Genomic DNA, 288,358 nt, shown 5'->3' on the forward strand with positions numbered 1-288,358 from the left:
TCTTTGTTTGGCTCATTAACACCACGTCATCCGCATATGAAAGATGCGAAAGCCTCAATTCACCAAGCTTTGGTGGGTGGGAGTTAATATTGTCCAGCCTTTGAGAGAGGTCTGATAGAAACAAATTAAAAAGGTGTGGGGCCAGGACACACCCTTGTTTTAAGCCTCTGGTAGTCGGCAGCTTCCTCGATAGCCTGGACCCATCACCTATCGTGATCCTTAACCAGGTGTTTGAATAAAATAGCAATATGCCTTTTAATACCCTTTCAGGGATGTCCCAAGCTCGCAGCTTTTTCCACAGGAGGTGACGTCGACACTATCAAAGGCTGCTTTTAGGTCTATGAAGCAGAGGTAAAGATGTAGTTTCCTCTGCTTGCACTTGTTCGCAATTGGTGATAGACCTAAGATGTTCGTCGTCGTCCCTAAGCCTTGCCTGAAACCCGTCTGGTTAGCCGGGATGTGGTTAAGATTGTCAGACCATGTCTTAAGATCTTCTAGCACCCGGGTGGCATAGTATTTGGCCTCTACATCCAGCAGGGCTATCAACCTGTAGTGAGCTGGATTTGCTCTATCCCCTCCTTTAAATATAGGAGTCAGAATCGAACCTTGCCAATTTACTGGTATTGTATTTAGATTCTCTATTTCTTGGTATAGGTTAGAAAGGTAATTACCCCAAAACGAGATGTCATGTTTAAAAATTGCTTGGGGGATGCCGTTGGGGCCTGGCGCACCATCGTTTCTGCCTTTCTTAATTATGCGTCTGACTCCTTCACTTGAGGGGGACATGTAGCTTGTTACATGTATCGGAGAGACGTTTCCCTCCGTTGGGTTTATATCGACATCTAACTGGTCTTTTTTTTGTGGAGTTAGGGCGTCTGGGCTAGTAGTTTCTATGGCCCCTTTGGGTTTGCCATTTCCCACAACTGGATCGTAGGTGTTTCCTTGGGTTGTTTCTTGATAAAAAGTTTCCGAAAACCTCATGGTTAAAAATTCCGCCCACTCAGATTCTTGTATATTTGAAGATAAGACTTTTACTGGTCGATTCAAGTTGTTTATAATTATCCAAAACTGTTTTGAGTTGGATTTCTTTGAGCTACAGAGGAGTTCTGCCCAGAATTTGTCATTGCTCTTTCTTTTCTCATCCCAGAGGTCTTTTTTTTAGCTTTTCCTGAGCTGCCTTGCCCTGTCCCATGCAGCTATATCAGGAGCTGTTCTTTTTAGCATCCTAATCGATTTTTTAAAGTTACGTTTCAAGGTTCGCAGCCGTGCCATTGATGTTTTTCCCCGGTCATTTGTTTGGCTGGGATTGTTTGTCTTTTTTTGTCCAGACGACAATAATGCTGTTAGGTCCGCTGTGAAGTTTTCCCACGCTTGTATTTTATTCTGGGCCCCAGCTTTGCTTGTGATTAACTTTTCTTTTATTTTTAACTGTGGGGTTTCAATTGAATCATGTGACCATTTTAGGCGTTTTAAGTCAACCGTGTGTATGTTGCCACCGTGTGTATGTTGCCTTCTACTGTTACATTTACCTGATGTTTGCTAATTTTTAGCCTAAAATGGATCAGCTGGTATGAGTGGTCGCTCCTGGTTGTGAATTCTATCGAAAAGTGGGAGAGGCATGGTACCAGTGATACTGAGATTGCTGTATAGTCCAATCTTGATCTTGTCTTTCCCCCATGAAATGTAAACTTAGGGGGGGAAATCGTCAGGAGACAGACCATTCATCACTCTTAGCCCGAGAAACTCTAGGGCATTTACGAACCCTTGGCCTGCGTGGTCAACATTTGGTCTCGTTGGCTGATATTGGTGTGGAACGGACCAAAATACATTGTCAGATGCTAGAAATTCGTCCTCATCGGGGTGTGAACTAAATTTGAGTTAAAATCCCCAGTGAGTATCAAGTCCCACAAGGGGAAGGTACTCCGGATGTTTGTGATGGTAGCGATTAGTTCTTTGTTGTGGGCCAGTTTTTTCCTGGCCGTAGGGTGTGCGTATGTGTTCATCAAGAGGACGGTGTCACGGTTAGCGGCGGACAAGAAACCCAAGTAAAGAATCCACAAGCCACTAACCTGAGGTATTCAGCCAGCGGGGACCACAGCTTGACGATAGTCCTCCCAATGCCCAAGAACACTGACCCTCCCTGTGCGAACGTACACACCAGGGACTGTAAGTCTTCCGGGAAGGGGAAGGATAGTTGATCTGGGAAATAGTGGAGATGACACCCCTCAAGGTCTGGTCTAAGAATTCGGATGTCTTCAAAGGCACAACTGTTTTAGAAACACAAGGACACTCGATTAGAATACATATATATATAGGTCGCCCCTGATGTCTAGTATGTACTGATATAGTGTACACTTACTGAAAACCCACGCTCTGGTATCCGGTTATCTATGGAAGTTTCTTTCGAGGGTTTCAGCGGGTCTGGGGCTGTTACGTCACAGCACAATCCAACCGGCTGCCAGTCGCGCTCCCCAAGTAGTTTGAGTCACTACCGGTGGAATAAGTCAAAGTGTTTCTCAGGCAACAGGTTCTCAATCGTTATTAAGTTTCTCCAGGGTCAAAGAATATAAAGAAGTGGGAATACCAAACACTAAGTAAGCACGGCCGTGCAAATAGACAGAGGTTCTACCTCTACTCACAAGAAAAGAATGAAGGGTCCGAGACGTCCTCCAGCGGGAAGGAAAGCGTCCGCTCTCACCCACACACGGCGTCCGTCCAGCGGGAAGGAAAGCGTCCGCTCTGCAGCTGCAAAGTACACCAGGATAGCTTTACACCAACTCGATTACTCTACCGGAAGGATTGACAAGCACCCGGCTGCAGCAGGGGAGTGTTCTAATCGGCACCCGGGAGGCGTGTTCCGGTTCGCCAGGACCCAGGGCGTTCTGGGAGTTGTAGTGCTGCCGCGCTGTTGCTCTATTCTCCCTCTGTAACTGCATCTCCGAGTAATCGCTACAGAACCCCCTCTCAAAGACCGCCGACCCGGCGGTCGTCCAGGCTTCCCCGGATGCATATGATGGAATTGCGCTAACAAGTCAGGGCAATGGAGATTTTGCTCCGGTTCCCAAGTTCTCTCCTCAACCCCAAACCCTTTCCAACTCACCAGGTACTGGACTCTACCCCGGTAGATTCTGGAATCCAACAATTCCTCAACCTCATATTCTTCAAACCCCTCCACCATCACCGGGGGAGGATGAACGGGCAATCTAGTGTCCACGGGACAGGGCAGGAGTAGGGAGACATGAAAAACAGGGTGGATATGCCAGTTACGGGGGATAGCCAATTTCAGTGCCACAGGGTTGATGACCTCCTCTACACTGTAGGGACCAATGTATTTTGGCTTCAATTTGTTAACACCCCGAAGATGTATGTTTTTGGTGGAGAGCCATACCTTGTCCCCCACCCGGTAGACCGGTGCAGGACTGCGTTTCGTGTCGGCGTAGCGTTTTTGCGAGGCTTGAGCATCCGTGAGATGACGCATCGCATCGATCCGAACAGCCTGAAGATGCGCATGATGTTCTTGAATGCTGGGCAGATTGGAAGATACCGGCCAGTCGAAGGGGAGGATATTCGGGTGATACCCTAGAAGGCAGAAGAAAGGGGAGCAACCCAAGGTGGAATGGTCGGAGTTGTTATACGTGAATTCTGCTAACCACAGGAGGGTGACCCAGTCTGTCGAGTTTTGTAAAGTAAAACAACGTAGATATTGTTCTATGGTCTGGTTGAGCCTCTACGTTTTGCCATCTGTCTGCGGATGGTAGCTAGTTGAGAGCCTGGCATCAATAGCTAAGGATTCACAAAGAGCTTTCCAAAAACGGGACGTGAATTGAGCTCCTCTGTCCGTGATGAAGACCCTCGGAATGCCATGTGCTCTGATGAGATGCTGAAGTATAACCATGGCTAGTTCAGCGGACGTTGGTAGTCTTTCCAATGGCACGAAATGGCCCATTTTGGTCAAGTGATCGATAAGCACCAAGATAGTTGTTTTTCCTTGGCATTTCCACTATGAAATCCATAGAGACCGTGTGCCATGGTGTAGGAGGGACAGGTATAGGATGGAGGAGACCTGTAGGTCTGGTATGTTTGGCTTTACTCTGGGTGCACACCGAACAGTTCCTGACGTATTTCTTGACGTCGTCTCGTAAGGTAGACCACCAGAACGATCGCTCAATGGTGGCTATTGTTTTATACACACCCCAATGTCCACCTAACACAGAATCATGTGCCCAGGTGAGTACCTGCATTTGTAAACCAGGGTCAGGTACATACAAAGCATGGCGATAGTACAAGAGTTCGTCGGTTTGTGACCGCCATTGGGGCTCTTCCTGGAGCCAGGTCTGGGCATCAACCTCCGTTAATGCCACTCTGATGTCCTCGATGAAATCCGTGGATGTTAGCAATGCTATGGTGCTTTCGGGAAAGGACCCTTCAGGCAGAATAGATGGCGGTTCCTCGGGGATGACTGAGGTGTCTTGGGTGTCTTGATTCCGTGAGAGGGCATCGGCCTTTCCGTTTTGGGGGCCGGGACGGTATTTAATAACAAAATCATAATCTGAGAAGAAAAGAGTCCATCTAAGTTGTCGGGGAGTGAGGGCCTTTGCTGTTTTCAGGAACAACAAGTTCCTGTGATCCGTGAATATTTCAATGGTATGCCGAGCTCCTAACAGGTAGTGTCGCCATTCCTCACAACCCCTTTTTATGGCAAGCAGCTCTTTGTCGGTGATGGAATAATTGACCTCACTCGGATTGAGTTTCTTGGAGTAGAAGGCAACCGGGTGGATCTGCCCCGTTGTAGGGTGGCGTTGCGATAGCACCCCTCCCATTGCAAATTGGGATGCATCGGTTTCCAAAATGAACGGAAGCTGGGAGTCCGGGTGGCGCAAGATGGGGGCTTGAGTGAACCGTTCCTTGAGTATCCGAAAAGACTGGTCAGCTTCCTCACTCCACACAAAAGGAACGTTTTTCCGTAATAGAGTGGATATGGGATGGATAATCTTGGAGAAGTCTTTAATGAAGCGCCTATAATAGTTCGCGAAGCCCAGAAAACTTTGCACCGACTTCACGTTTTGCGGGGTTTTCCAATTCGTGATGGCCTCTACTTTTCCGTTCTCCATTTGAAAGCCGTTGGCGTTTATCACGTACCCCAGGAAGGACACTTCAGTTGCATGAAAAAGGCACTTTTCCAGTTTGGCGTACAGATCGTGTTGTTGTAACCTTTGTAATACTTCAGTGACATGTAGCTCGTGTTCTTGGAGCGTATGCGAGTAGACGAGGATATCGTCAATGTACACCATGCATATGGTTTCCAGTAGACCCCTGAGCACTTCGTCCATAAAGTATTGGAATGCAGCAGGAGCGTTGCAGAGTCCAAAGGGCATGACGTTATACTCGAATAAGCCGAACTTAGTTCGGAACGCAGTCTTCCACTCATCGCCCTTCTTGACCCGGACTAAATGATAGGCCCCTCGAAGATCCAACTTAGTGAAGTAACGAGCTCCTTTTATCTGGTCCATTAATACAGAGATTAATGGAACGGGATATCGATTCTTGACCTTGATGTTATTCAAGGCCCTGTAATCGATACACGGTCTTAGCTCGGCGCAGTCTTTCTTCGGTATGAAGAACAGGGGCGAAGAGGCAGGAGAAGTGGAATGGCTTATGAACCCTGAAGCCAAATTCTCCTCGATGTAATTCTTTAGATACAGGTTTTCATGTTCGGTGAGGGCATAAACACGACTACATGGAATAGCCGCCCCAGGGAGTAGGTCAATGCAGCAATCGTATACCCTATGCGGGGGTAACTTGGTAGCCTTATGCTTGTCAAAAAGGGAGCGAAACCCCTCATAGGCCTCGGGTAGACTGGTAGCGATGCAGATGTGTTTCTCTGTACACGCCACAGCCAGGTGGCGAGCACCAGGACAATCCTCCCCTTCAATAGCAAAAGAGGAATGGCTGCGACAATGTTCCTTACAATAGGAGGAGTTCAATGACACTGTGCGTGCCGACCAGCTAACAACAGGGTCATGTAGCGTTAGCCATGGCATGCCAAGGATAAGGCGAAACTGAGGCGCTGCAATCAGATCGAATTGAATATACTCCGAGTGTTCTTCATGCTGCATGCGCAGAGGGAGCGTGTGTTTAATGACGGGGCCAGAAGACAAGGAGGAACCATCCACGGCCTTCACATGTTCAGGTTCGGCCTTCTTCTCCCATTCTATTCCTAGGGAGGTAGCATAGTCTATGTCCATATAATTGCCCGTTGCTCCAGAATCCAGTAGAGCATCCGTCTGAGTGACCTTGTCCTCTGTTGTCCACAAGGACACCGGCATGTTGATGTGAGCCACTGCGGGCATCATAGTGTTTGCAAGAAGCGAGGAGATCGTAGTCTGTCGTTCGTCCACCCCAGTGATCTCCACCTGGTTTGGACGTTCTAGTTTTCCGACGGCTCTCTAGTTCCCATGACGGCAGCCTTTCGAGGCGCTGGACTTCTTTCTGATTGTTGGGCCCGAGCCTTACAGTCTCTGATGAAGTGCCCTCCTTTGCCACAGTACATACACCGTTTCAGTTTACGACGTCGCTCTCGTTCCTCCGAGGACAGAGGACCTCGGATACCCCCTATCTGCATGGGTTCGCTCCCGTCTGTGCTTTTGGCACTGTCTTCCTGCGGGGGTTTTGGTTTGGGATACCATCCTCTTCCGTCACTCCTGTTCCGATCTCCTCTTCTCTCCAACAGGCGATGGTCTAATTGCACCGTTAGGTCGATGAGTTCCTCACAAGTCGCCGGCAGTTGGACTACCTGCGATAAGACATCCTTCAACTCACTTTTAGGCCTTGGTAGAATAGGGAGGTCCGTTTCTCTTGTGGCCAATCGGTTTCGGCTATAAGACGGTTAAAGGACGTGATATAAGACAACAGGTCTTGTGACCCCTGGCGCAGCGTAAGGAGTTCTTTGTCCAAGGACAACATATGTGTCTTTCTGTCAAACAGTTTTCTTAAGGCAGAACAGAAATCAGGGAATTGATGCAGAACCGGATCGTTCTTTTCCATTAAGGGAATCGTCCAGCTTGCGGCGTTTCCGCCCATATAAGACATCATGAAGGCTGTCTTAGCCGCGTCATCTTGGAACACCATCGGTTTGCACAAAAAGTGGAGACGGCACTGGTTCAGGAAAGTCTCAAATTTCTTGGGCTCCCCATAAAACCGTTCAGGGGGAGCTAGAGGTATTCCGGTATTCTGAATAACGTGCACCGTTGGAGAGTGGTCAGTGGAGGACGAAGGTATGGCGGTAGGGGAAAAGAACCCACCCCGGCTGCCAGCGGAGATGTAGGATGTGATGCAGTATGTCCGGGAGGGGGGAGCGTGGCTTCTCTAATGTAAAACCCTGTTCCTGGATTTCTTCGCGACATACCAGCGACTTCTCTGCGCATGGTATTCATGTCCTTTCTGAGTTCTTGATTCTCCACTCGGGACGCATGCACTTCCTGCTGAAGTGCACTAAAGCTCTCGAGTAACGAGGCCAAAGCCGCACTCGTGTCCATGGTCCAGGCTAGGCGTCTTTCCTTGGGCTTGTCAATCTGTCACGGTTAGCGGCGGACAAGAAACCCAAGTAAAGAATCCACAAGCCACTAACCTGAGGTATTCAGCCAGCGGGGACCACAGCTTGACGATAGTCCTCCCAATGCCCAAGAACACTGACCCTCCCTGTGCGAACGTACACACCAGGGACTGTAAGTCTTCCGGGAAGGGGAAGGATAGTTGATCTGGGAAATAGTGGAGATGACACCCCTCAAGGTCTGGTCTAAGAATTCGGATGTCTTCAAAGGCACAACTGTTTTAGAAACACAAGGACACTCGATTAGAATACAAATATATATAGGTCGCCCCTGATGTCTAGTATGTACTGATATAGTGTACACTTACTGAAAACCCACGCTCTGGTATCCGGTTATCTATGGAAGTTTCTTTCGAGGGTTTCAGCGGGTCTGGGGCTGTTACGTCACAGCACAATCCAACCGGCTGCCAGTCGCGCTCCCCAAGTAGTTTGAGTCACTACCGGTGGAATAAGTCAAAGTGTTTCTCAGGCAACAGGTTCTCAATCGTTATTAAGTTTCTCCAGGGTCAAAGAATATAAAGAAGTGGGAATACCAAACACTAAGTAAGCACGGCCGTGCAAATAGACAGAGGTTCTACCTCTACTCACAAGAAAAGAATGAAGGGTCCGAGACGTCCTCCAGCGGGAAGGAAAGCGTCCGCTCTCACCCACACACGGCGTCCGTCCAGCGGGAAGGAAAGCGTCCGCTCTCACCCACACACGACATCCGTCCAGCGGGAAGGAAAGCGTCCGCTCTGCAGCTGCAAAGTACACCAGGATAGCTTTACACCAACTCGATTACTCTACCGGAAGGATTGACAAGCACCCGGCTGCAGCAGGGGAGTGTTCTTATCGGCACCCGGGAGGCGTGTTCCGGTTCGCCAGGACCCAGGGCGTTCTGGGAGTTGTAGTGCTGCCGCGCTGTTGCTCTATTCTCCCTCTGTAACTGCATCTCCGAGTAATCGCTACAGACGGTTTTTGTTCTGCTAGCAGGCCCCTATGTCAATTTGATCAGTTGAATGTTTGGTCCTACTGTGGCCATTTGTTCGCTTTCAATTTTTAACTCTGCAGAAATGTAGATTTTAGTTTTGATGGCTGGAACTGTATAGTGTATGTAGTTTGCCAAAGGGAGAGCTTCTAGTGCCCAAGTTTCTTGCAGAGCTATTATGTCGTAGTTTTCCCATTTTTTTGGGTGAGCTCCATTCTCCAACCATTTTTTTGCCCCAGCGATGTTCCACGAGAGCATCTGTATGCTTGAAAGTTGAAAACTGAAGATGCTGATGAGTTGATGTCGAACACCAACTGAAAATCATCAGCATAGTTGTACGTTCCAATCTTTCTTTCTCTCAACAAGCGTATTAGGGGACAGAGGTACAAATTGAAAAGGCGGGGAGACCGAGAAGAGCCCTGGGGAACCCCACAAGTCAATTCCCTTTTTCTATAGGAGACGTTGTTGAGCCGCACCGCTTGAAACCGGTTGCTAAGAAAAGAAGAGAGCCACTTCAACGCCAGACCCTGGATCCCAGCATTTCTGACACGGTTGATCAGAATATTGTGATCAGCCGTGTCGAATGCAGCTGACCGGTCCAGAAGGATCAGGGCCTGGGGGGCACCCTTGTTGGCTCCTTTCCTAAGTTCATCCAGGACTGTCAAAATGACGGATTCCATAGAGTGGGCAGGTCTAAAACCTGCCTGATGGGAATCTAAAACTTGGCAGTGTTCAACAAGTGAGCTAAGGCAGTTTGCCACATGATCCTCAAGGACTTTGTCCAGGTAAGGGAGCAGGGAAATAGGGCGGTAATTACTAAGAACTGACGGATCCGTGCCCGGTTTCTTCAAGATGGGAAGAATTTCTGCACTCTTGAATATATCGGGTACAATGCCAAGGTTGAATGATTTGTTAAGAAATGAGAGAGGGGGATCAGGGCAGATGGTAAAAGCTTCCTGAAGTACATGAGGGGGACAACAGTCAGTGGGAGAACCGGAGCCACCCTTTTTGAGTAAATCGAGGAAGGTCTTGGACAGAGTGTATTCAGACTCCCAACTAGATACCCCATTTCTAACAGTGCTCAATATAGGATACCTTACTCCTTTGCGACTCACTGGTATCTCCTAAGAACCTTCCGACTGCTGCTGGAGTAGATATAGACATTCTGCTTGAGGTTTTGTGGTCTTTCTTTTCCATCAAAGAGTTTGAAATTGCATTAGCACACTTATCATCGGGTCCATGAAGTCTCTCATTGGGGAAATTAAAGTTCAAAATGCTACCCACTGAGGTCCTCTAGAGGTAAAGCGATTATTCACATCTTTACTGCAGCCAGACTGGTCACTGCAGGCCTTTAAAAGATAGGGACAATCCCTTCCAATGAGAAAGGAACCTGTGCACACATTTATACTAATTGATACAATGATCACAATTCTCCTAGGGCACATATAATACAGTCCAGGCGGTGAAGAAGTAATGCTTGATCTTGTCTGTTTATTAGTCAGGCAGATGGTATACTTTGTACAGACAGCCAGCCGACACGTGTTTCGTTGTAAAAAACAATGTTCCACAACTCTTCAGGGCTAGGAAATACAAAAGGTAAACTCAAGAAGGGCAAATAACACAATGTCCACAAATTTCTAAAGGTAAGCAATATTAAAACCACCCAGAAATCTGGAGTAGCCACAAAATATCTCATGTCACCAATGGCTACCCATTGGGAAACTAAAGACACACAACACCCAGTATATGTGGAGACCAACAAATCTAAAATGTCACTGACGAAAAAAACCCAAGCGAAAACCCATAACTAGTGACTTTAAAGTAATACACATTCATTAGGTGATATTCTCAACTTTAGTGCATATAATGTTTCTGTTTAGTAATCATCCGAAAAGTAGAAGTGCACGGCACCTTTGAGCAGAATACACCCAGCCACCAAAAGAAAATTCATAATCAAATATTTATTTGAAACAATACCTCTATGGCTGGATTCTCAAAACTAGTATGGGCTAATAGAGAAAAGAGAGAAAACCAAGAAAAGCAGTGAAAAATAGAGAAGAGAAGAGGAGAAAAGAAAGACTTATTATAATTTCAACACTTTAGTAAGATAACCAGCAAAATCCTCCATCATGTGTCAAATTGTTTAGGGAACTACGCTTACCCTTCCTCCGGTGATAATTCCAACCCGGCGGGGTAACCAAATGGATTTCAAGCGTAGGAAATATAGTAGGTAAATAAACCAGCTATATCACGCAGTCAGCACCGTGAAAAAAAGGAGACACACCAACAAAAACTCAATATACTTGTCAATAACAGAACACCCTAAATACTTCTACTATCAAGTTCAATAACCCTTCATTATTGTGTAACATCTCTGAAATCTGATAAGGTACAAACGGATCAGATAGTGAATATTTTCATAAACATCTAAGTATCCGTATTGCCATTCATCAAGAGGTACAATAAAAAAGAGACTAAGGCACCCGAAGAGGTTTACTCCAAAAACTCAATATCGCATTGGTTCCTATAACGTTCCCTTAAAAAAGCAGGTAGTCCAACCTCTGAAGTCATTGAAGCTACCCCCATCCAAAGTGTCTAGGACTATTGGTAAAAAGTACAAGATTGTAAAAGCCGGAGCTTACCTATATGGTGGCAGTATAAAAATAGGGCGCCGAGTATTCCAAACACATAGGGTGGTGTGCAAGATAAGTTGCTCCGACCTAATTAATAATATAAAGAGAAGTGGTATTGCCAAAGGCCCCTACTATAAATAACCAAGATACAATTGTCAACAGCATCATTTCTGAGATAAAGATAAAATAAGGGACTTACGGGGAATCACGTAATTACTGCAGCAGTCAGACCCCGGTTGAATCCCGGTATAGCACGGGTACGTGCCTTCCTGAACGAACTGTCATGGGGGGGGTTAAAGGGAAAAATCTGTTTACACCCAAGTTTAACACACCCACAATCACCCACCTTGAAGTCCATCCCTTAAAAATTCCTATAGGGGGGGGGAGGAGCCAAGCTCGCGAGCGTAATGGTCGCCTTTTAGCTCGGCTCCGTCAGCCCTCCGGCCTGACTCGTATATCCTGCTTTATATCCTGTCCGGAGACGACACATTATCGAAGAACTGGGAACATAACGCTTTGCTCATACTCACCGTCTTTTCTGGAAGCTCCGACGTGCCGCGGTTCCGAAGTTGTGCCCCCCGAATGGACCGGGGCCTCCGTGGAGCATGGCCCCGGACCTCGCCTATGGGATCCGGCCTGGTGTTGCTGTGACTGTCGGCCCCGGCCGAGAGAGTGAGCCACTGGTGAGAGCCGTTGTGCGAACATCCCGGTGATCCTGAGCCGGGCCAGTCCTGGTGGCCTGAGGCTGATGCGGGGCGCGATGCTCCGGGGACTGATCATGTGAAGGGGTCCCCCCCGCCGCTGCTGCGTCCGGCGACCCTGGACCCTCGCGTCTGGACTCTGCTTGTGAGGAGCGCCGGCGTTAATATAGGCGGACCCCCACATTGGGCGAGCACCCTTTCTGCACCGAGGCCGCCATCGCTGGGACCCCCGGAGCTCTGTAAAGTCCTACATTTTTGAACCGTCTTGAGAGTAACGGAGGGTGGTGAAGGGGCTGACTTCAAAAATGGCCGCCGACTATCTGGAATATGGATCACCTCGTGGCGGCGGACTTGGGTTGCCGGACTGCACGGGGGCCTGGACATGTGTGCGTGAGCCTACAATTGGAGATGTTCTTGATGCCCTGAGATCCTTGCACGCGTCCCTGGCCCCCAATGCCCCTATACGCTCGTCGCGGTCCGCCGCCATCTTGGGTGGACGCTTCTTCATGCATCCCCCTTGTCCCAGTGCTTCCATTGCCTCGCCCCCCTCGGCTGTTGCGAGGGTTATTACCGCTGTTCATCGACCACTTAGTGGGCCAGTGGCTTTGGAACTCCTTGCTCTTCGAAGTATTGAGATCGGGGACTCGGATGTTGTGCCGGAGCCCGGTCCCACTTGGGTGCCTGGGAGGAATGGTGGACTGCTGCCTGTCTCTGCATCTACGAGTTCATATTTCTACATTGCGGGGAAACTCCCGCGTTTCCGAACTGCGAAACTGAACTCCTGTTTTTCACCGCCCGTGCTGCTGTGGCTGCTACATTTGAACTACCTATTTGAACTTTTGCTCACTTGCGGGTTGATTGACCCCCTTGTCTACGTCTTTATCGTACTTTCTTTCAATTGTGTGCTTGCCTCGCATCGAGTAGCTCACCTCACATTGTTATGTGGTGGGTGGGGTTTGTGGTTAAGAAAGGATTGGGGTGATGAGCACAACTTCCGGTGGATTTTTGGTGTACCAACTTGTGGTGCAGTTGCTTCTATTCATAGCGCGGTGGGAGGTCCCCCCCTGTAAGTATTATGGCGCTCGAGATCGTGTCGTTCTGGTTCATTCGTTAAACGAGTGTAAGGTTGGGCGGAGGGCTGTGGCCGACCGTATTTGTTTCCACCCTCTTGCTCCTCCCTCCCATTTTTTCCTTTGTGTTCATGTCTTCCTTTTGTCTCATTTATTCTTCCTTTCTTTTCTCTCTACTGCATTTCGGGTTCTGGTTTAGGGCGACAGGCACGCTGTCTTAAGGGTAGGCCATAGCCTTCTACAGGGGTGCAGGGTGGGATGGGTGGGTTGGGTCCTATTTGATGTTCATTTTCCTCAGTTCTACGGCCCTTTTGTATCTCTTTATAGGAGTGCCGCGTCTGTCCTTGCCTTCCGTGGTATGACTGGGGGTGGGTCTGTAGAGTCGTTGATCTTCTTCTTATAGTTCTGCTGTTTTCCATAGCGACTGCCATACCCTCCTCGTTGCTAATGCTCCTGCTCTCTCCTGTGTTCCCCGCCGCGGGACGCCTGTGTCGGCGTGGCGCTCTTCTCTTTCGTTTTTTGTTTCCAATTCCCTCTCTCCTTTTTCTCCCGTCTTGTCCTCTTCTCTCCCCCCCCCCTCTTTCCTCCCCTTCCTTTTCACCCAAGGTTAGTATGACGGGTTAGTCTTGGTAAGATATCCATCCGATCCCTTCGTTCTGGTTCCGATGTGCTATTGGGTGGTGGGCATGCAAAGTCGATAGTGATCGCATATTGATTGTGTTTAACGCAACTGTTTTTATACCTATGTATACGGTGTTGCCTCTCCTGTATTGCGGCCCCATACCCCCTTACTGTTGCTGAGGGTTTGTTTTGGGAATTCGGATTCTTCTACGTTGACACTGAACCTGTTGTACTCCTTCTCCCCATATTATAAAAATTAACCTTCTCTGCTCCTGTTCGCTGGCCGCCTAGATCTTCTGTGTTTCCCCTTTCTGGGATTGTATTGCTCATGCTCCTTAATGATTGGTACTGTAATGCTCGCTTTGGATCTTTTGACTGATTTCCGTATTGTGCCGGCCAATTTGGTTGTAGGCCCAGATTTGTATATCCTTTTGATACGAATAAAGGTTTTAAAAAAATAATCCTATAGAGCGTTCCAAGTGCAAGCCAAGTAACTCGTACCTTTTGCCAAAAAGCAGCTTTCCCCTCGGCGTCCCCCTCACAGAATCGTGTGCGCTCAAGAGTGAACCCAGAAGTGGTTAAATAGTCAGGTTGCGGAGCAACACTAGAGCGTAAGGGTCGGCAACGTAGAAAAATAGAAATGAAAGAAATCGGCCGCCTATTCTGTTGATGCTACAGTCTCACTCGTGTTAAATGGAAAGACCAAAAGTAGACGCTTAGTCTGGTTACCAGTAAACCGCTAGACCGAGTATAATAATATATGTGGATAGAAAGAAAAGGGAAAAAAGAATTCCCACTAAAGTAGATTAATATTAAATGCAAACTGTTGCCCAAAGGGCTGGAGTCATCTCTCGCCCCACAGTGCTGTAACATTAGTGATTGCAGGAATATATTAAAAATGTCATTAACCAGCATAGCAATATTAACAGGTTGTTTTAAACCGATTGCGAATAGAAACAGTCAAGCTGCAAAATCCGAAAGAGAGAAAAGACAGATAGATAGAAGGTACAGTTAGTAACTAGTATTTCTATGCGTACAGAGCAGTACCTTGTAGTCATATAAGTATATTAGGCGCTGTATAACTCAAATTTAGAATGTAAAAATTAATTATTACAGTAGAATACATGTACAGGGAGTTTACACCATATACTCCCATTGTCAAGTAAAATCAATAATAAGTGAAAAAAAAGTATCCCTATACTTTCAATATTCTTGTTCTTGTTCAGAACTACTGAGTTCATAATGACCGGAGTTTACAACAGTTACTTCGGTCAAAGATAAACATTATGTTCTGATGGTACTGAATCATGATCGTTAATATAATTGGATCAAGAGCAGAACAGAAAGGTTAAACTCCCAGAAAAAATTGCATCTCAGAATCACAATTTAACCCCCGTTCCACCGTATGTAACCTCATGATCCAACTAGCTTCCCTCCTCCTGAGGTGAAGTTCTCTATTTCCACCCAGGAGACTAAGGGGGATGTGTTCAATTCCAAAAAAGCAAAATTCTTTGCGTGGGCTTTGTGCTGAGCAGGATACGCATATATTGCCACTGGATATCTTGCATCCTGCTGTGCAAGTGCCCTAACGTGTTCCCCTATTCTCTCTTTCAGGGTCCTGATCGTACTTCCAACATATTGTTTGCCGCATTTACACTCAATTATATAGATTGCAAATCTGGTTAAACAATTGATGTTGGTTTTGATATCATATACTTTTCCATCACATCCTATAAACCTTTTGGTTCTGTGTTTAGCCCATCTACACATTCCACAGAAACCACATTTGTAAAAGCCATTATTGGGTGAAGTTAGCCAGTTGTCTGTCCTTATAACCCAAGGAACTGTAGGGCTAAGTCTATTACGGAGGGTACAACCCCTCCTGAAAGTGATTTGTGGCTGTTTTGTAATGTGGCTCACTGAAGTATTGTCCGCCAATAAGATGTTCCAATGTCTCTTAAGACTTCTGCGTAAAATGTGACTCAGTCCGTTAAAATCAGTAATCATACGTGTGGACTGATTCAAGGTTTCTGTTTTACTCTTTGGTCTAAGAGTGTCCACTCTTTTGACCTTTTTTATCCTCTTTTCAGCTTTATCCAGGTATGTGGCTGGATAACCCCTGCCTAGGAATCTGTATTTCATATTTTTAACACATTTTTCAAATTCCATATCCTCGCTGCAATTGCGTCGGGCCCTCATGTACTCGCCATAAGGTATGGAACTGATCTGATGTCTAGGATGTGATGATTCAGCATGCAAAATAGAATTACATGCAGTGTCTTTGCGAAACAAACGGCTTTTCAATTTGTCCCCTTCTATGTACATTTCGATGTCAAGGAAATTAATTTTTGTATGGCTGTATTCCATGGTGAACTTCATGCCAAAATTATTCTTACTGATATAGTTATAGAACAATTCCAATTCAGTCTGAGTTCCTGCCTATAACAGAAGGCAGTCATCTATATACCTGCCCCAAAAAATTATTTTATCAATCCATTCATTTTCACTGTTACCCCAGATCCAATCTTTTTCCAGGCCACCCATAAACAAACAGGCAAAAGAGGGGGAAAATCTCGACCCCATTGCGACCCCCTTAATTTGCTTGTACCATTTTTCATTAAAAAGAAAACAATTGTTGTGTAGAATAATATGCATCATCTTGATCAACATCTCATTGTGTAACCGTTCTGAAGCTGGCCTGGCACTAAGTATACGTGCCACTGTTTCCACTCCCAGATCTGGTTCAATGTTGGTGTAAAGAGAGACAACATCAAGCGTTACCAGTAACAAGCCTGGTTGCCACTCTAGATCCGCCAGGAGGCTAAGTATATGTTTGGAATCCTGTATATAACTGGGTAGGTTTCTCACCAAGGGACCCAAAAACAAATCCACATATTCTGACAGTCTTTCTGTGGGGCCCCCCATTCCTGAGATGATGGGCCTCCCAGGTGGAAACGCTCCATGTTTGTGCACTTTAGGAAGGGTATACAGGTAAGGGTAAGTGGGTCTAAAAACTTTAAGGTATGCCAGCTCATCATCATCCAAAAGACCATTAGAGTGCCATTCCACTAGATGTTTGTTGATTAATATCGTGAGGGGACCTGTCGGGTTAGATGGCATCAATTCATAGCAAGTAGGATCATGTAGTTGTGATAAAACTTCATTGATGTAATCCAACCTGTCCATCACCACCACATTTCCTCCTTTATCTGCTTCTCTTATTAGGATACTGTTGTCATTGCTCAGTTCATATAAAGCATGTCGTTCACCACTGTTAATATTATCTTTGTGGAATTTACATCTCCTCTTAGAGGATTGGTTAAAATCCCAATCATCGAGATCATGTAAGACCCTCTTGTAAAAGGTATCTATCGAATTCCCACCCAGGAGAGTGGGTGTCCATTTGGACTTGTTCTTGAGTCCACTTGAAATGGAAAAATCCATATCAATTTCAAGATCTTCCAAAAGCCGAGTCATAGTTTGCGGCGAGTCCTCTACTTCTGTGATTGATAATAATAAGTTAGTAGCCTGTATATCCTGAATACTAGGAACACCAGACACTTCACTCAAAATTGCATTAGGGACTTTTTTATTTTGTGCAGGGTTACAAATGAAGATTTTTTTCAATTTGAGGCCCCTTATAAATTTGAATAAGTCAACCTTTAATTTGCATAGATCACCCGGGTCTGTAGGATTAAAACTCAGTCCTTTGCCCAATAGAGAAATCATGTTAGTGTCAAGTACTTTAGAAGAGAGGTTAATGATTTGTAAGGAATCTTCTGCTCTACCTATTTGTTCCTGGCCTGTCCTGATCTGAGTTTGTTCTTGTACTCCTCTTTGCTCCCTTTGTCCACCCCTTTGGCCTCTACGGGTTTTGCCTCTGCCCCGGTTCGTGTACCTGGGTTCCTGTTCCCCTTTCGGACAGTGCGAACCTCCCGCAAAAAAGCTGATACTGTAGTATTATTGGTGCTATCATTTTCGCTATCACTTGATGTAGCCGCATTGGTGGAAATGGAACTAGAGGAAATAGAGATGGCATCTGTGCCGCTTATCAATCCACTAGTAGTGTTTTTAGGAATCAGAGAATCATATTTGCGGGCATAAGTAAAGATTCTCCCGGTTTTATAATCAATCTCGTCCCGTTTCAATTGCCTCGATTTTCTATCCTTGATATCTCTCTGATGTACAGTAAGGATATCCTTAAGGATGGCATAGTTCTTCTCTGTTGCCTCTTTAAGGTTCAGGTCACTGATCTCTTTTTCCAGAATATCGATCTCAGTTTGAAGTTTGCTCACTTTTCTCTCAGAGCTTTCAATAAGAATCATCATAAGAGTTTCAGAATTGACATTAAGTGATTCCTCCCACTTATTGAGAAGATCTGTGTCTAGTTCGTCATATGTCGGTAGGATTTGTGCGCGCAACCCTCTCGGTATTCTTTTTAATCTAAGATATTGTTTGAGGGTTGCCCCATCCCAGCATCTTGCGTTCTCTGTTTTTTTTAAACGTTCTAGTTTTAAAAATTTGTCTCGAAGACCTTCATTGCGTGTGATGTTAATGTTAGTGGATACATTTTTATTCATTGCTCCAGTTGCCAGATTTCCAAATAACTCCTCCGCCTCTTTATCCCTATCCATTTAATCAGGAATTCCAAAAACTCTTTATTAAACTCAGTGGTTACGTTGCGGCTGCCCTTCCTGATTCAAATAATAAGTAGCCAGGGACGGGTTTTAGTGTTCAGGAAAATGGCTCACAAGCAGTATTAACGTAATATCTAAGTGGTAAAGCTTAATCAGATGGTGCAACAGGAAGGGGACATCCTCACAAACCCCTTAATCTGTATAGCAACACTACACAATTCGTAATAAGAAAGGAACCTGTGCACACATTTATACTAATTGAGACAATGATCACAATTCTCCTAGGGCACATATAATACAGTCCAGGCGGTGAAGAAGTAATGCTTGATCTTGTCTGTTTATTAGTCAGGCAGATGGTATACTTTGTACAGACAGCCAGCCGACACGTGTTTCGTTGTAAAAAACAATGTTCCACAACTCCAAATAAATTGTAGGATAAGTGTGAGAAAGTGCCATCTTTCTTGCATGGTATGCCCCTACTTTTTGCTGAATTGCTGATGTACTTTGACTGAGTGGGCCCTGGGCTCCTGTCAATCAGGTGCCCAGGGCCTGTGTTCCTTCCCTAAAACTGTATTGAAACCTAAACCTAATTGGCATCTCTGGCCACATGTCAGCCCCTGGTAAATGGTACCGTAGGAACCCAGGGCACTGTGACCAGAGAAGGCCTCTAAGGGCTGCAGCACTTATTGTGCCACCCTTAGGGGTCCTGTACCCTGACGTACACACACACACACACACACACACACACACTGCCTTTGTGACTGCGTGTCTTAGTGCAGAACAAAACAAAGAGTCGACATGGCACACATCCCTGTGTGCCATGCCCACAACACACTGCCCTGGCATACCTCAGACAACCCTCTAGCTGGGTGACCTATGCCAGTGGGGTTGGTACAGGTGCATGAGCCCTGTACCCCTACAGTACCCAGGTCCATTCCTGGGCACAGTAAGTGCAGTGCTGCCATTAAGAGTATATGGTGCTGGGAGGTCGTCATCACGAACTCCACAGCACCATGATGGCTACACTGAAGACTAAGAATTTTGGTATCAAACTTCTCAGCACATTAAATCCACACTGATGCCAGTGTGGGATTTAATGTACAATGCACGACAGAGGGCAACTTAGAGTTGCCCCCTGAAATTAACCCACAACCCGTGTCCTGACTGAGAGGCTGCCTAGGCTGCCACCTAGCAGACATGTTGCTGGACCCCTGGGTAGAGAGCCATCCTCTCTCGTGGACCTGCAACAATGCACATCCTAGGGCGAGGCGCTAGGCCTCCGCCCCCAGGATGGGCAGGGGGAGCTTCAAAGGCCTTTGTGAGCTTCTCCAGGCCACTTGCTGTACTCAGCAACTGGCCCCCCACCGGTTCTGACCCTCACTCTGGCGGGAAGACCGGCGGGAAAACCTAAGTGAGGAAAGGGGTGTGCCAGCCTCTGCCAACCCCACCCCTCAGGTGGGGGAGGCGAGGTGAAGCACAACCCCGGGCTCTCGCCATCTTGAGGATGGGGAGCCCTAACCAATCAGAGCCAGGCTCCTGCACCTCTCCCACTGGAGAGTGGCAGGATAGGGGGTGTACTCAGCCCAGGGAAGGGACCAATTGGTCCCTGACCTTCCCTTACCTGAAACACCCCTAAATTTAGTATTTGGGGGCACCCTGAACCTTCCTTCCTCAGATCCCGATTCTGAAACTACAAGAAGAACAAGAAGAAAGAAGACCTGCCGTGCAGCTGCTAACAAGAGGACAACACCAACTTACTTGGCCCCAGCCCTAGAGGTCTGTCGACCCACGATCCTGCTCCTGCTAAATCCCGGTGTCTCCTGTGGTCAGCAACCTCGAAAACCCCAGAGGACCTGACTGCCTTGCTCATCAAAAGACTGGGACTCCCACGAGCAGTGGTTCTGCTCAAACAGCAACAACCCCTGGTGCCAGCCAGGAATTGCAAAACCAGCACACACTGCACCCGCCGAGCCCGGCCTGTGCCTGAGTGAATAAAGTCCACGAGGACGTCCCCCCGGTGATTGTGACCACGAATCCAGAACCCAAGGACCCTCCTCGACTCTCCTGACAAAGCCTGCAGCCTCACAACCAGGGACCCCTCCAACCGCGACCAGCTAAGGGTAAGATTTCCCGACATCTTAAGATACCCCTGCACCCAGTGCCCCACGGCCCCCTGTGCCCATCTCCTGGGTGGCTACCTAACCTACAGCTCCCCAACTTACCTATTGAAGTGGTGGACGTGAAAAACATTGAAACCTGAAACAGGAGTCCCACTGATACTTGGTCCTTTTAAACCAACAAAGAAGAAATTGGCACAGAAGCTGACATATAAAAGAGCATCTTTAAAAAACTAAAATGAGTGAGACTACCTCACACAGAAGCCTTAGCAACTGAATGAGGCAGTCTGAGGAGTACAGAAAACAGAGGCTTTATATATGTTTAGGGTTACATACTCAGCATAAGACCAAGGGGCAGTCCTGGCTCATGTAAGCATGCAAAATGACTAAGATGAGCATACAAGATCTGCTTGCTCAACAAAGTGGGAGGAGAGTTACTTCTACATACAGCAGCAAAAATAGCCCGACAGTTATACTAGAGAAGCAGGTGCATTCTACTAGTGAGGCCCTTCTGGGCATGTGCGAAGGTGGAAGATGCTAAACATAGTTTGTCTCTAGGCAGACTACAAAAGCAGTTAACAGAAAGGTAGGACAGAGCACATGGCAAACAAAATGGCTGCCAGAAATACAATATGACTTTCACAAAGCGGATAAGATAACTTCTAAATACAAGATGGCTTCAGCTAAATACTAACCCATTGCTGTCAATTTACGACAGACGACCGTTTTAGCATTAGCTGAAGACATTCCTATGATCCAGTAGGAACATAGAAAATATTTGCATATTAATTTTTCATAAATGTATCAATATCCTAATTCATTGCTAGGTGGGCATTTTCCATTCTAAACATTTCATTTAACTCCTTCCACGCTGATGACGGAACCGCTCCGTCATCAGCCGCGGTAGCGCTGTGCTGATGACGGAGCGGTTCAGTCATTGCCCGCTCGACGGGCCTGAGTGGCGCTGTTTTGGCGCCTGCGTGGCGCGTTCTATTGAGCGAGCGGGGCCATGACGGAACCGCTCCGTCATGAGCACAGCTCAACCGAGGCTGGTGATGGAGCGGTCCCGTCACCAGCATGTGCGCACCGCGGGGCCCCCCCGCCCCCTTAGCGCTGCGGCGGAATAGCCGCTGCAGCGAAGGTGTTAAGCAGGTATATGTAAGCTATAAGCATGAATACAAAGAGAATGGGCCATTGGGTCATAATTAACATTCAGATAGCAGGAGAAAGTAATGACCACTATCACAAACAGAATTATCATTTTTCTAGTCCTCAGCTAAAGCAAATCCTAAAATCATCTAGTAAACATTTTTAGCGCTCCTATGCATTTCAGTGACTATTCATTTTGAATTTCAGAATAGCTAACAGCACATATCTAATAAAAACATTTTCCAATTGACTGTTACATTTTCCTTTTATGAGGGCTAGAACATCAATCATATCTGGGACCAGGAGGACCACACAGGGCCATAGGAATTAGGACGAAGAGCTGCAAAGGGCTGCTCCTCCTTTAAAATGGGACAACTAAAGGGATACATTATTGACATAAAGAAGAAATCCTTGGGGAAATTGAAGCAGCTGTACAACCAATCAGAGGGGAGTCTTCTCCCTGTGTCCGTTTGAGCCTCACAAACAGGCTCTTGTTGTTTCCACGGTGGAGCTACACAACTCGCAACTCAAAAATCAAAGCCCAGTTTCAAGGAAAAAGTCTCTTCTTTCAGGATAGGGCAGTCACCCACCAGGCAAATGCTCTTAGCGATCCTGTCCAGTGTCTCAGGCAGTGCACCAGTTTTCTTCACTTCAATCTAACAGGCATCAGAGACACAGCCCTAATCTCAAGTCCTTCCCTACCTCCTATATTGCTCTGCTGGCACACTGCTCATTCGTTGGGGCCACACATTTGCATCCAGTATACCCAGGTATCTCTTGACCAACAAACAAAAGAGCAAACTTGTATTCACTTTGGGACCAGAATTCAAAGGCCTGATGCTAGGATCTCTGAAGCAACCCTTTTTTCAAAAGGGGTCACCTCAAGCAAAGCTTCCTCGCCATTCTGGTCGGTCTGTGACTCTCAGCTGGGCATCAACCACAATTTCTCCTTTCTGATTTGTGACACAGTCTTTCGCTCAAAACAGTGGCAGGGGTACATATTTGATCACAGGGCTTCCGCCTTCACTGAGATCCTAGTTGCCAGCAATGCCTGTGCTGGTTACCTTCACTTTGGATTCAAGCTGGACTGGTGCTGACGCTGACTTCCCAGGCTGAATCTGATGTCCGGGCCCCTCTGGTAGTGGTTTGTACAGCAGCAAATATCTATTGGTGGACAGAACAAAAGGTCTTTAGACAAGGCACAGAAACAGTCTATCAACAGAGAGGATAGTGTTAGAATACTTCCTGGTCTTGGGACGCCCCATATATTAGCAAGGCACCCAAAAACAACTTTCATCTTATCTATGAGAGAGTAAAAAAAAACAGCCTGGACCTATTGGCAAGTATAAAAGGTACTCTTTGATGAACTAAGAAGATTAATACATCACCCAGTCCTAAGCAGCCAAGGAAGTGTGTGTTACTTTACTAAACTCAGAGGAAAAGAGAAAAACAACACAGACCTACTCTAAATCCTCACATTGGTGTATTCCTGTGTACTAATATGAAAACCCTCAAAAAGGAAATGTTCTACACCTTTGCTCATAAACTTTACATTACTTGTACAGGACTGCAGACACTTCTACAATGATTCTTCTTATTTATTTATTTATTAATTTATTTTAGAGCGCAAAGTTGACCCATGAGGGGTTCAGAGTGCTTTACAGGGTATACAAGGTCTACAAACCAACATAAAATGCAGAGAAATACTAACACATCTTACCCTTACTCCTACATGTAAATGATTACAATCATAGTCAGCTTCAGTGTTCAGAACTGAGATAGGTGTGACAGATTTGTGGGCTATACCTACATTGTACGCTTAGGACCATGCTCTCATGTTATAGGAGCAACAGGAAAATCGAACTGCTAATTTTACAGGGGCTCTTATCTATAAAACAACTTTTTCTTCAAAACATTTTTGCTAAGGATCACATGGGCATCTTCCCTGCGTTGTACTTTTCATGATCCAAACTATGCACCATCAGTTCTAATAAGGACTGTCAGTTTATTTACACAGACTAGCTCATTAAAAAAACTAGCAATGCCCTTGCAAAACTACAATAATGGTGTTATCACCTAAGACTTGTAGAACACAACTACCCACATCTAATTCCCCTTAAAGATCAAAATAAGGAAACAACAATCTAGACTACTGATCCTGTCATAATTTCATCAAACAGGATGGGCAGTAATAAAACCTATATATTTATTCATTTTATTAATGCTAACAATGTTTAAAACAGTATTACTGAATAGCCAATTAAATGTCTCATTGCTATTTCACAGACAGTTTAGACAGGCTAAAAAGAAAATTGAGAAAAGGAGAGAGCAACATACATATTACCTAGCCTTAATTTTCAGAGAAGCTAGCCTCCTTCCCCCATTTTGACAGAATGAAACCTGAAACAGGTTTCACTTCTGTCAACACTATCAACCCCTATTTGTAGCAACTGGGCATAAACAAAGTTATAGGAGGTACATAGCACTTTTGAGGAGGTAAAAAATATGAATACCCAAACCAAAATGTCAAAGGAAACTTTGCTCTGGGAGCCATGCCGTGCTTCTAAATATAGAGCTGACATTTAACTCTTCCCAGCTATCCTATTTTGTATTTAAGGTCATCTATGCGGCTGTCCCAATTCGCCTAGAGACAGAAAGCTGGAAAGCACTTATCCCCCTGTTTGTAGTTAAAAGAATAACTTCTGCTGGTTTTATACATATTTTCAATTATAAGCAGGGTGCAGTATAGTTTTGCAGCAATATAAAGGTCAGCTATTTGTTTTATACCTAAATGTATGCATTTACTGAAGCCTAAGGCACTTTGAAACTGCACAATTTGTTTTTAAATCAGTGAATTTCACCCAATTTCGATTTTGATATTTGGGGCACCTAAAATTGAATATCCGATAATTTTTTTGCATAATATTCATTATCAGAATGTTCTTTAGATAACCCAGAATTGAAAAATTAGAAATATAGTATAATTACCCTTTAAAAAAATGAGTTTATTACGCCTTCGCAGAGTGATATTTCATATGCAAATGTCCTCATTATGCGGTACAACACAACTTAAATTTAATTTTAATGCTAAAAGGTCACAGTATGAGTATTAAGCTTTATAAATATTAAAAAACGAATTTAAAAGCACTTATTTTTTAAATAATTTTTCACAATTAATATATTATCTTTTTTTTAATAAAACCAATCATTTTGCTAATTCCACATAGGAAAAGCAAGCTGCATCCCTTGCCTATCATATTTAGACGCATTCATTCAGAAGCCTAAGCACAGAAGCCTATCTTGAAACTTGACAAATTTTTGCGCCACTTTTTAAAAGGACAATTATTTTTTAAGCATCAGAACCAAGAATATGCTTATAAAAAGCTTTAAGAGAAGGGAATCCTCAATTGAAAATGTTTTCCTGGTATCTAAAATAATGAACCTAATTTTTGTAACTTTTTTAAAACAGCAGTATGAAATGCAAAATTTTGCCTCGTGTTTAACTGAGAAAGTCCTGGCTGAGGCAACATTCCTGTCTCTCCGTAGCCTACAATCAAAACAACAGCTGCTTGCTTAGCGGCAGTAAAAACACAGCCGTCGTAAAGCTTTTCTTAGTGTTGAAATGTAAGCTTGGGGACAGTGTATTTAAAACTTAGACATTTCTAGTTCTAAAATGTGTGAGCAGTTCAACAACATCCAATGTTTTTAGATGATGTGTTTGCCGCAAGTTTATTTTTTGCCAAACACACAATTTCGTTTTTGAGGCCTTTTTTTATTCCTATTGAATGTGAATTCTAATGTTATCTTTTAAGCATTGGCAGTTTGTACATGTGCATAGTTGCTTACTCTATAATTTAAATAGTAACATATAATTTATTTAGCATATCATATGGTTCATTTCTGGATTTTCATTTAATTTTTATTCAATAATAATTAAATGACATTTTGCATAACAGACTGAAGACAACAAGAAAAACCACAAACACACGCATTGAGCTCATTTTAGACATATACAGAAGGGGTCAAACACTCAGGACACATAATACAGCACGCTTAATTGCCATTATTTCATAAATAGCGCAATCGCTATTTACTTACAGAAGTTGCAATTTAAATCCATGAACCACATAGACATTTAAACACACATTTAACCCACAGATCAACACTTAAGACAGAAACAAAGGACAGCCCACAGACTGTACTTAAACCAAACAATTTGTAAATACTAGTTGTAAGTCATATTTACAAGAAGTGCTTCTCAATAGAATTCCAAAAGACTGCAAAAAAAAAAAAAACAGCCCAACAGACTGTCGTTTTTCCAAGAAGCCAAAATACTCTCAATTCACTAGCTTTGGCTGGCAGAACACCAAAAAATCGCTCTGCAGATCTCCATTCATAAAATTGTGCAGAAAAAGGATCCATATTTTAATTCCCTGGGGATACAGAATCACCAAGGAAGAAATATGTTTTTATACCTAAACCTATCTAGCTATTCCCTCAAGGGAGCCGGCTAAATTAATTCACATCTCACTATGGTACCTCCAAAAAGCAACACATTCTTCGATGTGTACTTGAAACAGGCATGCCGAAAATATTGCAGAATATGCAAATATTATACCCAAAGTAGTGCTTAAAGTACTCTTCGTACCTTGCACCGTTCAAACAAAATCAGACAGAGAAAAATCTCCTCATTACCTGCCTACGCAAATTGCAATTCGCATATCTATCCCATACAAATCCAAAGTTGGCCAACACAAATTCCAAAGCCACAGTAAGCGTTACTAAACTACCTTACCAATCCAAGGCATCAAAACCAACAATAAGAGCCGCAGAACGACTCTTACCAAACAAATGGTTGTCCAAATTCTAACTGCCAAGTTCTGAATGATCCAACTGTCTTTTTTTTTTTTTAATACTCACGCCAAAAAGGTTCTCAGTCAGGGGTGACATCATGTGGAGGATCAAAATCAGGAAGACCAGAAATATACCAGGCTGCAGAGACAGAGAATCCCCAGAATCTCTGTGTACAGAGTACCTCCTTAGTAGAGTCCTGCCCTGTCCTCCTCAGTAGATTTCTGTCTCCTGACAAGATCACTCCCTCAGATAGCCACTTCTGATGAGGTCCAGGTTGGAGCGCCATCTGAAGAACATTGAAACCTGAAACAGGGGTCCCACTGATACTTGGTCCTTTTAAACCAACAAAGAAGAAATTGGCACAGAAGCTGAAATATAAAAGAGCATCTTTAATAAACTCAAATGAGTGAGACTATGTCACACAGATGCCTTAGCAACAGAATGAGGCTGTCTGAGGAGTACAGAAAACAGAGGCTTTATATATGCTTAGGGTTACATACTCAGCATAAGACCAAGGGGCAGTCCTGGCTCATGTAAGCATGCAAAATGACTAAGATGGGCATACAAGATCTGCTTGCTCAACAAAGCGGGAGGAGAGTTACTTCTCCATACAGCAGCAAAAATAGCCTGACAGTTATACTAGAAAAGCAGGTGCATTCTACTAGCTAGGCCCTTCTGGGCATGTGCGAAGGTGGAAGATGCTAAACATAGTTTGCCTCTAGGCAGACTACAAAAGCAGTTAACAGAAAGGTAGGACAGAGCACATGGCAAACAAAATGGCTGCCAGAAATACAAAATGGCTTTCATAAAGCAGATAAGATAACTTCTAAATACAAGATGGCTTCAGCTAAATGCTAACCCATTGCTGTCAATCTACGACAGTCACACTTGAAGAATCTATGTCCCCGAGCTTGCAGCCTTTGTTCGTATTTCAGCTTTCCGATTGAAATACGTTGGGCGCCCGCCGTCCCAAAAGCACCCTGCACCCAGCCGCCCGAGTGCCACTGGAAGTGCAGCATCTATCGTATTCTACTTCCTCACTTGCCCTGTGTAAGTGACCAAGAGCTCAGTTCCCACAGCCGCGTGGCCTGCCTGCTAGCAGCCACCAACCAAAGGCCCCCTGCCCACCATAGGCTAACATTGGGCCTACTCACTCTGCACCCGGCTGCCCCTGTGCCGCTGAGGGTGTAACAAATGTACCTACCTGACCCTGGGAGACCCCTGAGTCTTACCCCAGAACCTTAACTCTGCCAGTCGAGTACTTACCCAAAGACCGATAACTTGATTTTCTCCATAGGGTAACATTGGCTGGGTTTCACTTAGAAATTCTTCTAAGTGTCGAGTTTTGAAACTTTTACATTTTCCTTAAAAATCATCCGATCAACGAAAATGAAATTACTCACCTGTTACTAGGGGAGATCCCAGTGCTGGATCTTTGTGCCCTGCACTGACCCTAAAAAGTAATTACAACTGTGATTTTCCGATAACCTGATTTTCTCCCATAGGATAACATTGCCTGGTTTTTACCAGAAATTCTTCTAAGTGTTGATTATTGAAACATAAAAATATTCCTTAAAATTGCCTGTGTAACAAAAACGATTTCTTTCAACTGCTTACAGGAGATGCACCAGGGCTGAATCCAGGATCCAGCCCGGAGTAAGAAAAACCTATGCAAAGTAATTGACATAGTCTTTTACTTAAAACTTCAATTGAGCTCAATGTTATTATTGTGTTAAGTTTATGTTGCATATTGCAACAACTGTATCTATTGCATTTAAAAGTCTATTGCTCATTGAAAGTATTCAATTGCAACATCTCATTCTGAGAAAGTATTTTTATAACTACTTGTGGTTCTAAAATAATACAACAATATATTTTTATATACAAAACAATTGGCCTAGAGTTCAGTTCTTGAGTGTGCGAGACCATTTGCTTGACTGAGTGTGTACAACAAATGCTTTACACGGTCCTCTGATACTGCCTTACTGCTCGACCAAGCTACCACTTTAGAGAGTAAGGTTATATCTAACTTTAGCCTCTGCCAAACCTCTGGGGACTGTGGACTCTGTGCACACTGTACGTTACTTTGGAACAGTATATACGGCATATCATATATATATCAGAGCACAGTGTTAAGCATTTGACGTACCCCCTCAGTCAGCAAATGAATTGTTTTTGTATTAAAAAATATACTGTTACTAGAACCAAGCAAGCCTGGTACAGGTAAGCATATAAATACTTTTCAGCTTCAAGATGCTGTTGAATATTTTAAAATACAGTAGGACTTTGTACCAATTCGAGTTTACAGGGGTTGCAATGCAATGCACAAACTTAGTAGACTCAGTACATAGGAATCAATAGGCTTTTTCAGTAAAAGGCAATGAAATTACTTTTCGGATTACTTTTACTAACACAGTGCTGGATCCTAGATTCAGCACCCGGGCATTTTCTGAAAACAGTTGAGTAAATGCGTTTTAGTTAGTTGTACGATTTTTAAAGAACATTTGTGTATTTCAAAAGTTGACACTTGGAAACTTTTGCACTTAAAATCACCAATGTTATTATGGTAGCTAAGAAATATAGCACAGAAATGGGGTGGGGTGGAGGTGCCCTCTCCTGCAGCGTGGGGCAGGGACATGGATGAGGCCATGATAACCGAAAGGGCGGTGTTTAGTAGTAGAGGATGCTCCAAAAAATGGACTAAAATATGGGGGATATGGAATGAATACAGGGGGGGTATTTGTGATCCACCATCAGATAGAGAGGATGACGACTCGGAAACGGATGAAGGGTGAGATGTGGGTGGCGGGACAGGGCTTGATTTTAACTACTGACAGCTGGCAAAACTGTGTATACGTGAAATTTGTTGAACTATGTATTAATGAAGTGTGGAGCTATGATGCTTTATTATGTAAACGACTGACTCATTTTGTTGAAACACTGAAACTGAATAAAAAGTTTATATAAAAAAAATCACCAATGTTACCCTATGGAAGGAAATTCAATTTGGAGGTAAGTTACTTTTTTGTTACTTTTCTTACTCAGTGCTAGATACCTTGATTCAGCACTGGGACATTTCTTGAAAACAGTTGAGAAAATGCGTTTTGGTTAGTTGTGTGATTTTTAAGGAATATTCTTAGTTTTCAAAAGTCGACACAGAGTAACTTTTCGGTAGAAAAGGTGTCAATGTTATTCTATGAGGAAAAACAGGTTATCGGTTTCGAGGTAAGTAATCTGTCTTTTGAGTTAGGGTTCTGGGGTTAGACTCAGGGGTCTCCCAGGGTCAGTGATGCCCTGTTGTTGCACCCTCAGCGGCACTCGGCCGGCCGGTGCAGATTGTTGAGGCCCAGTGTTATCCTATGGAGGATAGGGGGACTCCGGTTGGTGGCTGCTGGCAAGCAGGCCACGGGTTTGTGAGAGCAAAGCTCCTAGGGTTAAGCTCGGGGCAAGTTGGGGACCAAGTTAGCACAAAAGGGGCACCCTCCGCGGCACTAGGGAGGACGGGTGCAGGGTACTGTTTTGAGGTCGGGTGCCCTGTTGATTTCAATGGAGATTCTTCGGGACAAAGAAACACTGGAGGCTCGGGGACGAGGATCTTCCAGGAGCTACCACCACTTTGAGGAGTAAGTAGGGATGTTGAGGGTTGGTTAGGCACCGCTGGGTTGGGCACACAAGACCGTGGGGCATCGGGTGCTAGGGTGCCTTGGGATATCAGATTTTCTTATCCGCTCTGGTCGCCGTAGGGAGGGGGGGTCCTCTGGTTTGAGGCTGCAGGCGTCGCCTGGAGGCTTGAGGCAGGTCGGGGTCGCTGGATCTCGGGTCAGGATCACCGGGGGAACCTCTTTTTGGTATTTTTCCACTCAAGCTCAGGCCGGGTTCGGCGGGTGCAGAGTGGGCTGGATTCGCAGTTCCTGGCTGGCACCAGAAGCTGCAGTTCAAACACGTCCGATGTTCACAGGAGAAACAGCTTGGAAAGTGAAGGCAGGCAGGTCCTCCGGGGTTTTTGAGGTTGCTGTCCGCTGGATACTCCGGGGTTTTCCAGGAGCAGGTTCGAGGGGAGACAGGCAGGTTCGAGGGGGACTAGCCTGTAGAGCTGGGGCTAAGTCAGTGGGCATCATCCTCTTGTTAGCTCTGCACCGCTTCTCATTCTCTTCTTTTTCTTGTGGTTGCTGAATCTGAGGAAGGAAGGTTCAGGGTGCCCCCCAAATACTACATTTAGGGGTGTTACAAGTAGGTAAAGGGCAGGGACCAATGGGTCCCTTCCTTGGGGTGGGTACGCCCCCTATTCTGCCACACTCCAGTGGGAGGGGGCAGAAACCTGTCCTTGATTGGCTGGGTCCCCCCATCCTCAAGATGGCCGGGGCTCGAGGTTGTGCTTCACTTCGCCTCCGGGTGGAGTTAGCAGAGATGGGCACACCTTTCATCCTCACTTTTTTTTCCCGCCAGTTCTCCCACCCAAACTGGGGGGTAGAACCAGTGAGGACCAGTTGCTGAGAGCAGCAAGTGGTCTGGAGAGGCTCACAAAGGCAGTATGCCTTTGAAGCTTCTCCTTCGTGAACCCTGCCTATCCTGGGGAAGGAGGGTAGGTACTTCGTCCCAGGATGTGCGGAGCGGCAAGCGCTCGACCCAGGGGTCCAGAAACCTGTCTGGTGGTGGCAGCCTAGGCAGCCGCTCAGTCAGGTAACTGGAGGTTGGTCGAGCTTCAGGGGGCATCTCTAAGATGCCCTCTGTGGTGCTTTTTACATTAAACCCCACACTGGCAACAGTGTGGGTTTAATGTGCTGAGAAGTTTGCTACCAAACTTCCCAGTCTTCTGTGTAGCCATTATGGTGCTGTGGAGTTTGTAATGACAAACTCCCAGCACCATATACTCTTAATGGCAGCAATGCACTTACAGTGCCCAGGAATGGACCTGGGTACTGTAGGGGTACAGCGCTCATGCTCCTGTACCCTCACCACTGGCATAAGGCACCCAGCTAGAGGGGTGACTGATGTATGCCAGGGCAGTGGTTTGTGGGCATGGCACACAGGGATGTGTGCCATGTCGACTCTTCACTTTGTTCTGCACGAAGACACGCAGCCTGCAAAGGCAGTGTGTGAGTGTCAGGGTACAGGGCCTGTAAGGGTGGCACAATAAATGCTGCGGCCCTTAGGGGCCTTCTCTGGTCACATTGCCCTGGGTACCTGTGGTACCATTGACCAGAGGCTGACAGGTGGCCAGAGATGCCAATTGGGTCTACACTTCAATGCAGTTTTTAGGGAGGGGACATAGTCACTGGGCACCTGATTAGCAGGAGCCCAGGGCACACTCAGTCAAAGAAAATCAGCAATTCAGCAAAAAGTGGGGCCATACCATGCAAGAAAGAGGGCACTTTCTCACACTAACATAGACCTTCCAATCTCTCCAGTACTCCATGCGAAGTTCCTCTTGAAATAGCGTGGACCTGTTGGAAAAGTGCTTCTCTTTTTAACATGTCTTATGGTGTCTGTATGGTCCTTCATCTGTGACTTTTGTGCCTTGATTTTTCTCTTTCTGATTGTAGCCACGTTTTATATACTTTGATTCGTTCACTGTTTTTTTTTTCTTGCAGGTTGTTTTTTAATAATGGCCTCATAATTTGTTAATCTTATTTTTCCACTTCATATTCTTTCAGATTTTCTCTATGGAACTTCTTATTTATCCGTTTCCTGCTCATCTTATATGGGTCCTCGCTGTTGTGCGTCCTCCCTTTAAGATGTGTTGTCTTCATGTGTGCGTCACCACTCCTTGTATTTTTTTCCTGTTCTACCCTGGAGGTACATATTACAGTCATCAATCCTCTTCTTTTTATTTACAGGCATATTCTTTGTCAGTTGTTGGCATGTACTGTCTTCTCTTAAGCTATCTATTACCCTTTCCTTTTTCCTATTCTTCTATATTTCCTTTCTTCTCACAACTCTCTCTCCCTTTTTCACTGTTTCACTTCTGTTTGTTTATTACTGTTGATCGTGTTGTTTCATATATTGCTCAGTTTATCTACATTCAGAATTATTTCTTGAAATGTTTAATTAACCCCATAAAAAGGCAGAGGATACTTTCTCATTTAACCTCCTATAATACAGATTTAGTTCTATTACAAGAAACTCATTTGACCGATTTGGTGGCTTTGAAGCTCAAACAGAGTTTGGTTGGCCTAGTCCTTGTTTCCTCTACTTCCAATAAGAACAAGCATTAGGAATGCATTAGGGCTCGGGTTTGTTTTAAGTTAGAGATAATGGCATTGTAAATGGCAATGTGTTTTAGGCACTCTGCACTACCACTATGCACTCTGCACTACCAATCTGCACTCTGCACTCTCAATCTGCACTCTCAATCTGCACTCTGCACTACCACTCTGCACTACCACTCTGCACTACCACTCTGCACTACCACTCTGCACTACCACTCTGCACTACCACTCTGCACTCTGCACTCTGAAACTGCACTCTGCACTACCACTCTGCACTACCACTCTGCACTACCACTCTGCACTCTGCAATACCACTCTGCACTACCAATCTGCACTCTGCACTACCACTCTGCACTACCACTCGCACTCTCACTCTGCACTACCACTCTGCACTACCACTCTGCACTACCACTCTGCACTACCACTCTGCACTACCACTCTGCACTACCACTCTGCACTACCACTCTGCACTACCACTCTGCACTACCACTCTGCACTACCACTCTGCACTCTGCACTACCACTCTGCACTCTGCACTACCAGTCTGCACTCTGCACTACCACTCTGCACTACCAATCTGCACTACCAATCTGCACTCTGCACTCTCAATCTGCACTACCACTACCACTCGCACTCTCAAACTGCACTCTCACTCTGCACTACCACTCTGCACTACCACTCTGCACTACCACTCTGCACTACCACTCTGCACTACCACTCTGCACTCTGCACTACCACTCTGCACTACCACTCTGCACTACCACTCTGCACTACCAATCTGCACTACCACTCTGCACTCTGCACTACCACTCTGCACTACCACTCTGCACTCTGCACTCTGCACTACCACTCTGCACTCTGCACTACCACTCTGCACTACCACTCTGCACTACCACTCTGCACTACCACTCTGCACTCTGCACTACCAATCTGCACTCGCCACCAGACACGGCGGACTCGTGGAAAATTAATGAAGTGACCTAGAGGGTGAGGATGGGATACTCCGCTACCATCGAGTTCGTAGAAGAACAAGATTACATACGAAAAACAAGCAGCACAGAAAGCATCACTTTCGCGATCGCAATTGTTTAAACAAGCAGCACAGAAAGCATCACTTTTGCTATCGCAATTGTTTAAACAAGCAGCACAGAAAGAGATCACTTTCGCGATCGCAATTGTTTAAAAAAAACCAGATCTGATGCATGTGATTCTCTACATTGCTGGCCGGCTGTTCATGCGCGCACACAGAGCTGAAGGGAAAAAAAACATAGCAGTGCACACGCTCCCAGCACCATCTGCCTTCAATTACCGGCACCTCGGACAGCTGGTAATTGAGGATTTATGTATTCTTCTGCGCGTGTCCGAACACTTTATGCAGGAAGTGGACATTGACAAATTCCTAAGTCCTATAGCGTGCTGCCTTACTTAAACACAGCCTTGCCTGGACCGTGGTGACGTAGGCCCGAGCCCTAAAAATGGTGTAATTATCCTTTATAACAAAAAGTTGAATTGTTCTGTTGTTTCTCTAGACATAGATTCGGACGGTACATGGTTATTAGTTAAATGATTTATTTATCAACAATATATCGGACTGTAATAATGTTTATGGTCCAACTCAACCCGACTACTCTTTTTGGCGCATTCAATATAAAGATGCATTTTTTTATTCTAGGAGGTGATTGCAACCAGATTATAGATCCATTTATAGACTGCCAGTCCCGGGTTAGTTTTATTCCCCATAAAGCTCAAACAATTTCATAACGCAATCTCCCAGACACATCTTGTTGATGCTTGGCGTTTATGTAACCCAGATGTAACAGAATTTTCTCCCCACTCACCCCCCCACCCCCTCATGGCTCTCACATGGTTAGATTACATTTCACTCTCAAAACCTTTATCCCAAAATCTCATTTTCTCTTCAATTGAACCTATAGTAAATTCTGATCATGCCCCAGTTCTTGCAGATTTTGATTTGCTCCAACCACAGCCCAGATCTTCTAGATGTAGGTTTAATAAATCTATGTCAGGACAGGAGGCTTCAGATTATGCTTATATCTTGGCGAGGGCAGCCTGTATGTTGCTTTTGTTGACCTGCGGGCTGCCTTCGACCTGGTCCCAAGGAGAAAGCTCTGGGCAGTTCTGACCGAAATAGGTCTTCCGGCTGAGCTACTTACCCTGATAATGAGGTTGCATGAGTGTAATTTCGCCAAAGTCCAATGGGGCATGAATGGCGAATCATCTGCTGACTTCCCGATTGAGCGTGGAGTGCGGCAGGGGTGCGCAATGGCTCCCCTGCTCTTTTCCCTATTTATTAATGGGATAGTGGCTCGGATGCTGGACGCCAGTGTAGACGCGCCTTCGTTGGCGGGCCTCAGGGTTCCGATCCTGATGTTCGCCGACGATACGCTAATTCTATCCAAAACCCCGGCTGGCCAGCAGCGAGCTTTGAATATTTTTGATCTCTTTTGTGGGGAGCATGGCCTAGAAGTCAACGTGGATAAGACCAAGCTGATGGCCTTTACATCAAAACGCAGACCCCGGCAGAAAATATTTCTGAATAACTGTCAGCTTGAGGTGGTCAGTGTATTTACCTATCTTGGGATACAGGTAGCAAACGACTCAAGATGGTCCCAACACATAGCTAAGGCGGTTCTGAGGCACCAACAGATCTCGGGGGCACTTCGGGCAGAACATAAAAAGTCTAAGACTAGGCCAATAAAACCCGTCTTGGCTGTATATGACGCCAAGGCTCTTGGGTCTGCCCTCTATGGGGCAGAGTTGTGGGATTTGGGAAGCTCCTCCCTTTGCAGTTATCCGAGAATAGGTTTCTTAGGGGAATCACAGGACTCCCGCAGAGTACACCACTAATCCCACTTGGTCTCGATTTAGGGAGAAGACCAGTTAGCGACCAAGCGAGGTTGCGCCCAATTCTCTATTGGAGACGCCTCTGGACTACCCCGGAGATCCGGCACTATGCTGATGGGTTCTCGGCCATAATTAAAGCTGATACTTTCCATAAGATAGTTTGGCTAAAAAATCTCAGGACTGCCTTAGGCGATCTTGGCCTCTCAAATCTATGGGACAATCCATCTGTGGAACCCTTCCCAAGTAAAAATACGATTAAAAGCCTATATTGGGACTGGGTAGCTGGAAGACTCTGGAACAAAACGAGATCTGACACCATGACGGGGCGCTTTCTCGAAGTTAAACAATATCCTGCATTGGAACCATATTGGGACAGTATTACCAGCCCAGGGGAGAGGAAGCTTTTCTTCCAGCTAAGATCAGGTGCCCTTCCTCTGAGATCTTTGACCGGAAGGTGGAGGAGCTCCACCACCTCCTGCTGCCCAGTTTGTGGTGCAGCAGACGAAAGCATAGGCCATTTTTTATTTATGTGCATAGCTTATACCACCCCGAGAAAAGTCTGGTTAGCCCCTGTCTGCAGAAATTTAGGGACACTTAGGGGTGTTGAGGCACTACGAATACTTTGTACCTCCACCGACATGCCTGTTGTCCTATCAACAGCAAAGTACTTGGAGTGGGCATGGTCCATTAGACGGAGGGCAATTCTTACTAATGCAAATTGATCGGGGTACTTTTTGTGGGTTCTGTGTAATTATACATCAAAGTTTCTTAATGATTATGTCTGCACAATTGTTTTAAAATTTTGTATAAATTCGAATTTAATCTTTTAAATGATGTATTTTAAATGTATGTTTGTGCTTTTATGAGTATAATCCTCGAATAAAGCCTTGATGATTTGATTTTCTTATATCTCTCTTTGCTTTATTACTACAAAAACTCATAGCAGCCAGAAAGATATTCAAAGAATGATTAAACATTAACAGAAAAAAACAACCAACTCCCTACATCCAGGGAGGAATCCAAGAATATAGTCTTTCAACTGTTTCCATTATCCTCAGCATATAGTCCCATGTCGGTCTCTCTCCTTTCTTCTTTCTTCGCTGCTTCGTAGCCAGTTAAGTCGATTTTTTCCTTCTCCCTTTATTTATATGGTAGTCGGTATTATGGGTTCTGTTTCTGGGCTGACGCTAAATTGCCATTGTGTATGCACGTTTACTTTTGTTGCAGGCATTCTCTGAATTTCGTTTCAGATTCCCAGCCGGCCGCAGGAATGTTTTCCGCTCTTTAAGCTGCCGCCCCCCCCTGCAGGTGTGGTGCTTTCTCAGCCCACCAGAGGGACTTGCTCGTCTTGTTGCTCTCGCGTCGCGGCTCCTCAGGTGAGGAGCCGCGCTGCAAGAGGAGAGTGTTACAAGCCTTGTCCCGGTCTGCCTCACCATGACGCCCGTGTTAACTGGTTGTATGTCCCGCATATTTTCATTTCTTTCACGCCCCAGCGGGGGTCCGTATAGCGGGTTCACCCGCTGTCAACGCACGAACTATTTGCACACGTTTTACAGTACATAGCGCGCTGGGAGGCAGTGCCTGGTCAGTTTTCCTGAGGGCAGTAGCGCGTTTGGGTTAGTGCAGACCTATTTGTGGCCCTTGGGGCTACCCTGCCAGGCCATGGAAGATATTGCATGGTGGTTGTCTCACATGGAGGCATGGAACGGTCGGGCGATTTTCGGATCGGTTCCAGACCTTGTCATAGAGTCCGACACCAGCAGGTCAGGCTCGGTGCTCGGTGCAGGGATTTTTCCACCCGGGGAGTTCTGTCCTTGGACAAACAGAACCTTCATATCAACTGTCTGGAGCTTCTAGCGGGCTCTTTTGTGGTTTGATGTTGGACCAAGGACAGGGTGCAGTCCTGCGTCCTTTTAAAAATGGACAACATCTCGGCAGTTCGATACGTCAACCCATTGGGGGGTCCCCGATCCCAAGCGTTGGCGAATCTGGCAAACGATTTTTAGGGTTTCTGTCTGGATCATCATATTTTGGTCACGGCAGAGTACCTTCCGGGCCAGAGCAATCAAATTGCAAACTGGCACTCGAGAAATCTTTGCGATTCCAGTCTTTGGAAGCTGGACCCTCAGGTCTTCCAGTGGGTGAACTCTCTAAGGGGGGCTTTTTCGGGTGACCTCTTTGCTTCTCGCCTGGACCATCAGGTTCCTCAGTTCTTCAGTTGGAGGCCGGACCCGATGGCTCTGGTCACGGACGCCTTCCTTCAGGATTGGAGCGTGGAGAAGAGCTATGCGTTTCCTCCCTTTTCAATGATAATGAGAGCGGCGGCCCAGATCCACCGGCGAGGCGGAGGTGACCTTGGTAACACCTTGTTGGAGGTCTCAAGTTTGGTTTCCAGTTCTTCTGGAACTTTATTGGGATTTTCTAATCTTACTCCCCTGTGGCCTCTCCTGCTTCTGAACCCAGACGGAATTCCACATCATCTAGTCACACAAGGGCTGCTCCATCTCATGGTTTTGCGGCTTTCAGGCAATGGTGGTCGCTTCCGGGCCTTTCGAGACTGGCTGAGGTCCTCTTGTCAAAGGCTTGGGCGGATAGTACCACAAAGCGTTACTGGTCCTCCTGGACGAGATGAGTTTGTTGGTGTCTTTGAGGGAATTTTGATGACTTGGTCGCAGGTGTCGTTCCCATCTTGAATTTTTTAGCAGACTTGGTGTCAGAAAGGCTGGTGTATCGTTCAATAAACGCGATCAGATCGGCAATTTCGGCTGGCCATGTTCCGCTAGCTGGAGCACCAGTAGGGGAGCATCCGTTAGTCTGAAAGCTTCTGCATGGTATCGGCTGTCCCTGCTTCTGGAGCCTCGCTATTCAGTCCTGTGGGAAGTCAATCTCGTGTTGAATCTTTTTTGTCTTGGCAACCGAATAGATATCTTTCCTTGAAGGAATTATCTTCCAAGCTGGCGATGCTTCTCTTTTTAATCTCCTGCAGGAAAGTTTCAGACGTCCGGGCATTGGACATCTTGGCAAGAACTTTTTCCCCCTGAAGGGGTAGTATTCACAGTAGGATGACGTACCGAGTCTCATTCCTGAAAGGTTTCATACCCAGCTTTTGGAGACACCCCAAAACTATGTGTGGTGGACTGCCTGAAGGAGTATGAAGACTTGACTCAAGAACTCCATCCTCTGGGCGAACAACAACTCTTGTTGGCTCTCAAGTAACCGCACAAAGCTGTCTCCTCCCCCACAATAGCTCGGTGGGTGCGTTGGATCATGCAGGAGGCGGGTATTGACACAAAACAATTTGGTGCCCATTCAGCCAGGGGCGCTATGGCCTCTAAGGCGTTTGCGCTGAGAGATCGTCTGGAGGATTTAATGCATGCAGCGGATTGGTCTTCTTACTCAAAATTCAAACGGTTTTATTTTAAACCAGTTCTGGATGTGGCTCGGTAAGTGGTAAGTAAGCTTTGATCTAGCATAATCTGAAGCGTCCGGTCCGGACATAGAATCGGAATTTGCCTAGCATTGTGACGTAAGTTCCAATTCTATTAAGGACATGGAGGCGAGGATTATCCATCCCAGAGCACAGTGGTGCGAACCCACCCGTATAGTAGTAAGTAATCAATCTATGTTTACATTGTGGTAAAGTGTTCAACATTATTCATGGTAGAGTTCTTGTAAGACGTTTTACTGCATTGTGAGTTACTTGTTGAGTTGGTTTTCCATGTTGTCTTTGTTTTTCCAGGAACCAATGGTTCAAAACAGGACCAGAGAAGATTTGGCGTGACTTGCGCCAAGAAAGAGGAAGGAGAGACAGACAGACATGATCATCTATATGCTGAGGATAATGGAAACAGTTGAAGGACTATATACTTATATTCCTCCATGGATGTAGGGAGTTGTATTTTTTTTTTGTTAATGTTTAATGATTCTTTGAATATCTTTCTGTCTGCTATGAGTTTTTGTAGTAATAAAGCGAAGAGAGATACAAGCATAATCCTCGCCTCCGTGTCCTTAATAGAATTGGAACTTACCGTCATGATGCTAAGCAAATTCAGATTCCCTCTTACAGGAACAAACTATTTCTTCTTCCTTCATCTCTTTTGCTGAAGAATTTTTCTTCTTAAATGAATATCCGAATTCTTCCCCTTCATTGATATGGGATACATTTAAAGCTGCTGCCAGTGGTTTTATTATACATTTTGTCTCCAGGAAAAAGAAATAAATCGCTTAACCAATATAATAGTTTTACTAGCCAATATTAAACGTTTTATTCTTTCTCCCCTGACTCTACCTTACTGGAACTTGTTCGTGCAAAGCTAGATTTCAATAAGTTAACTACAAATATTGCATAATCAATTCTCCTACATAGTAGTGCCAGTTATTATGGTGGATGAAATAAAGGAGGCAAACCTTTCGCTAGTTATCTCAAAGCTTGAAAAGAGCATGTGTTAATAGATTCAATTCTTACATTAGAAGGCAAACATCTTTTTAAAGAACAAGATATTTTGGAAGAGCTTGTGAAATTTTATAAAACATTATATATATACAAGAATCTACTGCATCCACTTCTCTAATTGATACCTATCTTGCTCAATCTACCCCTTCTTTTCGTGGTAATCTCAATTTCAATGCTCTTGAGTCGGATATATCAATTACAGACATATCTAAATGCCTGAATTTCCTTAAAAAAGAGAAAACTCCGGGCATAATGGGTTTACGGTAGAATTTTCTTTACACTTTTGAAACTTACTACTCCCGAATCTCTTGTACCTTTTCCAACACTTTTCAACTACTGGCAGAGCAGATGTTTTTTTTTTTTTAGAAGCCACAATATGCTTAATCCATAAATATGGTTTCGACCCTAAATTTTGTAAGAATTACCGCCCTATATCTCTTGTAAATGTGTATTATAAAATCTTTGCAAAGTTACTTGCTTTACATCTTGAACCTCTTTTGCCTACTTTGATTGGCCCAGAACAATACGGCTTCCTTAAAGGTAGACTGACTTCTGATAATTCCCGGCTGTTTTTTAATGTCCTTAATAAGGCTTCCTTTCTTTCTTATTCTCTAGCTGCAGTCTCTATCAATGTGGAGAAAGCATTTTGATAGAGTTGACTGGTCTTTTTTATTTTTTATTTAAAACCCTACATAGGCATGGACTTGGTGGCAAATTTATCTCTCATTTCATTGCTTTACACGTCCCCTACAGCTTCTGTCTTAATTAATGGTCTTATTTCTCAATTCTTTACACTACAGCGAGGTGTACACCAAGGATGTACCCTATCTCCTCCTATTTGTTTTAGGTATAGAACCCTTTCTCTCTCGTATTCGTCAAAACGCTTCTATCTCTGGATTTATTTAAGGAGATTCAGATTTGAAGTTGTCAGCTTATGTAGACGATATTTTACTTTTCATTTCTAATCCTATTCCCTATTTACTGCAGGAGTTCTGATTTTTCTCTGGTTTCTGGGAACAAAATCAATCCTGATAAGACAGAAATTCTGCCCATTACCAAATGTTGTCTTAAACTGCATTTTGATTTGACTGGCTTCCGATGGAATAAATCTAAAATTAAATACTTAGGAATCGGGTTCAATAATTCCATATTAGACTCGGTTAAAATTAATTTGAAGGAGTGTCTTGAACGTCTTTCTAAACTTCTCCTCCTGGAACCCTCTTTTTCTCTCATGGTGGGGTCATCTTGACTCTATTAAGATGATGATTACTCCAATTGTGTTATACATTCTTTCAATGATACCCATTCACATTGCTTCTTTGTATTTTAAAACATTTGACTCCCTTCTCTCAACATTTTTATGGCAAGATAAGAAGGCTAGAATCTCCTTTGAACATCTCAGAAAACCAAAATCTAGTTGAGGTGTAAAAGTTCCTGACTTTCGGCTTTACTATAAGGCTTTTTGCCTGAAGCAAGCATCTAAATAGCTTCTTACAGACATCTCCCCTTTTACAACTTTTTGGGTTAGAGTGGAACAATCTTTATTCACACCTTTTTGTAAAAGAAATTATTGCCTTTACTGCAAAGGCGAATATCATGTCTCTTCCATTATTTCGTCACACATGCTCCTTGTTAAGATATCATTGTCAACAGAACATCTCTACTAGAGATTATTTCCTAAAATCTGTTCTTTTGTATAACCATCTTATCACTGTTAATACTAGACCTTTGTATTGTCCAGGCTCTTTTTGGTAGAAATGTTCAACTCTTTTGGAGATAATTTTAGATGTTTGCTATTCCTTCCCTTCTGAAGCTTCTACATCCTCAGAAGATCCACTTTTAAAAACGTTGTTGTTGTTTCTAAAGGGTTCCTTAATTTATAACCTCCTTTTCATCCCAGACCCGGTCCATACTAAAACAAATTTGGAATTGGCCTGGTAAGTGGATTTGGGTTGTGTTTGGAACGTTGACTTCTGGAATAAGATATGGGCAAGATCGTTAAAAATTTCTAGATCTGCTTCTACAACTCAATCTATGTTTTTTCTATATCATACGTTGTATCTCACCCCTCTATCAATAGCTACATTTTCACATACTAGTAATGATTCCTGCTGGTCCTGCAAATCCCCTTTAGCTGATTTTTTTCATCTTTTATTTTCCCGTCCCAATGTAGTCTCCTTCTGGGTGGATATATGGTCACTTATATCCCCAACATGTAATTTATATACTTCTTTATCTACTCTTTTTGCAGGAAGTTTGATAGAGTCTCTGGGTTTATCTTTACATGAAAAAGGGTTATTTGATTTTAATTTGAGATAATCTGTATGGTTTACTCTTTGTCATTGATTTTGTTTCAAATAAAGCTTTTTAACCACTTCGATGCTGATGACGGAGCGGTTCCGTCATCAGCATTGGTTGGGCTGTGCTGATGACGGAACCGCTCCGTCATCGGCACAGCCCTGGGGCATCGATCGTCGTGCCTTTAGCAGGGGTGGCAGCAGAAGACTTTCCGCTGCCACCCCGGGCCCCCCCACGCTTCCTGGTGATGTCAGCACGCACAACGCGCGCCGACGTCATCAGGAAGCGCTGGACGCGCTGGAAGCCATTTCTTTCCAGCGCGTCCAGGCAGAGGAGGTGAGTTTGTGCCTCCGGTGGGGCGGGGGTGCCGTTTCTCGGTGCCTTGAGGCATTGGCGGGGAGGAAACACTGTTTCCTCTCCCCTGATGTCCCAATGCAGGGCATTCCTGGTGCAGGATCGCGCACAGCGTCGTGATCCTGTACCAGGAATGCCCCCACTCGACACCAGGGATGTCTTTTTTTTTATAAAATAGGAAGTGACCCCTTGGGCAAGGGTCGCTTCCTCGGGGGCATACATCAATTCAGACTTTTCTGCTCCCCCTGGAGGCAGATCGGGCGTTTTTTAGGCCGATTCTGGACCCAGGGGGGGGGGGGGGGGGGTAGAAAAGCCCACTAGACACCAGGGATTGTTTTTTTTTGTAAAGCAAGCGACCCCTTGGATAAGGGTCGCTTCCAGGGGGCATTGTAAATATTTTAGACTTTGCTGTTTTTATTCCGATTCTGGACCCGGCGGGGGGGGGGGGGGTAGAAAATCCCACTAGACAGCAGGGATTCTGTTGCTTTTCAAAATGGAAGTGACCCCTTGGCCAAGGGTCGCTTCCTTCGGCCCATAGTTTTTATTGAATATATTCTGTCCCAGATCAGTGTCTTAATTTGGCCTTTCTGCCCTCAGGAGGGAGCAAAAAACACCACTAGACACCAGGGAAACCTTTTTTTCAAATGGAAGCGACCCCTAGGGCAAGGGTTGCTTCTAGGGGGCCCAAATTTACAAAGATTTATATTCTGCCCCCCATGGGGACAACATCCCATTTGTGACATACCCTGTGACATAACCTGTTGTAATGTGTATTGTTTTTTTCTTGTAAAGTGTAATGTTTTATTTTTAGACTGTTGCAGTGTGCGGTTTCGTTACTGGTGGTTCTGCTGTTTGTGTAGTTGCATGTGTTTGGAATGAGACCTTTTTTGTACAATTTTAATGTAATTTTTTTTGCAAAGTGTGTAGTAATACGAGTATGTTTGGTTTCTGTTTTTTGTGATTGTGAAACATGTTTTGCATTTGTGCTTGATGTGTTTTTTGCTTTCTTTAGATTTAAGTTTTTTTTTCTTATTTCTAGTGGGATATTATTGACTATTTGCTGTGTCTTTGCAGAGTAGGTGCTGGTGAGTGTGGCTGTATTTTGTAAGTGAATTGTATAGTTTTTCAGTATATAGATCTTTGTGATAAAGGCTTACATGTTTTTACCTACTTTGCAGTGTTGGTTGTTGAGTTGTTTGTGCAGTCTGACCATGGTGCAGAGACTGACTCTGATTCTGAGGCAGAGGTGGGTGGTGAAGATTCTGGTAGTGAGTTTTCTCTCCACATGGCATCGTCAGACGATGAAGATACTCTGAGTGCTGATGAAGCTACTTTTGGTGTGGATGAAGTGCCTGTGTTAGAGGAGGACATTGCTGTGCCGATAGTGCAGCAAGAGGCATCTGGGGTGCAGCCTGTGGCTGCTAGACTTCACGTTGGTATAGTGAGACAAGAGGCAGCTGGGCGGCAGCCTGGGGCTGCAAGACTTCCTGTTGGTACAGTGAGGCAAGAGGCAGCTGGGCTGCAGCAGGGGGTTGCAAATCTTCCAGTTGAAAGTTCTGACCTCTGGGTTGCCCCAGGCATGGTGCAGCCGGCATTGCCAGACTTTACTGGTGTTCCAGGGTGTAGGGTGAACACTGAAAACTTTTTGCCGATTGATTTTTTTCAGTTGTTTATGGGTGATGTGTTTTTGGCAGAGATTGTTGAGCAGAATAATTTGTATGCAGAACAGTTTTTGAGGGAGAACAGTGCCAGCCTTAAGCCCCACGCTAGAGCTACCCGGTGGACTCCCACAAATTTGGAACAGATGAAAAAGTTTTTGGGTTTAACTGTTTTGATGGGCTTGCTTAGGAAACCATCAATGGCTTCATATTGGTCTACTAGTCCCTTGATGGCAAATGCTATATTTCCGGCAGTCTTGAGTCGTGATAGGTATTTGCTTCTGCTTCGGATGATGCATTTTGTTGATAATGGTTTAGCTTTGCCGTGAGATCCCCCTGATTGTGACCGTCTTTTCAAGATTCGGCCTGTCATTGATCACTTTGTTGTTCGATTTCCTGAGATCTTTGCTCCTGGGAAAGAAATTGCAGTGGATGAGTCTTTGGTGTTGTTCAAAGGCCGCTTGGTATTTAGGCAATACATTCCTAGTAAGTGGCACGCTATGGAATTAAGCTTTATATGCTGTGTGACAGTCGGACTGGATATGTCTCTAATTTCAGGGTGTACACTGGTAAGGAATCCAGCATTAACCCCCCTGGTTGTCCGTCCACTTTTGGAGTGACTGAGAAAATTGTGTGGGAACTTGGTAGAGGATTTTTTAACAAAGACCATCATTTATATGTAGATAACTTCTACAGTGGTGTGCGGTTGTTCAGGGAATTGGCCAAAGTGGAACACTGTTGCTTGTGGCACAATCCGCTCTAACCGTAAAGGTTTCCCAAAATAACTTGTTTGTCAAAAGCTTGCTTGGGGACAGTGCAGTGCATTGCGTTGTGAGGAGCTTCTAGCTGTGAAGTTTTCAGACAGGAGAGATGTCTACATGTTGACTTCCATACATGATGAAAGCACTGAACCGGTGACTGTTTGGGGTCAGGTTGCAGAAGCGCGCAAACCTGTGTGCATTTTAGACTATAATAGGCACATGGGTGGCGTTGACAGAGTAGATCAGAGGTTGGAACAGTATGCTGTTCTTCGTAAGGCTTACATTTGGTACAAGAAGTTGGCTATCCATCTTTTCCACTTGGCAACCTTTAATGCTTTTGATGTGTTCCAGCAATCTTGTCCTCAGTCAAAGATGACTTTTGTAAAGTTTCAGGAGTCTGTAATAGGCAGCCTTGTTTTAGTGGAACAGGCAAGTGATCCTAGAGTTGGAGTGGTGGAGGATGTTGCCAGATTGAAAGATCTCCACTTTCCTGATCAAATTCCTCCTACATCCTCAAAAGACTTTCCCAGTCGGAGATGTAGAGTCTGTTGGCAAAGAGGTTTGTGGAAGGAGGTTCGTATGTACTGCCCGACTGTCCTTCTAACCCTGGGCTGTGCATACCTGCTTGTTTTAGAATGTACCACACGCAAAATAATTTTTGGGAGCATCCATGAGTGGTAAAGTGAACTGCCTGGTCTCTATTCTTTAAAACTTATTGTTCAGTTTCAAAGTTGGCATTTGTGTAGTGTATTTAGTTTTAGTTGTTGTGTTAGTAGATTTGTATCAATTTGCAACATTTTTTTTAAAATAAATTTATATTGAAAAAAAACTAAAGTATGATGTTGGTTTGCGTGTAGTGTCGATTGTCTGACGGTGTGCATGGTCTGGCACTTGGCTGGCGGTGTCTGGACTGGTGCTTGGCTGGCAGTGTGTGTGGACTGGTGCTTGGCTGGCGGTGTGCGTGGTCTGGTGCTTGATTGGCGGTGTGCGTGGTCTTGCACTTGCCTGGTGGTGTGTTTAGATTGGTGCTTGGCTGGTGGTGTGCCTGGGCTGGTGCTTGGCTGGCGGTCTGTGTGGAGTGGCGCTTGCCTGGTGGTGTGTGTGGAGTGGTGCTTGGCTGGTGGTGTGCGTGGTCTGGTGCTTGGTTGGCAGTGTGCGTGGTCTTGCGCTTGCCTGGTGGTGTGTGTGGATTGGTGCTTGGCTGTTGGTGTGCCTGGACTGGTGCTTGGCTGGCGGTGTCTGTGGACTGGTGCTTGGCTGGCGGTGTGTGTGGTCTGGTGTTTGGTTGGCAGTGTGCGTGGTCTTGCGCTTGCCTGGTGGTGTGTTTGGATTGGTGCTTGGCTGGTGGTGTGCCTGGACTGGTGCTTGGCTGGTGGTGTGTGTGGAGTGGCGCTTGCCTGGCGGTGTGTGTGGACTGGTGCTTGGCTGGCGGTGTGCGTGGTCTGGTGCTTGACTGGCGGTGTGTGTGGTCTGGTGCTTGGCTGGTTGTGTGCGTGGATTGGTGCTCGGCTGGCGGTGTGTGGGAAGTGACTTAATGCTGGTTACTACACACAGTGCTAGCTGAGCGCCACTCCATGCAATCCATGAGTTTGTGTAGTTGCTGTGTCAGGAATGTTGACGTGTGAAAGTGATGGGCCCTTGAATGGCGTTGTCTGCTGGTGGAAGTGTAGTTATGTGATGGGTCTGCGGCTGGCGGTATGAATGTTTTGTATGTGTCACATGTATGAAAGGTGTATGAATGGTCTGTAAAGAGGTTGGTGCCTTGTCGTGGCTTTACAGCTCACGTAACGAGTCAATGGTTCAGTTTCTCGTCCGTTCCATTATTAACAGTGCGTTTCATTTTTTCTGAAATCACTTGCTAATACAATTGTATATACTGAACCATCACTCACCCTCGTGCCAAATCCAACCAGGATGTGTGTGTGTTTGAGGACTTGATGTCAGTGTAGTAATTGTTATTTTTTTTAAGCAGGGCGCACTTTGTCACTTTTTTGTAAATGTTGTGATGAGTTGCTTTTGTGCCTGGTGGTGTGAATGGTCTTCTGTGTGTCAGGTATGAAAGGTGTGTGAATGGCCTGTAAAGCAGTTGGTGCCTTGAAGTGGCTTTACAGCTCACGAGCTGCGAGTCATTGGTTCAGTTTTTTTTTCCATGTAATTGACAGTGCATTTCATTTTTGTCAAATCTCTTGTTAATAAAATTATATATACTGAACCATCACTCGCCCTCGTGCCAAATCCAACCAGTATGTGTATGTGTTTGAGGAATAGATGGCGGTGCAGGGATCTTGGTCTTTTTAGTCTCTCTGCCAAGGTGTACATTCCACCTACGAATAACCTACCAATTGTACATATTGTTGAAAACCCATGGGAGTACATGGTGATGTCTCTCTGGTGAAATCTAACAATTAATTTTATCCACAATATCCTGCAAAACTCACAATGTCAGTCATATTTTCCTTGCAATATTGCGCCCAAATTGTCACGCTGCACAAGTAAACAACTAATTTTGACAAAACTAATTGGTTTACCTAGGGGGGTCACATGGGTTTTTCACTCTTTCCTCGGTTGCCATCTAGGGAAACCTAGCAAACCCACACATTTCTTGAAAGTAGACACCCGGGGGCTTTCAAGGGGGTATGGCTTGCGTGGATCCTCCAACGTTCCTTTACCTAGAATCCCTAGCAAACCTTAAATGTAGCTGAAAAAATTCGTTTTCATACATTTTTGTGTGTAAAAGCGTGGCATCACTGGGCTCACACAAATTTCCACCCAACCTGCGTTCCCCCCAGGTCTCCCGATAAAAATCGTACCTCACTTGCGTGGGTGGCTCAAGGACCCGCAACAGGCAAGGGCCCAAAGCCTAATGAGGCGGCATCAAAATTACCTATCACAAACCAACCTGGTTTTGCAAGGGGGTTCCCATGAGTTTTTGGCCCGGGGCTCAGCGGCCATCTAGGAAAAGCTACCTAACCCACACATTTCTGGAAACTAGACACCCGGGGGAGTCCAGCGAGGTATGGCTTGCGTGGGTCCTTCATCATTCTCCTACCCAGAATCCACTGCAAAGTCCTTGAGCCACCCACGCAAGTGAGGTACCATTTTTCTCAGAAGACTTTGGGGAACGCGGGGTGGGAGGAAATTTGTTGATCCACACAGATTCCAGAACTTTCCACCACAGAAGTGTGAGGAAAATGCGTTTTTTTCTTCAATATTTTAGCTTTGCAAGGGATTCTGGGTAACAGAACGTGGTGGGAGGCAGCCGAGTCACCGCATCCTGAATTCCCCTGGGTGTCTAGTTTTCAAAAATGTATAGGTTTGCTAGGATTCCCTAGGTGCTGGCAGAGCTAGGGTTTAAAAACGACAGGTAGGCACTTTGCCAAAAAAGGCCCACTTTTCAATGCAAAATTGAGGAGCGACCACGTTGCGTTTTGCGCCCTTTCCTGACGTAGGCACTAGGCAGACCCACGCAAGTGAGGTACCATTTTTCTCAGAAGACTTTGGGGAATGCGGGGTGGGAGGAAATTTGTTGATCCACGCAGATTCCAGAACTTTCCACCACAGAAATGTGAGGAAAATGCGTTTTCTGGGTCAATTTTTTTTAGCTTTGTAAGGGATTCTGGGTAGCAGAACCGGTGGGAGGCAGCCAAGTCACCCCATCCTGAATTCCCCAGGGTGTCTAGTTTTCAAAAATGTATAGGTTTGCTAGGTTTCCCTAGGTGCCGGCAGAGCTAGGGTTCAAAAACGACAGGTAGGCACTTTGCCAAAAAAGGCCCATTTTTCACTGCGAAATTGAGGTGTGACCACGTTGCGTTTTGCGCCGTTTCCTGACGCAGGCACTAGGCAGACCCACGCAAGTGAGGTACCATTTTTCTCAGAAGACTTTGGGGAATGCGGGGTGGGAGGACATTTGTTGATCCACACAGATTCCAGAACTTTCCACCACAGAAATGTGAGGAAAATGCATTTGTTTGTAAATTTTTTAGCTTTGCAAGGGATTCTGGGTAACAGAACCTGGTGGGAGGCAGTCGAGTCACCCATCCTGAATTCCCCTGGGTGTCTAGTTTTAAAAAATGTAAAGGTTTGCTAGGTTTCCCTAGGTGCCGGCAGAGCTAGAGTTAAAAAACGACAGGTAGGCACTTTGCCAAAAAAGGCCCAATTTTCAATGCGAAATTGAGGAGCGACCATGTTGCGTTTTGCACCGTTTCCTGACGCAGGCACTAGGCAGACCCACGCAAGTGAGGTACCATTTTTCTCAGAAGACTTTGGGGAACGCGGGGTGGGTGGACATTTGTTGATCCACGCATATTCCAGAACTTTCCACCACAGAAATGTGAGGAAAATGCATTTGTTTGTCAATTGTTTAGCTTTGCAAGGGATTCTGGGTAACAGAACTTGGTGGGAGGCAGCCGAGTCACTCCATCCTGAATTCCCCTGGGTGTCTAGTTTTCAAAAATGTATAGGTTTGCTAGGTTTCCCTAGGTGCCAGCAGAGCTAGGGTTAAAAAACTACAGGTAGGCACTTTGCCAAAAAAGGCCCATTTTTCACTGGGAAATTGAGGTGCGACCACGTTGCGTTTTGCACCATTTACTGACACAGGCACTAGGCAGACCCACGCAAGTGAGGTACCATTTGTCTCAGAAGACTTTGGGGAATGTGGGGTGGGTGGAAATTTGTTGATCCACGCAGATTCCAGAACTTTCCACCACAGAAATGTGAGGAAAATGCGTTTTATTGTTAATTTTTTTTGGTTTACAAGGGATTCTGGGTAACAAAACCTGGTGGGAGGCATCCTGAATTCCCCTGTGTGTCTACTTTTCAAAAATGTATAGGTTTGCTAGATTTCCCTAGGGCCCGGCAGAGCTAGGGTTAAAAAACTACAGCTAGTCACTTTGCCAAAACATGGTCATTTTTACCTGCGAAATTGAGGTGTGACCAAGTTCGGTTTTGCGCCTTTTCCTGTCGCAGGCCCTAGGCCAACCCACACAAGTGGGGTATCATTTTTCTCTGAAGACTTTGGAGAACGCAGTATGGAAGGAAATTTGTGGATCCACGCAGATTCCAGAACTTTCCACCACAGAAATGTGGGGAAAATGTGTTTTTTTGTATACTTTTTTAGGTTTGCAAGGAATTCTGGGTAACAGAACCTGGTGGGAGGCAGTCAAGTCACCCCATCATGGATTTCCCAGGGTGTCTACTTTTAAAAAATGTATAGGTTTGCTAGGTTTCCCTAGGTGCCGGCAGAGCTAGGGTGCAAAAACTACAGCTAGGCACTTTGCAAAAAAAGGGTCAATTTTTAACTGCGAAATTGAGGTATGACCACGTTGCAATTTGCCCCGTTTCCTGTCGCAGGCACAAGGCCGACCCACACAAGTGAGGTACCGTTTTTATTGGGAGACTTTGGGGAACGCAGGATGGAATGAAATTTGTGGATCCACGCAGATTCCAGAACTTTCCACCACATAAATGTGGGGAAAATGTGTTTTTTTGTATACTTTTTTAGGTTTGCAAGGAATTCTGGGTAACAGAACCTGGTGGGAGGCAGTCAAGTCACCGCATCCTGAATTCCCCTGGGTGTCTAGTTTTCAAAAATGTATAGGTTTGCTAGGATTCCCTAGGTGCTGGCAGAGCTAGGGTTTAAAAACGACAGGTAGGCACTTTGCCAAAAAAGGCCCACTTTTCAATGCAAAATTGAGGAGCGACCACGTTGCGTTTTGCGCCCTTTCCTGACGTAGGCACTAGGCAGACCCACGCAAGTGAGGTACCATTTTTCTCAGAAGACTTTGGGGAATGCGGGGTGGGAGGAAATTTGTTGATCCACGCAGATTCCAGAACTTTCCACCACAGAAATGTGAGGAAAATGCGTTTTCTGGGTCAATTTTTTTAGCTTTGTAAGGGATTCTGGGTAGCAGAACCGGTGGGAGGCAGCCAAGTCACCCCATCCTGAATTCCCCAGGGTGTCTAGTTTTCAAAAATGTATAGGTTTGCTAGGTTTCCCTAGGTGCCGGCAGAGCTAGGGTTCAAAAACGACAGGTAGGCACTTTGCCAAAAAAGGCCCATTTTTCACTGCGAAATTGAGGTGTGACCACGTTGCGTTTTGCGCCGTTTCCTGACGCAGGCACTAGGCAGACCCACGCAAGTGAGGTACCATTTTTCTCAGAAGACTTTGGGGAATGCGGGGTGGGAGGACATTTGTTGATCCACACAGATTCCAGAACTTTCCACCACAGAAATGTGAGGAAAATGCATTTTTTTGTCAATTTTTTAGCTTTGCAAGGGATTCTGGGTAACAGAACCTGGTGGGAGGCAGTCGAGTCACCCATCCTGAATTCCCCTGGGTGTCTAGTTTTAAAAAATGTAAAGGTTTGCTAGGTTTCCCTAGGTGCCGGCAGAGCTAGAGTTAAAAAACGACAGGTAGGCACTTTGCCAAAAAAGGCCCATTTTTCAATGCGAAATTGAGGAGCGACCATGTTGCGTTTTGCACCGTTTCCTGACGCAGGCACTAGGCAGACCCACGCAAGTGAGGTACCATTTTTCTCAGAAGACTTTGGGGAACGCGGGGTGGGTGGACATTTGTTGATCCACGCATATTCCAGAACTTTCCACCACAGAAATGTGAGGAAAATGCATTTGTTTGTCAATTGTTTAGCTTTGCAAGGGATTCTGGGTAACAGAACTTGGTGGGAGGCAGCCGAGTCACTCCATCCTGAATTCCCCTGGGTGTCTAGTTTTCAAAAATGTATAGGTTTGCTAGGTTTCCCTAGGTGCCAGCAGAGCTAGGGTTAAAAAACTACAGGTAGGCACTTTGCCAAAAAAGGCCCATTTTTCACTGGGAAATTGAGGTGCGACCACGTTGCGTTTTGCACCATTTACTGACACAGGCACTAGGCAGACCCACGCAAGTGAGGTACCATTTGTCTCAGAAGACTTTGGGGAATGTGGGGTGGGTGGAAATTTGTTGATCCACGCAGATTCCAGAACTTTCCACCACAGAAATGTGAGGAAAATGCGTTTTATTGTTAATTTTTTTTGGTTTACAAGGGATTCTGGGTAACAAAACCTGGTGGGAGGCATCCTGAATTCCCCTGTGTGTCTACTTTTCAAAAATGTATAGGTTTGCTAGATTTCCCTAGGGCCCGGCAGAGCTAGGGTTAAAAAACTACAGCTAGTCACTTTGCCAAAACATGGTCATTTTTACCTGCGAAATTGAGGTGTGACCAAGTTCGGTTTTGCGCCTTTTCCTGTCGCAGGCCCTAGGCCAACCCACACAAGTGGGGTATCATTTTTCTCTGAAGACTTTGGAGAACGCAGTATGGAAGGAAATTTGTGGATCCACGCAGATTCCAGAACTTTCCACCACAGAAATGTGGGGAAAATGTGTTTTTTTGTATACTTTTTTAGGTTTGCAAGGAATTCTGGGTAACAGAACCTGGTGGGAGGCAGTCAAGTCACCCCATCATGGATTTCCCAGGGTGTCTACTTTTAAAAAATGTATAGGTTTGCTAGGTTTCCCTAGGTGCCGGCAGAGCTAGGGTGCAAAAACTACAGCTAGGCACTTTGCAAAAAAAGGGTCAATTTTTAACTGCGAAATTGAGGTATGACCACGTTGCAATTTGCCCCATTTCCTGTCGCAGGCACAAGGCCGACCCACACAAGTGAGGTACCGTTTTTATCGGGAGACTTAGGGAAATTCAGATTTGTAAATCAACTGTTATTACCTATTGAGTTTTCACGCATTTCTCCCTTCAAAATGAAAGACATTGTGTAAAAAAAAATCATTTTGAAAAATGACCAATAATTCTCATGCTAGTATGAGTATTCCCAATTTTGAAAATGTGGAAATATATACTGTTTCTAAACTCTATAATTTGTACCCAATCCAAAAATACATAGGTGTCTTTCATACCGATTTTTCCATGTATCCATTTTCCCAGAATAATTGCTCTATACCCGGTACATAATAAAATACCATTGCAAGTTGCTGCTCAGTTTTTGGCTCCGGGTTCGCCGGGTTCTTGGCGAAACTACAAGTCCTGTATATCCGGCACAACCAGAAAGGTCTAATGGATGGAACGGTATATTGCTTTCAAAGAGCTGCCAAAATTACAAGAAGTTACAGGTGAAAACGTTGAGACAAAAGGCTGGTTTTTTCAACTAATTTTCAATTTTTCCAATATTTAACTGAGAGTTTCTATAAAGAAACCTTCATGGATTTAGACAAATGACCCCTTTCTGAATTCAGAATTTTGTCTACTTTCTGAAAATGTATAGCTTTCCAGGATCCATTATTGCTTTCATACTCATTTCTACCATTAACTGGAAGGAGGTTGAAAACACTAAAAAAAGCAAAAATAGGCTGTCCCAGAAAAATGGCAGAAATGTGTGAAAAATGTTGGTTCTCTGACAAAAGACTGCCATTCCCTAAAAGCTGGGAAAATGCTGATTTCAGCCCCATAAACCCTTTTTTGATACCATTTGCAGGGAAAAACCCAGAGGCGTTCATTTGCAACCCGTTTTTCCATTTTTCTGAAAAAACTAAAATTTTACTGTATTTTGCCTAATTTCTGGGACCCCTCCAAGGGAATCCACAAACCCTGGGCACCTTTAGAATCCACATGATGTTGGAAGAAAAGGACGCAAATTTGGCGTGGATACCTTATGTGGTCAAAAGGTTACAGGGGCCTAAGCACGCACTACCCCAAATCGCCAAAAAAAGGCTTAGCACAGGAGGGGAAAAGGCCTAGCAGCAAAGGGTTTAAACACAAAAAAAGAAAATCAAAACATCATTGTTAAATGTAAACACTGCATTAAAATTGCAACTAGATCAATTCTACACCATTACACTACAATAATCAATTTACTTACACTAAAAGCTAGGTCCGACCATAAGAAATGCAACCACACCTGCTGCCTCACCAGCCTCATGTTTAGAGATGAGATAAGTAAATATAATGATTGTTTCTGCAAAAGTTTGATTTGTTGCAGGTCAACGCATGCCAAGTCTTGGTTAGCTAATTGGCTCACACGGCATGAGTTTACTCTAAGAAAGAGGACATAGGTAACAGAGCTGCTAACTGCAACTATGTAATGAACGACTGACCTTTGGTATGAAAATCTCAACCTGTGTCTACAAAATCTAGTATAATACTCAGGGAAAACGCAGATGTGTATATTTCATTCAGGTATTTTTATTACCGTTATTTTGAATTAATATTAACAAATCCTTTTATAAAGAAAACAAACATGAACGGCTGCCATGAGCATTGTAACATTTACATATAAATATTTTAGTGCAAAATAATTTAGGTTATTTTGTAATTGATTTCAGTTTTCTCACGTACATTTTGAATAGAATGCTAGCAGGCTGAACATTTAAGAGGAAAATATTTCACCATGCAGGTTTAGAAGATAATGAAAATACACAACGCCCTTCAGTAAAAAGCGTGCATGTGTCTTTCTCGAATTAGTTCTACATAGGGTATTTCTTCTGTTGATGCCACAGCATTGTTGGTAGGAAGGTCATTTTTACAAAGGATTAACATGAGTATTTTAGAGCAAATGTAATCTTATCTATCTCTTAAACTGCACCCACAGTAGTAATCAAATTATAAAAAGTGTATTGGTTAGGAAGAAGGAATGATGTATGTGAACAACAAGAAATATAGTATTGTCAAGATTACTACGATTTTTTTTTTTTTGGTTAGGCTAGAGTAACTTTGGTCAGACCAAACAAAAAAAGATGCTATTTTGCTGTAACAATTAGGACCACAGAAGTCCTTTCTAAGGATTTGCTCACAGACCTTAGTGAGGAAATCCATCTAAATGCATGTGGGATTACATTGTTAGATTATTATGCAAAGCAGTTGTGTTCTGCAGTTTAAAAGGATTATTTGTTAAAGGTTATAAAAAGAATATGGAAGAAGGCATGAGAGTAGCTTTTCTTTACTATTCTGTGCTCATGTTCTTGTCGCATCCTTTCTTTCCTAACTGTTTGGACTGAATATACGTAAAAGCAAACTGTTATGGTCCGCAATAAAGGAGAAAACATCTATAGAAGCGGGCATGTGAGATCATCAAAAAATATACAATAGTATTTCTATCTTTTTGTGTAAGAAGACAGAGTATCCCAGCATACAACACATGGCACACAATAACAGGCTTATTTTTATACCACTCCCAATTCACCAACATATTTCAATTACATTTAGAGCTTAGTGCGTGCCATCTGCCTCACCTAACACGAACCATTTACACATCAATGTTTTATGCCGGATTTTGTTCTTTGCTTCGCAATTTCTTTATTTGCCAGACTGTATCAGCATTTCAGCGATCTCCACAAATACATTACAAATATATATTTTTTAATCAAACCCACAATTTTCCAGAAAAACAGCTAATGGTCTTGGAGAAAACCAGCATCTATGACAACAAACATGTAATCCTTCCTGAAATTACCTCAATATGCCATTTTTTCACAAAAAACTTGACTTCACAGTATCAACCCTTTATAATGGGCATGAAACAAATAACACTTGTTTTTGTGCAGAAACAATGTTATTCCTGTTAACAAGTGTAAAAGCTGAGACATGGAACATTATATTTACAGTAGTTGATAAGTGAGTATAATAAATACTACCCCAGAGCCTAAAGCCAGAGACTCAATTTCCCCATATATAAATGCAATTCTATGTTAAGCATGTTGCATTGCATCATAGCTGCTTTTCAAACAATCAGATGATTTTGCGCAGAAGAAAAGACAAAGTCCTCTGTATTATCAGATATCAGGGAACTTCGGAGCCAAGCAAAAACAGCAGTTCATGGCAGAAGATGAAGGTGAAAAAGTAAACACAAAGATCTGTGAAAACGTCTCCCATTTTGCTGTAAGTGTCCATAGAGCGGTTGATCAATTCTGAAGGGATTCCAGATAATAGGAGAGCCGCAGTTAGCACGGTCGTTTTCATCTTCTTTTCCCCCTTAAAAACAGGTAGAAGTTAAATGTTTTATTTTGTTAAGTAACTTTCCTCTATCCACATATCAACAATGTCAGCAGGCCGTGTTTAATGCAAGGGCCACAATTTGAAGTAGCATTAGTTTTGAGAAATCGCACATGACAATCCACACAATGCTAATGTCGGTATTCTCTTCATCGTGCCGTGATATTTCTTGTGCAAGGATTAGGGTAGGCTCTTCGTCGAATATTCACAATATGTTCTGTCTGGAGTATTTGTTCCTCTGCACAATATCTTGCTCCTGCTGAATAGATTTGTCTGTGTGTGTGCAGTGTATGTGTGCACTGCACACCTTATACCTTTAGCTACACCTCACTGTTTGCCTGGTTCCCAGAGAGCTTGGACTGGTGGGCTCTTTGTACACTGATTGTGCCTGTATGCAATAACTTCATATTGCATTAACAAAACCATGGGATGCAATGTCACCCAGTGACTCAAGCTTAAGTTCAAAATTACACCATAATAACCTCCTGCCTAGGAGTTCATGACTTATACCCTGCTTAAACATTAAAACTATATAAAATACATTTATAAGCTTGGATGAATAAAGGACAGGTTTAAACAGGTCTTCTGAGGAAATGTGAGCTAATGAAACATGGGGAAAAACATGTACAAAAACGAACTGAAATAACCTGCTCTAAGCGCACATTTCTAGTAAGGAAAATACATACAATTCCTCATTTTCTGTCATTGCTGTGTGATCTATGGCCAGCATTTGCTGGAAAAGGAGAAAAACAGAGTAAAAATGCATTCCAAATAAAATCGGGCTGTGAGAACCTATATGGAGGAGCTAATGTCTGCCTTCTCATACCACTGGGCCCCAAAGGGTAATAGGCTAATTCAAGAAACTGTAACCAATCCGCTGGTAGGAACATTTAGTGTTAAAGTTGCAGGATGGGACACCACAAAAATCTATGTTTATTTTTGCCGCCTTGAAAAGACATATTGTAAAGAAACAAGGGAACCCAAGTAAGTTCTGCCAAGGACCTTGGGAATTAAGCTATTTGCCTGGCTTGAAGCTGGTTTTTACTGGCTGCAACCCAGGAACACAGACCTAGCACAACCCTATATCTGGAATTAAGAGAACGCTGCCGCGGCTCCCTCCCCATTGGGATACTCAAGCCATCGCGCCTTCCCGTTCCCATCACTGGATGGGTCTCACTAATACCGCGCCATTACCTTTGAAGCTGTAAGCGGTCCGGTTCCCCTACACCTCTGATTGTATTTTTCTTGATCTAGCTGTTCACCATTCGTGCCCTCAGTTCCATATTTGTTACTATCCATGCGGATAGTCCATTTATTGTATATATGGATCGAAACGCTGTCGACACCCAATACACCGCTCTAAATTGTCATTTAATGTGTAAAGTTGTTCTTTTGCAATTTGTTTGTTACATTGAAAATTGTGTGTTTAACAAACCTACAGCTTTGCCTGAACCTTTGTGTTCTTCATTGTTTGTCCCTCTTGGTTTAGTTGGATGCAGGCTTGTGTCCCACTTACAAATTGTTTTGTCTGTATTGTTCCTATTTGAATTTAAAATATTAAATATCTAACCTCTGTCCGGCTGGACAAGTTATACAAATATAGTACTGACTGGGTCTATATTCATTTCCCCCCTTTTTTACTGTTGTTTTCCTAGGGACCACTGTTCTTAAAAATACCTTGAAAAGACAACCATTTGCAATGCAATAGGTCTCACAAATGTATTTCTTTTTTAGTTAGAGCTATTAGCGCTGTAATGCAAATGTTTGTTAGTTATGAAGATTATGTTTAGCACCCTTTAAGTAATGTCTCACAGCTGCATTTATTTTGTAGGGTGTTTGCACCATTTGATATGCAGTAACCTAGCGATGAAAAAGCAACTAAGTAATTACGGTTTGACCCCCTCCCCTACCCCTCAGCAATCTGGATCAGTTCACACACTGCTTGTTATGCACCACGCACACTGGCTTCATTCACTCCATCTTTCAGAAAGCAAATTGTGCCAAATGTACTTTTCAGTGTCAGTCACTAGGTTCAATCACATTAACATATGCAACTAGTTTTAAATCGAAATATAGCAATAAGCAACAGAATTGTGGTACGTCAAGCTTTGCAAATGGCCTTCCAGTGCGCTGCAACACTTTTTTGTGTGTTTTTAGTAACTTTTGATCTAAGCTAGAAACAAACGTTTTTGCTGTAAAATCTACAGATTATGCAGTGGATGATGGATTATGTGGCAAATGCAGAAAATCTATAACTATGCAAAAATCATTGTGGCTGCACAATCACATAATTCCAGTGGACTTGATATAATCATGAGAAAAAACAACAAGGGTTTGGCTTAAGCGCAGCTGGGCCACGCCACAATCTGAATAAACAAAACAAGTTGCCAATACTGCACTGTTACTTAACCATCAGTTAAAGAGACAATGAATGAAACAATTGCCCTTGCAAAACCAATCTTTCAGTTGAATTTAATCAAAAAAAGTGTTATTTATAGCTGTCAAAAGTCTTTTTTCATTTTTTACAATTTTCTCCAAATTCTCAAACAATACACTCAATTTTTTCTTTTTCTTATTTTGGAGCCCCTTTTAGAATTGAAATTCACACTCATTCTCTAAAAACCAACATAATATACAACATATACACCGTGTCAGAATCATACACATATTGCACTATTTCACACATCCATTCATACATTCTGAGGTAGTTTATCCAGCTCGAGGCTAATATGGCGATTAATTGTCGATATTGAAGGATGCTGGGAAAGGTAGTTTGTATCTGCTGTTCTTTGACTATCGAAGGGGATGTATTCATACATAATGGAATATACTGGAAACACGAATAATTTCTGTACTTTCAGATTTTGACATGGAAATTTCTTTTCCAGAATAGAGAGGTAAGATGAGAATGCTGAGTGAGTGGACAGTAGGGGGTGTTGCTCTAGAGTATAGGGAGTAAGAAAGTTGAGTTGTTTTTGTCTTTCACAAAAAATCTTTGGTCCTGAGGAGAATCCCCGCAGTGAGGGTGATTCAAAACACGTAGACCATTTCATTTCTTAGGCCAATCTGTATTGTTTCATTTGTTTGTCAAAATCTGAACTTTGTCATATTGTTAGATGGCTTTCTTGTTTTTTCAAACATCTTAGTTTTGTATATAAAATATTACATTTGTAGTGCTGCACCATAAATAGGGTGTAGTGAAGCATTCCCAGGGCGGGCATTCTGTGCATGTATGATGTGAGAATGTATGAATGGATGTGTGAAATAGTGCAATAGGTGTATGATTCTGACACGGTGTATATGTTGTATATAACGTTGTTTTTTAGAGAAGGAGTGTGAATTTTAATTCTAAAAGGGGCTCCAAAATAAGAAAGAAAAAATGTAGTATATTGTTTGAAAATTTAGAGAAAATTGTAAAAAATGAAAAAATACTTTTGAAAGATATAAATAAAACTTTTTTGATTAAATTCAACTGAAAGATTGGTTTTGCAAGGGCAATTGTTTAATTCATTGTCTCTTTAACTGATAGTTAAGTAACAGTGCAGTATTGGCAACTTGTTTTGTTTATTCATTCTTGATATAATCATGCCACTGGAATCATGCAGAAGGGGAAAATCAAATGATATGACTGGTTTGACTAAATCTTGCAGCAAGAAAAGCCAAATTAAGCAGCACACTTAGTGTTATTATCTCACTATTTTGGCATTTTTACACATAATACTTTGTAAGCAAAGCTTTTGTCTCAATAGTACCAATTTGGCACCTATTTACAGAAATAAGCAACAGAAACTTGACCAGTCAACCTATGCAAAGGACCTTCCACTACCCTGCAACATGTATGTGTTGCAACGTTTTATTCGTAACTTTTGATTTACAAGCACATTTTTTATGAAATCTGCAGATTAGGTAGCAGCTGATCGCTTATGTGGTAAATACTGCAAATCCATAGTTATGTGGGAACCGCCACAGCCGTGAAATCGCCTAATTCCAGTGGTTTTGAGCATAGATGGGACATGGTGATGGTTTATGAATGCTTAGATGAGCTTTAAATACACAGGTTCATATAAAGTGAAAGCACCCCCGCTTTCCATCTGAACAATCCATCTGCATTCTCAGTGCAATTTGATGTTGTCCATTACAGGGAGTGAGGTTTATTCTCAGGGTGTACTCAGAACGTGTACTAAGCTCACGAACGTCTGTGCTGAAGACGGATGCTGCTGTGGACATGATAATGTTTTCAAGTATTTATTTGTCCCAAAAAGCACGCGCTGATGTATATTTATTTACCAGTCGTTTTAGTGTGTTTATGAACAAACTGCTGAAGCGATAACAGGCAAGTTCACATAGACATTGCAAAAAGTGATGGAAAAATCTAATGGATTTATTAAATAATGGGCAACAGCCTCTGGCAAAGGAATTACCGTAGAAAACGTGGTTTGCTCTGTAAATTGAAACTAGTTGGGTCCGGGATTCTCCGCCCTCTAAGCGATTATTTGGTTTGACCCGTCTGTAGGCTGTAAATGCTTGAGAGGGCAGAGCGGTTGGGGGAGAGGAGGGCTCAGGTTGCCACATATATGCAGGAACAGGGGAGGAATCTAGCATTCAATAATTATTAAACTTTGAGCTATTGGCATTGCTAATAATAATGCAACACCAATAGCTGAAACATTCAGTAATGCGAGACCTATTGCATTGCATGGTTGGAAGTAGTTATAAGGAGGGGAGCACAAAGAGAGGGAAGGAAATGGGAAAGCGAGAGTCGAAAATAGGCCTGAGTGCTCACTCAGGCCAAAAGGGGAGCCAAGCTGATGGTCAATAGGACTATGGTTTAGGTCTGTGTCAGGTCTAAAGGCCCTAGTTAGTGGGGCTGAGAGATATTAAAGGGCACCGACTACATTTTGTGTAAAAAAAAGAGTCCAAAGTCTCCCAAATGTGAGTAGAAGATAGGAGGGTCCCTCAAAAATGGAAATGGGCAATATCCGTGCCTCTAACGTACGTGATCCATGCCAACCAAGTGTGATATGAGACTTGCTTAAAGTATTCCCAATCTAGTAGCACGACTTTGATTGTAATGGTGGCGAGTAGGGGCCATGCAGAAATCGATATGTTTTATTTCAGCTTTAAAAAGCCATATAAAACGACATAAAATATATTAATTAGGTTTATAATTACAGGGTATTGCCATAAATGTATAACATCGAGGAGCGGTATATAAAGTGCAATTAGTGCCTGAACTCAGAGGTCAAAGCACCTCCAACAGAACAATGACAAGTCAGTGCCAGCGGAATTCTTATGCTACGCTCAAAGAAAACCCAACGGATATAACAAAACTCCGCTAAGCATTTAGAATTTTTAAACATAAAATATTTTAAATATTGTTTATAAAATATTTACTGCTATTTGAGGGAATCGAATCAAATGATTTGAGTGAGCATAAATAGTCCAAGGTCTACTGCCGTATGAACTACGTATGTTTCTACTGGGATGACTAGCAACATCACAAAATAAAATGATAAAATCCATTGTCATTTTGCTCGCCGCGCCACCCCAGTTTAGACCTAGCTATATGAATATCAGTCTTGGACCTTCTCCAAGCAAGGGACCCATGTCTCGGCACACCCTTATCTACTTAGAGCTCACATATTACAAAATGTGACCATGGGTGCGTGTTTGTAAAGTTTCAACCCTCCGCCCTTCATTATATTTTGTGATGTTTCTACTGGAATGGCTCCCACACTTTCAATTTTTGAGCTCTCTAAAATATCTAAGCAGTGCAGATGCTGGTAAAATTATATTTACATTTACTTTTAAATAAAGCAAATTCTAGATAATGATCCGGTCAGCTTTGATCAGCACACTTGTTTGCGAACCAACTTACGGAGAGATAGCCAGTTATGCGAATCAATCTAAGTGTGGATTGGATGGACAGTTATTTGAATCTACTTACGAATGGGATGGCCAGTTATGCGAATCTACATGCGGATAGGATGACCAGTTATGTTAATCCACATGCGGATGGGATGAGATGCCCACTGAGGGAGTGCAAGTGCGGTGCTGAATTATCACGAGGCCCTTCAATTAGTTCTATGCAAAGGTCACACACATTACCGTTTACTGTTATGTGATGTAGTTTTTCTGAACTGCCGCATTAAACAATGTCCTGGCCTATTGGTGCTTTATAAGAGAACCCCTTAGGTCTGAACTGAAGACAGTGGAACCGGATGTGGCGTTCTGTGAAGGGTCTGTCTTGTGACTCGCTAGCCAACCCCTGCGGACGCGGTGTGCGTGTGCACTGTGCCGCTCTTGTGAGCGTCAGTCTAGCGCCAGGTCACAGCTCTAGTAGCGGGCGTGCAGGTTAGAATGTGCACACGGCATCCCATTTTGCGTATGCCCAGAATATACTGTGAATTTGTGCAAAAGAACTTTGCACTTTTTTCCCGCCTTGCACTAAAGCGTGCAAATCATTCTCGAGTAGAAAACTCCGCTTTCCATATCCCTCGTGCTGCTACTTTAATACTGCAAGGAACCGAGCCGCTGCCACGCTGCTGGCCTTCACAGTAATCACCCATCTGTTCTCATTTTTCAGGTCTTAAGAGATTTGTTGGACGACGTAAATACACTTCACTCTACGTGACCCATCTGTTGTGTGCGACATGGCACAGGCAGAGCTACAGCAAGATGCCTTCGCTTGTGACGTAGCAAAAAAAATAACAAACAAGCACGGAATCGAATTCAGTGGTGCACGCACACCACAGAGGGCAGGGAATCATAATTAATGGTGCGCGCGCACCATAGAGGAGCGGGGGCGAGGGAGCCCGTCGCCTGTGCCGCGCTGATGCGCGTGCTAGACACTGGTGGGAAAGGCGGGACATGGCCTGCCTTTGCCCAATGGCGTGCTGCTTTTTTTTTTTAAAAGCACGCTAAAGCCAATGGCAGGCGGGGAAAGCAAAACCACACGCACGAGCGTGTGGTCAGCTTTCAGAACCCCATACAAGAGGTCTAGTGCTGCGCACTGCAACGCTAAGCGCGAGACCTAAAAATATAAGAGGCTTATTGTGGATTTTGTTTTTAAAACAATTTAGGGAACGCTTGTTCCAGAAAATGCACGTGTAATTTTCCCTATGCAGGGTCTTATGCTGGGATTATAAAAATGAAGTGGAAATTCGCACAGATGCATGCCAATAAATCCTGAGCACTGAAACGGGTCCGTCAATTGCACGTCTTCAAAGCCAAAACGAGGAAACCTAATCCGTGGGACCAGAGCACAATTACTGGGCCCTTTTCCAGAGCTCCAGGGGTATTGCATGCGAGTCGCAGCAACTTAAAACTGCTGTGGTCTGCCTCTTCCAGGCACTTACCGCAGCCAGACTCATGTACCAACCTTCCTTAGATCTGTCGGAAACGTCACTCAGAACGACAGCCCTCCCCCAGCACCATGAAACAAATGATGAGTATTGTACATAGCTGCCAACTGGCTCCGAATCATAAGTCTGACATTCAGCCATTGGCGGCTTTCACCAGTTAGCTCGGAGCACTCTAGGACTTGTAGTATTTTCACTTGCACCGTGTTATGTGTGGACCTACACATTTCATACCTCTTAGAGTTGCTGAGCGCGCCGCTGAAAGCAAATAATACAATGAAAAATAACCTGAAAAAACTGGATGACACCCCCAACATCCTTAGCGCTAGTGGCTGAAAAACAGGACTAGCTGACAGACTCCCTCATGTTTATTTAACCCAGGTTACAAACTAAAGAGTCGGAGGAGCTTGGATATTATGTTCTATTTATTTCAACAAAGTAAGAGTGTTCCAGGTCAGTCAAAACCAACAGAAGGAGCTACTGTATAAGGTAAATACACGACCCCACTCAGGTCAGTATAAAAAGCCCTCACTCACCTACCTGGTAGGTGACATGCTTCATCATTGGGCCCCACTGGAGAGGCCGAGTGCCTCCCCAGTGTGCTACAACGCCAGAACTACTGCGGAGCAGGTTTCTTGTGAATAGACGTGAAAGTGAGTGATTTTAGGGTGATAGTGATGTTAAAAATGTCTATGGTGTATCAAAAAAGAAGATTTAATGTTTGATCACTTAGACATATTAAAAGTTAAAGTGTGGAAAATGCGGCCAAATAAATGGATTGGTTATTTCCACTATAAATAGTCAGTCAACATGTTTCTGCCTTGAAACGGTGTCAATTTACCAGGCATTCATCAGGACAAGTGAACTAAACCCCAGCGGTGTGGACGCGCTACGGACCACCCTGACCTGGGGACGTGAAAGTAAACAAGTGTAAAAAAGTGCAAGTGGAAGGAGGGCCAGCCTCCTATGGTACTCCCCGTTTGGGAGACTCAAAAATAATGCACTTGTATGGTGAGGAGTAAGCACATCATGGATCACGGGAAGGGGGTGCTGCCGTAATTGGCACATCGCCCTCGAGGCCAAGCACCCTCTTGGTACCGGTCTCTACCCTCGTCAACCGGATCCCGTATTATGTTCTATTGCCATCAACTCAATGGCCTTCGTTTTATCGACATTGGAAAGATGAAAGAGTGGGTCAGCCCCATTCTGATGCAAAGCTGTAGCCCAGTGCAGCCGCTTAGCCCACTGAAGTGGGAATCAGGCACGAGTGCAGCAACTGTTAGAGAGATGGAAAGACAGCATGGTGAGCTTACTGCAACTGATATCGAGGTATGAGGGTACCAGCAAGCCGGAGCAATTCCCTAACACACCTTTCCTTATTCCATGTTCATCCTTCCAAGGTCAACAACATGAGCATCACTAAAATGAGTTAAAATGATGCGACTGCATTCCTAGGCGCGGTTTAAGCGATACAAATATCACACGCTATTATCTTTATGATATGAAAGGAAAATGAGGCAGCTCAAGTCAGTATTTTAGGAAACAGATGGAACTCAAAGGGGGCGAGGAGAGAGACGAGGGAAGTCAGCGGTGGCCCTGGGAAGGGAGGGAAAGGAGAACGAGAGAGGAGAGAGGCAATACACAGAGGAGGCAGAGCTGCGAGGGCTTTTGTTTTTTTCTAGAAGGCAGAGGGTTGCTCCGCCATCCGACAGATGGCCTCACTGCCTAGGATCAATGAGCATGAATTACCGACTTTTTAAATTGTCGTAGATTGATTTATCATTTTTAGTCCTAAAGTAATGGGAGACCTTCAGCTTTTCTTTGGCAGCCGTGGCACCAAGGTAAACAGCAAAGCTGTTGCTGATCTGAATTCGCAGACAGACCCGCACTGTCCTAGCTGCCGTGCGCTCTGTCGCCTGTTTTACAGAATTTAATCCAGAAAATGCTTTTGGGGTAACCTTATCCGACAGCCGGCCACATTAGCATTTCCAGGCCACCGTAATAGGAAGGAACTCACAAAGATCCGCATGTGTTACCTGACCCACAAGGAGAGGAATGCAGCTTCAGCCCGCCTGCCTCTGCTCGCTCCCGCAAGCAGAACGCTGAGGGAGTGAACATTTGACAAAAAGGTGGGACATGCGCCCGCCTTTAGCTATTTGCAGGCTACAATAAGAAAATGACAAAGGCAACAGCCAACCCAATGCGTGGGGGGAGTCAGACCCACACAAAGGAGTTTTGAGTGCTTACAAGAAGTCACACAGAGCAGGGTCGACCTAAACAATTAACTATCACAATACAGAGGCGAGTGAAAAAAAAAACTGTGGTGGAATGGTGGGCAAAAAACGACAGCCAGGGATGTGACCTCAAACAATTATCTGTGACTGAAATTTGTTCAAGCTTTCCACCACCAATTTTTTGTTTACTTCAGTGCGATGGGTATGCCCAGACGTGGACCCCGTTCTCACTGTGCCACTGAGACCAAGCTGCACTGACAAAAGAGTCCAAACTAGGGCGTAACCGGGCTTTGTTTGCTTGTGTTCCAGTTCAAACAGACCTGGCTTGGCAGTTCAGACTGGACTGTACTTAATGGAGCAGGATCAGGGCCAATTTGTATTTGTCCGAGCCTAATCTGAGGTGGCACTGTGGACAAAAATACAATGGACTGGCATGTGGCCCAAGTAATTACCAGTAGCTGAGATTAATTCAAACATCCTGCTTATCACTTTTCTTTAGTTCACTACAATGAAAAAACTATGCAAAGGTAATTTTGCGTCATGAACTGTGAGAAAGCGGAATTATGAAACTTTATTGTGGTGCTACTTTAGTGTTAAGTATCAACATAAATTTCACCTACTTTTTCAGGGTTGATCCCAACACAAATATTCGTCTTTTTCTTCTTGTCAGAGTGCAAGTGTTTCCTTTGCTACTCAGATTTCTCCATATGTGGAAGAAATTGCACTACGGAGGCACGCACACACTACGAGGGGCGGATCATAGCACTGAGATCGGATCGTCGAGGTCTACCGCGCTTTTCCAGCTTTCCGGACCCTAGCCGTCCTGCAAACAGCCCGCTAATTGACTCGCGACCCGAGATGCTAGTTGGCACTTGGCAGCGGGGGCGCGGGGTAGGGACGACCCAGCTGGGGGCAGTGGCGTAATGAAAGTTGAAGGGGCCCCCCTGCAAGGTACACAGAGGGGCCCGCTCCGGATTTAATCCGTAGCTCTCCAGCGTGAGTACAGTGCTGAAGGGGCCTCCTGCAGCTCCTGGCCCCCCGCACTGCGGGGGATGCGGGGGCCTGTGTTACGCCCCTGGCTGGGGGCCAGCAGTTTCTCCCGAAGAGAGCAACACACCGCCCAGAGGAGAGAGGGCGAAGGAAATATCCGCACTGGGGCAACACCCCCGTTAGTTTGCAGTGATTGTGAGAGAGTGAGCTCCCTGTTGCTAAACGAGAATTCACGAGACTCGAGCGAACATGCAACTATGCACTTTGTGGCAGTTGCAGCGGTTGTAGTTGTGGCGAGGAGGCAGGAAAACAACATTGCCACTAGTGAGTCCCGCACCAAGCATCCAACCCCCTCGGCACCCTTGAGGTTCTCTCAACAACAGCCCCCCGCCTGCTAGAAGTATTTTCAGCGCTGCGTTGATACCACCTTTAGCCTCACCTTCTCGGGCCGTCTCTGGCACGACCACCTCTTGCGAGGCAAGACAGAACTCTTGCTGAGAGCCGAGAGCCATCCCTAACCAGCCTCGAGACGCGGTGAGGGTGTTAGTGTGTGCAAGTATGAGCGCAGCCCTCCATTAGGGAGACTGCCAAGTGTGTGCTCTGCGAATTCGCAGAGGCGCCTAGGTCTAGGTGCGGCTTGCGGTTCGCCTGATTGCCCCGCTCATAGAGCCACCACCCGCTCGTCTCCTCGCAGCTCTTAATTTTTCACAGCCTGATTGTGCTCACTTGTATCAACCGGAAACTGCCAGTAACGGCCTTCTCAACACGGGCAGTTTCCGGTTTTCCTGAGCTTACGACTATGCTTAACGTTTGACTCCTTGCCCCTTTCACCACCTCGCACGATTATACTCTCATAGTTGGGACAAGAGTAAATCAAGCATGCATAGAAAGCAAGTCTACAGCTGGCATACTATTAAACCATATCTGAACATTTGCACAGCGACCTGCGATTAACCATGACCTGAGACGATACCAGGGAGCCAGCTAGACACCGACACATCAAGGGAAGTGCTCTTCTTCCGCTTTACTCACCAGAAACCTTCCAGTCGCACCAGCACAACCTGCCAAAAAATCAGCTGTGGAAGTGGCTCCAGCTGGCGGCCAAACAGCCAATTAGTTAACTATTCATCACGAGAAAACCAGTGTCATTAAGAAGGTGGGGAGTTTCTTCAAGTAGTCCCAAATAAAGGCAAAGGTAACACAGAGAATCCAGACAGCAGAGACGATAACAGGAAAGGCAATGAGGTCGGTCAGAGTCAGAAAACCCATGTAAGATCGAGGCCAAAACCCAAAACAATAAAAGGGAAAATTGAGAGCGAGGGAAGGGACAGTGGCCCCCTTGACCCTGTCCCGAATAGTCGCTTAACAAAACACGAAAACCTCGAAAAAGCATGCGTCATGGCGATGGACAACAAGATCCCATGTTCCCCCGTCAGAGCCCCCTTCAAAGGCATGAATTACAGCGAAACACAAAACCTGGAGGAAAAAAACATACTAACTGTAACAGCAACTGGAACTGCAGCTCCTCAGAAGCCGGGCTTGGAAAGCCAAGAACCAATAAGCACAGTGGAGTCACATCAAAAGAGAAACCCATGCACCAGGGGGCACCGAAATATATACAAAATGTTCCTTCTTGAAAGACCCTGGAACGGCAATATTTTCCAAAAGCGGAACCATAAAAGGGCTGCAAACCCCACTCCAACCAAAGGGATCTGATCTTACTTTGCAGCCCATAACAAAACTGTTTGAACCAGTAATCCATTCAAGGGAAGAGCCCTGCAGCAATACCAACGCAGACCTGGCCATTACTTAATAAAACTTCAAAACAATGCTAAATGGAGGAGATACGAACTGGTCAGGTAAAGACGTGGATCATGGCTGAGACAGATACGATGTTCACAAGTGGCACAGTTGCAATGAGCAAGCCCAGGACTCGCCAGATAGGCCTCTGGGCAGTTCTTTATTCTTCCAAAATTCTTTGAAGTCTCAGCAACTTGTCAAGGCGGAAACAGAGAATCACCTGGAGACAGACATTGCAAAACTGCTTCAACAAGGGGGACCAAACACTGAGCTTGACCTCAAGTGCCACCAAACCCTTTCTCCGGAAACAGCCCAGCGGGTGGATCAAAAAGCATGGGACGCAACATTACAATAAAAAAATAGCTCCCCCCTACAGCCGCCAACCACACTAGCTGAGGACTTAGCAGCCTCAACAGTCCTCAGCATACTTCCTGACAACTCATTACCTGCGCGTTTCCTGCCATTTCCATATGAAGATTCACACCCATCAAATGGCGACATGACATTTTTAGCCTCCCAACAATAGGAAGAACTTGTCTCCTCGTACAATCATAATCCCACTTCAACCCACTCTTCTAAAGTCCCCTCAAACACTGTGGGGACTGAAAGAAGCGATACAGACCAAACAAACAAAGATTCAATCTGGGCCACAATACTGAGTACAATGCAATACTCGGCAACGTCTCTTCAATATCAATCACACAAGCTGGACCTTAAGCTTAAAGTTCTTCAACCCCTGGCAGATTTCACTTCAGAGATTGAAAGGAAACTAGCCGATCTGAATGGTCGAATAAAGCGGGGTCAAGAAGCGGCCCATGAAGCCCAATAGTTGACAAACTACTCACGCTACCATCAATACTAGGCAACTTACTATCCGTCCCAAAACTAAATGTTAAATGTCAAACCTCAAACCTTCACGAGCAGTGAGTTACCCACAGAGGGAAAACAATATCAGAACCCAGACCCGTGGAGACGACACTATTAAGCTCTGATTACCTATCTTGGCAAAGACTAAAGAGCGAGCAACCGCAAATAACACCTTATCAATGAAAACCCGCCGCAAACAAAAAAGGAAGGTAAGAAATAGGAAGCTAGTCCCCTTGGACCAACATGCTGATAATCAGCTTCAGGCATCTTCAATCAAACTCAATTTTAATCTTGAGGATACAAAAAGTATCCGCCTTAGTAGGTAGAAGTGAGCACCCTACCACAAGATCCAATACCACACAGGACTCGGCCGGGGGTTACATCTCAACATCAACAAGAGACAATAACACTCAGGAATTAACTCAAGAACCGACCAGGGGGCTGCCTATTAGAGCCTTAACCCAAAGCTCTTCAAATCATGACATAGATTAGGAGGCCGCCCGAGCAAGATTAGATCTAGTCACACCATCGCAAGTTTCCAGCAATTCCACCAAAGGGGTCTGAAAATTAAGTCAGAACTTGGTAAAAGAACGGCAGTGCAGTCATAAAGAGCCATCGCAACCATGGACGTATAACAATGAGTCAAGAACCAATACGCAAGATAACATTTGTACACCAACCGATTCATCGTCAACTCCCCAACAGTGCTAACTGTGGAACAAGCAATATCAACAATGTTCAACCTAGGCCACATACCCATGCAGCAATTATTATTGAGGGAACCCCGACCCAGGGCCTGGAACCAGCAGAGGCAGAGGATACAGATACAAACATTCTTCCCAAAGTACAACTCCCGAGGCAGAGCGGACATATTAAACAGAGGAAACGTACTAAGGATCTTACACTCCATCCCGAGCATAGCTAACACTTGCTTCATCGGCTTGCTTTCCATAGAATTCCTACCAAATAACAACTCGTTATGCCCAGAAGCGACCAAAACAAGATGGAATTCTTCTGAGATAGCAAACAAAATCATGCAGGAAAAAACAGATTCCAAAATTGGAGGATAAAACTGAAGACAGAGCCAAAACCACTCTACCCAACACCTTTTTTAAGCACAGCTACCAACGGTCAAAACAAAACGACCACTTCAGTACTAAAAGGAGCAAGGAGCAAGTAGTACTCCAGGCACTCACATAATGGACAAAAAGACCATCACAACGAACACAGATCATGGATAACCCGATTAAACTCAAGTATTAATAACCAACAATTGGATGCACACACAGCGAACAATTACAACAGCGCGATCAAATTGACAAGGGAAGCTCAGCACCCCGACAGCCCCAGCAGAGCAAGATATAATTAATATATGCATTTGGAACATCAACGGCTTAACTACCAAAACCGTTGACCAAGAGGTTCTAAATTATTTAAAAACCTTTGACATGATCCTGCTCCAGGAGACCTGGAAGAAAAACCCTTCGAGCTCCAAAGTTATACCTCCCAATTTATTCCAGCTATAAAGGGATCTGACTACGGCCACCGCTTGGGGGACTAATGTTTCTAGCCTCAATAAATGTAATAGGAGACTTTTCTCCCGTAAAGATCTATATCGCCCCTCCAAGCGGCATACAGGCTACTATAGTATCGCTCAAGTTCAATCAGACTCACCAGAAAGTAATAATAATAAATGTCTATGTGCACCCCAAACAAAAATTGAAGGCAGCCAAGGAGCTGGCAGCAGAAGTAAAAAGAGTAAAAGAAGATGACACAGCACGTATCATCTTGGCATGCGATTTTAATTTGCACCTCTTGGGGAATGGTCAAGATGAGGGCTCAACGCAAGACTTAACTGTTGCCTGGTGAATTCCAACACAGGGTCCTTCAAAAATTAACAAAACTACAAGATGCTTAAAGTACCTGCTCCAGGAATCAGAACATCTAAATTTGAGAGAGCTAAATGGCCGCTTCGAGGGATACAATCCACCAGTCGCCACATACCATTCGTCCGAAGCCTCTTCTCATTTAGACTTCACCTTCACAACCCTAACCTTGTTTAATAAAATCGCCTCCTTCAGCATAGGCAACAACGAACACAGCGACCAATTTGCCCCAAGAAGTGAGTCTTAAAGCAACATCAACCTTCTCACTAGAGGAGTGTAAAACCATCCGCTCTGAAGAAGTTACAAACCTCAAACAAATAAGGTGCAACCCCAGTAATATAGAGGCAATATCAGCAACTGCCAAAGGTCTATATTACCAAGAGAAGGACATATTAGTCCAGTGATTAAATGCTTGGGTAAATTTCATCACGAGCCTCGGAGAAAAACTTGCAACCAAAGTCGAGAAAAAATGAGGTGAATAGCCCAGTTTAAAAAAAACGCAAGTACAACATAAACCAAAATTTAAGGCGACTCCACAAATCACCAGAAGAGCTGAACTTGCAATGCACCCTTCGATGATCAAAGACACTTATAAAGCGAAGGAAATGGGAAAAAAAAGAACTAAGGACAACGATCTTTGGGCGAAATTCCTTCATGATGCAAAACAAAATAAACACGTCCAAGTTTTGACATACAGGCAATAGACTACAGTGGCCCAGCCATTCCGATATAAACTACAACACAACCGAGACAGTCTGGGTTGATTTCCTTTTCAACCATTTCAACGATAAAGTGCAAAAAGTAGATGCCGCCTCTAAAGCTCCGGAGAACGCAAGTGCTGGTGGTCCCAACAGGGAAGTAACAACTCACAACCCCGTAACTATAGTACAAAGTGAGTACTCTAGGATAATACAACAACAGGGGACATACTGCTCCTTACTTACAACAGAGTTTGCCAGAGGCAGACCTACAGGAGATCCCGGCCCCAACGGCATACCCCCAATGTTTATATATACGACGCAGAATTTGTAGTAAGGCTCTAGTACCAGTTTTTAGTTATGTATCCAGCACATCCATAATCCTAGAGTCCTGGAAAGGATAAATTCTTAGCCCATTTTTTAAACAAGGCAAAAGGAATGCTCCGAACAATTACTGACTTATCGCCCTTATCAATATTGAGGCTAAATATGTTGCAGGGACAATCCTGGACGAAATAGCCTCCTGGGCATCAGAAAATCGTATAATTCTACCAAAGCAAACAGGGTTCTGCCAAGGGCTAGGCACCATAACCAATAATATGGCATTAACCTTGCTAATAGACGCAGCTAAACAGGGAAAGTATCCCCTATTTCTCTGCTTTATAGACTATACAGCAGCTTTCGACCTGTAGATCTCACCAAGCTCTGGCAAAAACTGGAAGGATGCTGGATACCCAAACCTCTCTTAGATCAACTAAGGCAGCTGCACACCAATACTTGGATAAGGATAAAACTTGGTGATAGGACACACCTATCAAAATGAATCCCCACCTCAAAGGGGTTAAAACAAGGGTGCGTCCCAGCCCGCTACTTTTTAACCTTTTCCTAGCGGACCTTCCAGGAGAACTCAACAGATGCGCATCCAATGCCCGAAGCTTGGAAAAATGATGTTGTCAAACCTGCTTTATGCGGACGACCTAGTGCTGATAAGCCGGATGCCCATTGGACTCCAACACCTCCTGGACACGGCACACAGCTTCTCGCAACGGAACGCCTTAAAAATAAATCTCAAAAAAACAAATGATGGCAGTAAATTAAAACAGGAAGAAAAACATCAACTGGTACCTTGACGGGCAGCGCTTAGACCAGACAATCAATTATAAATACCTTGGAATACTTTTAGATCATAAAAGCACTTTCAAACCGCAAGAAAGGGAGTCATGACATACTTAGCAATAAATCCTCTGAAGAAGAAGCTGCCAGACTTCACATTTAACCCGTTAAAGGTTCTGCGAGCCAAACTACAGCCAACAATAACCTACGGGAGTGAACCCTTAAAGGGAAAGATGCTGTAGTCCTGGGATGCCTATATAAAATGTTGGCATAAAATCCGAAGAGTCGAAGAAGGATCCCTAAACTTCCACCTCTGTATTGAGCTGTTTCGCCACAGAAAATCGCCAGCCAGAAAATATCTTTTAGACTCCATTAAACTCCTGGGACTGACCGATCTCTGGAGTACTTCAATGGAGCACCTTCCATTAATAAAAAAAAGTGATAAAGGCAACTCAATTGATATCTGCCCTAGAGGACAAAGAAAACAAAGAAACACTCGCTAATCGGGCACACGGCTGGGTAGTGCTCAACAACTATGAAGCCCTCAAACCCCCCTCTTACTTTAAAATGGGAATAAAAATGGTAACCAAGGAAATATTTCTAAAGCTCTGTCTAGGTGTCGTTCCGATTACCCTGCTTCTACCCCCATGGGAAAGAAGAGGAGGTGAGCAGCCCTGTCGTCTGTGCGGACATGTCACTGAGGACCTTATTCACATAATCTGTATTTGCCATAATCTATGGGATATAAGGTGTATTTTATTAAGACCAATATTTAAGCAGCATGGCATCAGGACTTGCAGGCAGTATAGCTGTGCTTCAATCCATCTGTAGTAGAACTAAACTGCTGGCTCACAAATATTTTTACACCATTGCAAAGGGACTCAAAAACTCTTCAGTCACAAGTCACGAGTCAACCTAACACAGTGGAACCGGGCATCGTCTGAGACTTGTCCCGCAAAATCTTTTAAGCGTACTCTATGGCTGCACAAGCACTTTAAAACCGGCAATCAATCATTGGAAGGTCGTCCCACTAAGCCTAAAGAGAGCACCCTATTGCTGTCCTGACACTTTAATCAATGCACTGAGTACAGTAACAAGCATAGCGGAGGGCTAAAGATAGGTCGGCAGCTCAATTTGACAACTTATTCCCACCCAAACTCTCTGACGCGCAAGCATTTTAGTGATTTTAAGACTGTAAAAATCATGGGTGCACTTTTTTTTATGAGGATTTTAATACTATTTTATTTACAGTACAAATGTGGATTTTTAACAGTTTTACTTATTGTATTACGAATAAGAAACTTCTATTTTTATCTGTATTTAATATATGCAAAGGTTTTAATTAATCGTGCATAATAAAATGTACTTGCTATGTAAGGGGTTGATCATACCCTCGGTGGCAGAGCTAGGGAACGCACAGAGCCGCTAACGGAGTACGCTTATGCTTTTTAATCTTTGTAGCTCATTGTTTTTTTAAAACAAATTTTACTCTGACTTTGCTTCTTAAAAAATTCACTCACCTTGCCTATTTGCACTATCTAAATTGCCGATTTGCACTTACCTCTCTCGCTGATGGTGGCATGTAGGAACCGACCCCGGTACGAGCTGTGTTCAATGGTTGGCGGGCAGGAAGGTCTCGTGCACCACTTCCGGCTAGCACTTCAGACGCTCGGGGCAGTGGTCTAGTTGCTGATCTCGGCGTCGGAGGAGGCGGATAAATTCAGTCCCTAACGCAACTGCCTGAGGCTGATCATACCCTCGGTGGCAGAGCTAGGGAATGCACAGAGCCGCTAACGGAGTACGCTTATGCTTTTTAATCTATGTAGCTCATTGTTTTTATTTAACACATTTTACTCTGACTTTGCTTCTTTAAAAAATCACTCATCTTCCCCATTTGAACTATCTAAATTGGCGATTTGCACTTACCTCTCTCGCTGGTGGTGGCACGTAGGAACCAACCCCCAGTATGAGCTGTGTTCAATGCTCGGCGGGCAGGAAGGTCTCGTGCACCACTTCCGGCTAGCGCTTCAGACGCTCGGGGCAGCTGTCTAGTTGCTTCACCCGGCGTCGGAGGAAGCGGAAAAAAACATGCACAGGACGCGACCGGGCAGCGGACGCGCAAGGTGGGTGCGCCGATGGCGCGCCAAAGGCAAGCCCGTCTGCGCCCGTCCGCGCCCGAACGGGGCCTGGGGCCAGACCCCCTACTCCTTCCCCGTCAGAGCTTCTTACATATTCCAGCGCATGGTTGAGGCAGCTCAATAAACTCCCCAAGGCTAGCTGCCTCCACTCTCTACCAATCGATAACACTAATCCAAATTGCCCTCATTGCCCCTTCACATTTCTTCCCCATTCACACCCCTCCCCAGGCCGATGTTTTCACATCTACTTGCTAAACTGTAGATCTCTCTTCAAGCATTCAACAGAAATCTTGCTCTTCCTAGAAGACTGCTCCCCGAGCTGCTTTTCTTAACGGAAACCTGGCTCAGTGACAGCTCTGATCCAGATATAGTACAAGCACTACCCCAGGGGTATGCGATCCAGAGAGTAGATAGATCTTCAGGTACAGGCGGAGGAATTGCGATTGTTTATAAGGATCATCTCACATGTCGCCTTCTCGGCAGCCCTCTCCCGAACTGCGAAAACGCCCACTTCTCTGTTCAATTCACCCCTGTCCTCTCACTTTCAGGAATTCTGATATACCGCCCCCGGAGACAGTTGGTGCCTTTTGTAACTCCCTGATAGAAAACGCTATCCACTTAGCCAGCACGTCCGCAAATTTTTTTTTGCTTCTTAGTGATCTCAACCTTCACTTTGATGACCCTAGGCCCACAGTTGCAGTTCAACTAGCAAATGACCTTGCTTCCATTCAACTTGTGCAAAAAATTCTTCCCACTCACTCTCAGGGACACTGCCTTGACCCAGTGTTCTCTAATATGGAAACCCTTCATGGGAAGGGCCCGATCCCCATCCCCTGGTCTGACCACCACTTGGTCCCCCTCACTTGGCACCCCCAATCCTTTGTTCCCCCGACCCCCCCCTCCTCGCACCTTCAGCCGCCCCTGGTCCAAGCTCCCCAAGAACAATGGATCCACTAAATGGGAAAGAATATACCCCAGCCTACCTCTTGCCCGGTGACAATGTACAACAACTTCTGCAGCTGGATAGGTGATTCTTTGAACACTATCCTCCCGAAAGTTCTAGTCACCAAAAAACACGGCCACACCAGGTTGCCTTGGTACTCAGCTGAGCTGCGCATCATGAAACAGAATTGTAAAACCCTAGAAAGAAGATGGAGGAAAGACTTTGCAGGCGATAGCAAGCGCACCTATCGGGATGCAATACGCAACTATAGAGAGGAAATGAGGAAAACTCAGGCAACCATGTACAAGGCAAAAATCAGGCTAGCTGCTAAATCCCCTAGGGAGACGTTTGCCATTATAAAAAGACTTCTTAAATGTCCTCCCCACCATCCCGACGGACCCCGATGGAACTCACTGCGAAACCAAGCCGAGTTCTTCGACAACAAAATCCAGAACATCTTGAAAACCCTTCCCCCACTCGACCCTTCAGTGGATAGGCCCACAACTGTCCTCCCCCCGCATCCCACCATCTGGACACTTCCCCCCTCTCTCCCTGGAGAACCTCCTGTCACTTCTGCCCACAGTGAAAAGTGGATCCCCTAGTGACCCGGCGCCTATGAACATCTTAGCCAAAATCGCCCTCACTATTGGTCCCACAATAACCCATATGATCAATGCTTCGCTTAGCTCAGGCATTGTCCCCCCCACTCTGGAAGGAAGCAATGGTCAAAACTCTCCTTAAGAAGCCGCACCTTGACCCGGCAGATTTTGGCAACTACCGCCCCATCTCCCTTTTACCAGGAATCTCTAAAATCACTTAGAAGTATGTAAACCTTACCCTCTCTGAGTTCCTAGAAACCTCCAACCTGCTCCATCCCTCACAAACCTGCTTCCGGCCTAGACAGAGCACAGAAACTGCCCTGTTGGCAGTCGTCGAGGAAAGCAGGAAACTGCTTGATGCCAGAGGAGCAGCTGCAATCATCCTATTAGACCTGAGCGCAGCCTTCAACACGGTGAATCACCAAGTCCTGATTCACCGCCTCGGCAATCTAGGAGTTTCTGGCACCGCCCTGAGCTGGTTGCGCTCCTTCATGGAAGGCCGCACGTTCCAGGTCTTTGAAGATGGCATGCGGTCCAAATCTCGGCTCCTACAGTGCGGCGTTCCCCAGGGTTTGTCGTTGAGCCCGACAACATGGTACATGGTCCCCCTGGCATCTATTGTAACCCCTTTTGGGATCCATATGGTTACCTACGCCGATGACACCCAACTGATCGTAGCTCTAAACCAATCCGCACCTCACTCCACGACCTTGAAAGCCTGTCTCACGGAGGTGGTAAATTGGATGGGGTCCTCCCACCTAAAACTTAACGGAGGTAACACCGAGATTATGACCTTGGGCAACTTTAATAATTCTGCCCTAAGAACGATCTGGCCAATATGCATGGGTCCAGTCCCATCCTCCAAGCCAGAGATAAAGAGCCTGGGCATCTGGTTGGATCATAAATTGACGTTCCAAGTGCAAGCCAACAAGACAGTGGCGACCTGCTTTGGCTTAATTAGAATGGCAAGGAAAGTGCTCCCCCTGCCCCCCCCCCCCCCCCCCCCAAGCCAAAAAAACCATGGTCCAGTCCATCCAGCTTACCAGACTGAACTATGGTAACGCGCTATACCTAGGATCCCCCGCCTCGGTAATCCACAAGCTGCAGGTCATCCAGAACTACGCAGCCAGACTGCTGACTGGAACGCCAAAACTGTCCTCTGCTAAACCCGCTCTCCGTCTCTTGCACTGGCTGCCAGTGAAAGAGCGAATCAGTTTTAAATCCCTGTATATTGTACATAAATCACTTCAGAGGTTAGGCCCGCCCCCGATCTCAGCTTTGGTTCAGCCGTACAAAGCTAGGAGACAACTGCGATGGGATGACCTCCATCTCATCGGAATCCCCAGAATAAAACGTGCCAGAAGCGGTGGCAGACTCTTCTCCCTGAACGCGGGCAAACTCTGGAACGCTCTGCCTCTCCACCTCCGGACCGATCGCAACCACCACTCCTTCAGGAAACAGCTAAAAACTTTCCTTTTTCCTTAATGCATTCCTTGCTATGTCCTCCGAACCAGTAGGTTAGCCTAGCGCTGGGAGGCCCCCGGGTAGCCATGCGCTCTACAAATGCCCTTTTCATTTCATTTCATTTCATCATGTCTATATGTGGGTGGGTAACCTTGTCATATAACGTATAGTTTCTTACCTGTTGGTGTAGTTTTGCAGCTTGAAGACTTTCTGGATTCACTATGCTGTGCATTATTCCGCCATCTTTTTTCTTGTCTTGTGTTTTTCTTGTTTTTTCTCTTATTTTTAAAGTCTTGTTCATCTTTAATCCCTTTCCTCCTGTCTCATCTTTCTGGCGGAGGAGGGTGGGTTCGCTAGTGAATCCAGAAAGTCTTCAAGCTGCAGAACTACACCAACAGGTAAGAAACTATACATTTTGCAGCGTGAATCTTTCTGGATTCACTATGCTGTGCATAGACTTTGTAGCGGTTTGTTCTCATTGTGGTGGCTGGGTGGAAGATGAGCACTGGTTACTGAATATGTGCTGTAAGACCTTCTGTACCACTTGTGCTTCTTTGTTCATTTGGATATCCATGCAGTAGTGCTTAATGAACGTGTGCACTGAAGACCATGTTGCAGCTTGGCAAATGTCTTGAATCGGTGTGTTGGCCAGAAACGCAATTGTTGCTCCCTTCTTCCTTGTCGAGTGAGCATGAGCTGCTCCTTGTAACAGTTGTCCAGATTGTTTGTGGCATAGTTGTATGGTTTGTGCAATCCATTGTGCAATGGTATTTTTGGTAACTGGTCGTCCCAAAAAACTGCTTGCAAAGGAAACAAAGAGTTTCTTTGTCTTTCTGCATTCCTTTGTCCTTTCTATATAGTGCTTCACCGCCCTCCTGGCGTCCACTGTGTGCAGCGCTCTTTCTGTACTTGTGGACCGTTTTTGGAAAAAACGAGGTATTTGGATTGTTTGGTTGATTTGGAACCGAGACACCACCTTTGGCATGAAATGTGGGTCGGTTCTCATTACAATCATATCACTGTGTTTTTTTCAGGTAGGGCTCTTGGAGTGTTAGCGCCTGCAATTCACTTAAACTTCGCAGTGATGTGATAGCCACTAAGAATGGCGTCTTTAGCGTGAGCATGTTCAGTGTCGCCTTATGCATCGGCTTCAATGGTGCCTTCATCAATTGGGTCGGCACTACATTGAGGTTCCATGCTGGTGCTGGCATTCTGTTTGGAGGTGCAATCCTCTCTGCTCCTTCTAGAAATCTTTTTACTACTTGGTAAGCCACAATGGCCTCTAAGTGTACCCTTAGGGATGTGTAGCGGAGTTTACTTTGCAGTAGATGTGTTGAGTATTTTAGTACTGTTGACTCCCTTGTGACCTTTCTTTGCAGATTCTCTCTAATGCACCATTCTAAGAATCTTTTCCACTTTGCTACATGTAGGCCTTCTTGCCTCCCTGAGCACTGCCATCATGTTCGCTGGTAGTTTGAGGTGTGCAAACTCTAGGTCTTCAGGAGCCATGTCGCCAGGCTGAGGCGCTCTGGCTCTGGGTGTAGCACCCTTCCGTTCTGCCTTGTTAACAGGTCCCTTCATTTTGGGAATCTGTGTGCTGGTGCCTGCGCCATCTCCACTATTTGCGAGAACCATGAGTGTCTGGCCCACTGAGGTGCTATTAGTATCAGTGACATGTTACTGATCCTACATTTGCGGAGTACCCTGTGTATCAGTGGTATCTGGGGAAAAGTGTACGCAAATGTCTTTGACCAACTTATCCATAGCGCATTCCCTTGTGACCGATGGTCTGGTTGTCTGGATGCAAAGCGTTGCCATTTTGGTGTGTTGCAAATAGGTCTATTGGCAGTGTACCCCACTTCCGGAATACTTTCTGTAATTCCTGTTGGTTGATCTCTCATTGGTGATATGCTGACGTCTGCTTGCAGAGTCTGTCTGCTTCCACGTTGTACTTCCCTGGGAGATATATTGCCAGTAGTTCTATCCTCAGTATAATAGCCCATGTCCATATCTCCTGCGCTAGCCTCGATAGCGCTACTTACTGTGTTCCTCCTTGCTTGTTGATGTAGAACATGGTCGTGGTGTTGTCTGTTTGGATAAACACCCTGTTTCCGTACAGCTCCTTCTGAAATGCTTTTAAGGCTAGGAACATTGTTTTTAGTTCCAGGTAACTGATGTGCTTGACCGCATCCTGTTGCGACCATAGCCCCCTCACCTTGAGCTTGTTCATATGCGCGCCCCACCCCAGCTGGAAGGCGTCCATCATGATGGTCACTGTTGGAGTTGGTTGTGTGAATGGTTTCCCCTGTGATATGTTTTCCTTGTTCCACCACGCTATTTCCTGATGCACTGCGTGTGTGACAATCACTAGATCTTCCCAACTCCCAGTTGCCTGTGACCACTGCTGCTGTATCAATTCCTTGAATGGCCTCATGTGTAGTCGAATATTTTGGACTAGGTGAATGCATGATGTCATCATTCTCATCAGCTTGCTCACCGTCCTCACTGTCAGAGCTTGCCTCTTGCCTCTTGCGGTAATTAGGAGTTTCCTTCAGTATCGCCAATGTTCTCTTCCTGCTGGGGAACACTTCGGCCTGTATGGTGTCGATCTCTGCCCCTAAGAATATCTTGATTTGTTCTGGTTCTGTTGACGATTTCTCCGAATGGATCGAGAATTTCAGTCTTGTCAGTGTTAGTATAACCTGCTGGATGTGTAGTTTGCATTGGCTGTACGAAATTGCCTTTATGAACCAGTCGTCGAGATGGGGGTATACGTGTATTCCTTGCCTTCGTAGGTGTGCTGCGACAGTTGCTAGCCATTTTGTAAACACCCTTGGTGCAAATTTTAGGCCGAATGCCAGTACTGTAAACTGGTAGTGGCTTTGATTGATCACAAACCTTAGCAGACGCTTGTGTTTGTGGTTGATGGGGATGTGTAAGTATGCGTCTTATAAATCTATAGTAGCCATGAAATCCCCTTGTTGTGTTTGTGGTATTACCTCTTGTACGCAAGTCATCTTGAATCTTTGAGTTCTTATGAATTGGTTCAGGAACCTTCGATCTAGGATAGGTCTTAGTGATTCGTACACCGTTGGCACCAGGAAGTAAGTTGAGTAAACCCCTTTGTTCCTTTGGTTTTGCGAAACCACCTCTACTGCCTCCTTGCTGAGCAGTTCTTGCACCTCTAGCTAAAAGAGCGAGGGATCCTTTGATGAGTGCGCCTTGCTTTTTGGTTTTATGTTCGGAGGTTGTTTTTCTAACTCTAAACGGAAACCATATTGTATGATGTTTAATATCAATTTGTCCGATGTGACCTTCCTCCATTCCTGGATGAAGTCTCTTATTCTTCCCCCTACCGGTGTTGAGTGTTTGAGGTACTGTTTGTCGTTGTACGTTCGGCTGCAGTTTTTCTTTATGTCTTTCCGCCCACCCCTAGGTGTTGCTAGGGTGGGGGCCTGTTCCATGGTGGAGTCACTTGGTTGAGGCCTGTTGGCCTCCTCTTCGTGTTTTTCCTCGTCCGTTTCCGCGCCCTCGAAAGGACGGTCCCCGGAGCTGGTACTGCCAGTTCTGCTGCTGCTGCTGCTGGCCTTGGTTGTTCCCTTGGTAGCCTTGCTGGAACGTTTGGTGCGATGCGGTAGGCAAGTTGCCTCCTCTACCCCCCGGCCTTCTCATGGGTGTGCCCCTTCTCATTCCCCTGAACTGCAACGCTCCCATGGATCTTGCTGTTTCATTGTCCTTCTTGGGCTGCATCAACTTGTCGTCAACTGGGGTGCAAAACAGTTGCTCTCCATTAAAAGGTGTATTTAGGATGTTGCTTTGCATCTCTGGCTTGAAGCCCAAAATTTGGAGTCATGCATGTCTTCTCTCAGTCACTCCTATCATCATTAGCCTGCTTGATGTTTCTGCAGCATCCAATGCCAATTTTAGGCAGGTGTTCGTCATGTTCTTTCCTTCTTCTACCAGATGAGCTGCTCTTTGTTGGTACTGGTCTGGTAGATGGTTTAGGAGCTGCTCCACTTCATCCCAGTGTTGGTATGCGTGCCTGTTGATCAGGCCATTGGAGTTTGCGATGCGCCAACGTATTGCCGCATTTCTCTCCACCTTTCTCCCTGTGAGATCCATCCTCCTACTCTCCGTGTCTGGAGGTGGTCCGGCATTAGTGGGTACATTGGACCTCTTCCTAGCCGTTGCTGCAATTATGGAGTTGGCTGGCACTGACCCTTGGATGTATTCAGGGTCCTTTGAAGAATGTTTGTACTTCTCAGTTCTAGGGGGTCACAGCTTTGAATATTGCTGGCTCCTTAAAGGCCTCTTTTCCTTGATCCAGCACACATGGGAGCATGGGCAGGAATTGGCTCCTAGTTTGTTGAGGCAGTAGGGTTTCCAGGAGGAAACATGCTTTGGGCTTCTCCTCCTCCATTTTCACTCCATAAGTCTGTGCAGCCTTTTGTACGACCATGCTGTAGATCCTTATGTCGTCTTGCGGCGAGAGCCTCAAAGGTTCTGGCGATTCGGCGCCGAGATCTTGCCACTCCATGTCTTGTGCCTCCGAGGACGTAGAGTCCTGGTGGGATTGGAGATCTTCGTCGTCTTCTCCCTCAAAATAGTAGTCTTTGTCTCAGAGTTCCTCGACTGGTTCGGGCGTTTCCGGTGGTTCCGCATCCTCGTCGTCCTTTTCGACTTCGACCGCGGGTTTCGGCGGGATGGTGTATTGGCTCATCTTCTCGTCGAAGTCCTTTTTCCGCTGTAGGATGCTTGCCATTTCGGCCTCGAGCCTCCTCTTCTTCCGCTCCATCTCGGTGGCATGTTCTTGGAGCGCTTCTCTTCGGGGCTGTTGACATCGACGACAACGACCTTCTTTTGCCAGCACTGAGGTGTCCCTTTCGAGTGCAACCTTCGACAAACTTTGTTTTTCGAGGGCTTTCGAAGGATCCGTAAAGTTGATTGTACCTGGGAGCTGTTGCTTTCTTCGAGTGTTTTGGCGGCAGAGCTTCCCTCGAGGACTTAGCTTCACTTCTACGAGTGTCGCTCGGGGCTTTAGCTTCACCCTTTTGAGTGTTGCTTGAGTGTTTAAGGGTCGATGGCTAATTTACCTCCTTCGACGTCTTCTTATGGACGTTGACGACCGCGCAGTCCTCAAGGTTCTTCGGCGATGTTGTCCTCCTCTCCACTGGAGAGACCCAAGTCTCGGAGCGATGGAGGTGGGCCCTGGCCCTGCATGTTGTGGTTCGCCCTTCTCTGCCTCTCCCTTACTCTGAGGGTCTTGGGTGTAAACGTTAAACAGGCGTTGCTGTCTTCGCTGCTGTGGTCAAGCAGAAGGCATAGGTTGCAGACTGGATGTTGATTCTTCTGGGCACCCAACCACTAGATGGCGGAATAATGCACAGCATAGTGAATCCAGAAAGATTCACGCTGCAAAACCTATTTCTTTCATCTGCCCTTACTTTCAAGAACAGGAAGTGCACGTATCTTATCTGAAGTTCTATAGCTCTACCTTTTATTTAACGCCTTAACCAAGGCGGCAATTCCGCCGCGGTGAGGGCATTCTAAAGGGTGGGCGGGCTGCGACGGCCAACGGTTGTTTGCAGTACCAGGGAGGGAGGGAGCACGGAAGGGGTTAATATCTATTTGGTCACTTCTTAAAAGTAATTCTAAACAAACATAACAAATGCTATTGAACATTATATTAATGACGCAACTCTGTGAAAGGCGGAAGTAGGCGCTGAAAAGAAACAGGCTATGGAGGGCTGATTCCATTAACTCCACACTGCTGATCCTCTCCTCGATGCTCCCTCAAAACTGGTCTGGCCCTGGAGGAACTGCATGAGGGGTGGGGCTCTGCACAAACTCATCTGCTCTCAATAAGTTAATGTGGAGGCCAACTGCACCATCCGGTGCTATCTGAACCAACGTTGTAGACCCCTTCATACCTGGAGATCACAGTGGCAGCACTCATCTGGCTTGGAGGAAGTGAAGTCAGGGGTGAGATTCTGGCAAGTGCTGGGACCATTTATGCGAGGAAGAGGTGCTCATAGGAAGAAAATACAGTGTCTTTAGTGAAGATGCCCTGTCCAAATTTAGGTTACTTCGCTGGCTGGTCACTGAGGAGGATAGCAATCTAAAGGAGCAAGTAGATGGCTTTTTATATGCAGAGATCGGCTATAGAGGTAAAAACAGATTTGTAAGGCTGAAAAACGTTTTTCAAATGCCAATGAGGAGAACAAACATGGAGAAGAAGACGAAGGCAGTGTACTAGCTGCACTGAAAGACTTCTCGCTTTGAGATGATTTTGAAACCTATCACACAAAAAGAAATTACTAACATGTTAGAAACAGAGAATGATAGTATTTCCGGATGTGTGACTGGTCAGGGCATATAGAAGAAAAAAGTTGCAGTCTAAGAAAATCACTGACCTGGGGTCAAAATTCTTACGAGTGCATCTAGACAAAAGAACAATTTTTGCAGTTGACGTTCCTGAGATTCAAGATAGGACGCAGGCCCTTGTCCTTCTTGGGCACCAGAAAGTAGTGGGAATAGCAACCACGACCTACTTCTGGCGCAGGAACGCGCTTGATGGCTCCCTTGGCCAAGAGAGGCAACACTTCCTGTTGGAGAAGAGTCAGGTGATCCTCTGGCATTTGATGGGCCTAAAATGACGGACTAGGAGGGTTTGGAGGCTGCTGCAGAGGCGGGTTTGGTGGACTGGCCCGCCCGCTGGCCCCCTAAACCACGGCGCTGGTTCCCACGTCCCCGGCCGCACAAAGGTTGGGGAACTTGCTGCGGCCTATGGCTTTGGGCGGGACGTAGCCATGAAAGGGGCAAAAAGCAGACTGCACTGGGCGGCTGGAGAGACCCAAGGACTTGGCCATAGCCCACGAGTCCTTGAAATGCTCTAGAGCGTTGTCTGTTTTGTCGTCAAAAAGGCGACGTCCATCAAAGGGCATGTCAATCAAGGTGTTCGGGACATTTCCCGAAAAGCCAGTCGATCTCATCCAGGCGTAGCGACGAAGGGCTACAGATGTGGAAATCGTCCTGCCTAGAGAGTCAGAGGTATCCAGCCCACAAAAGCTGGTAAACTTAGCCGCATCCCTCCCGGCGGCGACAGCCTGGAAGAGCACTGTCAGGGCCTCCTCCGGACACTCAGGCAGCACCTGCGCAACCATATCCCACACAGAGTGGAAATAACGGCCCAATAGATATGCAGTGTTTATCGATCGCAGTCCCAAGCTGGTGGAAGAGAAACTTTTCTTCCCAAGATGATCCACCTTCTTGGATTACCTGTCCGGTGGAACGGTAGGGAATGCGCTCTTGGAAGTGAAGGCTTGGACCACCAAGCTCTCTGGGGTGGCGTGTTGGGAGAGGAAAGTGGGGTCGCCCGGAGCCGGGCGGTGGCATTGGGCAATCCTCCTATCCACGGGTACCCCCGTGTTGGGCCTTGACCATGTGCCCAAAAACGTCGGTAAGGGCCTCATTAATCGGAGGCAGGGGCTCAGAAAAGCTCGCTGCCTGCTGAAGCACCTCTGTCAGGTTAATCCTGACCGCCACCATAGGAAGCTCGAGGTTGAAGGCCTCTGCCGCCCTACTCAACGCCACTGCGTATGACGCTCCCTCCTCTGTAGCCACGGTAGGAGGAGACAACATGCCACGATCAGGAGAGGTGTCAAGACCACTGGTATCTCTCGGTTCCTCTCTCCAGTCCTGCTCAGATTCCATCTAATCAGTTAAAGGGTCATCTGACACCTCCCAAGCTTCCTCCTCATCCTCAAGTTGCCAATCTGGCCGAAAAGGGACCCCAGGAATGAAAAGGGCCACAAAAACCCCTCTCTACGCCGGATCCACTTCCTTTGGCACCGCAGCAGACGCTAGTCGTGTCCCCGGCCGGCGTCGACCCCGGCATCCATTCTGAAGTGGACTCGGAGTCGACTGCCGGCGCTCAAGAAGCTTTCGAGACCGCTTCCGCAAAGCCTCCGGCGCCATTGACCGGCAGTCGGAGCACGACTTGGGGTCATTTTCACGGTTGCTCTCCAGGCAAAAGAGGCACACGTTGTGCGGATCCGTAACGGACATCATTCGGTTACAGGAACCACATACCTTGAAGCCGGGCATCCCCCGTGCACCAGGAGTCGATGGACTCAAGAAAAGAAGTTGACAGAAGATGAGAAAAAAAGTCAGTCAAAAAGTGACTGGCGGTACCGCTCTCTCTAGATCTGCACTGGCTGGAGCGGAAAAAGAAAGAACTGACGTCAGCACTCGAGGGCAGCATCTAAGTAGCTACTGCGACGTCATTTCGGCGACCACGACGCCAACGACTGACGCGCAGAGGTACTGCTGACGAAAAAACTTTCTGGATCCAGTCTGACGCCTGGGGGTAATTCTAAGGTAAGGAATCTATAACTAAAGTGTTTCTTTCAGCTATAATAATAATTAAAAAAGCACCAACACCGCGACGCTGATATTGAACTAACAATGGTTCTTGCAACTGCCCGAAAGCTTTCACTAAGAGAGAAATGGGGTGAAGGCATCTAGTTCATTGGCTATGACCTATCTGGCACTCCATTCACAATATGGAATCAAGTATGTTTCCTAATGTTTATTGTTCTGCAGTTTCGAACTCGGTCATAAGCAATTCATGATCTCATTCGTTTGCAGCAAGTATAGTTCTACAGCTCTGGTATATGTCATACATTGGTGAGCTTTTTTTAAATTTTGTTTTACAGTTCTATACTGTAAAATTATGAATCCAACGTCTCTCACGTAGGACACACTATACCAACATCCTTCCAAGCATGTAACCTGAAAAGGCTCACGGGAGATTGATACAGAGTGTAGTGCGTTGCAGGCTTATCGGGAGTATGAATTGGTATACAAATATTGCAATACAATAGTTGAACTAATTCTGACCTATGGTTATAGCTCATTCTCTCTTTAGACTCAACACCCCCCCTGACCTTCAGTGCATGGCTGCTTTAGTATCACAACCTCACATTTCTGATCAGACTGAGTTTATAAACTCTTTTTGGCATCAAGAGGTTGTAACATCCCATGTTAAACAATTTCAAGATAGACCTCCAACTACTTTGGTAGTGAATTTTGGCAGTCACCTAACCATTAGATCTTCTCTATGAACATGTAAAAAAGGCTCCTGGTAAAAGTATGTGATAGCTTGTTCACTTTCTTGTTGATGTAATTGATACTCCAGTGCTCAATTGGAAGCAGCCATTTCCACGGCTGCACATTTTATCAAGAAGTGCTCCAGAAAATATTTATTCTTGGCGAACAAATATGGATTAGCTCTTCTACTCACTCTCAATTTCGCTCTATTGCAAAGTACACTCATAATGATGTAAACGTTAGGCTAGATCTTATGCCTTACGAAACTTCCATGCAGTCTTTGGTTAGCCCCAAAAGCCAGACTACAGATTTTCAACATCAAGCCGCTAGGCTCTGGGATTATTGGGCAAAAATGAATCTCTCTCTTTCTGTCTTTAACTCCTTCACTCTCTTCTGTTCCCTCTTCCCTCTCTGGTAAACAATGTTTTAAACACTGCAGGAAAAGACCCAATACATCTGGTAAAGAAATCAGATTTGAAATCCAGCACTACACCACTCATCGTAGAACACTAACAATCATCTTGAAGTGTGTTGAATTTTCTTTTTTTTTAGCCCAGGTGGTGTGAAGCACAGGGGTGTTAAAGTGCAGAGAATTGTTCTATGCCAAAGTCTTGTAAGTGAATCCCCCCACTATGAGCAATTGGGTTACACAGATGAGAAGCTTGGCCATTAGGAGTTTTCTGGAGTTGCAAAGGGATCTATTTGAGGTTTACCCTAACTTGGAATGTGCCCTTTTGGCTTCCTTTCTTTACAGTTTGCAGCAATGCTTCTTGTTCCGGTCACGAATTCCTCATCATCACTTGTTATCCATCACCACTAATTACTCTGCTAAATGTATTATACTGATCATATTCTGAACTTTGTATAGTTTGTCTATTCATTCTTCTAAGTAATCAGCAGGAACACTCTACATAAAAAACAGGAGAACAATAGAATACTTGTAAAGTGACATTAAACCTTAAATAAAATGTGAGCTCATTCTTGTAAAAAACTAAATCACTAGAATCCTTAGTTTAACACAGAACGTTCTAAAGCCTCTTGATAAAAACTACTGGGCTCCTACTCTTTTCTAATAAGAATGCTAATTTCGTAAGTGATACTTTGGGTGGAGAACTGAATGTGAAAATGCGACAGCTCCTAGAAAATAATTTCAACTCAAATGTTGGGGGAGTTCTGCAATCTTCCCAAATTGCATCGACTGAAGTCTGCATATTCCATGCCATATTACAGTTCAAGATCTACAATATTCTGGCATTTGCAGGTTTTGATGCATCATTTTTTATTGGAGATCATAGATAGGCAATTTCATAGGTTACGAAGGATTTCGAAAAATCATGTATCTTAATTGTTGAAGCCTCCCCTGTAAAGCTACCGTGTTGCTTCTGCCTTCTTAGAGAGTCTTAAGACAATTTTTCATGATGGGAAATCACAATGCTCTTAATTGCTTTGGTTATATTTAACAATTGGTAGATTGATCTTACATGCATGATCCTACCTTTGGAAAATACTTTGACAATCCCATGAACGCCAGTTGTAGAGTTAAAAATGGAGCAAAAATAGACTGTGAAGAGAGGAAAAAGGCATATGAATAAAACAGAACTGCTAACTCAACATTTATAAACATAAAATAGCATTCAGTATTTCCACAGTAAAGGACCAATTTTAAGAGTATGCAACAGCGTAACCGTTTTGTCTCCATTTATTCAGAAAATGACACTCCAGAGACATTAGCAATTGCCCAGTATTTCTTAAAAAGGTAAATGCTGGCAAAAAGTCATAACATAATTATCTCATGCTATACACAGCCCTTTACTGAAAAAGAAATGCACAAATAGCACAAAATAATTTTTAATGAACTAACCCTCGTTCCAGACACCCACATAGTCTACAAGAAATTATGCTCAAAGTTGTAAATGACATGTGCTCTGCAGGAAAAAATAAAACACCAATCCCCAAAATAGCAAAAGGCCTTGCACATGAAAGCTAGTGGTCAAGAGGAAAGTGAGAGAAAAATGTAAAAAAAAAGAAATTACTTACTATTAAAGACAGGTTGGCCAGGAAACAATAAAAGGAAAACTAAAATAGATAAATCTATTGAGTTGCCTAAATGAGCCCCCAAACCTGTATTCAGAAAAATGATTACCTTATTGAAAAATAGGAAAAGAAATGTTGAGAAGATCAGCCCACTCCCAACTTACAAACCGATTATTTTCAACAGTGACACTGAAACGTGCAAAGGAAGGGTTTTGTTTTGAGCATGTCTCCAACAAAGAGACACACAAAAACCTATCACACAAGACCAACACACTACTAACTAAATACTATTCCTTCAAACACGGTTACATTTTTCTACAAACACCTTATCTACATCTCCCATCAAACACTCATATATTTCCTCAACCACATCTGAGAATGATACCAGCTTCTTGCACCAAGCAGCCCAGTGAAATATTGAGCAATTTAAATGTTAACAATACAATAAATACAATCTTGGATCCAGAATCTTAAACGTGACAGTCATCATCCACAATGTTAAGACAACAAAGAGTGAAAAATAAATGGCTATACACTGAATAATTTTAGAATCTTGCTAACCAATTCACCACCCTCAACCTAACGTACCAAACAGGTTGTGTGGTTTATAGTACAGCATAGAAACCATCATGAAGGGTTTAGATGAAGCTCTCTACTAGACAGGTGGATGTTGGTCTCCTTGTCTGTTATCTCTACTGTTTTTGACCCAACTGCACACTAAAATAGTGTTGCATATTGTAAACTTGCAAATGCTTTCATATGGAGCATCTGGGCCAGTTCTCCTCGTTCCTCAGCAACAGACATAATCAGCTGGTAAGGACCAAGGACACAGCCTTGTGTTATATGGTGCTCTTTAGGTTTCAATGCACGTGTTATGTGATGCTCTCCTTACTTTCCAATGCTTTCTCCGCTGCTGTTGAACTTGTACCATACAGAAGGAATCCAGTGGTTCCATGTATATGATTCTACTCACTGATAACCAGAGGACAGTTAAATATTTCCTAACAAAAACATTCATCACACAAAACAAGTTTAACAAAACAGAATCCAGTATGGCTAAATCTTCTAAGATTTCAACACGATAAGGCAGAATCCCTAAATTTTGATTACTGTAATCTTCAAAATTGGCAAACCTCCTATTCATGTGCATACCAAATTCTTTACAATCTTACATTCCAAAATATAGATACCCACTTAAAGTCTAAAGGTAAATTTTTAAGTCAAACAGTCAAATAATCCAGGTTTCAGAGTTATTCCCTAAAAAAAAAAATCAAAAGGCAGATTCACTGGAAAAAATTAAGGTTAAAGTGACGTAGTTAGATGAAAATGTCAGTTAAAACGTAATATTTTAAAATCTAAAAGGAACTGAAATGCACTACTTATAGTGAACAGAAGTAACTATAACTTGTGCACTTGCCATGCACAGTGATGTCACTAGAGAGGTTATTTCAGATGTCATGAGTGATGTTATCAATGATGTCATAGAACATGTCATGGGATATGGGATGTCTTAAGCAGTGCATGGTGAGGGCGCAGGGTATAGTTACTTACGTTTTTAGGGTTTAAAATGTTATCTTTTAACTGACACTTTCACCGGACCATAACATCACATTAAGCACCCCTTGAGTGCCCAGTTTAAAGGGTCTCCATAAAAATAACTTGCTTTTAATGGCAAACATGACGTTTGATGTAGCTGGCCAAAGAAAAAGTGCTATGGAATTCTACTACAACTACTCCCCTACCCCCATCGTTGGTTTAATTTATGCAGAGTTGCGGCTTTGCACAGTTTTTTGTTTCTTCACATGGAAAATAACTCTTAATGAAAGGGGACATTATTTCTGAACCAGCGGCAGCAATTAATCGTCAAGGCAGAGCACAGCGGAGTTTAGCTCACCTCACTTCCTGACCAGCGTTTTAAGCCCACTCTTCGCCGCACCCGCTTCGCGGGTGCCGCTTCACAGGCTGCGGACACCGGACCAGCTGAGCATCTTTGTGTGGCGGTAAGGCGGCTGTGGGCGCGAGGCGTCAGCGGGGCTGCGAGCGTGCAGGGACTTCATTTCCCAGAAGTCCCTGCTAGACCGACGGAGAGCTTCCGGTCCGCTCTCCCTGCTGGCCCACCCCCCGCCCCCCCCACGAGGTGCTTAAGAGGAGTTCTCAACCGCCAACACATGGGACATTATTTCTGAACCAGCGGCAGCAATTAATCGTCAAGGCAGAGCACAGCGGAGTTTAGCTCACCTCACTTCCTGACCAGCGTTTTAAGCCCACTCTTCGCCGCACCCGCTTCGCGGGTGCCGCTTCACAGGCTGCGGACACCGGACCAGCTGAGCATCTTTGTGTGGCGGTAAGGCGGCTGTGGGCGCGAGGCGTCAGCGGGGCTGCGAGCGTGCAGGGACTTCATTTCCCAGAAGTCCCTGCTAGACCGACGGAGAGCTTCCGGTCCGCTCTCCCTGCTGGCCCGCCCCCCGCCCCCCCCACGAGGTGCTTAAGAGGAGTTCTCAACCGCCAACACATGGGACATTATTTCTGAACCAGCGGCAGCAATTAATCGTCAAGGCAGAGCACAGCGGAGTTTAGCTCACCTCACTTCCTGACCAGCGTTTTAAGCCCACTCTTCGCCGCACCCGCTTCGCGGGTGCCGCTTCACAGGCTGCGGACACCGGACCAGCTGAGCATCTTTGTGTGGCGGTAAGGCGGCTGTGGGCGCGAGGCGTCAGCGGGGCTGCGAGCGTGCAGGGACTTCATTTCCCAGAAGTCCCTGCTAGACCGACGGAGAGCTTCCGGTCCGCTCTCCCTGCTGGCCCGCCCCCCGCCCCCCCCACGAGGTGCTTAAGAGGAGTTCTCAACCGCCAACACATTGGACATTATTTCTGAACCAGCGGCAGCAATTAATCGTCAAGGCAGAGCACAGCGGAGTTTAGCTCACCTCACTTCCTGACCAGCGTTTTAAGCCCACTCTTCGCCGCACCCGCTTCGCGGGTGCCGCTTCACAGGCTGCGGACACCGGACCAGCTGAGCATCTTTGTGTGGCGGTAAGGCGGCTGTGGGCGCGAGGCGTCAGCGGGGCTGCGAGCGTGCAGGGACTTCATTTCCCAGAAGTCCCTGCTAGACCGACGGAGAGCTTCCGGTCCGCTCTCCCTGCTGGCCCGCCCCCCACGCCCCCTATATTACATCTTCCGCCTCCCGCAGCGCGGGACGCAGCCCGGGCGAAGACAGGGCAAAGACTGGGCCGTTCGAGGACGGCCGAGGACTGGACTGGCCTACCCTTTTTCGCCCATCTGGAGAAACTGTTAAACTGTGGTTGGTGCTGTTAGGAACTTTTATGATCTTTAGAAGGTTTTATTTAGGTTTTTACTGTTTATAAACATGTCTGTTAGGATAACCCGTAGCAAGACTGGTAAGGGAAACACTTCAATCAGTGGCCCTATGGATGATTTTATTACTCGCACCAACCTGGCCATTGATGAGGAAATTTTTAAATTACAGACTCGTGTTTCTCTTGAGTTGGCAGCCGCTAGAAGATTATCAGAGGTAATTACTGCTTCGAAAAAATCTTCACTGGGGCATATTGCTACTGCTGTTACCCCGGAGCGACCTGCCACTCTTAAGTCACTAGTCCTGCAGGCAGAGGTTCACCAGGTTCCAACTCTACAGCTTGTTCCGCAGGTTGTAGAGTCAATTGATGATGCCGGTGATACGACTCCACCTGTATTGTCCCCTGTGAAGAATGTTTCTTTTAACTTTTCTATTCCAGCAACTGTAAAATCTTCTGCTGACACACAGGTCACTAGCTCTAATTTTCCTGACCCTGTTATTTTTAATTCATCTAGATCTAATCTAAAATCGGGTATCTTCCCAAAAAGGAAAAAGATCTCCCGGTATGCTTATTACGGGAAAAGGGCAAGAGTTGCACAAAAACCAAAACTGCCCCCTATACAAATTTCTAAAACAACTGACGGGATTATTCCTAAGGAACAGATACACTTAGAAGGTGCCAAGGGGGTGTCAGTACCTACCCAAAACTCTACTACCCCTCAAGAGGGGGGTCTAACTGTTGAGGGCCAGGTAGGGAAGGAAGGTAAGGACGGGGAATTTATAGGCATAGTTTGGGAAACACTTAAGAAATTACTCTCCCCTCTTGCTCTTAGACTCTCCTCCATCGAAAACAGTTTGCTGGAAATGGAGAAAAGCATTATAGCCTTGGCCACTCTTGGCTTGAGAAGTCTAGAAAATCAGGGCATTGGGGTAGAGGATCCGATTCCACAGGTATCTTATTCTCCTACATCTACACCACCACCGGAACGTCCAGTTCCGAAACCACGAACAGTGGGTGTGAATCAAACTGTTGCACCTCAACCTGTTGTCCCTTCCCGTCCTTTTACTATACTCACCACAAACCCTACTGTAGTTCCTCCTTCTAAACCACGGCCCACAGACTTTCGCCAACAGCACTCCCAGGGTACATTTGTAAAGAATAATTTTAGAGGGGGTTATATTGATCTCCCCCCAGAGGCAAATGACTACGTGGTTGTTTTGACGGGTGTTTCTGAGCTTGAAAATGGCCATCACGAGAACCATTGGTCCCTGAAGAACAAAACAATGCACTGGCTCAATGCGAACCGTGCAATTCCGAATGGTAGGAAGAGTAGAGTGCTGATGGTACGACGTGTTCCTTGGGTGGGCCCTACAAAGAAATCCGTGGTTGGTGATTGTGTAGTGGTGACCTTTGAGGACCCACATACAGCACGTTATATTTGCTCTTGTCCCAATGGGGAAGGTTCCTGTGTTATCCCTAGACTTCTGTCCTTTTTCTACCCTCCACCCCCCAAAAAACCTCGGTATGATGGTTGGTCACTGGTACAGCGCCATCCTCGGAGGACTTATCCCTCCAATTACCAAGATCCTTCTATGTGCTGGAATGGCCTACCCACCCAGAATAGGTTTGGCAGCCTTGAGGAGGTAGACTGACTTACAAGGCAAGCAACACCTGATGTAGAATTAATGGCCTCTGCAACTTCGATGGCAGGGCCTCTTTTAAGTCCCCTCGTAATGTCTGACTATAATCACGGACATATGGAAAGCTATCCAAATCCGACATTAGCACATATTGATAATGCTGAGGAACGCGCTGCTGCTAAGACTAGTTTCTTATCCAGGGTACCGATTATGGACGCTGAAACAAGGTTAGATGACCCACAGCAAGATAGTGTTGTCCCCCCCTTGGTACCATTGGTTCCTAACGTTGAACCTGACTCCCCTAGCACCGAGCCAACCCCACATCTGTTTTTCTTGTCATGGAACATCGCTGGAGTGGGCAAAAATCTGAAAGACCCAGAATGGGCAGATTATGTCGACACCAGCGATTTTTGCCTATTGCAAGAAACTTGGGCATTGGATATCCCGCACAGGATGGGTTACAAAACTTTTGGTATCAAGGCCACTCAGTCCGATAGGGGAAGGCCCTGTGGGGGATTGCTCATATGGCTTAAAATTACTTTAGCCATACGAGCTGATGTTATAGATACAGGAACCCCAGACATTCTGGCCTTAAAAATTGCACCAATTAATGGGGGTGAATACTACGTTATTAATGTCTATAATAGACCGATAGGGTATTCCAAAGTTTCGCCCACCCTGGAAATCCTGGATACCTTTCTGAAAAGGGTGGTGGGTGAAATCCCAGTAATATTAGGGGGCGATCTAAATTGCAATTTCGAACCGATCTATGGGATTTCCGATGTCTTTCATGAGGAAGATCAAGCATATAATATCCCCCAGCTTGACACCCTGAACTACGTCCCTTGTAGCACTCTGGCGGTTCAACTAATGAGGCTAACAGTTGATCATGGCCTCAGAGCGTGCAATGGTCGCCTTCCCTCAGATCTTATAAAACAACCTACCTTTGGGAAATCGAATAGTAGATTCGATTTTATTTTTGTTTCTTTAAGTATTTGGCATTTTATGGTTGATTTTAAAGTATCATTGAGGGCAGAGAGTGATCACTTTCCCTTGGAACTTTTTATTGACCCGCATATAATCAGAGACACCAATGGTCCGGCCCCATGTGAGGTGGGTGCTGATGTCCAATGTGAGCAGGCACATATAATTAATAATAACAGACGTGCTTTAAAATGGCCACATCTTTTAAGTGAGGGCAAGACCCTGGCTGCAGTTTATTCATTGTTTGATAAGACCTTTTCACCCTTAGTAGGACAACCCTTATCTACTGATAATTGTGATCACTTTGTCGAGCTACACAATGGTTTTTTTGATGAATTAAGAGTCCATATGTCCAAATTGCCGAGGAAGAATCACCAAAATGTACGCGTGGGATGCCATGGAAAACTTTGGTATGACCATGCTTGTAAAATGGCTAAGAGGAAGCTCTTATACGCGATTAGAAGTAAAACCCAGGATGATGTTAGACTCGCTAGGGAGGAGTACAAGCGAGTCCAAAGGGTATCACAGAAAACATGGGAAGAGTCAATTTGGGCTGATATGTTGTTTGCTGCAAAACACAATGATAATGTTGGCTTTTGGAGGTTGGTTGCAAATGGGGGACACGCCAGTAGACCTGTGAGGGACTCGTTCATTGATGAAATGACATGGGTAACGCACTTTTCCAATCTGTACAAACCATATGATAATGATAAGGAGGAGGAGCCCCCATGTCCACTTCCACTACCTGTGTGTCTCGACTTTACTCTGGAGGAAACATACAGGGCAATCAATGAACTAAAAAATAATAAAGCCCCCGGACCAGACAAAATATCGGGTGACCTCTATAAACATGTACCTGAAGTTTGGGCACCCTATATCAATCGTTTGTTTAATGCTTTGTCCATAAGTTGTAATTATCCTGATAGTTGGCGTGCAGCAGAAGTTGTCCCGATTTTTAAAAAGGGAAAAAGATCTATTCCCTCTAATTATAGACCTATTAGTTTAATGGACATTCTGCAAAAACTCTATGCCAAGCACCTACTATTTAGGATAAATGATTGGTTGGAGGAATCGGCCATACTTTCCAAATTTCAGGCAGGTTTTAGGTCCAAGACCAGTACGATAGACCAGGTCTTTAGATTTTGTTGCCTGTTTTGGAAGTATGTCCAGATTCGGAAAGGTCATCTGTATGTAGCCTTTATCGATTTGAGGGCGGCATTCGACCTTGTGCCTCGCAAACTGCTATGGAAATCGTTAAACACAGCCGGTCTGCCAGCAAGTCTATTGGTCCACATTATTGAACTGCACGCTAGAAATCACGCAAACATCAGATGGGGTCCGAAAGGTGAACTGACGCGTGACATCCCGATTAAGCGTGGTGTCCGACAGGGATGCGTCCTGGCCCCCACTTTGTTTTCTATTTTTGTTAATGATGTGCCTGATTATCTCAATGCTTGCAATAACGATTCGCCACAGCTGAATGGAGAGAGAGTGCCTGCGTTGCTCTTCGCGGATGATACCATCTTAATATCCCAAACCAAGAAGGGCCTCCAGGCACTCTTAAACTCCTTCAGCAGCTACTGTGTGACCAAAGGGCTAGAAATAAATGTTGATAAAACAAAATGTATGGCTTTAAACCCTATTAGACCGGATAGAGGGAACCTGACCCTGAATGGGGAAACTTTAGGTACTGTGGAGAATTTTACTTATTTGGGGGTAGTACTCGATTCTAAATTAACATGGAAGGCTCACATCGAAAAAAGTAAGGTGTCATATGCCCATAATGTAAAACCTATAATCTGTAGATTGAATGCTAGTACAAGTAAAAGTATAACTCCCGTACTTGAACTTTTTAAATTTAAAATTCAATCTGCAGCTTTATATGGGGCTGAGATATGGGGACCTTGGGCCAGGGAGAGTTTTCAAGGCCTCGATAACAAATTCATGAGATCAATTGTAAAGGTCCCAACCAGCACACCACTAATACCTCTCCATCTCGATTTGAACTTCAAACGAACCGACCACCTAACTATCTTAAGACCGCTAATGTTCTGGATAAGGATTTGGTCCACTCCGGAACTGGTAGATTACAGAAAGGGTCTTCAAGAAGTATCGAATTTAGATTCTTTTAATTCCCTTCGGTGGTTCGGGCATGTTAAAAAATGGTTCGACAATCTGGGGTTGAGTTCATTCTGGGAAAACCCAGAGAATTTACCAGCTCTTGCCAAAAATACGGTAAAAAGAGCATACTGGTGCTTCATGAATGATAGATATATTCATGATAGTAGAATTGGCACCCTAACCAAAAATTTTTTAACCTTCAAAAGCGAACCATGTTTTGAATCGTTCTTGGATGAAATAGAGCCGCCCCTTGCCAAGACTCTCTTCCTGAAGTTCAGGTATGGGAACCTCATGCTGAATTCCAACATTGAGCGTTGGACAAACAAAAAACTGGATTGTCCTAATAGTACAAGTGAGAGATGTCCTATGTGCTCAGATTTATGTAAGGAGAATGAGGTCCATATGTTGTTCATATGCAAAGCATATCTGAAAGCTCGGAAAAGATGGCTCAAACCTATGTGTGCTCTTTTAGGAACTAGATCCTGTTCTATAGCATACAGGATCCTAAAAACAAATACTGCACAGTTCATTGTATTTAGTATCAGTAGGTTTCTTTACTCAGTTTTTATTGTCCGAAAGAAAATGGGACAGGTGCTTTGAAGATGGATAAATTTTAAATAGTGAACCTTGCTGCTAAAAATTTGTATTTTCCCGCTGAATGAACTATGTCTTCGATTTATTTGGTGAGAATTAATTTTACACCATATTATTGTAATTATTGTCTTAATTGATTTCACGCATGTATTGTGTTCTAAATGTATGAGTTAATGAATGTATATATGTGTGTCTTTTATGGCCGTTGGCCGAAATAAAGATTACTGAAAGCCCTCCACCGCTACACCACCTTAAGTAAGGAGGTGTTACATTCCCTTTCCCACTGCAGAAAGGCATTTACTCCTGACTTTTACAGGAGAAATCTGAGTGTGTTTCCAGGGAGGGAAACCACATGCAAAAGGTCCACAGATTTAGTAAATGTCAAGCTTTCACCTACTTCACCAGTTTGGTCCACAAAGTTGACTTTTGGGCATCATTACTGGTCAATGTATTTATTAACATAGATACGACTGAACTCCCTACTTCTGGGTCTAGCTCCATCATTGTTCCTGTCTTTACAAAAGGGAGCCACACTGATCCCAGATGCTACAGACCCATTTCCCTAACTGATGCTACCAATAGATTATTGGGAGGGTAATTTTTAATAGAGTAAGGGAATCAGTACACAATAATAACATTATCTCTCCCCTTGTCAATATGGGTTTCGAGAGAGGCTAGGTACAATTGAACAGTCGCTAAATCTGCATTTGTTAATAGGTAAATATACCCTAGCTAGGCACTGTCCATTTTACCGGCCGTTCATGGATTTGTCTGCCTTTGACAAGGTTAATTGAGCCAAGTTTGGTAAATTTTACTAGGGACAAGGCTTGATTCAACTCTTGTCCATTGTCTATCTACTCTGCATCAGAATCTGTCAGCTAAGTTCAGATTTGGGCCCAATGGTGCACTTTCTGACCCAATCATTTTGAATCGTGGTGTTAGGCAGGATGTGTTCTAGCATCGCTTCCGTTTGTTTTAAACATTAACAAAATTAGAGATCATTTGAAAGCTGCTACCCAACATGTTCACCATTCCCTATACCTGTACTTTTATATGCAGGTGACAATGTACTCCATGATCAAACTCCAAATGCCTTGTGTTGTCTGCCAGAATTAGTGTCAGACCTAGATCTTTCAACAATTTATTTTCAAGTCCCATACTATGGCTTGCGGTCTCAAACATTATTTGCTACATCTGCTCTCCATGAATGAAAATTGTCTAGAGAGTGTGGCTAGTTTTCTTTATTTAGGGTTCAAATTTGAATGTAGTGGCTCCCTGGCTGATAATATTAAGGCCTGCAAAGCTAAATTATCTCAAACTCTGAGTTTGCTTTTTAATATCGGTCAGGCAGTAGGGGTTAAGCCATTTCCTTCTCTTTTAGAGATATAGAAGACAGAATGTGTTCAAGCTGCTAACTATGGGATTTGGGGCTTTGCAGAGTGTCATGCTCTGCAAATTGAGAATAGATTTTGCAGGTTCCTTCTCGCTCCTTCCCCATTCTAAATCTCATTATTTTTGTCATGAAGAAGATGCCTTGCGTACCTTGAGGACCATATTAAGTTGGGATCCCTTTTGTTTTGGCTTGCAGTGCGGAATAACCATAGCGCTACTTTGAATCAGTATATCATTGATAACTGTTTGCAATGTGAGCACATTTTGAATATTACATGGCTAAAATATGTTCAACAATGAATGAGGGGGTGTGCACTCCGTCATCTTACGTTATAATCCATCATTTTGCAGACTGTGTCAATTGCGTGCAAACTGGGTTACGCATTGCCCAAATGCACCATAATATAATATGAACATGTGGGGAGCGTGAAAGTCACGCTCCACACCCAGATGCACTGCAGTTCAAGGATGCTAGATCCAACTTGTTATAATCCATTTGTCCATTTATATCCAATTTTATCCAAAAGTTTATCCTCTTTTTCTCCTTCTCTTTAGCTGTGATCCACATATTCAACATATTGCGTTTTAAGAAACTTAGCGTATCCACTCGTGCCCATCCAGGCCTCTTCGTACATACGGACCCAACGCAAAAAGTAGTTCAAAGCAGTTTTTCTTTATTCATGACCCAATGCATTTGGGGCATATTCAATTGCCCTTCGTCAGGGGTAACTGCGAATCAATGGTTATAAACATTCCATTAGTAATCACTTTACACAAACTGTGCACATTGTACATTTTCTACGCACACACTACATGAATTAATTCCACAAATGCATTTACTTTTCTTTTACAGGTCGTTTTCAATTAATGAATACAAACCAACAGTACAAACTAAATTCTACTAAAACCTAACACCCGTGCATATTTCATCCCTAAATTATATAAATCTGCTTAAGAGAACACTAGTCCTTTGCTTGACTCGCTCGCGTTTACCGGCTACCCGCTTATGTTACCTCCCTCGTTCAGTCTAGTATCTCAACAATTACCGAAGATTTATTCTGAAGCAACATTATAATTTCGAATGGTCTTCACGTGCCGAGTTCTGTTAAATAAAAAACTTTGTTCAGTCATCACGCGTACCTGCTTAAAAAAGCTTTGTTCAGTCATCACGCGTACCTGCTTAAACGTTTCTTCTCTCCATAGCCCCGAGCCCGTCGGAGACTAATGATATATCAACTACGATGTTCCCGCGTTCTCCACCCAATTTTAAAACACATTGGACTCCACCCCCTCACACGTGTTCGCTAACAAAACTACCATTACCACATTGCAATCCCCAAAGACTGTTTTTCCCATAATGCAGTTCCAATAAAAATATATAAATATACAAGCGATACATAAATAAATCAGTTTGCTACAGCTTCTGATTTATACAACCATGATTCGAGTGTGTGTCTCATTTTCGCGTTGCCTCCTTAGTCACTTATTATTTTGAGCTCGCTGTAAAGTAATATGTAGATTCTTCCAGACGACGAAACATTATTTCAAAACTCATTTATCATCGGGTGCAACACCACAGGGGGCAGTAAATTTAAACAATGAATGAGGGGGTGTGCACTCCGTCATCTTACGTTATAATCCATCATTTTGCAGACTGTGTCAATTGCGTGCAAACTGGGTTACGCATTGCCCAAATGCACCATAATATATTATGAACATGTGGGGAGCGTGAAAGTCACGCTCCACACCCAGATGCACTGCAGTTCAAGGATGCTAGATCCAACTTGTTATAATCCATTTGTCCATTTATATCCAATTTTATCCAAAAGTTTATCCTCTTTTTCTCCTTCTCTTTAGCTGTGATCCACATATTCAACATATTGCGTTTTAAGAAACTTAGCGTATCCACTCGTGCCCATCCAGGCCTCTTCGTACATACGGACCCAACGCAAAAAGTAGTTCAAAGCAGTTTTTCTTGCATTGGGTCATGAATAAAGAAAAACTGCTTTGAACTACTTTTTGCGTTGGGTCCGTATGTACGAAGAGGCCTGGATGGGCACGAGTGGATACGCTAAGTTTCTTAAAACGCAATATGTTGAATATGTGGATCACAGCTAAAGAGAAGGAGAAAAAGAGGATAAACTTTTGGATAAAATTGGATATAAATGGACAAATGGATTATAACAAGTTGGATCTAGCATCCTTGAACTGCAGTGCATATGGGTGTGGAGCGTGACTTTCACGCTCCCCACATGTTCATAATATATTATGGTGCATTTGGGCAATGCGTAACCCAGTTTGCACGCAATTGACACAGTCTGCAAAATGATGGATTATAACGTAAGATGACGGAGTGCACACCCCCTCATTCATTGTTTAAATTTACTGCCCCCTGTGGTGTTGCACCCGATGATAAATGAGTTTTGAAATAATGTTTCGTCGTCTGGAAGAATCTACATATTACTTTACAGCGAGTTCAAAATAATAAGTGACTAAGGAGGCAACGCGAAAATGAGACACACACTTGAATCATGGTTGTATAAATCAGAAGCTGTAGCAAACTGATTTATTTATGTATCGCTTGTATATTTATATATTTTTATTGGAACTGCATTATGGGAAAAACAGTCTTTGGGGATTACAATGTGGTAATGGTAGTTTTGTTAGCAAACACGTGTGAGGGGGTGGAGTCCAATGTGTTTTAAAATTGGGTGGAGAACGCGGGAACATCGTAGTTGATATATCATTAGTCTCCGACGGGCTCGGGGCTATGGAGAGAAGAAACGTTTAAGCAGGTACGCGTGATGACTGAACAAAGCTTTTTTAAGCAGGTACGCGTGATGACTGAACAAAGTTTTTTATTTAACAGAACTCGGCACGTGAAGACCATTCGAAATTATAATGTTGCTTCAGAATAAATCTTCGGTAATTGTTGAGATACTAGACTGAACGAGGGAGGTAACATAAGCGGGTAGCCGGTAAACGCGAGCGAGTCAAGCAAAGGACTAGTGTTCTCTTAAGCAGATTTATATAATTTAGGGATGAAATATGCACGGGTGTTAGGTTTTAGTAGAATTTAGTTTGTACTGTTGGTTTGTATTCATTAATTGAAAACGACCTGTAAAAGAAAAGTAAATGCATTTGTGGAATTAATTCATGTAGTGTGTGCGTAGAAAATGTACAATGTGCACAGTTTGTGTAAAGTGATTACTAATGGAATGTTTATAACCATTGATTCGCAGTTACCCCTGACGAAGGGCAATTGAATATGCCCGAAATGCATTGGGTCATGAATAAAGAAAAACTGCTTTGAACTACTTTTTGCGTTGGGTCCGTATGTACGAAGAAGCCTGGATGGGCACGAGTGGATACGCTAAGTTTCTTAAAACGCAATATGTTGAATATGTGGATCACAGCTAAAGAGAAGGAGAAAAAGAGGATAAACTTTTGGATAAAATTGGATATAAATGGACAAATGGATTATAACAAGTTGGATCTAGCATCCTTGAACTGCAGTGCATCTGGGTGTGGAGCGTGACTTTCACGCTCCCCACATGTTCATAATAAAATATGTTCAACAGCATTTTGCCAATTTAGGCAGACCTTATTGGTTTTACAATACATCCACTTTATGTAAAGATGTCAAATTGTCTGTCAAACGATTATTTATGGAAAGGCGTTGCATTAAAAGAGAAAGCTAGGACCTAAGTAAGCCAGTTCCTTGACAATACACTGTTTTAAAATCTAATGTCGGATTGTAGCTTCATTTGATAGCTAGTATCTAATAGTTGTGTGAAGGCTCGGTTATTGAAATTTAGAGCCAACACTATATGCTACCAACTATGTTTTCCTTTTCGGTATTATGGCACTTTTTGATGGGATAACATTTATTTGTCATGGCACCTCTGTTCAATCCCTGCTACAGTTTATTTCATTATGTAATGTTATGGCATTTTTAAATCATGCTTTTTGTACTGCTCTTAAGGATACATGAATTAAAGCAATGTAGAGTTGCCCTCGTTATTTACAAATGTTGACACATGAAGATGAGTTCTTCAGAGTGGGGAGCTTACTCAGATCAGCTGTATTTTATTGTAAATGTGTGAATATACAAGCGGTATATATCTTTTTATTTATCTGTTCTTATATGTATACTTTTATGATTGTCTTTGACACTCTAATAAGGATTTTTGATTGACTGAACTCTTCAAATGTCCTATCATTTTACTTGCCACTAGACAAATACTTTCATGACAAGTTTAAAGGCATGCACTGAGCATTTGTTACCATCTTTACATACTGCATTTAACATTAGCTTCAGCATTTTCTTGGCTAAGTGCCACAAATGCAGTCTCTAACTGCAAAATAATACCCTAATCATTTACTGTCACAACCACTGCCTTGTGACATGTAGATTCGTTGAATCTCTTCTTTTTTGGTCTAGCGTAGAAAGCGCTTGCGCTGTCTCTCCGAGACATGCTGTATATACTTTGTGGGCTTATAGCCCGCACACTGCTTTTCATTTGTTTATGTCAGTGTCCTTTGCAAATCCTTGCTTCTGAGTGATTATCTTTCCTCTTTGTCACACCGTCTCATCAATTGATTATTTCCACAGAGCAGCGCCCTTGTACTCTTCCACTCGTCCCATTTTAGCAATTATATAAGGGACTACGTCTTCTGTGATTCAAGGGCACTGCACACACGCCTTTTTTAAGTGCTTTATTACTCCGGCACCTGCTTTCATGTGTCATTATCGTGGCCGAATCATTATATAGCGCAAGCTCGACCCGCAGGTTTTCAAGTGATTTACATGAGCGCACAAGGAGATTAAATGATTTGCCCAGAATGTTGAGCCGACGCCGATGCGGTGCATTTTCACATGAATTTGTGTTATTGACAACCGTTAAAAACTCTCAGGGTGTTAGGACTCCAAATATAAAACCAGGCATACTTCCTAGTGTGGCACAAAAACAATGGCAAAACTAGTTGGTCTGCATTGGCATCCATAAGGCAGGACCTATTGGGTATGCCAATGCTTGTACTTGAATGTTATTGGTCTCCTCTGCTGATATTATTTATACATTTCCAACCTTTTGAACTACAAACAGATTTGTAAATAAGTGTACTCGAGCTATAAGGCTGCTAGGATACGCACACTGAAATTTAGCGACAGGTCAATGAAGAAATTCTGAGGCACAGTCTTCCAACACTAAAATGTAAAAGTAGATTCATAGAACAATGAGGCAAAATTTAAAAAAAGCTATACTTTACCAAGTACTTGCATACAAAACCCCTGACTCCAATGGCAAGAAGAACACTTCCAATCAGTCTGAAAATTCTAAATGAATCAAACTCTTCCACTGCATTGCCATTCTCTGGATTTGGTTTTTCACTTATCAACTGGTTTCTCAACTTCATGGCCTCATCAAACCTAGATAAGTATTGGTTTAGGCCAGGCCGCGGTACTTGCTGCGCAGAATCCGTAGATGCCACATCACTGCGACTGCGAAGGCGAACAGCACTGTTGTTATCATTATTGAGTTCTGAGGTTTTTATAAAGTCCATTCTTTCTCCCAGGGGCCCTTTGAGATCTGTGAGGCCACCTCGATTGTCGTTTACTGCTGCCAGGGTGACGGCATCACCCCCACGCTTAGTAACAGATGAAATGAGCAGGGAATCTGGCTTGTCGTGCTCAAGCTTAAGCTTCGAAGATATATGTTCAGTCTCTAAGGATGAGAAATACAACAAACATCATTGCCATGTTTTATACTGTAGAGGACAAATGCACAGCAAGAGTAAGAAATAATGTTTTTATATATCCTAGGGGTAGCAAACAATATAACTCATTGTCAATGTAACATACTTTCTACACGAAGCACTAACTCCCTCATTTTTTTGTAACTGTAAAAAAGGTGGATACAATCACTTTGGAACGCTGGTCTTTGAACAAAGCACCAGGTTAATGAAAATGTTTTCACATATGCACATGTCCGGGTATGGTAGGTGTTGGACTTGGCCCTTTTTGGCAGGTTCAACCCTGAACTTTTTACCTTAAGCTCTGACATGGTGGCAGTGATTTTAGGCCTCTGCGCTCTTTAGCACTGTGGCCCAGTGTAAAGTGCGTGCACTCTCTGTGGTACATTTGGAAGGTTGGCCTGCCCTCCCTTAGGAATACATGGGGAATCCCTGATCAGTGTGTGTCACTGGTAATTTCTGTTATGAGAGGAGCTGTGTGGTCAACTCTGGTATGTCTGAAATCGAGTGAATAAATGCTGTGCAATAGGGTTGCCAGATTTATGGTGGTTATTTTAGAAAAGCCACTTTTAGAAGTTGACATTTCTGTGTCCTATATGTCTGTCTGTATGATGTGAACTGCATGTCTGGCTTGTGAGTGACAGGAGCTGAGAGGTGTGAGTGGCTGCAGGAGCCAGGGGGAGTCTGCCCAGTGGTGAATAGAGAGATCTGCATGCAGATGGGAGGGAGGAGTTGCACCTGGGACCTGAATAGGGCTGTGCCTTCCCTCCACAATGCTGGCTCCGCCCCCTGTGGTGCGTTGATCCCTGAGCCACCACCTGACAAAGGAGAGAGGGGCTGAGCAAAACAAAGTGCTCCAAAGCTCCCCTGAACCAGTTGCATCTGGTTCCCCCATGCCCTGCACCTTTACACAAAGTGAAATGTAGTTTAAATATCGGGGCTGTGACCCCATGAAATTGTTTAGAGCTTGGTGTGCTGTTCTTGCTGGGGCGTTCTGCTGCTGGGGCCCAGGGGGTGGGCTGCCATGAGGGCTTGCCTCCCTGGGCCCTGCCTTGCCCCTGTAAGACCATTTTGGGACCCTTCTGCTTGCTTATGGTTCCAGGACCCTACCAAGACTATGGCTGCACTTTTGCGCCCTGGGAGCGCTGTGCTTAGTTTCCTTGATTTTCCCCAGGAGAGGGAGAGCCTGGGGGCTGCGCAGTACTGAACTGCAGCCCCTTTGGGAGGGAACCCCCACCATGGGAATTCCACCGTGATACCTGCAGCGGCGGGTGCCCACCCCGAATTTATCGTTGTTTCGCGTGTGCCCACCCAGCTTTTGTGCCGCCGATGCTTTTACTTTGATGCAGGAGCCCAACCCGAATTTATTGTTGTTTTGTGGGTGCTCACCCAGCTTTTGTGCCACTGATGCTTTTACTTAGATGCTGGTGCCCACCCCACTTATTTTTATTTAAATCGTGGGTGCCCACCCCACATGGCCGCTGTATACTCATTTTTTAATGCGGGAGCCTACCCCAAGTATCACCTCTGCTGTCCCGATCAAAAACCGCATGTCAGGCAGCCCGATGCCTGGAGTGGGGCGGGAATTCCGCCCGAGTAAAGGAAGTCCCGCCCGCCAGAGAACGCGAGAAGGAGGGAGTGCTGCCCGGAGCCTCGGAGGCTACATGACAAAACCCCGGGTCCCAGGTGAAGTAGGAGAGGCGGCTGAGGCTGCAGACGGCAGCGCCGGGCTCCCAGTACTGAGAGAAGCCCCGTGCTGCGAGCGGAGTGCTGCTGGTCCGTCCTGGCCAAAGACGAGTCCTGCCGCAAGGAAGAGCCCGGTGAGTGAGGGCTGATCCCGGGCAGGCGGCCATCGTTCGTTTTCAAAGTCTCCGGGGGGAGAGGGGTGCTTGGGGGCATTCTCGGCACACAGCTGGTGCCGTACAGGGCATAGTGTACAGTGCCCCCTAACCTGAGCGGACCCGCCATCACGGGCCGCTCCAACGGGCCCCATTTGTTTTAGAGCCCCAGGTGGCTTCACCGAGAGGGGCATATTTTACAGAGCCTTGGTCGCTCCAACGTTTGGGGACAAGTTATCTTTAGGGCATACTTGTTTCAGAGGGGCCCGTGATCTCCCCGTGTTGGACATATTTGCTTCACAGCTGCCCCGCCTGATAGAGATGAAGAGGTAAAGGGTGCCTTCAAGGGAATTTGTTCTAAATATATATATATGAATTGGAGCTAATTTGTAGGACAAATTGATGGTCCCAAGATTTAAACAATCAAAAATTATTTTTAGGTCACAAAAATTTAAAAAAATGCAAATTAATAACAGTCAACAAACAAAAACACAGAAACAAAGCAGAACTAGACGGGTGTATATGAGAATATTGAGTTTATCATTAAGTAAAAAGGCTGAAAATCTTTAAATACAATTATGGGAAAACGAATAGTTTCTTACCTGTCGGTGTAGTTTTGCAGCTTGATGATCTTTCTGGATTCACTATGCTGTGCATTATTCCGCGGTCTTGTGGTTGGGTCCGGATTCGTAGTCTTTTCTTTCTTTTTTTTTTTCGTAGCCCAGGTGGGCGTCGACGTCCCACCTTTGGTGTATTTCCGGTGACGTCGGCACGCTCCCCGCGGAAGCTCCCACTCCTGGGCGCCATCTTCGGATTCTTTTTTCTTGTGTTCGTTTTGTTACCGAAGTTATGGCAATGTTCAACTAAAGTCTTTTCACCTCTTTAACCTTTTAGGCTTCTTTTTCAAGTATTGTCTTTGTTTCAACCACCTTTTTTCTCCAACCTCATCTTTCTGGCGGAGGTGGGTGGGTTCGCTAGTGAATCCAGAAAGATCATCAAGCTGCAAAACTACACCGACAGGTAAGAAACTATTCATTTTGCAGCGTGAATCTTTCTGGATTCCCTATGCTGTGCATAGACTTTGTAGCGGTTTCTCATGTTTGTGGCGGCTGGGTGGAAGATGAGCGTTGGTTATTGAATATGTGTTGAAGCACCCTTTGTCCGACTTGTGCTTCCTTGTTCATCTGTATACCCACACAGTAGTGCTTCGTGAACGTGTGCACTGAAGCCCATGTTGCCACCAGGCATATGTCCTGAATTGGTGTGTTAGCTAGGAAAGCTATTGTAGCTCCTTTTTTCCTGGTAGAGTGGGCACGTGTCCCCTCTGTTAGTTCCTGCCTTGCCCGCTTGTGGCAGAACTGCATTGTTTGGGCGATCCATCGCGCAATTGTTCCTTTAGTTACTGGTTTCCCCATGAAACTGTTAGCGAAGGACACAAAGAACTGCTTTGTTTTCCTGTGCTCTTTCGTTCTCTCAATGTAGTGCATGACTGCCCTTCTGGCGTCCAGAGTGTGCAGTGCCCTTTCAGCTCTTGTTGCCGGTTTTTGGAAGAAACTCGGTATCTGTATAGTCTGGTTCAAGTGGAACCTTGCCACCACCTTTGGCATGAAGTGTGGGTCTGTTCTCATCACCACCCTATCGCTGTGTATCTGTATGTAGGGTTCCTGTAGTGTTAGTGCCTGCAGCTCGTTCACTCTGCGCAGTGAAGTGATTGCTACCAGGAAAGCTGTTTTCATGGTCAGCATTTCTAGGGAGGCCTTGTGAATTGGTTCGAAAGGTTCCTTCATGAGTTCTGTTAGGACTAGGTTAAGGTTCCATGCAGGTGGTGGCACCCTCTTTGGTAGTGCGATCCTCTTCGCTCCCTCCAGGAATCTCTTAACGACCTGTGATGTGAAGAAACTCTTGCACATTTCTCCTCTTGTGTAAGCGACTATCGCTGCCAACTGAACCCTCAGTGAGGATGAGCTCAGATTTTTGTCGAGCAGGTGCGTGAGGTACTTTAGCACTGTCGAGTCCTTTTTCATCTTATTGTGTAGCCTTTCCCTCCTGCACCACAGTGTAAATCTCTTCCATTTCGCTACGTAGCACTTCCGTGTGCTGGGTCTTCGTGCCTCCCGAAGTACCCTTAGGGTGCTTTCTGGCAGTTTCAAATGCGCAAACTCTATGTCCTCAGGAGCCACGCTACGAGGCTCAGGCTCTCTGGCTCCGGGTGCAGCACTTCTCCGTTTTGCATGGAGAGTAGGTCTTTTCTTCTCCCGAATCTGTGGGGTGCACTCTGTGTCATCACCATGATCTGCGAGTACCATGTCTGCCTGGCCCACTGCGGTGCGACCAGTATCAGGGTCATGTTGCTCGCTCTGCACTTGCTGAGTACCTTGTGCATCAGCGGTATCGGGGGAAAAGCGTAAGCAAATGTCCTGGACCAGTCTATCCATAGGGCATTCCCCAGGGAGCCCTCCCCGGCCTGCCTGGATGCGAAGCTTTGGCATTTTGCATTGTGGCGTGTTGCAAATAGGTCTACCGACGGTGTCCCCCACCTGTCAAAGAGCCTTCTCGTCTCTTGTGCATTGAGTTCCCACTCATGGGATGCCGATGTCTGTCTGCTGAGCCAGTCTGCTTCTACATTGTGCTTTCCTGGTAGATGTATGGCTAGCAGGTCTATCTTGAGTGGGATGGCCCATCTCCATATCTCTTGCCCTAGTTTCGAAAGCGGGGCTGATTGTGTCCCCCCCTGCTTGTTGATGTAAAACATCGCTGTTGTGTTGTCTGTCTGGATCAACACTCTCTGGTTGTACAGTTTTGTTTGGAAGGCCTTTATGGCTAGGAAAACTGTCTTCAACTCCAGGTAATTGATGTGTCTGACCGCATCTGCTGGTGTCCACAGGCCTCTTACTTTGAGTTCCTCCATATGAGCGCCCAATCCCTTCTGGGACGCGTCTGTGGTAATTGTCACTGTTGGAGTTGGTGGCGTCAGAGGCTTCCCCCTTGTTATGTTCCGCATGTTCCACCTTACCATCTTTTTCTGCACTGCGTGCGTTACAACCACTAGATCCTCCCAACGACCTGTAGCTTGTGACCATTGCTCCTGAAGCCATTCCTGTAAAGGTCTCATGTGGAGCCGTACGTTTGGCATTAGGTGTATGCATGATGCCATCATGCCCATGATTTTGCTCGCTATCCTCACTGTCCGAGCTTGCCCCTTCTGGTAGAGCTGAGTCTCCCTCACGAGCGCTATCGCTCTCTTCTCGCTGGGGAACACCTTGCTCTGTAAGGTGTCGATCTGTGCTCCCAGGAAGATTTTTATTTGTTCTGGTTCCAAGGAGGATTTTCCCCAGTGGATGGAGAATCCTAGGTTCATCAGTGTGCTGGTCACTCTCTGTGCGTGCTGCTTGCACGTTTTGTATGAGCTTGCTTTGATCGGCCAGTCGTCCAGGTAAGGGTACACGTGTATCCCTTCCCTTCGTAGGTGTGCTGCGACTGTTGCGAGGCACTTTGTGAAAACCCTTGGTGCCGATTTGAGTCCGAACGCCAGGGTTGTGAACTGGTAGTGGTCTTCTCCGATGATGAATCTGAGGAGGTGCTTGTGGCCTCTGTTCATTGGGATGTGCAGGTAGGCATCTTTTAGGTCTATGGTGACCATGAAGTCCCCGCCTTGCAATTGGGGAAGTACCTCTTGTAGGGAGGTCATCTTGAACTTTTGCGTTCTTACGAACTTGTTTAAGAATCTTAGGTCCAGGATGGGTCTCATAGTTTCGTCCACCTTTGGTACCAGGAAGTATGTTGAATATACGCCCTTGTTCCTTTTCCTGTAAGGTACTGGTTCTATGGCTTGTTTTTGCAGGAGCTCCTTTGCTTCCTCCCGAAGGAGCTCTAGGTCTTTCCTTGCTAGTGGCCTTCTTTTTGGCTTTCTGTCCATTGGCTTTCCTTCCAACTCTATGCAGTACCCGTACTGTATGATGTTGATTACCCATTTGTCTGCTGTCATACTCTTCCACTCCCTGAAGAAGTGTTTCAGTCTTCCTCACACTGGTCTTACATGTACGGAGGCGTTTAATTCGCATAACTCCTGTCCGATGTGTTTGTGCTCCACCCTGGGAGTTTTTGCTCGGGTGGGCACATGGAGTTTTATTGAGTCACTTAGAGGCGGGTTGCTGTCCCCCTCTCTTATTCTGTCTACGTCCATTCCCTCTACCGCGAAAGGACTGGCCTCTTGGTTGGTACTGCCAGGACTGTTTTTGCTGCCCCTGCTGTGTCTGGGTGTCTGCTTGGTGGGCTTGTTGGAACGCCTGGAGTGATGTTCCTGGCTGGTTTCCTTCCCTCCCGTTAGGTCTTCGTGACGGGGTGCCCCTTTTAGTACCTCTGAACTGCAATGCCCCCTAGGGATCTTGCAGTCTCGTTATCCTTATTCAGTTGGCTGAGTTTCTCGTCAACTGGGGCCCCGAACAACGTTTCTCCGTTGAACGGTGTGTTGAGGATGCTGTGCTGTACTTCTGGCTTGAAGCCCGAAATTCTGAGCCAGGCTAGTCTTCTTTCCGTGATGCCCATCATCATGAGCCTGCTGGAGGTGTCTGCTCCGTCCAGGGCAGTCTTGAGGCAAGAATTGGCTACATTCTTCCCCTCTTCTACAAGGTTTTCAGCTCTTTGCTTGAATTCCTGTGGCATGTTCTTTATTAACTGGCCCAGCTCTTCCAGAATCTGGTATTGGTGCCTGTTGAGCAGTGTATTGGAATTCACCATGCGCCAGTGCATTGCGGCATTCCGTTCAATTCTTCTCCCCACCAGGTCCATCCTCTTGCTTTCTTTGTCTGAAGGTGGCCCAGAAGTAGTAGGCACATTGGCCCTCTTTCTTGCCGTGGCTGCGATGATGGAGTCTGCTGAGACCGATCCCTGAATGTAGGGTGGGTCCTTGGAGGAATGTTTATACTTTTATTCCGTCCTGGGAGTGACGGCTTTGCATGCAGCTGGTTCTTTGAAAGCCTCTTTTCCCTGTGCCATGACACTGTCGAGCATGGGCAGGAACTGGCTCCTTGTTTGTGTAGGGAGCAGTGTTTCGAGAAGGAAGTCTGCTTTCTGCTTCTCTTCGTCGAGTTTTACTTTGAAAACTGCAGCTGCATTCCTGATGACTGTGTTGTAGACTCCGATATCATCCGGAGGCGAGGGCCTCAAGGGATACGTGTCGACGGCTTCCTCTGGGCTCTCTGTGTCGACGTCCTGCCAATCTATTTCCTGAGTCTCCGAGGATGCAGACCCGAGGAGTGTCCTGCGGTCGTCGTCTCCTTCATCCTCGTAGTAGGAGGCCTCCTCCTCTTCTTGGTCGTCGAAGGTCTCGACGCCCACCGACTGTCCTTCGACGTCGTAGTCCTCCTCCTCCGTATCCTCGACCACCTGTAGCCTAGGTTTCGTCGGGATTGTGTATTCCTTCATCCTGGCGTCGAAATCTTTTTTCCGCTGCAGGATGTTTCCCATCTCGGCCTCGAGCCGTCTTTTCTTTTTCTCCATTTCGGCCGCGTGGTCTGCGTCGAATGGATCGGCCGCTCTTTTCGGCGCCGAGCCGACTTTCGTCGTCAAAGGTTTCGGTGCCGAGCTGGCTCTCGGGTCCTTCGTTGGTGCTGAAGCACCCTTCGGGTCCTTTTCCCTCGGCGTCGAACGCTCCTTTTCGGGGGCGATTTTCGACGTCTTTTGCTGTTCTCCAGCTCTCGGCGCCTGGGAGTCCTTCTCAGAGGATCCGCTGTGCCTTGGTGTAGTCGCGGACGCCGAAGTTTTCGGCGTCGGCGCTTTCGAGGTTTTGCCCTCAATTTTTCGAGACTCGGGGTCTCTCGGTGCCTTAGGGGCCGTAGAGTCTCCTACCTTCTTTGGATACTTTCTGGTTTCTACAACCATGTAGCCGTCGTGTTCGGCGGCGGCGTTGTCCTCCTCGTCTGATGATAGCCCCAGGTCTCGAAGGGACGGTGGCGGTCCCTTGCCCTGCATGGTGGCGTTGGCTATCCTCTGTCTCTCTCTCACTCGAAGAGTCTTAGGCGTGAAGGCGGAGCAGGCGTTGCAGTCCTCGCTCCCGTGGTCGACCGGTAGGCAAAGGTTGCAGACCGGGTGCTGGTCCTTCTGCGCGTACTTGTGGTGGCAGTTACGGCAGAATTTGAAAGGAGTGTTGTCCATCTCATGCGTTCAGGGGGCCCCCTGAGCTTGCATTGTCCGATGGACGTCGAAGTTCTTGAAGTTCTTCTTCTCCTTCGTCGTCCTCTTCGATGATGTAGTCTCCTGTAGTCTTCTCAATGTCTTTTCTTGCAAAAGGTGTGTGTTTTTCTTCTTCTTTCTCCAAAAATGTCTGGAGCTCTTTCGGGAACAATCCAGTCGCAGCCGCGGAAAAAAGAATCCGAAGATGGCGCCCAGGAGTGGGAGCTTCCGCGGGAAGCGTGCCGACGTCACCGGAAATACACCAAAGGTGGGACGTCGACGCCCACCTGGGCTACGAAAAAAAAAAAAGAAGAAAAGACTACGAATCCGGACCCAACCACAAAACCACAGAATAATGCACAGCATAGTGAATCCAGAAAGATTCCCGCTGCAAAACAGACCTACAGGAGTTTCAGTGATAAATCAATATATAACACTGTAGGTACTGAAAACACTCTTCCTATACATCAAATTTATAAATCAATTCACAGTAGGAGAAGGCGATGGTCGACGTTTCGGTCTGTTATGTGTTCATCTGTGAGACCATCTTCAGGACTGTGTGGTTTATATTTGTAATGCCCTATAATAACACGAAACAAAAATATTTACAGTTACCATCAATTTGTCCTACAAATTAGCTCCGATTCATATATATATTTAGAACAAATTCCCTTGAAGGTACCCTTTACCTCTTCATATACATTTACCCAAGCCCTCAAGGGTAGTTTGGGTTGCTCACTGCTGTTAACCCGCCTGATAGAGGGCAGCTGCAACGCTTTGCAGATTGATTCAGAGGGCACATTGAGTGCCCAGGCCTTTCCTTCATTCCCAGCTGCGCAGCAAGTAGTGCCAGCTGCAACGTTTAGGCCTTTCTTTTGTCAGGGGCCTGTGTGAGTTAGGCGTGAGAGGCACTCCTTTGCCCCATACTTTTACAGCTGCGCAGCACTTCGTGTCAGTTGCAACGTTTAGGTCTGCGCAATGGGGCAACTTGATTCTGCTGCATTGGCAGCACGCTCTGACTTTTGGACATAGGGCATTTGAGCCCCTTAGAGATGGGCAGTTGGCCAGGGGGACTATTAGGTTTGTAGGGCGCCAGGCCCTAATGTGATAATAGGGTGCTAGGAAATGTAATGTATGTAGTATGATTTACGCACCCTGTTTTTATGCCCCTAGATGTGATTTTATGATTATGAGGTATTGCATACTGTGTTATGTTTTAGTTTATTCTCTACTGTTTTTTAGGTGTGAGTTATTCCCTACTACGGTTTATGTTAGTAAGTTTATTTCCTAAATGTGAGTTATGCTTAGGAGATTATGGTCTACTATGTTTAGACTTATGAGGTTGGCGCAGAATATATTTCTCGCCTAATGTGATACTGTACATGATATGATTTATGTTACAGGGTGATGCTGAGTATAGTGTTTGCCAGTAATTACTGGTTGTGGTCTACGCTTATGATATGTTCTTACATTTACTATTTTTACCAAGTGATGATTCCGACAGTGGTCCATGTGGCCCTGTCAGGTGTATATAATCCCCTGTATATATTGCCCAGTGCTAGTTGGCACAGTGTATATTGTGTGATTACCATCTAATGTGTTTTATGATAATACAAAGGCTATTTTTGATATGACCTTGTGTGGAATTCCTTTTGTGGTGTGCCTAGTATGTTGTTGCTGTGTGTGTGTGTTGCGTAAATGCTTTACACATCCCCACTAGGATAAGCCTAACTGCTCGTGCCAAGCTACCAATCGGGTGAGCAGGGGTTATCTTTGGCGTGTAACTCCCCTGCCCTGACAAGAGTGGTGGTCTCTGTCTGGCTTTGGAGCAAGCCTTAGCCAACCAGAGATCACTTTTCTAACAGTAGGACACTGAAATAAAATATGGTTACCTGCTTTCACACATCTAACGAAAACTTAAAAGTTTAATAATTGTGTGTGTCAATGGCCACTCTAGTATCCTTTCTGCTGCATACTCTACCCTGTATTTTTCTGTTTCATGATACTAAAGATCTTTTCAGTTACATATTGTGCTCTAACTCGGTCTTTCAGCTAAACATGAAATTCAATCCAGCTCTCATACACCAACTGGAAAGTAAGCCCCACTCTTGCTATTAGAGACCAAAATCTGACTTTATATCTTTAACAGCAAGGGAGGGAAAGTGAGATTATTAACTCATTAGCGACAATACTGAAAAAGAGTGGAGCCTAAGAAAAATTGCATTTACTAGTTCACTACAACCATTTTTTTGGCATGCAATTTTAACCACAATAAAAGACATAATTGGATGGACATGCAATGTGAAGTGCTGCATCTTGTTACTTATATGGCTTTTAGCCTGGAACAGGGTTAGATTGACAAGTGTAATGTCTTACACGTTAAAAAAAAAAAGAGTATCCCAATTCATAGCCCGCAGTTACGAGGTTGAACACAGAGGTTGCGCTAGCTTGATAATAGCTTGGCAGAGTCAAGTACAGCCACGTCACTGAACTCACCTGGACAGACCATGCCATCATCCACTTCACCATCACAGCCCCCTCTTCTTACCACCCAGCACCTTCCAACAAAGCTGGAGCAAAGTATCAGAGAGGCCATGGACCGACATCGTCAACTCCTCCCACCCGGACACCTCAACCAACCTGGAACAGGCGGTCAAGATCTTCTCTGCCTGGATCACTGACTGAGCCAACAGTCGGCCCCATCAAGCCCGCTAAAGCCAAGAGATCTTCCAAACAAGCCAGCTGGTAGACCACGAAGCTAAGAGCCGCAAAATGCAACTTGAAAGATGGTGGCATACTGACAAGGAAACCACTGACCGAACCTCCTTCAAAACTTCACTCAACCAATACCATCAACTACTGAAAAGGACGAAAAGGAGTGTCCTTGCTAACCGCATCAAGGCCAGTTGTAACCGCAGTAAAGAACGATTCAACATCGCCAGAGTTCTCAAACTCCTCAGCATCCAAAAACATCACCACCCTCTCCCAGGAACTCTGCGACACCCTGGCAAACTTCTTTCTTGACAAGATCTCCTACATCTACTAAAACTTCAAGCCCAAACCCACCACCACTGACATTCTCTCACAGATGCAAACCCTGACCACCTGCTAACCACCTGGGACAAGCTCACAAATCAAAACACCACTGCCATTATGAACTCTATCCACTCAGAAGCACCTACGGACCCCTGTCCTCGCTACATTTTCAACCTGGGAAGCAAGTCGATCAGTAACATACTCACCAACATCTTCAACGCATCCATCACTGCGGCCAACTTCTCGGACGAATGTAAACATGCTGAAGTCAAACTGCTCCTCAAGAAATTATCCACCGACCCCAGCGAACCCAAGAATTTCCATCCCTGCTCCCCTTTCCTGCCAAGGTCCTCGAGAAAGCCAGCAACCACCAACTCACGGAGCACTTGGAGAACAGCAATCTTCTCGACATCTCCCAGTTGGGATTCTGCACCAACCACAGCAGGTTTCACAATCTAATATTTAAGCAGCACTGTAAGTGATATCAAAAAGCAGCAACAGTTTTTTCTTAATTTACACGCCATTCGGAAGGCCAGTATTGCGACAGTCATCTGGGAATGAATGTGCTAATGTTGTACTGGCCTTTGCACATGGTCCCAGTCAGTCCCGCACATGCAGAGCAAACCTCAGGTGCAACACGTATGTGCATCGTAGGTGTTGGTTTTCTTTACTTGCATTTAATTCTGTGTAACCATTCTGCATCAGGTTGTGTCACATAAATAAAACAAAACAAATTATCATTCGTTTAGCAAATGAGCTCTTCAGTGGTGTACGTGATGCAGCTCTGGTTCTATTATGTTTTGTCATAGCTAACTTCAAGTTCTACAAACTTTGGACTTTTCAGGTAAATGAGAAGAATGGAGATACAATTATTTACCCAATATTATATACATAAATTGTGCAGCCAAGCATAGAACCCAAGTCAGATCATAGCCAATCGACTATAAAAAATAAATAAAAGATTTTGCATCATGCACGTTTCTTTGAAAGCCTCATAGCGCTGGAGCAGTGTGCACAGTTCTATGAAGGGCCCAAACGAGAACCCTTCGCAGGGAGTGACTTTACAATAAAAAGAGCCAGACATATGTCATTGGGATATTTTTGTAACTGGACAGAGTATCGATTGAAATCCAGAGGCTCTTGTGGATGCCACAAGTCTTCCACATTTCTTTGCACCAGAAGACATCCAAAGAGGCAGACAAATGATGGAGGAACCCTCAGTTTGGTGGTAACAAGAGGTCCTCGCATTGTGGAGAGCAGGACAACAATGCAGTGCCCCCCCCCAAATGGTCAAAACCGAGTCAACCGGAAAAATATGGCTGCTCAGGGATCCCCGGCGATCTGGTGCTAGGATGAACTGCGTGCTGGGGCCCCCGAACTAAAAGTTTGAGGCCTCTTTAAATCACCCCCTAATGGTTACTTGTAACTGTCGAGACATGCCCTCTATTTTAGTTTTACATTAATGAGGTTGGCGGTCACATTTATTGCTGTTGCCCTACTTTAGGTGATTTTGGAAGTTATGAGGACTCACAGCATAGGCGGCTGGTGGGCCTACTTGTACAACAGGAGAGATCCATGCCTTACAAAGAATATCATGTCATGAATGGAGAAGGCTAGGCTTGGTGTACTTGGATGGACTACTTCATGCTTTGTGTGTGGGGTGGTCTTAACCTTCTGTACAAATTACATTGAATTGTAACTGGAGGTTTATACCAAGCTCTCCCCCTCAACCACTCTTAGTCCCTGCTTCACCCTTCAAATATCCAGAGATTTCTCCTCCCATGCTCTCGATTCTTTTCTCTGACCCATATACCCTCAACAAGACCAGGATTCCTGCTCACTAGGTCACCCCTCACACTTGTTGGACTTCCCCTCACCTTCCGTTTTTAGTTCACCCCTGCTTCATCCTTTCATTTGTCTGTTTTTTTAATGGTTTCACCCTCCCTTGTTGAAACCCGGGGAATTTCTGACACCCCAGCAGACATATTCTATGCTCTCCTTATTAAATGGGGGTAGACATAGTTCCTATACGTACCCAAATACCATCGGCCATTAGTGATTTGATCATATGCACTACTTCTTTTGACCTCCCACTTCCTTGTATTCCATCCCCTTTAAAAGGTATTAAGTTTAGAGTATCGTCTTATGATTTGAGAAAAAACTGCAAGCAAATGCACACGTATGTCTAATAATTTATGATGCTAAGCGTATCACATTAAAAAAATCAATTTATCAATAAGCATTTGGATGGGGCATGGCTTGCGGCTGAACAAGCATGGCATCAGTCTGATCGGGTCCTGGTTTGGGTCCCCATCCCAATCCCAGTAGCAGTGCCCACCGTGGGTAGTGGCTGAGGATGGCCATCGGAACCTTCTAGCAACTACTTGGGAGAGTCTGGGGCTAGAGGAGTGGGCTGCAGGCACTGTCCGCAAATGCCCATGGGTGGAGCTGTGGCCATCTTGCAATCTGCAAAGAAAGATATGGCATAAGAATGAGTCCGGACTCAATTTGAACTGGCTTCCCGGTAGAGAGGGCATTTGACAGAGCAACAGTAGCAAAACAAGTGGGAATGTGGAAAAGTGGTTTAAGACGCCAGCAAGAGACTTGTCAATTTTTTGCCACATATGTTTGAGTGATTTAAGACACAGTTGAAGGGAGAGCAGACTGGGAGGCACACTCCCACCCCTACCTGTGTAAACTTTGGAGACTTAACGCAATGGAAGGGGGTAATAGTTCAAATTTAGCCCATGGGCCCAGGATGATCTTTGTAGTAGCCTTCAAGTCTGCTCATCGTTGGGTGTTGTATTGCAGCACCTCCTGCATAAGGCTTTTATAGGCTCTAAGTGTAACAGTGAATGATGCTGGGCGCCCAAACCTCTAAGGAAGCCACCAGCTCCCACAGGGCAGCTATTAGGCCTACGTTGATATCAGATGCCAGTGAACAAGAAAGTAACCGCGCAAAAGAATACTGGAGACTTCTGGGGGCTCGACTGAATGGGCAGGAGGGACCACGGTGGAGCTCAACAAGGTGACAAAAATGGCAATGAAAAAAAAGCAAAGCAGACAGTACAATTGCAAAAGAGGATAGTCAGGCCAGTTTGATAAAATCTCCAACATGGCCATCACCCAAATGAAAGCTCTGAATGCATAGGTTGGAATGCTCCTGTCAAGCTTCACAAAATATGGTGTGAGGTGAAGGAAGTGCTTCCTGATGTGGTATATCTTAGGTATCTAACGAGAATCAGGAGTTGGGAGCTCGAGTGACAACTAAAGACTACATAATTGCTATGAGCCAGGAATTGAAGAAATCACAAGAGACCCATAGCAAATTGGCTGCAGAATGGAATTAAAGTGTTATGTGATAAATGCACTGATATGGAGGATAGATTAAGACTGTACAATATAACATTTCACAAGGTGCGAGAAAACGAAGAATGAACAGTTATTGTCCAATTCTGTAAGTCTGGAACCTGCACTCCCGCACTCTGGAACCTGCTCCCCCTTTCAATCAAATCCTCTACATCTCTCCTTAAATTCAGGAAATTGCTAAAAACTCATCTCTTCCCCTCTCCTAGTTAGGCTCTTAGTCATCCTGGTTTCCCTCCTCACTTATTCTATTCTGTCTCTAGCGCCAGGAAGCTTCGGCGACAGTGCGCTCTACAAATGGCACTTAAGATAAGATAAGATAAGGTAAGTCAATGTTCCATTTTGTGCTATAGGAGGATAAGGAGTTTGACACTGCTATCCTCCGGGCCCTAGAATAGGAGCCCCAAGTAATGCACCTGGAGCTTGACCACGAGACATAACTCAAGGTTAGAATCATGAGAGAAGCAGGAAGATAGACAGCCTCATCTTTCAGAAGCAATCCATTGATCTCTTTCGAAACATCTCACAGAATACTCTGTACAAGAGAAAAATGCTCATCCACAACAGCAGAAATGAAAATAGAACAGATTGGTTTAAGATGAACTTTCTTCTTTGGCTTGTGGTTTCAAATTGGGTCACAAACATGTGGTTCATACAGTGGAAGAGGTTGAGGAAATACTGGGTCCAGCGAATGACGACCCACAGCCATAGGTGTCGACTAGAGAAGAGGATTGGCCCAAAAAAACATGCTGTGTGACCCCGCATAGGCCTGTTGGCCCAATTATTTTAATGCAGCCCGGTCCCTATATCTATTCTTGGTCTCCCTTGGGTCACTTCTGCCAGTACCCCGAGCCACTAGCCACTCTTGTGATCCATTTATGAAGCACCCTGGATCTAACTTTCCTACGCAGCACAGATTATATAATTTTTTTGTAAGCCTCAGTTGATTTTCTTACAGAAATTTTAACCTTCTATCTGGTCCAAGCGGATACCTTGAAGGCCTTCTCCAGTTGCTCCGTATCCATCTTCTTATATTACCTTGGCGTTGCGTCACAGGATAGGATCTACTATGAGCACAAAGTAGACCTCACTTTACACATAGAAGGAGAGAGGGTCTAAAATAAACTCTACCACCCCGAACCCCCATAAAGTCTCAAGTAAACACACAACGGGGGGTGGAGAGCACGAGACTTAACATATAACAAACTAGACAAACTCATCTGTTTGAAAAAACTGCCCTCACTCACACACCGAAGTGTGTGACATGCTTCATCATAGGGCCTGCTTGCAATACGCCCTGGTGTAGCCACACTCAGGGCAGAGCATAAGGGAGGGGGAAAAAAATAATGAATTCCACACAAAACAAAGTACAACTACAGAACTCAACACATAATGCACGTAACATACAAAAAGTGATGAAGCAGTGCAAATCACCATGTGACTGAAATTAGTAGTGCGACAAAAAGTGCAGTTAATTAAAACTGGTTTAAGGATACTAATCCACAAATTTAATTCCAAGGTTCCTCCACCAGGGTTAAAAAAAAAAAGGATGGGTAATGTCTTGATAAGAAGATGAGGCTTCTCAAGACTTCCCGCCTGGTACTGCTATGGTCAACATGTTTCGACCGACTTACTGTGCCTCAAAAGGTCACCCCGGTCTTCTTCAGGACTGATGTCGCTTTCAGTACCACTTCTGGCCCCACCGTATTTCAGTTAGTGAGACCCGAAGTCAGAGCCGGTCTAATAAGATCCTAGCCCTTCTCGTCACGTGAAGTGAATGTTCCCAATAGTCAGAGAGAACATTAACTAGAAAGAAAAGGAGATAGTATAGACATGCTACACTCCCAGGTAATCTCTTTGCCTCCCTATACATTAAAAAATATCTCTGAGTTCACAGTCCCTCTCAACTCCCTACCCGGGTTTGCAAATGGTCCCTCGAGTATCCGAGTTTTAAACACGTTTTAAATGGTATTACTTCTGTTTATTTTAGAAAGACCACCATTGCTGCATATATACACACACACACTCCAGGTATCACCTCGTCTCTTCCCTTAATCACACACCTTCCTCTCTCATTATTAGAAATCGGGCGTAATCAACTATGCCCGCATTGGTACTCACCGAGTTTATATGGTATATAAACTCGAACTGGTGTCCGTCAGGAGGGTATCCCGGGAACACAATCTGCATACAACGTAGACCTGCCAGCGGTGAATGCGCTTGGTCTGAGGAGGATTGATCCGGGGTTGTGATATGCTCCTATATCTCCGGGGATGGCTTCCCCTAGTAATAGTATTTATACTTTCCACAGACCCCTGTTGAAGCGTCAGTTGTGGGGCCCTGTAGTTACCTGGTCCCCCGAGGATAGCCTTCCTCCTGGAATCCGACGTGTTCTTCTCCTATATTGGTATGATGTCCATCTAGGTTTTTAATACTTTTAGCTGGCCTTAATCCTATCGCATGTGGGACAGTATCTCACATAGTAACTTATGGCCCACTAATTTCCTGGTGTTGGGATATCTTTTTGTGTTTTCGTGCACTTATGGTTCCACTCGCCTTTTTCTATTTTGATCTTCACTCATTATTCTTCTATACGACACAGGTATTCCTGGTTTGCTCTCATCTTACCTTGCAACACTTTTGTTCTATTATGTAGTTGAGTCTACACCTGTGTTTCACATTGTGTATTATTTTGCAGTCTATTCCAGGCTTTTGTTATGAATTTTGATATCAGTTAACTTATTTTTCTCTTGCTCCCTGGGCAGCCATGTTTCTGATTTAATTGATAAGTTTACCAGTAGTGGATGTATTGTTGAACTATGTATATATTTTCGTTACAGATATTTTGTCCCACTGTGAATTGTACATCCCAGCCCTGATGAAGGAGTAGCCCCGGCTGGGGCCACACTCCGAAACGCGTGTCGGCGTTTTCTCATTTGGGGATATCTTGACTGATCTTTTTCTATCTCCCCAATGACCTGTTTTCATTTGTAACATCTAGATCAGCCTGTGGCGGTTATGTACCTTGGATATGTTGTTTGTATATGGAATGTATGTAATTCTGATATGTATGTATGTTGGCATGAAAGTTATGTATGAGATTGGCATGTGGGACTATTATGATGAACTTTGTTCTTAAAAAAAACACTATTTGGTTTGATATTTATGTACGTAAGAAAACTCATATCATGTAATAAAATCTTTATACATTTGTATTGAACTGTTTCATGTTTGTTCCATGGGGCTTTCTTGTATTTATCAAATGACCTCTTAGCTAGGCCTTGATTGAATGTGATTGGCAGGTATCTTTTTGACTCTGTATTTTGTATTTTTACCGCCTACCTGCCTATAACCAATTGGGGGTCCCCCTTCTATTTAGGAGTTGGGGTTGAATGGTTACCAAGGGTGGGCAGAGGTCCACAACGCAATTAATACTCGTGTCAGAGATATATCTGATCACCTTTCTTCTATAGGGTTGGATGGAGAGGCGAGGGAAGGTGAAGGGGGAGGAGAGGTAAGGTGAAGGGAGGGAGGGTTGTTAAGGCCTAAAGGTAATGAGGAGGGAATAGTTAGGGGGGATTTGTGTGGGAGGCTGGATGTTGTCAAGTTTTTCCCTTTATAGTCAGCACTGGGGAGCGGAGTGCACTACGTCAAACTGCATAAACAATGCTTTAACTCATTAACTTATGGTCAAGCTTATTTTGTGGAATGTTAGAGGTTTGATTTCCCCGGTCAAGCTTCACAAGATATGGTGTGAGGTGAAGGAAGTGCTTCCTGATTTCTTCAGGAGACACATTTGAGATCCTCTGATACCCACCTCATGAAAAATAAGCTTTATCCAACATAATATCTTGCAGCGACAAAAGCAAAAGAAAAGTGGAGCAATGATTGGCTTACATACAGATTTATTATTTTACGATATTAAAGCATGCCATTCAGTGGCAGGTCGCTATTAATACTTGGAGGGGCGACATCAGGGGTTAATTAAAAAAAACAACATATTTTATTTGTCAATTGGACATACGTCGCAGGGCTCTGCACTCCAGACATCTACAGAATCAACCATACATTACCACAGGAGCAACCAACTTTTGTGAGTGACAGCAAGATACATGATGAAAATAAACAATGTAATACAACCAAGCCCCCCCCAACTACCTCCCTCCCTCTCCCTTCCCCCTGAAACCGCACTGAGTCCGCATAGTCTTGCCACAGACTTTATACAGAACAACAGGGCTTTAACGCGATAGCACAAACCTCCCCGGATCCCCCCCCTGCCCTGCACCACCGCATCCCCGTGTACATCAGAGATTATCCCGATGGATGAGCCTCTACAACAGTTGGTGGCTCCAACAACAGACCCCGGTAATCCGCCCATCTTTTCCATATTTTGTAATGTTTACGTGGGCATCCCCTGGGTACAACAGGATGTTCTAGCCCCATGCAAAAGTCCAAGCCGTTCTTCCTTGCGGTTATCGATGGGGCCCGCGGCACCTTCCACGCCACCTTCCACGCCATGGCAATATCTTGCTTTGCCAATGTGAAGCCTAGTTGCATGAGATGTCGTTTGTAAATGTTACCCCCTATTCCTTCCATCACGTGGAGCAGAGCTAGTTGCGGCGTACTTGGGAATTCCCACCACAGGACCTCCGACAGGCAGGAGAACACCCCCTCCAGAAACGATCCAGAGAAAGGCACTGCCAGATAGTATGTATGAACTTGCCCTCTTACCGACCACATCTAAGACACTCCGGGGAGGCAATCAAACCCGCTCTGCACAGTCGAGCCCGGGTAAGGCAGACCCTGTGCAAATATTTAAGCTGGATGAGGCGAAGGCGCATTGCTATAGCCGCTCCCCGTGGGGCCGCCAGGGCCTCCCTCCAATCCTCCTCCTCCAGCGTGCCCACATCTGTCTCCCAGTCCCCCCGCAGCTTCTGAAGTGTGGTGGAGCAATGCGTAACTAGAGATTGATAGATCCGGGAGATCTTTTTGGTGTCTAGATCCCCCATAAAGACTCGCCTCCAGTGGGCTGAATTCAGGGAGAGATTCCAAACCTTCCAGACAAGGGGACAGAGCATGGCAAAACTGGAGATATCGGTAGAATTGTGACTGGGGCATAAGAAATTCCCTCTGTAGGTCCCGTAAAGACTTGAGTGTCGTGCCCCTCATAACATCCCCCAGAGTTGAAATACCAATATCATCCCATCCCCGGACCTATGAGTCGTCGTTCCAGCGCATATGCCGGGTCTCTCCTGTCGCCGTACCACCATTCATTGAGGACAAGTAGGTGTGAGGCCTGGTAATACGAGAGAATGTCCAAGGACGCGAGCCCTCCACAATAAGTGGATAGAAAGCATGTTCGTAGAGCCACCAGCACTCTGCCCCCTCCCACAGAAACTGCCCCAGCACAGAATTCACCAGCCGGAACCATCTGGGCGGGATCGGGTACGGGTGATTCTGTAGCTGGTAGAGCAGCCGAGGATGTACAACCATCTTGAAAATTGCTGATCTGCCATATAATGTCAAGGGCATACGCTCCCAGGACTTAAGATCTGCACGGACTCGCTCCCATACCAGGGCCAGATTCTGCTCCCAGGAGATGGCCGGCACGTCCCAGAGGCACACCCCTAAGTAGTTCAGACCCCCAACAGCCAACTGGATCGTGTTCGCCCAGTCGCCCACCCTCATTCGATCTCCCAGAACCCATAGCGTAGATTTGCGGGGGTTCATATATAATCCGACGCCTCTCCAAAGATCTGCATGACCCGCAGGAGTCGCGGCCCCATCTTGTCCAAAGCTGTGAGGAAAAACAGGACATGATCTGCATATAGTGCGATCCTGTCAGACAGACCCGGAGCACACTCAAAGCCCCGGACCTGCACATACATACGCACCCATGCCGCCAACGGTTCCATGGCTATGGCGAATAAATATGGAGACAGGGGGGCATCCCTGCCGCGTGCCCCTCTGAATAGAGAAGGTGGAAGAGACTGCACCTGCCACCCGCACTGTCGCCGTCAGATGTGTATATAGAAGCATTAGGTATGAAAGGAAACGTGGGCAAGGTTAAGTCTGCGCAGTAATGCAATAATATACCTAACTTAGGGAATCAATTGCCTTGTCCATGTCGGCTAAAAGGAGTGCCGCTGAATCCCCCGTCTGTCGAACAGCCGCCACCGCCACATGTGCCTGCCTTATATTATGCCTGGTCGCCCTCTGGGGCATGAACCCAGCCTGATAGGAGTGTATAAGTGTCAAGATGTGAGGCAGTAGGCGATTGGCCAACGCTTTGGCCAAGATTTTAGCTTTTAGGAGGGAGATGGGGCAATATGAGGCCTGTTGTTCTGGGGGCCGTCTGGGCTTAAGGAACACCACCACTTCCGTGTGCCTCCAATCCGGGGGGGAGCAGGCCCTTTTCCCGGGCCTCCTTTACCACCGCCCGATAATAGGGGGCCAGCTGCGTATTATAGCGCCTGAAGAATTCACTCGGGAGCCCGTTGGGTCCAGGCGCCTTCCCGGAATTGAGCTCCCCCAGGGCTGCGCCCAGCTCCTCGTCAGTCAGGGGTAGCTTCAATTGGTCACGCACCTCGTCCGACACCGCTTTAGGCGGTAGATCAGCTAAGAATTTATCAACAGTGGACGCTGGCAAATATTCTCAGGGGGCATATAGATCCGCATAGTACGTGGCGAAGCTCTCTGCTATAGCTGTAGGGTCAGTAATCGGTGTTCCCACCTCATCTACAATTCCCGGAAGGGCCTGGGAGTGGAAGGTGCCCTGACAAAGTTTTTTTTTATGTATCTTTTTATTTAAAGAGAAAACCAAGAGGAAATAGTACATATATCGGGTGTCATACAATACGATACATTGCAACGGTGCGCAGAAGAATAGACCAATGTTATGTTATGTTATGTTATAATTTGTTTATATAGCGCCTATCACCGTCGGTCTCTAAGCGCTTAACAGAAGAACATAACACACTGTTACCCCAAACCCTCAGCTATCCCCCCAATTAAACTGGAGTCATTGCCTTTCTGACTAGGTGGGTTTTCAGTTTTTTTCTGAAGGGTAGTAGCTGTGATTCTTCCTTCAGAGTGGCCGGGAGCTCATTCCACAGTTGCGGGAGAAGCACAGACAGGGCCCTGCCTCCTCTGGTTTTTAACTTAAACCTGGGTTGGATCAAATTGAAAGTTTTTCCTGAGTGCAGAGATCTACCAGGAACATATCTCTTCAGACGTTGCTTAATGTACTCTGGGGCTTTCCCAAAGAGTGCCTTATGGGCCACGCAGAGACACTTAAACTGAACTCTGAATTTCACCGGTAGCCAGTGCAGCTTCTGGAGCAGGGGGGTTGCGTGCGAATTTCTGGGCAGGGAGAAGATCAGCCTTGCTGCGTCGTTCTGTACTACCTGCAGCTTCCTCAACAGCTTCTGTGGCAAACCGAGATATAAGGCATAGTCAAGTCTTGAGATAACTGTGGCAGATACGATCGATTGCGGGGTGGAGGCTGATAAGATGGGGACTAACTTTCGTAATTGCCTCAACACACCTGTGCACGAGCCAACCACAGCTGAAACTTGAGAGCCCATCGAGAGGTCTGCATCGATCCTCAAACCCAGGCTTTTTACCATCATCCCAGGAGAGGGAGTAGTTCCTAACTCTGGGGGCCAATACGGGTCACCCCAGGGATTCCCTCGGTTGCTGATCACCAGCACCTCCGTTTTATCAGCATTCACTTTCAACAGATTGTTAGTCATCCAGTTGACCGTGAAACTGAGCAGGTTCCTCACTGATTCCTGGGCCTCTTTGGTGTCTTCCAGCTGGACCAATAGCTGGGTATCGTCTGCGTAATTGAATATTTCGCAATTCCTACGCATAAGCTCCTCCACCAGCGGTTGTAAATAAATATTAAAAAGCAGGGGGGATAGTGCCGACCCCTGGGGCACACCCCATGTCACATCACTAATCCCAGACAACTGGTCTTCCAGCTGCACTCTCTGAGTTCGTCCTGACAGGAAGGATTCCAGCCACTTAAGCACCTGGCCTGTGATCCCCGACTTCGCGATACGGTCCAGCAAGATGGTATGGCTGACCGTATCAAAAGCCGCCGACAAGTCTAGAAGAATCAGGGCGCATGGCTGTTTATTGTCTGCCCTGACTCTCAGCTCGTCGGCGACCGAGGCCATGACTAGTTCTGTGCTATGTTGGGGCCGAAACCCAGCCTGCCTGGCATGAAGGAGATGGTGTTCCTCCAGATGACCGGCTAATGTGCCCAGGACGTGTTTTTCAAGGATCTTACTCAGGAATGGTAGCTGCGAGATAGGCCTATAGTTTTTTAAAGCCTTCGTGTCCGTTCCTGCTTTCTTTAGAAGTGGGGAGACCCTAGCTTCCTTCATCTGAGTTGGGAGATAGCCTGCTTCCAGTGAGTTGTTCAGTAGACTCAGCACCTGGGGCTGGATGCCTGGCAAGGCCATTTTAAAGATTCTTGGGGGGCAAGGATCTGTGTTAGAGCCTGATTTAATTTGTCCAACAAGTTCCGCTAAGCGCTTGTCGTCGATGGGGGGAAAGCTGTTCATAGACCTAGACGGCACCTGAGCCACCAGACTGGGCAGCATTGTTGTAACTGGCCGTGCATTGATATCAATAATGATATCCTGTACTTTCTGAAGAAAGAAACTTTGGAAAGAGTCACAGTCTGGTTGATCACTCATAGAAATTTTCCCACCCCGCTGCGTGAGTTCCCTTAATATCACAAAGGTCTCTCGCTGTATGTTAATCGCCTCCCTAATTCTTCCCTCATAGAAAGCTGACTTTCTCTCCACGATGTCTGCCTTATATTTTGAGAGTAGAGTTTTAAAGGTTTCAGCCTCTACTTGACAGTAATTGAGTCTCCACCTTCTCTCTGCCTTGCGGAGGGATTGCTTCTTCTCTTTCAGTGAGGCATCAAACCATGGTGCTCCCTTCCCTTTAGATCTAGTCCTCTCCATCCGCTCAGGGGCTAGTTTATCTAGAGCGGTGAGCATCCAGGTCTTTAGTACCGTAGCATCCTGATCCAAATTAATACCACTCATTTTAGGGGTGGCGGAAGAGAGCAGGGCCGCAATTAGAGAGTCAGCCTCAATCTTATTCCAGGACCGAACTTTCCTCCGTAACTGATTTGGGACAGCCGGTACGGGGTCACCCGGAACCCAGCACTTTATCATAAAGTGGTCCGACCAAATGCAAGGACTGACCTCAATTATTTCTGTCTTAGGCAGAGAGGACCAGACAAGGTCCAATGTGTGGCCCTTCACATGAGTGGGGCCCGCCACTAGCTGTTGTAGGTTGAGCGCCGAGAGATTAGCTTCAAACTCTATCTCAGTAGGGTCTCTGGGTACCTTGTCCCAGTGGTAATTAAAATCACCTACCACCAAAAGCGACTTGTATCTGGAGGCCAAGTACGTCAGAAGCTCAAGAAAGATATCATTGAAATCCGGTGAGCTCTGCGGCGGGCGATATACTACCAGCAACGCAATGCATGAGGATTTAAGTGAGATTTTAATCCCTAGCAGCTCCGCGCAGGCAGTTTTCTGCTATAATCTGTTTTACTGCAAGACTTTTTTTAAACAAAAAGGGCACCCCCCCCCTACAGTCATTAGGGCGATTTTGCCACAGCGCGTCATACTCAGGAGGTAGGGCAGCCAGAATGTCTGGCGTTGATGCTGTGCCGAGCCATGTCTCTGAGAGGGCAAGAATGTCAATTTCACCATCAGCCAGTAGGGAAAAAACCTCTAAATGATGCTTTTGCAAAGAGCGCGTGTTGAGTGTCGCTATTTTTAGGCCATGTGACTGCCGGAAAATGATTGTAGGGTTAATCCGGGAGCATGCACCTATTGTCTGCACCAGGGCCTCAGCTTGTAATTTGGCCAGCGTTACCTCATCTAGCCCAGTGGAATCTGTCTTTAGGGCCCAGAGGGCGTCCGGCGAATAAGTGCGGGTTTGAACCGAGTTTTTGGCCCCTGGGCCCGACCTGGCCCGGACGGGCACAGATGGGCTTTCCTCTGGCGCTCCTCCGGCGCGCCGCTGCGCGCGATCGCTGCGCGCTTGCATACTAGTGGATTTAAATAGTATGTGGCTAAGGGCACTCGCAAAGACTAGACCGCTAACCCCCAAAACGTGGTGTCAGCGTCTCTAGCCCACACCCAAGATGGCGGACGGGCGTGAGGCGGCGAGGGAATCACCGAAATGGTGAGATGTGCTTAAATTCAATATTATGGTGCAAGCAATGCGAAAGATGGGGGAGCGTGGGGTCACTAGGTAATATTAGAACAGAAATTCAATTATTAGAACAGTCTTACGATTTTGACCAAAGTTGCAATAAACACAATTTAAAAAGGAGCAAGCCCCCAACAATGTAAAAGAACAGTAAGGAATTCCAAAGTAACAGCAGCAAGTCGTTCTGATTCTGATCGGCGCACTGGCCGGGTGGTCTCCTAAATAGTCTTTGCCAAAGGGCACTCGCAAAGACTAGACCGCTAACCCCCAAAACGTGGTGTCAGCGTCTCTAGCCCACACCCAAGATGGCGGACGGGCGTGAGGCGGCGAGGGAATCACCGAAATGGTGAGATGTGCTTAAATTCAATATTATGGTGCAAGCAATGCGAAAGATGGGGGAGCGTGGGGTCACTAGGTAATATTAGAACAGAAATTCGATTATTAGAACAGTCTTACGATTTTGATCAAAGTTGCAATAAACACAATTTAAAAAGGAGCTAGCCTCCAACAATGTAAAAGAACAGTAAGGAATTCCAAAGTAACAGCAGCAAGTCGTTCTGATTCTGATCGGCGCACTGGCCGGTGGTCTCCTAAATAGTCTTTGCCTAAGGGCACTCGCAAAGACTAGACCGCTAACCCCCAAAACGTGGTGTCAGCGACTCTAGCCCACACCCAAGATGGCGGACGGGCGTGAGGCGGCGAGGGAATCACCGAAATGGTGAGATGTGCTTAAATTCAATATTATGGTGCAAGCAATGCGAAAGATGGGAGAGCGTGGGGTGACTAGGTAATATTAGAACAGAAATTCGATTATTAGAACAGTCCTACGATTTTGACCAAAGTTGCAATAAACACAATTTAAAAAGGAGCTAGCCTCCAACAATGTAAAAGAACAGTAAGGAATTCCAAAGTAACAGCAGCAAGTCGTTCTGATTCTGATCGGCGCACTGGCCGGGTGGTCTCCTAAATAGTCTTTGCCTAAGGGCACTCGCAAAGACTAGACCGCTAACCCCCAAAACGTGGTGTCAGCGTCTCTAGCCCACACCCAAGATGGCGGACGGGCGTGAGGCGGCGAGGGAATCACCGAAATGGTGAGATGTGCTTAAATTCAATATTATGGTGCAAGCAATGCGAAAGATGGGGGAGCGTGGGGTCACTAGGTAATATTAGAACAGAAATTCGATTATTAGAACAGTCTTACGATTTTGACCAAAGTTGCAATAAACACAATTTAAAAAGGAGCAAGCCTCCAACAATGTAAAAGAACAGTAAGGAATTCCAAAGTAACAGCAGCAAGTCGTTCTGATTCTGATCGGCGCACTGGCCGGGTGGTCTCCTAAATAGTCTTTGCCTAAGGGCACTCGCAAAGACTAGACCGCTAACCCCCAAAACGTGGTGTCAGCGTCTCTAGCCCACACCCAAGATGGCGGACGGGCGTGAGGCGGCGAGGAAATCACCGAAATGGTGAGATGTGCTTAAATTCAATATTATGGTGCAAGCAATGCGAAAGATGGGGGAGCGTGGGGTCACTAGGTAATATTAGAACAGAAATTCGATTATTAGAACAGTCTTACGATTTTGACCAAAGTTGCAATAAACACAATTTAAAAAGGAGCAAGCCTCCAACAATGTAAAAGAACAGTAAGGAATTCCAAAGTAACAGCAGCAAGTCGTTCTGATTCTGATCGGCGCACTGGCCGGGTGGTCTCCTAAATAGTCTTTGCCTAAGGGCACTCGCAAAGACTAGACCGCTAACCCCCAAAACGTGGTGTCAGCGTCTCTAGCCCACACCCAAGATGGCGGACGGGCGTGAGGCGGCGAGGGAATCACCGAAATGGTGAGATGTGCTTAAATTCAATATTATGGTGCAAGCAATGCGAAAGATGGGGGAGCGTGGGGTCACTAGGTAATATTAGAACAGAAATTCAATTATTAGAACAGTCTTACGATTTTGACCAAAGTTGCAATAAACACAATTTAAAAAGGAGCAAGCCTCCAACAATGTAAAAGAACAGTAAGGAATTCCAAAGTAACAGCAGCAAGTCGTTCTGATTCTGATCGGCGCACTGGCCGGGTGGTCTCCTAAATAGTCTTTGCCAAAGGGCACTCGCAAAGACTAGACCGCTAACCCCCAAAACGTGGTGTCAGCGTCTCTAGCCCACACCCAAGATGGCGGACGGGCGTGAGGCGGCGAGGGAATCACCGAAATGGTGAGATGTGCTTAAATTCAATATTATGGTGCAAGAAATGCGAAAGATGGGAGAGCGTGGGGTCACTAGGTAATATTAGAACAGAAATTCGATTATTAGAACAGTCCTACGATTTTGACCAAAGTTGCAATAAACACAATTTAAAAAGGAGCTAGCCTCCAACAATGTAAAAGAACAGTAAGGAATTCCAAAGTAACAGCAGTAAGTCGTTCTGATTCTGATCGGCGCACTGGTCGGGTGGTCTCCTAAATAGTCTTTGCCTAAGGGCACTCGCAAAGACTAGACCGCTAACCCCCAAAACGTGGTGTCAGCGTCTCTAGCCCACACCCAAGATGGCGGACGGGCGTGAGGCGGCGAGGGAATCACCGAAATGGTGAGATGTGCTTAAATTCAATATTATGGTGCAAGCAATGCGAAAGATGGGGGAGCGTGGGGTCACTAGGTAATATTAGAACAGAAATTCGATTATTAGAACAGTCTTACGATTTTGACCAAAGTTGCAATAAACACAATTTAAAAAGGAGCTAGCCTCCAACAATGTAAAAGAACAGTAAGGAATTCCAAAGTAACAGCAGCAAGTCGTTCTGATTCTGACATAGAGAATACAAGGAGCGTGAGGCATCAACATGAATAGGTAGACTTAAAACAGAGATCAATATAATCAACAACCCCGTTGTAACTTGTACTAGCAAAGCTTGTCCACCCACGCATACAGGATAAATAGGACCGGAGTAGACACCCAGACATGTGAAAAATAGACTCAGAATGGACAAATCGCCTCTTGTAAAGGGGAGGGAAAGAAAAAAGGGCCATAGAACTAAATAAGGAAAAATAACCCCCCCCCCCATTCCCTGCACCCCTGCAATGGCTACGGCCTAACCCCACTAGCAGCGTGCCTGTCGCCCAACAACTAAAACCTAAAGGAAGGAAAAGAGTGGAGGAGGAGATGTCATACAGGCTCCCGGTCCCCTTTAATCCCCGCCAGAAGCAGACCCCCCCCCGAATATAAACAGACAATGTGAAGCCGCAATTAAAACCAAATGGGGGTGTTTAAAAGAACCGTCCGACTCCCGCATTATTTGGCTATAGGTCCCGTGTCAAATAAAGCCTTTGTTTCAAACCCAGACGATTTAACTCAACCTTCTCCACTACGATTTTTCGTGCGAGTTCTCACCGCTCGAGCCGCCATTTCAAAAGGAAAGTCAAAGCGGTCAAAGGAGTCATAGTCAGTACAGTAGGATCGAGTCCAAAGTAATAATTTTCGAAGACCATGAATCAAACGGAGAAGTCCGTCTACCAAGGATAAGTTACAAAAACTTATTCGAACCAACTGGGGAAAAAGGAACAAGAAATCACTCCGGAAATCGCTATGGAAATTATCCTGGAGTATGAGGTTAGCTGTGTCCATCTCGGGCGGCATCGGGGTGGAGTATAGTGAGTTTTCGGTAGTTCCGGGCTCGCTGTCTGTTGTTCGGGGGCCGACAAAACACACCAGGTCTGGTTTCCGCACGGGGCCCTTTGTATCAGGTATGTCCTGCTTTGCGGTTAAAACAACACTTTTCAAGGCCATCAAGGGAGCGGCGTCCGGTCTCAAACACATAGTGTCAACTGTTACGACCATTTTATGGATGGCGGCGGTGACTTGCGAGTGAAGCGCCCCAATGGCGGCCATTACGGTCTGCAGCGACGGCGTACCTTTCTCTCACTCCATCTCCTCTCACAGGGCGACAAAGCAGCTCTTTTCACCTCGGAGGTCGACTACTCCAGTGCAACAGGCACAAGCAGGGCCGACGTTAACAGTGGGCACTCGTCAATGTCGCGGTCTCAACACCATCACCTCCAGCGAGGATCCGAGCCCGCCAGCCCCGGGGGCCCCAACAGGGCCACCGGGCAAAGGACCCCCGCCCACAGCCACCGGTGCGTCCCGCCGCCGTGTACGTGCAGTCAACCCGGCCACCGCACGACCATCCAATCCAGTCAGGATATACTTCCACTCCGGGCGACCGGACGCCGTCCTGGTCTCGCAGCCGATGTTGTTCAACTCCAACCCGGATCCGGATGGGTTAGAAAGCGAGGCCCCGGCTTCCACAGTGGAGTAGGCCGAGAATAAAAACACAGCGATACAAAAGGGGATGATGGACGGAGCGCTTGAGCAATCAAACACTCACCCCCAGTCAACTGATCTGGGTTTAATCCATCACCATTCTTTAGCACACTCAGCCACCCCATTTCAGACATGGCTATATGCAAATCAGTCTAACCCTGTGCCTCATGGGAACAGTCCAGCCCGAACTGCCAAGCCATGTCTTCAATGGACCGGAAACAAGCATCCTGGGACCGGTTTCGGATTCATAATCCTCATCAGCCAGGCTATCTTGAATCCAGTGGCCAAGTGAGCAAGGGACTCACGTCTGAGCATACCCTGCCACACTTAGGGCGAACAAAGCGATACAAAAGGGGATGATGGACGGAACGCTTGAGCAAATCAAACACTCACCCCCAGTCAACTGATCTGGGTTTAATCCATCACCATTCTTTAGCCCACTCAGCCACCCCATTTCAGACATGGCTATATGCAAATCAGTCTGACCCTGTGCCTCATGGGAACAGTCCAGCCCGAACTGCCAAGCCATGTCTTCCATGGATCGGAAGCAAGCATCCTGGGACCGGTTTCGGATTCATAATCCTCATCAGCCAGACTATCTTGAATCCAGTGGCCAAGTGAGCAAGGGACTCACGTCTGAGCATACCCTACCACACTTAGGGCGAACAAAGCGATACAAAAGGGGATGATGGACGGAGCGCTTGAGCAAATCAAACACTCACCCCCAGTCAACTGATCTGGGTTTAATCCATCACCATTTTTTTTGCAGAGTTTTATATAGCGCGAACTAGAACCGAACCGAATCAGTTATCAGAGCGCTTTACATAGCACCAGTTACGTTACATGAGGACACACTTTCATTTTAGGCACGGGGAGATTAAGTGATTTGCCCAGAATCACAGGGGGTTTTTGGCGTCGTTACCGAGACTCGAACCGAGTTCCCCAGGTCCGAGGTCGAGCGCCTTAGCCGTTAGGCCAACCCCTCTCCTCACCATTCTTTAGCCCACTCAGCCACTCCATTTCAGACATGGCTATATGCAAATCAGTCTGACCCTGTGCCTCATGGGAACAGTCCAGCCCGAACTGCCAAGCAAAAACACGGCATAACTTCGTCAATCGAGATGATGGAAATCTCGGGATTGCATCTTTGATCTCAGCAACCCATCATTGGTTCGAATTCAGGATAGATATCAGGATTAATGAGCTTCTGGCGGAGGTCGGCAGAGCCGGGAGCTTACGTGGCCATCTTGGTTGCTAGCGTAGCTCCCCCTCCCTGCCCTGACAAAGTTGATGAGGCATCTTGCCGGACTTGTCCCCCCCATTGGTATATGCTGCTGCGCGTCGCTAGCCACACTTGGCGAGCCTCATCCATCAGGAGAGTGGCACAGGACTGTTGAGCCAGGAGCAGTTGTCTCACATTACGTCCTACCCCTTCCTCCAGAGTCCGGCACTCAAGTGCCTCTATGTCAGCCTCCACCCAAGTCAACTCTTCCTTACGCTTCCTGCGGGCCACTGCACACCAGGATATGTCTACACCTTATAAGGTTCAACGAAGGGTTAGGAGAATGTTCAGAAATATTTAGGCGCTCTACGGGTGGTGGTGAATGGGTCACTTGAGAGAGATTCTTTTGGGTGGTTGGTGCTGCATGCTCTGAGATAACCCTGGTCTCAGAAAAGGGAGAGTGGAGGGGACCTCTATCTCCTGTATATATGAACTCAATGTCAAGCGCACACAACCTGCATATATATTCAACAGTTAAGTTTGGTATTCATTTGATGGAAAGGATAGGATCAAACTCCAATGTCTTTGACTCGTAAGGTGTTTATTCAATCAATTTCAGTATTTGTTTCACAAGAAAAACCAGCCGACACGTGTTTCGTCAACACCGGGGTGGACCCGTGACTCTTCAGGGCTGGGGAGATAAAGTAGGACAGTTGAAACAATACCAATTGACGGGGGCGACAAGTGTGGACAAATATGAAGTGGGTAGTGTAATGGAAGCCAGTGGGGGAAGTGTGAGGGACGGTGCAGAAGGCGGTGACGCCAGTCATAGAAAAGTGGAAACCTAGAAGATGTGTGGGGAAAAAGGGGCAAGTGTCTGTTCAAAGATAAAAATAATAAACTATCACCTAAGTGAATTGACAGCAACAATACGTGGGTGTATATTTGTGGTGGTAAGCTGCTGTTAACCAACAGACTAAATGTGACAGTTGATGCAGCGACGCAAGGTGAAACCACATGGTGAGTGTCACCCCACATGACACTCACCATGTGGTTTCACCTTGCGTCGCTGCATCAACGGTCACATTTAGTCTGTTGGTTAACAGCAGCTTACCACTTACTATCCTTTCCATCAAATGAATACCAAACTTAACTGTTGAATATATATGCAGGTTGTGTGCGCTTGACATTGTGTTCATATATGTCTACACCTTGCAGAGTAGGCCTCAGAGCCTCCCATAAAATCTCGGTGCTGGACACCAACCCCTCATTTGAGGTTAGGTATTGAGCAATAGCCTCCCTCATATGCATCTCATACTCATCATTCTGTAGGGTGCCACACCGAGAGGCGCCACCTAAAGGGTTGTCGCCCCCTCCCCATATAGAGCTCAAGGGACACTGGGGAGTGGTCCAAGAGGCCGCGGGGTAGAATATCAGCCAACGCCACCCTACTAACCATCGCTCGGGGAATAAAGAGGTAGTCGAGCCTGGAGAAGGACTTATGAACCGCCGAGAGGTACGTGTACTACCACCTGTCACCGTGGACACGCCGCCACACACGAACCCAGCCCAGGCCTGTCACAAGCGAGTGTAATTTCGTGAGATGTCCACTCCCTGGGCCACCACCAGCCCCACTTCTGTCCCTGGCCAAGTCCATAACACCAATCCAGTCCCCATCCACCACGGAGAACACATCGGGTATATCAGCCTATATGGCAAGTAACCTCTCCACGAGAGTCCACTGTAGGGGAGGGGGCATATACACAGCCTAGAACCAGGTGGTCCTCCCCAATCTTGCCCTGGATAAACAGGTACCGTCCCTGTGTGTCAGTCCACTGTTGCGCATGTATGTATGGGACCCTACGGTGTACCAGAATTGCAACTCCCCTTGAGCCCCTCGTGAACCCTGCATTAAAGACTTGCTGAAACCCATAACGCTAAAAGCATAGTTCCTTCATTCCCATGAGGTACGTTTCCTGCAACATAAGGAAGTCGGCCCTAGCCCTCTTTGCCTGATGAAGTATAGCCCCACGTTTGATTTTGTCCAGAGCCCCTCGCACGTTCCAGCGTATAATGCGGAGAGTTCCCGGGGTTACCTGATCTCTATGAAGCGCGCTAGCCATAAGGGAGGGAATCGTCCTGCAGCACCGATAGAAGATCATGATGATGTGTGTGTGTAGAATAACGGACCCATAGTGGAAATGCGACTTGTACCCTCAAACAACTTCCCCCAAACAAACCCCCCTCCCGATACCTCAAAAACACTGAAGTATCTGTCACGGCAGCGATAGGTCCCGAACCCCAACAGGGAAACGAGTACCGCCCCAGCCAATGGATCCCCAACTTAAAGCCCATCGTCCTCGGGCATGACCCTGACCAGTACGAGACTGGCAGAGATCCAGCCCACATTAGGATTCCCCCAACAGTTATACATTTATATATAGGCTGAACCAAAGAGATCTCCACATCATTTTAGCAGCCCCGGATGTCAGGGTTCCAATGTCTGGCGCCAGGAGTAGGGCCCACCTAGATGAGGACCCGCAGGAAAAGGAGCGCCTCCGGGATCTTGACCGTCTATTGTCCCTCTGCTGCTGACCTGGGGACTCCTCCGGGCCACCTCACTTGAGGAGGAATCCGACTCCCTCCCTGGCGGCGTGTGCGCCCTCACGCATACTGTTTCATCCGTCCACTTGAAGACCTCCTCCGGGGTGTCAAAGAAGTGGGTGCGGGAACGATATACCACCCGCAGGCGAGCAGGAAACAAGAGGGCGTATGGGAGCTTAAGGTCCCTCAGGCAGGCCTTCGCGGCCATGAACAATTGGCGCTGTTGCTGCACTTGCCATGTGTAGTCGGGAAAAATTAACATGCGCACATTGTCATAGAGCAGAGGTTCCTTGGCCTGGGCCTGCTTCAGTATGGCATCGCGGTCTAAATAGTTCAGGAGCTTTGCTATCACTGGCCGTGGGCTAGCCCCTGGCGGAGGTTTCTGCATGAGTGCCCTTTGGGCCCGCTCCATGACAAAACACTGTGACATAGCTTCTGGGGGGAACCAACTTTCCAACCACTGGCTGAGGAAGCGTTCCATATTGCCCTGGGCACGCCCCTCTGCACCCTCGACGCGGAGCGCTAGACCCTTCTGAGCCGTCTCCATATTCGCTACTTTCTGCTTCAGTATCGTGACGTCGTCTTCCACTCCCGAGATGCGGGTCTCAGCTTCGGTGTAACGGGACACTGCATTACGCAAGTCCTGCCGCAGCAGCATAACATCCGATCCTACGCCCCGGATTTTGGCATCCAGCATGTCCCTGGATTGGGTGATAGCCGCCATGAGGGCTGCGTTGTCTGGAACAGCCTCCGGATGACCCCCGGTGGCACCAGCCGCCGCTCCTGGACCAGTGAATTTGTCAATGGGCCCATGCTTGGTCACGCCGCCTCCACCTTTGTCCCTTGTCATAGCTGCCCCTGGGTCCCCTCGCAGACTTGGGAAGAGCTGAGCCAGGCACAAACGCGGGGATCTTCTTTAGGGCAGGCCCACACAGTCCGATCTCAATCAATGACACTTATAGAGCGCGCTACATACCCGTAGGGTCTCAAGGCGCTTGGGGGAGGGGGGGTGCCGCTACTGCTCGAACAGCCAGGTCTTCAGCTTCTTCCTGAAGGAGAGGTGGTCTTGGGTCAGGCGCAGGTCGGTCGGGAGGGAGTTCCAGGTCTTGGCGGCCAGGTAGGAGAAGGACCTTCCTCCTGTAGTTGCTCTTCGGATGCGGGGGACGGCGGCGAGGGCGTGGTTGGCTGACCGGAGGTGGCGTTTGGGAGCGTAGAAGTTGATCCGGCTGTTGAGGTAGCTCGGGCCTTGGTCGTGTAGGGCTTTGTGTGCGTGGGTGAGGAGGCGGAAGGTGATTCTTTTGTTGACGGGGAGCCAGTGGAGGTCTCTCAGATGTCCGGAGATGTGGCTGTGTCGTGGGATGTCGAGGACGAGTCTGGCTGAGGCGTTCTGGATCCGCTGGAGTCTCTTCTGGAGCTTGGCGGTGGTACCGGCGTAGAGGGCGTTGCCGTAGTCCAGTCGGCTAGTGACGAGGGCCTGGGTGATGGTCTTCCTGGTCTCGGTGGGGATCCACCAGAAGATCTTCCGTAGCATGCGTAGGATGTTGAAGCAAGCCGAGGAGACGTTGTTGACTTGCCTGGTCATGGAGAGGGAGGAGTCCAGGATGAAGCCCAGGTTGCGTGCGTGGTCCGTTGGTTTGGGTGCGGTGCCCAGGGCGGGAGGCCACCAGGAGTCGTCCCAGGTGGAGGGTGAGGAGCCCAGGATGAGGACCTCCGTCTTGTCAGAGTTCAGTTTCAGGCGGCTGGTCGTCATCCACTCGGCTACCTCTCTCATCCCCTCGTGTAGGCTGGCTCTGGCGGTGGCGGGGTCGTTGGTCAGGAAGAGGATCAGCTGGGTGTCGTCGGCGTAGGAGATTATACTGAGGTTGTGTTGGCGTGCGATGGCCGCGAGGGGGCTCATGTAGACGTTGAAGAGGGTGGGGCTCAGAGAGGATCCTTGAGGGACTCCGCAGATGACTTTGGAGGCCTCTGACTTGTACGGTGGTAGGCGGACTCTCTGTGTTCTTCCGTCGAGGAAGGAGATGATCCATTCCAGCGCCTTGTCCCGGATTCCGACGTTGCTGAGGCGCTGTACTAGGGTGCGGTGGCAGACAGTGTCGAATGCCGCGGAGAGGTCTAGGAGGATGAGGGCCGCTGTTTCTCCGTTGTCCATCAGGGCTCGGATGTCATCGGTGGCGGCGATGAGGGCGGTCTCGGTGCTGTGATTGGCTCGGAAGCCGGACTGTGAGGGGTCGAGGGATCCATTAGTCTCGAGGAAGGCGGCCATCTGCTTGTTGACGGTCTTCTCAATGACTTTGGCTGGAAACGGGAGGAGCGAGATGGGGCGGTAGTTCTTGAGTTCGGTGGGGTCCGCTGTAGGTTTCTTGAGTAGAGCGCTGAGTTCGGTGTGCTTCCAGCTCTCAGGGAAGGTGGCGGTGTCGAAGGATGTGTTGATGATGTCTCGCAGGTGGGGTGCGATGACAGCGTCGGCCTTGTTGAAGACGTGGTGAGGGCAGGGGTCGGTCGGTGATCCGGAGTGGATGGAGTTATCGTGCGGATGGTGTCTTCGGTGCTGATCGGGGTCCAGGCGTGGAGGGTGGTGGTGGGGGGTGGTTGTTCGGTCCTGGTGTGCGTTGGTTGTTTGTTGAAGCTGTTGTGTATGTCCGCGATCTTGTTGTGGAAGTAGGAAGCGAGGGAGTCGCAGAGGTCTTGCGATGGGGTGATGTCGTTGTTTCCCGCGCTGGGGTTGGAAAGCTCTTTCACGATGTTGAAGAGTTCCTTGCTGTTGTGTGCGTTGTTGTCCAGCCGGTCCTTGAAAGCAGTTTTCTTGGCGGCGCGGATCAGCTGGTGGTGCTTCCGAGTGGCCAGTTTGAGGGTGGTCCTGTTGTCCGGTGTAGGTTCCCTTCTCCAGACTTTCTCGAGGGCTCGGCAGTTCTTCTTGGAGCTCTTGAGTTCGTCGGTGAACCATGGGGCTTTCTTGCTGCCGGGTCTGCTGGGCGGGGTCCTCAGCGGGGCGAGCTCGTCCGCGCAGATGCTGATCCACTTCGTGAGGTTCTCGGCGGCCTGGCTGGGGTTCGCTGAGCTGGCAGGAGGGTGTTGGCTCAGGGTGGTGTCGAGCTGGTCTGCTGTGATCTTGTTCCAGCTTCTGCGGGCGGCCTGTTGCTGGTGGTGGTGGGTCGTCGTTCTCTTGAAGGCGAAGTGGACGCAGCTGTGGTCCGTCCAGTGGAGTTCTGTGGCGTGGCTGAAGGCGACGTCTGTGCTGGAGGAGAAGACGGCGTCGAGTGTGTGTCCGGCGAGGTGGGTGGGGGTGGACACCAGCTGCTTGAGTCCAAGATTGGCGAGGTTGTCGAGCAGGGTGCTGGTGTTGCGGTCGTTGTTGTTCTCCAGATGGAAGTTGAGGTCCCCCAGGAGGATGTAGTCGGCGGAGGGGAGGGCATGCGGGCTGACGAAGTCGGCAATGTCCTCGCTGAATTGTGTGCGTGGTCCCGGAGGTCGGTAGATCAGGGTGCCTCTAAGGGTGGTGTTCGGGTTGGTGTGGATCTGGAAATGCAGGTGCTCGGCGCTGGTCAGGGTGTTGTCGGTGCTGGTCGTGAGACGGATGGTGTTCCTGTGGATGATGGCGATGCCTCCTCCCATCTGGTTGGCGTTGCGGTCCCTCCGGACGATCTTGTAGCCCTCTGCGATGGCGATGTCGGGGGCTGAAGAGGCGTTCATCCAGGTCTCCGTGAGGAAGGCAACGTCAGGGGCTGTGGCGTCTAGGAGGTTCCAGAGTTCGACGGCGTGTCTGTGGACGGAGCGGGTGTTGAGCAGGATGCACTTGAGGTGGGTGCTGCTGGTGTTCGACTTGGCGGGAGCTGGTGTGAGGCAGGTCCGGATGCAGGTGAACTTGCAGGCGTGGCAGCTGAAAGGTCCGTGGGTGCGTCGTGGGGTGGCCTGGTTGCAATCTGGTAGTCGGCCGGTGTTGAGTGCGATGAGGGTGGCGGCGGAGTACGTCAGGCGGGTCGGTCGGGGTCTTCGTGGGCCAGGGGTCCTGGCGCTGGGCGCGCTCCGGTCGCGGACGGGCGCAGACGGGCTTACCTTTGGCGCGCCTTCGGCGCACAATCGGCGCGCCCGCTGCGCGTCAACGCTGCGCGTTCGCACGGTCGCCATATAAGGCGAAGTGCGCGGGTGGGCGGGGCAGCTGGGAGGCGGGAGCGGGGAGGGAACAGAATGAAAAAGGGGCGTGGTCAGCGGTGGTGGCGGGAGCGGGGAGCGGGGAGGGAAGACGGAGGGCGGCGAGATGGGCGGGAAACCAGGAAGAAGAGCGCTGGCCCGGGCAGCAAGTATCTGGACAATCCAGGCACACGCTAACACGGGCACACAAGTAGGGAAACAAATACAGGCACAAATGAAGGTCCAAACAAAGAGAAGCAGACAGCAGTGGAGAAAAAAATAAATACAGGCACAAGTGTAGGTCAAAACGAAGGAAAAACAACAGCAGCGGAGGAAAAATAGATACAGGCACAAATGCAGGTCAAAACAGAGGAAAAACAACAGCAGCGGAGGACAAATAGATACAGGCACAAATGCAGGTCAAAAACGAAGAAAAAACAACAGCAGCGGAGTCAGCCGGCAGCCGGCAGCGAGGCAGCGAGGCAGAGGGCAAGGCAATGGGGCACACACTCAGCAGCTGGTGGCCGTGCGGCGCGGGGGTGTCCCACAAGATCTGAATCCCCGGTAGGCGCCTATGAGGGTCGCCGCAGAACCAGGGTCAGTGAGTCGCCTCCGGGGCCCGAGTCTGCTAGGGGCCCCCCGCAATGTGTGTGTAGTCCGACCAACTGCCAATGCTTGTATGTTTATGAGATGATGGAGGGGGCCCAAGCACGTCCCAGGCTTCGTGCCTCCACTGATCACAGCAATTACCAACGTTCAGGGCCCTGTGGTCTGAGGAGCCGCTGATGTAGGTGTCCCGGTGGGGGGGCCTTTGTGTTTTGCGGGCGTGATAGCGGAGCACTCAGTCCCACCCCACGCGGCCCGGCTGTGCCGCCGATCCCCCGCTGCCAGGCTGCGCTACCGATCCCCTGATACAGCCCTACGTATGGGGGGGACCGCTGCGACGAGCCGTTTCACCAGAAGACTCCACCACAGGCCACAGCGATTGCCTCTCCCCCGCTCTCCTCACCTGCGCGGCACGGCCTGACGGTCGTGCCTCTCCCTATGGTCCCGTTCAGTCCGCACCACAGAGCCGAGACGTGGCAATGAACCCCAGAGGCCGCACCGTTTCCAGGGCCTCCCGGGTGGTACGCCACACGCGCCGGGGCCAGGATCCTTCAGTCCACTGCCGTGGGCGCTCCCAGCTCGAGAAGAGGGAGGGGGGGGGCAAAAAAGCAGACCACGCAGCACACCCCCACGCGGCCCGGCCGTGCCAATCCCGCACTGCGGCCCCAGGCAGGGGAGGAAACACACCCCGCAGGCTGCCCCAGCACCCGCGTCGCCGGCTCCTTCTCCACCAAGGCGCCAACTGCTGAAAAGTGCTCTGATGATCAGGGGTCCAGGCCCCAGCCGCTGCTCTGGCCTCCCTACGGCTCCCCGCACCAGCGCGGCCCGATCCGACCGCCGTCCTTCTCCCTATAATCTCGCCGCCGGCCAGGATCACTTGGGGGTCAGAGGAACCAGGATAATTGCAGGATGAAAAGCGGGCTGGACAGTGCTCGCTCAGCACACGTCCGCCATGATGGCTAGCTAAGCCACCATCAGGGGTTAATTTGAATACTTAGGCTTCGATTTCAGGTCAAGAGCAATATGAAGGAGTCATATTGTCCAAGATTAAGGACTGAGCCCCTGACATTTTTATATGGGTGGGAGACTTCATTTTAGCCCCAGATGTATTACTAGTATATATATCTACATGATAGATACACTCAATCATTGATTTATCAAAGGACAAATATGATGATGTAACATAGTTCACTTTTTTTCACATATACATAGATTGTACTGAAGAACAGATCTGATAAGGGGAACTCAGGCAATAGAAGATACTACTCATACAATTGTAAATGGTATTATAGGACTCTCTGACCATTCAATGCAGGTGTGGGGAAGGGGGGGGGGGGCAGCAAAGCAATAAGCAAAGACATTGCACCTAGAAATTCAATAAATCTTTGCTTAAGAACGGGTTTACTACACAAGCACTGCCAAATACTCCAGACTGACCAATATTATCATTTCAGTGGCACAGTCTCTGTGTCATGGATAGGCAGAGTTGCTGCGACTAAGTGCTTCCCACACTACTATATATTTTTCATTCCTTACCAGAAACCTTTCTGGAAAAAGATCTGAAGGCACTGCAGGGAGCCACAGACTATTTAATTTGGGCGGATACAAGGGCAAGCATCTCTGGAAAGGTCCTGAAGGCAGATAGGGGTTTGGGAGGTATGAGATTACCAGATGTGAATCGATGTTAACAAGCATCCAAACTTAGGTGTTTCTTGAATGGTCTCTGTATGAGAGTGTGATACTGGATACATATGAATTCGGTGGTGGCAAGTCTGGCCTTGAGAACTATACCATAGCTGCACAGGGCTACTAGGCCTTTAGTGTGTTACTTCTCGGAGATATTACACCCTGTCCTGAAGATATGCGATTCAATTACAAGAAACCAGAAGCTGATTACTTTCCCATCTCTATATACTCCGCTTTAACATAACCTGCATTCTTCTCCAGGGAACATAGGGTGTGACTTTGCAGGATAGTTGGAAGGGTGTTGCGGAAGGCTTAGAGATTAATTCCAAGGGAAGGGTGCATGGTTGGGGGGGGGGGGCATCGGGGAGGAGTTTAAGACATTTGTCCCATGCAAACAAAAGTTAAAACTCAATGGAATTGCGTACAGTACTTTCAGTTGAGGTACTGAGCCTTACACCGAGGGGGGAAAGAAAGCAGCAACTAGGCTTTTTTACTGCTTGGGAGAAATTGCCTACCTCATGTGCTACACGGAAAGGTATCACAACCATTCAGTTTTCACAGGTTGTGGGCCAGACTATTTTTGCAGACATTGTAGCATATATAAACTCCAAAATTACCAAACACCAATAGCAGAAACTGTAGGAGGACATTCCTCATTTGTGTTACAGTGTACATAATAGAAATTGATCTATAGGCAGACGATATTGTGGTATGCCTCACCTGTGAAGCAAAAACAAATGTATTGGACCACTGGGGGTCCCCTTTAGTGGTGTGTCTATTGGGAAGGGATCTGATATTTGGTTGCACAAAGCTGCTGCGATATCTCAAATTCAAGGATTAATCTTTGGTAGAACTGTCCTTGATCATTGGCAAAATCATACAAAAGTTGATATGGTGCAAGTTAAAGTCTTAATGGTGAACTAATTGTGCAGCTGTTTGTATTCTGTACCCACTACTTGTATTCTGTACTCACCTACCCCCGCCGAGCATAACATTCGGGCTCTGACTAGTAAATGGAAGATTTTTCTATTCTTTAAAGAAACTGGCTTTCTTTTTTAGGATCTGTTCTCTGTAGTCAGCTTCCTTAAGAGGTAACATAACTGTGCGTGACCATACCTGTATGCCTCTGTGCTTTTTGGATGGAAATCGGATTACAGGTGTGTTAGACGGCGACCCGGAGGGTCGGCCGAATACTGGGGGAGAGGCCTCCGATGAGGGCCGTCTCCGGCGATCGTACAGACAAGTCACTTCCCTCCCCACAGATAGACACCACACAAGGATGAGATCAACACTCTTTATATAGGGTTCTTGCGGCAAGGTTATCAGCGGTACAGGAGATTCAGGACTCGAGGGTCCTCTCAATTCTAGTTTCTGTAGGGAAAAGGGGGTAGCGGGACAGTCTTGGTACCGGATCGGTACAGGGGGTGGCAGGAGGGAAGCTCACAATCCTCGAGCTTAGGAGTCTGCAAGGTCGGGCCGCGGCAGCGCCAGCCGGCTAGGAGGAAGGTCCACAACGAAGGGGCCGCGGCAGTGCCAGCAGGCCGAGGCGATGGTTCAAATGGCAGAGGGCCGCGGCAGCGCCAGCAGACCAAGATGATGGTTTCACGAGGCGGAGGGCCGCGGCAGCGCCAGCAGGCCAAGATGATGGTTTCACGAGGCAGAGGGCCGCGGCAGCGCCAGCAGGCCAAGATGATGGTTTCACGAGGCAGAGGGCCGCGGCAGCGCCAGCAGGCCAAGACGAAGGGTTCACAGGGCAGGGCTGCGGCAGCACCAGCAGTCCGTCAAGGATGAGTTCTTCTCGGTGTCTCTCGACTCCAGGATACCACTCCTTCCTGGTCTGGGGCTGCCCCAGTTATAGGTCTGGTCCCCTTTGATGTCCGGACCCTCGCGCCTGGGGGTCGGGAGGTCCGGAATGAGGGAGTCCCGACACCCAGCAGGGGGGTGGAGCCAGCCCCCAGGGAGGCCGGGGGTGATCGACACCTGGCGGAGGAGAGCCGTTGACGCCTCCTTCTTTCATTGACCTGCCAAGTGGTCTCTTTACCTCCTGTGTGGAGGTTGGTGCCTCGATGTCGGGGCCTGGCCAGGCCCAGGGTTGGGGTCGAGTCAAGGCCACGTGGCCTCGTGCTGTAGTGTCCAAAGATGGCTGCCGGGCCGGGGCCATGGTGCTGACGGGGACCAGGGCCAGCCGGTACGGGAGGGTTCAGGAGCTGGAGTCCCGTTGTGGACGGGTTGGGGGTTACCTCGGGGGGGTTGCCGGGGTGGCTCTTGCTGGGGTTCCAGGGAGAGCCGGGGTCCGGGCCCTGTTGTGCGGAGGGGGGACGGCCCGGCTACGAGGCCTGTCCAACATGCGGCCCCCCCAGCTGAAGGCAGGGAGAGTCAGCCATCCTCTTGGGGACTCTCCTCGTCGAGGCGGAAAAAGCGTGACAGGCCGTCTGCGTTGGCGTGGTCCTGGCCTGGACGATGCTCCACAGTGAAGTCCATCCCCTGGAGGGAGATGGACCAGCGCAACAGTTTCGGGTTTTCCCCCCGCATCTGCATCAGCCATTGCAGGGGTCGGTGGTCTGTCTGCACCCGAAAGGGGCTGCCGAAGAGGTAGGGCCGGAGCTTCTTGAGGGCCCATACTACGGCGAAGGCCTCCCTCTCGATGGTGCTCCAGCGCTGTTCCCGGGCCAGCAGGCGTCGGCTGATGAATGCCACTGGCTGATCGACTCCCTCGGGGTTGAGTTGGGAGAGGACGGCCCCCACGCCATGATCGGAGGCGTCCGTCTGTACGATGAATTCCCGGCCGTAGTCGGGAGCCTGGAGCACGGGGGCAGTGCACATGGCGGCCTTGAGCTTCTCGAAGGCCGATTGGCAGTCCGGAGTCCAGTTGACTGTTTTGGGGTTCTTCTTGGATGTGAGCTCCGTGAGGGGCCCCACGATGCTGCCATAGTCCTTCACAAACCGCCGGTAGTCCCCGGTGAGTCCCAGGAAGGCCCGGACCTCGGTTTGGGTCGTAGGGGGTTGCCAGGCCTGGATGGCCGCGATCTTGGGCTGGAGGGGGGCCACCAGACCGCTTCCCACTTGGTGTCCTAGGTAGGTCACGGACCCTTGGCCAACCTGACATTTGCTGGCCTTGATGGTGAGCCCGGCCTGCTGGAGGGCGTGTAGAACTTCCCGCAGGTGGCGGAGGTGGTCGGTCCAGTGGTGACTGTACACAGCGATGTCGTCCAGGTAGGCGGCGCTGAATTCTTCGAGGCCCGCCAGTACCTGGTTCACGAGTCGTTGAAATGTTGCCGGAGCGTTTTTCATGCCGAATGGCATCACCCTGAAGTGGTGGTGACCGTCCGGGGTAGAGAAGGCGGATCGTTCTTGGGCCCTGGGGGTGAGGCCGATTTGCCAGTAGCCCGCTGTTAAATCGAAGATGCTCAGGTAGCGGGCGGCCCCCATACGGTCAATTAGCTCATCTGCCCGGGGGATGGGGTGAGCGTCGGTCCTGGTAACGGCATTCAGTCCCCGGTAGTCCACACAGAACCGGAGCTCAGGGGCAACGCCCGGGGCGGCGGCCTTGGGGACCAGGACGACTGGGCTGGCCCAGGGGCTGTCAGAAGGTTCGATCACTCCCAGTGTCAGCATCTTGGACACCTCGGTCTGGATGCAGGCCCGCACCCGATCTGGTACGCGGTACGCCCTGTGGCGAATAGGGGGGCTGTCCCCGGTGTCCACATCGTGAAGGCACCAGGGGGTGACCCCAGGGGTGAGAGAGAACAAGGATGCGAATCGTGTCAGGAGAGCTTGACAGTCTTGGAGTTGTTCCGGGGACAAGACCTCGGAGAGTCTGACCCCTTCCACGGAGCCATCCTGCTCGAGGGTCCTCAGCAGGTCCGGAAGGGGCTCGGAGTCTTCTTCCGTCCCATTATCGGTAGCCATCAGGAGGCTGAGTTCTGAGCGTGCAAAATGGGGCTTGAGTCTGTTGGCGTGGAGGACCCGTAGGGGGTTCCGGGAAGTTTCCATGTCGATTAAGTAGGTGACGGGCCCCTTGCGTTCGATCACCTTGAAGGGTCCGGACCATTTGTCCTGTAGGGCACAGGGTTCAACCGGGGACATCACCCAGACCTGCTGTCCCGGCTCGAACTCGAGGGAGGAGGCGTGCTGATCATACCATTTCTTCATGTCTTCCTGACTGGCTTCAAGGTTGACTTTGGCGATCTCCCTGAATCGCCGGGTCTGGTTGCGAAGGGCCAAGAGATATTTGTATACATCCGGGGGAGTTTTCTGGGGGGGCCTCTCCCAACCTTCTTTGACTAGGCTGAGGGGACCCCGGACGGGGTGCCCGTACAGGAGTTCAAATGGGCTGAAGCCTAGGGATTTTTGAGGGACCTCTCGGTAGGCGAACAGGAGGCACGGGAGTAGCACGTCCCACTGGCGACGGAGGGGCTCTTCTAGGCCCATGATCATTCCTTTGAGAGTGCGGTTAAACCGCTCGACCAATCCATTTCCTTGCGGGTGATAGGGGGTCGTGAATTTGTAGGTGACCCCGCACTGTTGCCAGAGAGACTTCATGTATTTCGAGATGAAGTTCGTGCCCCTGTCGCTGACGACCTCCCGGGGAAAGCCCACCCGGGAGAAGATCCCCATCAGGGCTCGGCCTACCACAGGCGCCGTCACGGTTCGAAGAGGGATGGCCTCGGGATAGCGGGTGGCGTGGTCCACCAGGACCAGGATGAACCGGTGTCCTTGGGCTGTTCGGGGGTCCAGGGGCCCCACAATGTCTATTCCCACCCGTTCGAACGGGGTGGTGACGACGGGAAAAGGCTGCAAGGGTGCTTTGGTTTTTCAGCCACTCTTCCCGCTGGCCTGGCAGGTGGGGCAGGCCTTGCAGTGGTTGGTGACATCCTTTCGCATTCGGGGCCAGTAAAAGTGGGTCACCAGGCGGTCGTACGTTTTGTCCTGTCCCAGGTGTCCGGCAAGGGGTACATCGTGGGCTAAGTTCAAGAGGAAATCTCTGAAGCGGAGGGGCACCACCAGCACCCGACTGGCCCCCAGTTCTGCAATCCTTTGCTCACTGTAGAGCAGGTCATTGTCCCAGTAGATCCAGTGGGCCCCCGAGGTGTCCCCTGCGCTCTGGGCAAGGGCTTGCTGCCGGAGTCCCTCGAGGGAGGGACAGGTTCTTTGTTCTTGTCGGAATTGTTCCTGGGTGGGACCCCCCTCTTGACGCCACTGGGCCAGGTCGGGGAGGTCTTGGAGCCGACCGGGTCCTTCTTCGGTTTGGGCCGGGGAACTTGCTTCTGGGGTGGCCTCCTCTGGGACAATCGCGGGAGGAGGCTCCGGCCACTCGGGTTCCTCTGGACTGGGGACGGCACGGGCGGTCATGGACCGGGTCGTGGCACAGACCCATTCGGGGAGGCCCAGCATCCCAGGTGCTCTCTCCGTTCGACTGCTGCCCAGGGAGAACTTTCGAGATCGTTCCCCAGGAGGCAATCCACGGGGGCATCATCGCGGACAGTCACTTTCAGCATCCCTGATACTCCTCCCCATTCGAAGGGGACGTAGGCCATTTGACATAGACTTTCTGAGTTGTCGGCCGACCGGACAGGGCAAAGAATGTTCGGCAAGATCTGGTCCGGGGCCACCAGATGACAGCGGACCGCGGTCACACTGGCCCCGGTGTCGCGGAGGGCTTCAGCCCGGCGGCCATTAATGTTGACCCACTGGCTGTACTTCTGCGTGTTGGCGGGAAGGGGGGCCCGAGGGATCAGGTCCCGTTCCCCTAGGCAAACCAGGGACATGGCGGCCGGTTCCCACTCAGGTTGGTCGGTTTCGTACTCTTCTTGGTCTTCTGGGGTTTGCTCTTCCCCCAGGGCTGCAGCAGCGACCTGGCGGGGTATAGTGTTCGGGTTCTTTGGGCAGTTGGGATCATTGGCATAGTGGCCGGGTCGCTGGCATCGGTGGCAAGTAATGTTGGCTCGGAAGCCTGGTCGCATCGGGGGGTTTCCCCTGCCGGCCGGGGGCGGGGGGTTGCTTGCGGGAGTCACCGGGCCGGTGTCCCTACCCCGACCCCGGCCTCCTCCTCCACGGGGGCGATGGGGCCCTTGGGCAGTTCTGTTCGGTTCGCTGGGTCCGTTTCGGCCAACTCGGGTGCTTTCCCATCGGTCAGCTTCGGCGGCGAGTTGCCGAGGTTCCGTTAGTTTACTGTCCAGGAGGTGCTGCCTGAGTTCGATGAAGCAGTTGTTAGAAAGGTGCTCCCACACAATAAGGTCAAAGAGCTGCTCGTAGGTGGTCACGTTGCTGCCCTTGATCCACCCCTCGAAGGCCCGGCTAAAGAAGTTCACGTACTCCACCCAAGTTGTACCCGGGATCCGTTTGCAGTCGCGGAACCGCTGGCGGTACATCTCGGGTGTGAGTCTGTATCGAGTGAGGAGGGCGGCTTTCATGTGGTCGTAGGATGTCATCAGATGGTCCGGGAGTTGCAGCAGGGCGTCTCGCCCTTCGTTGACGAACCTCCCCCATAACCCGGCTCCCCAGTCGCTCCGGGGAATCCGGTGGGAGGTCATGGCTACCTCGTACGCTTTGAACCATTGCTGGATATCATCGTTCTTGTAGTACTCTCTGAGGACATCTTTGGGTATGTGGACCTTGGGGTCTGTAGGGGCAGGAGTGTTCGTGCGCTCGGGGACCCCGAGCTCCTTGTTCTGCTTCCGAATCTCTAGTTCTTTGAGGTTGCGCTCATGTTCGTAGGCTAGCTTCTTCTCTTCTAGCTCTCTCTGCCTTTGTTTCTCTTCTCGCTCCTCTCGGAGCCATAAGTGTTCCAACGTTATTTTTTGTTCCGCCAATTTGAGCTCTCCATCTAAGCGAAGTCGTGCCAGTTCTAATTCATGGAGCCTGCTTTTTTCCCGTTCCCGGACCTCTTCTGGGGAGAGACCCGATCTTCTTTCTTCCGTCGGCGTGGGGCTTGTTTCGGGTGTCTCGTGGCTTCGTGTTTGGGGTACGGTCGTACCCGTCTCCGCCCAAGATTCCAGGGCTCGTTTGAAGTCCTCTTTCGTGCTCAGTCCTGTGGTTGAAATACCTAATTCTATGCAAAATTGTTTCAGTTCTCTGTGGTTGTATTCTTTTAGCTTTTCCATCTGGAATTTTTCCGTTGTTCCGCTCTCTTTGGTTGTCATGGTGGTTGTGTGTCGTGGGGCGAGTGACTCTCTGTACGATTATGCGTAGGTTCGGATCGCGCCGCTGGCCACCAATGTTAGGTCGGCCGAATACTGGGGGAGAGGCCTCCGATGAGGGCCGTCTCTGGCGATCGTACAGACAAGTCACTTCCCTCCCCACAGATAGACACCACACAAGGATGAGATCAACACTCTTTATATAGGGTTCTTGCGGCAAGGTTATCAGCGGTACAGGAGATTCAGGACTCGAGGGTCCTCTCAATTCTAGTCTCTGTAGGGAAAAGGGGGTAGCGGGACAGTCTTGGTACCGGATCGGTACAGGGGGTGGCAGGAGGGAAGCTCACAATCCTCGAGCTTAGGAGTCTGCAAGGTCGGGCCGCGGCAGCGCCAGCCGGCTAGGAGGAAGGTCCACAACGAAGGGGCCGCGGCAGTGCCAGCAGGCCGAGGCGATGGTTCACGTTGCAGAGGGCCGCGGCAGTGCCAGCAGGCCAAGATGATGGTTCACGTTGCAGAGGGCCGCGGCAGCGCCAGCAGGCCAAGATGTTGGTTTCACGAGGCGGAGGGCCGCGGCAGCGCCAGCAGGCCAAGATGATGGTTTCACGAGGCAGAGGGCCGCGGCAGCGCCAGCAGGCCAAGATGATGGTTTCACGAGGCAAAGGGCCGCGGCAGCGCCAGCAGGCCAAGACGAAGGGTTCACAGGGCAGGGCTGCGGCAGCACCAGCAGTCCGTCAAGGATGAGTTCTTCTCGGTGTCTCTCGACTCCAGGATACCACTCCTTCCTGGTCTGGGGCTGCCCCAGTTATAGGTCTGGTCCCCTTTGATGTCCGGACCCTCGGGGGTCGGGAGGTCCGGAATGAGGGAGTCCCGACACCCAGCAGGGGGGTGGAGCCAGCCCCCAGGGAGGCCGGGGGTGATCGACACCTGGCGGAGGAGAGCCGTTGACGCCTCCTTCTTTCATTGACCTGCCAAGTGGTCTCTTTACCTCCTGTGTGGAGGTTGGTGCCTCGATGTCGGGGCCTGGCCAGGCCCAGGGTTGGGGTCGAGTCGAGGCCACGTGGCCTCGTGCTGTAGTGTCCAAAGATGGCTGCCGGTCCGGGGCCATGGTGCTGACGGGGACCAGGGCCAGCCGGTACGGGAGGGTTCAGGAGCTGGAGTCCCGTTGTGGACGGGTTGGGGGTTACCTCGGGGGGTTGCCGGGGTGGCTCTTGCTGGGGTTCCAGGGAGAGCCGGGGTCCGGGCCCTGTTGTGCGGAGGGGGGACGGCCCGGCTACGAGGCCTGTCCAACAAGGTGTACCTGTCGAAACTCTCAGTACTCACCAAATATCTCCGGTTATGTCCTTTGGCTTCCAGCTAGGTTAATGCATTTATTCTAGTCTTTCTAGATACATTCTCAAGCCTTTCCACATTTCCCCTGCAGCACAGTGCACTGCTGCAAATGTGTCTATTTCTTTTTACTTTCCTGTAAAGTGATATCTCTTCTCGAGTATTCCTGGGGCACTTCCAATCACTACATTTGATACATGCCCTCCAAATCCCTGCCCTGACCCTTTCTAAGTGGGTCTTACTCAGCTAATCTTTGGTTCATCCCTATGGAGTTCCTCAGGTAGAAGCATGCAGGCTCGCTCTCTGTTAGGGTGGTGAGAATCTCCAAATGTTATGTCATAGTCTAGATTTCTCAGACATAATTAATGTGTCCATTTTTCTACAGCAGGAGTACATTTTCTTCCCAGCTAGTAACCACATCTATGTGTAGTCATTCCTTTGGTTTTAAGTTTTCCAATCATACCAGGAATTCCAAGATATCCACAAATAAAACTTTAGGGTGATGTGTGTCTCCAATGGTCATTGAGCTACTCCTCATGCTCTAACCTCTGCGCGCACACACACACACCCACACCCCTCTTCCTCATTACACTTGCTTCTGGCCTACTGCACAGCACTAACATTTTTAGTTGTGGATCTCCTCCTTATGGAGACAATCTCAGTGTCTGAAAAAAGATGCAGTACTGACTGAACCAAATGGCATTCAGCAGCAACAAAACATTTCCTCAGGTGTTACGAATATAGGTAAAAACTTAAGACCCATCTTCTCGCATTACTTGATGATATGAGTTAATTAAGTCAACTTTGAAAAATACTGACGCCCAAAAATAAACCATTTTGTGTAGGTTTAGCAACGGATTACTGTCCCCCCCACATTAGGGCTGCGTACATCAATAGAAAGTTACAGGTCTGCTGAACCCTTAATCAACATAACAACAGGAGAGAACCAACGTGATATTTCGAGCCACGCAATTATGTTTTTCTCACATTACACTTTCAACATCTCCTTGAGTTTACCTCTATAAGAGCGGCACATTCCTAACAAAGTTTTGTATACGGCGCACTGAGATGACTGCAACTCAATCAGAGTGTAAACAAATAGTATACTCCTGTGCACTATTCATCCGGTACCTGCCGTTGTTCAGTACCACTGTCCAGAAGTTTACAGAGATGATAACTAATTCAGAGGTGCACAGTAAGAAAATGCGTAGTCTAAATAAGCATTCAGTGTATATAATAAAAACAATATGTTTACTCTTTCTCTTCTTAAATACGAATTATAACAACATCCAGCCATCGTGTTTCGTTCCAATTACATTTAAAACTTCATCAGGGCTTAATATTGTAGAGCACTAATATGTGTGTTTATGGACTTGACAAATGTATAAGGTTCCATCCAAGTCATACGATTCTATAATGAGCTGGTATGATTAAGATCATCATCTTACAGAATTTTAGGATCAGAATATGTGATATAGTTTTCCAGTGGGTACATTGATAAGGATCCGCACTGCCATGTAGTATCACACTTTTTTGAGAACTACCCACAAGTGGGCAAGTTTCCCATGCCCTGTGCAGAGAAGCTGTTACCTGTCCTAAGCAGATAAAAACACTGGGGCTAGCAGGCCCAGCTTGATTCACAACACCTGGTACCCTCACAAGGTCTTGTAACATTTGCTTAAGAAGGTCCCATGCCCTCACCCTAGCCACTGACTCTCACACAATGATGGCTACAAAAGTGTCCCTGTATTTAGGGCCTTGTTCACTTACTCACCCATGGCTGCCGTAGTCTTGTAGCCCATGATCCGATTCATGCGCTCCTCGGAGTTTAGCAGCAGCTTCCGTCGGCGTACCTCAGCTCTTTTCTGGGAGGCAGACATGGTGCTCGCAGGAACAGGAGAGCAGGAAGCCTCGCTGTTGGCAATGCTGGGCGTGCTGCTCGAGGCTGCTGATGCTGCCGCAGGAGCGCTGGCCTCTGAAACATCCGGACAGCCCTGGGAGTCCATGGTCACAGGGGAGATGACAGACACAGTGTGTTCGGCTTTGCGCCCCTCTCAGTCAGCACCTGCACTGTCTGCGCAGCGTGGGAGTGCACAATGCACAGCTGCAACTGGAGCAATAGAAAGGAGACACACCATCCGTGTGCTACTGGCCTTTACTGATGGGTAAGCCTTCTTGGAACGGAGATTTGAAGTTTTCTTTGGAAAATGTACTCCTCAAACTAGAAATACAGAAAACGTTCTGAAAACAAAAGAACCGGATTAAGTTCACATACTTAAATTACAAAGAGTAGTATTAACAAGTAAATACAGTATTTTAAAACCTGTTCAATAAAGGGTACTAAAACTGCACTAGAAATATAAATGTTGACTACATTAATATCAGCACAAACTGTTCTCCTACTTTTACGTTAAAGTCACAGTGCCATGAGAAAACGCAACATAATTCCATGAAGGCCATTATATTTCCTAGCTCTGAGGGCATGGTCCGGATGAACGCATCCACATGGTCCGTTTATACAATTCCCTTAAGGTAGTTGTCATATAGGACGTAGTCATTTTAAACACTAGACCTCACACTGTTGTATAGAGGGTTGTCATGTTGAAGGTTTAAGTATTACAACTACCCTCACATAAGTGTTGAAGTTAAGTGAGAAGTGTACATGGTAAACCTTACCTCCATTGGACAGGCTTATCTGAAGGCTGGTATAAGCACTGCATGGCCTGTTGTATATTATTCAAGACACAGGTAAGCATATAAAATGTAGTGGTCTTATTATAATGCCGATTTAAATGCAGCAAAATATGTGTTTCACCTAAAAGACCCATTGCCTGCTAGTGACTTGTGCAGACATTTCTTACAGATCATGTTTTTTATTTAGCAATTTCTGAGCACTGTGTTAAAAAGCAGGTTCTTTCTTGAGAATGATGACACAGGAAATGTATCTTCTTTAAGTAGGATTTATTCTTGAAGTCAAGTAGGTAAAACAGCTCATCCACCCAACTGACAGCAGGCTCGTCATACAATACAAAGGAATCTAATCCAGAGCCAGAGTCTAACCATTCTAATCTAGAACTACAACTATGTCACTAGAAGAACTTCTGTACATGAAATAAATAAATATGAAGGAGCATTACAACATATCTCCTTTCTTTATGCAAACAAAAAAAAACAAATGTAAGTAATATAATCATGTAAATAGGAAGGACTAAGAGTATTTCTACAAGATCTACGTACAGAAGGAATAGTCTTGTCAGTAACAACCCTTGAGTTGGTGTTTAACATTTTCTTTCACACAGAAACTCGATTCAAATTCCATATTCTGTGATCAGATGTTTTTACAGCGTTATCAAACACCTTAATAACTTCAATGGGTTTAGAACATTTAGAACCAGAGACACAGAAACCTGGTTTCTTTATCCTTACAAAGTCACCAACAACAACATTCGTCATTTTTACTGCATGTCTCAAATCATAATATTCTTTGCTCTTTAGACATTTTTGATCTTCCTTGTCTTGTCATGAAGAGGAGTCTAACACCTCACCTTTTAGAGAAAGAAATTTATTAACCTAAGGTGGTTCAAGAAAGGTGTCAGGTTGTCTTCCTCGAAATAACAGAAAAGGAGATTTACCAGTGACAGAATGAGGAGCGAAACGATATACACACACTCTTTTTGAAACTTCATCTCTCCAGTTGAGACCACTTTGTTTGGCTAACGATATTGTCTCTTTCAAAACCCTGTTAAATCTCTCCACAGTAACGTTTGATTCAGGGTGATATAACACACATTTTTTATGAGTAATACCACAATTACCAAGAAAACTCTCCATCTCACTAGAGACAAATTGAACACCATTGTCAGTGAGCAACATTTCAGGAATCCCTTCCCTTGGAATGAGTAATTTCGGAAATTCAATTACAGTACTAGTGTTTATGTTCTTAGTAAACCAGATTTCAGGCCACCTAGAATAGGGATCCATAGCTACAATGATAAAGGTATCAGAACCTTCACCATGTATGGTTCCCAGAATATCAAGTGCAATGTCTTTCCATGGACCACTAGGGCGAGATCTCTTTTTCATGGGCTGAGTTCTAATTTTTAAATTCTTCTCACTTAAAGAGCATTGAACACATTCTCTAACAAGACGTTCAATCTGTAAATCTAATCCTGGCCACCAATAACTTGAACGCACTCTTTCCTTTGTCTTCGAGATACCTTGATGTGCCTCATGGGCTAAGTTCAGTAACTCATTCCTCAAAGACAAAGGTGGAACCAATCAAAAGTAAACCATCACAACAAGAAAGTTGATCCCTGACACTCCAAAATTCATTTACAGCTGAATCACACTGATCTTTGTTGTTCCAACCATCATGAATAAGTTTGAAAATGTCTTGAATGACTTTATCCTCCTTGCATGCGTCTAACCATTTGTCATGTGAAATCACTTTATAATCAATTTCACAAACAAAATCCTGTGGATCAAGAAAGTTTGAGTCAGAACAATCCTCAGAATCAGCGACAGGGACTAACCTTGATAGAGTGTCTGCCACAAAATTATCAGAACCAGGAACATATTTTATCATAAAGTTGTAACTTGTAATCCAACAATCCATTTTGAGATTCTTGGAGAAATCGCATCCATACCTTTGTTATTTAGTACCTCACACAAAGGTTTGTGATCCGTCCTAACCACAAATGAGGTGCCCCATAGAAATGTCTTCCGTTTTTTTTATGGCCCAATAAACCGCAAGAGCTTCCCTTTCAATGACCGAGTATCTAGACTCAGCACCTTTTAGACTTCTTGAGATAAACATAATAGTGTTTTCTGGAGAAATCCCTCCTTGGTATAAAACAGCACCAAAACCCTTCAGGCTGGCATCAGTAGAAATAATAGATTTTTTTAGGGTCAAAATCTCTAAGATTAGGTGTACTTTTTAACTTACTTTTAATTTCAATAAATTCTTTCTCACACAAATCATTCCATAAAAATGTAGCCTTTCTTTAATAAGCCCCTCATATTAAAGGTTGCCTCTGCAAAATGTTTTATAAATTTATTATAATATTCGGCCATCCCTAAAAATCGCATGAGCTTTTCTCTAGAGATGGGTGTAGTCAAGTTAGCAATGGTGTTGACTAAATCAGCCTTTGGAACCACCCCTTCAGCAATAATGGTGTGCCCCAGGTAATCAATCTTGTTAAGACCAAATTTACACTTTTCTCGCTTGATGGTGAGATTGTGAGTGGCAAGTCTGTCCAGCACTTTACGAACCCTCTTCGTATGTTCTGATTCATCACACCGATACACTAAGATATCATCCTGGTAAACAGAGACTCCTGATATATTGACTAGTACCTTTTCCATAACCCGTTGAAACACGGACGCCGCAGAGATCAAACCAAACGGAAGCCTGACAAATCTAAAGGTACCAAATGGGGTTACGAAAGCAGTCAAATCTTTAGATAACTCATCAAGTAAAATCTGATGGTATGCGGACTTTAAATCAATAGTGGTAAAAAATCTCGCACCACGCACCATGCTTAGAATTTCTGAAATGTTAGGAACGGGATATTTGTCCACTAGTGCGCATTTATTTAGTTGTCTAAGGTCCACACACAATCTCAGGGAGCCATCAGTCTTCCTGGCAGCCACCACCGGAGCCAACCATGATGTTCCTTCAACCTCCTCGATGATTCCTTGAGAATTGAGCTTTTCTAGCTCCTTCAGCATTTCATCCCTGACAGTAAAGGGAACTTCACGTACTTTACTGGACACAGGCCCGGATCCTGGATGTAATTTTATCTTGTGAGAATAACCTTTAAGATATCCTAATCTTTCCTCAAAAACATTAGGATATTCTTCCATTAAATGAGTTTGTAAAGACGAATCATTCAGTGAAATAGTGGATTGTTTCACAGGTTTAAGAATTTCTTTTACAATAATAGGAGGATTGCTATTTGGATCAAGCATGACCCCAAGATCCTTTTGGTGCCACCAACTAATTATACTATCCCCTTTTTTGGAGACAAACTTTGCCAGATGTAAAACGATTTTCATATTCAAATAAACCTACAAAATATCCACTCAATTCTATGGGGTCTCCCCCATAAGCAGTAGGTCGAATATCTGGTTTCAATAAATTAACCTTGGATTTCAAATTTTCACAGAAAAACTTATTGGAAATAATGGTGTTCTTTGCACCAGAGTCAAAGAGAACTTTAGTTTTATGACTTTCCACCATTATGAAGTCTAAAGGTCCATCACCACCAACTTGAACAACAATTTGTCCACACTCAAAATCATGTTGTACATCGTCATCATCATGAGAGACCTCACTAACACTTTTTTTTAGCATTTTTGATTCTACAAGCACTCACCATATGCCCCTTTTTCTTACAGTATGTGCACGTGATATTTAAAGCTGGACAAGTTTTGTCATTAGCCCAATGCCCAGGACTGTTACACCTAAAGCATCTATTTTCTTTCTCAAACTCAGCATTTGTCTTATTAAACATTTTCTTTTTCTTTTTAGGTCTCGGACTAGAGACGCGCTGAAAGCGCGTTCTCGGCAGAGAACTATTGCAATCGTTTCAGTCTCCAAAGCCGACAAAAGGAGACAAGAGATGGGCACGCGCCCAGCATTCTCAATGGGAGAGGTGCGACAAGAGCTGGCCACGCGCGGATTCGGTCGCGCTCACGGCGCCAGCGTCCCCGCGCGTGCCGATCACTGCTCTCTCTTCCTGGCCGGCATCGAGAAGTTTCACGCAGTGAGGGCACTGAGAGGTAGGTGCTTTTTCAGAATGTTATGTCCTCTAATTGCATGGACTTGCGGGATTGTTTGCAGTGTAAAGTACCGGAATGGCGGGAGCAAAGAATGATGCCAGATGTGCTTTGAAGAATTCTGCGAATGTACACAGAATATTCAGTACAGTCTGCTCTCTGAGCGTGCACGTTACTGATCGCCTATTCTTTATTGGACACCAGGGTGCACCATGTGGTTTTTTAAATTCAACCCACCAAGATAAACGTGTCTATTCTCTTCTAGAAAAGAGTGTTAACCATGACCAGTGTAAAATTAGTCGGTAGCCTTGCCTGCTTTCAGAGTAGTGAGTAGTGAGTAGTGAGTGGTGAGTAGTGAATGGTGAGTGCAGAGTGGTGAGTGCAGAGTGGTGAGTGCAGAGTGGCGAGTGCAGAGTGGCGAGTGCAGAGTGGCGAGTGCAGAGTGGCGAGTGCAGAGTGGCGAGTGCAGAGTGGCGAGTGCAGAGTGGCGAGTGCAGAGTGGCGAGTGCAGAGTGGTGAGTGCAGAGTAGTGAGTGCAGAGTAGTGAGTGCAGAGTAGTGAGTGCAGAGTAGTGAGTGCAGAGTAGTGAGTGCAGAGTAGTGAGTAGTGAGTGCAGAGTAGTGAGTAGTGAGTGCAGAGTAGTGAGTGCAGAGTAGTGAGTAGTGAGTGCAGAGTAGTGAGTAGTGAGTGCAGAGTAGTGAGTGCAGAGTAGTGAGTAGTGAGTGCAGAGTAGTGAGTGCAGAGTAGTGAGTAGTGAGTGCAGAGTAGTGAGTGCAGAGTAGTGAGTGCAGAGTAGTGAGTAGTGAGTGCAGAGTAGTGAGTGCAGAGTAGTGAGTAGTGAGTGCAGAGTAGTGAGTGCAGAGTAGTGAGTAGTGAGTACAGAGTAGTGAGTAGTGAGTGCAGAGTAGTGAGTAGTGAGTGCAGAGTAGTGAGTGCAGAGTAGTGAGTGCAGAGTAGTGAGTGCAGAGTAGTGAGTAGTGAGTGGAGAGTAGTGAGTAGTGAGTGGAGAGTAGTGAGTAGTGAGTGGAGAGTAGTGAGTAGTGAGTGCAGAGTAGTGAGTAGTGAGTGCAGAGTAGTGAGTAGAGAGTGCAGAGTAGTGAGTAGAGAGTGCAGAGTAGTGAGTGCAGAGTAGTGAGTAGTGAGTGCAGAGTAGTCTGTAGTGAGTGCAGAGCAGTGAGTGCATAGTAGTGAGTAGTGAGTGCAGAGTAGTGAGTAGAGAGTGCAGAGTAGTGAGTGCAGAGTAGTGAGTGCAGAGTAGTGAGTAGTGAGTGCAGAGTAGTGAGTGCAGAGTTGTGAGTAGTGAGTGCAGAGTTGTGAGTAGTGAGTGCAGAGTAGTGAGTAGTGAGTGCAGAGTGGTGAGTGCAGAGTGGTGAGTGCAGAGTAGTGAGTGCAGAGTAGTGAGTGCAGAGTAGTGAGTGCAGAGTAGTGAGTGCAGAGTAGTGAGTGCAGAGTAGTGAGTGCAGAGTAGTGAGTGCAGAGTAGTGAGTGCAGAGTGAGTGCAGAGTAGTGAGTGCAGAGTGAGTGCAGAGTAGTGAGTGCAGAGTAGTGAGTGCAGAGTAGTGAGTGCAGAGTAGTGAGTGCAGAGTAGTGAGTGCAGAGTAGTGAGTGCAGAGTAGTAAGTGCAGAGTAGTGAGTGCAGAGTATTGAGTAGTGAGTGCAGAGTATTGAGTAGTGAGTGCAGAGTATTGAGTAGTGAGTGCAGAGTAGTGAGTGCAGAGTAGTGAGTAGTGAGTGCAGAGTAGTGAGTAGTGAGTGCAGAGTAGTGAGTAGTGAGTGCAGAGTAGTGAGTAGTGAGTGCAGAGTAGTGAGTGCAGAGTAGTGAGTGCAGAGTAGTGAGTAGTGAGTGCAGAGTAGTGAGTAGGGAGTGCAGAGTAGTGAGTAGTGAGTGCAGAGTAGTGAGTGCAGAGTAGTGAGTAGTGAGTGCAGAGTAGTGAGTGCAGAGTAGTGAGTGCAGAGTAGTGAGTGCAGATTAGTGAGTGCAGAGTAGTGAGTGCAGAGTATTGAGTAGTGAGTGCAGAGTAGTGAGTAGTGAGTGCAGAGTAGTGAGTGCAGAGTAGTGAGTGCAGAGTAGTGAGTGCAGAGTAGTGAGTGCAGAGTAGTGAGTAGTGAGTGCAGAGTAGTGAGTGCAGAGTAGTGAGTAGTGAGTGCAGAGTAGTGAGTGCAGAGTAGTGAGTGCAGAGTAGTGAGTGCAGAGTAGTGAGTGCAGAGTAGTGAGTGCAGAGTAGTGAGTGCAGAGTAGTGAGTAGTGAGTGCAGAGTAGTGAGTAGTGAGTGCAGAGTAGTGAGTGCAGAGTAGTGAGTAGTGAGTGCAGAGTAGTGAGTGCAGAGTAGTGAGTAGTGAGTGCAGAGTAGTGAGTAGTGAGTGCAGAGTAGTGAGTGCAGAGTAGTGAGTAGTGAGTGCAGAGTAGAGAGTGCAGAGTAGTGAGTAGTGAGTGCAGAGTAGTGAGTAGTGAGTGCAGAGTAGTGAGTAGTGAGTGCAGAGTAGTGAGTGCGTGCAGAGTAGTGAGTAGTGAGTGCGTGCAGAGTAGTGAGTAGTGAGTGCAGAGTAGTGAGTGCAGAGTAGTGAGTGCAGAGTAGTGAGTAGTGAGTGCAGAGTAGTGAGTGCAGAGTAGTGAGTAGTGAGTGCAGAGTAGTGAGTAGTGAGTGCAGAGTAGTGAGTGCAGAGTAGTGAGTAGTGAGTGCAGAGTAGTGAGTGCAGAGTAGTGAGTAGTGAGTGCAGAGTAGTGAGTGCAGAGTAGTGAGTGCAGAGTAGGGAGTAGTGAGTGCAGCGTAGTGAGTAGTGAGTGCAGAGTAGTGAGTAGTGAGTGCAGAGTAGTGAGTGCAGAGTAGTGAGTACAGAGTAGTGAGTAGTGAGTGCAGAGTAGTGAGTAGTGAGTGCAGAGTAGTGAGTGCAGAGTAGTGAGTAGTGAGTGCAGAGTAGTGAGTAGTGAGTGCAGAGTAGTGAGTGCAGAGTAGTGAGTAGTGAGTGCAGAGTAGTGAGTAGTGAGTACAGAGTAGTGAGTAGTGAGTGCAGAGTAGTGAGTAGTGAGTGCAGAGTAGTGAGTGCAGAGTAGTGAGTGCAGAGTAGTGAGTAGTGAGTGGAGAGTAGTGAGTAGTGAGTGCAGAGTAGTGAGTAGTGAGTGCAGAGTAGTGAGTAGTGAGTGCAGAGTAGTGAGTAGTGAGTGCAGAGTAGTGAGTGCAGAGTAGTGAGTAGAGAGTGCAGAGTAGTGAGTAGAGAGTGCAGAGTAGTCTGTAGTGAGTGCAGAGTAGTGAGTGCAGAGTAGTGAGTAGTGAGTGCAGAGTAGTGAGTAGAGAGTGCAGAGTAGTGAGTGCAGAGTAGTGAGTAGAGAGTGCAGAGTAGTGAGTGCAGAGTAGTGAGTAGAGAGTGCAGAGTAGTGAGTAGTGAGTGCGTGCAGAGTAGTGAGTAGTGAGTGCGTGCAGAGTAGTGAGTAGTGAGTGCAGAGTAGTGAGTAGTGAGTGCAGAGTAGTGAGTGCAGAGTGAGTGCAGAGTAGTGAGTGCAGAGTGAGTGCAGAGTAGTGAGTGCAGAGTGAGTGCAGAGTAGTGAGTGCAGAGTGAGTGCAGAGTAGTGAGTGCAGAGTAGTGAGTGCAGAGTAGTGAGTGCAGAGTAGTGAGTGCAGAGTAGTGAGTGCAGAGTAGTGAGTGCAGATTAGTGAGTGCAGAGTAGTGAGTGCAGAGTATTGAGTAGTGAGTGCAGAGTAGTGAGTGCAGAGTAGTGAGTAGTGAGTGCAGAGTAGTGAGTGCAGAGTAGTGAGTGCAGAGTAGTGAGTGCAGAGTAGTGAGTGCAGAGTAGTGAGTGCAGAGTAGTGAGTGCAGAGTGAGTGCAGAGTGAGTGCAGAGTGAGTGCAGAGTAGTGAGTGCAGAGTGAGTGCAGAGTAGTGAGTGCAGAGTAGTGAGTGCAGAGCAGTGAGTGCAGAGCAGTGAGTGCAGAGCAGTGAGTGCAGAGCAGTGAGTGCAGAGCAGTGAGTGCAGAGCAGTGAGTGCAGAGTAGTGGGTGCAGAGTAGTGAGTGCAGAGTATTGAGTAGTGAGTGCAGAGTAGTGAGTGCAGAGTAGTGAGTGCAGAGTAGTGAGTAGTGAGTGCAGAGTAGTGAGTAGTGAGTGCAGAGTAGTGAGTAGTGAGTGCAGAGTAGTGAGTGCAGAGTAGTGAGTGCAGAGTAGTGAGTGCAGAGTAGTGAGTAGTGAGTGCAGAGTAGTGAGCAGTGAGTGCAGAGTAGTGAGTAGTGAGTGCAGAGTAGTGAGTAGTGAGTGCAGAGTAGTGAGTGCAGAGTAGTGAGTGCAGAGTAGTGAGTAGTGAGTGCAGAGTAGTGAGTAGTGAGTGCAGAGTAGTGAGTAGTGAGTGCAGAGTAGTGAGTAGTGAGTGCAGAGTAGTGAGTGCGTGCAGAGTAGTGAGTAGTGAGTGCGTGCAGAGTAGTGAGTAGTGAGTGCGTGCAGAGTAGTGAGTAGTGAGTGCAGAGTAGTGAGTAGTGAGTGCAGAGTAGTGAGTGCAGAGTAGTGAGTGCAGAGTGAGTGCAGAGTAGTGAGTGCAGAGTGAGTGTAGAGTAGTGAGTGCAGAGTAGTGAGTGCAGAGTAGTGAGTGCAGAGTAGTGAGTGCAGAGTAGTGAGTGCAGATTAGTGAGTGCAGATTAGTGAGTGCAGAGTAGTGAGTAGTGAGTGCAGAGTAGTGAGTAGTGAGTGCAGAGTAGTGAGTAGTGAGTGCAGAGTAGTGAGTAGTGAGTGCAGAGTAGTGAGTGCGTGCAGAGTAGTGAGTAGTGAGTGCGTGCAGAGTAGTGAGTAGTGAGTGCAGAGTAGTGAGTGCAGAGTAGTGAGTAGTGAGTGCAGAGTAGTGAGTAGTGAGTGCAGAGTAGTGAGTAGTGAGTGCAGAGTAGTGAGTAGTGAGTGCAGAGTAGTGAGTAGTGAGTGCAGAGTAGTGAGTGCAGAGTAGTGAGTAGTGAGTGCAGAGTAGTGAGTGCAGAGTAGTGAGTAGTGAGTGCAGAGTAGTGAGTGCAGAGTAGTGAGTGCAGAGTAGTGAGTAGTGAGTGCAGAGTAGTGAGTAGTGAGTGCAGAGTAGTGAGTGCAGAGTAGTGAGTGCAGAGTAGTGAGTAGTGAGTACAGAGTAGTGAGTAGTGAGTGCAGAGTAGTGAGTGCAGAGTAGTGAGTGCAGAGTAGTGAGTGCAGAGTAGTGAGTAGTGAGTGGAGAGTAGTGAGTGGAGAGTAGTGAGTAGTGAGTAGTGAGTGCAGAGTAGTGAGTAGTGAGTGCAGAGTAGTGAGTGCAGAGTAGTGAGTAGAGAGTGCAGAGTAGTGAGTAGAGAGTGCAGAGTAGTGAGTGCAGAGTAGTGAGTAGTGAGTGCAGAGTAGTCTGTAGTGAGTGCAGAGTAGTGAGTGCAGAGTAGTGAGTAGTGAGTGCAGAGTAGTGAGTAGAGAGTGCAGAGTAGTGAGTGCAGAGTAGTGAGTAGTGAGTGCAGAGTAGTGAGTGCAGAGTAGTGAGTGCAGAGTTGTGAGTAGTGAGTGCAGAGTAGTGAGTAGTGAGTGCAGAGTGGTGAGTGCAGAGTAGTGAGTGCAGAGTAGTGAGTGCAGAGTAGTGAGTGCAGAGTAGTGAGTGCAGAGTAGTGAGTGCAGAGTAGTGAGTGCAGAGTAGTGAGTGCAGAGTGAGTGCAGAGTAGTGAGTGCAGAGTGAGTGCAGAGTAGTGAGTGCAGAGTAGTGAGTGCAGAGTAGTGAGTGCAGAGTAGTGAGTGCAGAGTAGTGAGTGCAGAGTAGTGAGTGCAGAGTAGTGAGTGCAGAGTAGTGAGTGCAGAGTAGTGAGTGCAGAGTAGTGAGTGCAGAGTATTGAGTAGTGAACGCAGAGTAGTGAGTGCAGAGTAGTGAGTGCAGAGTAGTGAGTAGTGAGTGCAGAGTAGTGAGTAGTGAGTGCAGAGTAGTGAGTAGTGAGTGCAGAGTAGTGAGTGCAGAGTAGTGAGTGCAGAGTAGTGAGTGCAGAGTAGTGAGTAGTGAGTGCAGAGTAGTGAGTAGTGAGTGCAGAGTAGTGAGTAGTGAGTGCAGAGTAGTGAGTAGTGAGTGCAGAGTAGTGAGTGCAGAGTAGTGAGTGCAGAGTAGTGAGTGCAGAGTAGTGAGTGCAGATTAGTGAGTGCAGAGTAGTGAGTGCAGAGTATTGAGTAGTGAGTGCAGAGTAGTGAGTGCAGAGTAGTGAGTAGTGAGTGCAGAGTAGTGAGTAGTGAGTGCAGAGTAGTGAGTAGTGAGTGCAGAGTAGTGAGTGCAGAGTAGTGAGTGCAGAGTAGTGAGTGCAGAGTAGTGAGTAGTGAGTGCAGAGTAGTGAGTAGTGAGTGCAGAGTAGTGAGTGCAGAGTAGTGAGTGCAGAGTAGTGAGTGCAGAGTAGTGAGTAGTGAGTGCAGAGTAGTGAGTAGTGAGTGCAGAGTAGTGAGTAGTGAGTGCAGAGTAGTGAGTAGTGAGTGCAGAGTAGTGAGTGCAGAGTAGTGAGTAGTGAGTGCAGAGTAGTGAGTGCAGAGTAGTGAGTAGTGAGTGCAGAGTAGTGAGTAGTGAGTGCAGAGTAGTGAGTGCAGAGTAGTGAGTGCAGATTAGTGAGTGCAGAGTAGTGAGTGCAGAGTATTGAGTAGTGAGTGCAGAGTAGTGAGTGCAGAGTAGTGAGTAGTGAGTGCAGAGTAGTGAGTAGTGAGTGCAGAGTAGTGAGTAGTGAGTGCAGAGTAGTGAGTAGTGAGTGCAGAGTAGTGAGTGCAGAGTAGTGAGTGCAGAGTAGTGAGTGCAGAGTAGTGAGTGCAGAGTAGTGAGTGCAGAGTAGTGAGTGCAGAGTAGTGAGTAGTGAGTGCAGAGTAGTGAGTAGTGAGTGCAGAGTAGTGAGTAGTGAGTGCAGAGTAGTGAGTAGTGAGTGCAGAGTAGTGAGTAGTGAGTGCAGAGTAGTGAGTGCAGAGTAGTGAGTGCAGAGTAGTGAGTGCAGAGTAGTGAGTAGTGAGTGCAGAGTAGTGAGTAGTGAGTGCAGAGTAGTGAGTAGTGAGTGCAGAGTAGTGAGTGCAGAGTAGTGAGTAGTGAGTGCAGAGTAGAGAGTGCAGAGTAGTGAGTAGTGAGTGCAGAGTAGTGAGTAGTGAGTGCAGAGTAGTGAGTAGTGAGTGCAGAGTAGTGAGTGCGTGCAGAGTAGTGAGTAGTGAGTGCGTGCAGAGTAGTGAGTAGTGAGTGCAGAGTAGTGAGTGCAGAGTAGTGAGTGCAGAGTAGTGAGTAGTGAGTGCAGAGTAGTGAGTGCAGAGTAGTGAGTAGTGAGTGCAGAGTAGTGAGTAGTGAGTGCAGAGTAGTGAGTGCAGAGTAGTGAGTGCAGAGTAGTGAGTGCAGAGTAGTGAGTGCAGAGTAGTGAGTAGTGAGTGCAGCGTAGTGAGTAGTGAGTGCAGAGTAGTGAGTAGTGAGTGCAGAGTAGTGAGTGCAGAGTAGTGAGTAGTGAGTACAGAGTAGTGAGTAGTGAGTGCAGAGTAGTGAGTGCGTGCAAAGCAGTGAGTAGTGAGTGTGTGCAGAGTAGTGAGTAGTGAGTGCGTGCAGAGTAGTGAGTAGTGAGTGCAGAGTAGTGAGTAGTGAGTGCAGAGTAGTGAGTAGTGAGTGCAGAGTAGTGAGTGCAGAGTAGTGAGTGCAGAGTAGTGAGTGCAGAGTAGTGAGTAGTGAGTGGAGAGTAGTGAGTAGTGAGTGCAGAGTAGTGAGTAGTGAGTGCAGAGTAGTGAGTAGTGAGTGCAGAGTAGTGAGTGCAGAGTAGTGAGTAGAGAGTGCAGAGTAGTGAGTAGAGAGTGCAGAGTAGTGAGTGCAGAGTAGTGAGTAGTGAGTGCAGAGTAGTCTGTAGTGAGTGCAGAGTAGTGAGTGCAGAGTAGTGAGTAGTGAGTGCAGAGTAGTGAGTAGAGAGTGCAGAGTATTGAGTGCAGAGTAGTGAGTAGAAAGTGCAGAGTAGTGAGTAGTGAGTGCAGAGTAGTGAGTGCAGAGTAGTGAGTGCAGAGTAGTGAGTGCAGAGTAGTGAGTGCAGAGTAGTGAGTAGTGAGTGGAGAGTAGTGAGTAGTGAGTGCAGAGTAGTGAGTAGTGAGTGCAGAGTAGTGAGTAGTGAGTGCAGAGTAGTGAGTGCAGAGTAGTGAGTAGAGAGTGCAGAGTAGTGAGTAGAGAGTGCAGAGTAGTGAGTGCAGAGTAGTGAGTAGTGAGTGCAGAGTAGTCTGTAGTGAGTGCAGAGTAGTGAGTGCAGAGTAGTGAGTAGTGAGTGCAGAGTAGTGAGTAGAGAGTGCAGAGTATTGAGTGCAGAGTAGTGAGTAGAAAGTGCAGAGTAGTGAGTAGTGAGTGCAGAGTAGTGAGTGCAGAGTAGTGAGCGCAGAGTAGTGAGTGCAGAGTAGTGAGTAGTGAGTGCAGAGTAGTGAGTAGTGAGTGCAGAGTAGTGAGTAGTGAGTGCAGAGTGGTGAGTGCAGAGTGGTGAGTGCAGAGTAGTGAGTGCAGAGTAGTGAGTGCAGAGTAGTGAGTGCAGAGTAGTGAGTGCAGAGTAGTGAGTGCAGAGTAGTGAGTGCAGAGTAGTGAGTGCAGAGTAGTGAGTGCAGAGTAGTGAGTGCAGAGTGAGTGCAGAGTAGTGAGTGCAGAGTGAGTGCAGAGTGAGTGCAGAGTGAGTGCAGAGTGAGTGCAGAGTAGTGAGTGCAGAGTGAGTGCAGAGTAGTGAGTGCAGAGTAGTGAGTGCAGAGCAGTGAGTGCAGAGCAGTGAGTGCAGAGCAGTGAGTGCAGAGCAGTGAGTGCAGAGCAGTGAGTGCAGAGCAGTGAGTGCAGAGTAGTGAGTGCAGAGTATTGAGTAGTGAGTGCAGAGTAGTGAGTGCAGAGTAGTGAGTAGTGAGTGCAGAGTAGTGAGTAGTGAGTGCAGAGTAGTGAGTAGTGAGTGCAGAGTAGTGAGTAGTGAGTGCAGAGTAGTGAGTAGTGAGTGCAGAGTAGTGAGTGCAGAGTAGTGAGTGCAGAGTAGTGAGTGCAGAGTAGTGAGTGCAGAGTAGTGAGTAGTGAGTGCAGAGTAGTGAGTAGTGAGTGCAGAGTAGTGAGTAGTGAGTGCAGAGTAGTGAGTGCAGAGTAGTGAGTGCAGAGTAGTGAGTAGTGAGTGCAGAGTAGTGAGTAGTGAGTGCAGAGTAGTGAGTAGTGAGTGCAGAGTAGTGAGTGCGTGCAAAGTAGTGAGTAGTGAGTGTGTGCAGAGTAGTGAGTAGTGAGTGCGTGCAGAGTAGTGAGTAGTGAGTGCAGAGTAGTGAGTAGTGAGTGCAGAGTAGTGAGTAGTGAGTGCAGAGTAGTGAGTGCAGAGTAGTGAGTAGTGAGTGCAGAGTAGTGAGTAGTGAGTGCAGAGTAGTGAGTGCAGAGTAGTGAGTAGTGAGTGCAGAGTAGTGAGTGCAGAGTAGTGAGTGCAGAGTAGTGAGTGCAGAGTAGTGAGTGCAGAGTAGTGAGTAGTGAGTGCAGAGTAGTGAGTGCAGAGTAGTGAGTAGTGAGTACAGAGTAGTGAGTAGTGAGTGCAGAGTAGTGAGTAGTGAGTGCAGAGTAGTGAGTGCAGAGTAGTGAGTAGTGAGTGCAGAGTAGTGAGTAGTGAGTGCAGAGTAGTGAGTGCAGAGTAGTGAGTAGTGAGTGCAGAGTAGTGAGTGCAGAGTAGTGAGTAGAGAGTGCAGAATAGTGAGTAGAGAGTGCAGAGTAGTGAGTGCAGAGTAGTGAGTAGTGAGTGCAGAGTAGTCTGTAGTGAGTGCAGAGTAGTGAGTGCAGAGTAGTGAGTAGTGAGTGCAGAGTAGTGAGTAGAGAGTGCAGAGTAGTGAGTGCAGAGTAGTGAGTAGTGAGTGCAGAGTAGTGAGTGCAGAGTAGTGAGTGCAGAGTAGTGAGTGCAGAGTAGTGAGTAGTGAGTGCAGAGTAGTGAGTAGAGACTGCAGAGTAGTGAGTGCAGAGTAGTGAGTAGTGAGTGCAGAGTAGTGAGTAGTGAGTGCAGAGTAGTGAGTAGTGAGTGCAGAGTAGTGAGTAGTGAGTGCAGAGTAGTGAGTAGTGAATGCAGAGTAGTGAGTAGTGAGTGCAGAGTAGTGAGTGCAGAGTAGTGAGTAGTGAGTGCAGAGTAGTGAGTAGTGAGTGCAGAGTAGTGAGTAGTGAGTGCAGAGTAGTGAGTGCAGAGTAGTGAGTGCAGAGTAGTGAGTGCAGAGTAGTGAGTGCAGAGTAGTGAGTGCAGAGTAGTGAGTGCAGAGTGGTGAGTGCAGAGTGGTGAGTGCAGAGTGGTGAGTGCAGAGTGGTGAGTGCAGAGTGGTGAGTGCAGAGTGGTGAGTGCAGAGTGGTGAGTGCAGAGTGGTGAGTGCAGAGTGGTGAGTGCAGAGTGGTGAGTGCAGAGTGGTGAGTGTGTGAGCGTGCAGGGTGAACAGTGTGTGAGCGTGCAGGGTGAACAGTGTGTGAGCGTGCAGGGTGAACAGTGTGTGAGTGTGCAGGGTTAACAGTGTGTGAGCGTGCAGGGTGAACAATTCCAATCCAAACCACATAATTCCATTACACACCACATGCATACACTCCATAACACATGGCTAAAAGACATTGCCATTTACAATGCCATTAGCTCTAACTCAAATAAATCCGAGACCTATTGCATTTCCAATGCTTGTTAACTTGAGGTTCTTTAGATTTACAGGAGGAATTCGCTTCAATTACAGACACATCTTTACCAAGATCTTTATTTCGATCTTTTTTTATTTCTTTTACACATTCTAAGGAGTGTTCTATTCTTTTAGCTATGACTAAAACTTCATGGGGGCGTGGCTTAGGAGCCGATGGGGCAGGCAGCGTGAGCTCGGAGCTCCGCGCCCAATCCCCCGTAGTTATCCTGTAGTAGACGCCTCCCGATCCCACGAAACTGACGTGCTGCAGCGGGAGGCGACCTGGAGCAGAAGGGGTGCCGTGGCCTGATTGCGGAGTAGCGGGAACAGGTCGGAATGACCGCGGAAAGGAGCGGAGGCGCTGATCGCCGGCGCCTCAAAATGGCGCCGACCCCGAGATTCATCATGGCCGGGCTTTGCTGATGGAGGCTGCGGTCGACGGCGGAGCGCTGGGCCCTCGGCGACCGAGTTGGTGACTGTAGCTGGGCTGTTGTGGAGCGCGGTGCCCTGGCCGGAAGAACGGGAGCGCCCTGACTCGAGGGATGCGGGCTGCCATTCAGCCTGAAATCGGAGGCGGGCCCTGAGGTGGGCCGTAGATCGGCGGCCGGGCCATCGGCTGCGCTGGAAGCGCCAGTAGAGCGCGATTTTGACGGGGAGAGCGCCGGGAGCGGACGGGAGCACTGTCCGAGGCCCTCCTGCTTTGGCCGCACTCGGAGCCCCGACACCTGGGAAGACGCCGCGGGGGCCTGCTGGAGCTGCGCTGGGGCCCGCGAACTGAAGGTGAGCCGGGGAGCAGTGGGCTTGTGGGACGCCCCATTGGTTGGAGCCCCCCCCTGTCGCGCCCTTCATACTCGGGGGTGTGCCCCGTGATTGCCCTGCTGAAACCTTAGTGGACCCGGTGAAGCGAGCCTGGGCGATCTGCCAGCGGCCCCTGCCCTGCCACACAAGAATTGAGCAGGGTAGCTGGGCTGGTTGGACTGTGGACCTTGCTGGGCGGGGCGAGCTGTGTACCGGGGGAGCACACTAGCGGAGAGCCCCCCAGGCCCCAACGGGCAGGGTGGCTAGTGGCGGGCATTGGAGGTGCTACTGTCCCGTTCCCACCCCATATGATATTGGCGCTGAGTGGCTACTCCGAAGGTGTGGTGAAGAGAGGGCTGGAAGCGCCCCTTGGCTGGCCTTTGACGCGGCGAGCGAGCTGAGCGGCTGATGCGTCGGGGCATAAGGACGGAAGAGGCCGTGATGACCCCAAGGAGAGGTGTGGGGCTCCCTCCAGGAAGCGGAGTACCCTGGTGGTAGCGGGCTGACATAATCCGCACTTTGGAGAGGCTGAGTGCACACCCGGACTGGCCACTGTGCACGAGGCCTGTGAAAGGGGAGCAGCGGAGTGGGCGCCACTGAAGTGGGCACGAGTGGATGGACCTTAGAGGAGAGGCCCTGTAGTCCTAGGGCCGGGTCACCTGAGTACGACGCACGAGGGCTGAATAGAGGGTGCGAGAGTGTGGTGGTGCCGGCCTGAAGTGCATCGTTGGCTGTGGCCATGGGCAAGCCTCGAGGTAGGCGGGAGGGAGATCCGGCTGCGTCGGATGCTGAGTCCCCGCCCCAGGAGAACAAGATGGAGCAGGAGCTACCACTGAATTTGGGACTTCAGTTATAGTTGGATAAAATACTGGCGGCCATCACGGACACTCGCGCTGCCCTTCAGCAGGACATTGCGCAGGTTACAATAGGGTTATTGCGAGCAGACCATTGGAAACTTGTGGACCGCATGAAGCAGACTGAAACCACGATTCAGGAGGTCGGTCCTGCACAGACTGCGCTGACCGCCTCCCTGGCGGGGGTCTTGGATCGTATCACGGTGCTGGAGCGGTGAGCGGAGGATGCAGAAGGCAGGAATAGACGCAATAACATCCGCGTGGTGGGGCTGCCGGAGAAAATTGAGGGATCGGACATGGTGGCGTATTTGGAGGATTGGCTCCGAACAGTCGTGGCCCCTGAGGGTCTTTCGAATTTCTACACCCTGGAGCGGGCACACCGGGTTCCGGCTAGGCCGCCGCCGCAGGGTCGCCCTCCACGTCCGGTGGTGGCACGGTTGCTACACTTTCGGGATTGAGACTTACTTTTACGAAAGGCCCGCAGCGATGGCCTCTTCCAGGTGGACAACTGCAATGTCACTTTGTTTCCGGACTACTCGTTTGATACACAGCGGCGCCGCATGTCCTTCCAGGCTATGAAGAGGGAACTGCGCGCGGAAGGGATCCAGTATTCCCTATTCTTCCCAGCTAAACTACGTATAGTACTGGATGGCAAGTCCCACTTTCATGATACGCCGGAGGAGGCCTGGGAATGGCTGGAGTCCTATAGAGCGGGGAAGGATGGACAGAAGGCGGAGGCGTGAGAACTGTCCGGGGACTCTCAACCTCGCAGATCGCAATGTCTGCGACGCCGCAAGCACAACTTGCGGAAACCATTGACATCGCAGACGGCCATGGAACGCAGGGGTGCCCTGGACGCAGTGGTGGCGATTTCTGGTGAACTACTGCAGGCCACGTCAGAAGCGTCTGAGCAGGGCAGTGGAAAGGGCCGATCGGAGGGGGAATCCTCGATATCAGACGATCAGAGACTGCCACCGGCCACCCCTGGGACAGCTGATGGACTGCTGGATGAGTAGCTGCGGGATTGCTTATGGGGATGGGATTTTGGCTCTGGATTGTGGTGTTAAGACTGTCTTGCTTGGTTGAGGGTTGTAGCGAGGATGCGTAATGGGGGTGTTGAGTGCCTGGTTTGTGAGTGCCTGGGGTTGCAGTGGAAACGGGATTTGCACGGGGATCCGGGGGGTCCTGGGAGGTGGGATGAATCGGGGGGCGGGCATGGATAGTGTATTTGGATTTGTTGCAGGTCGTGCCCTCGGCCCTATCCAACCCCCACCGGATGGTATTGTTTAGTTTGCCTTGACTTTGCATGGGGCGTGCAGTTGGGGTGGTTTGGATGGGTTTCACTATGTTAGTGCCTGTTCTTGGGGGGATGGGCAGCGCAGTGGGTGGAGGGGGACGGTTTGGGGTTGGGGGTTGTTTGCTTTGGGGAAGTTGTCTGCTGATGCGCCTAATTGTTATAATGGTACTACCAAATGTTGCTATTTTGAATGTGGCTGACCCTGCTTGGCGGCTGGGGGAGGTGGGCTGCTTTGAGCGGGATTTTGCAATGTTACTATGGGTCCGGCTCCTGACCTGAAATATATGACCTGGAATGTTCGGGGATTGCACTCTATGCAGCGTAGGTATAAGATCCACTCCTATTTGGTTCGTAGGGGAATACAGATCGCCTTCCTACAGGAGACGCACCTCACCAAATCCGCGGGGCAGGCGCTACAGCGTAGGTGGCGTGGGCAGCTTTATTATACCACTTACTCGGCCTTTGCGCGGGGGGGGCGTTGATTTGGGTTAGGTCCGGAGTTCCATTCCAAATGATAGACCTCTTGGTAGACCCTGGAGGCCGTTATGTTGCGGTACGTGGCCGTTTGTATGGCCGCGAGGTGACCCTCTACAGCATTTATGCTCCTAACATGGAGCAGGCGTCCTACTTGGAGACTTTGTCCTCCGCCCTCGCCGGTTATCTCACGGTGCTGGTCTTGATGGGGGGAGACTTTAACTCTGTTGCTGATGTGACCATTGATAGATCTCATCCTCCGCTGCCCTCGGCCCCGATTAATAAACTGTCCGAGGTTCGCGCCCATTAGCAAGACAATTGGGGACTTATCGACGTTTGGCAGGCGCAAAACCCGACAGATAGGGATTACTCCTATTATTCGTCCCTGCACGACCTCCATGTTCGGTTGGACGTTGTCTTTTGTAGTGCTGGCCTGGCTTCTCTAGCGCTTAGCAGTGAGTACTTGACACGCACCATATCGGACCATAATCCCCTTTTGGTGAATTTCTGCTGGATGGTGGAATGCCCCAGAATCCCTCACTGGAGGCTGCGCCCCGAGATGTTGGAGGACCCGGTATTCCGGGCGGAGCTTGGCGAAGGGGTAGAGCACTACTTTGACGAAAATGCGGGCACTGCCTCGACGGTGGCTCTAGAGTGGGATGCCTTTAAGGTGGTGGTCCGGGGGGTTTGTATCACCAAATGGGTGGGGGTTAGGAAGTTGCTCCTTCAGGAGATCGAGACGGCTGAGCTGGCCCTGCGCGAGGCTGAGAGGGCGCATTCCGATGGCTCTGGGACGCAGGATGACGTTCTGGCTCGAAAGGAGGTGGTGGCGGGGGGTGGAGTGGCTTCGATGCTTTGATTATAAGGCGTTCGTGGCCCGCGCACATGCAGAGCGGGACAGGGTGGGCACCTTGTTGGCTTGGCTTGCGGAGCCTGCCCCTAGGTGCGTGCCTATTCTGGCACTGGCCTCCCACGCTGGTCGGTTGGAGCATGATCAGCAGCGAATCAATGAGTTGTTCCGCTCCTTCTATGCGGACCTTTACACTAGCCGCTTACGGACTGATGAGCCAGAGTCCCAGGCATTCCTGGAGGGTTTGGAATTACCTACAATAGAGGAGGAAGAGGCAGAGGCTCTTGGGCAGGAAGTTACATTGGCCGAGATCCGCTGTGCCATTAAGCAATTGGCACGCAATAAAACCCCTGGGAGCGATGGCTTGCCTATCGAATTCTATTCGACGTACGTTGACCTACTGGCTCCGAGACTATTGATGATGTACCGGGAGGCTCGGAAGGCGGAGAGGTTACTGGGGTCGACTAGGGAGGCCATAATTGTACCGCTTCTCAAGCCTGGGAAGCCGCCAACCGACCCTGCTGCGTATAGGCCTCTCTCTATGCTCACTACGGACTACAAAATACTGAGCCGGGTGCTCGCCACTAGGCTCCTTCCATTAATGACGCGGCTGGTGCATGCAGACCAGGCGGGTTTTATCCCGACGCGCAATACTGCCGGTAGTGTCCGTAGGCTGATTGGGATCCTGGACGAGGGGTGCGAGGGGCGGGGCGAAGCACTGGTTCTCTCGGTCGACATCGCTAAGGCGTTTGATAGCCTGGAATGGCCCTATCTGTTCTCTGTGATGACGGCGTTCGGGCTTGGGGCCGGGTATATTGGTTGGACTAAAATACTGTATTCGTCGGCAACTGCTAGAGTTAGGGTGGGGAGAGGGGTTTCTTCCTCCTATCCTGTGGGGCGGGGCACTAGACCGGGCTGCCCGCTCTCCCCACTGTTGTTCGCTCTCGCGATAGAGCCGTTAGCTGCGCGCGCGAGGCTGGGAGATGCATACCGGTGTCTTCAGCTCAGAGGGCGTGAACACCATATTTCACTCTATGCAGATGACCTCCTTATGTTCTTGGAGGATGCCGGGGACGTCCTGAGCGGGGCACGGAGTCTTCTTGATCGCTTCGGGGACATCGCGGGCCTGCGGGTTAACTGGGCAAAGACCTGTGTTTTCCCACTATCTAGTACATGCGGCCCGCCGGCGTTACCACCCGGTCTAGCGTGGGAACCACGGTGCCTTCCTTATTTAGGAACACAGGTGTATCACACACAGGCGGATCTCTTCGAAGGTAATATTGAGAGGGCAATGAGGGGCTTGAGAGGTAGCATTGTAAAAAGTTCAATCGGGTCGGGGACAATCGATATTTGCCCGGCAGTATTGCCTCTGTGACCCTCTAGTTATTTAAATCAATGAAGAGGCAGGCGCTGGAGACTGGAAAGCAGGAAACAAGGTTTTTTTATTCTCTCCGGAGGAGAACACAACGAAACGGACAGAAGGTATCGTTCTGAGGTGCTCTAACTGTATTCCTGAGGCCTGGCCTCTTATACCCACATTTATGACTTTATTGTAGATTACACATACATGTTAAAGCTTTGATGTACGGAAAAGACATTCTCGGAACTCCCCTTTGGGCCCGTTCCCACACACATTTACAGTTGAAGTCCCCACCCTAGTCACAACAGGTGATGAGCATCGCGCAGCTGGATAATCCGCCGATTCACGGAATGTGGGGGGTTTGATCGGGTCTCATGGGGTGGGGGCTTTGATCAACCCGGGGATTCTTTGATGGGGGAAGCTTTCTATTGTACGGGGAGGGGCAAGGATGGTATCGGCAGAGCTGGGTGTCGGCCTGGGAACGGGGAAGACAAAACGGGTACACGGGGAAAAAGGGGGTTTGCATCTAAGGGCCGGAGATCATGAAAGGAGAGCAGGGAGGTGTCGCGCTGGGAACAGGATGAGGGCCTGGGGCAGAGCAGCGCCGAAGAGGGGTTTATGACTCAAGGCAGGTGCAAGCAGGGGGTGGTCAGCGTGCAGGCTTAGTGAAGGCGAAGGGCTATGTCAGGGGCCAGCGGCATGCAAAAGGGTCCGTTCTGATCGGGGCATCTAACAAAATGGCGGGCGCGCACGACAAAAGTGTGGCATCAGGGGAAGAGGCAAGATGGCGCAGATAATGTTCACCAAACGTACTAATTTTCCACAGTCCTCCCTTTAACATATTCAAGACATCTTGCTGGTTCATTTTCTATTCGGTTCTACTGTGGTGAGCATGAGAAAGAAAACGGTGGGAACCCTAGATGAAAAGAGTTGTAAATAATACATTTTAACATTTCTAGTTTTCAGGAGGCGGGCCTATTTGATAAACTTTGATAAACTTGTTCAGCAGGAAAGTCATAGGAATGCAAAAAAACGATTCTGTATAGGTCATTACATATATCAGATTGGAATTGGAGCATAATCAATACAATGGTGGCTGGGAGAGAAATGAGGCATAGCAAAACGGTGATTGAGGATGTCAAATGTTCGAAGTTTACGAGTTCTCATTGTTCTTTGTGGTCTTTCGTTGGCGCTGTTGAGCACCGGCGGTGGAGCTACAGGTCCAGCTCTGTTCTAAGTTCTGCGTTGCAGGGCACGACCCTCTCCTCGCGTTTCTGGTCGGAAAAGGTCCTTTTCGCCCTGTGTCCTTTGAGGTGATTGTCAGAAAGTTCAGATGGAAGAAGAGAGTACAAAACAGTCCATAGGGTAGGTCAGAGGAAAAGGGGGATGGAGCAAGGCCAAATTAGGAACAAACTAGGAGAACGAGAGACTTCAAATAGGCGAGCATGTGACCGAATTCAGAGAGCGGGGACTTGTCGACAAGTACTGGACGTCGAGCAGGGGCATCAGGTCGACCCTTTCTTTTCATGCTGTCGAAAACAGTGCCTCGTCCTGCAGCTCTTTTCTGTCGTGGTCTCGCCTTGGCTAATGTCGCAGGTGTTCCTTAGTCTGCAGTCAGGCCTCGTGCTCCCACATCCGGTCCTTCTCTCCTCCAACAGCAGTACCCTTAAACAAGTTTGAAAAGACAGTCTTTAGAAAATTTGCAGATGGAGACAATCAAAAAGTCTATTTCTCTCCCAGCTCCAGGCAAAGAATGAAAATGTCCGTTATATTTAATGTTCACAACTGGCATATGAATGACCGGTGACGGACCTGTTGGATTTACTATGACTTTCCTTCATAATTATTTATTACAGGCATGACAGTTCATCTGATGGTAACCCACCTTCGGGAGACAAATCTGGCAAAGATATGCCGTTCTCTAGAGTTTTACATTTACAAAAGGGTACAGTGAGTCGTCAACATGGTACTACACAGGTATTTTGCTGAGAGACGAACATGGCTAAACATTTCCTTTCTATCGGTGCATCCTGCTTTTCAACTACTGCGGGGTTCATTTTGATGATTTCTTTACCTTGGTCTAGTCTGTTAACCTTGTAAAACATCATTCTGGGTCCTACGTAACCTTTTACAGCCCGGTTACTTAACTAGGAAGGGCAGGGGTTTTATGGGAAACAACCAGGGACATAGACAGGGGAGGTAACGGGGGTGATCGTTTTTCTGGTTTGGGTATTGCGACAATTCGGGGAGGGGAGGGTCGCGTATTCTGAGGTCCTTGTTTTATACTATAGGAGCCGTTGACATGTAGTTCCCTTATTTCGGGTCAGATTAGGGAACCTCTGTCGTCTTACCTGTCCTTTCCCTTTCGGCCCAACCTTGGCTCATTGACTTCTAGCGGAAAAGGAGAGGTAATGACGCGGCCTCAGGGTGATTGTATTAAAGACAAGTTTTTGTGCAAATACTGACGGTATTTGAAGCCAATTAGGTGGTGTGCTAGGGGTGGCAATCTGCCAATTTCGGGGCTAACCACTCGGAAGAGTGGGAGTGCAGAAATAGAGAGAGGGAGAGAGAGAGAGAGAGAGAGAGAGAGAGAGAGAGAGAGAGAGAGAGAGAGAGAGAGAGAGAGAGAGAGAGAGAGAGAGAGAGAGAGAGAGAGTGCAACGGCAGGCTAAATAGTACACGTGCAACAGAGAGGGTGGCAGTGTATTCAAGAAAGGCTATTTAGTGCATTACACAGTAAAGGGCATTCACGGGTCTGCGTTAGGATCTTGTAATCATGCAGTTTGAGCATTAGACAGGGTAGAGGGGACATGCTTTGAGGAAAAAGGAAAGAAGAAAGGAGGTACCATTTTGTCGCACTTTCTCGCATTCTCGGTCCTTTGACCAGTTGGGTCAACGCCTCAGTCACACACACACACATTCCCTCACAGTTTCGCATCATACGTGACATGGGTTCATTCGTCCGGTCTGGTTTAAGGGTGATAACTTTTTATCAGGTTGTGCTAATTTTTCGGGTTTGTTCGATACGTGAGTAGTTTGCAGGCGTGCTTAGACACCACCCTGCGACGCTAGTCCGTTTCGTGTATTTAGACATGGCAAGGTCTCAGATCTTCGCCACACCTTGGCTGTAATCTCTGATGTAACCTGCAGAGGGAGGAAAAAAGGGGGGGTGGGGGAGACAGCATTCGCGCGCATTCAAATACATGGATTCATAAGTCCTTTACTTACCTCTTACTAGTCTTTCCTCCTTGGGGCAGGGTCCCCGGGGATATGGTTTCTGGAGTCGAGGGGGGGTAGTGTGTCCATATAGGTCGTGTGCGGGGAAACGTAAAAAGGAAACCAGAGGTGCCTAGTGCGAGGTATCTAGTCAAAAGGATGTATCTCACTATCGGGGTCCTTAAACCTCTTTCAACGCTGTGGCGTTCTAAGGTTCTTCGGTTCTTGGGCCCCTGATACTTTGGAACGTGGTACTTTATAATATTTACATTATTTTATTTCTCCCTCCTTTTACATTCCCTCATTTACACCGTTCGTTTTACCCATCCTTGGAAGTCAAGGTCTTCCTCTACGCGAGAGTTCATGGGTCAGTTGCGTACTTTGAAGGCGGAGTGTCGTGTTGTTGATCCGATCCGTCCTCCAGGGCTGGGTAACCATCTTCCTTTAACCTTAAAGAGAGAGCAGAGTAGGGTGCACAGAAAAAAAAACTTTCCCACCGATCCCACATTTTTTTTAAAAAATAAAGCATGCAATACCCGTCCATAGTTTCAAAGACTTTATTTTGCAAAATCATTTCAGCATATGGATTATGAGGGTGCGGTCGTATTTGGCCGGTCGTGGCAATGGCTAAAGTGCATACAGTGGGGGGTTTCGCTTGCAGCAATAAAAACATCGGAAAGTTTTACTCGTTCATTTGTAAGTAACTAAAACGTCTATTAATTGGCTGGGGGTTCGGGGGCATTTAATTTCATAATTCAGAAGCATAATCACAATAGTTGTAATCAGATTTCCTATATGCATACCGTACGTGTGCGTCGTAAATGAGGTTTACATCGGTTATAAAAATATAATACAGTGTACATTTGTAATCAACATTTGTAATGGGGATTCTTTCATACTGTTCGTCGAGTGAGCTCTCCTTGTCTTTTCTAGCCAAGTGTACAAAGGATCACAAAAATCTCAGAACATCAAGTTTATATTAGTGCGAAGGAACACCACGAGGTGTTCGTAAGTTCCGATTGATACCAGCGCCATTTTGGGCGGGGCCGGCACAGTCCGGAAGCAGCATCAGGGGGAAATGTTTCCATTACTGGCAGTTTGGACCAGAGTCCTTTTCGGCAGTTCTAGAATTCACGCTAACAGAAGGTGTGGCAATGTCATGTTTGTTTCGTTGGCGATCAAGGCAGCCGTCCCTTACCGGAAACCTGCAAAGGCCGAAGGTTCCGCCGGGGACCTTTGTATGATCTTCAAGGCTGCGGAGATGCTGTCGGAGATGGGGGCTCGTGCTCCATGGGACAAATGTTCGAGTTATATGGCTGGCCAAAGTTACTCTAGTGGCCGGGGCCCGCCTTCCAGCGGATCCAGACGCCATTTTGAGGCCCCACAGGGGCCACTCTCGTCGAGTCCGCAAGAATGGAAGAGATCCCTCGGAGCGGAAGGAAGAGGTCCCTGTTTTGTGTAAGCGGGACGTTCAGCTGGGGTGCAGCTGTGATGCCCCCACCTGGGGGGGGCGAGGGAGACTCGTTCACATCGTCTCCTTCTCCCGGTGCACTCCATGCCGCTGCTTTTCATCGCCCCGCATGAAGGTCTCTCCACATCCGGTGTTCCCCAAGTGCCACCATTGTACGTTCGGTGCTGCGCAAATACTGGGGTGCCACCATTGTACGTTCGGTGCTGCGCAAGTACTGGGGTGCCACCATGGTGTGTCCGGTGCTGTGGAAGTATGGGCACCATCGCCTGACTGGGGGTGTTCGGCGTCGGGCTGGGGGCTGGGAAACCTCCTACCGGTGGAGGTGGGAGAGGCTCGTCCGCGTCGCCTCTCCCTCCCAGCCCAACTTGGACAAATTGTTGTGGAGGTACGTGCAGGACATCCCGCCGTCCAGGACTGCTGCGGCTGTGACGGAAGAGAAAAGGAAGAGGTGCCTCGTTCTCCTCTTGACATGTGGCGGGACTACCTTAGTCTTTCCAGGCCCGTTGCGGCCGGCCAAGGAGACATGTGGCGGGACTACCTGCAAATGCCCAGGCTGCGGGCTCCTGCCTCTCCTCCGGCTCCCCCATACGTTAAGATTTCCTGACCAAGAGTTGGCGGCCGGGCTCGCCTTATATGGGTTGCCGTTGGTTGGGCGTAGCCGTAACCCTGCCCTACTTTGGAAGGTTCCAGAATGGGGGGGGGGGCGAATGTTCTGTTTGACTTTCATTTTCTACAGTTTATCGTTATTATTCCTTGTTTGTTGTGTTAAATTAAAAGTTCAAGTTCATTAATGGTCTACGGATTTTGTTTTACCATTTCTTTCTTTCCAGGTTGCTTTTATGCTAAGTTTCTGCTAACAGAGGTCGAGTAACACGGAAACACGTGTAGAGGGATGACGCAGATTTGTACATTACATACACACAAACTCAGACGGGGGACAGTACAAGTACGACATACAAAGACCCAAGACAAATATAAAAACAGTTATTGGTCATAATTATCTCTTTCCGTCTGTGAATTTTAAACGAGGCTGGGTTCCCGTCTTGACATTGCCCGACCTAGGAGAACTTGAGCATGCCGCTTAAATTGTCCTGGCGAAATCTGTGCCATCGGGCATAATCAAACGTGGTGGTCCTGTCTGGTCTGTCTATGTAAGTCGGGTTTTTCTTCGTCTCGCGCTTTTTCTCGTACTGCCGGTCAGTCGTTCCTGTCGGCCCTTTGCCTTTACTCACGCTCAGTAGAGTCGGGCATTGGGCTTTCCAGTGTCCGACATACCTACAAAAAGCGCATTGGTCTGACCCTAAGTCTGGTCGTCCTTTGCATAGTGTCGGGGGATAAGTTGTGGGTAGCGGTGTCCTGGGGTTGTCCTGTCGGTATATTTCTCTACTTGGTTTGTCCTCGTCTTTTCTCTGTCGTTTCGTAGCCTCTCTGCGCCACATACCGAGACTGTCGAGCATAATTGGCGTTGTCTTATTATTTCGAAGGGCTATTTCTAACGTTTCTATTTTATCAAGGTCAAAGGATCCTGCCAGTGGCCACTGTTTGTCTTGGCTATCTTCGGTATACCTGTGCCATAATTTATTATAAGCTATGGTGACTAACCCATAGTTTATGAACATGTCCTTATTAGGGGTGCCTTCTAGTGGAGCTATATGGTCCACCTCTAACACCCGGTCCGGGCTAAACAGGCTATTTATCAGTGGGGAGAAGACAGACATGACGGCTCGTAACGAGGGACTAAAAGTCAGCACTGCCTATCTTATCACTAGGTGCAAAGACTAGACAGAATATTTCTATTCTACGTTGTTTGCAGGTAGTGAATACCTCATGGATCAAAAAACCAAAAGACCAATAAAATAACAATGGGGAGAATGAGTAGGACCGCAAAGATCTGCGTTACCTACCCTTTTCACTATCTGCAAAAAGGGTGGTCACTTCCCTGTTTGCAGACAGGGAATCTCCAGGAAACAATATTTTTGCGAACAACAGTTCAGTTTCAAGCAATTATTAAGTGGGGGAGAAAGAAAACAAGCACGGCTGCTACCCTACCTATCCTCCACTGCTTGCAAAGAGAGAGAGCCTGTTGTTTCTCTGTTTGCAGACAGTGAATCTCCAAATAAAAAAAAAAAAAAAAAAAAACGAGCAATACTAGTATTTTTGAACAATCAAGCAATCAAACAAATTTTTTTTGCAACTTGTCGTGGCAACACGACCTTACCCGGACCATGTGGACAGTTTCCTGTCTTCCGAATCCAGCGCCCGATCGTCCTCTTTTTCTCGTATTTCTCACGGCACTCCTGATGGTTCCCAGTCAGGACCGTAGATCACTCGAGAGAGGTCTGTTCGGAACTAGTGAAGTTCGGATGATCGGCTGCCAGACGAGGGTCTATTGGGCAAGAGCTCTCCCGATCGTTGCAGTCGTTCACTCTGTCGTCGGGACCTCTCCCACTGGATCCACGAGTCGCTGATGGGCCCCACGCTTGGGACGCCAATTGTAAAAAGTTCAATCGGGTCGGGGACAATCGATATTTGCCCGGCAGTATTGCCTCTGTGACCCTCTAGTTATTTAAATCAATGAAGAGGCAGGCGCTGGAGACTGGAAAGCAGGAAACAAGGTTTTTTTATTCTCTCCGGAGGAGAACACAACGAAACGGACAGAAGGTATCGTTCTGAGGTGCTCTAACTGTATTCCTGAGGCCTGGCCTCTTATACCCACATTTATGACTTTATTGTAGATTACACATACATGTTAAAGCTTTGATGTACGGAAAAGACATTCTCGGAACTCCCCTTTGGGCCCGTTCCCACACACATTTACAGTTGAAGTCCCCACCCTAGTCACAACAGGTGATGAGCATCGCGCAGCTGGATAATCCGCCGATTCACGGAATGTGGGGGGTTTGATCGGGTCTCATGGGGTGGGGGCTTTGATCAACCCGGGGATTCTTTGATGGGGGAAGCTTTCTATTGTACGGGGAGGGGCAAGGATGGTATCGGCAGAGCTGGGTGTCGGCCTGGGAACGGGGAAGACAAAACGGGTACACGGGGAAAAAGGGGGTTTGCATCTAAGGGCCGGAGATCATGAAAGGAGAGCAGGGAGGTGTCGCGCTGGGAACAGGATGAGGGCCTGGGGCAGAGCAGCGCCAAAGAGGGGTTTATGACTCAAGGCAGGTGCAAGCAGGGGGTGGTCAGCGTGCAGGCTTAGTGAAGGCGAAGGGCTATGTCAGGGGCCAGCGGCATGCAAAAGGGTCCGTTCTGATCGGGGCATCTAACAAAATGGCGGGCGCGCACGACAAAAGTGTGGCATCAGGGGAAGAGGCAAGATGGCGCAGATAATGTTCACCAAACGTACTAATTTTCCACAGCATGCGGTTCTGGGGGTCTTTGCCTTTGTAAAGTCCACATTTGTAAAGCGCACAATCACCCGTAAGGGTCTCTAGGCGCTGGGGGCCGTCGGGAAGATTAAGCGAGCTATTGCCCAGAGTCACATGGTGCTGGGCTAACCTGCCGCCGGAGCCGGGGATCGAACCGTGATCCCCAGATTCCAGCGTCAGTCGCCCTGGCCGCGGCGCCACACCTCTCCCCTTTGTCGGTAATGGGTCGGGTCACGCTCCTGAAAATGGTGGCGCTTCCTCATCTTTTATACTTTTTCAGGACTTTACAGATACGGATACCGGCGGCATTTTTCCGACAACTCCGCTCGGCAGTGAGTAGTTTTATTTGGGGTGCAGGACGGCGTAGAGTAGCGTTGGAAACGCTGATGAGGTCGCGAGAGGAGGGGGGCCTTGCCTCTCCAGATTTTGAATTATACTATCTGGCCGCGCAGTTCCAGGTTCTCACCCAGGTGGTGGCACTGGAGTTTCGAGGACCGGCGAGGGAGACCATGCCTGACGTACCAAGACACGTCTTGTCCTTTGTGATATTGCAGTAGAGACTGAGAATGGTTGACTTGTCCATGGTGGAGAGTACCCTGCGATATTGCTGGAAACTGTACCATAGCAGAATTGGGGTGCTGCGACCGTATGCGCCCGAGATACCGCTGGGCATGTGTACAGCGCTACCTCACGCCGGCGACTGGTCTGGTCTGGCGGACTGGGAGGAGCTGGGCCTGCAGATAGTGGGCGACCTGTATGCAGATGGCGCACTGTTGCCGTATAGTGCGTTACAGGAGTCTTTTGGTCTTCCGCGTGGTCACTTCCTATTGCATGCGGCTTTGAGTGCCGCGCTGCAAAAACATTGGGGTGTTGGCCTCTCTGAACCCCCAGTAAACGGAACATGTCAATACGTAGTGATGGCAGCGGGCACGCACAAGGCGATTACATGTTTGTACAAACGAATGTCGGGGGACTGACTTGCCCCGTTGCAGAGATTGCAGGAGCGGTGGGCGGCGGACTTAGAGAAGGATATCCCGGATGCGGCCTGGTCACAAATTCTTCGAAGGCCAGGAAAGGGAACCAGGAATGCCAGGTTTCAGTTGATCCAATTATTCGTGTTACACAGGGCGTATCTTACTCCCGCTAAAATTAATCAATACTTCTGCATTACTACAGCGATCTGCCCCCGATGCCGAGCTGAAGGAGCGGATCTGGTCCACGTGCTGTGGACTTGCCCACAGCTGGGCACATATTGGGTGGAGGTGACGGGGTCACTTTGCAGGATAACTGAGCGGCAGATTGATATGGACAAGGGGGCGTGTCTCTTACACTGGTTCCCGCATACTAGTAGAAATAAGATAACTATTAAGTTCCTGGACTTGGGACTCATCTTGGCCAAGAGGGAAATAACGTCGCATTGGAAGGCAGCGGTCGGCCCTAGATATGTTAGGTGGAAGGCTGCGCTATTACTGTGGGCGGGCAGCGAGAGCTCAATCAGGATGCAACAGGCGCATAGGTCCCATAATGATAGAGCGTTAGAGGCGGCAAGGGAGTGGGAGTCCCTGGTGGCGGAACTCCGGATGTTGGATGCGGAGGCTGATTCGGATTCTGTGACATCGGCGGGGGAGGGGCAGGCGTGAGTGGCACTTTCTGGGCTGGGAGGAAGTATGGGAAGTGGTGGATCCCAGTGGCATGGAAGGTTATGGGGAATTTTAGGATAGAAAATGTGGTGACCCATATATCTATCACACACGAGAGTTGTACGTTCACAATACTTTTTCCTGATGTAGTAGCGCCAGCAGCAGGGGTGGGGGGATGGGAGTTGCGGTTCATTAAGAGGGAACATGAAGGGGGCTTGATTAGGAACTCAGAGTCAGATTTCCAGCCGGAATGCCGGGGATTGTGGGGTTTGACATTACGGTGTCAGGTTGCGGAAGGATTCTATGTTGTGGTACTCGGTGCAAAATTGTCGAAGTTTATTCTGACAAGGAATGTGGAATGCTTTGTATTTGTATAGGTCCCCCTTTGTGTTTTGAAACAATAAAAAGATTTACAGAAAAAAAAAAAATGACTAAAACTTCATCTAAAGAAGGTTCATCTTTGAGCCATAGCTCATCACACACTTTTTCAGAAACACACCCCAGCATAAATTGATCACGTATCCTTTCGTCAATGAGAGCATCAAACTTACAGGTGGAGGCCAAACGCCTCAAACCAGTAACATAGTTCTCAATGCTTTAACCTTTCTTTTGCATGAGTCTTCCGAAATGATAACGCTCTAAAATAGTGCTGACTTTAGGCAAATAATGAGCATCAAGCTTATATATACAGAGTTCAAATTCATTCAAATTCGCCGCAACTTTGTTGGGATTAGGAACATCAGCAAGATGATCAAAGACATCCTGCCCTTCTGATCCTAAACAGTGCATAAGCAGAGCGGTCTTTCTTTCAACGCTTAGAAAAGTCCCACAAACACGAGCATAGCGTTCGGAGACTTTCGTCCACTTTGACCACTTAATTGGTGGATCTCCTGGAGATTGAAGAAAAAACGGAGCTGCAGTGACATTTTGCATTATCACTTATGGTAGTAGACTATCTTACTATGACACACGTTATAATTATGGTTGCTGTGTGTGTCAGCGTTGTAATGCAGTGACACACAATATAAACGACACACCTTCCAAATAAATGCTGTGCGTGTCAGCGCTACAATGCTGTTCTACTATTAATTAAAATGCTGTGCGTGTCAGCGTTCTAACTCAGAGACACAAGTATAATTGTTGTGTGTTAGCGCTGAAGAAAAAAAAGTGTAGATCAACTTCCTGTGACACACGTTATAGTTATGGTTACTGTGTGTGTCAGCGCTATTAGTAAATGAATGCTGTGTGTGTCAGCGTTGTAATAGAGACACACGTTGTAAAAGGGAAAAGAAATGCTGTGTGTGTCAGCATTAAAGTTGTTAAGTGCTGTGTGTCACCGCTGTAATGCAGTGGCACACAATATAAACGACACACCTTCCAAATAAATACTGTGCGTGTCGGCGCTACAATGCCACTATACTTCGTAAATAAAATTACAGTGTGTCAGCTTCTCAAAGTGCTGTAATGTAGTAACGCAATCTGCTGTGCGTGTCAGCGTTGAAATAAAGTGACTTAATTCAAGTGCTGCGCGTGTCAGCATTGTAGACACACGCTTCACTTTAAGATTAATTGGTGTGTCTTCGAAAATTCATTACATCAAATGCTGTGCGTGTCAGCGTTGTAGACACACACTTGGCTTTGTGATTAATTAGCGTGTCTTCGAGAGATGCCAAACGAATGTCGTAAGAGTAAGGGATCTTCAATACATCTTTGCGTAGAAAGTATTGTAACATCAGTGTCATTCAAAAGTATAAGATGAGCCACGCTCGTTGATGTAAAAAAAGAACAGTACACTTAAGATGGCCGACAAGTACGTGTATGGCGTGATGACATCACCATGGCAAGATGTAGCTTTGCGTTGCAGCTTTATTTAGACTGCATACTGCATAACAGGAAACTGCTTTCCAGTCAGACGAGCGCGTGAAGACAGAAGCGCGAGATGCCAAATAAGTGTATGACAGGAAGAGCGCTTGAAAAGAATGTCGAGGTCAGTTCAAAAGATGACTGAACCGCGAGTATTAAAATCTTTAAAAATAAAAATATCGTAGCGTAATGGCAATGAATCGGAAAGTGAATATCACTGTTCAAGAAAGTTCCACACCTTCCTTTCTGCCAAGAAAATAAGCCAGAATTTCAGTCTGCACACTAAACTTTAAAGAATGAGTTGTTTCTCTTTTTTTTACGCACAATAAAGAGTTGTTTCTTGTTTAAATTAATTTGAATGTCTCTATTATATAAAAATAACATGAAACAGTCTTACTTGTGTAGATGAATTATTAGAAACGGCATCTCATCGAAAATCTTCCTAGAGAATCATGATGAGCTTGAAAGTGTTGGAGTTGAGCTGTTGTCCTCAAAAAGGCCCAATCGTCGCCAGTGTTAAAAAGTAGGTTCTTTCTTGAGAATGAGGACACAGGAAATGTATCTTCTTTAAGTAGGATTTATTATTGAAGTTAAGTAGGTAAAACAGCTCATCCACCCAACTGACAGCAGGCTCTTCATACAATACAAAGGAATCTAGTCCAGAGCCAGAGTCTAACCATTCTAATCTAGAACTACAACTATGTCACTAGAAGAACTTCTGTACATGAAATAAATAAATATGAAGGAGCATTACAACACACTGCAACCAAACTGCAATGCAACCAAAGTGCAATCCAACATTTCTAAAAACCTGTATGGTTAGTGGATAAGAGGAATGTGTTTCATGTATACAAACTTTTAGAATGAAAAAAGTCAATAGCAACTTTAAATCAGAAATCTGTGGATCTTCTCAGTGAACTGAGCCTGTGGTTGAAAACAGGGCATCATCTTGCAAATCAGGCTAAAAGCAAGTTCAGAGATTGTGCAGAACACCCCGCGTGACCTTGTACCAATCCCAAGCTCACTCCCGCTCACTCTCAACTAGACCCCATGATGAGCCCAGCCACTTGCCCTGGAAAGTGCTTAGAAGGTGGGCTACACGTGTATGCTCAGTAAATTTGAAGATAATTTTCAATCACTCTTGGTGAGAAGAGCAAAATCCACAAAACCTGTTGCAGGAAATTGTGCTTCACACCTTGAACATAATGTATATTCTAGTTCTATATTTTTTAAGCGCCTCATCCACAATTCGCCTTCACAAGTCATCCCCTTCTATTTAAGTGTTCTAAGTTAGCCTCTCTCAACTTTCTATGTAACATCTTACTGCTATATGTTCCACACTTTAGAAACCCACACACCTGTACCTGTTACTGCTCTCACTTTTCATTCTACACCATCTTCCTGTTTTTGATCACTCTTCAAAACGTTGCTTACTTTGACTTCACTACTGATGTTACATCCTGGTGTATTGTCCGTTTTCACTTTATTGGTAAACACTTATTTCTATTAGTAATGTTGAATATTTAGACCAATCTTTGCTGCCTATTGTTTTTTTAATCATCACCTTCTTTGCTACTGTTGAACACTGTAACAGACTACAGTGCCCAGAATCCTGCTGTTGGTGGCTGGAGAGGTGGAACTCACAAGCGCTACATAAGGTGCATCCTTATCCCACAGTGCCTTAGGGACTTTATTGCTGCTGTTGAGGGCACCATAAATGACTACAGTGCCCAGAATCCTGCTGTTGGTTGCTGGTGAGGGGGGGGGTAATAACTTTGGCCAAATGTCCCTGTGAGAAACAATCGATCATCAATAGGCATGCCACACTTTACGCTTTTTTGTGTTTTTGATATAGACTCTAGGTTACTTATTTAGGACCAATTTTTGGTTGATAAAGTGACTATTGGCCTTTGCAGTAAAAGTTAACAAGACATCGTTTAGCATATCACAGAGATAATACAGCCTATGACCACATACAGGCTATAAAATTGCGCGGTCATGACATAAAGCAACACCAGCTCGCCCCTCCTGAATTGTAACCATAGGGTAATTGATCAGGCCATTTCCACCATACCTGATCATGTTGCAAAGGACAGCCCCAGCTTCATAGACCAGCTTCTCTTGTTCTGCACACGAGTCCACCCCCTTTCACCATTGTGAGAGTGTTGGGGATGTGGGCAATGTCTCATTTGGTGATCATAAGGGCCTGCCCAAGAATGCGCAGTCGGTTCTAGTTCCCCCAGAGCTATCTAGGACTCCCAACAAAAGGGAGAAAGGGGGACTCCTAATCCCAGCACATAGGTTAGTTCACTTACCACTGTGCACCAAAAGACTTGAATGCAGGGCCATAGCAACAATATGTGGTAAAAATCGGTGGGCTCAGCTCTACAACGTGGACAAGTGGGTTCAGGGAGGAGACCCGCTCGGTGTAGTCTAGCCAGGTAAAGGAAGCGCTATAAAGGAAATATGTTTGAATCAGGCACAGCCTGGAGGTGATAGTAATAACTCTAGGTGCCATCAGTGCATCCTGTCAGTCGTCGTCCACAAGATAACCCAGCCAGTCCTCCCACCGGGTCCTAAGGTGGTCCAGAGTGCCTGGGGCATTAACGATTAATGTGCGATAGATTTTGGGCCCAATGCACCCATGATGAGCTTGGCTTCCAGCAGACTGAACTCCGGGAGAGGATAATTCTGAGAAACATGGGATTGAAGGGTGAGTCACAGTGGAAGATATTTGCAGAATTGTGTGTTAGCAAGAGCATAGATGTGTTGGAGTTCCTGAAAAGATCGCATATGTGCCCCCGACTATACATCAGCCCCAGCAGAGCTGTTGCCTCACGCAGCCAGGAAACTCATTTTTAATCAATATAACGGGAGCTCTTGCAATTTGGTCAATAGTAAAGGAAATTACACTGTTTTTAAGGTTTTAATTGCAATGGAACGATATGCTTTATGATTTTATTGTATATACACAAATTGAGCCTGTGCATCTTTATGTTCTGAAAGGGCACTAATAGTCTGATTATGAGCAATAGAAAGGACAGTGATAGTGTTTTTGAAGCTTTTTTGTAATGAATAGTTTTTATAATTGCTTGGTATGGATGTAAATTGTGCTTATATGGCTTTATTAGGCTGAATAAAGAATTGATTGATTATCATCACCCATTACCCCCACATTAGCTCCAATAACACTTGCAGCATTCTTTTTGTAAGTAAAAATCTATAAAGCGCTCGATTGCCAAGGAGTCTTGGCGCTAAGATAGCAGAGATATAGGAAAGCCCAGGAAGAGATGGTAGTTACTTAGCAGGGAAGAGCCAGGTTTTCAGAGAGGCTCAACAATGTGTGTGGACCGATAGGGATCTGATAATAGGTGGCAACTCGTTCCATAATTTGGAAGCTAAATATGAGAGACCTCTGCCACCCCATTTTGTCTTATGTCAAAATGATATTTCCTTTTCATAACAACGTCTCTTTCTTACTCCACTCTCTTAAGTGTCATTCATTATCTTCGCTTGATGCACCCATTTCGGGGATAGGAAGGTATTTAGTGTCCTACCCCTCGCAGTAAATGAATATGGCGCTAATCAGAATGCTTCAATTTTTTTCTGTAATTCTCCCCTTTACCTTTGGCCAGTTCTATCGCTCTCTTATCACCTGTTCAGTCTCTCAATTATCCCATTTGCCTCTGGGTGATATAAGGAAAATGCTACTTACCAGTATGCATCTGTTCTTGGCATGTAGGGCTGCTGTCATTCATATCTTAGCATAGATCGCCGCCTAGTGTTGGGTCCGGATGATTGCACCTTGTAAGTCCTGCAAGAGTCTTCGAAGTATCAAAATATAGGTGACTCCTCCCCTGGACTACAGTGCACATGGGCATCTTCTCCATACTTAGATTGTTTTTCGCCATTGTGGCAAAGATGGAGTATAGTAAAGTAAGAGATGGCCATGCAAAAGAGAATCCTGAAGCGAGGAGGAGGGTGGGCGATATGAATGTCAGCAGCCCTACATGCCAAGAACAGATGCATACTGGTAAGTAGCATTTTCCGTTCGAGGCATGTGGGCTGCTGAATTCATATCTTAGCATAGACTGTATAGCAGTATCTCCTCTAGCGGTGGTCACCGGTACCAGCTGCAGCAGTCTGAAAAAGAGTTTTATGGACAGCCTGGCCTACAGCAGCTTGCTGCTTTGTTTGCACGTCTACACAATAGTGTTTAGTGAAAGTGTGTATGGTAGACCATGTAGCTGCCCTACATATGTCTTCAAGAGGAATATTTACTAGGAAAGCCATGGATGCCCCCATTTTACGCGTAGAGTGTGCTTTTGGGGGAACTGTGCGTTTAGCTTTTTGGTAGCATATTTGAATGCATTTAACTATCCATCTGGCTATTCCTGATTTTGAGATGGGATTACCTTTATGCTGTGGGGAAAAAGCAACAAACTGTTGCTTTGTTTTCCTAAATGATTTAGTCCTGTCAACATAATATAGCAGAGCTTTCCTAACATCTAGTGTGTGTAGGGCTCTTTCAGCCACTGACTGTGGATTTTGGAAGAAAACTGGCAATTCTATGGATTGATTGATATGGAAAGTGGATATGACTTTTGGCATGAACTTAGGGTTAGTCCAAAGTACTACCGTATTTGCATGAAAGGTTCTTGAATGGTTAGTGCCTGTAGCTCACTCACTCGCCGGAGGGAGGTAATGGCAATCAAAAATGAATGAATGAATGAAGGAAAATGAATTTATTGAGCACAACTAAACCAGAAGGCATCAAGGCGCTAAAGATGGTAAAACTGTTTGGTCAGAAGGAGTGGGAGCAGGTTATTGGTAAGCTTCCTGAAAGTGCCACCCTCCATGTATGAAATTGCAATTCCCATGAATGGAGTGGTTCGAAAGGAGGTCCCATAAGTCTGGTAAGTACTATATTTAAGTTCCAGACTGGTGAAGGTGGGTGTTTGAGGGATTATCCTTTTAAGACCTTCCATAAAAGCTTTGATTGGGGGTACTCTAAACAGGGACAGGTGTTGTCTGTTCTGGAGATATGCTGCTATAGCAGCAAGATGTAGCCTTATGGAAGAGTATGCTAGATTGCATCTTTGAAGATGCAAGAGGTAACAGATAATGTTTTGGATGGAAGCATCTAATGGATTGATTTGGTTATTGTTGCAATAAATTAGAAATCTTTTCCATTTAGCTGCATAGCATGCTCTAGTAGTTGGCTGTCTTGCCTCCTTCATAATGTTCATGCAATCAGGAGGCAAGTTAAGGTATCCGAACTCTAAGACTTCAGGAGCCAGATCGCTAGGTTCATCTGATTGGGATCTGGGTGCCTGATTTCTCCATGGTTCTGAGTTAAAAGATGGGGCGAGAGGCGCAGTCTTTGGTGGGGAACTACTGAAAGTTCTAGGAACGTTGTGTACCATGGCTGTCTTGCCCATGTGGGACCAACCAGGATCACTGTGAGTGACTGCTGGCGTAGTTTGCGTGCCACCAGCGGAATTAGTGGGGCTGGTGGAAAAGCGCACGCAAATCTGCCTGACCAGTTCATCCATATCGCATTGCCCCGTGACAACGGATGTGGGAACCTGGCGGCAAAGTACTGGCATTTTGAGTTTTCGTTTGTGGCAAACAGATCTATCTCTGGATGCCCCCATTCTTGGAAGAATGGTTGGACAACTTGAGGGTGAATATCCCATTCGTGTAGCTGTTGGCTGTGTCTGCTTAACAGATCTGCTATTTGATTGTCTTTCCCTGGCAGGTGTTCTGCTAGAAGAAAAATGTTTTTGGGAATTGCCCACCTCCATATGCTCTGTGCTAAGTGAGACAGCTGTGGAGAGTGTGTCCCTCCTTGTTTCTGGATGTAATACATGGCTGTCATGTTGTCCGTCCGGATCAACACAGCCTTGTTGTACAAGTATTTCTGGAATGCTTTCAGTGCCAGAAATATTGCTAGCACCTCCAAGTGGTTGATATGCAGTGTCTTTTGTTTGATTGCCCAGAGCCCTTGGACTGTGTATTGAAGTAAGTGGGCTCCCCAACCTGTCAGTGATGCGTCCGCTGTTAGTACTACTTGTGGAATCGGCTCTTGGAACAGTCGCCCCTTGGAAAGGTTTTGTGGGTTCCACCACTGCAGAGAGTTGTAAGCGCGACTGCCTACCAACACAAGGTCTTTTAGTTGTCCTTGATCTTGGTTCCACTGCCGTGCTAGGCATTCTTGCAATGGACGCATTTGAAGTCGGGAATGAGGGACAATGAATATGCAGGAGGCCATCATTCCTATGAGCTGCATGAACACTCGAGCTGGCAAAGAGTGTTGTGGCTGAAACGTTTGAATGAGAGTCTGCATGTTGGCTATCCTGGCTGGATTTGGATATGCCTTTGCTACCGAGGTATCTATTGTAGCTCCCAGATATTGCTGTATGTGGGAGGGCTGTAGATGAAATTTTGGGTAATTTATGGAAAAACCCAGACTGTGCAGCAGCTGGAGTGTCTGAGACGTATGGCTTGCACACTGCGCGTACGCATTGGCCTTTATGAGCCAGTCGTCGAGGTATGGAAACACGTGGATGTGTTGCCTTCTGAGGTGTGCTGCTACTACCGCTAGACATTTTGTGAGAACTCTTGGTGCTGTAGTCACCCCGAAGGAATTGATAATGTTGACCTTCTATTGTGAACCTGAGGTATTTCCTGTGAGCTGGATGTATAGGTATGTGAAAAATATGCATCTTTGAGGTCTAATGTAGCAAGGAAGTCGCCTTGCTGGGGTACTCGTTGTTGAGTAATCATATGGAAATGCTCTGAGAGTATGTATTGATTTAGCGGTCTGAGGTCTAGTATGGGTCTGAGGGATCCATCCTTTTTGGGAATTAGGAAGCATAGAGAGTATACCCCTGTTCCCTGGTGTTGAAAAGGGACTGGTTCTATTGCTCCCTTTTGTAGCATGGACGCGACCTCTTGTTGTAACAGTGTGATGTGTTCTTTGGACATAGGACGGTGTTTGGGTGGTATGTTGGGAGGAGTAGAAGTGAGTTCCAGGCAATAACCATACTGGATAATTTGTCTCACCCACCTGTCTGTGGTAATGAAGTTCCAGACTGGTAGGAATTGTTTGATTCTGCCTCCGACTGGTGTTGGATGGTCTGGAAGGAGTGTGATGAAGTCACTGTTTGGCGGCAGTGGAGGCTCTGGTGTTATTGCCGCCACGTCCCCTGCCCTTGTTATTGTTGCCCCTATAACCTCCTCTGCTGGAGCCTTTATTAAAGGAACTTTGGGTGTTGCTTTTGTATGTAAAGGAAGTTTGTGATGTGTTGCCTCTTGCGGAGCCTCTGTAGGAGGAGCGATGAAAGGAACCTCTATGTTGTTGAAACTGAAGTGCGCCCATAGACTTAGCAGTTTCGGTATCTTTTTTCATTTTGTCTAAGATGGTATCTACTGCAGGGCCAAACAGGAAGTCTTGGTTAACTGGTTGGTTGAGGATGGTGGATTGCACCTCGTTTTTAAAACCAGAAATGCATAGCCACGCGTATCTGCGTAGTAATACGCTAGTATTAATGGACCTGGCTGATGTGTCAGCTGCGTCAAGCGCACATTTGATGGAAGCATTGGTTATAAATTTGCCTTCCTGTATGAGGTCGTTAGCCTGAACTTTAAAAGGTTCTGGCAGGTGTTGCCGTAAACCTTCAAGTTGATCGTAATGTGCTCTATCATAGCATGCTAGTAGAGCTTGTGTGTTCGCAATCCTCCATGAATTAGCAGCCTGGGAGGCTACTCTTTTGCCTGAGGCTTCTAATATCTTAGACTCTTTGTCAGGAGGGGGAGCATCTCCTGTGGTTTGTGAGTTAGCTCTCTTTGGAGCGTTTGCTACTACTAGTGAGTCTAAAGGCAACTGGGATTTAATATAAGTAGGGTCTGTAGGGGCCGCTTTATATTTCTTCTCAATCCTGGGATTGAGTACACGTGCTCTGGCTGGATCTTTGAATATGTCTGGCTCGTGTTTTAGTACCCCTTTTAAACATAGGAAGTTTCCTGACATTTTTCTCAGAAGTAGGAAAAGTGTCAAATAGAAAACCTTCTTCTATTGTGTCAGTGTGCATGTCGACATTGTGGTATTTAGCTGCCCTATCCAGCAGTTGGTTAAAAACAATGGTGTCGTCAGTAGGCGACGGCTTTGTAGGGTATGGGGAGGTGCCTGGGATCGGTTGTGGGTCATATGGATCATTCTGGTCATCCCATGTGTCATCCTGTGCATCAAGGTCCTCTGGCTCATTAAAATTATCTTGAGGATCTACCCCCATGTTATCTCCATCATTATAATCTGAATGTGTAGGAGAGTAGGGCACAAAAGGCATATTAGGAAAGAAAGGAGGAGGAGTAAAAGGCCTTGAGGGAGATGTCCCGAATAATTTTTTCTTTGGAGGAGCAGGGGAAGGAGTGTCCGTATCCAATGGTCTCTTTTTCCGGTGGTAAACTGTAATGTGTCCTGTTTCAGGGTCTATATACAGTTTAGGTTGTTCCTCACTCACTGGATCAGGATGGAAGAGTTATTAATCAACTGTCCGTGGCCTTGGCGCCGATGTTTTTGGCTTAGTGACTTGTTTGTGAGTCTTTGGCTCGAGGGCCTTTGGTTGTGGAGCTTTTTTCGGCTCGGCTGATGCTTTCGGGTCGGTAACCTTTCTCTGTTCGACGTCCTTTGTTGGTTTAACAGTCTTTTTCGGTTCGCCGACCTTTTTTGGCTCGACGACCTGTTTCGGATCGACCGGAGCTTTTGGTTCGATACGCTTTTTATGCTCAACGGCCTTTTCCAGCTCAATGTTTTTGGTCGAGTCAATGGCTTTTTTCGGCTCGACTGGCTTTGTAGTGTAATCCTGTTTGTGTTGATCGACACTCTTTTTTAGTATCGACGGCCTTCTTTAGGTCGGGTGTTCTTTTTGGATCGACGACCTGTTTTGGTTCGAGGCTCTTCTTTGGCTTGATAGCTTTCGGCTCGAGAACCTTTTTCTTCGGTTCGACGACCTTTGGTTCGACAACCTTCCTCGGTTCGACGACCTTTGGTTGGACGACCTTCTTCGGTTCGGCGACCTTCGGTTCGACAACCCTCTTGGGGTCGACAACCTTCTTGGGGAGAGTGGTACTCGGTCCTGGTCTATCAGAAGGCCTGGTTTTGGGCTTCGGAGCCGAGCCGGAAGGCGGGGCTTCTAAAGGAGCTTGTCGATCTCGGCTAAGGCCTTTAGGCGATGCTTCGACCGGAGCCTTATCTTTTGGGATAAGCGGTGTTGGGGGCTGGGTACTCACTTTTTGTCCCAGCGTGATCTGGTCATCGGAGTCTGACTGGTCCTCAACGGTGACGATTTCTAGATCCAAGTCCGCCGCTTCTGGGAGGTCGTGTTCATCATCGAAGATGTTCTCCGGTTCCGGTGCGGCCGCTGCATCTCTTGCCTAGCGGCCCGTTGATTCCGGATGGTCTTCTTCGAACGGAATTGGGCACACGCTGGGCAATTTTCTTCGTTGTACTCCGGTGATAAGCACTTGTTGTATACTGTATGTTTGTCAGTATGCAGGAATTTGGAGTGGCATTGTGGGCACCTTTTGAACGTGCTCCTTTCCATCGACAGCAGACCCACGTGGCGTCAAAAGGTCCAACGGCCTGCGTCGACGACCGGATCGAGATGGAAAGTTTGGTCGCGTCAAGAAGTACCAAACGAGAACAATACCGTGGAAGTAGAAGGCTTTTTGGCCTTAGAAAGTAGTTTAGTTTCGGTTCCGAAGTTGGAGTAGACAAATAACATCCGAACTCAATGGCGGAAAAAAACAACTAAGGATGGAGAAGATGCCCATGCGCACTGTAGTCCAGGGGAGGAGTCACCTATCTCATGATACTTCGAAGACTCTTCCAGGACAACAAGGTGCAATCATCCGGACCCAACACTAGGCGGCGATCTATGCTAAGATATGAATTCAGCAGCCCACATGCCTCGAACAGCAATAATCTTCTTACACGTCTTATACTTTATGTGTCTCTCCTAAACAGTCTTAAAATTCTTTGTGATGTTAATTGAACTCAGTTATCCATATTTAAAGATTTAGGCAGTCCCTCTCTTGTGAACACCTCAAGGAATGTAATCACTGTTTCTTGTCATTGCATACTGTGGGAGCTTGGAGTACACATTTGTTAATACTATTATAAAACATCCATGTATCATTTTATGCAATGGACCTATTGTGTCAGGAGCTAGGTCATCCCACAAAGTTGTGGATAGTTCTCTGCACAACTTAGGCTAAATTTTAGTTTTGTATAGTTTGTCACTTTACATGCTACACATTCCATCACTACCCTTTGAACTCTGCGTATGAATCACTTGTCACAAGTAGTCACCCTATAATCTACCTTTGATTGTGTTCATTTCCACCTATACTTCATGTGCTAGTTGTAGGAAGCTGGTTATTTATACATCAAAAATAGGTATATTGTGTAGAAAGTCCAGGTATCCCTTATGAGTGGACAAGGGTTTGCTTTAACTTTAAATAGTATTTTAAAACATTCTGATCATGTTGCAACTAGCACAAAATGCAGGATCTTAATCCGGGCGCAACCTGGTTTAACAATGAAATCATGAGTCCCTTGGGGTTAGTATTGCTGGTGAATGTATTTCATCATTCCACGTTCTATAATGGAAGTCACTGTGCAAGGGGAACAAGAAGGTGACGTGATTTGAATGACAAGGAAGGCATTTCGATAGCGGAAGATTAGCATTAGGTACTATAGGACTTTAAAAAAGTGTTCATGTTATGACATTCTTGGTGCACAGTCTCCTCCCGTTTCACACTGAGAAGATATTTCTTCCAATCTATTGACGTGCAGAGGTTTCAGATTTTGCCAAGGTGATAGCTTGTGCTATGGTCAGGACGAAAACTGTTAAGACCTGAATATTTCACCCTTTTACCAATAAGCTTCTGCGGCCTATTAAACTTCTGTTTAAGAGCATTATTTGAGGCCTTAGCCCAATCTGTGATAGAAGTGTGTATTAGCGTGAACACTATGCATGCCGCTGTTGCTCTTAAGCTGGTTATGTTACATGGAAGAGTCACTGAAAGTGTTTGGCAGACTGGCTCGCCAGAGGAATGTAAAGACAGCAGCTTGTTCGAAGAGATTGTACTGCGAAAGCCATCCATTTGCGTCTGTAAGGTAGATTTGAGCTTATGTTTTGTGAATGACACCCAACAACTTAACTGCTACACAACAGTGACACCATTTGAGAAAAGCACATTTTCAGGGCTAGTTAATTTTAGCATTAACTGAAAATATGGTCATGTCTTCCATGTGTCACAATTTTATATTTGCTTGTGCATCTATATGTGTTAATGGAGTCAGCTTCTTTGGTGAAGTCTTCAGAGTAGGCCTCTGTGGGAATGGTTTTTTTTTTAATAATATAGCAACGAGTGACACTCTCAAAACGGATTACATTTACAAAGACATCCGCAGAGTCTTAATCCTGTCCCTGGATGAACCGGACACAAAGGAAAAGAGAACACTTGCTGGGTAGCTAGTCAAACTGAAGTTTAGGTTTATTTAAAAAACGCCCCAGGCCTTTGGTGTATAAGAAAGCACAAAAGTGCATGATAATCATGGTATTATGGCACAGTCTGCAACTCTGATAAAATAATGTGTGGAATACTATCATATGTTATTCCGTTGCTTATAATGGTGGCTCATAGAAACACACAGAGCAATAACGGGACAACAACAAGCAAATAAATGTACTTGATCAAAAATCCATTCTAATAGAAGGGAGTTTAATTAACTGATAACTGAAAATTTCCAGCAGTAAATGAAACAAAGGTGCTGATACAGCAAAGCATTCACAAAAACTGTCCAGGAGAAAGGTATGGTTTTCCTACAGGAGGCAACATCAAGCATTATTCTTAGACCTTGACCTCGGTCACAGGCCTGCACTCTCACCGGCAGCTCCGTCGCCGCCACTGAGCCCCCTGCCTGGGTCTTTTAGGCTGCTGCCTGCCACGGCACGGTATCTGCTGACCGCTGAATATTGTTCCTTTTTGTCAGTTAATTGCATTCTTGTCATTTATTTCCCAATTGTGGTGTATTGTGCCCGGTCTTCTGTGTTTGCTGCTCTTGTCACTGTTTCATGCCCCCGTCGTCCCCTCGCCGTTCCCTCCTCCCTGCCATGCCCGTTTCCCACCTCCCAGCTGAGCGTCCCTCCCCTCCCCTACATAATGCCGACCGCTGCCTGCAAGCCAGTCTGCGCCTGTCTGCGACACGCCCGCGACCAGTACCAGGAACCCTGGCTGTCCAGGGCCCGGCCAATATGATGCCACCATCCTCCACGCTCTCAACCCCGGAAGACACCCGGACTGCCAGAGCGCCTGACCGAACACCACCCACGACCTTTCTCCTGCAGACTCTACCATTGTTCCTTCACCATCTACAGCGCCCCCACGTCCGCTGCAGGCTCACGGGACACCGAAGGCCTGACGTGCATCCTCCTCAACGTGCGCTCCCTACACAAACACGCCGTAGAGATCTGGGACCTGATCGACACCCTTGTGCCCGAGGTCGCCTTCTTCACGAAAACCTGGACCAACGCCACCTCCGGTCCAGACATCGCCACTGCAATACCCGACGGATACAAGATCCAGAGGAAGGACCGCCCACACCGCCCAGGAGGAGGACTCGCCATCACACACAAGAACTCCCTCCAACTCTCCACCTCCAGCACGAGTGACTCCCACTCCAGCACAGAACATCTCCACTTCCAGACCTCCCCAAGGACCACGCTCCGTGGCACCCTGGCCTACAGACCCCCAGGACCCCGCTCCCTAGCCACAACAGCAATCACAGACCTCGTCGAACCCCATGCCATCAACTCCACAGACTACATCCTACTCGGAGACCTGAATTTCCACATCGACAACCGCAGCAACCCTGACTTCACCACCCTCCTCGACAACCTTGGACTGATGCAGCTCGTCAACACCTCCACGCACAGAGCAGGACACACCCTCGACCCCATCTTCGCAGGAGGGTCAAACGTCCACTTCAGCCACACCATACAGCCCCCCTGGACCGACCACCACTGCGTACATTTCACCTTCAACACCACCACCGCACCCAAGCCGGCCCACGCCCGCCACGAAGGAACTGGAGCAAAATCGCAGAGGAACACCTCAACTCCACCCTCCATCACGACGGACGCCAACTCCACAGCCAAAGAACTCCATCGATAAATCTCAAGATGCGCCAACAAGATCGCCCCCCTCTGCCATGCTGCCAAACAACGCCCCCTGAAGGCCACCTGGTTCACCACCAAACTCCAAGTAGCCAAGCGCAACCAGACGCTTCGAGAAAATATGGCGAAGCCGGAAAACCATAGAAGACCTAAACAACCATAGGAGCGCCCTGAAGGACTACCACCAGCCCATAAGAGACACCAAACAGACCTTCATCAAGAACAAACTCAACACCAAAGAACTCTTCTACGTCATACAGCGATTCACCAAACCTCCCAGCGAGGCCACAGACGTCACTCCATCCCAGGAACTCTGCAACAAGCTCAGCACCTACTTCCATCAGAAGATCAAGACCCTCTACAACCACATCGGCGACCAGACGCCGTTCACCACCCCTTCCTCCTCTGCTGACCACCAGCTGACCATCACCACCTGGATCCCCGCCACGGTGGAACTCATAACCACGACCATGATGAAAACCCGTCTGGAGCCCCCACGGACCCCTGCCCACCTCACATCTACCAGAAGGCCGCCACCGCCCCCGAACTAGGACGGACCATGAACGCCTTCCTCCAATCCGGCACCTTTCCTGACGACTGGAAGCGGGCAGAAGTCAAGCCCCTCCTTAAGAAGCCCACGGCTCACCCTAATGACATGAAGAAATACCGGCCCATCTCTCTGCTCCCGCACACCGACAAAATCGCCAAAAGAGTCGTAAAAGCCCAGCTGACCCTGTTTATCGAAGAGCACTCCATCCTAGACGCCTCCCATTCCGGTTTCCGCAGTAACCACAGCACCGAGACCGCCCTCCTCCCCCCCACTGACGACATCCGCATGCTACTCGACCAGGGACACACCACAGCCCTCATCCTACTAGACCTCTCCGCGATCTTCGACACGTCTCACACCACACCCTCGCAGCCAGACTGCATGACGCCGGGATCCTTTCTCTTTAGCAGAACCCAGAGGATCAGACTCCCCCCTTTCATCTCCAAACCCACAGATATCAACTGAGGAGTACCACAGGGATCATCACTCAGTCCCACGTTCTTCAACATCTACATGTCCCCCCTCGCCACCATCGTAAGACAGCATGTGCTCACCAAAGTATCTTACGCCAATGACACCCAACTCCTCCTCTCCCTCACGAAGGATCCCGAAGACATCAGGCTCAGCTTCCAGGAAGGAATGAGGGACGCTGCGGCCGGGATGAAGGACAGCTGCCTGAAGCTCAACACTGAAAAAACATAGGTCCTCATCTTGAGACCCTCGACCTCCGCCTGGGACGACACATGGTGGCCCTCCGCCCGCAGGAGTCCTCCCACCCCGACAGACCACGCTCTGAACCTCGGCATCATCCTCAACTCCTCTATCATCATGAGCCGCCAGATCAACGACGTCGCCTTCACCAGCTTCAACTGACTCGCCATCCTCCGAAAGACCTTCAAATGGATCCCCCCTCCCCCTGAACACAGAAAAAACGTCACCCACGCGCTCATAACCAGCAGACTGGACTACGGAAATGCCCTCTACGCCGGCATCAACATGACCCTTCTACACAAGCTCCAAACCATCCAAAATGCTACGGCCAGACTCGTCCTCGGGACCCCACGGCACGAACGCATGACGAAACACCTTCGAGCCCTACACTAGCTCCCTGTTGAGAAGAGAATAACCTACAAGCTTCTCACCCACACCTACAAATCCCTCCACAACATCGGACCCAAATACCTCAACGATAGAGTATTTCCACGCACCCATAAGAACTCTCTGATCCGCTGACCTCGCCCTAGCGGAGACCCCCCGCATCCACAGAAGCAAAGCAGGAGGAAGGGCCTTCTCCTACATCGCAGCCAAAACCTGGAATGAGCTCCCAGTCAGCATCAGACGCTCCCCTAACCTGCACATCTTCAGGAATGACCTAAAGACCTTGCTCTTCGATTGAGCTGGAGCTGCCTAACCCCCCTCCCCACCCCCCAAGCGCCTTGAGACCCTCACGGGTGAGTAGCGCACTTTATAAACCCCGGATTGATTGATTGATAGGTGCGGGATTTCTTCAAAAATGTGTTCTGTGATCCTTATTATAATTCCACATATGATTCCTTATCCTATTTACAATCTCATTTCATGTTTGGGGATCAGACGACTCCTCAGTTTAGAGATTAACTTTATTTCAATGAAGGTAAAAGGGGATACTGCTATACTTAGGGTTGTAAATGGCATTGGCGCTCTTACTGGGAGGATTGCTAACGTTTTCATAATGTTACTTCTGTTATGGATACTTTTAATGAGTTACTCGCTGGTTTGTTCTTGATTTGGGCTTGGATTGCTGGGAAAGTGTTGGCCCAGGGTCGTTACAAATAATTCAATTTTCTGAGGACTATTAATCCCAGAAACCATCCTTTTAGGTTATTTTTAATATCTGGATGCTCTGGATGGGGTTATGATTATCTGTGTCAGGCTTTTCATACTCCAGGTTTAGGAATAAGAACCTATCGGTGGACCTCTTATGAAATTCAGCTTGAAGTCTTTTTCTGCCCTCTGACCAGGCAGAGAAGTTTGTGTAATTTAGGTTGGCCCAAGCAATCTTCAGCTTGTCCAGCTTCACTAGTGCCCGACATGTATCTCGCCTTTTATAGGAGGGTGGAGGACATAGAAGTGTCCATGGAAAAGATTCAGGAATTAACACTAGCAGACTCTAGAACCATGAATAAGACATGCATTTATTGATTCTTAGGAGCGTGTCCTATTCATGTCATCTGTAATACGGTTTACTGTGAAACAAATTGATGTACAGTTTAATGCTTTGACTCCCAGGAGAAAGAGTTGAGCCGCTCAGAGTAATAATGCACGTGTAGAATTTTATGTGTGTGTTCGTGCACCAGTAAGATAAAATCGACTCGAGAATGTCTCTGTATTAACATACAGAGGCTGTCCCCACTCCAACAACTTCAATGGTGCTCCGACTCTGCTGCAAACTTGTTTACATTTAAATTATACACTCCTTTTTTTTTTTTTTTAAATATGTTTATTGCGGCGAGAGTATGAAATAAGGCACAAAGCATACAGTCAGCAACGCAGTTGACATGATACGAACAGTTGGGCCAGGTCCAAGATGAGTACACAGCCATGTACGGCCCACATCCCGGAGGCAGGGCGGCGTCAAGTGAACCCGTAATCAAGGAGAAGGATGTGCACCTGTGCTTCAAATATCAGTTAAACAGTATCAATGACTACGCCATTTTTTTTGATGTGGCAATTCTAAACTACATAACAATAAAACACTAACAAAAATCCCCCCCCATGAGTGGCAATTCTAGCGCTGATCCGAACGTAGAAGGAGATAAATGCAAGGGCCAATTAGGACGCGGCCATAAGTACACTGTGGTCAGCTGGGAGTTACGGCTAAAGTCAAACATATCCAGCATGGAATAGAAGCATGGCCCATGAGGCTGTCACATCACCTCCTGATCCCCCTCTCCCAACCCCCCTCCCCCACATCAGAGTCCGAGGAAGCGGAGGAAAACAACTCAGCGCTGGTGGCGTCCGAATCATCTCCCCCCATCCCCTCGATGCACATGACTCTCCAGGCGAGTAAGTCGTCCTGGAGCTTCACGTCTTTGCGAGTGCGCTGCATGTGTGTCTCCTCCGCCAAGGCCCATTCCCTAGCATCCCGCAACCATAGAGGTATTTCAGGGGCCCTCTGGCCCATCCAGGTAATGGCCACCCGTCTCCTCGCTAGAACCAAGAGCAGTTGAAGCAATTTGTAAGACAGGCCCTTCCTCCTGGGTCGGGGAACTAACGCCAGCAAACAATGAAGCGGGTCTAAATGCAACCGAATCTGTGTGATCCGTTTAATGCGAACCACCACCTCCCGCCAAAAATCTTGAACCAAGGGGCATTCCCAAGCCAGGTGGAGGAATCCCGCCCTTACTGCGCCACATCTAGGGCAATTATGGCTTCTATCTGGGGAAATGCGGTGGAGGGAGACAGGTGTCATATAAGTGCGATGCACAAAGTTAAAATGAATCAGTTTGAAGCGCGCATTGCAGGATACCTTACGAGTCAGCAACCCAATTCGCTTCCTCTGGGCCGGATCCAATTCGATCCCCAGGTCCGCTTCCCAAGTCCCCCAAGCTGGCGCCACCGGGGGAGTTGAGTCCCTGCGCATGGCAGAGTAAAGTAGGGAGACTAGACGTCTACCTCTACCACAGGATAATATAATGTCCAGTGTGTTAGTGAGCTGGGGTGCCTCCGGGAACTGAGGCCACGTCGTTCTGGCCACATCCCTAAGGCATCCGTAATGCAAGTACTGGCCCTCCCGGAGTCCAAAGGAGTCCACCGCTCTCTCAAAGGACACAAAAGAGTCGTCCGGATAAAGATCTGCGAGGGTGTCGCAACCGCCCAGGCGCCACTCCCGGAAGGACATATTCGCCTCCAGCGTGAGAATCGGGGCCAGGAGCCAAAGGGATAGCTCCCTGTGGAACGGCACGCGTCGCAGAACCCTTTCAACGAAGCGCTGCCATATATTCGCCGTGTGCCTTACGGCATAGGGCAGGGTAACAGGAGCGCCCCGACCCTGCATGAAGGCCTCCTGCAAGTCTCTGTCCGAAGCCACACCGGCCAACAATGCCAACTCCCAATTCTCATTGTCAGCAAACCACCTGGCTACCGGGAGAAGCTGCGCCGCGTAATAATATAGATCGAACCGCGGAGCTTCTAGGCCACCATCCTCCCAACACTGTGTCACCGTGCGCAACGCGACCCTGCTACGACCACCCGCCCACAGGAGGGAGGTGAGCAGTGAGTTCAGCGTGCGAAAGACCCGGGGAGGCAGCGGGCATAGGGTATTTTGCAGCACATAGAGTACTCTGGGGAGCATCACCATCTTGGCAACCGCCAGACGCCCCATGAGGGAGAGAGGGAGTGTATTCCAAAAAGCAACGGACTTCCGGAGGGCAGCGAGAATTTGGTCTAAATTATGAGTCAAGAGAGCGTCGTCAGAGGCGGCCACCTGAATGCCATGCGTTCACACCGGAGGCCCAAGTAGCGAGAATCCGCGTCCAGCTCGGGGATAGCAGGAGTCAGCGGGAACACCAGGGACTTATTGACATTCATGCGCAGTCCAGAGGCCGCGCCAAAGCGGTCCAACAGCCGCAGTAAAGCGGGGAGAGCCTCCAGGGGGGAAGTCAGATAGAATAGCGCATCATCGGCGTAGAGGGAGATGACATTAGTAGTGTCCCCCACCACGATACCCCAGTCATGCAGTTCCTTGCGGGCAGATACTGCCAGGGGCTCAATTGCGAGAGCGAACAGAAGGGGGGACAGGGGCAACCCTGTCGAGTACCCCTCCCCAATGGCCATTCCTCAGAGCGGGCAGATCCCAGGCGCACCCTGGCCCGGGGCGCTCCGTAGAGCACCCGGATCCAGTCGCGAAATCCCGGACCAAATCCCATCTTCAATAGGACATGCATCAGATAACCCCAATGCACCGTATCGAAGGCTTTAGCCAGGTCAACGGAGACCAAGACATGGGGAACCTCCCGCCCCCGAACCTCATGTAAAATGTGAGTCAAGCGACGCAAATTCATAGCCGTATTTCGCCCGGGGACAAAACCACACTGGTCCTGGTGGACGAGTTGGGCCACGTGTGGGGCAAGGCGAGTGGCCAGCAGCTTAGTGAGGATTTTTGCGTCCGAATTTATCAACGTGATAGGGCGGTAGGCCGTGGGGTCTGTTTTCAACGTGATAGGGCGGTAGGCCGTGGGGTCTGTTTTATCACCGCCCGGCTTCAAAATCATGCATACCTCACCCTGGTTCAAAGTAGGCGGGAGGGTGCCCACGCGCAAGGCCTCAGTATAGACCTGTAGGAGGAGGGGGGCCAGGGTCTGTCCGAACTCATGATAAAACTCCGCAGGGAACCCATCCCCCCCAGGGGTCTTGGCCCGGGGAAGGGCGGCTATTGCCGCGGTGACTTCGCCCAACGATAGCTTGACATCCAGTTCCTTTGCCACTGCCTCCGGCAGGGACCGCAGACCGAGGTCCTCGAGGTATAAGCGATAGTCATCCTCAGAGATGGATGGGTCAACCTCATACACCGAACGCAAATGGTCCCGCAGGACCGCGAGTACAGCCGCCTCCGAGTGTACCATTTCTCCACTGGGTGACCGCAGGGCTACTATACGTTCGGCCGCGAATTCACGACAAAGTATCCAGGCCAATAAGCGGCCAGACTTATCCCCCTCGCGGTGTAGTCTCTGCCTATATTGGCCCAGTGTGAATTTATCGAGCCGCGTGAGTATGTCGTGGATCGATGCCAGGGCAAGTCCCTCCGCCCGCTGAACTGACGCGTCCGGGTCAGAGTGGGTTTGAGTGTGTAGAAGCTCAGCTTCCGCAGCCTGCAAGTCAGCGAGCAGTTGCTTTCTGACCCCATACGACAGACCCATGCACGCCCCACGCACGACCGCTTTCAGTGCTTCCCATTTGGTGGAATAGGACAGGTCTCTTCCCGCCCAGTTGAGTTCCAGGTAGTCGGAAAGCGACGACGCCACATGGTCCCGGGCCACTGGATCCTGAAGCAGGTCAGTCGGCAGCCGCCAGGTACGCGGACGCTCCGTGCGATCAGGCCACTGTGTCACGCATGTGACCGGAGCATGATCTGATAGGTATCTGGCCTGGTGCGTAACCGTTAATGTAAGGGAGGAGGGGAGGTTGGCCGCTAGCACTCGGTCCAGCCTGCTATGCGTTTTATGCGTCGGGGTGTAGCATGTATAAAGCTTCTGTGTTGGGTGGCAGGCACGCCACACATCCACCGCCCCAATATTATGCATCACTTCCCGCAACCGCGCCGTCATGCGAGGCTTAGTGCCCACCCTAGGTGGATGACGGTCTAGCTCATGATGTAGCACGCAATTAAAATCTCCGAACCAAAGGAGGGGTGCATTTAGGCTCGGAGCTACCAGATCCTGCATCTGGGAAAAGAAGGTTGGGTCATCGACATTCGGAGCGTACGTATTAAGGATCAAGAGGACTTTATCGTCTAGTCTGAGTTTCGCCAATATGTACCTGCCTTCCACATCCGCATCTATATATTGAACCTCACATGGAACCCCCGGGGCCACCCAAATTAAGACCCCCCTAGCATATGTAGAATAGGAGGAGTGGAAGATCCTGCCCCTCCACTTCCTGGCCAGCTTCTGCGCACCGTTCTCATCTAGGTGGGTCTCCTGCAAACAAGCAACTGAAATCCCATGGCGTTTGAGAAAGGTAAGGACCCTGTGTCTCTTAGTGCACGTACCCAAGCCACGCACATTCCACGTTAAGAATGACCAACAATCACGCCCAATCGGGCCACATCGCAAGCACAACCCAGGCCGTCCCCAGTAGGCCCTCGCAACCCAGAAGTCTAGGGATGCATCACACAGGACAAGCACCCCATCAATCGGAATCAACATGCGCAGAATGCCAGAGTCATTATTGTCACAACCCCTTTCCCACCCCTCAACAATCCCAACATGCAAAACTTCTGCAGAAACCCCCTCAACCCCCCCACCCACGAGCGATAGGATAGCAACAACCAAAACCGCCACCCCGCCCTCCCCATGCCAGTGCCAGGACGTGCACAGCCACCCCATACAACACACTCCACCCACACTCACACACATCAAACCAACCCCCCGCACCCACCCTCCCAGCTCCCCGAAAGACCCAGTGAATCTATCATACGAACCCAGGTATATCTCCCCCGCCGAGTCAGCAATGCGGGAAGATAGCCGCCACCCACACCTCTCAGCACTCGGAGCCCAGCCAACCCAAATGCCCATCGCAAGGTACCAACCAGTGTTCAAGCGTCCCCAGCTTCAAGATAGAAAAGTCATACTTGAAAGAGTAGCAGGGCCTCCAGGAACCACACAATAAAGACAAGCACACAGTAGAGGCAATGCAGGCAGGGAAAGAATCATTCCAACTCCGGCGCCGGTAAAGCAGTCTCCGGAACCACCAGAGCCGTAGAGTCCGTGACTAGGGGCATCTCCTGTAAAGTATCTGGCACCAGGATGTCAGTAGGGGCGGCCTCCCCAGTTGAGCTCGAGCCAGTCCTCGCAGGTGAATCATCCATCAGGATGGCCCCATCCGGCCCCACAGTGGGTCGAGTCTCAGGAGGACCTCGGGAGCCAGAACGGCGACTCCTCCTACCACGTCGTCTCCGCTGCGGCCGAGACCCCCAAGTGTCTCTCGAACCTCCTCTCTCACCCGGGGGGAGATCATCTCCCCTGATCTCAAGCCACTCCCACACTTCCGCCGGTGTCTCAAAGAAGTGTGCCCGGCCCTGGGAGAGCACTTTGAGCTTGGCGGGGTATAGGAGCATGTACTGGAGTTGCATTTCGCGTAGTTTTTGTTTGACTCCTAGGAAGGATTTCCTTTGCCCCTGCACCTGCTGGGTGTAGTCGGGATAAATTGAGATTCGGCTATTCTCAATCATGTGTGGCCCTGACTCCCTCGCCGCCTTAAGAATGCAGTCGCGGTCCTTATAGTTCAGGATTTTCGCAATGAGGGCTCTAGGGGCCTCACCCGGTCGCGGAGGAGGGACCAGAGCTCTGTGCGCCCGTTCCACAATGAAGACGCTGGACAGTCCACTCGGATACAGGCGTTCACGGATCCAAGTCTCTAGGAAGCGCTCAGGATTCCCCGCCTCCAGGCGCTCCGGCACTCCCAGGACCCGTATGTTGCTCCGACGCGCCCTACCTTCCGCGTCCTCGGCGCGTCTCTCCAATGCACGGGTAGTAGCGGTAAGTTGGGAGAGTGACCTCTGCAGGGAAGCGACCTCCCCCTGCAGCTGTGTGATGTTGCCCTCCGCATCCGAGACTTTGTCCGCTACCTTGCGAAGGTCTGTCCGCAAGAGGTTCACATCGATGGATACCGTCTCTATCTGGCGTTCCAGGGCAGTGTGCGAGCCCTGTATAGCCTTGAGAAGTTCCGCCCTGGACGGCTCCAGCGGGTCCCCGGCCTCAACTTCGGCGCCCGTTTGGCGCGTGATCCTCTGTGGCTGCAGGCGTGGGGTAGTGTACTGCACAATTGTATTAGGTTGGGTGGCCTTAGGGCCTCGTCCGGAACGGCCCGCCATGGCCACTATCAGGGGTCCGCCCGTCCCAGGCAGGAAGGGCCTATCAGGAGCAACCCAGTCAAAGGTAGGGCAGGCACACACCACAGCGTCCGTAGGATAGGAGGGAGATGGCCTCCAGGCAGGCCGAACAAGCAGGAGGCAAGATGGCGTAGGAGCCGCTCGCGGTCGTCCAATCTTCCTGGGGGACCAGGACTCAGGGCCTCGGCAAGCCAACAGCAATCAACACAGTAGAGATCACGGGCTCGACCACCTCCTCCCGTCGTGCACTACCCCAGGGTTCCGGCAGCACCGGACAGGGCGGCGCACAGGGGCACCCAGCAACCAGCCGCCACTGATCTCCCAGGAGCTGCCCCGCACCGGTCTCAGGATGGCGGTCGTGTGGGGGAGGGGCGCCGGTCGTCCACGGGCCCAAGAAGGTCGCTCCGAGACTGCCACCAAAGCTCAGGAGCAGGGAGAGTCCAACGATCCCCCTGGGTGCAGGATAAGGGCCAGGGGAAGGAGGTACAGGGGCGGCAAAGCCCCGCAGGCACTGCAGCCGGGGCCGGACCCAGACCGGCACACCATCAACCGGGGGCCCCTTGCGGATACCCCCACGCCTCACACAGGATCCAGGACAAGCAGCGGTCACAGGTTCCACCCCCGGGCGCAGGCACCACGATGACTGGACGCGCAGTCCCCACCTATAGCAGGGGGAGCCCTTTGCTCTCCAGGGCGATGTGGCAGTTCAAAATGGAGGGCGCCCCTCCTCGTCCCCCTCCTCACCTCACAGCCGGGATACCTCCGTGCAGCCGATGCCCGGCCCCCGCCGGAGCACCTGCTAGGACGCAGGGGGTCGCAGGAGGATTCACTCCGTTCTGGGGTCTCTTCACGCCTCAACCGCCATCCGGCCCAGGAGCGCAGGCCCAAGCCGCGGCGTGGCGTGAGGGAAGGCTCCGGAGCCGCTCCCAGCAGCAGTCAGGCCAGATTCCCGCAGCGGATTGCCGGCCGCGGGTCAGCTCCTCGGGTCACAGGAGTCTCGGCGGGGTGATCGCTACTCCTCCGACACACTATGCGGCAAGCAGGAGATCCCGGGCAGGATCATTAACAGGATTAAGTCGGTCTTCGGGACGGAGCTGGTGGAGCTCACGTCCTGTCGGCCATGCTGCTTGGCCACGCCCCCAAATTATACACTCCTTAAGAGTGCATTTGCTTGCAGGCCGTTTCGCTCCTCCCTCTGCACGTTGCTGTTGCCCCATTATTGTTTCAATGTTGTTGCTTCCTTGTTGATGTTTGTCCCCCTCTCCTGTGTTTTTCTTGCCACCCACCCACCTCGCATACTCTCCCGCATTCTTGCTTGCCCCGTTTTCAGATGTCTCATTGAGACGGCAGCCTGCTACTTAACCTTGAAGGCTCAATTCTTTGATATTAGGCTCTAAAAAAAAGGCTGACAAGCACTACCGCGCTACAATGCCTCAGGGTGCACACTTATTCTAGTTTTGTATATTATTGTTAAGAAGAAACCCAGCCAGTGCTGTAAGCAAGGCTCCAGTCACTGCAAGGACATTTTGTATATGGACACAGCAAGCTGTTTTGGTGTTTTAATGTATGTATTATCTAGCCTGGGGCGGCTCTAGGCTCATGGCGGCCCTGGGCAGGGAGCATAGGTAGGGGGCCCCAGAAGAGGTGGTCCGGGCGGGGCGCAGCGCGGAGGCCAGTGAAGAGGGGCGGGGGTCAGGGTGTTTGGAAGTGGAACAGAGCCGGAGGCCGCCAAATCCCTGCCAAGGGCCACCACGCAAATATGTATCCATCCTCAGAGGATTATTATATTAAGGATATATATTGGCGTGGTTGCCCCTGGGGTTTGGTGGCCCTGTGCGGGTGCACAACTTGCACATGCCTAAGGCCGCCCCTATTCACTGGGGCTTCCGTAGCTGAAGGTTTCTGTGGCCAAGCTGGGTTTTCTACATACTTGCCCACAACAGAAGCGCTGTTTCCAAGCGTACATGTGTAGCCAGCCAGGATTTCAAGCTATTGCTCAGACTATTGTATTTATTGGGATACATTCTACTCTACAGATGTGTCGAAAAACGTGTTTAATTACTACTTGTGCATGCCTGTGGGTTCTCTTTTGCTTCTTGCTGCAGTTGGAAAAACTCCGTGACCGTATGATTTTGTGATGTCAGAGCATTATTGTATTGTATTGTCTTCGCCTTTCATAGCACTTTAGAATCTTTTGTGGTGCCCAAACTTATGGGTTCTTAATTTACATTGCTAAACTGCTCACCAAGCTAAAACTTACAAACAAAAAACATTATTATTAATAACAGAGGCAAAACCAATTACCAATGTTTGTTTTTGTTATATTTTTGTGCTAATATATTAGATCTGTGTATTGTAAAATCACTTTTTTTAAGCCATGATGAAGCAACATAGTTTATTAGAAGTCTATAAACGTGTTGGTTTGAGAATTACAACTAAAATAACTTCTCCCAAATTATTCTGTCTTGGTGTCCTCTATGATTTGCAAACCAACCTCAAATGAACAGCCTTAGAACCGGCCTTCTTTAATCTAATTAGGTGTGGCCTGGAAGGGGCTTTACAATCTCGTAGGTTGTGTAGTTGGTTATATACAGCTTTCCTTCCACTTCTTCTTTCCACTATAACCATACTGTAGTACAGTGTTCAGATACATCATTAACTCTTTAATTCCTTTCAGTACACTCTCCATTGCTCTCTGGAACGTTCCTGCTGCTAATAATAAACCAAACAACATTCCACCAGATCTCCAGGTGCCATGTCATTAAGAGTTTATTAGTTTGATTTCATGGAACTCGGACTTCCTATTCAATGGTGTGACTATCTGAGCTCCTTTCAATATTGTCATTGCGTCAGATATCAGAGAAGGGATATTTGATCACAACTACATTTTTATTCAACTCTCTCAGGTCAGTGCAAACTGGATCTTGACCCTGGTTTCTGTGCTCGCACAACTGGGGATAGGTATTTAGTAGCCTTCCTGCTTTTACTATTCATGATTTTGCCACCCTCGCAACTTTCTAACAGCTTCACTAATTGTGATAAGTAAATTTTTAGGTCTCGTCTATTATATACTGCAGGGATAAATAGGCGAGATTATAGTAAGCGGAAAAGAAAAGTCTACCTAGACTGCGGATCGCGTACAGTTCATGTGAGCTATGCGCGTGCACAGAGCCAGCCAAATCACACACCACCCTTTGTCTGTGCCTGGGCATCAGACTTCAAAGGCTGCTGCTCCCCAGCCCCCACGCGTGCACATCGCACACCACCATTTGTCTGAGCCTTGGCATCAGACTTCAAAGGAATGCGCTCCCGCTCCCTCCGCCACAGCAATGCCGAGAGCTTGTTTTTTTTTGCATCCATTTTTTTTGCATCCATTCCTCACCCTCTCACACACCCTCACACCCCCTCACCCTCACACACCCCCTCACCCTCACACACCATCACCCCCACACCCACACCCCTCATCCTCACACACACTCACACACCCTCACTCACCCCCTCACCCCCTCTCACATCCCCTCACCCTCCTTCACACCCCCTCACAGCCCCTCACCCTCACACCCCCTCACCCTCCCAACCCCACCCACCCTCTCACACACCCTCTCACCCACCCTCACACCCCTTCACCCTCACACACCCCCTCACCGTTATACCCCCTCACCCTCACACACCCACACCCTCACACACCCTCACACACACCCTCACTCACACACACACCCTCACTCTCACACACACCCTCACTCTCACACTCCCTCACCCTCACACACCCACACACCCCCACCCCCTCACATCCCCTCACCCTGTCACTCACCCTCTCACCCTCACTCACCCTCTCACCCTCACACACCCTCTCACCCACACCCCCCTCACCCTCACACCCCCTCATCCCCTCACCCTCACCCTCACACCCCCTCATCCCCTCACCCTCACACCCCCTCATCCCCTCAGCCTCACACCCCCTCACCCTTTCACCCCCACACACCCTCACACACCCCCTCACACACCCTCACCCTCACACACCCTCACCCCACCTCACACTCCCGTCACCCCAGTCACCCTCACCCCCTCACCCTCACACACCCTCACCCTCACCACCCCACACCCTCATCCTCACAACCCCACACCCTCACAACCCCACCCCCTCACACCCCCTCACCCTCACACCCCTCCACCCTCATCCTCGCCCTCACACCCCCTCACCCTCACATCCCCCTCACCCTCACCCCCCTCACCCTCACACCCCCCCTCACCCCGTCACACACCCCCTCACCCTCCCTCACCCTCACACACCCACACCCTCACACACCCACACCCTCACACACCCTCACCCCCACACACCCCCTCACTCACCCACACCCCCTCACTCACCCACACCCCCTCACTCTCACACACCCTCACTCACCCACACCCCCTCACCCTCACACTGTCTCACCCTCACACCCCCTCATCCTCACAAACCCTCACCCTCACACAGCCTCATCCTCACACCCCCTCACCCTCACACCCCCTCACCCTCACACCACCTCATCCTCACACCCCGTCACCCTCACACACCCATCACCCTCATCCTCCCTCACTCTCACACCCTCACCCCCTCACAACCCCACCCCCTCACCCTCACAACTCCACACCCTCAACCCCCTCACACCCTCACACCCCCCCTCACACCCCCCTCACCCTCACACCCACTCACACCCCCTCACACACCCTCACACCCCCTCACAAGCCCTCTCACCCTCACACACCCTCACACCCTCTCATTCACCCTCACACCCCCTCACACCCCCTCACCCACACACCCTCACCTTCCCACCCCCTCACCCTCACACCCTCTCACCCCCTCACCCTCACCCTCAACCCCTCACCCACACACCCTAACCTTCACACACCCTCACCCTCACACCCTCTCACCCTCACACTCACACCCCCCTCGCACCTCCTCACCCACACACCCTCACCTTCACACCCCCTCACACTCACACCCTCACACTCACACCCCCTCAACCCCTCACCCCCTCACCCTCACACTCACCAGCATAGCATAACAAAACATAGCATAACAAAACAAAACATAGCATAGCATAACAAAACACAACAAAACATAGCATAACAAAACATAGCATAACATAGCAAAACACAAAACATAGCATAGATAACGAAACATAGCATTGCAAAGCATAGCATAACAAAAAACAACATAGCATAACAAAACACATCGTAGCATAGCATAAGAAAGCATAGCATAAGAAAACATAGCATAAGAAAACATAGCAAAACAAAGCATAGCATAACAAAGCATTGCATAATAAAACATAGCATAGCAAAACAAAGCATAGCACAATAAAACACAACAAAACAGCATAATAAAACATAGCATAGCAGCAAAACAAAGCATAGGATACCAAAACATAGCATAATATAACATAACAACACATAGCATAACAAAACACAACAACACATAGCATAACAAAACACAACAACACATAGCATAACAAAACATAGCAATACACAACAAAACATAGCATAGCTTAACAAAACACAACAAAACATAGCATAACAAAACAAAGCACATAATAGCATAGCAAAACATAGCATACCAAACACAACAAAACATAGCATAGCATAACAAAACATAGCATAGCAAAACAAAGCATAGCATAATAAAACACAACAAAACATAGCATAGCATAACAAAACATAGCATACCATAACAAAACATAGCATAGCATAACAAAGCATAGCATAACAAAGCATAGCATAACAAAGCATAGCATAACAAAGCATAGCATAACGCAGCAAAGCATAGCATAACACAGCATAACAAATCAAAGCATAGGATAGCAAAACATAGCATAGCATAACAAAACAGAAAATAGGATAGCAAAACAAAACAAAGCATAGCATACAGCATCACTCCGCACCACCACAGCATCACTCAGGGGCACCACAACATCACTATGTGCTACCACAGCATCACTGAACGCCACAGCATCACTCGTTCGCCATCACAACATCAATCAGCGCCACCACAGCATCAATCTGTGCAACCATTCAACAACACCTGGTTCAAATATGTTCTCTCAATGTTTCAAGCTTTATTACAAATGTCACAAAAAGATGTTAATATTTCACTTCTGTTCTTGGATTTTCGTCACAATAAAATACACTGAACATAATCTTCACAAAAGTTATTTACAAAACTTTAAGCTATTGCCATTATAAATTACAATAACTTTTATTTAAGTATTAATTATTGAAAAAAAAATTAAAAGCCATTGTTATTTGAACTAATAATGGTGGTGGGGATCATAGCAAATTCAGCCAATGAGAATTCTGTAGAGGGAGACAGATGGACACTTCGAAAGACTGACCCAAAGACTGAGTAATAAAGATGAAGAAATCTTAACAAAGCTCCTGTGTGGTGTAGATAGAATTACTGAAAAACAGGAGGATGTAAAAGACTTGACAATAGAAAAGGTCTCATGTGAGAAGGCTTACGGAGTATCAATTTTGATGAAGAAATAGGAAATGAGTGTACAGCAAATGAAACAATCGTAAGATTTATTTGCCCCTCTATAGTGTACTATTGAACAAAAGCTCCATAAAATTTCCACCAGATGCATTCAAGCGATTTATAATGACATTTGGCAAGCCTCAGTTCAGATGCGTACCAGGGCTCAGAGGGCTACTTTCAATGAGAAGAGTGGTAATAAACAGGTGGGGTGAGTCAATGGCATCCAGAATTCAGACATTAATGTTGGCGGCTGCATCAATGTCTGAAGTAACAGCGAGAGGATATGAACAAAGAGCAACAACAAACTCAGAGGAACTTACTTTATAGCAGGAGTGTTTGGAAGAAATATCGTAAACAGTGCCTGGAGATGGCCGTTGAGGAATAATAAAAGGAACTGCAAAATGACCACGAGAGGAAAAGACGCAAGGACTAAAAGTGGATGATAGTTATCAAAAATGGGATCTAGGATATGAGCTTCCCGATAAGTGAGAGAGGAAACTATCTGGCAGAGATCAAGAACCCTAAGGGATTTAGTAAAGGTTACAGAATATGGATATCAGATATTATTTTAGTGAAGTCTGTAATAGAAGTGCTGAAGTTAGTTCTGGGACCCGGTCGGTGGTACATAAAAACACCAGATAAAGAGGATGAGGGACTGCATTGAATAAAAAGCATGCATTACCCTTGAGAAAAAAATTGGAAAGTGAACGAGGAGTGAAATATAATAGCCAAGTCCCCCTACTTGTTAGTGATTTGTCTATCAAGATGATTCCCTCTGGGAATATTTAAAGAATGATCAGGTGAGGAAGAATCGTGTAATCAATTTTCAGTGAGGAGCAGGGTGTCAACTGGATGCAAAAATAATAAAATCATAAATGTTCAAGGAATGTTTAGGTAGGGATCTCACAATGATTAATATACAGAAAAAATGTGTAGAGACAACCTGGTAGGTTCCAGTGGGAAAAGAGTGAGACTGAAAGTGAGATCCTCAGGGAAAAATGGTGCAGCAGGAACAACCACATGAAGAGCATGAATAATGCTCAAAAAAGGACAGTTGACGGGAGAGGCATCAGTACAGACATTACCTGTACATTAAGTGAGAGAAGAGTCTCAGATAAATAGGTAGTCCATTGAGAACAGTGGGGTTGACTGACTAGGGTTCCTGATGCTAGGCGTGGTCCAGGTAAAGAGCTGACCTTCGGTGCGTCCGCGGCGCAAAAGCATCCATGTAGTAGGCCACCAAAGGAAGGAGGGGCATGGCCTAATGGAACCCTAAAATATTTCAGATGGCTAGCTGGAACAAACAAATCATCAATCTACAAATGGGATAAAGCATCTCACAAATTTACTTTACTAGGAATGTAGCACTCAAAGTGAACATTTAAAGACCATAAATTAAACCACTGAAACACAAAAGTAAATTCACCCATTTAACCAAACCAGTGACAGCTGACAAAACTAAATCTGGAACATGGAACACTTCAAGAAACTTGAACGCAAATGGCTTGTTTCTTATGATACCACAGGCAAAGTTCTATAAATCAGCAACCAAAGAATATCAATGCCTGGTTTGTACTAATCAAGCAGCTTCTTAAGCAAATATATATATCCCAAACACAGTTCCACCTAGGCAGCCGAACTCCCAGCGGGTGAATCCGTGGACGACAGGCGGATTCGTCTTGTTACACAACAACTACAGAGATCGGAGCACTCTCGGGTTTTTTTTTGTAAAACTGATTTAATCTGCAAATGCATTTCGGTATTTCACCTTCATCAGTGCTAAAAAAAATCAGTCCTTCATATCGCACAGCCACGCACCCTTTTATATATAATGAAACCTCTTGTAATTCCACCTGCAAGATCTTATCCACTGTCAGGAATTGACTTACAATCTGATTCTTCTAAATCAAAGCCTATCAAATGTCTGGACTGACATAAAATTTTTATTAACCACACGGACAGACATTTAAACTTTACCTGACCTCAAATTTTCTTTGGATGGTGGGTATTTTAATCCTTGATCTACCATTATTCATTGCATTATTTAATATCATTGATTTGTTTAAATACGATAAAGAGTTATTCAATCACATTGATACTGTCAAGGACCTTGTCCACCTGTGAATGGCTATCCTCCCTTCGTAGCTATGGTCCGAAATCTCAGTATTTTTCTTAGATAAATAATTACTACTATTTAGTTGGGATTTCCACCCTACTCCCCTCAGAAATTACGATCTAATGTTTTCTCCATGCTCTCATAGAGACACAAACTCCCCAACGTTAATACTCTTCCAGGTAGAGAAGGGACACCATTTGATTTAATTTACCAAAACAGGATATCCAAGCGATCTTGCCCGCCTAACATTGTTACTAGGATGCCTAATATCATATATCCAGTTCTTTCTGCAATACTTTGATCCAGTCAGCATCAGCTGCACTCAACTGTAAGCATGTTTTCATTATTCCTCTCTTAAAAAACACTAATGGTGGAGTCAAATTTTCTTAGTAACTTTTGCATAATATCTCTATTGCTTTTCCTTCCAAAATTCTCAAGAAAGCTTTTAACTCTCAACTGTCCAGCTATCTTGAAAACAAACTACCCACTAGAACCTTCCCAGACAACATTCCACCCACTACAAAGCACTTGTATCCGTTATCAACAACCTCAAAATGCAACGTAATCAGGAATATTCCCCTGCCCTCTTTTGGTCGATCTCTTGACGGCCTTTGGTACGGTCTCATATTAAATTTGTATGTCCTTCTCCGCCTTGGTGTCTGCAAAAGGATCAATCTTTCCTTTCTTCCAGATATCAGACAGATTCCCGGCCTGCCTATGAATCGGACACCACTCCTATACATTTTGGCATCCCAAAAGGATTGTCACTTAGTCCTACCTTATTTAATGTCTGCATATCACCTTTAGATTTCCTTGTCCACTCCTCTGCGTTCTACCCAGTTTGATATGAAGACAACACCCAGATAATTGCAACCCTTCACTAAAGAGCAGAACCAGGCTCAATCCAAGTTTTGCTCTTATATTAATGCTGTTGCCTGAAGATAAACTACTTCATGTTAAATGGAGCAGGATCGAGGTACTGTTTTTCGGCCAGGAGCAAATAACTCGATTGCGAGTTTGGTGGCATGGGAAGATTGGCCACCCCCCTACACCGTAAATTCAACAAGAAATCTTAGATCCACCCAAGACTCTTTTCTTTACCCTGAGAAAAATCTATGTGTGCATAAGCCATTCAGTGACAAAGAGTGATGGCTTGGTCAATTAGTGACGTATTTTGGCAGCAGTGGGTGTATGTTTGAAATTGTGTCACTCTTAACGTGTTCTTCGGCACACGAGTGCTACCATATAGAACTCAGTATCAGAATACCATGCGTCCAGTGCAAAGCCGTGTTATAACAAATCGTTGTTAGATGTATTTGCCCAGGCCATGAGGGTACAGTGAAGCAAAGATTAAACATTCCCAGAAGTCGTCATTAGTAATTGAACGCTCATTCTAACAAAGAACGAAACGGTAACCCTTCTGTGTATTGTACTCACGCATGAACACTAGAATTTCACAAAAACGTTTTTATCGTCATGCGCCTGACGTCGACTGATTTACTAAAGAATACTCACAATATAGCTGCTATATTTGTGCACAGCAAATACTAAAGGCACCACTGCCAGACCTAATACCATAGAGCTGGGCAGCCTCCTAAACTGGGCTGGTCGTTTTGTTAGCCAGTCATTCTCTTTGGATCCCCCTCACTGGACACAGTTGCTGGGCTTTAACTCACCTAGATTCAGGACCCATAACTGCCAACGCAAACGTCTGTCAGGCTTTTGTAACTCTGGTAAAGGCTGAATCCCTTTTCTTCAGTACTCAAAACCTCACTGCGGCGTGAAGCAACTAGACATATGGAGATGAGTATGCTCTCACCCCAGAGTCAGCAAGCAGCTTCGTCACCGTGGCGGCCATCTTGGAGTACTTTTTAATTTATCGGGCAATACGAACATATTTCAAAACAATATTTTATAAATTAATACTTGCAATCAAATATTTAAATACATATCGAAATTAGCGCAAATAGTTTAGTTTCGTTTAAAAGAAATACATTTAAAATGTTTTGCTTTGTTTATTTCTACTTGAATAAATGGTATCCACATATTTCATCGCTTTTGTGTTACAGAATTTCTTTGTGTTCCTTAGTAAATTTCAGATCTATGGAGCAACCCTCCATTGAATCATGGCTGCTAGAATTACAGTAGACTTCCAGATGTTTTTTAAAGGTTGTCTTTCTTTGATTTTCATAGGCACTGATCCCGTTCGAAAGATGGTCTTCACGCTGCGTGACTGCAATACGTAATAGAAATCCTTTTGAAAAAAAATTAAGAAGAACGGGTGAGACTTCACGTTTGTAGTGTCATTGTCATTTTCAGGATGAAAAAACCGAGACGGCCGTAGATATAGAAATAGGACTGTGTTTTGGTCGAACACGAATCACTGGAACAAAAGGCCTCCACAAACAAGCATTTGCAATGCAATAGGTCTCTCATTAGGAAATTGTGAGCTATTGGTATTGTAAATGACAATTTATTTTAATATGTGTTGGCTTTGAAAATATATACATTAATAGCATCGTTATTCACAAAGCCAATAGCTTACACTTTCCTAATGCGAGTCCTATTGGCCATGGCAATGCTTGTTGGTAGCAAGCAAGGACAGTGCTGTTGTGGTGCTGAGTGATGATGTGTTTGACCTGAGTGATGTGGGGGTGTATTAGAGTGATGTGGTGGTGTCCCAGAGTGATGTGGTGGTGTCCCCGAGTGATGTGGTGGTGTTCCAGAGTGATGTGGTGGTGTTCCAGAGTGATGTGATGGTGTCCCTGAGTTATGTGGTGGTGTCCCTGAGTGATGGAGGGTGGAGTTGGAGGGTGGAGTTGGAGATTGAGGGTGGAGTTGGAGGGTGGAGGGTGGAGTTGGAGTTGGAGGGTGGAGTTGGAGGGTGGAGTTAGAGTTGGAGGGTGGAGTTTGAGGGTGGAGTTGGAGGGTGGAGTTGGAGGGTGGAGTTGGAGGGAGGGGTGAGGGTGTGAGGGTGAGTGAGGGTGTGTGAGGATGAGGGGTTAGGGTGTGAGGGTGAGGGGGTGTGAGGGTGAGGGGGTGTGAGGGTGAGGGGGTGTGAGGATGAGGGTGTGAGGGTGTGATGGTGAGTGAGGGTGAGAGGGTGAGTGAGGGTGTGTGAGGCTGAGTTAGGGTGAGTGAGGGTGAGAGTGTGAGGGTGAGTGAGGATGTGTGAGGATGAGGGTGTGAGGGTGTGATGGTGAGTGATGGTGTGTGAGGCTGAGTGAGGGTAAGGGTGTGAGGATGAGTGAGGGTGAGAGTGTGAGGGTGGTGAGGGTGAGGGTGTGAGGGTGTGTGAAGATGAGGGTGTGATGGTGAGGGAGGGTGTGTGAGGGTGAGTATGTGAGGGTGAGTGAGGGTGTGTGGGTGTGAGGGTGAGTGAGCGTGAGAGGGTGTGTGAGGGTTTGTGATGGTGTGTGAGGGTGAGTGAGGGTGTGAGGGTGAGTGAGGGTGTGAGGGTTGTGAGGGTGAGTGAGGGTGTGAGGGTGAGTGAGGTTGTGTGAGGATGAGGGTGAAGGGGTGTGAGGGTGTGAAGGTGAGTGAAGGTGGGTGAGGGTGGGTGAGGGTGAGGGTGTGAGTGAGGGTGTGAGGGTGTGTGATGGTGAGGAGGTGTGAGGGTGAGGGGGGGTGAGGGTGAGGGAGGGTGGGTGGGTGAGGTTGTGACCATGAGTGAGGGTGTGTGAGGGTGAGAGGGTGTGAGGGTGGGTGAGGGGGTGAGGGTGAGGGTGAGGGGGTGGGAGGGTGTGAGGTTGAGGGGGTGTGAGGGTGAGTGATGGTGTGTGAGGGTGAGTGAGGGTGTGTGAGGATTAGGGGGTGAGGGTGAGGGGGTGTGAGGGTGTGAAGGTGATTGAGGGTGGGTGAGAGCGTGAGGGTGGGTGAGGGTGAGTGAGGGTGTGTGAGGGTGAGAGGATGTGAGGGTGTGTGATGGTGAGGAGATGTGAGGGTGAGGGGGGTAAGAGTGTGAGGGTGAGTGAGGGTGAGGGTGTGTGAGGGTGAGGGGGTGTGAGGGCGAGGGGGTGTGAGGGTGAGGGTGTGATGGTGAGTGATTGTGTGTGAGGGTGTGAGGGTGAGTGAGGGTGGATGAGGGTGTGAGGGTGTGTGATGATGTGTGAGGGTGAGTGAGGGTGTGAGGGTGAGGGTTGTGAGGGTGAGGGGGGTGAGGGTGAGTGAGGGTTTGTGAGGATGAGGGGTGAGGGTGTGTGAGGGTGAGGGGATGTGAGGGTGAGGGGTGTGAGGGTGAGGGGGTATAAGGGTGAGGGGGTGTGAGGGGGTGTGATGGTGTGTGAAGGTGAGTGAGGGTGTAAGGGTGTGAGGGTGAGTGAGGGTTTGTGAGGATGAGGGTGTGAGGGTGAGGGTGTGATGGTGAGTGATGGTGTGTGAGGGTGAGAGTGTGTGGGTGTGAGGGTGTGTATAGCAGAGAATATAAATAAAAATATATATGTTCAATTCACTTGGTTGGTAGAAGCAATCTTATAAATCGGCTGCTTTTTTCCCTTTGACTTGAAAGGCTACAAATATCTGGCAGCGTATCGCACCTTTCATTTAAAAACTCTGAGTGAAATGAAAGAAATGAAGCTTCAAGTAGATTACTGTTGTGTATGGAAGTTTTAAAGTTTCTAACAAAATATTGCAGTGATGCAAGAAGAATGTGGGTAATAGTACTGGAGACCTTACGGACCAAGCACTCACAAAGCCAATAGTCCCCGTTACCTTCGTCCATTTCACAGTGCAGACCTAGTGGCTTTTCACATGCTTCAGTATTGACTTAGAAAATGGGCATCTTGAACCAGTACATTAGTAATGAAGTATAAAAAATCTAAAAGGGTCACCAGTGCATCAGCTCTCATACATGCATGGCTGCTAGTGCACCAGTGTCCATCTCTGGTTTTTCTGTTAAACTTAATTGCTATTTTACCATTGCAGGATGCCCAACAGCCATTTCTAAATGGTAAATTAAGAATAAGCATGATGCCGCACAGTTGGAAAGGGGTAAAGGCCGCCAAGCAGCATGCAGCTGATGACGTTGGTGAACAATATAGTAAAAAACAAAAACAAGCATTTACAATGCAACGGTTTCGCCTTTGGAAAAGTTAGAGCTATTGGCATTGTAAATGACAACATTTTTATTTATGTGTTGGCTTTGAAAACATAAATAAATGGCATTGTCATTTACAAAGCCAATAGCCTAATCTCTCACAAATGCGACACCTATTGCATTTGCACCCACACACACACACACAAAACCGGATCACAAGAAGGGAACAGAGGCACACACAAAACCGGGTCACAAGCAGGCAACAGAGGCACACACAAAACCGGGTCGCAAGCAGGCAACAGAGGCACACACAAAACCGGGTCGCAAGCAGGCAACAGAGGCACACACAAAACCGGGTCGCAAGCAGGCAACAGAGGCACACACAAAACCGGGTCGCAAGCAGGCAACAGAGGCACACACAAAACTGCATTGCAAGCAGGCAACAGAGGTACACACAAACCGGGTCACAAGCAGGCAACAGAGGCACACACAAAACTGGATCACAAGCAGGCAACAGAGGCACACACAAAACCGGGTCGCAAGCAGGCAACATAGGCACACACAAAACCGGACTGCAAGCAGGCAACAGAGGCACACACAAAACCGGACCGCAAGCAGGCAACAGAGGCACACACAAAACCGGGTCGCAACCAGGCAACAGAGGCACACACAAAACCGGACCGCAAGCAGGCAACATAGGCACACACAAATCCGGACAGCAAGCAAGCAACAGAGGGACACACAAAACCGGACCGCAAGCAGGCAACAGAGGCACACACAAAACCGGACCGCAAACAGGCAACAGAGGCACACACAAAACCGGGTCGCAACCAGGCAACAGAGGCACACACTTATTCCTACTTTTTCTTTTTTTTTCTCACGAGAAATGAGTGAGGTCCGAACGACTTTGGTGGGGGGTGGCAACACGCAGTCAAGCTGACAAGTGTGCCGGTGGATAAGTCTTCTGGCCTGACCACATTGTGTGATTTTGGGCACACTGTGCCTAGCTTCTTTAACTGACAGTACGCTCTTTAGGACGCAAAGAGCCATACAAACGTAATTACATCTAACGATGCGGTGATCTGTCGGTGTCTCCACTACTGTATTGTTTAAACACGTTCACACCTTTTCTTGACGTGTAAGCAGATCACACACATTACCGTTTATGCACCAGAACGCAGGCTGGTTCGCAGCGATCACATCCACACTGTTGCGTGACACAAGGTCCGTGGAACCCCGCAATATCCCAGTGCCCGCAGGTCCGCTCACACCACTCACAGCGCTGGTTCCCAGGGCTCTGGAGCTCGCACCAGAGAACCAACATGCCTAACTAGTTTGCGAGTTAACTTGCATCCTTGCATCCACTGACCACAATCTGAGTGCTTGACAGCGAATAGAGGACTTGGCGTATGGGTCAGGCCTGCCAACTTTTCATCTTGGGAACCAGGTTCGAGTCTCAGTGTCAGCTCAACATCCTGTGATTTTGGGAAAATCACTTAATCTCCCTGTGCCTACCAAAATGCATGTGCCATTGTTTAATGCAACTGGTGCTCATGTAAAGTGCTCAAATACCTGCAGGGCGAGAGTGAGCGCTATATAAAACTGCGAAACAAACAAAAACATGGGCACACGAAAGTAGACATAACAATGCAACCTTTCCCACCAGACCTGTTGATGTCTTTGTTTATGAGGATTCCCAACATTTGGGAGGCGAATGGGAACAAACAGTCCAGGAGAATCGCGTTGGAATTCTTGGCATCTCCACTTGATCTAATTGCTTCACTTGCTAAATTCACTCTCTGTAAAAAAAAAAAGGCGTACCTACTGACAATTCAAGGTTTGCTCTGTGTCAGACACATCATTAACACACACATCCATTCAGAAATCCATCCATCTTGGTTGAGTTTTGTCAAATGAGGTGGCGGAGGCTCGTGGCGTTCACGCCTTTTTTGAAGGGGTCCAGGCTGGGTGAATGGGTGTCGCGCTTTGAACCCAGGCCTGGTAAGGCGTCTGGTCTAGATTGTTTCTCTTCGACTCTGTAAATCTACACTTATGTTCAAAGTGTGCATTGCCTTCTTCCTATCTGAGCAGCTGCACAGTCACTGCGAACTGCATGTTCATGTCACGAGTGACGTGACGTGGCCGTTACTGTGAGTGGTCCTTTCCCAGCCGGCCGACATTGCAACAGCACAAGGAGAGATATTGGGTGCTGTGGTGTTTGACCTGTGCTGGAATGCGAGGCACTGGAGGGCAGTGCCTGCACACATACCAGCGCTGGCTAAGAGCTGTGTGATCTTGGTCTACGCTCTGTGATTGGAGCCCAGTATTTGATGCTCACCCCAGCAGAGGCCTGGCACTCACCCACTCCCGGCTGGGACAGGGTGGGGTCAAGGGTCTCCTTGGGATCGATAGGAGATTCGACCCGTTGGCTAAGGGGGAGTTCAGATCGGGACGGATAGTTTTGGAATATGTGGGAGTTGTTTCGGAATAAGACGAGGGTTGTCTCGTGTTAGGAAGAGCTGTTTGGCGTGGGTCTCACCCTCGGATCAGGCGCCCACAGGTGCGGAAGCCAAGGCCCCACTGATCCCGGCACATACAGGCATGTGCTCTTGTGCCTTCCTTGAGTGATCCTCGTCCCCGCGGCCGCCCCATCCATATTTGAACCGAGACTGCTCGGCGCTCACTGAAGGGCCAGTCCAGGACCGCAGGAAGAGTTTGCTCTGCCCGTCCCCTCCACTCTGACGGATCGATGGTCTGAGAGCGGTCCTTACTCTGGTGCGGGGGTCCCCAGGGCCGGTGACGGCAAAAAAACAAGCATTACGGGCAGAGCTCACTCTCCTGCGGGATACAGAGCAGGGGCTGAAATTACTCTCCACCGGGCGCCATCTTCAAAGAAATGCCCAAAACAAACCTTTGAAAAAAAAAAGAACACCGCCCACCGCCGCAATGACGTTCTACAAGGGCGGAGAGGGAAAAAATCGCCGGAACGCCCACGAATCGCCTCGCACAATGACGGACGCCTCTCTCTTCCAATGGCTAGCCTCCATTTATGGAGCTAGCCAATGGAACAGAGAGGCGGGACAAAGGCCCCATACTGTAAACAAAAGTTTTCGCCTGAGAGACGGGACGGGAGAGGGGCCGGAGAGGACCAGCTGGGAAAGAGCTAGCACACAAGGGGGAGAAAAGAGTTCACATTAAATGTGTTTCCAGATCTCTGCTTTGATTTCTACTCTAACTGAGCAACCAAAAACCACACAAATTGATTTCATTACATTTTTTTTTATCAAAGGCAGAAATGTGTTCTCATAAGCAAGCAATAAGCTCCCATGAAATAAAATTTGTAAAAATCTCTCACATCAGCAAAGGGAGCATACAACTCTTCCAACTGGAAATTATGTGAAGTTTGAAAAGTGGTGATGCTCCAGGGTAGTGGCAAACACAATGGAGAAGAAAGCAGCTGAAAAAGGTGCAGAGAACCGAGAAACGAGAAAGCCATCCAATCCTGAACAAGGGGCTGTCCCAAAGCCTAATCTTTGTATGGTTCTTGTACATCATAGGTCATATACCACAAAGAGCTAAAGCTGTCTGTTTGCGAGAACTAAACAGAAAGTCAAAGACAAAAGGAAGCAAACGGACTCATGCCTGCAGAAAAACACCAAAGTATCCTTAGACAAGAGGGAAAGGACAACACAACTAACTGTCCATGGGTTCTGAAGAAAGCCCACCCCATTCAAATTGTTAGTCCCCCACTAAAGTTTGTGTCTAATTGTGCCCCTGACAGCCGATGCAGTATTTTAAACTCTTGTTATGCGAGAGTTGTGGATGGAGGCCGCATGCACAATTGTGTACATGAAAAAAATAAAGAATGACAGACATTGCAGAGCTCTGGGGCCATGTAATCAACACCGACCCCGGAAAGCATCTATCTGTACAGTATGATCCCTGGCCACGAGGGATTGATCACATGGCCTCTGATTAGTGTGGGCAGAGGGAGAACATGAAGAAATTATGCTATACAGAGCCCTGCAATGTGGGGGGCAAGTGGAATGCAGAGGGTGCGGGGTGAGAGGGCAGGGAAGGTCGGGGTGCAGCCGAGTGAGCGGAGACAGCAGAGAGAGAGGAAGAGGGGAGTAGGTGTTTTTAGCAAGATGGACAAGGCCGGAAAGTGGATGGCTGTGAATGCAAAAAAAGATGTAGTAGTGGTGAGAAAAGGAAGGACGTAAAATGCGGAGAGAGTTCAGCGAGTTGGTGCTCGCAGGTAAAAGGTGGAAGAGAATGGATAAGTGGATAGGTGGAGTAAAAGAGGTGAAGCTGGTGAAAGATAAGGAGTGAGGGGTGAAGGTAATTAAAAGAGAATGAAAAGGGAGACTTTAAAGCGATAGTATACAGAAAAGAAGTGATGTTGGAGTGAAAGGAGGTTGAAGGTTATAAACAAACAGAATGTAACTTTTTCCACTGAGTCATATATGATATTTAAAAAAAAAACTTTCAACACCCCTTCTAAATAAAGTTCGATTTACAGAAAGCAACTGAGTTGGTTGGCTTTCTGAGCAGCAAATTTGACACAAAAGACTGCATGTGCGACGAGCGCTGGGGGGGCTGGGCAGGCATGCCAGCATTCACGAGCAGATGGTCCTGTTTATGACCTGCGCAGCGCGTCAAGTGGCTGGTGGCAAATGGACTCAAAGTGGCCGGTTGCTTTGATGTTCTTGGCTTATCTTGCTTGGTGGGGGAGCGGATTTCTGTGCACGTGCATTTCTCACATGAACTGCATGGAATCCGGGGAGGAATTCGCTTGTTCAAGAGTGTTGTTTGCCCTGCAATAGTTCAGAGCTATAAATAGCTCGACCTAAAAACATTTAAGGTCACATACACACATATATATTTATAAATATATATATAGACACACACACACACACACACTTTAGAATGACAGTCTATGATTTACAGGTTTTTAAATATTTAATGTTTATAATATATTGAAACTTTATTATGAGCTATACAAAATCTGTGATCAATGGGTATTTAAACCAGCATTTATGTATTTATTTATTGTCTATCTGAAAAAACAATGATTAGAGAACATAAACACATATTATACATTAGATGTGCAAAAATTGGATGTGTCAAACTATCAATACTGAAAAACAACTTTACTGAAAACAGAAAAGAAATATGTCTTCTATGTTTACGGCTACTGTCTGCTTTTGTATGCACTTGTCACTTTAAATTTAAGGGAAACAAGCATTGGCATAGCCAATAGGTCTCACCTTTGGGAACTTATAAGTGTTTAGCCATGCAACAGTGATGTTGTTGCACCAAAGATATTGTGCTGGATAACTAAACACTTATAAGGTACCAAAGGCAAGAGCTATTGGCTCTGCCAAGGCTTGTTGTCTCTGCTTTGTCCCCTGTTTAGCAACTCATGTGCGAGACCCTGGAGTCCGGGATGGGAGTTCAAACAGCCTATCTCTTTCGAGAGTCCATTTTTGGCTCTGAAGATCTATGAAATCAGAAACCAGCTCAAGAGAAAATGTTGTGAAAACGAACCGGTAAGACTGTTGCTCAAAACCTGCATATGTGTTTTTGTTGCCCCAGTAGTCTATGTGCATGTGTTCATCTCTGTCTGGCGCACGCTTTCTTCCTACATACGTCCTTACATTTTCATCTTTCAGAATCAGAAGTTCATCCTACCACTGCAGTTATGTTTTTAAATGTGCATTTGGTATTTCAGTTGACTGCAGGCATTCCCATGTGCTTTTAAAAACCTGTAGCTGTAGACTTGGTGTGTGACTCTGACTTCCTTCATTACCATTTCACTTTCCCTAATAGTCTATTATGAAAATCGTGATATAAGTGGAAGCAACGCCTTAATAACTTGTACTTGGTATAAATATGAAATATGTGGAGATGATTGAAGTTCTCTTTGAAAATGGTATAAAAAACATTAATCGGAAATGCCAGAACAATATCTTTTCCTAGTTTACATACTCATTTTAGTTGTGTATCTAATCCAGTTATGTAGTGAACTGTTTCTGTACCATACCAGGAAGATAGAAATAGTAGTCTAATTTTACAATTTCGAAGATGTAGCTTGGACCACTTGAATTATGTGGCAGGGTTTACCTAATTTATACGGAAAAAAGTGGAATTATTTGGCGCTATGAGGCACATTTTGTTTTAGTTACCTCATTATTTTGGCATTTTTACTCATTCTGGGAAAAAGTTTCACCTCATTAATACCACTTTGACACCCAAATACAGAAATAAGCAACATAAACGTGACGGGTCAAGCATTGCGAAGGGCCTTCTTCTGTGGGGCGGCATGGATGCTACATTTTTACTGACTTTTCATCTGATTCACCTAGAAACTATTTTTACTGTAATCTGCACATTATAAAGCACATGATGGATTTTGTGACACATCCGACAATTCCATAACCATGCCGGAAGTGCTGCAGCTTCAAAACTGCAAAATGCTAGTGGCCATGAAAATAGAGTGCGTGCACATGCCTCATCTGAACACATGTAACGCTGCACATCAGATGCAAGGAAATGTACTATTTCAGTCAGTTAGCGAGTCGTCACATGCTAAGATTTTTCCAGCAACAGTATCAAGTATAGAATTTGCTGTGATCCTCTTTGAAAACTGTACTTGTCACATAGTGGCTCGCGTCACATTAGTGGTAATGGTAGTTCCGATGACTAATAAGGTGATCTTGGTGCTTACTCGTGAAAAAAAATCTCAAACAATAGGGTGAAGGTGCCTCTTGCAAAGTGCATGGAGCTTGGTTACCAGGAAGAAGAGGGTTTTGACATTTCTAATTTGAGTAAACCCTTGCTTTGTTCCATGAGGCTACCCCAATACATTATTTACAACAGACTGTTCTGTTTTAGAAAATAAATACAACAAAAAGTGTCCTTCTTCTTTCAAAAGTCACATTTCAAACCCAGAGTGCAAATGTAATTTTATTTTATTTATTGTCTGGAGTATTATTTGAAGCTGGCTGCTTCTATAGTGTTTGTGAGTCTGATAACATGGGCAAATAAAAATGAAATAGATAAATGTACCATAGCAGTGAGACTCAGATGGTAGACCTATGTGTTTTCATACACCGCTTTAGATTAAAGTGGGCATCAGCCATTCTTCAAGAAGTACCACAAAGTCAATCACTTGCACTTTCATGCCCAATAAAAATATCACAGTGAGGTATGACACAAAAAAATTGACTCGAGTGTTAAAATAATCTTTTTAGAAAATTTAAGACTGGAACCTGATATATATTAATGCTAAATAATACCAGGCAAAAATATGCAGCAGCTAAAGGTAGCAAAAGGTATATAGATTAGTTGAACAGTACGAGATGTTTAGGCAGTCAACTGATGTGGCGGCCATCAACACAGAAATTGCAACCACATCTCTTAACTACTCCTAAATGGCTCCCATAAAAAAAAAATTTAAACACTTGGAAAGGAGCGATTTCACGTTTCTCAATGGCAAACAAATGTTTTTTATGCTGTACCTGGAATATGAATTCTTTAAGATCAAGAGTGCCATAGCAAACTGTCCAGTGTGCCCATCCTTGTCCCATATCTCCGAAGTTTGTTTTTTGTTCTTTGTTACTGTACCCAGGATGCACATACATTTGCAGTACTGGAAGAAGTTGGGGTTTTCAAGCTTTTGGACATAGGTTGTTTTGCAACAAGCAGACTCCACATTTCTGTTTCGGTTTCATTATCTTTGGTGCAGCCCCTCGCGGAAATGTCTACAGCATAGCCTTCAGGCTTACAACTCCATGTGTCCTGGATGAGCGAAAACTCCCCAGAGGGGGTGGTGGCACGAGCGCTAGAAGGAGAGGAAGCTTTGTCGCGTCCCAACCGGAACCGCAGTAACAAGGTTAAAGCAAGCGAGTGAATCAAAACAAAAGACCATCTGCAGACGGCAACAAAAGACAAGCACGGTCGCGCTGACGCGAAAAAACAGATGGCCCCGTCAGCTCGCATCCACCTTGCGGGATCGAGCAGACACGCATGCGGGCACGCTAAATGGAAACAGATGGCCTGTGCGCGCGTCTGCTCGGTCCCACACGGTGGATGTCACAAGCACGAGTGCTTGAAAGAGCTGACCATTTCCAAAAGGTCATCTCCTAAGGCAGTGCATGCGCGCTGCCTAGGCGAGACCTAACAAATGAGATAAAATCACATGTTGACTGATGAGCACGTCATTCATGATTATGGCACTTCAACTTCCAGCATGCAATGCACAGACTCATTTAAGCAGCCCATCTAGGGGTGTGCCATAATCATGAGTAAATGAGGGGAGTGACCGGACCGGCAAGTTTCCCTTCGACTAAGCGTCTGATGAAGAAGGAAACTTTAAAAAGCGTAAGGCACGACGGAAAAGCTGTGATACATTCTTTCAACATGCTGCATGCTGCCCATACCTTAATAAAGGACTTCTGACCTTAGCACTGTGGTCTGAGTGCTTCTCGCATGTTGAGCAACTTTCGAGCTGGGGTATTTAGCGGCAGCCCTGCCGCTGAGAGGGCACCACCCCATCATCTTAAAGGGGGCTACGAGGTCAGGTATTCACTTAGCCTTATTGTGGGGCTGCAGTACATGCTTAAGGACAGCTCAGCATGAGGAGGCCCATTCAGGGCTGATAAAAACAAACAGTAATTGCAGTGCACCCATCGGGGGAGGATAATTACTGGCACTTCAACTTCCAGCATGCAATGCACAGACTCATTTGAGCAGTTCATCCAGGGGCGTGCCATAATCATGAATAAATGAGGGGGAGTGACCGGACCAGCACGTTTCTCTTCCACCAAGCCTCTGATGAAGAAGGAAACTTTGAAAAGCCTAAGGCACCACGGGAAAGCTGTGATACATTCTTTCAACATGCCGCATGCTGCCCACACCTTAATAAAGGACTTCTGACCTTAGCACTGCGATCTGAGTGCTTCTCGCAAGTTGGGCAACTTTCGAGCTGGGATATATATATATAACAACCACTTCCAGCACTTCCTTTCGGCGAACATGGAACTCAATGGACCACCAGGCAGCTCAAGATGACAGGTACGTTTATTTGTCCTTTCTCTCACTCCTCACATGACGCGTTTCGGGCATCAAGTGCCCTTGATCACATAGTGAGACAGCGATACGTCATTGTTTTTTTATACATTCGTATAGCGAGGCTTATTGCTGTGTAATCTTAAAAGCATGGGATCTTAGTATGGAAACAAGATGTGTGCAATACTTCCTTGATAAAAACATCAATATACAGTACCTATAAAATGAATGTTGACATCTTTTGTGCAAATTACGCAAATGTACAAATCACGCAACAAACATGTGCAAATACTGCGAAAAATAACCCTTATAAAACAATGTCATTGAATCCCAAGGGTTATATTCTGTACAGTTCATGCAATAAATAACGTATACCTACTGTATAGACACTTGTGCAAATTACCGCATTAATGCGCGAAATTGTGCAAAGTATGCAACAAATCTGTGAAAAATCCGCAATATGTCCATATTTATAAAACATAATCATCCAATGATATTTGTTTGTGCAAATCACGCAAATACAACTTGTGCAAAATATGCAAACACAAGTGCAAATTACCGCCTAAATGCGAAATTGTTGTGCAAATTATGCAAAGATATGTGCAAAATTACTGCATAATGTATAGATATTCTCAGATGAGTTTAGTCACTATGTTAGGTACTGTCAATGTGTTTCAAGGAAACCATCATTGCGATATCTACATCCCTTATTGCTTATAGTACTAATTAAAAATGTTATTCCAACATTGTAGGATTGATGCATACGCATATACAAAGCCCTAAATAATACAAATGTATGTTATGATGATCATCTATTGTGCAATCAATAAATTCAAAAGTGTCTAATGCAAAGAATATGTGCAAAAAATTTACCAATAAAAAAATAATTTAAAATTATGTTTAAAATCGAGGCAGATTTGGACGAATATAATGATATTAACTATCTGTGTTCCAACGGTATCATTCTTAGATACTAGTAGAACCTATGTCCCACAAGCCTGTGGGGATAGAAATGTTATATTATATGTATTATCTCCTAGATATATCCAGCTTCTCACTATTATTACAGTTATAGTTACTTGTGGTCTATAAGAAGGTGTGCATATCTTCTGTATTATTAAGACCATTTGGAAATTTGCTATCAAGATCTAAAATGTATTTAGTTTCCAACTGTCTTAATGATCTTTCTCTGTTGCCACCTCTCCGTGGCACAGGAACACAATCAATAACAAAATAGGATAGGCAATTGATGTCTTTATTATGTACTTCTTTGAAGTGACGAGCGACCGGATATGCCGGATCGGTATTGATGATGGCCCGAAGATGTTTCAGTATCCTCACGTGCACCTGGAGCTTGGTACTTCCCACATACCTCAGCCCACAGGTGCACACGAGAACATAGACCTCAAAATAAGTGCGGCAGTTGTAATTGCCTTTGATGGCTATCTCATTTTCTGTGAATGGAGTACTATATTTAGTTGTATTAACTCCAAACTTGCATGCACGACAAGTTGTGCATTTATAAAAACCTTTTCTTGGTGTCAACCATGATTTCATATGTTCTAACTCAGGACTGTTATTAGCAAGTTGCCCTCCCATAGATTGAGGTTTCCTAAAAGTGATGGTGGGTTTATCTGGCAGTCTATTGCTGAGAACATTGTCCGTCAAGACGATAGGCCAATTCTTAATAATTATGGCTCTGATTTTCCGTTCCTGACGACTAAATGTTGTAATGAGCCTAGGTGGGTCTTCTGCTGTACTGTCGAACCCTTCTTCTTCTTCCTCTTGTGGTAGGAGTGACACCCTACGTCTCTTGCTAGCTTTTAGTACTGCATCTGTTAATACTTTGTTTGTATAACCTCTTTTCCTCAGTCTGGATAGAGCTTCACTTTGGCATCTCTCAAAGTCTTCTGGTGAGCTGCAAATACGTTTTAATCTTAAAATCTCACCATACGGGATGCTGCCAATTAAATGTTTAGGATGTGCACTAGTTGCGTGAAGTGATGCATTCCCTGCTGTTGTTTTTCTAAAAGCAGTAGTAACTAACTTATTATCGTTAATATAAATGCAAACATCTAAAAATTCAATTTTGGTTGAGTTGATGTGTGATGTGAAGTGTAGATTAAAATGGTTAACATTGATTCTTTTGATAAAATCCTCTGCGCTGTCAATACCTCCATTCCACACAATAAAAACATCATCAATGTAACGCAACCAATGCACAATCCTCTTGTCTAAAATGTCTTTGTATTGTACCCTGAGGACCTGCTCCTCCCAATAGCCCACGTGTAAACACGCGTAGCTAGGGGAGAAGCAGGCCCCATGGCAACACCCTGTATTTGCCTGTACACATTTTTGCCAAATAAAAAATAATTAGTATTTAGGGGCTCCCTGAACCTTCCTTCCTCAGATCCCGATATCAAAAGAAGAAAGAAGATCAAGAAGAAGAAGACCCGCCGCGCAGCTGCTAGCAACAGGACAACAACAACTGACTTGGCCCCAGCCCTACCGGGCTGTTGATCCTGGAACCTGCTCCTGCCTAATCCCGGCGAGCTCCGCAGACAGCAACCTTGGGACACCCAGAGGACCTGCCTGCCTTGATCATCTCGAAGATTGGGACTCCCATCAGCAGAGGCTCTGCTGCAACACACCACCTGGTGCTCACCAGGAAGCTCCGGACCAGCGAACTCTGCACCAGCCGAGCCCGGGCCGGGCCAACCCGAACCAAGACCACGAGGACGTCCCCCCGGTGACTGGGACCCAAAGTCCAGTGCCCAAAGACCCTCCTCGACGAACCAGCAGACGCCAGCAGACTCAGAACCAGGGGCCACCCCAACCGCGACCAGCCGAGGGTAAGCTTTTCCGACCCCCAAAGGCACCCCTGCACCCGGCTCCCCGCGGCCCCCTGTGCCCCCCTTTGGGGTACCTACCTGTGCTCCATCCTCCCAACTTACCTTTCGAAGTGCTGGTCGCCCCTGGAGAGTCACCGTCCCCGAGCCTGCAGCCTTTGTTCCTTTTTCAAGATCCTCATTCGATAACATTGAGCGCCCGACGGCTTAAAAGCACCCTGCACCCAGCCGCCCGAGTGCCGCTGGCTGTGACCTCTTTGCCCTATCCTACTTCCCCCCTTGCCTAGAGCAAGTGACCAGGAGCCCAGCTCCCAGAGCCACGTGGCCTGCTAGCCTGCAGCCACCAACCGAAGGCCCCCTTTCCCTCATTGGATAACATTGGGCCTACCTAGCTCTGCACCCGGCCGCCCCTGTGCCGCTGGGACTGAACTAACTGTACTCACCTGACCCTGGGGGCCCCCTGAGTCTATGCCCAGAACCCTAACTTCACCAACCAAGTACTCACCTAGAAACCGGTAATTCACTTACCTGCCGTTGGATAACATTGACCCATTTTGACTCGAAAATTTTCTGTGTGAAGTTTTAAAAACTGAAAATATTCCTATAAAATCAGCTAAAGTCCGAATTCGAAAATACTCACCTGTGATCAGGAGAGAAGCCAATACTGTACCTTTCAGCCCAGTACTGAATCGCGAAAGTAATCCCTAGCGGGTTTACTAGTAACCTGTATTTTCTCCATAGGAACCCATTGTCTGCTTTTCTATGAAATATCTTCTAAGTGTCTACATTTGAAAACTGCAAATATTCTTTAAAAATCGTACGAAATACTGAAACGCAATTACCTACCTGTTTTGAGTTAAGCCCCCAGTGCTGGCCCTAGGAGATTAGTGCTGGGTTACAAAAGTAACGCAATCGTACTTTACCTGTACCTGAATTTCTTCCCATTGGATAACATTGTCAGAATCGCCTTGAAAAGTTTCTAAGTGTGAACTTTTAAAACAGCTTTATATTCAGGAAAATTCATCACAGTAACTAAACCGTTTTTGCTAATCTGGTTTCAGCTTAGACCCCAGGACTGAATCTAAGATCTAGTCCTGGTACTACCAAAGTAATCCATAAAGTAATCAACTGTACTTTCCTATGAAAAACCCATTGAGCTCAATGCTAGAGTGTGTTTCAGAACTGTATTGCTTATTAGCTATCCTGTAATTATTGTGTGTCCAAACTTATTGCTCCTCTGCAAAGTATTTACATGAGAGTACTCGTACCTCGAAAAGTATATTTTTATAACTGTTTGTTCTAAAAATAAAACAACTATATCTGAGGATAGAACAACAATTGGCCTGGAGTTAAGTTCTTGAGTGTGTGAAACCTTTTGCTGACTGAGTGTGTACAACAAATGCTTTACACTGTCCTCTGGTACTGCCTTACTGCTCGACCAAGCTACCACTTTGGAGAGTAAGGTCAGTTCGGACTTTAACCTCAGTTATACCTTTGGGGTTTGTGGACTCTATATACACTGTACTGCCTTATTGTCCAGTATATATAGAGCCACTTTCTCACATCGGTGGATCAGCGGTGGGATACAAACTTGCATTTGTTGGACTACTTGGTTACCATCTGATCACACGACAGATCTCATAAATTACCTTTGGAATTCTGAAATTGGTCTTTCCAAAAATACTAAACCTCTGGTAGGGCCTTGCTTAAGTCCCATTTGAATTTCTGAAACATAAAAGTCACTACAAGCTAGGGTAGAGGGTTAGAACTATCAGGTTATAATGTCTCAAAGGAACCCAGCTGTTAGTAAAGATAGCACAGACCTGGCGGAGGAGCTCGACCTCACACCTTACTTAAACAATTAACTGTAGGTCTGCATCCAACCAAACAAGGGCTCCAGGAGCTCCTGGCTGAGTATGCAAAAGACCACCCCTCTGAGCAGGGTGACACCCACACAGAGGAAGAAGAGGGGGAGGATAATGCTCCCCCTCCCATCCTTAGGGAAGAAGGGGTCTCTGTACCCTTAATTCCAAGAGTCAGCCTCTGGGAACCTGGGAACCACACAGGTGGACTGGGCTACAGGGAACCCATGGGTGGGAACCCCAATGCAGAGGACAACTTTCTAGCAAAGTTGGCCAAGAGATTAGACCTAGAGACCAGGCTCCTGGCTCTAGAAAAAGAAAGACAAGAAATCTGCCTAGCCCCCATCTCTGGTGGCAGCAATACCAATAACAAGGATAGAGAGCAATCTTTTGATCCTAAAATCCCCAAAGGGATTGTCCCTAAATTTGAGGAAGGTGATGACATCACCAAGTGGTTCACAGCCTTTTAGAGGGCTTGTGATATCAGACAGCTAAAGAGACCTCTCTGGGGGGCACTCCTGTGGGAACTGTTCTCTGGTAACTGCAGAGACAGACTTCTGACCCTCTCTGGGCCAGATGTAGGGTCCTATGACCTCATGAAGAAGACTCTGATTGAGGGATTTGGACTCACCACTGAGGAGTACAGAATTAGGTTCAGGGGCGCACACAAAACCCAGACCCAATCCTGGATAGATTTTGTAGACTACTCAGTAAAGACACTGGATGGTTGGGGGGGCGTGGTTTGGACGCCGACGGGAATGGCGGCGTGAGCCCGATGCTCCGCGCCCGATCCCCACAAACATCCTGAGGATTCCCCTGTGCAGCGGGCTGGACCTGGCGAGCTGGGTCCCTATCGCACCAGCATCGTACGGCCCCGAGACAAGTGGCGGCGGGGGCTGGCGGAGTAGCCCGGGAGGAGGATTCCCCTAGCTGCTCTGGACTGAGAGTGACGGCAAGATGGCGGCGGCGCCTATCTGATGAGGAGACCCTGTGCTGCGGTGCCCATCGGACATCGGCTGTGGCCCGAGCACGGGTTCGCTGGAGCTTGGGGGCCTGCCCGTGTCCTACGATCGGGAAGGGAGCAGTGGAGGCGAGCCTGGGGACGGGTTCCCGGTGAGCGGTGGCGGCCGTTGGCTGGACCCTGTGTGTGGCGACTACAGTGCGGTGGCCCTGCGGCTGATGGTCGCTCTGTGAGGGAGGAGCTAGCCGCCTCTGCCTGCCTGGATGGCGCTTGCTAGCCGGCGCTTCCAGCGGATTTCAATTGGGACCTCGGATGTCCTGAGAGATGGCTGAGGTCGGGTCGGGTGCTGCCGATCGGGGACGGGGACCGAGTGCCTCCGGGGCTGCATAACATCAGTGTGGAGAGGAGGGGACTGCGGGCAAGCCCAATAGTGGAGCCTGGATTAGTGCTGCGGGGATGCAGTGGAGGCCTGGTAATTGGAGCAGCACGCACCAGGACGGGGTGAGTGGCTGAGTGTGGTGAGCCACGAGTGCAGAACTGATTAGCTGCAATGGATGGAGGTGCGTGGTGTGGGCGTCCCCCCTGATTCCCAGGCATCAGTAAGGAGAGTGTGGGATGACCTGGGGCAGCTCGCATTGGGAGGCAGAGTTGATATGATGACCCCGAGTGAGCCCCTGAGTGCAATGGGATAGCACTGGGACAATTGCTTGAATTTCTGGACGGTTGGGGCTTTGAGCATAGACGACGCTCTCATAACTGTGTCTGGGACCTGGCTGGCGTGAGAGAAGTGGCCTAAGTCTGAGCGTTCTGGAACATTCCGCGAGGTCTCTGTTGTATTAGGCCCATCCGAAAGCTGGTGCTGCATTTGGAGGAGCGCTAACAGGTCGTGCCCCCTGCGGATACCGACAGTGCTGCGGAGGAACTGGTGTGGTGACGGGCCTTGAGACACAGTCGCGAGGGGCCCAACGCTGTCCACGGGACCTCTGGGGGGGTGATCTGTGACGGCCCGGGAGTGCTTGCCTTCTGCTGGGCGATCAGTGGTAATTCGGATCCGGAGAGGCCCTGGAGGAAGCGCACACGTAGTGCACCCCGGGGATTTCGCATCTGGCTGAGATGAAGCCCATGGGGAAGAAAGATGAGACTACGGATGCGGATGATGCTGGTGGTGCGGAGCAGGGTTCCACTGAAGCGATCCCTGAACGGGGGCTCCAACAGCAGTTTGATAGGATCCTTGAAGCAATAGACGCATCGAAGGAGGCCCTTCAGCAAGACATAGCGCAGGTTGGGGCTGTTGCGGGCGGACCACTCGAAGTTGGCGGAGAGAGTGAAATCGAACGAGAGTGCTCTCCGGGATCTGAAGCCAGCCCACGAGGCCATGGTACCCAAGATGGTGGATTCTATGGACCGCATAGCAGCATTGGAAAGGAAAGCGGAGGATTCCGAAAGCCGTAATAGGCGTAACAATATACGCGTGGTGGGCCTACCGGAGAAGGAAGAGGGGGCTGACATGATCGCCTACTTAGAGAACTGGCTTCAAACAGTGGTTGCACCGGAGGGACTGTCCACCATCTTTACCCTTGAAAGAGCACATAGGGTTCCGGCGCGGCCTCCGCTGCAGGCCGTCCTCCCAGACCGGTGGTGGCGAGGTTGCTGCATTACAAAGACAGAGATCTGCTCATACAAAGAGCCAGAATGGCAGGCCCCTTTGTGGTGGGGAATAGCAAGGTCACGATCTTTCCGGACTATACGCAGGACATTCAACGGCGTCGTGCCTCGTTCCTAGGAGTCAAGAAGGAGCTCAGGGAGGAAGGGATCCAGTATTCGCGGATTTTCCCGGCGAAGCTGAGAATTATTCTGGATGGCACAACACAGTTTTTTCTCACTCCGGAGGATGCGTGGTCCTGGCTGGAAACGTATAGAGCGGGTATGGATCGCAGAGGACGACATCAGTCGGATCCACCTAAAGTGCAGCGGGTGCGCAAGTCCCAGAGGATACGAAGACGAAACAGGTGTCTGAGGTCCCAGTCGGCGTCGCAAACAGCGGCAGAGAGGCAGGGGGCGCTGGCAGCGGCAGCCGCGATCACTGGTTCGCAGAGGACTGAGTCAGCAGTAGGCACAGACATTGAGGAGGATAAACTGCATTCAGAAGCCGAACAATCGGAAACAGACAGCAATAAAGGCCCGGTGGTTACACCCGGGACAGCGGAGGGCATGCTTGATGAGTAACTTTCCTGGATGCCCGCTGGAGGTCGCCTCACGGACTGGAACAAGTGAGGTGTATGGTTGTGATTGGGGCTGCTGTATGGGGGGATATTTTTGTTAATGTAATGGAGGATCATGGGCGGCGGGGTGTGGGGCTGGCGCGGCTGCCTGTTGGGACAGTACTACCCCCCCGATCGCCCTTAAGGCGGGCCTGTGGTGGCTACTACGGGAGTTTGTTGAGCGCATAGCAACATGGTTTGGATGGGGGCTGATAGTTTATTATTAGGTCCTGTCCTGGGGGGGAAGAGGGGGATGGTTTTTGGGGTGTTGTTGATTGGGGTTGCGACTTTGGTGTGGGTGGGCCTTTGATGAGAACCGGGGGGTGGAGATCCAGTCGGCATGGGGACGTTACCTGAACTGCGTTGTATCACATGGAACGTACGAGGTCTGCATACTATGGCACGGCGACACAAGGTACACGCATATCTAGTACGCAGAGGTGTCCAGATTGCCATGCTTCAGGAGACCCATCTTCTTAGGGCGGAAGGGCAGGCGCTGCAGCGTAGATGGAGGGGTCAAGTATTTAGCACGTCGTTCTTGGCGTTTGCAAGAGGGGTGCTCATCTGGGTGAGGGCGGGGTCCCCTTCCAGGCCACGAATCATGTTGTAGACACAGAGGACAGATATGTAGCAGTGGAGGGGAGGCTATATGGTAAGGATGTGGTACTGTGCAGCATTTATGCTCCAAATGTGGACCAGGCGCGCTTCCTGGACCAAATATCAGGGACTTTAGCACATTATCTAACTGGCCCAGTACTTGTGGGTGGAGACTTTAATTCCATAACGGACGTGGCTCTTGATAGATCACATCCCCCGATGGTGGAGTCTCCAGTCCACCATTTAGCTAAGAAACGGTCAGCATGGCAGAGTCATTGGGGTTTAGTGGACGTGTGGAGAGAACACCATCCTCAAGATAGGGATTACTCCTTTTTCTCAACTTTACATGAATTACATGTCAGAATAGATACGATACTATGCTCCCATTCTTTGGCCTCCATGGCAACCCACACTGAATATTTAACTAGGACCATCTCTGACCACAACCCGCTGTTACTGACTGTTCACTGGATGCAGGAGAGGTCGTCGATACCTACTTGGCGGCTTCGTCCTGACACCTTGGAAGACCAGGTTTTTCAAACGGAGGTCAAGGAGGGCATTGAGAGATATTTTGAGGAAAACCAGGGTACAGCCTCTTCTAAAGCGGGAGAGTGGGACGCCTTTAAAGTTGTGGTTCGGGGGCTCTGCATTAGTAAATACTCAGGGGTCAGGAAGATAATATTAGTGTGTAGATGTGACTAAGGCGGAGGCACAACTTAGGGACGTAGAGAGGCGCAGACCAGAGCAGCCTGCACTGAGGTGACGCTTGTTGAGGCAAAGGAAAAAGTAGCGGGTGAGGTCGAGCGCCTGCGCAGCTTTGACTATAAGAACTACACAGTGAAGGTCCATGCGGATCAGGACAAAGTAGTGGCGCGCTTAGCAACTCCTGCTCGGGGAGGAGGTCCGATCATGCGGATAGAGACATCTGATGGGGTCATGGTACACACACAGAAGGAGGTGCTTTCCCGGTTCTTAGAATGTTACGAAACTCTGTACCAGAGTACTCTGGGCGTCGAAGATACGGACATAGAGGAATACCTGGCGGAGATACCACTACCGCGCTTAGAGGACGAGCAAGCGGAGGAACTGGGGAAAGATATCACGTTATCGGAGATCAGATGTGCAATCAAACACATGGCCCGGAATAAAACCCCAGGCGTGGACGGACTGCCAATTGAATTATACGCCCAATACGTGGATATATTGGTGCCTCGCTTACAAGAAGAATATGCGGAGGCCAGAGAGTTGGGTCGGTTGCCGGAATCCATGCGGGAAGCATTAATCATCCCCCTTCTAAAGCCGGGCTGGGATGATGCGGATGTGGCCTCTTATAGGCCGCTGTCTATGTTGACGGCGGACTACAAGATCCTGAGTAGAATATTGGCAACCAGGTTACTGCCGTTTATGACAAAATTGGTGCACACTGATCAGGCGGGATTTATTCCGACTAGGAATACGGCCTCGAATATTCGAAGGTTAATCCGGGTTCTGGGAGGTGACCATCGGGATGCGCAGCTACCAGCTGCCCTCTCGGTAGATATTGAAAAGGCTTTTGGAATGGCGATTCCTCCACAGAGTGCTAGTGCGCTTCGGTCTGGGGGAACAATTTGGCGCATGGACGAAGATATTGTACTCTTCTGCGAAGGCCAGGGTAAGATTGGGGGCGGTGATCTCTGCTCAGTATCCGGTGCTGCGGGGAACGAGACAGGGGTGCTTCTTGTCCCCGCTGTTGTTCGCCCTGGCGATGGAGCCTCTTGCTGCGCAGGCTAGATCAGGACGGATGTTCCGGGGTCTCCGGTTGCGGGACGTGTCGCACCATATTTCATTATACGCCGATGACCTGCTCCTGTTCTTGGATAACACAGAGGAAGCATTGCGGGGCGCGGTGGATCTGTTATCACGGTTTAGTGCACTTTCCGGCCTTAAGGTGAACTGGCGTAAGACCTGTCCATTCCCGGTACGGCCTTGTGCGCAACCGCCCCCGCTTTGTAGGGAGATGAAATGGGAACCGGTATGTTTAACATACCTGGGGGTTCGGGTTTACCATGATGCCGCGGACATGTTGGAAGGAAACGTGGGGCGCTGTATTAGGGCCCTGAAGGGCAGTATGGAGTTTTGGTCCACCCTCCCTCTTTCCGTGGCGGGCAGGGTTGCCCTCCTCAAAATGGTGGCGCTACCTCGACTGCTTTATTATTTCCGGACCTTGCCGATCTGGATCCCACCGCACCTATTTAAAGAACTGCACTCACTGACCACTGGATTTTTGTGGGGGACTGGACGAAGGAGAGTGGCGCTGACAACCTTAATGAGACCGAAGGCAGAGGGTGGGATGGCAGTGCCCGACTTTGACCTTTTATTATTTAGCGGCTCAGCTGCAAGTACTCACACAACACACAGCGGCGGAGTTTCGCGGTCCAGAACATGGACGAGGCGTAGGCATTCAGAGGCATGTAATTTCTTTCATAGTAATGCAACAGAAGCTTAATTTGAGGGAATTAACGATGGAAGAAAGGACCCTGCGACTGTGCTGGAACAGGAGTCAGCGCAGAGCGGGAGTGGCGCACCCATATGCTCCGGAGATTCCGCTGGGAATGCTCACAGCTCTGCCGCACGGTGGTGACTGGTCCCCTCTAATGGAGTGGGAAATGTTGGGACTCCAAATGGTGGGAGACCTGTATGAGGATGGGGTTTTATTGCCCTTCCAAGCCCTACAGGAGAGATACGACATCCCCGACGGTGGCTTTTTGCTGTATGCGGCGGTGTTGGCGGCAGTTCGGAAGCATTGGAAGGCTGGACAGGAGGAACCGGTGACTACCATGGCGTGCCAATATGTTGTGATGGCCGCAGGGACTCATAAAGCAGTCACGTGCCTTCAGTCTAGGATGTTGAATGAAGGGTTGAGGCCTTTAGTGGCTCTGAAGCTCAAATGGGAGGAGACCATTGGTAAGCCTATATCTGATACGACATGGGCGCAGGTTATTAGGAGGACGTGGAAAGGAACTAGAAACGCGTGTTTCCAACAGGTGCAATTTTTTATACTACACCGAGCTTACATGACCCCTGGGAGGATTAAGAAATATTTTAGTGTTCATGATGCGGCATGCCCTAGGTGCCTGGAGCAGGGCGTAGAACTGGAACATATGATTTGGGATTGTACAGTGCTGGGGCAATATTGGACAGAGGTAGGGGGGCTCTTGAACATTATAACAGATAGACACCTACACTATGATGTGGCAGTCTGCTTGTTGCACTGGTTCCCGCAACGCCTAAAACTAAAGTAACCAGTAAATTCATCGATCTGGGGCTTCTGCTAGCAAAGCGCGAAATCACCTGGCACTGGAAATCTAGAGAGGGGCCCTCGCTCAAGAGATGGAGGGCTGAACTTTATAAATAGGCTTGCAGCGAGAGTACCGTTAGATTCCGACAGGCCAAACGCACTACAAACGACAAGATGTTAGATATGGCCAGGGCATGGGAGGCGTTAGTACAGGCTTTGCAGCATTCGCAAAGGGAGAATGTGGATTAATGTATACGGTATGAACATGTGATAATAACTATGCGCAATTGCTAAGACCAATGTCCATTTGACTGGCGCCAAGTCGATTGTTGACCAATTGGAAAGTACCCACACCAACTGTTATTTTGGGGGGCGGGATTGGGGGTTTTGTTGGAACATACAGTGGAGACATGCTTTGTTGTATAAGGATGAAACATATTTTGAGATGCTTTGTATGCTGATAAAACTTAATAAAATATGTTTTAAAAAAAAGACACTGGATGGTTGGTTAACTGGACACAATGTGCATGACTTTACTGAACTGTATAGTTTGTTTATGAAGGAACACATTTTTAGTAATTGCACAAATGAAAAGTTACATCAGCATTTGATAGACCTAGGTCTTATTTCTCCCCAAGAATTGGGAAAGAAGGCAGACCACTGGGTCAAGACTAGGGTGACAAGGACAGCCACTGGGGGTGACCAAAAGAAGGTGGTCACAAACCCCCCCTCCAGGGGAAAAGTGGTGAGAATACCCAAGATAAAAAGTCTGAGTCTTCCAAAGGGCCTCAAAAACCTGTTCAGGTGGGTGGGTCCCAATCTACTCTCTATGTGCCTCAGCCCTATAGGGGAAGAAACGTTGATCCTAACAAGGCCTATTGTAACAACTGTAAGAAGTTGGGACATTTAACTGTAGACAAGAACTGCCCCTACAACAAAGCCCCCAAGGCACTCATTCCAGCTACTCCAGGGACAGTAAATCTACAGATGGGATCAGAGGAGTGCCCAGAGCAAATCTGGGAATACACTCAAGCTAGTCTAGTCTCCTTGGGGAATATGGAGGTTGCCAGTGTGGCTGGGTGGCCACCCAACTGTAACAAATATCTGCAATACCCCTCCATCAATGGACCTAGAGTAGAAGCCCTGAGGGATACAGGTGCCAGCATCACTATGGTAAGGGAAAAGCTGGTTTCCCCAGAGCAATACCTGGTTGGAAAAACGTACCCAGTCACCAATGCTGACCGCATTACCACCCAACGCCCCCTAGCTATGGTGACATTAGGATGGGGAAGTTACTGGCCTGAAACTGGTAGTGGTCTCACCACAATTGCCAGCTGACTGTCTGCTTGGAAATGACCTGGAGACCTCAGCCTGGGCTGAAGTTGAGCAAGTAACCCATGCAGCCATGCTGGGTATCCCTATACTGGTGTGTGTCCAAACCAGAGCACAGAGCAAAAAGAAGGGTAAACAAGTGAGGTTGGAGCCTGAAAGTATGGCCCAACCAATCAAGAGAAAAAGCAAGGAGACTGGGGAACCAGCTTCTACACAGCCAGCCTCTCAGGACCTCTCTCCTCAGGGAGAGGACTTGGAAACCCTAGAGGGAACTGAGCCTATGGAGCTTGAGCCTTACCAGGCTGGACTCCTGGGCCCAGGGGGACCCACTAGGGAAGAGCTGTGCCAGGGTCAGCGAGACTGCCCCACTCTTGAAAGCCTGAGGCAGCAAGCAGCTGCAGAAGCCAATGGAGATGTCAGTGGTACCCACAGAGCTTATTGGGAAGAGAGATTACTATATGCTGAGGAAAGAAACCCCAATCATTCAGAAGGTGGTTGGCAGGGTGATCATAAATCGTACAGAGCTCTGGCTTGTGGATAAAGGCATTTTGTCTCATTTTCAGGCCGGGTTTAGATGCAATGTAGGTGCAATAGACCAGGTCTTTAGATTTTGTGCAGTCTGTTGGAAGTCAGTGTTAATTACCAAGGGCAGTCTATACCTGGCTTTCATAGACTTGAAGACAGCATTTGACGTCATCCCACGGGCTAAGCTCTGGTCGGTTTTATCCGATATGGGTTTTCCTAGTTACCTCCTACAACTTATTATTAAGCTCCATGAGGGGAATTATGCTAGGATTCGCTGGGGAACCCAGGGCCAACTGACAGAGAAGATTCCGGTAAATAGGGGAGTGAGACAAGGATGTGTGATGGCCCCAACTCTGTTCTCCCTCTTTATAAATGGGGTGGTAGACCATTTGAGGGAGGATCCCGCTGATGCCCCCGTCCTTGCAGGAGAGAAAACACCCACCCTCCTCTTTGCCGATGACACTCTGCTCATGTCCAAATCCCCCATGGGCTTGCAAAAATTGCTTGATCGTTTTTGCAATTTCTGTAAAGACAGGGGGTTGTCAGTAAATACCTCGAAAACAAAGTTGATGGTGCTGACTGCCAAAAAGAAATATAGGAGGGTAAACCTCTTATTGAACGGCACTCCGCTGGAGGTGGTAGAAGAATTTGATTACCTCGGAGTGAGACTTTGTAATAATCTGGGTTGGTCTGCCCATATCGCTAAAATGGTTTTAAATCTCAAAAGGGTTTCAGGAGTAATATCTAAGAATCAGCGACTATCTATTAGTAGACCCATAGCTCCTACCCTGGCAGTTTATGAAGGGAAAGCATTGGCAGTGGCCGTATATGGCTCAGAACTTTGGGGTGCGGAAAACACAAAAGCCTTAGTTGTGGCGGAAAATAAATTTATTAGAGATATGGTTTCGCTACCTTTATCGTCCCCCATGAAACCTTTATTTTTAGATCTGGGTAAAAAATCGATTTCTGATCTGGTGCAAATTCGCCCCTTGTTATTTTGGGTTCGGCTTAGAAGGACCCCTGAACTTTTTAACTATGCCTTGGTTCTGGATGAGCTGATTAGTTTGAATGTAGCTAACAAAATTAAATGGCTCAACAATCTAAAGAAGCTAGTGATATCTATAGGCCTGGAGGATAGTTGGATTTCACAAATGCCCCCACCAAAACCAATCGTCAAAAAACTCTATTGGGATTGGGTTGTGGCAAAAGAACTTAGGAATCCAAATTGGGGTCGTTTAACTAATACCTTCCTTGAGCACAAGCCTCTTAGAAAGTTAGAGCCTTTCATGGATTTCATCCAGGCCCCTCGCGACAGAACGTTGTTTCTGAAGTTCAGATATGGCATTTTACCTCTTAATTCATTCAAAGAAGGATGGAAGGGATGTAGAGGAACAGTTATAAAATGTCCAGGTTGTCCCTGCCCGAAAGAATCATTGGGCCATTTCCTATTTGCATGCACTGCTTATAAACAACCAAGAGCAAGATGGTTGAAACCTGTTTGTAGGAATCTAGGGTTGAGGGACCATAGAATGGCGATGCGTGTCATTCTAACTAATGTTACTTCAATGTATATTGTTTGCGGGGTGGCCAAATATGTGGCGAATGCTTGGTATATCAGGTCAAAACTTTTACCCGATGTCTGATATGTTTTTATGCATAGTTTATCCTTGTTCAATGTATGCGGGTTGGAATATGTTAATGTATTTCGTATACTGTATAATTGTACTTTTATGAAATTTGTTTCGAATAAAGTACTTCTCTCTCTCACAGAAACCCCAATCCTGGAGCTACCAGGAGAGTGGTAGTGCCACAGAAGTACAGGGAGTTCCTCCTAACTTTAGCTCATGACATCCCCCTAGCTGGACACCTGGGGCAAACCGAAACTTGGGAAAGGTTGGTTAGCCACTTTTACTGGCCCCAGGTGAACCAAAAAGTGAAGGAGTTTGTGAGCTCCTGTGTTACCTGTCAGGCCAGTGGCAAGACAGGTGGTAATCCAAAGGCCCCCCTGATACCACTGCCAGTGGTGGGGGTGCCCTTTGAAAGGGTAGGTGTGGACATTGTGGGTCCACTTGAACCTCCCACAGCCTCGGGGAACAAATGAATTCTAGTAGTAGTGGATCATGCTACTAGGTACTCCAAGGCACTTTCCCTTAGGGTTACTACAGCTCCTGCAGTAGCCAAGGCCCTCCTAGGTGTCTTCACCAGGGTAGGGTTTCCTACAGAGGTGTTTTCAGACAGAGGTACCAACTTCATGTCTGCTTACCTGAAACACATGTGGAAGGAGTGTGGGGTGCAGTACAAGTTCACTACCCCATACCACCCACAAACCTATGGTCTTGTAGAAAGGTTCAACAAGACATTGAAAGGTATGATCATGGGTCTCCCTAAAAAACTCAAAAGGAGATGGGATGTCCTGTTGCCATTCCTGTTTTTCGCTTTTAGGGAAGTGCCACATAAGTGAGTGGGGTTTTCACCCTTTGAACTTCTGTTTGGTCATCCTGTAAGGGTACCACTTTGACTTGTAAAGGAGGGTTGGGAGAGGCCTCTCCAAGAACCCAAACAGGCCATTGTGGACTATGGCCTGTTTGGGTTCTTGGAGAGTTGTGGACTATGTGCTTGGCCTAAGGTCCAGAATGGCTGAGTACATGGATAAGGCATCCAAAAATCTTGAGGCCGGCCAGGAGCTGCAGAAGCACTGGTATGACCAAAAAGCTGCCATGGTTGAATTTCAACCTGGGCAACAGGTGTGGGTTTTGGAGCCAGTGGCACCAAGGGCTCTCCAAGACAGATGGAGTGGCCCTTACCCTATCCTGGAGAAGAAGAGCGAGTTCACTTACTTAGTGGACCTGGGCACCAGCAGGACACCCAAAAGGGTTATCCATGTGAACCGCCTCAAACTCTACAATGACAGGGCTGACCTCACCATGCTGATGGTGACTGATGAGGAACAGGAAGCAGAGAGTGAACCTCTCCCTGATCTCCTCTCTGCCAGCCCAAAAGATGGGTAAGTGGATGGAGTAGTCTTTTCAGACACCCTCACTCCCCAACAGCAGGCTAACTGCAAGCAAGTCTTGCAGCAGTTTGCTAGCATCTTTTCCTTGACCCCTGGTCTGACCAGCTGGTGTACCCATGATGTGGACACTGGTGACAGTAATCCTGTCAAAAACAAAATCTATCGACAAGCAGACCAAGTCAAGGAGAGCATCAAAGCTGAAGTCAGCAAGATGCTGGAGCTAGGAGTGATTGAACTCTCTGAGAGCCCATGGGCCAGCCCAGTGGTTCTAGTCCCCAAACCTCATCAACAGGGTGGAAAGAGAGAGATGAGGTTCTGTGTGGACTATAGAGGGCTCAATTCTGTCACCAAGACAGATGCTCACCCCATTCCAAGAGCAGATGAGTTGATAGACAAACTAGGGGCAGCCAAATTCCTAAGCACCTTTGACTTGACTGCAGGGTACTGTCAAATTGGCATGGCCCCAGGAGCCAAAGAGAAGACAGCATTCTCCACCCCTGATGGGCACTATTAGTTTACTGTGATGCCTTTTGGGTTAAAGAATGCCCCTGTCACCTTCCAGAGGTTGGTGAACCAAGTCCTGACTGGGTTGGAAGCCTTCAGTGCAGCCTATCCTGATGATATTGCTGTCTTTAGCTCCACCTGGCAGGATCACCTGATCCACCGTGGGAAGGTTCTACAAGCCCTGCAATCTACAGGACTGACTATCAAGGCATCCAAATGCCAGATAGGGCAGGGCACTGTAGTGTACTTGGGCTACCTTGTTGGTGGAGGCCAGGTCCAACCTTTACAGCCCAAGATCCAGAGCATCCTGGCCTGGGCAGCTCCAACCACCCAGACTCAAGTCAGGGCATTCCTTGGCTTGACTGGATATTACAGAACGTTTGTGAAGGGATATGGGTCTATTGTGACTCCCCTCACAGAACTCACCTCCAATAAAATGCCCAAGAAAGTGAACTGGACTGTTAGCTGCCAAAAGGCTTTTGACACCCTGAAAGAAGCAATGTGCTCAGCACCCATTCTAAAAGCCCCAGACTACTCCAAGCAGTTCATAGTGCAGACTGATGCCTCAGAGCTGGGGCTAGGAGCAGTCCTCTCCCAGATCAATGAGGAAGGCCAAATACCAACCTGTTGCTTTTATAAGCAGGAGGCTACTCCCCAGAGAGCAGCGTTGGAGTGCCATTGAGAAGGAGGCCTTTGCTGTGGTTTGGTCCCTAAAGAAGTTGAGGCCCTACCTGTTTGGGACTCACTTCCTGGTTCAAACTGACCACAGACCTCTCAGATGGCTAATGCAGATGAAAGGGGGAAATCCAAAACTACTGAGATGGTCCATCTCCCTACAGGTTATGGACTTTGAACATACTGATGAAAGGTAGATCTCCTAGGTGCAAGTTTAATCCTGTTTGGCTGAATGACATTATTGTTTTAGAGTGGTCACCTGAAATTGTGAAGAAGAGACAGGTGGAAAATCAAATGAGGAGCAAGGAATATTATGACTTACTTAATAATGTTAAAAATGTTTGTGTGAAAGTTGGCGATTGGGTGAGAATTAAAAAACCAGAAAGGGTTGCAAAAGGTGTCAGTAGATTTTATGAGCCAGAAAAGGTGATTGAAATTTTAAAGAATGCGATTCGTTTAGAGAGCAGTAAGGTGTGGAATTTGAAAAGAGTTGTGTTATGTAAAAAGAGTCAATTGGGAGTGAACGGTAAAACTGATTCACTTACGGATCCCCTTTGGTCTACTGATATTACTGGACCTAATAGCCAAAACATTGGTGTACCTGCAGTCAGCAGTGATCCTAGAAGTGTATGTACTGACATGATGGATGGAAGGAGTGGAAGAAAGAGAAATTTTCCTACTTGATTGAAGGTTTTATTTGCTTTTTGCCGCTTTCACTGTGTTTGCACTTTCTGCCCGTTTAGCATTGTTTTATTGTGCTTGTGTTTGTGCACTTCTGGTTTTTAGCATTGTATTTATTGTGCTTGTTTCCTCCTCTGTGTCCGCTTGTGCTTGTTTTGCCTTCTGTTCCCTTGCCAGTCCCGCTTCCCGCCACTGCGTCCCCTGCAGCCCCGCCCCCCTCTCTTATTCGTCAGATCCCCCCTCCCAGCTGCTCCTCCCTCCCACCTCCCCTTCTTATGGCGGCCTCTGCGCGGTGAAGGGAGCGACCCTTGACCCTGCTTCCAGGCAGGTCACTTCCCACGCCGCGTAGCTACACCTGACTGCGCCCATGTTCCAGCCCAGCTGCTGCCGAGTTCGAGGCCTGCCTCCACCTGCAGGCTACCACCTGCACCTCATCCCTGGTGGCCAGTGGTAGGCCTTAGGTTTGCTTTTTGCTGCTTTCACTGTGTTTTCTTTTGCACTTTCTTCCCGTTTATCATTGTTTTATTGTGCTTGTTTTTGTGCCCTTCTGGTTGTTTAGCATTGTATTTATTGTGCTAGTTTCCTCCTCTGTGTCCCCTTGTGCCTGTTTTGCCTTCTGTTCCCTCGCCTGTCCCGCTTCCCGCAACTGCGTCCCCTGCGTCCCCTGCGGCCCAGCCCCCCTGCTCCCATTTGTCCGATTCCCCCTCCCATCTGCTCCTCCCGCCCTCCACCCCTTCTTATGGTGGCCGCGCCTCAGGCACGCAAAAGGCGCGCCTAAGGTAAGCCCGTCTGCGCCGTCTGCGCGTGGACCGCGCCCAGTGCCAGAACCCCTGGCCCCCGCGAAAGCAACGAAGCCCGCGTCCGCTATGATACCAGCACTCTCCATGCACTCAACTCCGGACAAGAACACACCTGCTACCGGGCCGCCCCAAAGCGCACCCAAGGACCCTTCACCTGCTGCAACTGCAGCTTCACCAACATCCGCCCTACCAACCCACCGACCAGGAAAGAACCCAACTACCTCAGCTGCATCCTCCTCAACACCCGCTCCGCCCGCAAACACGCCGTTGAACTCTGGGACCTTCTCGACTCAAGCTCCCCAGACGTTGCCTTCCTGATGGAGACCTGGCTGAACTCCGCCTCAGCACCCGATATCGCCATAGTCATCCCGAAAGGCTACAAGATCACCCGCAGAGATCGCACTAACGGAGTAGGAGGAGGAATCACCATTGTCCACAAGAACACCCTCAGAGTCTTGACCAACACAGACGACACCCTCAACACCGCCAAACACCTGCACTTCCAGATCCACACCGACCCCAACACCACCCTCAGAGGGACCCTCGTCTACAGACCCACCAGACTCCGACCACAGTTCAGCGACTCCTTCGTCGAGTTCATCAGCACACACGCCCTCGCCTCCACGGACTACATCCTCCTTGGGGACCTGAACTACCAACTCGAGAACAACAACAACACCAACTCCACCACCCTGATCAACAACCTCGCATACCTAGGACTCGGCTCGTGACAACACCTACCCACGCCGCCGGCCACACGCTTGACCCCATCTTCTCCGCAAGCCCCCACGTCTCCTTCAACCACACCTCTGAACTCTACTGGACCAACCATCGCTACATCCACTTCACCTTCAGGAAGCCCACCACGCACCACCACACCCAAAAGATGCCTTGTCGCTGCTGGAGCAAAATCACCGAAGGCCAGCTAACCACCACCTTCGCCCAGAGACCACCCAACCCACCGACCCCGATACCGCTGCTCGCAACTTCAGACAGTGGATCAACGACTGTGCCAACACTCTCGCCCCACTCAAGAAACCCTCCAACAGCCACACCAGCAAGAAATCCACCTGGTTCACCGAAGACCTCCAGGCCTCCAAACGAACATGTTGAAAACTGGAGAACAACTGGCTCCGCGAACGAACACCGGACAGTTACGCAGCCCACAAGAACGTCACCCGCAAAACACCATCACCTCATCAGATCCGCCAAAACGGCCTAATTCAAAGACCGCCTAGATAACAACGCACACAACAGCAAAGAGCTCTTCAACATCGTGAAGGAACTCCCCAACCCCAGCTCAAACACCAATGAAATTCCACCTTCGCAAGACCTGTGCGACGCGCTGGCCACCTTCTTCCACCGCAAGCTCGCTGACATCCATGACAGCTTCAACTTCACGACCGCCCGACAACCACTGAGACTTCCGCCCCCACGACCACCACCCGCACCAACTGCCTGCTCTCCTGGACCAACATCAACGACCAGGACACCAGCAAAATCATGAACACCATCCACTCCGGATCACCGCTAGACCCTTGCCCACACCACATCTTCAACAAAGACAGCACACCCATCGCACCCCATCTCCGGAAAGTAATCAACATCTCCTTCAAGACAGCAACCTTCCCGGAAAGCTGGAAGCACGCCGAGATCAATGCCTTACTCAAGAAACCCAAGGCAGACCCCAAGGACCTCAAGAACTTCCGGCCCATCTCTCTGCTCCCGTTCCCGGCGAAAGTCATCAAGAAAACCGTCAACAAACAACTGACCTGCTACCTCGAGGAGAACAGCATCCTGGATCCGTCCCAGTCTGGGTTCCGCAGCAACCAAAGCACCGAAACCGCCCTCATCAACTCCACCGGACATCAGGACCCTGCTATACAACGGTGAACAGCGGCCCTCATCCTCCTGGACCTGTCAGCCGCCTTTGACGTGGTCTGCCACTGCACACTACGAACACGCCAAAACGACACCGGGATCCAAGAGAAGACCCTGGACTGGACCACATCCTTCCTCTCAAGGACAAGGCGGAGGTCCTCATCCTCGGATCCACCCCTTTGGCCTGGGACGACTCCTGGTGGCCTACCACACTGGGAACAGCTCGAACACCCAGCAACCACACACGCAACCTAGGGGTCATCCTCGACTCCACCCTCTCTATGACCAAGCTGGTCAATGCCGTCTCCTCCTCCTGCTTCAACACCCACCGAATGCTCTGCAAGATCTACAAGTGGATCCCCACCGAAACAAGAAGAACGGTCACCCAGGCCCTCGTCAGCCACCTGAGAGACCTGCACTGGCTCCCCGTCAACAAGAGGATAACCTTCAAGCTCCTCAACCCCGCACACAAAACAATCCACAACACCGGACCAGCATTCCTCAACAGACGACTCAGCTTCTACACCCCTAACCGCCAGCTCCTCTCCACCGGCCTCGACCTCGCCGCAGTTCCCTGCATCCAATGAAACATTCAGAAGACTCCTCAAGACCTGGCTCTTTGAGCAGTAGCAGCACCCCGCCGCCCCCAGCGCCTTGAGGCCCTCACGGGTAAGTAGTGCGCTTTACAAGTGATATGATTGATTGATAGGCTGATCCTTATTAATGATTTATTTTACCTTTTTGGTTTTTTTGTGAAGTAAGTAAGTGGGGGTAGTTGTTTTTATTGTCTACATAGTTTTGTTTCTTGTATTCACTGTTGTTTTCTTTCATTATAAAGAGGGGGATGTGTTGTATCTACATTCTCCTTTAGAGCATGGTGATGTAATAGAATGTTGTTGTAGGTATGCTAATGTTCTTGTGCTAGGTTACAGTCAGTACTGTTACTGCTGCTGGACAAGGCACACCCGTTTCCTGTGTGGAATAAAGACAATTAATTCCTCTACTTTTTGTGTTGGATTAATTACACTACACTCACCTGTGAGGGCCTCAAGGCGCTGGGCGGTTGGAGCTCCAGGTCAGCCAAAAGGCCAGATCTTGAGGCTCTTTCTGAAGTTTTGCAGAGTGGTGGAGCGTCTGATGTTGACTGGGAACCCGTTCCAGGCCTTGGCTGTGACGTAGGAGAAGGCCCTTCCACTTGCTCTGGTTCTGTGGATGCGTGGGTTTCCTGCTAGGGCGAGGCCGGCAGACTAGAGGTTTCTTTTGGGTACGTGGAAAGAGACTCTTTCATTCCGGTATTTGGGTCCGATGTTGTGGAGGGATTTGTAGGTGCGGGAGAATAGCTTGAAGGTTATTCTCGTCTCAACGGGGAGCCAGTGGAGGTCTCACAGGTGTTAGGTCATGTGCTCACGTTGTGGGGTGCAGAGGACAAGTCTGGCCGTTGTGTTCTGGATGGTCTGGAGTTTGTGTAGCAGGGATTTGAGGATTCCTGCGTAGAGGGTGTTTTTGTACTCCAGTCTGCTGGTTATGAGTGCATGGGTGATGGTCTTCCTGGCTTTGGGGGGGTCCACTTGAAGGTCTTGCGAAAGATGCAGAGGGAGTTAAAGCAGGTGGAGGTGACGGCGTTGATCTGACGAGTCATGGTGAGGGGGGAGTCGAGAATGATGCTGAGGTTTCTGCCGTGGTCTGTAGGGGTGCGTAGGTTTCCAAGGGCGGAGGGCCACCAGGTACTGTCTCAGGCGGTGGGGGAGGGTCTGAGGATGAGGACCTCTGTCTTGTTCGAGTTGAGCTTTAAGCAGCTGTTGCTCATCCAGGCTCCGATGTTTTTCATTCCTTCCTGGAAGGTGAGTATGGTGTCTTCAGGGTTATTCGTGGGGGAGAGGATGAGCTGGGTGTCGTCAGGGTATGATATGCTGAGTCCATGCTGGATGACGATGGCAGTGAGCGGGGCCATGTAGATGTTTAAGAGCGTGGGGCTAAGTGATGATCCTAGGGGGTATTCCGCAGTTGATCTCTGTGGGTTCAGAGAGGAAGGGTGGGAGTCTGATCCTTTTGGTTCTGCCGGTGAGAAAGGAGTGGATCCAGTCGAGGCTGGTTCGCATATGCCGGCATTGTGGAGTCTGGTTGAGAGAGTGCGGTGGGAGACAGTGTCGAAGGCTGCGGATAGGTCTAGCAGGATGAGAGCCATGGTGTGGCCCTGGTCAAGGAACATGCAGGAATATACTTGGGGGCCAATAAGGCCACTACCCGACGATTACAGACAGTGCAAAATGCCGCCGCGAGATTACTGTGGAAAATTCCCATCTCCACACCTACCACCAAGTACATCCGCGAATTGCACTGGCTGAAAATCGAAAATCGGGTGAAATTTAAATCTTTATGCTTTATGCATAGGATCTCAACCAACAATGCACCCAAGTATCTACAAAATCTAATACGTCCCTACCGCCCATCTCGAACTCTTCGTTCAGCCACAGCCAACCACTTTGTGATTTCTAAAATCAGGCTGGCGCGAATGGGTGGAAAATCCTTCTCATATCTCGGACCCTCACTCTGGAACACTCTTCCGGTGACACTTAGGCAGGAAACCAACTATATGAAATTCAGGAAGGCCTTAAAAACCTGGTTGTTTAACATCTAGAACCTGAACCAATCAAAGCACTGGATCACTAGCGCCGGGAAACCCTTTGTTGGGTAGCTGTCTGCGCTATATAAATGAAATAAATAAATAATGCAGATGTTGTCGTGGCGGCAAGGATGGCAGTCTCGGTGCTGTGGTTACTGCGGAAACTGGACTGGGAAGAGTCGAGAATGGCGTTCTCTTCGATTAAGGCCGTTGGCGATTTTCTCTGTGACTATGGCTGCGAAGGGAAGGATAGAGATGGGACGGTAGTTTTTCAGGTCCGTCCAGTCAGCCGAGTGGTTCTTGAGGAGGGGCTTGACCTCTGCCTGCTTCCAGTCGTCGGGGAAAATGCCGGATTCGAAGCTGGCATTCATGATGCGACGTAGCTCCGGTGCTATGGCGGCGACGGCTCTGGGGAAGATGTACGGCTGGCAGGAGTCTGCAGGGGCACCTGAGTGGGTGCTATTCATGTTCATGGTGGTTTCTCGGGGGTGACCGGTGTCCAGGTGGTGATTGTGGGCTGGCTTTCATTGCTGGAGGGAAGGGTGGTTTCTGGAGTCAGTTGGAGAATGGGCTGGGCAGCTGGAAGGCTGCTCCTGGTGGGGCTCTTCATGTCATCTTCTTAAATGAACATCTTACATAATGTATTTTGGACTACTGGACATCTTTTCAATACAACACAGACATATCCTTCAAATATCTACAGGGTGATCGTTCAAACACCTGTTCAATAGTCCCTATTCTTGATTCAAAACTCTTAACTCATAACTACACCTTCCACACGTTCAGCAATTTGATATTAGGGAGCAGCCTGAGTCAAATATTTTTCAGTTACTTCCATACATGCATCTAGCAATGTTGATTTGAAAAACGAACAATCTCCCCCTTATAAGGGATCAATAATGTGCTCTCAGTACATCCGTCCTGTCAGGTGCTGGCATTGGGGGTGGATGGATACGCACACCAGGAGAAACCATGTTTCATAGCCATAGCCCGTATTTGGGGTACTGGTGCGACTACTATGGTCTATCAATCTGATTTTGTGTTGCCTAGCCATGCTGATGTCAGGCATTGTTGTCTGCTACTGTGCTTGCAATTTTTATAGAGTTATACAAAGTGTCTTGCTGTAAAACTTCCAATAAAGTTGGTTATAAAAAAAAAATAGAACAATTCTATTTCCTAATTATAACGTCCATGTACTCTTTGTTTTTTCCAGTCAATTTCTACGTTTTTTAAATGATATTTCCTAACTATACCATCCCTGGGAGCCTGCAAGGCCTCAGGGTGGCTTCTTCATTACCCTAAAGCCCTGAACCTGTGAAGGCTGGGGACCTGCGATCAGCGGGGTGTGCCAAATGACCTACTGTCCACCAAGCCTAAACCATCCTAACAAGGAGCAGCAAACACCGTGAAGAGTGGAAGCGAGTCGATCTCCGAGCAGCGGACTCATGCACCCATCCATTCAGGAGGTTCAACCCCTGTCTCGGACCGGGTCAACCGAATAGTCCTCCTTCTGTGTTTCGGGGTGAGCTCACAATTGTCGGGAATGCCCGGCGCTCCATATGCCCGAGGTGCAGATGGTGCGGGAGGAGCAGTATACTGTGTGCATCTGTGGCATGAGGGGTGGCACCTGAATCCATCTAAGGGAAGGCCCAACTGAAATTAGAAGCCCAGCGCGAGTGGGAGCTCAGCGTCCTGACCGTGTCCAGTGGAGGAGAATAATGAGACACTGCAGCCCATGCACAAACAACCACATACTCCTGTATACTACCAGCTGGGAGCCTGGACCACTCCCGCTTGCCCTGCCCTCTTTCCCTTCTCTGAACAATAGACCACCTGCTTAAACAGTCATCCCTGAGCTCGGTGATGGTGTCGGCCCTGCCAACCCGACCCTCGCCTAAATTCGTCCCGGGGCAGCGGGCCCGTCCCATTCGGCTGAGCCGACTGGTGCTTCAGTGACCCAAAGTGGAGGCGTGCGCTGCGGGGTTGGTCTATACCCCCCTAAAGATCATTTCCATCATGTGAAGGATAAAGGAACGAAGGCCCAACCGACCCAGACCAGAATGGAACAATATACACTCAGTGGCCCCACCCAGAGTGAGACTGTGCCCTCCACGACTGGCCGCCTTAAAGGAGACCTAGCCACCATATTGCACGCCATCAAGACTTGTCAAGATTCCATGGAGATCAAGATAGGTGAAGTCCATGTGGATATGGTCCTTATCCGCCAAGATCTCCGCAACAAAACTGCCTGCGTAACAGCAGCAGAATCCCGCCTTTCAGAAGTGGAGGATGACGTCTCAGCACTAAAATCGCAGGTGAAGCAACTATAGTTCCATACATCTGATCTTCACAGGCGGGCTGAGGACGCAGAAAAACGCTCCAACCGGAACAATCTCTGCCTGGTTGGCCTTCCCAAAGGCACATACCCAAGTCAACACCTTTATTGAAGACTGGTTCAGATATTGGATGCCCGCGGACGCCCTGTCCCCCTGGTTTGTTGTTGAGCGGGCCCACTGCTCTCTCACCCCAAGACCACCACCAGGAGCCCCACATCGCCCAATAATTGTGAGGATCCTTAACTTCAGGGACCGGGATGCCATCCTGCAGGAGGCCCGCTCCCGCCCAGATCTACTCCACAAAGGCGCCAAGAACATGATCTTTCCTGACTACACCGAAGAGGTGCAGGCCCACAGAAGATCATACATCCTCATGAAACAGAAGCTGTGGGCCCTAAATCTGCCCTCTAGACTCCTCTTCCCAGCCCGCCTCAAAGTGATGCTCCAGGGCAAATCTTACTTCTTTGACCCGCCAGAGGCGGCATGGACCTGGGCAACAGAGGATTGCCCAATCCACCCAACGAAGATTGCCCCTGTTGCAGACCTCCAAAAGGGACTACGGGGAAGTGCGCCTGAAGCCTCCTGTGGGTGACGTGCTGGGTCCCATAAAGGGCGCAACGCCCGTTGAGCGACATTAGTCTCTCCGGGTGGCTCACCCCAAGAGAGGAGTGGATCGCCTGGACTCCAAGATAACTCAAACGGACAAGACCTATTGACTGCAGTGGATCCCAACAACTCCCCAAGGCCCGGTAGTGAGACAAAATATCGAAATTAAAATATCGATATACAATAATATCGATGTTTTAATTTCGATGGTATAGAATGTCGATGTCCAAAATATCGACAGACAGAATATCGTTTTTTTTAAGGTATGTATGTTACTAATATCGAAAATATCGAAATTTTTACCCCTACGCTATCCAACGCTTTCCCTACTGTTGCACCCTCTGGAGTGGGAATAGTAATTTTTACCCCTACGTTATCCAACGCTTTCCCTACTGTTGCACCCTCTGGAGTTGGAATAGTAATTTTTACCCCTACGCTATCCAACGCTTTCCCTACTGTTGCACCCTCTGGAGTGGGAATAGTAATTTTTACCCCTACGCTATCCAACGCTTTTCCTAGTTTTAAATTTATTTTAAATGTATATGTATTAGTTATAATTTTCTAAATATGTTTTTATTTAATATTTGTAAAATTATATGTATTTTTAAACTATTTTTATAGTATTATTAATACATTTAAAAAAACGATATTTTTACTTTCGATATTTTTGTACTATGATATTAAAATTTCGATATTTTTGTACTTACCTTTATGAAGATATAACTCCGATATTTTTGACTTCGATATTTTTGTATCGATATTTTTGTAGGTAGATATTCTGTCTGTCGATATTATGTCATAGATTCCCAAGGCCCAGCTCTGAGGACATCGATCTGTCATGTATCCCCCAAATCTGAACCCAAGTACTGCCACCATGAAGAATTCAACCTGGAGGAATGCTAATCCTTGAACATTGAGGGGCCCAGTATGGTTGGGGTTCTTGACTGGGACTGTTCTCCCAGTCTTTAGTTGTGTTATTTTGTTTTACGACAGCACCGTGCCCAACTTCCACAATCTTCCCCCGGGCGGTCCATGTAACGACCCCAAATGCGCTTTGCCTCCATCAGGGCCCATAGAGTTGGTCCACCGTAACTATCCCGATAGCTGGACCCTTGCACCATCACTCTGTCACAAGGCCTAGTCCCTATTGGGGGGTGAACCCCTGAGAGTCCTCTTATGAAATGTTAATGGCCTTTTAGAAAAAATTAAACTGACAGAGATTTTAAAATATGCCTGGAGGGTTAACCCAGACGTCCTACTATTACAAGAGACACTCCTGATGGGAAATTGATGTCCTTTTCTGGCACGTCAGGGGTTCGACAGAATATGGCACTCAGGATTTTCCAGGGGCGTGCGCGGGACAGCAATCCTCTTGTGGAGCTCCTTTCCCTTTTCACCAACCCAGGTGATTGATGACCCTCAAGGCCGCTTGTAACCAAGAGGGTCATCGGGTGGAGGAAAACGGCCCTGATGTTCAATGGTGAGTCACTGATCCCTCCGCTTCTTCCCCTCAGGACGATCGTGAACTCTGGAAGCCCCGGACCGAGAGCGAAGGAGAAGAAAATGACAGCGTTGCCTTTAATTGGGCGTACACCGAGGAGGAGAACACACCCCAGTATGACGTAGGTTTCTCGGCAGTAGTGAATACCCCGGAAGTCATCCAAATGGCATGTGATTACACTGAGGAGAGAAGCGGAGGAGTGTCGGAGTGGACGAAAAGTGAGGAGAGCGAAGTGCAGATGGGACGAAGCAGCGGACCAGCCGAGCCAGGAGGCCACCGTTCCTGTGATCCGCCGTGCCACACTCCCGAGGGAGGAGTGTGGCTTCAACAGGTACGAAAGCGGATTGCCTGTTGGGTTGGGAAGCGTGGGGTGGCACCACCGTGAAAGATAGACACCGCCACTTTGCATATAGTGTAAACTACTCCTGTTCCTCATCCCACCCCCTTTCTCCTACTCTACCTCCCTACCCCGAGCACCCTTTCCGCACCTCCGAACCGACACCTCCTGTACATAAGGCACAAGTGTACAAAGCGGTGATCCCTCACCTCCTGGTCCCCCTGGGAGTATCGAAGGGGTCAGTGAGACTAAAACGGTCCCTTTCTTTCTGTTTTCTCCACCTGCCATATTGAGAGACGAGGAGAAGAGCCCTAAGGACTGCCTACCCCGCCCCCAAAGGAAGAACAACGGGACTTTCTGCCGAGACGGACAAGAACAGGATACACAACGGTTAACTCGGACTTTGCTCGAGAGTAACTGGAGCCCTTTACTAAAAATAAAACCTTCTTTGACAAAGAAACAGCTCAGGTCTCTCTCTGTCCCCATACCCACGTCACACCGCTTTACTGCCCTCACAAGTACTCTTGGGGACTCTACTGTCAACTTAATGTCACTATATGCCCCTCAAACGAACCTAGAACCCTCCCTTCGGCCGCAATGGAGACCCTATCCACCCTCCCCCAGGGCCTGACCATAATAGGGGGGACTTTAATGCTGTCCTTGAACCCACCACAGATGCCACGGGTGCCCATCTTCCCACAGGAAATAAGGGGCCAAGCGCCTTGGGGATTGGGCCTCCACACTGGGCCTTTGTGATGTCTGGTGCATCTGGCACCTTAAGACACCACAATACACCCACACTTCTTTTGCGCACCACACCCACTCTTGCATTGACTTCATCTTTATGCCCACCCCAGACTGTCGAGCTGTTTCCAAAATTCAAATCCTGGCGCATTGGCTGTCCGACTACTCCCTGCTCCTTCTGCGGGTGGGGGGCCCGACAGGAGCTCTATGACCCCTATGATGACTAAACACCTGGTTCGTACAGGATCAAGACTACAAAAAGGGAATTGTGAAAGAACTGAACAACTACTTTCGCACCAACGAGGGCACAGTACAACATCAGGACATGCTGTGGGAGGCAGGCAAGACCACGATTCGGGGATACGCCAAAGGGTTCTGTCGCGCTGGGCAGGTAAAACAGGACACAGGGAGTGTTTGTGCCAAAGGTTTAATTGTTATTTGGGTAAACAAATCATCAAAAACTCTGTCCAGGCGACGTCTTCCTCAGGGGGATTGAGGTTATCCTCCTTGGCGTCTCTCCGGAGTGTAGGTCGTCGGGGCGTTCAGGGACGAAAGGGAAAAAAACAAGAATATGCACTCTGATTATTACTGCGGTCTGTTTTCAACAGGGTGGGGGGAAGGTGTGAGGGAAGAATACACCCGGTCAATACTCAGGATTGTGCAGGGTAAGGAGCCGTCACTAGTGGAAGAAAGGAATTTACGCTGCGCGTTGTCCTTCCCGTCTCCCTAGTGGAAGCTTATTTTACCCGCTTCCCCCACCTCCCAGAGACATTGTCCCCAGGTTCAGAGTTCCCCGAAAGCGGGCACGGACCAGTGGCTTTGTAAGAACTGCAGAGGACGATGTTTTAGGAGCCTCCTCCACTGGCACTGGGGGTGTGGGACTGCAAGTAATCGACCCTGCCAGGGTGTGTCCTGTTTTCTTCCTCCCCCGGGTACCGAAGTGGGGAATGCCCGACCGGAGCTCCTGGCCTGTCCTGCGCTGGTGACTGGAGGGGCTCTCCCCCCCCTTCTCCCTCCACTGGCTGCATGATGTGAGGCGTGCTGTGCCCGGGTGGGGGGCTGATAGGCCACTGTGTCGAGTGGTGCCTGCATGCCCCCCCCTCTTGCCTGGAGGGCCCGGGAATTGGGACCGCTGCCACGGGGGGCCTTGAGGTCCTGGGCCTGCTGGGGTTACTTCGGGAGCAGAAGCCGTCTGGATGGGAGGTGTTGCCCTGATACCGACACCTTCCTTCATACGAAGAGCTGAGGGGGACCGTCCACCAGACCGGGTGGCGGGCCGCGGCTGGGACGTTGCTGTGTGCCCCCCTCCTACGCCTCTCTCTCCGGGGGCATGGGCCCTCCACTCAATCTACAATGGACCAGTTCACCAGGCCTGATCATGTCCTGGCGGCTGGGTCGGTGGTGGCTGGAGGAGACCTCTCCACTATCCTGCAGGCGATCAGTGCATCGCACGCGTTGGTGGAGACCAAGATTGGGGAACTGCGGGTCAATGTGGCTCTGATACGACAAGACATCCGCAATGCCACGGCCCGGATTACGGAGGCGGAGTCCCGTATCTCCACAGTGGAAGACAACGTGGGCGCTCTTAAATCCCAGGTGACCCGACTGCAGGCACAGACCGTTGAATTGCACCGTAGAGCCGAGGATGCAGAGAAAAGGGCCCGGAGGAACAATCTGCGCCTCCTACGCTTTCCGGAAGGGGTGGAGGAGGGACGCACTGACTCCTTCATCGAAACATGGGTCCGGTCCTGGATCCCTAAAGAGAAACTCTCCCCCTGGTTCGCGGTGGAGCGAGCTCACCGTTCCCTTGCTCCTAAACCCCCTCCTGGAGCTCCCGCTCGCCCCATTATCCTCCGGGTCTTTAACTTCCGAGACAGGGACGCGATCCTGGAGGCCGCCAGGGTGCACGGCCCAGTACATTTCCAAAATTCCAGGATCCTGGTCTTCCCGGATTATTCTAAGGAGGTGCAGTCACAACGCCGGTCCTATGATGAGGTTAAGCAGAAACTCAGGGCCATGGGTCTTCGGTACGGTCTCCTCCTCCCGGCTCGCCTGAAGGTGTTTTTCCAGGACAAGACCTTCTTCTTTGACACCCCTCGGGTGGCGGGACCTGGCTCACGGAGGAGCGGCCCCTCCTACCTGGGGTGGCCCCGGCGCCTGTCCCAAAGACGACGGCCCAACCTCACCGGGAGGCGCCCAAGACGCCGCAGCGCCGAACTGAATGCAGACGAAGGGGCGCCCGCCAGTAGGAGTGCTCTTGGTCGCCGGAAGCGCGGCCCCGGCGCTCCCCGAGTCAGGCCTCAGACCGGAGGGCCACCTCCCCATGCTGGTGTCTTCCCTTATCGACATGAGTGGGGCCCCTGGACTGGATGCTACCCGACGAAGGGCCTTGTCGGACTCTGACCTCTCTGGGAGTCCTGTGATCCGTGGTTCTGGGGGGAGGAGGGGGTGTGATCAATGTTCCCAGTTGTATGCTTTCGCTCTACCCTTCCGGGCCTGTACTACCGAGCCTCCCCTTGACCCCGTGATTGGGGGTCTCCCTTGGCCCTGCAGGGCGATTTGCCCCGGGTTTATCTTCATATTGCCATCCTGGACTTGATCTGTTTTTGTGCTCTTTGATGTCCAATCCATGCTTCTCAATTTGTGGGCCTACATCCGTATACGGGGAGGAGGGTCCAATTCAGCCCTGCTCCTGACTGACTGTACCTAACCGTTTTTGAGGCTACCTTCACATTGCCACTATTCAGCGACTTCTCGCTATCCATTCCATGTTTTTTTTTTACATCCGTATACATGGAGGGGGGTCCTCCACAGCCATGCTCCTGGTTTACTGTTGCTAGTCGTTTTAGAGTAGCGTATCACTTCTAGGGGGGGTAGTTGGGGTATTTTGGGGTGACAGATGCTTCCACTTCAGAAGTGTAGGGTGGGGGGAGTTGGGTGGGTTGGGACAGACAGGGGACCGTTGTCCCTCGACAGTTTGTTTTGTTTCGCCGCCTACGGGCTGCTGGTTGCTGGTTGCAGTTCTCATTCATAGCTTCGTCTCACAGGCGGGTCCACAGCTGTTGCGCAGATCAGTACCTCCACTTTGGCATGGGTCCTGGATGCGGGAGGTCTCGTCCCTGCAGGGATTCCGCAGGTGGGACCTCATTGGAATTTCCATGCTCGGGGATGTCTGGGTGGGGGATCACGTCCGTTCCTTTGCGGACCTACAGCAGCGTCACGCTCTTCCTCACTCCCAACTCTATCGCTACCTGCAACTCAGGCATGCCCTCCACACGCATATCTCACCTCCTGTCTCCCTTCCAGAGTTTAGCCCATTAGAGGCTCGGGTGATGATGGGGAACCTTGGCAGAGGGGGGGTATCCCATATATATCGATTCCTAGTAAATAATGGTCCCGCTTCTCTGGATCGGCTTAAGGCTAGCTGGGAGGGTTGGCTGGGCCCCCTAGAAGAGGAAGATTGGAGGGATGCTCTTATGGCGCCCAAAACCTTGACCACATCCTCTAAGCCGCGCCTGGTCCAATTGTACTACCTCCACGCGGCATACCTTACCCCGGCGCATCAATTCCGGCCCCGGTTGCGGCCCTCTCCAGCGTGCGCGCGATGTGGTATGGTGTTGCCCGGCGCTGGTGCCTTTTTGGAGGGGGGTAGAGCTTGAGCTTATGCAGGCCTTGGGGTGGGAGGTCCCACATAATCCAATGTGTATGCTGTTGAGGGTCTTTGATGGCCTGGATGGCTCTAGGATGGACAGGCGCCTTTTGGGGACAGCGGTGGCGGTGGCCAAGAGAGATATAGCAGCACACTGGTCACAGGCCAAGGCACCTACTGTTCAGGGATGGAGGAGGGGCGTGGACTGGTGTGGGATCCAGGAAGAGGCCCTATTTGAAGCCCGGGATGCCCTGACCTATTCAACAAAGTGTGGGGTAAATGGTTTAATATGCTGCCACCATGAAGATCTGCCTTCCCTTTTCAATCCACGGGACAATGTATTTATTGTATGGACTGCTGTGTTAGATTCTGTTGGACCAGCACTTTAATGTTACACACATGTTTGAATATATATTTCAGTATTTGCAGTGACATTGAGACGTCATGCCGATGCCTTCGCGAATCCCATGTAACGCATGAATAAAGGAATATGATTGGTTGAAAATAATTTTCATGTTTATGCAGAGCAAGTGTCCTCCCTCTTGTTTTTACTTCTGGGTGTAGCTTTTTTCATTTGACAAATGGGAGCCTCTACTTCTACTCAGGCCCCAGACCCAGAAGACCACAGTAGTTCTACTGAGGAGGAACAGCTGCTATAAAGAAATGAGAGCATAACTTTGACATTCTTTACTACACCTTCTGGGGGAAAAAGGTGTTGCAAGACAGGTGCAGTGTAAGCTGTGCTTAAAAATTCTGTCAAGAGGTACGGCTAAAAAATACAGCCATGGGACCACCTCTATGCTGAAGCACCTGCAAACTTTCATCCCACCGATCATCTTCAGAGAAGAAAAGCAAAGAAGCAGTATCAGCACCTGCAATGGGAGAGCTAGCTGTTGGAGACACCATTACTTTGCCTGGAACCCAAGCCTTTCCTGCTGTAATCTTAGTGTTGGCAGACATGGGGACATTGTGTAGAAAGTGTAATAGAGTTTTGTCTGTGGGCGAGCAGTCTTTTCTGCTATTCTTGAAGTAAAGTGGTGCTAAGATGTTATTAGTTTTTTTCCAACTAGTTGCACACAATTTACACATGTTAGGGCATATTCTCAAGAACGTGTGATAACCATCGCAAAAGTAACTTAACGCAACTTCCAACATCGCAGTCCATTGCGGCAAAATTATGCTGTGATAACTAAGCATTCTCAACATGGTGGCACCATGCGATATACTCCAGATAACGCATCAAGTGACCACGTTAAAATCAACGCCATGCCGCAAATATGCAAAATGCGTACGCAATAAAAGCTGCGATGAGGATAATCGCAATACAAAAATCAGTGAAAACCAGCTACAGGCCTGCAATTAACACACGTCAGGCGGGAAAAATCACCATAAAGGTAGAAAAAAATGCAAAACAACAGCGAAGCACTTTGGATGTTGCCGGAGCAAGTACGGAGGAGAACCAGAACCCCACAAGCCCCCCGGACGACCTGCCTGGGACTTCGGGGTCAGGGAAGGCCAAGGAGAAGAAGAGTAGGAAGAAGCACTTCAGTCCGCAGGAAAACAGGATCCTGATAACGGAGGCGGTCGAACACCATAAACAACTGTTCGTCACCGCCACTATGTCATTGGCAACCAAAAATGGACTATGGTAGTCCATCGTGGACAAGATTAATGCAGTGGGAGTGCTGAAGAGGACAATGGAAGAGGTCAAGAGGCGCTGGAATGATGCCAAGGGCAAAACCAAGCTTCTGTTGTCGAAATGTCCATTGTCCCCCATCAAATAGGCAGCTCCTCCCAAACAGTCTTGATGTACACAGTCATGCAGTCTGTATGTAAACATGTACAATGCAACAACATACATATGAACACATTGTTAAACTGATGCATGCTGCTGCTACCACTCCATCCACATCTCCGCCACCTGAAGTGTCAGTGCCACACAGTGCGGCAGGCATTCCACCTCCGGCCCTTGAGATGTCACTGCCACACAGTGCTGGAGAAAGGCCAGCACCACCCACACATGTGGCACATGAAACAGCAGAGAATGAAGATGCGGATGAATCTGCCCTTGTGGTAAGAAGGATGCAGTAGCATGCATCTCCTTCATAGGGCCAGTTTCAGCTTGGTTCTGCCCACTGCATCATTACCTTGCACTGTCCCCCGATGCACTCTGCAACACTCACCTTGGACCTCGCAATGGACTGGATATCCTGTTTGATCGCCAATGACACAGCAAACAGACTGCGGACTGAACTGTTCCTCGTCCTTTGGACTTGTCATTCCCTGAAGGACTCTGGCTGGCCCTCCATGGGCCAACTTCGTCATGTGGGGTTTGCATGGCCCTGTACTGCTACAGATGCAACACTGCAGTGATTATGGATTAAACATTCCGAATCACACAGAAGTGTTGTGTTATGGTCTTTCAAGTGTGGTAGTATGGATTGATGTAGGGTCAGTGAATTCCTCTTAAGTCCATTTGGTTCATGTAGTCGGACTTGAGTCACAGGGTGACACATTGCCGAATGTTGTCCGGGTGGCGCCGACGCAACAACAGCGGCACACGCATTTGTTACTTCCTTGTTCAGCCCCGTACGAAACAACACCCATAGCCCCGGGGTCCTCATTCAAACCCTTACGCTGGACTGACATACGCAAGGCCAGCCCACTACGCTTACGCACACAGGGGTGGACGGCAACGCTATATGTGCCAGGACTTCCCTGTAGTGATCTGCTGACCACAGGTCTTGTTGTCAGCATGCCACAGCCGCTCCCTCACGGCTGGTTTACACCCACACCACACCCATCCAGCACATGCGTCACAGAACATGTGACCCTGCCAATAAAAAGGCCGGGCGCACGGGCTCAACGCCATTTCCAACCTCTGTCAGGGTGTATCCGTGTGGTGTGCATGTAGGCATGGGGGCCCAGGGGCCTGCAACATCACATTCCACCGGCCCAGAGGTGACATGATGGTGTCCGCACCACGATACCCAATCATAGAGGGTCCATGTCTGGTGGGTCACAGACTTGGTGGCACCGGATACACTCCGGCCGGCAACGGCACACCGCCACAGGACGGGGACTTTCGGTGCACTGAGGTAGGGGCCCTTTAAGTGCTGAGCGGGTGTGCAGCCTACGATGATGCCCGTCCTGGTGGTCCGGACTGCTCAGGTTTTGTGTGCCCTGCTGGACTGCAGTGTAGACCTGAGCCAGCGGACAGCAGGGGCCTACCGCCTCGTGGCGTAGCCTCTAGGGTCACAGAGTTAGTGGCACCTCAAGGGCTGAGCGGGTGTGCAGCCTGCGATGATGCCCTGTGCACTGGTATGTCCTCTGCCATGGCAAAATCAAGACCCAGCACCAAAGTGAGACCTGGTGGCCTGCGGAGCGGGGCTGCATGATGTGGAGGGTGCCATGTCCACGGGCCCCGGGCTTGGGGCTTGCAGCGGCACGTGGTGGGCCCTCTTTTCTACAGGCCTTTGGCGGAAGGTGAGCAGCGAGGCCTGGGTGCGCTGGGGCGAGCATGAACATTTGGGCGGCGGGAGGGACTGGGGTACAGCTGCGTACATGTATTCCCATATTTTAAACACATCAACTAAGCAAATTATTCTGCCACATTCTTCTGAAATGATAACTGACTGACACTGTAATCTTAAACACATAACACTATCGCTTCAAATTCAGTAAAATGATTACTGCAGTAAAAGGGGGTCTTGCTGGGAGTATTTTTTCAGAGTTTACAGCACTGCAGTAGTGTTGAAAGAGTTTAGAATATTTTTCTAGGGATGGAATTTCAGGATAATGGACAAGGAAGTGGTGTTCAAGCAGTGTACAGAGTCAAGGTGGGACTGAGAATGTACTAATAAAAATTCACTGAAATGATTACTACATGCTACAGAGACAGTTGCTTTTGCATTTCAACAGCTCAACCAGTATCTAAATTGCACAGCATAAACACAATTTGGGAATTAAGAGGCCTGACACACATACTACATAGGACTTTCTACAACTACATCTCCTAATTCATGACTCACTTCATGATTTAGGTGATTTAGCACACAGAGGGAGAGAAAGTACAAACAGAGACAAAATGATACAGACAGAGGGTGCAAGACTACAGGCAGAGAGAGGAAAGATTTAACATGATAGTGTTGTCTAATACACACTAGCAGCCATATCATAATAGGCCTCTGCAAATGTACAAGAAAGGGTGCAGGCAGAGGGTGCAGGCAGAGGGAGAGGGATGGTATAGACAGAAAATGAGATAATGCAGGCAGAGACTAACCTGGTAGAGGCAGAGGATAGATGGTGGAGGGCTGCAGGCAGAGGAACTGTTGGTGCAGTCAGAGAAAAAATGGTACAGAGAGACGGTGAGATGCTTCAAGCAGAGACACAGATAGTACAAGCAAACACAGACATGGTACACTCAGAGGATAAAATGGTACAACAGAGAAGAAATACTGGAAACAGTGACACAAATGCTACATGCAGAAGCAAATTGGAGTACACAAAGGGCGAGATAGTGAAGACAGAGATAAAATGGTACAAGCAGAGGGTGCGAAACTACAGTCAGAGAAAGAAAAGATTTAACATGATAGCGCTGTCTAATACACACCAGCAGCCATATCATAATAGGTCTCTGCAGATAAACATGAGAGGGTGCAGGCAGAGGGTGCAGGCAGAGGGAGAGGGATGGTATAGACAGAAAATAAGATAATGCAGGCAGAGACTAAACTGGTAGAGGCAGAGGATAAATGGTGCAGGGCTGCAGGCAGAGGGACACATGGTGCAGTTAGAGAAAAGATGGTGCACACAGAGAGTGAGATGGTTCAAGCAGAGACACAGATAGTGCAAGCAGACACAGACATGGAACACACAGAGGATAAAACGGTACAACACAGGAAAAATGCTGGAAACAGTGAGACAAATGCTACATGCAGAGGCAAATTGGAGCACACAGAGGGGGATATAGTGAAGACAGAGATAAAATGGTACACACAGAGGGTGCAAGACTACAGGCAGAGAAAGAAAAGATTTAACATGATACTGCTGTGTAATACACACCAGCAGCCATATCATAATAGGCCTCTGCAGATGCACATGAGAGGGTGCAGGCAGAGGGAGAGGGTTGGTGCACACACAAAATGAGATAATGCAGGCAGAGACTAAACTGCTACAGGCAGAGGATAGATGGTGCAGGGCTGCAGGCAGAGGGCCAGATGGTGCAGTCAGAAAACATATGGTGCAGAGAGAGGGTGAGATGTTTCAAGCAGAGACACAGATAGTGCAAGCAGACACATACATGGTACACTCAGAGGATGATATGGTAGAACGCAGAAGAAATACTGGAAACAGTGAGACAAATGCTACATGCAGAGGCAAATTGGAGTACACAGAGAGGGAGATAGTGAAGACAAAGTTAAAATGGTACAAGCAGAGGGTGCAAAACTACAGGCAGAGAAGGAAAACATTTAACATGGTACTGCTGTGCAATACACACCAGCAGCCATATCATAATAGGCCTCTGCAGATGCACATGAGAGACTGCAGGCAGAGGGTACAGGCAGAGGGAAAGGGGTGGTGCAGACAGAAAATGAGATAATGCAGGCAGAGCCTAAACTGGTACAAGCACAAGATCGATGGTGCAGGGCTGCAGGTAGAGGGACAGATGGTGCAGTCAGAGAAAAGATGATGCAGAGAGAGGGTGAGATGGTTCAAGCAGCGACACAGATAGTGCAAGCAGACACAAACATGGTACACACAGAGGATAAAATGGTACAACACAAAAGAAATGCTGGAAACAGTGAGACATATGCTACATGCAGAGGCAAACTGGAGTACACAGAGGGGGAGATAGTGAAGACAAAGTTAAAATGGTACAAGCAGAGGGTGCAAAACTACAGTCAGAAAAAGAAAAGATTTAACATGGTACTGCTGTCTAATACACACCGGCAGCCATATCATAATAGGCCTCTGCAGATGCACATGAGAGACTGCAGGCAGAGGGTACAGGCAGAGGGAAAGGGGTGGTGCAGACACAAAATGAGATAATGCAGGCAGAGAGTAAACTTGGACAGGCAGAGGACAGATGGTGCAGGGCTGCAGGCAGAGAGCCAGATGGTGCAGTCAGAAAAAAGATAATGCAGAGAGAGGGTGAGATGTTTCAAGCAGAGACACAGATAGTGCAAGCAGAAGAAATACTGGAAACAGTGACACAAATGTTACATGCAGAGGCAAATTGGAGTACACAGAGGGGGAGATAGTGAAGATAGAGATAAAATGGTACATGCAGAGGGTGCAAAACTACAGTCAGAGAAAGAAAAGATTTAACATGATAGCGCTGTCTAATACACACCAGCAGCCATATCATAATAGGTCTCTGCAGATAAACATGAGAGGGTGCAGACAGAGGGTGGAAGCAAAGGGAGAGGATTGGTGCAGACAGAAATTGAGATAATTCTGGCAGAGACTAAACTGGTAGATTCAGAGGATAGATGGTGCAGGGCTGCAGGTAGAGGGACAGATGGTGCAGTCAGAGAAAAGATGGTGCAGAGAGAGGGTGAGATGTTTCAAGCAGAGACACAGATAGTGCAAGCAGAAACAGACATGGTACACACAGAGGATAAAATGGCACAACACAGAAGAAATGCTGGAAACAGTGAGACAAATGCTACATGCAGAGGCAAATTGGAGCACACAGAGAGGGAGATAGTGAAGACAGAGATAAAATGGTACACGCAGAGAGTGCGAGACTACAGGCAGAGAAGGAAAATATTTTACATGCTACTGCTGTGTAATACACACCAGCAGCCATATCATAATAGACCTCTGCAGATGCACATGAGAGACTGTAGTCAGGGGGTACAGGCAGAGGGAAAGGGATGGTGCAGACACAAAATGAGATAATGCAGGCGGAGACTAAACTGGTACAAGCAGAAGATAGATGGTGCAGGGCTGCAGGTAGAGGGACAGATTGTGCAGTTAAAGAAAAGATGATACAGATAGAGGGTGAGATGGTTCAAGCAGAAACACAGATAGTGCAAGCAGACACAGACATGGAACACACAGAGGATAAAATGGTACAACAGAGAAGAAATACTGGAAACTGTGACACAAATGCTACATGCAGAGGCAAATTGGAGTACACAGAGGGGGAGATAGTGAAGACAGAGATAAAATGGTACAAGCAGAGTGTGCAAAACTACAGTCAGAGAAAGAAAAGATTTAACATGCTAGCACTGTCTAATACACACCAGCAACCATATCATAATAGCCCTCTGCAGATAAACATTAGAGGGTGCAGGCAGAAGGTGCAGGCAGAGGGAGAGAAATAGTGCAGCCAGAAAATACATTTCCAAATTACAGCACTATCTCTATACCAGCATTTAATCAAAACATGAGACACAATATCAAAATAAAGAGAACACTTTAAACAGAGAGATACAAACTGTGAGGAGACACAGGTGACATTATAGAAAAAGGTGCAAATATAATTCTTTAATTTACACAGTCACTCAGTGTGATCCTAGTCAAAAATGTTAAAACCATACATTTTACCAAAACACATATACCACAGTAAATCATTTAAAAGACAGAACACAGCCCATGTAAATGAGCACTACATTACAGTGCAGAAACCAGACTAATTTCCAAAATACATTTCCAATATGCACCATCAGTTTTTTGACAGCATTACATCCTAACATGAGACACAATACAAAAAGAAAGAGGCCCAATATGCTTGTAAATCTGCCCAAGAGTGTATATAGTACTCTATCTATATTAAGTGGATCATTGCTAAGAAAAGGTCTAATAAAACAGAGAGTATTATGAAGAAAGCACATGAGAGGGTGCAGGCAGAGGTTACAGGCAGAGGGATTGGGATGGTGCAGACAGAAAATGAGATAATGCAGGCAGAGACTAAACTGGTAGAGGCAAAGGATAGATGGCGCAGGGCTGCATGCAGAGAAACATATGGTGCAGTCAGAGAAAAGATGGTGCAGACAGAGGGTAAGATGGTTCAAGCATAAACACAGATAGTGGAAGCAGACACAGACATGGAACACACAGAGGATAAAATGGTACAACAGAGAAGAAATGCTGCAAACAGTGAGAGAAATGTTACATGTAGAGGCAAATTGGAGCACACAGACGGGGAGATAGTAAAGACAGAGATAAAATGGTACACGCAGAAGGTACGAGACTACAGGCAGAGAAGGAAAAGATTTAACATGGTACCGCTGTCTAATACACATCAGCAGCCATATCATAATAGGCCTCTGCAGATGCACATGAGAGGGTGCAGGCAGAGGGTGCAGGCAGAGGGAGAGGGATAGTGCAGACAGAAAATACATTTCCAAATTACAGCACTATCTCTATACCAGCATTTAATGAAAACATGAGACACAATATCAAAATAAAGAGTACCCTATAAGCAGAGAGATGCAAACTGTGAGGAGACACAGGTGACATTATAAAAAAAGGTGCAAATATAATTCTTTAATTTACACAGACACTCAGTGTGATCCTAGTCAAAAATGTTAAAACCTACATTTTACCAAAACACATATACCACAGTAAATCATTTACGAGACAGAACACAGCCCGTGTAAATGAGCACTACATTACAGTGCAGAAACCTGACTCATTTCAAAAATACATTTCCAATATGAACCATTAGTTTTTTGCCAGCATTACTTCCAAACATGAGACACAATGCAAGAAGAAAGAGACCCAATATGCTTGTTAATCTGCCCAAGAGTATATACAGCACTCTATCTATATTAAGTGAGTCATTGCTAAGAGGAGGTCTAATAAAACAGAGAGTATTATGAAGAAAGCAGAGGAGGGTGTACAAAAAGAAAGGGAAACATTAGGGGACAGTAAAGACAAGCACAACAGAGAGAACACAAGAAACAGTTATAAAAAATAGCACTCTCAACAAAGACAAGAGAAAATACGGAAAGAGTGGAAATTTCAGAAAACAAAGACCAGTATAAGCAGAGAGAGGTAGACTGTGAGGACAGACAGGGGAAATTGTAGAAAAATATCAAAATGTAATTCTTTCATGTGGACAGACACTCAGTGTGATCCTGGACCAAAAATTTAAAACCATGCATTACAACCAAAAACAATACATGATGCAGGGCTGCAGGCAGTTGCTGGAGACAGAGAGCAGATAAAACAGAGACAGGCTAATATGATTCACACAGAAAGACAAATGGTGCATACAGACACAGAGATAATGCACACAAAGGGATACCATGGTACAGCAAGAAAGAAATGCTGCAAACAGAGAAAGACATATTACATGCAGAGGGGAGATGAAACACAGAGAGAGGGAGATAATACATACAGAGAGAAAATGGTACAGAAAGAGGGTGAAAAGCTACAGGCAGAAAGAAAAAAGTAAATTAGTATGCCAGAATCTTCTAAAATGAATACTGACTCACACTGTGATCTTAGACACATAACAGAAATCCTTGCCATTCAGTCAAATGATTACTACAGTGAAGGGGGGGGGGTCTTGCTAATAGTGTTTATAAAGAGAGCAAGGGGGAGGGAGAGAGAAAGAGGGAGTAAATCAGATGGAGAGAGGGAGTTACAAAAGAGGAGTAAAGGAAAGGCATAATGACAGTGAGGAAAGAGATATGAGGGTAAGGAAATGAGAGTGAGAGAAAAAAAGCATATTAAGAAAAAGGATAAAGGAGTAAGTGAAACAGAAGGATTCATAGAAAAAGAGAGGAAGGAAAAAGAACAGTGGTGGAGAGAAAGGAAGACAGTGAGAGAGAGTGAAACAGAGGGAAAGTGAGTAACTTCCACATTAGAACACATTTTTATTATTAACTTACAATGCACAACATATATCCCCTTACAAATGAATAACTCACCTTTAAAAATGCTTTTGAAGATTTAGAACAGTGTCAATCACACACCAGATTTTTTAAGAAGAATCTCTGAAATGTACCTCAGACACTGCAACCACAAAATGGCCCTGATTCCCTCTCATTTGTCACACATATCCCTGCACATAACCAATTAAATTTCTTCCCACACAAATTCAAAACCAAACTAACATTTTAATTGGTTGTACATTTCAACACTATCAACCTTCACCCAATGCTCTCTCTGCCTGTTACCGTGGTAACTCTCCATAGAATACCTAACTGAACTCAAAAGGTGAAAAGGTCATCTCTCAATGTTGCAAACCAAAGCAGCAAGTGTGTTTGACTTCTCAATATTCCAGCTTAACCCGTGCAATGTTCTTTTCAATGACTTTTTCTAAACCAATAGTATTATTCCTTTTAAAAACCAGTAGTATGCACCCTAGTTTTCAATGTTAAATTATCAGAAACCACCAATCATTTCTTTGTTTTTCAAGTGCACTGAATCTCATCCACATTTTTTTCTAAACTCCAAGTTTTCAAACTGCCATTTCATTTCCAGAGACCATCTGAGTACAACCAGATCTGCCTTCAAGATGCTTAGAGTGTGGATTGTAGGACACGGTTTTATATTCTGGAGTGAAAGGTATGCAGCAAATAGATGCTTTCTCAACCTTGATTTACCAAATGTGGATATTATGTGGATTGGCCAGAGAGGATTAAGATGTCACCAATTGATGCCATTGGTAAAATCCTTTTTGCATCTCCCACACCCTGACCTCATAATTGTGCACTGTGGTGGAAATGACCTGTGCACTTTGACTGGGGTAGGTCTGGAAATGCTTTTAAAGGACACCTTTTGGCAATTGATGTCACTTTTTCCTCAAACTGCCTTTGTATATTCTAATATATGCCAAAGGCAAAAATCAAACTGGTCCAACCAATATTGTCTGCAGATTGAGAAAGCAAGGAAACATGTGAATAAGTCTGTTTCTGCTTTCCTCAGAGACTATGGTATGGGTTCTATATACCACAACAACTTGCGTTACAACATGCAAGGCATCTATAGGAGAGATGGTGAACATTTCACAGATGAGGGGAACAGAGTCTTCCTTTTAAACTTTAGACTCTGCATCAGTACCTACTTGTAGGTACAAAAAACACTCAATGAACACAACGGCTCTTTTTAGAGCCAACCAACATCTAAACACTCAAACTTATTATTTAACTGCCTTTTTTTGTTGTTTTTTTTCCACCGTGCACGCAACGTGTGCGCACCTCGCGATTTAAAAAAATAATAATAACAATCATTTTTGGGCCTTCGGGGTCCTTCAAGGACCCCCTGAGAAAGCCTAGGGGGTCAGGGACTCTCTACCCTGCCCCCTTTTCATGTCCTTCACTTTTATTTTTCCCTCTTTTCAGCCTCACACTGACAAAATGGCGGCCAACACTTCTTGTTTACCACCGAATCGAATGTTCACAGACGTTTAACAGCAAATCAGAATTCCGCTCGCGCACGCCCGGTGCGCGCCCGGTGCGCGCACGGGTGTGCGCACGGTGCGCGCTTATAGATATATAAATGTTTTCCCATTTGATTTTCTCAACAACTACTGAACGGATTTACACCATTTAAACAAAAGGGCGATCTGCGAATCAGACTCTACCATTATATATATATATATATATATATATATATATATATATATATATATCTATACTACTATTTTAAAGAGAGAACAGAAACCTTTGAGCCAGGTAAACTCGGGAACCACAGCGCCAATCCACACACCCGATACATCGTAGAAATTATCAGGGTGTGCAGATGGACATAGGCTATAAAAAAGTTTTTTAAAACGTAAATTTTAAAATATAACTTAGAAAAAAAAGTAGTGCCCTGAAAGTAGCGCCGGCCGCGACGTAGCGCTGGCCGCGACGTGCGTGGTGATGAGGAGGAGCGGCGGACATGGAGCGGCGGTGAAGTGAGGAGCGCGGGGAGAAGCGGCGGCTCAGGTGCATCATGACGAGGAGGAGCGGCGGTGAAGTGAGGAGCGCGGGGAGGAGCGGCGGCTCAGGTAAGGTAAAGGGACACATTGGAGTCGGGGCGGGAGGGGGGCGGGAGCGGGTGCGCACAGAGGGACGGACGGGAGCCTTTAGTGCACGCAAGCCTCAAATGCTGCCCCCAGCCCCCTTCTGCCCCGGGCAACGCTGGGGCGGGCTGCTAGTATATATATATATATATATGTAATAAATCCCTGGGGCCTAGTGGGCTTTCCAACCCCCCCGGGGGGCAGATCAGGGGCTATTGCCCCCATCTGCCTCCTGGGGGGCATAAAGTCTTATTCTTTCTTTGGGGGGTAGGGTGAGGGCTTTGGCAGGCCCATTATGGGCAGCCGCCACCCCTGGCGCATAAATAAAATCCCTGGCGTCTAGGGTGCTTTCTGTCCCCCTGGGAGGCAGAAAGGCTGTCTGGGGAACTTAAATGGGGGGGAGCAAAGGCTCTTGCCCAAGGGGCTGCTCCCCCCTCCCTGGTGGCTAGTGGGTGGATCCCTGCTTGGGGATCACCCTCCTAGGTCAATCCCCAAGCAGGGATCCACTAGGGAAGGGTACCATTGAAAAGGGGAGATCCTCCCCTTTCCAACGATACCTCTCCCAAGTGTTTCAGTGCTCAGGGGACTGAGATAGCCCCACGAGCACTGAAACATTCAAACCGAAACTAAGTTACAGTTTCGTTTTCAGTCTAATGACGACAGCGCACATGTGCGCGATCGTCATTAGACTGAAAACCTGTGAAGGGCCTCAGGAGGTTGGGAAAGCTCTTCCCCACCTCCCGAGGCCCCAAAAAAAAATGGAAATCGCTCTGCTGTTTGCAGCTGAGGGATTTCATGCCCATGTCATTCCGTCATGAGCACCGAAGGGGTTCAGAGTAAATATTAGTGATCCACTTTTTTTTTTACAGCCATCAGTTTTCTGGATTGGAGATTCCAGGCCGCATTTTTGCTTTGATCGTAGCCGCAGCAGCAGGAGGAGCAGGACGCGATGCGAGCAGGACACAGGATGCAGAAGCTGCCTCTCCTCTGCCTCTGTCTTCTCCACTCGTATTCCCCGATATCATCAGCCTCGGCACCAGCACTAGCCCCAGCCCCAGCCTCAGCCCCCAGCTGATCACGCCCCACTGCCCGTCGAGTGAAGACGACTGAGCTGGTTGGCAAACGGGCTGCAGGCAAGATGTGGGGTGAGGCTGGGGGAGGCTGCAGGGGGAGTACTCACGAGCAGGCTCAGCAGTGGTTTACTGTAGACTTCTGTTCACGACGGGGCGGTGGGGCCGCTCGGCGCCTGGGGGTCCTGTGCGGCCCTGTACCCTCTGTGCCCGTGTTTGTGCCTGTGTTTCCTACTCCTCACTCCGCTCCTGGTTTTGCGTTGCCCAACACGCTGCCACCTAGCCATTGCCACACTACCAGACTGTCCACTCGGCGCTCAGGGGTCCTGTGCAGCTCTGTACACCCTGTTTGTGCCTGTGTTCCCTACTCCTCACTCCGTTCCTGCCAGACTGTTCACAGCTGCTCAGGAAAACTTGGACCCACTTGTGATTGATTGCTCCACTAGAGGAGGCATTAGAGTCAGCAGCACAGGAAAACAAAAAAGCAAAGAAAAAAGCAAACCCCTAAGGGCCCAGGAACAGGACCGGGATCAGGACCAGGACCTTGACCAAGGGCACGGCCAACCACCTGGGAAACAGAGACAGCCATAGAGGTTCAGGAAAGACTCCCTCTTTCAGGAGCAGCAATAGGATTCAGCCCTGAATGTCACAAATGAGAAGAAATCTCCTAGAAAAGTTTCCGCTAAGAAGAAAGCAAGGTTGGTCCATAACAAAAGGGAAGAGGGCTATAAGATAACCGACTTCCTAACCGCTAAAGGGTTAACAAACAAGGGAAGTTCAAAAAGTACGGTGCGGCAGATAGAAAACAAGCCCAAAAGTGCCACTTTAACAAAACAGCAGTCCTACCAGGAAAACGAAATAGAAGACGCACCCGTAATAAAAGAGCGGTCTGAGGAGGAGCTTAGCGCGCACCCAAGATGGTCGCGTGAGCTCAGAGCTCCCGGACCCTCGCCACCTCCACCGACTATCCTGCACCTTATCCTGATTTGGACGACGGGCTTTTGTGGTCGTGACCCTGCTGATCATTTCCCCGTTTCCGCATTTCGCTTTGGCTTCAGGGAGCCGAAGATATGGACTTTTGAACATTTTCGGCCTGCTCCGTGGTACTGCCCCGGGCTTGATTTCCCTGTGGTTTGCTCCTTTCTACATTGCGCGCCATCGCTTGGCGATCCTGGTTTTCACTGCTTCTTGACTGGTGGCTGGCCTTTAACTGTTCTCCGAATTGCTGAGGGCGCTTCGAGTGTAGCCATTTTCACTAGGTCTCAGAATACCCTCCGGGGCGCACGACCTAAAATGGCCACCAAGCCCGAGGGAGAAAGACGTAAGACCAGACCGGCAGCTCGAGGAGGCTCTGTGCAGTCCAACGTCATGGATCGATATACCCTCACTAAGGGCTCTCTAGGCGGACCGACCAAACCCCCGGCCAACCTTGAGGACGATTCCCTGTTGGATGGAGATCTGTCGTTGAAAGACATCATGGGCGCCATTACTGGGATGAAGGCCATGCTAGGACAGCAATATGAGGCCCTGACCCATAAATTGGACACAGTTGCCATAGATGTTACCCTGATCAGGGCGGACCTTGCGAAGACTAACGAGAAGGTCAAATCCCTTGATCTGAAGACATCTAGCCTTATTACCGACGTCTCCGAATTACAGACTGAGGTTGGTAACCTGAGGTCCGTCCGTGACTACCTCTCCCTCTGGACGATTTTGAAGGCCGCGCTCGACGGAACAACGTCCGACTGGTCGGGGTCCCGGAGACGACGGAATCGTCATCGGTGGACCTACTGGTGGAGGACCTTGTCCTGAATCACTTAGCGCCCAAGGGCCGTAGCAAGTTTTTTGCAGTAGAACGGGCCCACCGTATCCCGGGTGGCCCGCCTAAGCTTGGAGCTTCTCCGCGCCCCATCATCGCGCGGATCTTTAACTTTCGTGACAGAGATGTGATCCTACAGGCTTCCCGCACGTCGGGCCCTACGGCTTATGAGAACGCCGCGGTTAACTTCTACCCGGACTTCACCCAGCAGGTCCAGAAGCCGCGCCTTGGATTCCAGGGGGTGAAGAGGAGACTGCGGGACAGGGACATGAAATATGCCATGCTTTTCCCGGCTCAATTGCGTGTGGTCTACAATGATAGAACATTTTTCTTTGATCATCCTGGAGCGGCCAGCGACTGGCTGGACTCACTGCCCCCTCGAGAACAATTTGACTGTCCTGATCACTCCGGTGGTACGGAGGGCGGCCCGGTGGAGCAGGAATGAGGAGCGAAATCAGCTCCCGGGCCAACGTGTTGACTTTTGGCAGTGGTTTGATGCTATGCTACTATTGTTTGCTACTGTGTTGTCTGAACGGGGTGTGGGTGGGGGTCGGGTGAATCTTCCTCCTCTGGGGTTCTTTTCGTAGATTAGTTGTATACTAGGGCGACAGGCACATTGCAAGTTGGGGTGGCTTTTGAGTCTTACGCAGGGGTGCGGGGTGGGGGGTATGATGATGTTTTGGGGGGTTGAGGGGTTTAGGTTTGTGTTTCATTGTTTTCTTCAAGGCATTGTACTGATGATCTTCTGTGTTTACGTGTCGCGTTTGGAGTGGGGGGGACCTTGGGGTGGTCTGTGGGATGGGGGATAGGGGACTACGTATACTGTGTTGGAACGTCAATGGGTTGGGTGATAGAATTAAGCGGGGGGTGGTTTTGCAGTTGCTGCGACGCCTATCACCAGATGTGGTTTTGCTTCAGGAGACGCATCTGCTTGGCAATACGTGCCATGCAATGAATAGGCGTGGCTATCGTCTCATTGCACACTCAGGTTTCACTTCTGGCTCCAGGGGGGTGGGTATTCTGGTTCGGACCTCCCTCCCTCTTGCCGTTGACGACATTATACTTGATGATAGGGGGCGATACGCCGCCATTGTGGGGCGCTGGGAGGGGAGGGTGATCACTTTGTTTTCGGTCTATATACCGCCAGGCCTCCAAACTACGACCTATGCCGATCTGGGAAGAGTGGTTCTGGGAGTCCCCGAAGGTCTGCTCGTAGTAGGGGGAGATTTCAACTCGGTAGTGTCTGGGTTGTTTGATCGTTACCCTCCCCGTGTTATCGCACAGTCTCAATCCTGGCTGGGGGACTTCCTGGAGGCGCTGGGGTTAGCCGATTGCTGGCGCTTACATCATCCTGGGCAACAGCAATATACCTTCCACTCTGGGGCCCACGGCAGCCTTTCGAGACTTGATTATGTGCTGGTGCCCTCCTCTCAGGCTTCCCTTATAGGGGAGGTAAAACATCTAGCCAGGGGTATCTCGGATCATTCCCCATTGTGGTTGGTTGTGAACGCGCACCTAGGTTCGGAGGGTCGTATCGCCCTGATTAACCCATGGTACCTCCGCGATCCTAAGATCAGGACGGAACTCCTTGCAGCGATCAATCACTACTTTGCTGAAAATGTAGGTTCAGTGACCTCTTCTATTTCTCTATGGGAAGCGTACAAAACTGTAATTCGAGGCCAGGCCCTCTCATCGATTGGCAATGTTAAGAGATGTAGGCGGGAGGAGGTTGTCCGTCTTGAGACTGAAATTTCCGCTCTTGAGGGGGAGTTGGACTCTGAGGTCTCCCCTGAGAGGCTGCACCTTCTGGACCTGAAACAGCTTGAATATAGAGCGCTGGTGACTGATGCAGCGAAAGAGATGGGTCGTGAACGGCAGGGGCGGCTGTATGATGTGGGAGATAAGGCTGGGAAATTGCTGGCTTGGTTGGATAGGAGAGAATGCGCGAGTCGGGTAGTTCCTGTTGTGGTTGATGTGAATGGTGTAGATGTCACTGACCCTGCTGGGATCGTTACGCGCTTTGCTGATTATTTTCAGGTAGTGTACTCCCCTGTGTCTGACCGACCGGAGCAGGACTCCCACTTGCTTCTACGTAATATCTCGCTCCAATGCCTGTCTGATCCAGAGAGGGATCTGTTGGAAGCTCCGCCCACGGCGGATGAAATTGCGACCGCTATCCGCTCGATTCGCTCGGGGAGGGCCTCAGGCCCTAATGGACTCCCCATTGAGCTTTATAAGCTCTGTCCGGATGTACTGGCGCCGTATCTCCGATCAATGTTCTTGGAATCACTGGAGGAGGGGTCTCTTCCTCCTGACCAGAGACTGGCCTCCATAGTAGTTATCCATAAGGAGGGTAAGCCACGTGACCGTTGTGAATCCTTCAGACCTATTTCCCTGATAAATGCTGAACCTAAGATCCTGGCCAAAGTCCTCGCCAATCGTCTGGTATCTGTTATAGGCGATCTTGTTCACCCGGACCAGTCCGGATTTATACCACACCGAAACACGGCACTTAACCTTCGGCGACTGCATGGAGTCCTCGCGCGAGCGGGGACTCTGCGGGAGCCGGCCATCTTGGCGTCTTTAGACGCCACCATGGCGTTTGACACGCTCGAGTGGCCTTATCTTTGGGCGGTCCTCAGTAAATTTGGTTTTGGACCCGCCTTTATCCGCTGGGTGCAATTGCTCTATGCTGACCCTTTAGCCCAGGTAGTGGTGAATGGGCGTGCCTCGACCTCCTTTGCTCTTGGTAGGGGGACACGCCAGGGTTATCCTCTATCCCCGCTCTTGTTTGCCCTTGCTCTGGAGCCACTGGCGGCTTGGTTGAGATGGGAACCGTCCTTGAAGGGCATTAGATGGTCCCCGGAATTTGAAGATCGTATATCTCTGTATGCAGACGATATACTTTTGTACCTTACGTCACCTCGTAAGTCGTTGATCGTCCTTTTTGACGTTTTGACTTCTTTTCATAAAAATTCCGGTCTAGTTATCAACTGGTCAAAATCCTGCATTTATGTTCTCTCCGGTGATGCTCCCCTTCTGCCACGTGGATGTCCCATCTCGGTGGTACTGGAGGGTTTTAGGTATTTGGGAATCTTTATTAACCTGGACCCTGTGCTTCGATATGAACGCAATCTGCTGCCCCCTCTCCAACGCCTCCGTGCAGATGTTGGAACGTGGAGTAGGCTTCCTCTCTCTCCTCTGGGACGAGCGGCGTTGTTTAAGATGATGTCGCTCCCCCGATTTCTCTATGCGCTTCAAAACACGCTTGATGTTGTACCGGCCGGCTATTTTCGGGAGATTGAAAGCCTCCAGCGGCAATTGCTATGGGGGGGCCGTTCTCGTATTGCCCTTTCGAAGCTCACGCTCCCGTGGTACGATGGCGGCATCGCTCTCCCTGACATCCGTCGCTATTATTGGGCCTCTCAGCTGGGGGCCATCAACCATGGCACCTACGCTCATTCGCCAAACCCGGCCTTTGCGATGGATAAATGGTTGCTGCCCGGTGGTGACTACAACAGGGCTCTATACGCGAAGTCGACCGTCGGGTCGCTTACGGGGCCCACTAAAACAGCCGTGCAGGTGTGGCATCGGGCCACAGCTGCTACAGGATGGGCTGACAAGCCGACCCGTGCCACGCCGCTTTATGCTTCAGATAAACTTGGCTCCCTCTGGCAGTCGAAGGGGTTCGATCGGTGGGACATGATTGGGATCAGCAGGGTTGATGATGTGTGGATCAAGGGTAGGGTCAAGTCGTTTGAGGAAATGAAAGTTGAATATGGGCTGAATGATAAGGAATCCTTTAGATATGCGCAGGTCCGACACGCGGTCCTGTCTGTTTTTCCCCTGGGCTCGGACGTTCCGGAAGCGTCCCCGCTTGAAGATCGGATACTGGATGGGCATATCCCTGATAGCACGATCTCGCTCATTTATAAAAAGTTAATCAATACCAGGATTGATCTATTGGATAGCCTTCGAGAGTTGTGGACTAGTGATGGTCTGGAGCTAGATGACGAGGACTGGCAGGCTGCGCTCTCTTCTCCCAAGGAGGTGGCTATTCCGGCGCGCCTTCGATTTGTCCAGCTCAAAATTCTTCATAGGGTGTATGTGACTGGTCCGCGTCTGGTGCGCATGGGATTCTCGACGGATGGCTTGTGCAGACGTGGTTGCGGTATGGTGGCCAGGTTTCTACATATCATTTGGGAATGTCCTGCTGTACTGCGCTATTGGTCTCGCGTGCATGATGTTATGAGTGAGGTCACGGGTGTGCGGTTGATGCCTGAAGCGCGGAGATGCTTGTTGAATGTCTGGGAACCGAATGATTGTACCCAGGCGCAGCTTCGATGGGTGACATTGGGTAACATGATAGCCAAGCGTGACATTGCCCAGCTATGGGGCGCTCAGAGGCCTCCGACGATTCTGGCATGGCAACAGAACATGGACTGGTCCATGTTTCGAGAAAAGACTGTGTATGTCTCCCGAGGCAGGCCTGGCAAATGGGGGAAAATTTGGACTCAGTGGAACGCATACTGTGGAGATATATGTACCCCCCCCATTTCGGAATTTGATACTGACCTGTCTTCCTCCCAACCTGATGTTTCCTCCGCAGGAATATAGATGTATTGTCTGCTTCTTTCTCCTTCTCTTCCCCCCCCCCACAGTATTTTTCGAATGCAATGATGTCTGCTTTACATTTGTACCCCCCCACGAACCACGTGGTGACACGTTTGTACCGTACTGCCTTGTTTTCTTTTGTTTCTCTGTTTTCTTGTTCTTTAAATTCAATAAAAAGTTTTAAAAAAAAAAAAATAAAAGAGCGGTCTGACCAGGAAAGCAAATTAGACTTACAACTAGCAAGTGAAGCTGTAGCCAGACAGGATGGACAAAATCAAGAAGGATCCGCAGACGTCTCAATTCAGAAGTGCGCAGTCAGCACACACATAGCAACAAACTCAGTAAGGAACATAACAACAGAAGCAGTAATTCACAATCAAATCTTTAGTGAAACTCTTCTTTCCTTCGATCTCAGCAACTGGGATGAACAGGGAGAGAGAGTCAGTCAATTCCAGCAATAAGAATCAATAAATTCATTTGCCAAAGAAAAAGTGCTTGTCCACAAATCATCGGAACTGTCAGCTACAACATCTCCTTCATTCAAAAACTGGTTACAAAATTATAACATTCAATGGACCTCATCAGTTAAAGAAGAGGATGTGTCAACTCCGACATTCCATGTAGCAGGTACAGACGTGTGTAAGGTAGAAAGTCCTTCAAACTTAGATAAAGGGACGCCATCAAGCACGTGCTTATTAATAACAGAAAAGTTAAGGGCCATAGACATCTCACATCAGTTAGTGGATCAATTACCAAAACCAAGCAACCATCTCTCTCCGATCAAATACACTCACATAACAAACATGGAAGATCAAGCACCACCCAGTACCTGGGGCAACCTTTTGTCAACATTGGAGTCTATTTCAACAGCAATTTCTCAACAAGCGGACAAACATGATCTCCAAGTGGATCTACTAAATATAATGGCAACATACATAGTAGGCATTGATAAGAAGCTACAGAGACTCAACTCCTTGATCACGAGAGCTCAACAGCATAACTATACGCAGCAAGTCAACTGCAAGTGCTCAACAACATCTGGAAATCCATAAATACTAACAACAATCCTGACGGATATACTGATGGAAGTGTGAGCCCAAGCCACCAGGCCATCTAAAAGAGAAAAAGACTGGGCAGTGGAGGATTCGTCCAGGGAAACAACAGGGCCGCCAAGAAAAGATACAAACAACACTCAATTAACCAAAACGTCCAGTCCGGAAGTAACAGTCTTAACAGAAACAAGTGAAAGCAATTCTAAGGGAAAAGACATTAACCCTATAACAAATAGAAACAAAGACGGGAAAAAAACAGAAATAGCTGATGTTAAGCACGTGTTCTCAACAAAAAGAAAAAAGAGGCAAAGAAAAGCACAAAACAAAGAGAAGTAAAACAAACACTAAATATGGCCTTTATTTATGCAACATAAGAATGTCAGGTCACCATCTTTAAAAAACGAAATAAAAACAGATTCAGAATCTAAAACCCCACTAATAAGTACTCAAGGAACTAATCTCATAGGAAACGGAAGAACAACCTGCTTACTATCCAAAAGTGATACCGAAAGCAGATCGATGTTAGCTGCAGGAGAACAAGAGAAATCACCCAATAGGCAAACCCTCATGGCCCATAAGTTTCTGGAAACCTCCAATACCCGAAAGGAAGGTCATACTAACTCAGAGGGATATGTCCAAATGAGACCCAGGATTTGGGAAATAACTAAAGAGGAAGACAGAAATAGATGTCCCCCCGGGATGGAAGGAGGGGACACACCAAAGATAAGGGTACCAAGTATAAACATGCCAAGGGTCAACAATTCAAATAAAATTATGTTACTGCCAAACTACATCTCAAGAGGTAACTTTGACACCATAAACAGAGGCACAATCATAAAATTGGAAAAGGAAGTGCGGGAAATAGCATACATCAATTCTTCCAATTTGTTATCGATTGAATTTAAACCGCATCCATCTATGATTAAAAGAGAGGCGACAGTAACAACTTGGTCTTTACTGGAAATTGCGTAGCATATAATGACCCATCAGCAACAGTTTCAGGCTTGGGGAATTTAATTACAAAGGATAGAGGCCCCACGTTACCCTAGTCCGCTTATTCCCAAAATGGAAAGTGAGGGATCCCTACTGAGAGATGCCATAGGTGCTGCAACAAATCAGACAACTTTTGAGAATCTAATAATCACAAGGCCCCTAATAACTGCTCCACTCGGAAGGCGTATAGATGAATTAAATACAACCAAAAAGGTGACTAAAGAAAATAGGAGGGAGTTACCGAAACACCTTGTTAATTCGCAATCCTGACGAGCGTGCAGTTCATAAATTCTCCAACATCTGCTCGTGGAACACTCACGGTCTAGGAAATCTGATAGAAAACCGTAGTGCTTTGGAATTCCTGCAAGCGTATGACATCATCTTAGCCCAAGAAACTTGGAGCACAGCTCCTTACAATATTATAGGTTTTATCGGGCACCACAAACCAGCAATAAAATTGGCAAAATTTGGACACCCAAAGGGCGGCCTGTCCTCGTATTTTTCAACCAAATTAGACTGGTCATTAGAAAATCTCCCTATAGGGACGCATTGGGTTCTCGTATCGAAGCTGGAACAGCATATGAACGAGGGGACTCCAACAATACTAATATTACTAAACGTCTACATTCACCGAGGTGAGGAGACAAAAGATGAGCATATGAATATGTTGTTTAAAATAATAAAAACATTACAAAGGCTGTATTTTCAGGCACAGTTTATCATCTCAGGTGACTTTAACATCAATTTATGTAATACTCCAGGGAACCTGAACAAAAAGGGCATCAATTTTAGATGACAATTTGAAACACTAGGATTGATTCACCTTAACGGAAACACAAAAGAGGATTCACCTGCCGCAACAACCTTTTTAAGTGGGACCAAAAGTTCAACTATTGATCATACCCTAGTGAGTGAAATTGTAGCGCGACAGATGCAAAAATTCCAAATCGTGTCACGCATAGAGAGCGATCACATGCCACAATCTTTGTAATTGGAGCAATTTACAGCCAGGCTGACAGCAACTCAAAATCTACTCTAAAAGCCACACACCTACAACTTGAAAAGATTGAATTGGCAAGGAACGGGGAGCGAGAAGTTAATGGCTGAAATATATCGCAAAGCGGGCACGAGTAAAGGAAGCCTAGAGGAATCTAGAATTTCAGAGACAACGCAAACAAGGAAGGGCGACAGATTAAGCGCTTGGGAAAATCTAGTGGGAGCCCTAATGGAAAGCTTTGCGGACAACAAGAGGAAACATCCCTCTATGTGTCACAGGAAGCACATTTGGACAGGTAGTCACCGTCACTGGTTCACCCATGAATTACGAAAACAGAACAGCCAAATAGTGCGTAAAATAAGAGCTGTCTCAAACCAGCTAAAAATGGGGTAAAAACCCGTCAGAAGTGAGCTAAAAAAATCAAGGAAGCTATATATGAAAAACTGTCGAATAGCCAAAACCAGATACCGAGTTGCTATATGGAATA

General features: G+C 47.6%; 1 protein-coding gene across 1 annotated transcript; it reads right to left on the reverse strand.

The window, feature by feature from the left end:
* Positions 1-54,125: 54,125 nt before the first annotated feature.
* On the reverse strand, positions 54,126-220,060 carry CAMLG (calcium modulating ligand). The gene is made up of 5 exons (XM_078653272.1): positions 219,914-220,060; positions 154,448-154,914; positions 104,504-104,958; positions 88,647-88,712; positions 54,126-55,926 (listed from the first exon to the last, which is right to left on the reverse strand). The coding sequence occupies exons 2-5, from the start codon at positions 154,677-154,679 to the stop codon at positions 55,735-55,737; spliced, it is 945 nt and encodes a 314-aa protein (XP_078509398.1). The 5' UTR covers positions 154,680-154,914; positions 219,914-220,060; the 3' UTR covers positions 54,126-55,734.
* Positions 220,061-288,358: the final 68,298 nt, after the last annotated feature.

Source organism: Lissotriton helveticus, chromosome 7 (genome assembly GCF_964261635.1).
Source record: "Lissotriton helveticus chromosome 7, aLisHel1.1, whole genome shotgun sequence".
NCBI lineage: Eukaryota > Metazoa > Chordata > Amphibia > Caudata > Salamandridae > Lissotriton > Lissotriton helveticus.

Excerpts from the sequence above, each read along its gene's own strand:
- CAMLG (XM_078653272.1), bottom strand. The coding sequence starts at position 154,679 with ATGGACTCCCAGGGCTGTCCGGATGTTTCAGAGGCCAGCGCTCCTGCG. Across the intron at positions 88,713-104,503 it reads GTTTTGTATGCAAGTACTTG|TCTATTTTTGCTCCATTTTT; the intron begins GTAAAGTATAGC and ends CTCTCTTCACAG. Across the intron at positions 55,927-88,646 it reads TGTCAAAGTATTTTCCAAAG|GGGGAAAAGAAGATGAAAAC; the intron begins GTAGGATCATGC and ends CCTGTTTTTAAG.